General features: G+C 44.6%; 3 protein-coding genes and 1 long non-coding RNA gene across 8 annotated transcripts; 1 reads left to right on the top strand and 3 right to left on the bottom strand.

The window, feature by feature from the left end:
- Positions 1-39,318: 39,318 nt before the first annotated feature.
- LOC129514621 (ferrochelatase, mitochondrial) lies at positions 39,319-75,945 on the bottom strand. Its single transcript, XM_055333356.1, has 11 exons — positions 75,765-75,945; positions 69,503-69,629; positions 63,785-63,904; positions 62,298-62,446; positions 55,675-55,809; positions 52,728-52,834; positions 49,305-49,403; positions 45,352-45,459; positions 44,755-44,919; positions 41,295-41,354; positions 39,319-40,821 (listed from the first exon to the last, which is right to left on the bottom strand). The coding sequence occupies exons 1-11, from the start codon at positions 75,808-75,810 to the stop codon at positions 40,687-40,689; spliced, it is 1,251 nt and encodes a 416-aa protein (XP_055189331.1). The 5' UTR covers positions 75,811-75,945; the 3' UTR covers positions 39,319-40,686.
- Positions 75,946-84,214: 8,269 nt separating this feature from the next.
- LOC129514624 (asparagine--tRNA ligase, cytoplasmic) lies at positions 84,215-102,113 on the bottom strand. 2 transcript variants are annotated; one of them, XM_055333358.1, is made up of 15 exons: positions 101,913-102,113; positions 100,113-100,192; positions 98,290-98,355; positions 98,099-98,191; positions 97,922-98,011; positions 96,541-96,619; positions 95,609-95,679; positions 92,353-92,439; positions 90,974-91,195; positions 90,661-90,860; positions 90,102-90,237; positions 89,053-89,166; positions 86,837-86,968; positions 86,390-86,521; positions 84,215-85,284 (listed from the first exon to the last, which is right to left on the bottom strand). In XM_055333358.1, exons 1-15 carry the CDS (start codon positions 101,953-101,955, stop codon positions 85,153-85,155), a joined length of 1,677 nt encoding a protein of 558 aa, XP_055189333.1. In that variant the 5' UTR covers positions 101,956-102,113; the 3' UTR covers positions 84,215-85,152. The 2 variants fall into 2 exon arrangements, with proteins under 2 accessions (XP_055189333.1, XP_055189332.1); XM_055333357.1 differs by having other exon boundaries at positions 100,113-100,195; positions 101,913-102,112.
- A 40,700-nt stretch (positions 102,114-142,813) lies between these two features.
- On the bottom strand, positions 142,814-268,270 carry LOC129514523 (phospholipid-transporting ATPase IC). Of its 4 annotated transcripts, none has more exons than XM_055333142.1 (28): positions 268,030-268,270; positions 206,174-206,380; positions 188,733-188,830; positions 186,897-187,010; positions 184,949-185,047; positions 184,790-184,851; positions 181,758-181,830; positions 181,583-181,653; positions 179,457-179,539; positions 179,189-179,347; positions 178,935-179,023; positions 176,599-176,789; positions 174,054-174,262; positions 171,514-171,557; positions 170,767-170,923; positions 165,466-165,654; positions 163,457-163,569; positions 161,692-161,856; positions 160,826-160,937; positions 159,730-159,805; positions 156,418-156,550; positions 155,525-155,813; positions 150,929-151,152; positions 149,233-149,316; positions 148,225-148,470; positions 147,762-147,900; positions 145,824-145,954; positions 142,814-144,552 (listed from the first exon to the last, which is right to left on the bottom strand). In XM_055333142.1, exons 2-28 carry the CDS (start codon positions 206,352-206,354, stop codon positions 144,331-144,333), a joined length of 3,753 nt encoding a protein of 1,250 aa, XP_055189117.1. In that variant the 5' UTR covers positions 206,355-206,380; positions 268,030-268,270; the 3' UTR covers positions 142,814-144,330. The 4 variants fall into 4 exon arrangements, with proteins under 4 accessions (XP_055189117.1, XP_055189115.1, XP_055189118.1 ...); XM_055333140.1 differs by having other exon boundaries at positions 206,174-206,376; XM_055333143.1 differs by lacking the exon at positions 268,030-268,270 and adding an exon at positions 259,928-259,948.
- A 561-nt stretch (positions 268,271-268,831) lies between these two features.
- LOC129514568 (uncharacterized) lies at positions 268,832-271,279 on the top strand. Its single transcript, XR_008665456.1, has 3 exons — positions 268,832-269,304; positions 270,393-270,612; positions 270,736-271,279. It is a non-coding gene; the product is annotated as an uncharacterized LOC129514568 (long non-coding RNA).
- The last annotated feature ends 2,271 nt before the right edge of the window (positions 271,280-273,550 follow it).

The raw sequence follows: 273,550 nt of genomic DNA, 5'->3' as shown, positions 1-273,550 counted from the left end.
TGACACCAAAACCTCTTCCACCTCTGATATCTGCTGCCTCTTAAATAATCCATCACGGTTGCTCAGAGAGTTAAACAATAACTAAAGTTGGAAGATTTCAAGGCTAAGAGATGAAGTAACTTGCTGCGTGCAGGGCACCACCGGGTAGCCTGACTCCAGAGCTAAGCTCTCATTTCTGTAGTTTCCTTCAGTTACTAGTGGAGCTTGGATTAGTACACACAGCTGGTGACTCCCACTCCTGCGTTTTCATTTCTTTCTTTTTTTTTTAAGATTTTATTTATTTATTAGAGAGAGAGTGCGCGAGAGAGCACATGTGGTGGAAAGAGAGAAGCAGACTTTCCCATTGAGCAGGGAGCCAGATGCAGGGCTTGATTCCAGGACCCTGAGATCGTGACCTGAGCCAAAGGCAGACACTTAACCAACTGAGCCACCCAGGCGCCCCCTTGTGTCCTTTCAGTAGGAAATCCTGATTCCTAAGGACCCAACACTGGGAGAAGTGAAGGTAAACAGTTCAAGTGCCCTTTCAACATCTCCACAGCGTGTTCATAGCTTGATGCCGTAGTGTATGGTCGCTCAGAACTTGTTCCCATTTTCGAGTCTTCATTTCCCCCTTGGGGAACTCCATTCAGGACACATGCTTAGAACTCCAGGGAGCTGACACTAATGATTTGGGACTTCCCAACCTTGGGGAGCATACAGAGTTGCAACATACTGTTGGCTCTGTGTACTCAAAGTGCTCGCAAGAGTGAATTTTAATTTAATTTTTATTTTTTTTAAGGATTTGTTTATTTGAGAGAGAGGGAGAGAGTGCGCAAGCATGTGTGAGCTGGGAGAGGGGCAGAGGAGCGGGAGAGGTGGAATCGCAAGCAGACTCCCTGCTGAGTGTGGAGCCCAAAGTGAGCCTCAATCTCATGACCCTGAGATCATGACCTGAGTCGAAACCAAGAGTTGGACTTTCAACCAATGGAGCCACCCAGGAGTCCCAAGATACTAATAGAGCTGCAAAATTGAAACCACAAAGAGAGCAGCTGGTATTCGTATGAAGTAGTGGCTACAAATACATCTCCTGACAGAACTATTTTTGAGCAACTTCATCTGAGCTCTGAATGGTCCTCACCATCCCCATCTCACCTTCACCACTCTGGCTGGATTTTCAGACCAATAAAAAAATCTTCCTGTCTTCTCCCGAATTCAGAACTAATTGAGAAAAGAGACACATAAAAGAAAGTCTTTTTTAAAATGTGTTTTATTGGTAGAGCTGAATTGGAGAACATGCATTGGATTTGTGATGAAAGGGGTTTCCTAATAGAATCCTCCTGAATTGAACTTTCCCCCTAAACTGCCAGGTAACTTCCCTCTTTTCTGTCCTGCCTTCCTTCCCCCTCCCAGGGACTGCTCCCAAAAGCACTTCCCAGTAAACCTCCTAGAGGTAGACATTGGGGTCTCAGGGTCTGCCTCCCAGAGAACCTAACCTAACACACCTACTTATATGCATTCCTGCACTCCACTCTCCCCTCCTCTAAAAAAAAAACAAAAACAAAAAAACAAAACAAAACAAAACAAAAAAACAAACAAAAAACAGACACTAACTTGGGGAGGAGCGAGGAAAGGGGAGGAAATCTAAAAGACTCAACTATTTCCTAAAGCAGATTGTTTGAACAGTAAGAGACAGAGATACTATGAAATGATAAAACCACGCTCCTAACCTGTTCCCCTAAACACTGGATAGGGCTCTTGAGTATCAGAAATAGAAAATTAAGAGGCTCTATCCTCTTTAAATATCTAAGATACTAGCTGACCTAAAACTGTGACCCAGCTACACAAGAAGAGGGATCCAAATTGGACAAAGGCTGAAGGCCCTGGGTGTGTGGGAGGCAGTACTGTAGGCCAGGACCTCCATCCCCCAAGAGAAGAACATAGCGTCCTCAGTCTGTTGCAGGTGTTGGGGAAGGAAACAGTATGAACTGGCCGAAGGTAGAGAAAAAGTTGGGAAATCATTGCTACTCTTGAGCGTATCTCATAAAATTAGTATCTTTCCAACAATCTTTTCATTAACATGATGGTCATGACAACAATGAACAGATGTTAAAAGCAGTGTGAAAGCAAGTTGTGGTACAAGAGACAACACCATCAAAGGAGGTGGCCTCTTGTTTTACATACTCGCACCCCCAATTATAAGGGCTCAGGCCACCCCATCCTGCTTAGCCTGGCTCCCTCCCCATCCTGCTGCTGGAATGCAGCCGGTCATCTGGGAGTGGAGATTTTGGACATGAGTTAGTATTCTACTACTGCATAACGAATTAGGGCAAACTTCGCTTAAAATAGCAATCATTTCTTAATCTCACTGTTACAGAGACCAACAGTCCAGAGGTATTGGCAGGGCCATGCTCCTGTGGAAGGTGCTAGGAAAAGACCTGTCCCAGGCCCCTCTTGTAGCTTCCAGGGGTTTGCTGGCAATCTTTTGCATTCCTTGGTTTGTAGACACACAAGGCTCCAGTCTCTACCTTCACAGGATGTTCTCTCAGTGTATATGGGTACAAAATTCCCCTTTTTATCAGGACACCAATCATACTGCATTAGGGGCCTCTCCTAGTCCTGTATGACCTGATTTTAACTAATTGCATCTACAATGACCCTATTTCCTAATAGGTAGGAACCTAACAGGTATACCTCACATTTGGAAGTACCAGCACTTACGACTTCAACATATGAATTTTTGGAGGATACAATTCAACCTGTAACAGTCAGTATGAGAAAGCGTTCCTGGTCATTTGACACTTGAACCTTGATCAAGGTCTCTTGGTTTTATGGTTAATTAACTAGTCACTTATACCTTTTCGGCTTTGCTTTAGATATTCTTGTAATTTGCCCTTAACGTTTTGTGGAAAGAGGATAAAGAGGAAGATAAGAGGAGAAACAGGAGGTGGGGGAGGACAAGGAGAAAAGGAAAAAGAGAAGAGAGTAAAGGAGAATGACAGTGTGTCACTTAGTATAATGCTGTAGGGCCTGGATTTGGCAAGTAAGGACTTGGGTTCTACAAGCTCTTTTGCCAGAGGTGTGTCAAGGGTAGTTGTGTCCCCAAATCTGTCTTCAACATTACTCCAGCTACCATACCCAAGGTCAAGATCATCCATATAGATTAAATTTATGACATATGTTTGTAAGCCTTAAATTTCATAAGATCTAAGATACTCTTCCAGTGGGTTTTATGGCAAAGGAAGTCCAGACGGGAGCATAAAAGTCCTCTTTCCCCCTCAAAACTGGCCTAAATACAATTAGAGACATTACTTTCCTAGGAAAATTGCCCAAGGTGAAAAATCAGTGTTCTCTAAGATCTGCTGTAAGGCCAATTCCAGAGCTATGGGCAGCTTCCAAAACCATTTTCTGCCCACAAGTACTCATGCCTGACCACCACCCCTCAGCCGCTTCTCTCCCGGCTGGGTCTCAGCTTGCTCAGGATCCTACAGCGAGTCCAGCAGAGGGGAAAGGAGATCAAGAGAGTAGGTCTGTGGTGCTTCTACTCCACTCACAAGGCAGAGCAGAGCAGAAGACAAGATGCAGTGCCCTCCATGGAAGGACAGCTCATGGCCCACTGTTCCAGAAGCACAGCTGCTCTCCCTTCATTTTTTTTAAAGATTTTATTTATTTATTTATTTATTTATTTATTTATTTATTTGAGAGAGAGAGAGAGAGAGAGAGAGAGAGAGCAAGCAGAGGTAGTGGCAGGCAGATGGAGAGAGAGAAGCAGGCTCTCTGCAGAGCTGGGAGCCTGACGTGGGGCTCAATTCCAGGACCCCGGGATCATGACCTGAGCCAAAGGCATATGCTCAACCAACAGAGCCACCCAGGTGCCCCGCTGCTCTCCCTTCAGAGAAGTAGCTGTATCTTTCAGAATAAATTTAGCCATGTCGTACTCAGGATCAAGTTATGCTTGGATTCTAAGAAGCAAAGAACAAGTGTGTCCCTCCTGCATGCACAGTGGAATGGACAGTGGCCCCTACGGCATGTGACAGGGGAAGTGCTGACTGCTCTGACACCCTACCAGGGACTATGTAATCTTTCAGGTTAAATATGGCCCTCTTTGCCTCTTCGTTTTTTTTTTTTTTTATTTACTTTTCCCGTAAAGCCAACCTCCTGCATACATGTTTTCATTCATTCCCTTTTATCCTTCATTTCTATACCAGTGGTTCTCAGCCGGGATGGTTTTCCCCACCAGGAGGCATTTCACAATGTCTAATTGGGGAGGAGGTGCTATTGGCATCCAGTGGGGAGGCCAGGGATGTGGCTACACATCCTACAAGGTATGAGGCAGCCCTGCACAGAGAAGAATCCTCCAGCCTCAGATGTCAGCAATGTCAAGAGGTGGACACTTCGCTCTGTTCCCATAGCAACCCTACCCTAGCTTTGTGTGTGTGTGTGTGTTTGTTCATATAAAATGTGTATTGTTTGGTGCATGAATTTTTAATTTATGTAAACGATATTATATTAGAGCTCTCATTCTGTTTCTTATAGTTTTCATTCATCACTCAGTTTTAGGTCCATTTATGTTGCTGTGTATACTCACCCATTGCTCTAAGTGCTATATGGTTACCCGCATAGGGCATCACCACATTTTACCCATCCACCACCCCCCAAATTGCCTCCTACTCCCAGCCACCGTAAACACCACTACAGTGAACATTCTTGTGCATGGCCCCATACTGCCCATGTGAGAATGTAGGGTCAGTACCAGGAGTGGAATTGCTGGCTATAAAATAGGTGGATAGTTCATTCAAGCAAGTATAGGCAGACTGCTCTCCAGAAATACTACTCCAGTCTACACTCACACCAGCAGCATGTGAGTCTTCTTAGAGCCCTTCCTTTGAAAGGTATTTTCTTTGGGACGCCTGGGTGGCTCAGTGGTTGGGAATCTGCCTTCAGCTCAGGGTGTGATCCTGGAGTCTTGGGATGGAGTCCCACGTCGGGCTCCCTGCATGAAGCCTGCTTCTCCCTCTGCCTATGTCTCTGCCTCTCTCTATGTGTCTCTCGTGAATAAATAAATAAAATATTTTTTTAATAAAAGGAAAGGCTTAAAACAAAAAGAGGAGATGGGGTACCCAAAGTTAGATTTCCACCCCAGGAGAATTTCCTTCACTCATGAATGTGCTACCATCCATTTTGGTGGACTGTGGGGTATCTCCTTTTATTTAACTTGTTTTCTTAACTTTTAAGATAATTTTTTAAAGATTTTATTTATTTGAAAGAGACAGAGAAAGAGAGAGATAACAAGAGAAAGAGAGTATGAGCAGGGGAGAAGTGAGGGGAGAGGGAGAAGCAGGCTCCCCACCGAGAAGGGAGCCTGACCTGGGGCTCTATCGCAGGACCCTGGCATCAGGACCGGAGCCAAAGGCAAAACCCCAACGAACTGAGCCACCCAGATGTCCCTAAAATAATTTCAACTTGAAGGGTGTTTCCTTTTTCCAAAAACAGCTTCAAGTATAAATCAAGAGAAGAGAAACAGAAACACATTGGAGACCTGACTCTTCTGAGAGATGCTGGTGCTCCACTATGGTATTACTCATACTTAAGTCATTCAGCTTGCCCATGGGACGTGGGGATCAATAAAGTGATATAACCACAAATAATAGGTGCCTATCAGTGATATACAAGCAAAGAATCTTTAAGGGCAACTTTTAAAGAAGATTCAAAAACATTCCACACTGAAGATGGCCATCTCCAATGTCCTGCAGCTGAAGTCCATTCCCACAGAGTTAGTGAGTGCTGGACAATGGGCCCTGGCAGTCAGGCAGATGGAACTAAGCAGCCCAGAAGGCCGTCTAAGGATGTCAAAGGGGCTGGCCAGATAGTGGAGAGCCCCCAGAGAGGGTTAGGTTAGGCTCCCAATAGCAGCGGGAGGGCCGTTTGAGGGCCAAATGTTCTTGGAGGTGGGTAGGGACAAAGTCTTCTTTAGAATAATAGCCCTTTCAGGTCAGAAAAGGGATTTTGCAAAAACTCCAAGTCACTTCCTAGGGAGTTTTTTCTCTCAAAATAAGGGATAACCCCTACGCTATCCCTTATCATCCACTCCCATGTGTCTATAGGCAACTGAACTGAGCCCTGGAAATCCCAATGGGCGTTGCATAGGAGTCCAGGTCAGAGGCAGAGGATGGGCTCTCTGCCAGGCTCCATGTCTAATTAGCAAAAACTCACACACATAAACCACTCCAGCGGGCCTAGCCCAGGACATAAGCTGTGTAAATGATGGCCATCATGACTGTTTATCCACATCTTCATCATCATTAATATTAGATTCTGAAGATTCAGAAGTAAATAAGACAAAGTCCTTGCTTCTAGGGAGCTGATAGACCGATATCCTGGAGATATTTAATAAATCACTAAGCTAATGAGCATGTAGAGTAATAACAGCAAGTTTCAATAAGTGCAGTGGCAGAAACAGAGGGCCAGGAGAGATGATGCAGAGATAAGATATTGCGGGTTCCTGAAACAGGAGTTCAGCAGTGGAGAAGAGCTCTTTGACAGTGTGCTAAGGTCCTGTGGCAGCCTGGAACTGTGTCTACTTAGATCTTTATTCCCCAGAGTTTCCTTACCTGCCTAATTCTGGCGTAGCCTGAGCCATAAGAGACATTTTGCAGAAGATCTAGAAGCCAGATGTAAAGCGGTACACCCCACACCTTTTTTCTAACACTAGGAAGGTTGATGCAGGGCTCCAGTGCTGTTGTAGGTCAAATATGGGGTCACCACTCTGCTGACTCCTCACTTGTGTGGGGCAGCAGCCCATCCTGTGGCTCCTGCTCCACATCTTCCTTCAGCGGCTCTAAATCAGCTGGCAACTAAGCTCCACGGTGAAGGGCATGAGCTCTTCCCACACCTTCATCATGGAAGTTGGTCTGGAGACAGTGAGGGACAGATGTGGACTCCAGCCCACCCCAGGGGTTCCAATTTATTTTCACTCCCCCCACTTCGCACATCCTCTTCTTTGATTGTGGTTTTGATGTCATATCTAAGAAACCATTTCCTAAACCAACGTCGTGGAGATTTACACCTGTGTTTTCTTCTTCTAAGTTTTACCATTTTAGTTCTTATGTGTAGGTCTCTGATCCACTTTGAGTTAATTTTTGTATGTGGAGTGAGGTAGGGGTCTAGTTTCATTCTTCTACATAATCTTCTGGCACCATTTGTTAAAAAGAATATCCTTTCCCCATCAACTGTCTTGGCAGCTGCCTCGCCTCACATTCTCACCATCAACAGTGCAGGTTCCAGTTTCTCAACACCCTTATCAACATCTATAATGGTCTGTCTCTTTGATCTTAGCCATCCTACTGGGTGTGCAGTCACATCTCCTTCTGGTTTTGATTTGCATTTCCTTAATGACCAAGAATGTTGAGCATCTTCTCATGTGCACATTAATTTTTTTAAATAAACTTTATTTTTTAGAAGTTTTAGGTTCATAGAAAAATTGCCAACACGGTCCTTAGAGTTTCCCTATACCTCATAACTGGTTTCCACTATTAGTATGGTACATTTGCTACAATTAACAGAATAATTAATTAATACATTTACATACAATTAATGAACTCTTAATTAGAGCCCATATTTTATTCAGATTTCCTTAGTTCTTGCCTAATATCCTTTTTCTGTCTCAGGATACCATTACATTTAGGCATCATGTCTCCTTGAGCCCCTCTATGCAGAGACAGTTTCTCAGACTTCCTCTATTTTTGATGATCTTGACAGTTTTGAGGAGTACTGGCCACACATTTCATACAGTTTCTCTTTTGGGATTTGTCTGTTTTTTTCTTTATGATTACACTAGGATTAAGGGCTTGGGGGAGGAAAATCACAGAAGTAAAGTGCCATCCTCCTCACATCAGATCGAGGGTTTATACAACCACCACGACTTCCCCTGGCAGGCCACCATGACTGCCAACTTCTGGCTTCAATCGCCTGGCTGAGACAGTGTTGTCACTTTCCCCCTGCTGCTTCCTACCCCCTCCCACGCCGTCCTCCTTGGAAGGCAGTCACTATGTGCAGCCACACTGAAAGAGTGGGGTGCCTTTCTTTGTATCCACTCCCTACCCCCAGTTTCCCAGCTTTTCAGAATTGCCAGCTCAGCAAAAATCTAGACTGAGGCTACGAGTCGTCTGCCATGTGACAGAGAGCGACAGCCCTCTCCCCTTCCACCCTCAGGCTTTCCAAGCTTGGGCCAGAGAGAAGCAGCCCTGTCGTGGTGAATAGTTACCTGTGTCTATTGTCTCCTGGAGGAAACAGTCCCAGAATTCCCAGCAAAGTTCCAATCTTAGCGGTTTCGTACAACATGCCCTAAATATGCTTTAGTCCTCAACATAGGAAAAAACAAACAAGCAAACATAAAACAGTCATCGAATCAATAACACACACACACACACGTATGCACACACTCGCGCGTGCGCGCGCACACACACACACACACACACAGTGTGTATGCAGAGCAGGCCTTCAGCAAAATTCTGAAGCAGATGCAATTTATCCTTGATGCCCTTTCTCTGCTTTTTCAGGCTCTTCCCAAAGGTCCCTGGGGTCCTCCTACTGAGACCCGCACCCAGGCCTGCTTCCCACTGGCCCTAGATCTCTTGGTGCTCCCCTCCCTCCTAAGCCGGGACTCCATCACAAACCAATTAGTCACTGGGCTTGCAAAACTCTGGCCAGGACAGGAAGGGTGGATAGAGAGAGCAAACCTTCTCCAGGGGCCAGGGGAGGAGAGAGGCCAGGAAGAGTGGTTTGGCAAAAGCAATGATTTTTAAGCCATTTACCTGTCTTTTTTTTTTTTTTTTTTTTTTTTTTTTTTGAGAACTTTGAAACTTACCACCTCTGTGCTTTCAATATGTAGAAAATACAGGCACCACTTAACAGTGAGAAATTGATTCTGCCTCCAGGTGTTTCGATTTCACAGGGGATCCGAGAGCAGCATCAGATTTGCAGATTTGCATTTCTATCGTTCCCTCTCCCAGCTTGGATCAGGTATCCCCGCCTCCCAATTGCCCCATTATTGCTTGAAACCACCTTTGGCTTCTCGCATTCCTAATCAAACTCCACTTTGGAACTACCAGTCATTTTTCAGAAACTTGGGAAACTTTCTACTTTCTCCCTGTGTGAAGTTTCGGGGAAAAGGTTTATTTTACCCTCTAGGCTTATTTTTACTTAGCTGAAGTCATTGGAGACAGCGTACATAGACTTTGCATTTTGATCAGACTTCTTTCAAATGTGCTGGCCCTGTAGCTGAATTTCAATGACTGCGTTCAGTGATTTGCAAGAGACAATATAAAAAATGCCCACTCCTGGAGATTTCCTGTTGGTAAAAGTGCAGACAGCACAATATTTACTGTCTATTTATTCTCACTCAAGTATGTTTGTCTCCTTATTCCTTTCACGGAGAATTATGAGCCCTCTTCATTTGGGCCCAAGCATCTATGTTAGCAACCACAGCACGCGTGACGTGTAAAATGATACACTTTCCTTCAGAAGCTCATAATCCAACCAAGTCAAGGTACGTACATAATACAGTTAAATAACATTATAAAGTAATGTGAATGTGTTTTAAACAAATACTCTAAGATGTACTAAGAGTTCTATGCCCAAATTCCAATGCAGGAGGGGTTCCCACACATCCAAAAGCAAGCAATTCTTGGATGCCAGCTGGGCATCCTACAATCCAACTCATTTCAGACACTATCTTCCCAGAGACAGCATCAGATCCCACAGGTTAACGGCTCAATCCTATATGACTACCCTCCCTTCACATGCCATTTACCACCTGTGCTCTTTTTTTTTTTTTTTGAGATTTTATTTATTTATCCATGAGAGACACAGAAAGAGAGAGAGAGAAAGAGGGAGAGACACAGGTGGAGGGAGAAGCAGGCTCCATGCAAGGAGCCCGATATGGGACTCGATCCCGGATCCTGGGATCACGGCCTGGGCCAAAGGCAGATGCTCAAACCACTGAGCCTTCCAGGCGTCCCACCACCTGTGCTTCTGACCAATCAGCCATCGACTGAAGTTCTCCAACCCCCTTCTCAGATTTGATTCATTTGCTAGAGTAGCTCACAGAACTCAGAGAAACTTTTTACTTACTGGATTCAGGAGCAGCCTGGTGGAAGAGGTGTGTAGGGCAAGGTTTGAGGAAACGGAGCGGAGCTCTCCTGCCCCCTCCGAGCATACTGCTCTCCCTGAATCTCCCCATGTCCAGCAGTGTGGGAACTCTCTGAACTCTCTCCTTTTGGGTTTTTCTGGAGGCTTCATTACACAGGCAGGATTGACTAAATCACTGTCTGCTGGTGGTTCAACTTAATCTCCAGCCCCTTTACCTCCCAGGAGATCCGAGAATAGAAATGAAAGTTCCAACCCTCTATTCAAGATTGGTTCTTCTGGCAACTAACCCCTATCCTTAGGTGCTTGGCAGTAAGAGCTGAATTGTACTCGTTTTTGTATCACCGGCATCTTATCTTGTGCCTAGTGGGACATGAGATCTAGAGGCAAGTGGGAAATGATAAGGTCAGGGGGTGAGAGGAGCCAAGAGCCAACCAACAAAGCAAGAAAGGTGAGGTCAAGAACTGAGTCTTTTTTTTTTTTTCAAGAACTGAGTCTTAGCAGCACATGCATTAGCAGAGAACTGGTGGAAGTAGAAAGCAGGCATGAACAGTGCTCTCTGAGAAGCGGGGCCCGGTGTCTCCGGTTTGAGCCAGCTTCTGGGGATGCTGATAGCACCCCGTGGCTCAGGCAAGTGCCGACACCTGTACAGCAGCAGAACAAGGGCTCCACTCCCCATGGGAAGGCTGAGGAGTGCCCAGATACTATGGCCTCTGATGACCATGCTACTGAGAACATTCAGAACCTACAAGCCTGATGGAAGAGATAGATTAAGGCAGATTTACTTAGAGCTGGGAGCATGAGCCCTGAGCAGCCCACAGAGCCCTTGGCTTTTCTCCCCTTTCCTTATTTCCCAAGGAAATATATAAGGAGGCTGTGAATTTCCCCATCAGATTTTCTAGAGTCTCAGTGAAAATTTGTTTCCTCTCTGTGCCCATCTCTTGAATGACGACACACACAATGGCCATGACAAGAGTCCCTCTCCCATGAACTCTCATTTCTCCATACCATCCCCTGTGAATGTTGATACAATATTTATTACAGCTTAAATAGTGCTGTTGAGTGCATGCGTTGATTTAGAATGATGGAGAGCATCCACACAAAGAAAAGGAATTCAGCCGCAGAGTAGAGACCCCCCAAAGGACAAGTAGATACATCATTAGCTAAGGACTCGAGCTAGCAAATGTTACCATCAGGGAAAAACAATTCTTTAATTTGGGCTTTCTTTACACCGATTGTTAACACCAATTTTTTCATGAATATGTCTATTTTTTAAATATTCTAAGATAATACATGCATAGGAGTTAAAAATTCAAACAACATGGGCTGGCATTAAATGAAAAGTATAGCCATCTGTCTCACCCTTCCTACCTCTACCCAAGTCCACACTTTGGAAGAAACCCCTGTTAACCTTTTGTCTTTCAATCTTCCAAATTAGTACCATAATTCTAAACAACATGCCCAGATCTCAATGTATTGACTTCCCACTGGTAGATAATATCAAGTCTTTTCTGTTCCCTTTGAGAGAGGAAGAATTTAGCTTACAATTCCATTCTCTCCCTCTTCTGAGTTTTGTCAGTTATGCTAGTATGTTTATTTTCTCGATCAGTTGCCTTTACACTTTTTTATTAGATCTTATTTTTATTTATTCATGATAGACATAGAGAGAGAGAGAGAGGCAGAGACACAGGCAGAGGGAGAAGCAGGCTCCATGCAGGGAGCCCGACATGGGACTCCATCCCGGGGACTCCAGGATCATGCCCTGGGCCAAAGGCAGGCGCCAAACCGCTGAGCCACCCAGGGATCCCCTGCCTTTACACTTTTTTTAAAATTTTTATTTATTCATGATAATCACACACACAGAGAGAGAGGCAGAGACACAGGCAGAGGGAGAAGCAGGCTCCATGCACCGGGAGCCCGACGTGGGATTCGATCCCGGATCTCCAGGATCGTGCCCTGAGCCAAAGACAGGTGCTAAACCGCTGGGCCACCCAGGGATCCCTGCCTTTACACTTTTAAACATACACTTTTATACATCATCCTCTCTGTTCCACCTTCCCTACGCAACACCTCTTGCCTCATCCCAAATTAAATGAGAAAAGCCGCACCCCTATACTCGCCTTCCCACCCCCTTGCTGCCAACTTGAACTCTGCCAACTGGAGCATTACCTTTACCATGTCAATTATCGCATGTACATGCTTTTTTATAACATTAAAGTTCTGTGTTGATTATAAAAACTGAAACTAGTAACCATTTAATTAAATGAATTAGTGAAGGTGATTATATGACTGTTAGTCACTGTAGAAATCGTGTGATTAGGGACACGTGGGTGGCTTAGTCAGTTGGCATCTGACTCTTGATTTCAGCTAGGGTCAGGATCTCAGGTTTGTGAGATCAAGCCTCAGGTCAGGCTCCTCCTTGGGCATTGAGCCGCTTGGGATTTTCTCTCTCCCTCTCCCTCTGTCCCTCCTCCCCCCATCCCACCCTTGCACTCTCTTTCTAGGAAGGAAGGAAGGAAGGAAGGAAGGAAGGAAGGAAGGAAGGAAGGAAGGAAAAGAAAGAAAAGAAAGAAACCGTGTGATGAGATCCATTGAAAAAGAAATCTGCTACTGATTTTTTCAAAGGAGAAGGTCCCAAGGATTACGGTCAAATGGCTCCTCTTCTATTCCATCAAGCACTCAAGATCAGGCCACACTTTTGCTAGTTTGTGTTTGAAGCAAAAGTTTCTTCCCACGGGGCACCTGGGTGGCTCAGTCAGTTAAGCATCTGCCTTCAGCCTAGATCATGATCCCAGGGTCCTGGGATCGAACCTCATGTCAGATTCCCTGCTCAGTGGGGAGCCTGCTTCTCCCTCTGCCTATGTCTCTGTCTCTCATGAATAAATAAATAAAATCTTTTCTTTAAAAAAAAGTTTCTTCTTTAGTTTTTCAATAATTTTCTTGGCATTTCTAATTGTGCTTCTTTTCTCTTGCTGAGAGTAAAAAAAAAAAAGAAATAAATAAAGAAAAAAAAAAAACCCTAATTCTTCTTCATTGGGGTAAGAGCTCCCAGCTTCTTAGTTATCCTACCTATTAAAGTGATCCCCATTCTAGTCTTGGAGTAATTTTTTAGGGTTCTCTTACTTTATGTTTTAATTTGAGCTGGGTTTTCTGGTATACTGTGAAGGTGGCATCCCGCGGATACCTTTCCATTTCAAATCTAGAATAGTGCCACTGTTTCCTGGGCACTTAGATGCTTCTCTCTCACCTGTACTCGTGATAGAGGACACTCTCAAATAAATGAATTAAACAAAGACATCTTGGTAAATAAAGATTCTGATTTGTTCTGAACCCAGCATAGCTGGAAATGTGTTTATTTTACCTTCATACATATATTTAAATTTTTCTAACAGCCACATTAAGAAAGTTAAACGTTATTTATTAGCTATTTCACATTATTTTTCTCATATTAAGCCTTTGAAATCTAGTGTATGTTTTATAGTCACGCTGCACCTCAATCTAGACTAGCTCCATTTCAAGCGCTCGATAGCCACACATCGTACCTGGCTACTCCACTTGACAATGCAGGTCTAGAACTTTCTCATCTTTGTGCTGTATTGCTTCACCTAAAGATGTGAGTGTTTTTTCACTTTCCTGCTCAGAAATTAGTATGACTTATAAATTTCAAAACTTGTGTTTTTCATTGTTAGATGCTCACACTATAACCTATGTCATCATTTCCTCTCTTCTCTTCTTTTTTTCTGGACCTCTCCTTACTCGAATGCTAGAACTCTTGTACAGATATTTTATGTCGAATTTTCCTCTCATAATTTTCTCCTTTTTTCTATTTTTTAAAATAAATTTTATTTGTTTATTTGAGAGGGCAGTGAGGAGGGGCAGAGGGAGTACAAGCAGACTCTGTGCTGAGCGTGGAGCCCAATGTGGGGTTCAATCCCACGACCCTGAGATCATGACCTATGCAGATACCAAGAGGTGAACACTTAATCACTGAGCCACCCAGGCACCCCTTCCTCTCATATTTTTCATCATTTCCCCATTTTACTCTGCTCTGAGAGAGTTCGTGAATTTCCTCTTCAGCCATCTTGCTCGATTTTTATGCTGGTGGTCATATTTTTCATTTCCAATAATTCTTTTTACTTTCTATAGGCTTTTTTCACAGCAGCCTGTTCTTTCTTTATGGGTAGGAGATCTTGGATCTCTCTGAAAACTCTTATCAGATTGTTAAAACCTCTTTCATCAATTATACCTCAGTAAAAAAAAAAAAAAGAAAAGAAAAGAAAAGAAAAAAACAAACAAAAAAAAAACTTTTCAGTCCTGAGGTTTTTTTTTTTTTTTTTTTTTTTTTGACCTTTGGGTTTCATTTTTCACATCAGTCTTCTCTCTGCATACTGCCTGTCTCCTTCACTGTCTTGGATTCCCTGTTCGTATTTACTCATGAAACAGTCAGGGGACTAACACAGGCAGCCATGATGGGTTCCCTCCAAAAAGGTGTACGTTTCCACACATGACCTGGGCTCTTACCTGAATGAGGGCAATGTTAGTAGTTGATGGTGAACTCTTGAGAACTGGCGTCTCCCTATACCCCTCCCTTCACTCACTGCCCAAGTTTTGGGTTTTTTAAAAAGATTTATATATTTGTTTGAGAGAGAGACAGAGTGTGTGTGTAGGGAGTGGGACAGAACCCTTCAAGCAGACTCGCCGCTGAGCAGGGAGCCCAATGCAGGTCCCATAACCCATGAGATCATGACGTGAGCTGAAACCAAGAGCCCAACAATTCAACTGACTGAGCCACCCAGGCACCCCACGTGGCCAAAGTCTTTAGAAGGTCTTATTATAAGGCCCCAGCGTACATGTGAAGAGCCCTAGCCTTCTCCAGATATCTCTCACATCATTTTTGGATATATCTCTGTTTTGGTTTATTAATTGAATCTCTTACAGAAATCAGAATCTCTGGGCTGCAAGTGCCTTCCCCACTTCCATTCTTGGTGCTGTTATGGGATTTATTCATTTGTGGGTGTCTTTACTGTCATTACACTGGGATGTTGTGCTCATCTGCCATCTTGAATCCAAAGACCAATTATCTTGAAGGGAAATGTCCTCCTCTTCTAAAGCCATCATTGCCCAAAAGATAATGAGCGAACTTTTGATTTTTGAATTTGATCTTCATGGTGGAACTTCTGTTAGCCAAGGCACAGGTTTTTACACTGACAAATGATGATCTGACTCAATGGAACTTTAAACAGAGCCCAGGCACATGCCTTTCAATTTCCTCTCCAAAGTTCTTAAGTTGAAACATGTTATGGGGTGTTTTACGGGGCAGTGTAGAGACACTGCCAACTCTTCCCCCCTCCTTCTCTAACAATGAGTGCTTTAGGAGAACTGAGGACCAAGTGCTCGTCTGTGTTTTGTCATCTAGTGTGAGATATGGTGTGAGAACACTGGCCTCATGGTGAAGGGACATGGATCTCAGTCTCTGTGTGGTCCCTTTCGGCCCTAACATTTGTGAGCCTCTGCTGCCTCAGCTGTAAAGAGGGCATAGACATCATTCTTGCATGTCTCATGAGGCTGATACAAGGAGGAGAAAAGCTGACGTACTGACACATATGCTGCCCTCAAGAAATTCTGTTGGATGATTAAATGAAGGGTTCAAAGCACGTGTCTTATCTTAAGGTCCTGAATGCTAAAGGCCAAGAGGAGTGACCGACATCCCTGCCAGCATCCAGGCCGGCATGCAGAATAGAGCAGGAACTTTCCAGAATGACTAGAGAACTTTCCAGAATGACTTTGATGATCACCACAAAAGCAAAGGAGGCACAGATAGCTCTGGTCACAGCCTTCACAAGCCAACAGCTTCCCAGGTATAAAGTACTCATATGCCACCAGAAAGCTGGCAAGAGGACAGGGGGCCTATGGGAAAGGGCTGGGAATTATAAAAGGGACATTAGATCTCACACTCTCCTTTTAGAGATGAGGGACCCAGTGGCCCTGAATGGAAATGGGACCTACCCAGTTTTAGTGACAGAGCCAAGACTAGAGTTTCTCATACAATTGTCACATGACACATCACCCAGAACCACACCCTAACCTATGAAAGTCTGATTTTGAGACACTTCTTGGAGGCAACTGCCTCTCTTCAACGATGCCAAGCTGGGTTTGGGGAAACTGGCCTAAACCTCAAGCCCAAGAAGTCTTTGAACCCCAAATCCATGCAAGCACTTTCTGGGACTCAGTGCTTTTAAGAGATGTCTTTGGGGGGCCAGTTGCACTTGTCCAAGGCCCAGGCCATCCTCCTTCCTGGTGATATCCAGCGTCCATTCGGCGGCATCCCCAACTGGCAGGAGTGTGCATGTCCGCACTCTGGGCCAAAGCCCCAAAGTGGCCGGCATATTGCAGGCTTGCACCATCTCCAAGGGGCCCTAGGGCCCTGCCAGAGAAGGGTAATGGCAGGAAGCCATAATATATTAAAACAGTAGATTAAAACAAACAAGAGCATTTTGGATCGTATTACACATCACTTTCCTCACGTCTGACAACAGAAAAAAATCAAAGGCGGTAAAAGACAATCGTAGACCATAATGGTCTAATAACTTGGTGATAAAAGTGCTTGTGGGAGCAGCGTGGGAGTCGTCTGCTCCTGGTGCAGGAATCAAAGCTCTCCTCCAAATCCACAGTGGCGTGCTCGGAGGCATTACTGCTTAAGTGCTCGGTTAAGACTTCCTCCAAAATGCAGCACTCTCACTGGAGAATCATAATTAGGCCTCAGTTGTGGGCCATATTCACACGTTGTGCATCATCCTTAAAAATGACAGAAAAAAAAATTACCCAGGGCCATGCGGAGGGGATATTAGCTCTTTCACCATTGTCCTCCTTGAAAAAAAATTAATAATACCCTGTCTAGACTCACAGCTTTCTGAATACCGAGCACTATGACTGTTTTGTATTGAAACGGAAGAGGAAACGTGGGGACAGCAGGAGGGCAGGCAGCCTGAAACCTGCGCTTGTGGGGATGGACGTGATCAAATCCACAAGCAAGTGAGGGTGTCGGAGATTTTCCATTCCTGGAGCACTGTCAAGCCCAAGAGAGACAGTCCAGAAAACCCACAGATCAGGTCCATCAGGAGTGCTCCAGCCCAGAGCTGATTAAGCACCTGGAACACAGGATGTTTGGAAGACCCCTCTCAACTGAGAGTTTGTACGACGAGCTGAAGTGACGCAAAAATGTCCAGCCATTTGTCCATTACTCCTTCTTTTCTGCCCAAACTTCTCCCCACAAACCCACTCCCGTCCCTAAGTTTCTGCTCCTGGGGAACAGCTTCTTTTTGGAGATTGGAGAATCTGCCCGTGGCTCAGTGTGTCCACACGAGCCTGGGTCCCCGGCGTGTGGCTGCCTCCCCCACCCCACCCCCACCCCACCTCCCCCAGGTAGGCCTGTTCTCATTCAGAAGAAGCCCAGTCATTCCATCTGCTGCCATTTCTTCATGCCCTTCTCTTTTGTTGGTTATTTGAGGGGTTTCTTTGTTGTTTGTTCCTACTTCCCATCACCAGGAGCACTTACAATTCCCACCGGCTCTTCTGTGACCCCACCTGGACCTGGGCCGTGTATCACCTTAGTCCCCTTGGCTTTTCCAGGAGCTAGCCCACCTTCCTTGAGCAGGTGTCTCTCACCAAGCCCTAGAGCAGTGCTGGCGGCAGCTCCTCGGTCCATCCTGGCGTCGTTGACCCATCCGTTGAATCCAGCCACCTGTCATCTGGAGACCCGGGGCACGTGGACAATGAAATCTCTAGACAATGCCTGAATTTAATTTCCACTGTTCATTTTTTCTTGTACCGTAACCTCCCACCCTTTCTCTCCCCATCTTTACAAGACTTGGGTGTCCGGGTGGCTCAGTTGGTGAAGCGTCCGCCCTTGGCTCAGGTCATGATCTCAGGGTCCTGGGATCAAGCCCCACATCGGGGCCCCTGCTCAGCGGGGAGTCTCCTTCTCCCTCTCCCTCTGCCCTTACCCCCGCTTGTGCTCTCTCACTCTCTCTATGTCAAATAAAAAAATTAAAAAAAATTTTTTAAAGACTTGAGTGAAAAACAGCCCACCTTTTCTTCTCCTGGCTTTGGCAAGATGTGAATATGAGCCAAGAGAGACACAACTATGAAACAGGAAAATACAAAAGGCCTTATAATCCTCACAGTGGTTCAAACCCTCAGTAATCAATAGCTGCCTGGCCATCCTCCTGTGTGTTTTCTGTACAGAAACGGTGGGCACTTTGGCATCTACATTTGCTTTGTCTTTCTTTACTTTTGTGAGCCACCAAAGCATTTGTAGAATGTTTCAGAATTTGCGAAACCCCTTCACATAGATTTGTCTCATTCGATTTTCACGACAACGCTCGGTGCTCAGTAACAGGTTATTATTTCCACCTTGCACTTCTCAAATCTGCATTTTAATAAGAGTCTCATAGCGAATAAAGGAGGTATCACAAGTCAGTGAAAAAGGGATATATTGTTCAAATGTGATTTTAGGAAAATTGGCTCTCCAGTGGTAGGAAATATCTAAGTCCTCATTTCACATGACAAAATAAAATAAACTCCAGCCATGCCAAAATTACAATACCCCCAAACTACTTTAAAAACTCTAAGAAAATGTAGGTAAATATTTATTTATCTGATCTCTGCATTGAAAGCATTTTCCAAGCACAAAACAATGCAGGGAGTCACAAGGAGAAAGACTAACAGATTGTGTCACACAAAGATTTTAAGTGTCCAGATATAAAAGATAAAAGCAAACAATAAACTGAAAAAATATAAGCCCTCCACATCGCAGGGAAAAGGTTAATATTCTTACTACATAAGACATCTGAACAAATCAATAAGAAACCAAAATTTAAAAATGGGTAAAGGTTATGAATAGACAATTTACAAAAGAGAAAATACAAATGTCTGCCAAATCCACATAAGATAAGCTATTCAGCCATAAAAAAGTAATCAAAGAAATTAAAAACGGTCACCAGATACAGCTTCTTGCTTATCAAATTGGCAAAAACAAGAGAAAGATTGATAGCACCAGATGCTGCAGGGGTGAAGTGAGAGAGGAATATAAATTATATGACCTTTCTGGAAGGTGGTTTGGCAACGCGTATCCAGAACCTTGAACATAATCAAACTCCCTGCCCTGGTAACTCCTCTTTAAGGACCCAATCCTAAAAAGTCATCAGAAATGTGGGCTGAAATGTCTGTAAAAGACGTTTTTAGAGAGTAATTTACAAAAAGAAAATACGGAAACGATGTCCCCCAAGAGGAGAATGGTTTAAGTTATGGCATGTCTACAGAACGGCATATTGTAAAGACATTGATATTGTGGAATAATTTCAGTGGCAAGGAAGGCACTTACCGTAGAGCCAGAAAAAAAAATAATTGAGATAAGCTTTAGTGTTTTTCATGAAAAAGTGTCAAAAATATAAATGGCACAATGGAGCGCAACCTCTGGTCGCATGATTCCACGTCCACTGTTCCGTCTGCTCATCACGCTTTCTCATTTCTTTTTTTTTTTTCACTTTCTCATTTCATGGAGGAGAAAAGACCTCACACAACTGCAAAGCCCACCATACTCTAAAATCATTCCAAGTTGGTGAATACACATAGATGTAATTACATAGTTATTAGTAACTAGTCCTCATTAGTGCTTCTGTGCCCTGCCTTTTCTGTTTAATATTAATTAATATTTCAGTTCCCATATGTCAGCAGAGTCAATGTGCAGTCATTGCGGTGTGTTCACCAAACCCTATCACCATTACTCTCTGGGCGCGTAGGGACACCACATTTCCCAGCCTCCCTTGCAGGTAGGTGTGGCCAGATGACTACACTCTGGCCACTAGAGTGTGGATAGTCCTAATGCTGCCCTCAGAACTCCAAAACTGGTTCGTGAACTCTCCCTTGGGGTTCTCTGTTGTCCCTTCCTTCTCCCATGCACCTGCCAGATACAGGGAGAAAATGATGGTGCCAGTAAGTGACAGGAACCGGGTCCCTGAGTGACTGCGTGGAGTAGACTTGACTGACCAAGGTGGACTGTGACATGGGCAATAAAGAAACATTTGCTGTGATAAGCCACCCAGGTCTGATGGTGTTTGTTGAAACAGTTGCTCTGTCCTGACCCCAGACTTGGCTCCTGTCTTTAGCTATTATCTTAACAGATCTAGCTGCTTAACCACTGTCCTGTCTTGGGTGTTTTCACTGTTGCTAAATAATGCCACGTTATTATCTTTGAACACATTTTGGTTTCTCGTTTGCTCCTTCTGGCTTATACTCATGGAGCGTATTCCCCAGAAAGGATTACCAGGGGGCAATAGCAACGCACTGCCAGGATCAACCATCTCGCAGCTCCCATGGTGCCAGGGTGCTCTCTAGAAATCCTGGAGCATATGAGTGCCACGTCGGCAACCCATTGTTTCCCCACATCCTCGGTCGCACTGGGTTTTATTATTTTTATCTGTGTTTGTTAATTCCTTAGCCTCTTTTTGAAAGTGCTTTTCGAGAGCTTTTACTGGGGTCATTTACACTCGCAACACTAATGGGAGCTCCTCTCTACACCGTACGAGGCAGATAGTGTTTTGCTGTACCAAAGCCACCCGGTTCCTCACCCCTTGGCCTGCCCGCTGGCACCGGCCACCACAGGGACCTTCACAGGCCCTGCCTTAGGGAAGTGATGACACTGCAAAACGCAGTAAGGAATCCAGCTTCCGCTTCTACATTACAAAATAGGCTTTTGGAAACTCAGAGCAGAGACTGGAGTTTTAAGGGGCGGGGGGAGCTTTATGTGTTTCAAAGCGTGGCTTTTGAGTGTAAGAAGCCTCGGGCCTGAAGGACTCTGGGCATACGGTTGAGGCATAAATAATAGATTTGGAACAATATGTGATCTGTGACAGCCAGACAGCTCTGCCCCAGGCTGGATAAAGTTTCTCTGGGCTGAGGCAGCAGAGAGGTAGAGGGGATGGGGGGGCTTCAACGGCAGGTCTCAAAGCAGAGGTGTGGGCTGCAGCGGGAGGGCAGGTCACAGCCAAGATGCTTCATTCAGCGAGTGTTGGGGCACACACACTGCTCCGAGCACGGGGGGTCCTGAGAGGCCAAGGCCCCAACCTCCCGGAGCCGGCACCCTAATGAGGGAAGGACAAGAAACAAAAATATAAGCCCTGTACCCACACGTGTTCACACATCTGTCACGTCGGTGGTGATAAGTGCTCTGAAGACAAAACAGGACAGACAGTGATAGATGGTGGTGTGATTTTACATCGAGTGTCAGGGAAGGCCCCTCTGAAAATGTTTAAACAGTGGGGTGGAAAGGGAACCGGGAGTGTGTTTGGACACCCAGCATTCTAGAAAGTGAGAATGGCAAACGCAAAGGCCCTGAGGCAGGAGCGTGTCTTGGCCTAGACAGTTCTGCAAGGAGGCCACTGTGGGGGAGAGAGAGAAAGAGAGAGAGGGAGGGAGAGGGGGGTGGATGGTGGGAGAGAGAACTAGCAGGAAGCGGGGTGCAATCAGCCCCTCTGCATAGACAGGACGGAGGCAGCCTTACTCAACAGACAGCCTCTCTCCTCCTCTCCTGGAGTAGAGGTATCTAAGTTTCTGGCTATGAAGAGCCAAGGGGATGAGGGTGGGGTGTCACAAGAAGGCATGTCTTGACTGCAGTCACACCGACTGTGAGCAACGTCCCCAAGGCCCCCTCGGTACCCTCCTGGCTCCTCCCTGCTGGGCCCGCGCCCCTTGGCCTCCTCCCACCACGAGACCTTCGCCAGCACGTGGAAGGCAGCTGCCCCCACTGCCACCCAGCCCTGCGCACGGCCCCTGGCGGGATGCCGAGCGCCCTCCTGGCCACGCTGCCGCAGGCCTGGCCGGCCAGGTGTAAGCACCGGGTCCCGAGATCCCCACCCCATCCCGGAACTCCTTAGGCATTCGGGCCACAGCAAGCTCTGTGAAGAAACACCACGTACACCAAAATGGACATGGAAGGAGAGCATTTGGTTTGGGTTTTTTGGGTTCGTTTGGTGTGTGTATGTGTTTTAGCAGTTTGTTACCTATTTTTCCACTAGGGCAGGTGGGTGTGCACGCACGCGCACACCTGCATCCTCTAGAGAAACAGGGCTGGGGATCTGGCCCCCGCAATCGACAGATTGCCACTCCTGCTCTAAATGAACTGCCCGCCTGGGCCTCCTTTTCATCTCAAAGGCCACTTGGCATAGGCCCATTCATCTGCACGGACTGTCAAATTCTCTCTCCCGGACTTCTCCTGTGACCTTCATTTTATTCTCTGCTCGTGCCTGAGTGTGGCGGCTGAACCGGATTGATTAAAGTTTTAGCCCTGTCTTGTTTTAATTCAAGAGCTAAGCGGAGCATTTAAATGAACCTGTAGCGGGATCCACTGTCAGGATTCTGAAACCTGGTTAACATTCCTCCCTTGGATGCACCAACCCCCCCCCCCCCCACTATCCCTGCTCTGTCTCCAGGTTGGCTTCTGGGTGATGTTCACGGTTGGTTAAAAATGACATCATCGGAGTGGCTGAGAGTAGATTAATGTTCATTTCCATCTATCCATCCATCACCGGAGTTCCTGGGTTCATTAAGGGTGCTCCAGTCATGATTTCCGTCCATTTCCCATAATTCATCGAGGGGTCTAATGAACTAGCATGGAGTTTGTCAGTTTCCCCCAGTTCGGAACAGAAGGGACAACGGTTCTTTGATGCCAAGCATCCTTCATCCTGGGGAGACACTGTGAGGGGGAGAGGAGAGAAAGGCCTGGCACGGGGACGTAAACGCACAGCGTGCTCATCCATCATTGCCACTTGCAAACACCGTGACGGGCTCCCGCGTGGTCGGGGAGGCGCGGCTCACACCTACTTCTCCGGCCCTGGGTCTTCAGTCTGATTGCTCCTTTTCAGAGAGTCACCTGGCCCCTCCATTCTGCAATCCCGCAGTAATTGCCTACGGTTCCTAGGACAGAGGCAAGAGCATGGGAGACATAAGCCAGGCGTCCGTCCCCTCGGGCTGGATCCCGCACATGATGTCACACCCCGGTCCCCACTGAATCCTCAAGGCTCTGCTCATGCACCCACCCCACTTATGCCATTCAGCAAATATTTATCATTGGCCTTCTACGTGACAGGCTCTGTGCCAGGTGCCGAGGTGTTCTAAAATGAACTGAGGATCTTGGTTTTACCCCGGCTTGCTGAGACCAACAGACCAGGCAACGAGCACCACCGAAGAGAGAACTTGCTAGATTCCACCCGAGAGCCCGATAGGTCCCAGCCTGATGGTGGGGGGGGGGGGGCACCACACAGCAACAACGACAACAACAAAAAACAAGCTATGAACACTTGCAGAAGCAGGGATGAGTCTCAGAGAACAACGACGAGTGTAAGAAGCCGGATGCAAAGGAGTTAGCTTTGTGCAAAGTTCAAGAACATCTAAAACTCACAGAAGTCAAATAAATAGATAGATGAATGAATGAATGAATGAATGAATAAATAAATAAATAAATAAATAAATAAACTCACAGAAGTCAGAAGAATGGTTACCCTTGGGTGGGTGGGTACTGACTTAGAAGGGGTACAAGGGACCCCTCGGGCATCCCAAATACATTATATAAGGCATCTGCCTGCCTCTTACATGGGGGGATACAAACATAGGGGAGGAAAAGGAAAAGAGAGTTCATTAGTTATAGCTGCTAAGAGGAGAGGGCACAGCAGGCCACATCACGCAGGGCCACGCAGAGAAGCACGGGCACTGGTCAGGAAACAGAAGGAGCAACTGGGAAGTCATGGGCAAAAGCCTTCATTGTGGTTCTCGAGGGAAGGAATGGGTGAGGCGGGGTAAGCAGCTGAGCGAGCTTGAGGTTGGACGGTTTCAAGAATTTCAGCAGGCTCTTGGCCCGGTGGCTCCCGGTGGTCCAATCACTGGCCCTGGGGCGGATGATCTGGGGCAGGAGGATAGTGTCTTGGTGGAAGTAGGTGGTTGGAGTACATGGACCTAGGATTGGTTGGTTTGCATATCAAAGACGTGCCTGCAGATAAATTATTTGTTATCTCTGGGAATTAGCTAACCGTGGGAGGGGTAGTCCCTTCCTGGGTCTGCAAGGACTCAAGACGTCAGAGCATCATAAAATGTAGGAAATTAAAAATATGATTAAAACCCTGGGGTCTCCAAAAATGACAGTCCCCACCCTTCAAGAGCTCACAGACCTCAAAATAAACAGTTGTAGTAAAGTTTGATACCATAATGGCACAAGGAGATGTCCCGTTCACCTTCGGGGACGTCTGTCTGCCCATCTCACAACCTCCCACTCTTAGGAAACACACCGCAAACCTAAAGGAGTAGCGATAGCCAGGTTTGTAATTCATGCCTTCACCTTCTCCCTGCACCCACTGGCCATTGGCTAATTGGACCAAACTAGATAACTGGTCCCACGTTTAGCCAATCCGGGGTCCTCTCCCACTAATTTGGAATTGACAGGGCCGCCTGGGTGGCTCAGCGGTTGAGCGTCTGCCTTTGGCTCAGGTCATGATCCTGGGGTCCGGGGATTGAGTCCCCCATCAGGGTCATCAGAATCCATGCAGGTGGGCCCAAGGGTCGGGGCCCCTGTTCCCAGGCTGACTCTTGCACACACTCCTCAAAACTGAACTCGCTGCACCCTCGGCCCTCCAAGAGCACCTCGGGGTACAGGTGACAAGGGACTGCGCTGGCATTTGCGTGGATATCTGAGGACTCACGGGACACTGCCGTGGGGAAGCCGGGCAGCTGTTCTCCCCCTACGGCGTCTAATAAAACGAACGTCCGTCGGAGGAAGGTGCGTGGTGCACCCAAGAAGTCAATACGGCAATTAACCGAGAAAAGTCTTTAGAGAAGGGGACGAATGGGAGGAGAGATGAAGACCCTGCTCTGGAGGAGTCGCTGACTGAGCTGCCGAGAGGCTGGGACCTAGTCGATGCACACGCAGGGCGTGCGCAGCCTGCTGGGTGTGAGCAGGACTCAGAGCATCATACACACTGAGCACGCTCCGCACAATCAGCAAAGGAAGATCGCCCTGACCTGGCTGGTCCAGGAAGACTTCCCCGAGGAGGGGGCATTTAACCTGGACTTTTGAGGTCTCTGCTTCTCTCTCTCTCTCTCTCTCTCTGTGTGTGTGTGTGTGTGTGTCTCTCATGAATAAATAAATAAAATCAAAAAAAAAAAAAAAAGAAAGAAAGAAAGAAAGAAAGAAAGAAAGAAAGAAAGAAAGAAAGAAAGAAAGAAAGAAAGCCGGACCTGCCAGAAAGTGCTCTTTGGCTTCTCCCCAACTGGCTCAAATGGATTGTCCGGTGATCATTAAGCTCTTGCAGCCTCAGAATTTCCCCTTTCCCATCAAACTGACCAGAAAACCTCCAGCATTTAAACTGCCACCAGCCCAGATCCAAGAAAGCCCAAGGACCAAGTGCGGCCCCCTGACCTCTGGGAGAGCGGGTGTAGCGGGACGGGGCAGGTGACCCCAGGAGAGAGGAGACCGAGTGAGGGCTCACCCCTGGGCAGATGCCACCTTTCAAAACCACAGGTGCATCAAACACTTGACACTCGAAGTCCCCGCCTTCAGATTAGCTCCTGGGAGACGCAGAAACAGACAGACCTTTTATTCCAGCGGCTCGGCTCTTCCCAGGAACTAATCCCAAGTGCTGGGGCCTGGAGTGAGTAGAACACCGAGGCGTTGCCAGAGAAAATGACTCCATCCCACATGCACTTTGCAGAGGCCTCTGTGGCCTGAGAACCAGCCGCCCTGGTGAGAGCCATCTTCCCTCCTGGGCTCTCATTTCCCTCCCGCTGCACCCCTGCCCTCCGTCCTCCCTCGCCTCACCCCTGCCTGGACCCCTCGCCCCCTGGCAGCAGCCCATTCTCAAGAATTTAGCCCCAAACTCTCAAATATGTGCCCGGGTTTCTAAGGACTTCAAACCCACAGCCTCCGTCTGAGTTTCAGATTGGGGGGTGTCCCCTTTCCGTGCCCTTGGTGGGGGGGAGCTCAGATTTCTACACACCCTTAAAAAAAAACCTCCTCCCCTCTGCTCAGTTTGGGCATGAGAATAACATCTGGGGACAGATATCTCTGGACCACCTTTGTCACGGGGCTCGGTTTCCCACTCCGTGCAACCCAGGGCAGACCCTGACCTCTCTCCAAGGACGACCCCTCCCCCTGCTCCTGATCCTGTTTATGGGCTTTTTTCCACGATGGCAGCTTATTTGCAGCTCTAGGCTTTCAGCCGCGCTCAGCTCTGCTCCTTTCTGCTGCTGTAGAACATTTCCCATGCCACTGGGGAGCGAAAATGCTCCTCACATGCATTTTTGAAAGACCTCGGAAACCTCTGCATAAATCAGTAGAAGTTCATTTATGGTTTTAGAATATTCTGGATAATTTATTTGGTGTCAAGGAACCCGAGCCCGAGCCTCCACTCTTCAACCCGCGCCCTGCAGGGCTCCGCTGCATTTCCCTTGCATGTTTGTTTTGGTTTGCCCTGAAATGCTAGCCAGCCACAAGGAGACCTTTATCATTATTCCAAATAGATTTTTCCCCTTTCTAATGACATACTCTTTGGAGGTTTGACACTGAGCCAGTGCTTCTTCCCCTTTTAAAAAAAAACCAACAGCTAATCTAGAGCTCTTCCTTCCAAGCCACGCAGGCCGCGGCTCTCAGATTTCAGCCTGTCCTTCCTGAGAGTCTGAAGGCGCACAGACCCCCTCCTGGCGACTCCCTGCTGCCCTTGTTGCTGGCCAGGGCGGACGGCAGACCGAAAAGCGACCCAGATTATGGTGACACAGTTGGAAAATGACATCTTACCCCAACAGTCTGCAGATGTGGCATGCTCGACGTTCTCGGAGCTGTCCTACCAGAAATGGCCTGGAGAAACATGCAGTGGACACTTTTTAGCAATAAAAAGTGCCCCCCCCCCCCACCGAAGGCTTTTTCACATCCTTCTGGGCTACGGATTGACGTTCAGATGTCCGTGTTCCCTGATTTTTGCTCTCTCAGTATTTCCTCTACCCCAAGTCATGTGATCAAGCCCTAAACTCCTGTCCTCGGAGGACAATCAGAATGACACCTTTAGTGTTTGCGCTTGATTTTATGGCCTCATGATCCTGTGCCCTTTGGAGTTCAAAGGTCATATCAGGCAGCAGGCAGGGAGGTTTTTGATGTAACCTCTGAACCCCAGAAAACAAAAGCATAGAGGCCCAGAGAGACAATCCATCTAAAAATGGTCGTATAAAGAATGCAACTCAATCAGCCCAGAGCATGCAAATCACCCAACATTTTTACGGAGCACCCTGCTAAATTCAAACTGATAGTTGGAAGAAGGGACACAAACCCCGTGATCCCAACGCATAAATCAAAGCTTGAGAATAGCAAAGAAATGAGTTTACAACCGGTTCAGAGTGGAAGGATTTGCAAGATGTGATCTATAAATTGTTTTCCTGTCCTCCCCCCCTCACTGCCTCCATACGCGCACACACGCACACACACATGCACGCACGTGCACACTGGTCAATACCACGCCACTTTTTGAAAATCAAGCATTTTCTTTTCTGAAGGTTTGCCCGCTGCTAAGCTGGAAAAATGAGTGCGAGCCACCAAAGGCTAAGAGCCTTCTCCTTGGCCACCAGAACCATCCTCAGAAGCAGTCTCAAAGTCAGCAAAGCAGGCAGCCGTTAGGAAAGATGAGGACTTGTCACGTTCTGTAGAACAGCTGTCACCTCCCGTCCTACACACTGTGTCCTTCAGCGGTGCCTAATCCCTGGCACACATGCCCCCGGGCAAAGGTCAGACCCTTTTTTAATTGATGAGAAATTCTATCCATATAGTTAGGCTGTTGAGCAGGAGGGCCTCCTGTTTTTCACGACTCTTAAAGTCTTACTTCTCTAAAAAATAAGTCCCTACTGTGCCATATCTAGCTTGGCGGGTAAGACGCAGACACTGGGAAACAGACCTGTAGAACTTCGCCAAGTGAGTCTGTATGAGTGAAGGTTGTGCTTAGAGACCAGACCGCGGGGCGAAAGGAAATAGATGTGCCTTACCCTTTAAAACAAAGATTTGAGGGGCGCCTGGGGGGCTCAGTCGGTTAAGCGTCTGCCTTCGGCTCAAGTCATGATCTCAGGATCCTGGGATCGAGCCCCACGTCGGGCTCCCTGCTCAGCGGGGAGTCTGCTTCTCCCTCTGCCTCTGCTGCTCCCCTGGTTGTGCTCTCTCTCTCTCTCTCTCTCTCTGTGTGTGTCAAATAAATAAATAAAATATTTAAACAAAGACTTGGTTTGCAAATAAAATGCGTGTCCTCTTCCACAGCAAAACTGAAGACGTAGACAGAAGCACCCAGATTCCTGTCACAGGTCTTCCACTTGGAAGAAGTTCTCTCCACTGTCTCCTCCAGGCTCCTCCTTCGCTTGTACCTTTGCGTCAGATTGGAATTTCCCTGGGAGGAGGGAATATATTTTTGATTATATCTCAACAGTAGCACAGCTGTGTCGGATAAAGATGTGTCCCAAACACTGGAACCCAAAAGCAACGCCAGACAGAATAAGAATCCCAGAAAGAAGTCTAGAAAGGAAGAGGCCTGGTCCTACAGTTGGAAGACCTCACCCAGGCCACTCGCTCTCCCTGAGCTTCCATTTCTTCCTCCGTGAGTTCAAATCATGCTCTTTCCAGCGGCCTGCTCAGCACGGGCCCTGCCCATGTGCTGGGACAGTGCGATTTCTGTCACCATTTCTCTGGTTCTGGACACTCTTAGCTGGGCACAAGAGAGCAGACTGTAACCCTATCCTTTCCCTCAGGGCTTCCATGAATTATTTCCTCCTCAGGAGAAGAGAACTACAACCCACTGAAACTGTTTTCCAAGTGATAGCTCAGCAGCCAGTACTATGGCTAAGTGTGCTGCAAAGGCCTCCAGGCTATTCTGGAAGTCGGGCCCAAGGAGTGTCTGTGAACCGAATGAGAGCTGATGCACGCTGAGTTGCCCAAACCTCAGACTTCTGGACAGGGTCTGCCCGACCGAGGGCCCCAGGCCGCTGTGGCTGCAAAGGCCGGGGGTGACTTCGTTGGATCACCGCCTTTCCATACAGTCTGTAGACGCTCAGGCACCTTACCCGTCCCGTGGGGGCCCACAGGAGGCCAAGTGGCTAGCTGGGAACAGTCTGGAAGTCAGGTCTCTCTATTCCCAGTCCATAGTGATGCCATAGTAGCAAGTGGTCACTTTGGTCCATAGTAGCAAGTGGTCACTTTGCTTGTCACACGCCACGTCGGCTCGCCTCTACGACGACGTCACTCTCCTGGTCTCAGACATGAGGAACCAGAGTACTGAGAGCTTTGACTGCTTGCCCAGGTCTCACACCTGGTACCCGGGGCACCAGGATTGGGTTCCAGGTTCTGTTGGATTCCAGGCCTGTGCTTGTCACCACCTACCTCAGTCCTGAGACCCCCTTTCCTTGCTCTGACCATGCAACGCTGCCTCATAAGGGGGAGATGTGAACCCAGCAGATCCTAAGGAGTGTGGGGGAGTGCTTTCTGGGACCGGCAAGAAGGGAGTACGGGGGGCATTGAATGGTGTCCCCCAGAAAGACATGTCTGTGTCCTAACCCCCAGAACCTGCGATGTGACCCATTTGGGGGAAAGAGTCTTTGCAGATTCAACTCAGGATCTCAAGATGAGAGCATCCTGGATCGTCTGGGTGAGTCCTAAATCCAACGACAAGCTTCCTTGTAAAAGACGGAAGACACCGGAGAGGGCCACGTGAAGACGAGGCAGCGGGTGAAGTGATGCAGGCACAAGCCAGGGGCACCTGGACCCGTGGGAAGCTGGGAGAGGCCAGGCAGGGGTCACCCAGAGCCTTCGGAGGGAGCGCAGCCCTGCCCACGCCCGGACTTTGCATTTCTGGCCTTCGGAACTGGAGAGGGTTCCCTTCTGGAATTTTTTTTAAAGCCACTCAGTCAGTAGCACTTTGTTACGGGGAACTCAGCCCCAAGGAAGACGGCGTTCCTGTCGGCAGGGCTGCCACGTCAGAGGCCACAGCAGAAAGTTCTGTCCGCAGGAAATCGTCCTTCCAGGGAGCGTGAGAGCTAGAAGGCCCTTTGGTAAATCAGCGCCAACCCCAGCCCAGGCCTGATGCGCTGTCCTCAGGCCCTTTACATCATAAAGCTGCCAGGAATGGCTTATTGGACTATCACTCCATGCACTTTTTGCTTGACGGCACCCAGTTTCTTTCTCTGGGTAAGACTTGGCAACTGCCCCCGGACGCCTCCTGGCCTGAGTCAAGACCCTAGATTTCCAAGGGAGCCAAAGGGGGGCAGGTGTTGGAGAAAGGTTCCTTACTCCCCGCAAGGGTTCCTTCAGATTCCAATCCCTCCCAAACACCTGAGAAGTGTCACTAGATTTACAAAACTCCCCTACCGGTGCAAATTTTTAGGATCACGCCTCTTACATGAAGGGTCCGCGGTGCTGATGGCCCGCCTGTTCCTGCTGAACACTCAGGTCATGGGGCCAAGGGCAGAGGCCCGCACTTCCAGTGACACAGCTCTGGTCCCCACTGCTGGACGGAAGCAGCCCTCCCTGCACCTGTGCTGCTCACCTGGATACTGGGAGAACCATCTACCCCAAACGAGGGCGGGTGAGAAGAGATGGCACAGTTGACCCCTGCCACTGTGCCCTTGGACACGAAGCTCATTTGATTGTCGCCCCTTCAGACTTTCAGGTGATTCCCAACCTGTTTCGGATAGAACGCAGGCCAGATCCTGCTTTGCTGGTGCTGTTCTGGGCGGCCAGATGCGACCGGCCTGGGTGTCAGGCCACCTGAGGTCATACCTGGCCACCCCAACTGGGAGGGGGCGGGGGGCAGTAAGCAACCAGGACCCTGAGAAACCTGCCCAAACACACTAGCCCTGAGGATCTGCCTTGCAAAGCTTATTTTTTTTGCATGTATATATGTAATAAACCCAATTTTTAAAAAAGTGATAGACTTCCAGTCCTCAGAAGCAAATCTTAAGAAATACGGAAATATTTAAAGATGCCTCCCAAGCAGACAAAATGAGAGTAGAGGTTTTTTTCATATAGAAGCTTACACCAAGGGTATTGATAAAATGAGATATCCCCCACCCCACGCAAAAAAAAAAAAAAAAAAAAGAGATTCCCATGATAAAAAATTCCTCTGGGACTCTACTCCTACCTGTGACTCATGCCCAGAGTGAACCACCTCGCCTTGGATGCTGCAAAACTCCTTGTGGACGTGTAGTCTGGGGAACATAGAAAAGCCCCACTTCCTTCCACTTTCAGAACGGAGACCCCCTTCCCTCCCGCTCCGACCCTCCCAGCCTTCGGGTGCGCACGAAGGCACTGGCACACGCACGCGTGCACACCCACACCCCCACACACACACAATGAACCAAGAAAGGAAAGAAAAAGAGATCAGTAATGAGAGAGCCCACTAATGGATTGGCTTAAGTATAGAACAACATCCCATCACTGTTCTAGAAAATAATCAATCAAGCACTTAATTTTAAACATAAAAGTAAGCTGCCAGGAGACTGTTAATAGATAACCAAATAAATTAACAGTTGTAGGTGGGATTTGAAACCAGGTCAGCTTTTCCTCGCCCCCACGCTCGGAGCCCATGCGTATAAAGGGTTTCCGCAGCGTGGCACCTGATCGCACACTGTTTCAAAGCGAAATTTCCTTTTAGCCAACATCCCCTCTCAGCGGGCTCGTCACTTCAGGGAATTGTCCTTTGTGCGTCTTCCATAAATTTCATAACACCGCTACTTTAAAATATTGATGGGCAACTTGGCCTTGGCCCAGCCCCGCAGTAGGCCGGGATGGACCTGAAAACCTCCAGGACCATAGAAGCGGGAAGGAACACCCCCCCCCACCCCACCCGCCGACCTCTCCTAAAGGGGCAATTGTGTCGGTGCGGCCCATACCTGAGCTGGAGGCCTGCCCAGCTTTGATAGCCAGTTCTGCCCCCCGGGAGCTCAGCTCAGAGCCATGCGGGGCCTGGGCCGTGCGAGACACATGCAGGCAATGCTCAGGCACCTGCGGACCCGGAGAGGGTAAGTGAAGCCCACCGGTTGTTTTAGCCCAAGACTCAACTTTTCTCTCAACATTCAAACTCTTGGCAAAGTTATCAATGAGTGGGCAGCCCCGGTGGCTCGGCGGTTTGGCACCTGCCTTCAGCCCAGGGCCTGATCCTGGGGTCCCGGGATCGAGTCCTGCATCGGGCTCCCTGCATGGAGCCTGCTTCTCCCTCTGCCTGTGTCTTTGCCTCTCTCTCTCTCTCTATCTGTGTGTGTCTCAAATAAAAATAAATAAATAAATAACCAAATAAATAAATAGAATCTTAAAAAAAAGGATAAAAAAAAGTTATCGATGAGTAAAGATTGACAGCTTTCCAGCCTTTCTCTTCTCCCTCTCCTCGTGACCTTCTCAGGGCAAGTGACCAAAAGCAAATGCAACAAAGAACATCAAAGGGAAGACTGGAGAATTGATCCCTGATTCCTGGAGGCTCTGGGAGCGCTCTGAGCTTCTGGAATAACATCACACTCTCTTCATGATGCCCCCGAACAACAGCACGGTAAACTTGCACCTCCTAGAATAAAGTCACCACTGAGAGCAGTACAGCGATAGTCTGCTAATCAAATGAATGACACAATGGTAGCTGGTGTTTAGGGGGCCTTTCACACACACACACGCGCACACACACACGCACACACGCTGAGCATCACGCTCTACTAAATACACTGTGCATGTGATCTCATTGAACCCTTTCCTAAAAAATCTGCAGAAAATATCCCTTGACTCAGAATGCCCGCATCTAGGAATTCTTCCCGTGGAAGTCACTGAGGAGACACCCAAAGATTTTGTCTATAAGGATGTTGATCAAAAATAAGCAAAAAATGAAAATAAGATAGAGTTGCAGTAATGGAGACGTGGTAGAAGAACTACATTATAGCCCATACAATATAATTCCGCGTGGCTACTTGACACCGCGTTGCGAGAGAATGCGTACTGACCCATAAAATACGTCTAGGAGATAGAATTCGGTAAACGGTCAAAGAGGAGGAACAGTGGGAATATTTCTAAGAAATCACAGTGTGTAAAACGTACGTGCGTAAAGTGCATGATAAAATTCATCAAAGCGTCCTAAGCTTATGGGTGATTTTTTTTCTTCGTTGTATTTCTCTTGCTTTCTCATTTTTCAGGATTTCAAACAGGAGAGATATTTTTAAAAATCACGACCGAGGTACTACATCCAAACGTCGTAGAGCCTCACTAGCTTAGTCGTCGCCCACCCCGCAAAGCCCCATCCAGCCTGCGATGGGGTTTGGCCACACGGTCTCGGCTGATGCTCACAGCAACAGTTCCAGGTGGGCCGAGAGGTTCTGGAACTCCAGAGATTTTCAAACACACACACACGTGAAAGACAACGGTAAGAAGCAGCCGGCGCGTCCCCTCACCCGCAGGCAGGCAGCACGCGCTCGGGCAGAGCAGGGCCTCGGCCGCTCCAGGCCTGTCCACCGCGGGCAGTGCCGCTCCGCCTGCTGCGTCTGGGGCTCTCCACGCAACCTGCCTCATGCCTCCTTTGGCTTCCCCGACCCCTCCCCTGCCGGGGCTCGGGTCCTCCAGCATTCTGCTCAGCTCAGGGGCCGGGGAACATTCCAGAACACTCCAGAACACCTGGGAAGCAGACTTTCTGGCCAGGATGAGAGGCAGCTGTGCCCGGGAGCTGCCTCCTACCCCCTTAGGAAAGCCAGTTACTGGCATCTCTTGCCAAGTCTGCCATCGGTGACATCGCAAAGGTGGCTTGGGACGGGCCGCGGTGGGGGTCTGTACAGCCTGGAGCTGAGCACGCTGGAAGTCAGGGCGTCTTCCTCCTCCCCAGGGAGCCGGGAGGGCAACACCTCTGGCCCACTGAGACCGCTGGAGGGTCTCAGAAATCGGAATCCATCTGTAGCAGCGAAGGCCCGCCTCCCCACGCCCCTGCTCCCGACAGGACTGCACGGGCAGACACCAAGCAGGACGTGAACGCTGTTTTGTTTCGTTTTTTAGATTTTATTCATTTATTCATGAGAGACACAGACAGAGAGAGAGGCAGAGGGAGAAGCAGGCTCCCCCTAGGGAGCCCAACATGGGACTCGATCCCGGGACCCCGAAGGCGGACACTCAACCACTGAGCCACCGGGGCGCCCATCGCCACTGCCGATCTTAAGACAGAGCAGGTCACGTTCCCTGAACAAGTCCCAAGTGCTGTGCGTGGCCCTCACTGGTGACAGCTCTTGGTGGCCGGGGAGGGGAGCCGTGGAGCCAAGCCCTCCTCTTGAGACCCCTCCCGCCCCCGACTGCAACTGCCTGGGAGAGCCACGCGTCCACTTCCCAGGGATGCTGGTGGGCTCGGGGAATTTTGTTGGACACCACTAGAAAGCCTACGACAAAGGTTAAAATTCCTACTCACCATGGGGCAGCCTCCACTCAGAACAGACTGCGACGGAGGGGACCGTCTAGGGGCCGTGTGTCTGAGCACAAGTATGCAGTCCACAGGGGTCATTCCCATCGCCCCCAAAAAGTTCCTTTCCGGGCACTAGTGTTTCGGTAAACGGTCGCCAAGCAGGCCTGTGGAACAATCACCTACACGTCTGCGTGTGAGCGTACGTTCACTGTCAACGTTAGCAGTGCGCCGCACGTCAGACACGCTTCGAACAGGTAGTGATAGACCACCAGCCACTGTTCACTGCAGGGTCCATCGCACCAGTTGCTCAAGAAAGCGTTTTGTTGATTTTTACCAAGCTCCTGCCTCTGCAGCCAGCCCCTGGAGGCAATGGGTCCACAGGTAGAGTTCTGACATGAGTGTCGACTTTTTTGTTAATGCGTGACACATGTCAAACAACTTCTGTGTATGTCAAAACCTCACTTAGGTAAGTCGGATAACAGTTTCTAAACAGTGGAAGGGTATTTCAAGTTTTGGGGCTATTCACACTGTGACTTTTCATCCGCATTACTAATATTTTTTCATCACTTTCTCAGGTCTAGAAAATAATCAGCAAAACAGTCAAGACCTAATTTATAGTATTTGCTGATTTCACAGTCAAGTCCTAATTTATAGTGTTTGCTGACTTCCACAGTGGAAACAGCCCCATCACAGCCAATTGTAAGCGTACCATGACGTCAGTGAACCAGCTTGGACAGAGAGGTGCAGTAACTCATCCTATACAGCATTTCCACGATATGGGCACGATAAACGTAAATGATCGCGACCACAAACATAATAAAATGTGGCAAAAGAATTGAGAAGTGATTAATTTTGAATATTTGTTACTTTTGTTTTTAATATGATTTAAGAAAAAAAATAATATGATTTAAGATCTAGAATTTTTAACAACTGCTGTTTAACAACCTGACATTTTAACAATCGGCCTGCACACCCCTGCTTATATGCTTGTGCAGTCAATTCTGTGTGTGTATATACACTTTATACTTTGTACACTATATACTGTATATACACTATCTACACTATCTACCACAGAAAGGTAAAAATACAGACAACTTCACAAATTCTCAGGGTAAAATCTATTGCTTTTTTTTTTTTTTTTTAAGATTTTATTTACTTATTCATGAGAGACACAGAGAGAGGCAGAGACCCAGGCAAAGGGAGAAGCAGGCTCCATGCAGGAAGCCCGATGCAGGACTTGATTCCAGGACCCTGGGATCACGCCCTGAGCCGAAGGCAGATGCTCAACCACTGACTCATCCAGGTGCCCCAAAATCTATTGCTTCTTAACCTGCCAGGCAAGCTTCGACCCACAGGGGGGACCACAAGGAGAAAGGCTGACCCGTGTGTTCCCGCACCGGGAGCGGCAGGCGGAGTGTGCACCAGGCACGTCGGAGTGACAGCTGTCCGGCAACCAGAAACAGGACCTGATTCCTGCCCAAGGGCTTAGAACAAAGGCTCCAACCAGGCTTTTTTCCAAAAATGTTTTTAATTCCGACATCCATCTTAATGGCTTACTGTAGACTAATTTAGCCGGTAGTTTGTTATACTAAAAATGGAAGCTAATGATTTCAGCTAAAAACAACTAAGCCAGTACCATCAAAGTGTGTCCTAAGAAATGGATTATCACCGGCTACATTTGTTTTCCACATCCTTCCCCGGGTAGAGAGGCTTAATAAGATTCCCACAGCAAAAGCAAAAGGCTTTCTTCCTCCCTGGGGACCCTAGGTTACAACTGTGTTCCCCAGAGGGCACCTACCCCCCAACCCAGGCCTCTCTGAAGACTCTTGTCACGCAGGGAGCACCGCACGGCCCACTACTGCTGGTCATATTAGGGCCAAGCAGCAAATACTCACGATATCACCTTATTTTTTTTCAAGCACCCACCTGTCCCCACGACTCAGGTGGGTGCCTATAGGTCGGCACGCTTTATCCTTTCCAAAGTAAGGGGGATTCTGAAAAGAGGCACAACTTTTAAGGCAAAGATCGGACAACGGTCATACCACACAGCTGTCCAGCTGGAAAAAATCTAGCAACAAAACAAAACAATCAAAAATTTTCAGGTGCCACTATTCGAATTAACCAGGAACTCATCATGATTGAATATTTTAACGTGCTCCCCTCGAGTGTGACCCTTACCCATTTTGGTTAAATATATTACGACATGATTAAATATTTTAATTGGCAGCGATTCAAGCATAATGCAGGTTTCTTGATTCAGATTCAACCCATTTGATGTATGCGCTCTGAAACCTTATGACACTAGTTTCTATAAAATGAAGCGTGGCGCAAAAAGCCACCTGGACTGGGACGCTGCGGAAGGGGCTTGTTACAAAGGAATCTCAATTATTAGGCAATTAGGACAAAACTTCTGAGAATATTTACAAAGTTTTTCTGGGGCATGACCCTGACGTGTTTTTAATTTTATAATTTTTAGAAATAAGCAAAGGAATGGTCAGCTCTTGTTTTCCTCTGAGGAGTCCCCATATTGCTACTGAGACTGAGAATCTGAATGGTTTTATAATTCGGGGCCCTAGTTTTAGCAGCCGTTCAGAATTTTCTTTTCCAGCTTGTGACAGCTCAACCAATTTCCCATTTCCACCTAGTGTTGGGAAGCTTGTTCCTTTGCCATCTTCAGGATCCTGACCTTGAAGGGGTTTCTCCGGCTAGGCTAAGAGCCTAAAGACAAGGTACTCAACATGTGTCCCGAGGCCCCTGGCGTAATGCACCTGCGCCCACGCCTGCGCACACCGACGTGCGTTCTTGCTACGGCCGCCAGCTTTCATTGCTGCCCGCCAGCTACAGCCATGCAAGCTGGCCCCTTCCCCCCAGGCCCTCCCACCCCCAGAACGGAGGAATGAGCACAGCGGAGTTCTAGGACTGTAGACCCATGCGGTTCCCTATATTCTGGGACAGGAGCAGGTCTTACCGCTGCCCCTCCTCGGTGGTGTGGCTCACCCTCATGGTTTAATAACGTATTTTGGATAAACACGGTGGCATCTGATGGAGCATATGGCCTCTCTTACACACCTTAGAGTTTCTTGGATTAAATACCCAATTGATGAGAACAGATGAACCAAGGGGTGAAAAATGCAACAACTCTAAGAAACTCATCCTACCAAATCAGAGTATTTTTCTCAAAGAGAAATTAAAAGGAAAACCATCTATTTTCAAGATCAGCTTGAATCTGTAAATTACCTAATATGACTATAGGGTTGTGGAGAGAATGCACCTTCTGACAGGCTTAATTTGGGCAACTTGGAGCAGGAAATCCACTTTCTCTTCCTATCTACATAGTCATCATTGTCTATAGGATTTCAGTCATAAAGAAAAACTTAACGGAATCCTAGAGAAATGTAACATTCTCTTCATGGGCCTCCTGAGCAAGGATGTATACTCTGGGGTACCAGCGGACATCAGGAGGGCTCACCGTGGGTCAGCACCAAAAAGTGACTGATGGACATGTGAAGGGCTTTTAACAAGGAGTTCCATGTCTCCTGAAGCAGAAAAAGTCTTGAGTGCAAACATTTCTGTTAGCTTTAAAAAAGGTAAGTCGTGGGACGCCTGGGCGGCTCAGTGGTTGAGCGTCTGCCTTCTGCTCAGGTCGTGATCCCAAGGTCCTGGGATCGAGTCCTGCGTTGGGCTCCCTGCATGGAGCCTGCTTCTCCTTCTGCCTGTGTCTCTGCCTCTCTCTCTGTGCCACTCGTGAATAAATAAAATCTTAAAAAAAAAGCTAAGTCGTTCAAGAATGCAGATTCCTGAGGAGCATTCCTTCCTCCTGGGCTATACCTGCAGGGAGCTGGGCTTCTAAGGACCCCTGGCAGACTGCACTGCCTCCTTGTCACATGCCGGCCAGTCTCCTCTCTAGGTTGATTCCTCAGTTAAAGCCAGGGTGTCGGTAGGCGCAGCTTGAAGGCACTGCCAGCGGCACACTGGCTAATCACCAGGGCAAACGCTTGGATTTCAAAGTGGACAAGTAGCATCACCAGTCTCCTACCACCTGCCCCCCTCGAGCCCTCGAGTGTGATCCTTACCCATCTTTGGTTAATAAGCCACAGGTGACCCTCCCCAAAACAACACATGCCATGAGCGGGGATCCCAGTGCCACCCCCTTTGCCTCTCACTACAAGGGCCACTCTGGTCCTCAGAATCACAGATTTATTCCAGACAGCCCACTCACTGTTGAGTCAGAAGCTTCCTTAGCAAACGAGGGGTTTCAGATATCCTAGCAAGAGCTCTTGGAGTTTTCTGTAACATCTGCATCATAACATGTGTTGTACCGTGAAGCAGTGGCAGCAGACATGAGGACACATGGAGAACGGCTGCAAGCACATGCTGCCCTCCGGGGCCATCCCACTAACCCAGAGCATTCACTTCACTGTGGGACAGTCACTCAATCTACTGCTTAAATCTAATCCCCGCAAAGCTGATGGAAACAGCCCACTACCTATGCCTTGTACTTCTCTCCGAAAACACAATCTACGAATAGGAAGACCAATTTGGAAAAAAATGCACACCTTACTCAAATTTCAGAGCTGTTATCAGCGTGGGAAAATTATTAACTAAAACGGATGGCCTGTTTCTTTTCTTGCATTCCAAAGTAAATTCCCCCTATTTAATAATTTTGATTATTAATAGACTTGCATTAGTTTTCACTTCACAGAGAGCATGAATCAAATGGTTAAAATCTTAACGATGTGATAATATTTATTAATATAGTAAATCCCAAATATAGGAGATCTATGACTCCTCTAATACTTCCACTTTATGAACTGGCTTTACGAACATCAAAGACACGCTCTTTTGAAGAACAAAGTTTTAGAGCCTAGAGGAAAGAGAAGGTAATCATTACAAATTCATTACGGATCCATCAGAGATTTTTTTAATCCATTTAAATCCAAGTATAGGAGATCAGATTCTGATCTCACATTATTTCTACATTTTTAGAGCAACACTTCACTCACAAATTCAAGGTTACAATGGCATTAAAAATATCCACAGGAAAAGACTGCCATGAGATACAATAATATGATTAGTAGCTGTTGCATTGGTGGTTATTTCTCTTTTCTCTATTTTTCAGACTTCAATAGGAGGGTTATATAATTTTATGATAAAAACTATAAGAAAGAATTCAAGATTACAAAACATAGCTGACTTTATAAAAATAAGGCTTCACACAAATAGGCAGAAAGAAGACATTCAACCAAATTAAAGAAGATGCTCCATGGCAAGGTTCACTCGGGTCCTGGGATGAGCTTTAAAGATGAAGCCCAATGTCAGCACATGGGATCACTGGCCTTGCAGACAGGAAGCAGTGGGCCCCAAGATCCTCACCAAGGCATGGATGGCAAATGCTGGGTTTCTACATGTTTATGAGCCTTGTGTGCCTGGGGACTCTCAGACCACTTTTGGAGTCTGCACCTGATTGGTTTTAGGGTGAAGAAAGTGAGGCTCACATGTGAGTACCCAAATGGCCAACTAACGGTGACATCACTGGCAAAAGCAGCCACTACAGGCAACCACACCACCTCACTGGCATTCTGGAACCCGTGGGCCAAGGGAAAGGTCGGGTAACAGTTCCCTTTCAAATTATATTTCCTTTACTTAACTATGTTCCCTTCAAAAACAAGGACAGCCCTATGCACAAGATTGTAAACAGATCACATTCACACTGACAGCCCATAGAGGGGACTCTCTATACCCTGGCAGGTTTTTTGGGCAATAAAACCAAAATCTCTATTTATAATATGGGTGCATCTATTAAGAGAAATTTTTAAAACTCCTTTTTTAAATAACCCAGTGGACATTCCCAACTGGTACCTTTACACACAGAGGGGGCATACAAATGCTTACTGCATTGGTATAGAAAAACAGAAAACCCTAGTAAGGATTTCAGAGTCTGTTCCTCAAGAAATCACACAATTTGTGCCCAAAGGCTGTGCAGATCCCGATGTAACTGTCTTCCTTGGCCCCTAAATACAGCTCCTCCACAACAGGGGCATCTGGGGGTTGGGCATTTGCCTAATCCCGCGGGGTCCTCCGGCGGGGGTCACAGCTGCTGGCTGGTGAAGAAGGATTTAGTCTCCCTGCAGACAGGATTTACACAGAGCGGACAGCTCAGAGTCAACTGCTTGGAGCACAGCTCGTTTGACTGGATGTGTGAGAGCACCAGATCGGCCAGGGCCTGGAAGACGGGCGACAAGAAGCGGAGATTCCTCAGAAGCAAAACGTCTGCGGTCTCCCCATGCGTCTCCCCCTCCCATCGGCCCCAATAACCACGGTGGCAGAGGGCAGCTTTTCATCTGAATTATGATTGCTTTGAACTGGAGTCTCTAATATCTTCATTTGCTCAGGATCCCCAGCTTAGAGGAAAGTTAAAATAGACATTTTAGAGAAGAACATCCTCTTACCCCACCTGCTAAGGCTTGCCCTGGAAAGGCAGGCCTTAAATTAGACATAGTCAGAGGTGGGAGGAATCAGAAAATTGGGGCTATCTAAAGGAAAAAGGAGCAAGAGTATAAGGAATTCGATTTTATTTTTGTAATTAATTGGAACTCAAAATGTTCTAATATGTGAGAAAACCAATATTCTGTAAGAGTTTCTCAGAGGATTTCTCTCCGATATGTTCTACTAAAGTGGTTGTAACACTATAGATACCTTGGAGAACAATGGATTTCCATTAAGAGACTCTGCTCTTCTGATGTTTTCAACTCCACACTGAATCAGATGAGAAAAAAGAAGGAAAAACACATCCATGTTTTAGTTTCCTTTTTTTTTTTTAAAGAAACTGCTATGACAAAATAAATAAATGAATTTAGATACATACCCAGCTTAAAGTCTGATTTCCAAAGTGTTCCCAGATGACTCAGAAATGAAAACTGTCCCGGGCTCAGACACAGATGTAGATTTTCACCTCCGTTATCATAAAATTGCTCTCAATTTTTCTTCCTTCCCCCCACCCTGTTATCTTCCCATAGGTTTTCAGTTTCCAAGTCATTTTTGAGGCTGTATTTGACAGAACTCTCAAGTAATTCAAATCTGCTTATGATTCTTTTTTTAATTCCACCTTTCTAATGCACACTTTTACAGACTCTACCTAAGCACAATGTTGCCTTAATTAAATAAATCTTTATGCCTGTTTTGATTCCAACTGCCAAAAAGAGGTAGATTCATTTCAAGTATATTGAACCTAGATGGGATCCAATGCAGAGTGGGGTTTTTAAATATATTTGTACGTAGAAAAATCCAAAATAAAGCCTGAGGACTGTTTTACTATCACCTTTGCTAATACGCAGTTGATTATTCCCCAAATAATTAAGGAGCACCTAATTATTGTTCACTCAGATAGTTAAGATCTTCTCTTTCCCTTTCTGAAATGCTGTGGCTTTTAGATTCATCTTTTAAGTTAGCTTTAACTGGCATGGGGAAAATGGGGAGATTCAGCAAACACAGAGTTCTCAACCTAAAAAGAAACTGTATGCGGGGTGCCTGGGTGGCTCACTTGGTTAAGCGACCGACTCCTGATATCAGCTCAGGTCATGATCTCAGGGTTGTGAGACCGAGCCCCGTGTGAGGCTCCACGCTGACTGTGGAATCTGCTTAAGATTCTCTCTCCTTCTTGACGGGATGAGCACTGGGTGTTATACTGTATGTTGGCAAATTGAATTTAAATTAAAAAAAATTTTAATTCTCTCTCCTTCTGCCTCCGCCCCCACCCCCCTGCACACTGACTCTCAAATAAATAAATAAACAAATCTTTAAAACAAAAGAAAAAAAAAACTGTATTCTAAAACTCCAGGTAGAAGTCAGTGACAGCAGGACAAGCAATGCTGGCAACGTTCCTGAACATGGCAGGCGGGAGAGTTAAAGGATACAACTCTGTAGGGCAATCCAGTAAAATCTCTACCAATATTTAAATTCCATTTCTAGGAATTTTCCCTAAGAAAACAACTGGAAAAAGGAAAAGAAGATGATGCTTATTACAAAGCAGTTCAGGAAAGTAAAAAGTTGGAGACAGCTTAAACATATACTGATCAAGGATTCGTGAAAAATAATTATGTACATCTAATTACATTTATTGATTTAGAGCCGTAAGATATTTTTAAGGGAGAACAGGTTATAAAATAATATGAATAAAATGCCATTTTTGTTAAACATGTAGAAGAATGCCATTTTTATTAAGGTACACACATACATTTAGAGAAAAAAGGGGACTTATTTTTATCAAAATATTAACTATCTCTCAGGGGTAAGATTCTTTTTTTTGAAAGACAGAGAGAGTGGGAGGCAGGGGAGGAGCAGAGAGCGAAGAAGAGAGAATCCTAAGCAGGCTCCATGCCCAGCACACAGCCAGACACCGGGCTCGATCTCATGACCCTGACATCAGGACCTGAGCCGAAATCGAGAGTCAGACATGCAACCAACTGAGCCACCCCGGCCCCTCTCAGGGCTAAGATTCCAAGTGAGCTCTACTCTCTATGTGATACTTCTCTGAATTGTCTGAGCTCTTTAGTATTTTTATTTTCGAAAAGCAGTAACTGCATCTTGGGAAAAAATTCAAACTACTTTTTAAAGAAAGTTGTTTTAAACATATTCTCCCATCGAAACAATGAAGTAAACTGTAGCTATGTAGTTTTCTTTATTCTCTCTGTGGACTAATTAGTCACCATTAACCCATTTGATTACTAAGGAATAAACTCAGTTTAGTGATATTAATGAGTGTGAATTATTGTTCAATACAAACAAAACCTTATTTTCCAAACATACTGGTATGAACTATATCTGCACGTGAAGTTTTTTTAGGAAGCTCATGCGCAGCCAGAGTCAGGGTAGGCTTTGGAAGGCACCATTACATGAAATCCACGGACAACCCTGCAACCTCACTTTAGCCGATCACAACTGTGCCATAAATTCTGTATCAGAATTACTGACAAGTAATTTAGGCACCCTCTAACTTCCTCACCATTTGATTGATGACCAGCTTGCATAAACAAAAACCTGTGGGCTTGGGTGCTGGCTAAAGCTCTCCCCGACCCACTCTCACCCTGCCCTGCACCTGCCACCCAGTCCCGGACAGGGTGAAGCATCCTTTGAGGCCAGGCCTCCATCAATCACGCATGAGAGTGACCAGGATCGGGAGTTCTGGCAGAGGATGGGGGTAGACGGGCTCTTGGGTCCCAAGATTCCCAGGGTAACAATGCTATACACTGGATTCGGGTTTCAGGCCGGCCCTCCGAAGCCATAAGAAGGGTGAACAGTAAGTTTTTCTCCACTGTGAATGATAATTCACATCTTACATTACAAGACACTAAGGATGGTATTTGCTATTTCACTAATCAGATTGATCACAACACCGCAGCTAATTGAGTGAGTGTATGAAGCAGGTCAAGGGAATTACAACACACACTGCTTCAGTGTTGATTCTACGGTCTTCTCTTTCATGACAATGACTCTTCTACGCCTCAAAAGCCAGCAAGAAACTGTGTAAAAGCCCCAAATAAAGGGCACTATTGGGCCAAGAAAAGGAATGATAGCACAATACAGTTCTTTTCCTCCAAATTGGTGGAAAGTACAATTATTTTTTCTTAAGAAACCACAGGGTTTTTTTGTTGCTTTTTTTTTTTTTTATCACTTCCATGTAGTACAGGAACTCAAACTAGACAAAATGATGTTGCTCGAGGTGATGCCTGGGCATCTGGTTTCACAAAGGCACAAAAGTGCTTCCTGCTGACATGGAATTAACCTGATGTGCTCGGATTAACTCAGGTTAAGTATTATTCAGAACAATGAGGCCATGTTACATGCAAACATATATATCGAACGATATATTGTTTTTTAATCCTTTCAAAATATTTTTTAATTCCAGTATCATTAACATACTGTGTTATATTAGTTTCAGATGTACAATATAGTGACCCCACAATTCTGCCTATTATTCAGGGCTCATCAAGACAGGTCATACCCTTAATCCTCTCTACCTGCTTCACTCATCCCCCACCCACCTCCCCTCTGCTAACCACTGAACGGTGTTTTTGAATGATACAATTACATCCTTGCAGAGCAAGTTTCCTCTCAAAACAAATCACAGTTTATTAGCGGGACTAATAATCACACTCACCTCGTTAGCTAGAACTTGAGAGTACTCGATGTCCAGTTCATACAGGGTTTCAATGTGATCGCTGGTAAATGCTATTGGAACCAAAAGGATGTTCTTCCTCCCTCTCTCACAAAGCCCTTTGATAGTCTCGTCTGTCTGAGGCCCCAGCCAGGGCATCGGACCAACCTGTGGGAAAGCAGGATGGAATGCACACGGGGACCCACTTCTCCCCCTGAGCCTCCGGCACACCACAGCCCACTGCCCTGGACACACACATGCCTCCCGGTGGGAGGGAGGACCACGCTTTACATCTGCTCTCCTGGGCTTTGGTATTTCTATATTAAGCTTGAATCCTTCTAGAAGTTGGCATAATATAAAGAAAAGATCATTTCTGTCATTACAACTAAAAATAATACATTGAGTCAATGACATTCAACTAGTCACTTGACTTCCCCTCCATTTTACCTGCTTGCAGAGTTCTTTCTGCTCATGGTGAGTCACCAGGTTATAGAACATTCTGCGTATATGAAAGAGCCAAATCTATCATCTTATAACAAAGTCCTAAAATAGACATGCTCAGAATTGCTGACTGCTGGCAAACGAGCAGAAGCCACCTACCTTAGACTGCCAAACCAGCCGGTAAGGGTTCGAGTAACCCAGCTTATCCATGACTCTCTGCACAGTGGCGCCCACCTCCTGAGGATAGGGGTCCCCTCTGTTGACCACCTGCAGCAGAGACACACAGGTGTTCAGTCACCAACACTGCCAAGGGTTCCGAGAGCCTCAGACTGCGCAGTGAGGTGGCGTGAGCCGGGGACTGGAGTCCCCCCTTCTGTCTTCTACACTAATGATGATACAATCTGAGCTCAATCACCTAACTTGCTTGGATCTGTTTCCTCACAGGCCAAAGGAGAACAACGCACTCACTCACCTCTAAGTACCTATGAATATGTCAAATTCTACGTCTATGTTATTCATGGGAGATTGACAATATCTAATGAGGGAGGAGGGGTCTCTCGGTTCCCCCACCTGAAATAGGGAAGGCAGGAATTGGGAGTATTGTATGGATGGCGCATGGACCTGTGGAGTCCATGGAGCCAGCTCAACACAGGGGCAAATGCTGGTGGAGTAAGATGCAGGGGAGAAGCAGCACGTGGGTTCAGACTTGAGGCTCCTCGAGAATACCACCTGTGACTCCTGATCCCTGTCCTCCCCCCACGGGCCCCACAGCAACGGACTACAAGGTGAGTGCTCTGTGCACAGTGAATGTCTGATGACTGGTCCTGACCCAACAGCTTGTTGATACTCGTAAAAATGTTGAACAGAAATTTTATTTTCACTGCTTTAACATTTAGCTGTGTACTGACTCCCCAACTTCTCACACTGCTTTATTGCTTCTCATACCACTTGTGGCCTCCTAACACACCATACTATCTTCTCCTGTAGTGTGTTCATTATCTGTTTCCCACCCCCACTCTCTGGGGCAAAGACTTCTGTCTATGTTGTTCATTCCCATATGACAGAGGAGGGAACAGTGCTTAGAATATAGTAGATACAACAGTGCTCAATAATTATTGTTGAAGTGAAATATTGATAAACTATTTTATAATATTACTAAAAGTTAGTTTAAAAAACCATTAGAAACCTAAATATAGAATGAATGAGGGAAATATAAAGTCGCCATTAGAACCACACAGAAATAATTTCTACCAGTGAGATATACTGAAGGCGTATATACTAAAATTAGTAGGCACAAATCTAGGAACAAGACATTTGCATAGTCTCAAAGTATCTCACCTAAGATATTTTATTTTTTTAAAGATTTTATTTATTTATTCATGAGAGACACAGAGACAAAGGTAGAGACACAGGCAGAGAGAGAAGCAGGCTCCCCATGGGGAGCCCAACATGGGACTCGATCCCAAGATTCCAGGGATCACGACCTGAACCAAAGGCAGGCGCTCAACCACTGAGCCACCCAGGCGTCCATCACCTAAGATATTTTAAATTACGAAGAGAAAAATGGTAACTTTACAATATACAAATCCAGCAGATACCACCTTAGACAAATGACCAAGGATCACATCCCCAGCAGAGAACATGTTGTCATCATGCACCCCAATATCATGCACTGAGATGGACGGATCACCCTGGGCTGTGCCTCCCAAGTACTACATAACCTCACCCTAATCGTGGCAAAATAACCGACAAATTTCCATGGAGGAGCCTGCTACAAAATAGCAGACAGTCCACTAAATCACTCTTCAAAAACCTCAAGGTCACTGACAACAAGGAAAGCATGAGAACCATTACAGATTGAGGGAGACTGAGAAGATACATGGGACACTGGACTGGATCCCAGACAAAAAAGGAAAATTGTGGAAGAAGTGGTGAAATCTAATAAAGCCTGGCCTTAGGCTGACATCACTGCACTGCTGTTAGCCTCCTGCTCTGGGTCACTGTACTACGGTTACAGAGAGTTCAGCGTGGAGAAGCTAAGGGAAGAGCATATATATATATATAATATATATATATTATAAACTCTCTGTGCTATTTTTACAACTTTGCCTAAAGTCTAAAATTACTTCCAAATAATAAATCTTTAAAAAGTCACTAAGGGGCACCTGGGTGGCTCAGTGGTTGAGTGTCTGCCTTCGGCTCAGGGCGTGATCCTGGGGTCCCAGGATCAAGTCCCACATCCAGCTCCCTGCAGGGAGCCTGCTTCTCCCTCTGCCTGTGTCTGTGCCTCTCTCTGTGTGTCTCTCATGAATAAATAAAATCTTAAAAAACAAAAAAAAGTTACTAAGGAGGAAAAAGTCACTAGAAGCAAGTGCAGGGGAAAGAAAAGCCTGTTATAACAGTTGTCTTCCCTTCTCCTATTGACTTATTTCACTCAGCATAATACCATCCAGCTCCATCGGAGAAGGACAAACATTATATGGTCTCATTCATTTGGGGAATGTAAATAATAGTGAAAGGGAATAGAAGGGAAGGGAGAAGAAATGGGTAAGAAATATCAGAAATGGAGACAGAACATGAAGACTCCTAACTCTAAGAAATGAACTAGGGGTGGTGGAAGGCGAGAAGGGTGGGGGGGGGGCGGTGAATGGGTGACGGGCACTGAGCGGGGCACTTGACGGGATGAGCACTGGGTGTTATTCTGCATGTTGGCAAATTGAACACCAATAAAAAATAAATTTATTACTAAAAAAAGAAAAAGAAAAAAAGAACAGTTGTCTTCCCTGACTGTCCCGCTGTCTTCCCGGCCCTTCTCGGCCCCGCATGGCCCCTGCGGCCCCGCATGGCCCCTGCACGGCAAAGAAACCTGGTAGTGGCATGCTGGGTCCCTGCGGGGAAGAAAGGAAGTGCGGCGGTGGGGAGGGAAGGGAAGGCAGCACCTGGAATCGTTCATGCGCAAAAATGTGTTTCCTCGGCTCCCAGTTCAAGAGCTTCCCTTCTGGCACTTCAGACACGGCCTCATCACACCTAGGACAGCTATGAAAAGGATGCGGGCGGAGCAGCAGGATGGACATGTGAAGAGGATGTGCACGATCCCACAAGGGAGAATACGAACTTGTTAAAATAAACTCGGCAGGCTTCCAGCAGAGAGAGACTGGTCTCCAGGGCTGCCTACCGCCTAAGGCTGACGGCTGACGCAGCACCTGCTGGGTGGCGGTGGCTGAGCAGAGAAGCTGTAAGGGCTCAACCCCGGTGACCAGCAGGTGGCAGTAAAGACCGAGGAGGAGGAGGAGGAGGAGGAGGAGGAGGAGGAGGAGGAGGAGGAGGAGGAGGAGGAGGAGGAGGAGGAGGAGAGTGGCCCCAGCCATGCAGGTTAACTCCATTAATTCTGGAATCAAACCCTTCCTGACACCTCCGAAGGTGTAATTCTCCACCTCTCTGGCTTTGAAAGCAAAGTTTTTAGGCCCAGGGATAGTTCTGAGCTGCTGAACCTGGCTGCTGACTCCAAGCACCTCATGTACCGCACAGCCCGATCATTCTCGTTGGCAAATGTGCAGCAAGCTACGGCTCAGAGGTGGTATTTTAGTGAACACCCAGTGTCACGGGAAGAACGCAGGAGCACCCAGGTCACACTCCACAGCCCCTTGCTAAATTAAAATGTGGGCTCAAAGCCTAGGAAATTAAACACTGTAATCATTTCCTGGAATTCAAACAGCCCCTGTTGGGTCTTGACAAGGAGTGGGACAGGAGGTGGCCTGGTGCGATAGGAGGCCCTTCAGTGCCAGGCGTGGACCGGAACAGCAGGTGAGCTCCTTCAACGGGGCAGCCAAAGGCAGCCTTCCTTTCCCTGTCCCACTTCCTGAAAACTCCTGTATGTGAACACACCTTCAAGTTATTTTAAAGGGGTTTATTAAGACAATATTTATTCACAATATTATTATTTGAACTCTTATTAGGTTTCAAGAAATGAGTCTAGTTAAATTAGCACATACATAAGTCGGAGATGTTAGACCTTGTCCTTGCACTGGGCTCTGGGCACTCTAGAAGCTGGTTCCCATTGGCACATTCAGAAATCCTCTACCACTAGGTCATCCGACAAAATGCTTACTTACAGACATCGGCAGCGAGTGAGCAGAAAACAGAATGACCACCTCACTTCTCTTCTCAAGTGGAAAGTGGTCCAGCTCTTTCACTATGTGGTCTGCAAAGCACTGCGGGAATGGCAAGAAAGGAGGATTAGAAGGAGGTGGGAAGAAAGAAATAGAAGGAAATGAAAATATTTTTAAAATGAGAGCTGCGAAAAAAATCTCCTGGCAACCCTCAAAAACTTGGAACTCTCTTAAAAAAAAAAACTGCAAACAGTACAGTCTCTTCTTGCTTTGGTTCATCATCAAAATGGCTCATAACGGTTTCAGGGGCCTAGGGAATTTGATGGGAAACTTCTAAAGCTCGCTAATGGCTCGCTGAAAATGAACGCTCTGGATCTGCTTCCCCTCGGGAGGAACAGGGCACACTTCCAGATGGAAAGAAGGCACAGATGGGAAGGAGAAGTTGTTTTAAGACCTCTCATTTGCTCGGTTAGCAGGAAAACAGCTTACAGGCTCTTTCTAAATCTTCCTCAGTTTGGCTTTCAGGCCTATCACGTTAAAACACATTAGACACAAATAGTAGAGGAATAAGAAAATACTATTCTATTTTTACGACCTTTTCCTTCTGAGCCCAGTATCCTCCCTGAGTCGTTCGTAACAACCTTCATCACAACAGATGAGAGGTTGTACCACTCTCATTAAATTCACAGAGGGGGGATGAGCGGCCGACGTGGGGGCCCATTCAGTCACATCTGCGGGACCTGGGCTGCCAGGCAGGCCCTGCCTCCACCTCCAAAGCTCTGTCCACCAGACCAGTTAATTCCCTCCGTCTAGTTGGCTCTTTCCGATTTACATCAATAGGTGCTGAAATACCCGATCTGAAGAGGCTTTCTTTCATCTTACACTTTAATCATTCTTTGTCACTTAACTCAGAAAGCAAATGCTACAAAGGACATTAATGGGTCAATTGACAGGATTGGAATATGAATGTAGATTAGATGAATTTAAGTATCCATGTTAAATTTACTGAAGTTGAATATTGTACCATGGTCAAGGCAGAGAAGATCCCTGCTATTTAGGTGTTAAGGGTGATTTTGTAGGTAGAAGTTATTCTCAAAAGGTTCAGCAAAAAAAAAAAAAAAAAAAAAAATGTATACACACAGACATCTACACACACCCCGAGTGGAATAAATGCAAATAATATGTGAATCTAGGCAGTCGAGTTCCTATATGATTCTCAGTCTTGCAACTTTTTTGCATGTTTAAACTTATTCCCAAATAAGAAGGCTTTTTAACGAATCATAAAGGATGGTTTACCAGAACCACATACATCTGCGCTTCTTGGGATTTTGATACATCAGTGGTTGATACTATAAGAAGAGCAAATAATTCCCTAATCAGCACTGAGATATTATTGTTTCCAAACCCTCAAAATTTGGTGAATAAATGCACTAAGGTACAAGACGGTGCCTAGAGAGTTTCCTTTCCCAAATTTATAATTCATCTTCAGAGTAAATGTGGTAAGATTAGACATAAACAAAACCAGTATTTTCTGGCGGTCTTTGCAGTGCTTGGAAACTAAGGATGCTCAGGGAGGGCTGCATTTGGTCAGACAGGAGAGCAGCTAAGGAGGCCTGCTATCAAGTTCACAGAGGAGCCTGGAGCCTACATTTACTCCAATTACCCCGGCAGCTCAAGAAGTAGCAGTACTTGGGTGGACGGTAGTAAAATAACGGTTTCGAGCAACTACTACCTGTAACCAGGAGAAAAGGCGCAGTAAAATGATATTTTTGGTGTTCGTTTTCAACTGTTTTTAGTTTCTGTTTAGGGTTTGACTTGTCTCTCTTTAAATTTCTGCTAGATAGCAAACCTCCTCACGTCAGCTACATGATGTGAAGAGTAAAGCCTATCCGTAAACGTTTGTTTCCAGAGAATTTTAGCATTTTTCCTTTTCTCATCTCAACAAAAGTGCGAGCAGAAACACAATTTGCTACGGCTTACGGCAGACGCTAAGCCGCCGTCAAAACTGAGGAGTCACAGGCGAGTAGAAGTGCTACTTAGATCATCCACAATCGGTCTGCGGTATTTTCTGTGTGCAATCTCTGTGCGGAATGAAAGGGGCAGGCGGCTCTCAGAGCCTTCAATCACGCCATCTAGAAGGGCAGATAAATGTCTCTAAAATGCCCTTTCATTTTGTGAACGGAGACTTCCTCAGTTAAGAGACCTTTCCATCTTTCTGCTTCCCCCCTTTTCAAAGGGCTGAATTTTAATGCAAATCTAATTACTCACTGGATCAGGGCAGGCAGATGCTGTGCAGATCCCTCGGTTCCCTGCTACCACATGTCAGTGCTGACCTGAAGCCCCAGGCCCCAGGGCCCAGGCAGAGCAGTGGGGGCACGCTGGGGCTCCCGCAGGGCTAACGGCAGCACAGCCAAGGGGAGCGGGGCCCAGAGGGCAGAGCCCTAAGGGAAGGCACCTCCTTGTCATTTTCACTGAAGCCTGTGTTTCCACCCAAGTGTTAACCCACCCCCCTCACCCCCCCTGCCCCATCACCTCTGCGCCTAAGGAGCACCGCCTGCCCAGGCGAGGGGAGGGGGGAGTGTCTGCGTTTAACGATGTCTAGCCCCACCTAGTGGTCAGAGGCTCTAAGTGACTCCAGGCTTAAAAAAAAAAATGTTCCAATTGATACTTTGCCAGAGAATGTACACAGAATGAAACATAAACTGGATGAGTCCTAAATCACGTCCTATGTCCCCTACCTCAACTAGGAGCCCCCTCTGGCAGAACAAAACTACATGTGTATATTTTAGGGCAATTACCAGTCCTACTCTCACGCAGAAATGGCAAAAGAGTCTATGTGACACCCATCCAAAGCTATTGGCTTTTGAATTGTAGTTTTAACCGATTCTCCAAAAATCAAGCATCTCTTAATGGAAATATTATAAGTATAATATAATATGGGGAAAATCTGAAATTTCTTCTAATACAGCTTTCTCAACTGAAACGTTAAATCTATTTTCATGTCAGAACACGTAGATTCAGAACTTGCAACATTTTTTAAACCTTTTGTCCATCCTGAAGGATTCAGAAAATACAGGATTCGTCAGTCATTCATTACATAAATGTAAAGTAATGGAAACACGCTGTGTAACCTTTCCCATCCTGGATATCGGGAAACACAAAACTCAAGATATAATTCTGCTATACTTTGTAACTAGCAGTGTTAATCCAAAGAAAGGAAAGACTCTCACCTTTCACCTTTAAATTTATTTTCTCTTGTCATAACAAGTTGAGTCTCTAATACCTTTCCTTTTTTCAAATCTCAGCACACAATTTAAGCAACGAGGAGGGTCAGGCATGGAAGGCCAGCACCAACTAGGCAGGGACTAGAAGCTGACCCACTCCAGATGCTGGGCCAACAGAGCCTGCCAGCAGCCGCTAGCTTACCTGAATGAGGAGGGGGTGTGTGGGCCACCTGTCAATGGTGCTCCACTTCATCGCAGGCTTCTTTCCCACCTTGTTATAGTATCTGTAAATGGCATTCAAGCTGCTCCCTGAAATATACAGGGGATCACTTAGTAGATGTGTGTTGATTATAATGAAAATGAAAAACAGACTAGTAAAGGCAGTAAGTGCGAAATAGGTAACTGCTTCCGTACTCAATCAGTCTAATTACAATCATTTCAACGCTCTAAAATGCAGATGGATTTAACTACCCTGCAAATGAAGATCACTAAAAAGCAATCAATTGCAATGGCCTTTCAAAGACTAGTGAGGCCATTTCTAGTGAGAAACACGATGGCAGAGGATTTATGAAATATAAGCTGCAGTGATTTGCAGGAACCTCGTCTAACATCTGAAAGCAGGTTAATTTTTTCCCCCATTATGAAGGTAATCAACCCCAGCAGAAAATGTAGAGGGTGGGGAATAAAGGAAAAAAGAAACTGGCCATGATCCAGGATGCTATTACAGCCACCATTCGACTCTAGCATAGCTCTCCTATTATTTTCCTGTATGGCTGCTTTGTTTCACAAAGTTGTAATTTTAGCATGGGTGCAATTTTGTATCCTAAGTACTTGGGATATTTTTATTTAATAGTATGAGGTGCATATTTTCTCCCTTACAATAAAAGCTTTATAACCATGTTTTTAAATGACTTGTTGATAAGAAGACTAGTTTATTTAGGTCTGCATGAGCATTCTCTATTTTTATCTGCTTCTACAAGGTTATCATTGTTCCCCAGAATAAGTTAAATGGGTAACAAATTCTTACAAGTAATCTAACAAAACTTTTATTTTTAACCAGGAGGTCAAAATCACGAAAATTCAAAGATTGAAGGTAGGCAGATGATGCCAACCGAATGCAAATTCTTCCTGCCTAGGGGAGCTGGCATCCAGGCCAAGGCTAATCCTATGCAACTAAGCCTAACTCGGAGCCTCTTCCTCAATCTTAACATAGGGCAAATGTTCCAAAATATTTCCCTGCTTCCCAACACCAATCCACTGGTTTCTGTATCGATGAGGACTGCTTATCTGATATGTCCCCAGATTAAAATAAGAGCCCGGATACAGCCCATAGTTAAATCAAATGTATACTTAGCCTAAAACTTGATTTTCAAAAAGATAAGTAAGTTCCATTCCGGAATACAATGAGTCAGATAAATCCAAATGGAGTCAACTGTGGGCTTGAAAACAATCTTTTCAGAAATCACACAGTCACAGGCATATTCATACTGCAAGCCACACTGTACAGGCAATTATCATCTTCAAGACTTCTGAAGCCACAGAAGGACTTCCGGAAGCCACGTTAGTTCTTCTGGGTCACATTAGAAACATCTGATAAACTACCAGAAACAGTAATTAAGGGGAAAATAGAACTAAAAAATACGTGTTAAAAAAAAATTGCGTGTTATTGATACACAGGATATATCGGCTCTACCACAACAAAGTGTGCCCAAATGGTACAGCAGGGTAACAACACTCTCGTGGCCTCAAAGAAAGAATGTGCTTTCCAAAGGCTTTTGCATCCTTGAGTGAAGATGTACCTGCCCTTTCACGTGAGATGTACCAGGGAAAAGCCACACAGACAATGACACCTGAAACCCACTGGTAGAGTCAGTTGTGAAATGAAATCCACAGTCAATCCTCTGTCATACCAATAACCATTTTCTTAACTTGTCTAATGTTGACAATAGACATCTACATTTGAGGTATCTTTAAATTTTTATTTATTTATTTGAGAAAGAAAGAGAGTACGGGGGGTAGGAGGGGGCAGCAGCAGCAAGAGAGGGACAAGCAGACTCCATGCTGAGCACAGAGCCCGACACAGGGCTCAATCCCATGACCCTGAGACCATGGCCTGAGCTGAAATCAAGAGTCAGACACTCAGCCAACTGAGCTATCCCCAGGTACCCCGCCATTTGAGAAGTATTTTTTAAAGCAAGCAAAAGTATGCTTAAAAACTTATAAAATCCGATTTCTTCCCCAATAACATTATTAGCAGACATCTTGTGTTACAGAGATCCATTTCCAAAGGAAGTCACAACTCAAACTCTTGAGATGTCTGAGAACTCAGGCATTTTCATAGGAGCTCTGAACAAGCATTTAAGGCACACAACAGGGTTTGAACATTTCCTCCAACAGCCTTTTATTTCTCTTGATAATTATAGAAATAATATGTCCTAACATCCAAAAGCAATTTGGAAGTCAAAATGTGCTGACTCCAATCCCTGAAATAGAACACAATGAAATGTATTTGTGGGCAACAGTAGAAGCTTTACCTATTACCAATGACATAGAGAGGGCAAAAATGATTATTCTCCTGCTCCAGTTAAATCTATAGGAACAACACACAGTAATAATCTTCCAAAATCTAGAACACTGAGAGAAGTTTACAAAGGGAACCTCCAGCTGACTTTTGGTTTAACCAGTAAACCAGCCCATAAATGAAGCATCACAAAAAAACATACCAATATTTCTCATGCTACCTGGGCACCTCTGCTTTCCAAGCGGAAACAGCTATCACCTTTGCTACATTACTAAGAATGTTACAGTTGCCATAAAAATAAGGTTTATTACGCAAACATAGGACGAGGCTTCAGGTTCATCACGGATCCATCACACAACTACATTAAGGTACCGAGCGCTAGCGACAACCACCTTCCACCCACCATTTGTAATTCGTGGCCGACTGGCCCATAACTCAAGGGACAGATGAACCATGAGATTTCAAATAGACTGACCTGAACCCTCATGTTTAAAGCAGCCAGGCTGGATTCGCCATTCAAATTGAAGGATGATTTATCCTGTCCTTCCGCACTCAGGTTCCCTGGTGACTGAGGCCGGGGCCAGGCATTCCTCCCACCCCCACCCCCACTGTCAAGGTGAAGCCTCACCTGTGGTGGAGCAGCTGTACTGCGGATACTGCGTGAAGGCGATGGCCCTTTCGATCCCATCTCTCTCCATCTCTTCAATTGCTTCTTCTGTTAAAGGATGGACGTACCGGAATCCGATATAGTATTTGTGAGGGGCTATTAGGAAGCATGTGTGGAAAGGAGAAAGTATTAATCTTTATATAGATCTCTCAGAGTCACCAAACATAAGGCAAAGCCCAGAACAAAGAACAGTTAACCCAATTTCCTGTGAGGCTGATAATGTGGGTTAAGTTTAGAATATTCCTCGGATCTTATCCAGTCAGTGCATGGACATTAAACCACTATTTTCTGAGATCGACCTTCCCCCACAATCCTCCCCCCACCCACACACACACATTTGCTAAGCACAGTGGTTTTTAAAACTCAAACTTCTGTTCCGTATTCTCTGCCCTTGGCTGAGATAAGAGATTTTCAAAGGAAGGAAGGAAAGAACTAGCAATTATTCTTGAAGTGCAACCTCCTCTAACGTACCAGATACCACAGTGGACACTTTGCTTGTATTTCTTCTTTCGTTGAAACCCCATTTTGGAGCACCTGGGTGGTGTAGTTGGTTAAGTGTTTGCCTTTGCTCAGGTCATGATCCCAGGGTTCATGGGATCGAGTCCCACATTCAGCTCATCAGGGGTCTTTTTTTTTTTTTTAAAGATTTTATTTATTGATTCATGAGACACACAGAGAGAGACAGAGACACAGGCAGAGGGAGAAGCAAGATCCATACAGGGAGCCCGATGTGGGACTCGATTTCGGATCCCCAGGATCATGCCCTGAGCTGAAGGCTGCGCTAAACTGCTGAGCCACCGGAGCTGCCCATCAGGGAGTCTTCTCACTCTCTCTCTCTCTCTCTCTCTCTCTCTCTCTCTCTCTCTCTCTCTCTCCTTCTACCCCTCCTCCCTGCTTGTTCTCTCTCTTTCAAATAAATAAATAAAATCTTTAAAAAAAATAAATCCCATTTTTCAGGTAAAGAAACTGAAACCCTCAAAGGCTAATGAACCTGCCCAAAGTCACACCTAGGAGACAGTCGAGCTGAAATGTCACGTGGGTCTCACCACTCCTCAGCCCATGCCCCCCTCCTGGCCCCTCAACTCAACTACTGGGGTTCCCTCCTGTTCCCTCAGACCCCAAGTCACCAACCAGCATAAGCTCTGGGATACTCAACAACCATCCATCGATAATCATCGACTGAAATGATTCTCCTCATTTAATAGATGAAAGAAACCCAATAACTTGAAGGACGCCTGGGTGGCTCAGTGGTTGAGCATCTGCCTTTGGCTCAGGGTGTGATCCAGGGTGCTGGGATCGAGTCCCACATCAGGCTCCCTGCTTCTCCCTCTTCCTGTGTCTCTGCCTCTCTCTGTGAGTCTCTCATGAATAAATAAATAAAAATTTTATAAAAAGGAAAGAGAGAAAGCAAGCAAGCACACTTGAATTGAACTGGAAGCATCAATTCAGATCGGAAGTAACAGCCCAAGTCGGCGTATGCCCTTGTCTTCCCTCCCTGTGTGTTCCCTACACACCTCTTCTCCTATCCCTCCTTTGTCCTTCACCTATTTGTCCTGGATCTTAAAAGCATGCACCACAACACAACTTCTTAAGCATTTCTAAAATCATAAAACTGAAAGTTTCCTGTCATTTTGTAGGAGAAGCCTGACTCCCACTCAGGGATGACGTTGAGAAACCGCTACATCAATGATAAGTCAGAGCAGAACCAAGATGATGCAGCTGCTGGGGCCTTAGCAGGGGCTGCCACTAAGTACAGACACGAGACAGCCATGAGAAACATTTCGGTGGAAGGGAAGGAAAAGGTGATGTGTTTACCGGTTGTACATCTGTATGGAACGTTGTTCAGGGACGGGACATAGGGGATGGGCAGTCAGTGCACATATTCCCAAGGACTGGTGCAGACCAGGGCAAGGACAGAGGAGCGTGTGTGTGTGGGAAGGACGGGCTGCTCTGATACTCTCTAGTTGGGGACCCCGAAAAGAGTAAGGAAGGGGCATGCGGGGAGTCATTTTCAGCACTCTGTTCCTCCTCAACCATCAATTTTACATTCTTCTGCGTAAAATGATGAACTGCAGTTAAAGTGAACCAAAGGGCATGATGCAGTAAGCAAACTCCAAACGACTGACCAACTGAAGATTTTGAGGGTCATCTGAAAACTGTCAACTATCATACTACCAAGTCCCTGCCTCAGGAGCTCCAGGGGACCCAGGATGAAGAGGAATTTCTCTTCTAATCTATTCTTAGACAATTCTTCCACTAGATTGCTATGGGAAGGTCCTCCAAAGCTGCAGGCCAACCAGCTTCTGGCATTTTCTTTTCACCTTTGAAAAGTTGCAGCCTAAATGCCTGGGGCCTGGGAGTTCCTCAAACACTGCAGACAAGAGAGGTAGAGTGGCTGCCCCTGCAGATAAAGGCTGGGTGGTGACCTCACTTTGAAGTGAGGGAGGGTAAAACACTCTGGAAGGAACAGATAAGACTTGGTAAACTGTTCGATTAAAGGTGGCCCGCATAAACAGACTGCAGGAGAATGGCAACATGCTCGGTCTCCTATCGGGCCTCGCCTGAAGAAAGAATAAATGTTTCCCTGGAGGCCGCTCACCATCCCACTCCTGTAGGGTTGGGGTGTCACACCGCAGGTGGCTGTCACCGGCAGGAGCCTGCTGATGTTAACCCATACCACAGCCGGCAGGCAGCACCTCTACCAGGAGGACCACAAAACACACAAGTCTCAGCCTCGCCTAGTCTACCCTTGGAGCTCCCGCAGCCCAGCTAAGAGTCTTCGGTGGCAACCAGGAAAAGAAGAAAAAAAGAACTCAGAGTTGGATTTTTGAGCAGAGAAACTTCATGAGTTGCTAGCTCATTCATTTAGCTTGTACGACAGCTCAAATGTCTGATTGGTACATGACTCTGAGGGAAAGGTGTGAAGTATATAGCATAATGCTTTTTGAGGTGCATCACATCGTGAGCCCTAGGCCAACAGTGAGTAATAATAAACTCTCACATTTATTGAATTTTTATCATGTACCATGCACCAGACTGATGCTTTTTGTGATTATCTTCTGTACTATTCACAATGATCCTAGAAGTAGGGTTCTGTTATCACCCCCTTTTTCAAGATAAGGCTTAGTGGAGTAACTCATCTGCCTGAAGTCCTACAACCAGGACTGGGGAGGCCAGCTCCATCTGATCAGAGCCCAGGTCCTCCCCATTCTGCCTCCTGTAAAGAACAACTGAGTTACTCGATGGAGTGGCATGCACTTACAGCTTCCTGAAAAGCTGCTGGTCGACATAATTAAACAATCATTTTTTAAATGCATTTTAGATTGAGACTTTCATGAAATGACTCATCTATTTCCTTCTGTATTCCCTCAATTCCTGTAATGGGGTGTGGCCATATGAAACCAATTCCAAGGTATATTCCCTCATAAAACTGACCAGACGAGTTAATAGTCGATTCTACACAAAGCCAGTGCAAGCTAAAATTTCTATACGAGCTACTAAGCAACAACTACGTCCCTAAAAAATGAGAGTTTGGAACATTTCTGTTTGTAATCATCATACTCTTCTGCCTAAAGAGAACTTTTTCCCAAAAGAAATAGACAAATAGTCTAAAAGTACACTTTATGGTTTGGGGTGAAAGTATGAGAAGGGAAGAAGGAGAAAGAAAAGAATGGAGGGAGGGACTGAGAAAGCAGGAAGAAAAAGCCACATGAAGAGGGTGTGGCACCTGGATCTTCATGGCTGGGCTTCAGGCCCATTCTGTGAAGCGTTAACTAGCAGGACAAGGAACCTTTTTCTAGGTAATGGGACGAGCCCCTGGTAGAGCCACAGAGCCACACCTGATAATCTTGGTTTGCAGTACAATGCTCCCCCAAAGCACTTTCCAAACCTTGAGGCTATTTTATTTTTCCTCCATCGGCATTCTGTGTGATCACTGGTCCTCATACTCGTTTTGTATAGCATCTCTCTGGTAAGTCTTAAAAGATTTCCTTTCTGCCCCATAAGCAGACTAGGCTGCAAAAGCAGGTCCCACTGGACTGGAAGCTTCTCGTAAGTAGAAACCACGTCTTTTGACTTTGAAAAGCAGTATCGAACAGTGCAGGCCACTCAATGCACCACTGAGGAATGAATGAGTGGACAGTCTTGGCCTTTATCAAGCACCCATGCCATACCCACCAGAGCAGGTCTGCCAAAACCAATAGGTGGTCATCTACCAAGCAGGGTAGCAATGATTCAACTTGCCTGCTCAGAGGGTCCCAAGTGTGGCCACAGAGGACAGTGACAGGTCATCAGTACCAAAGCCCTCCCAAGACCAGGCCCAGGACAAGCTTCCCAGATGCAGAGAAACTAAACGTAGCCCCTAAGACTATTTACTCCCTGCCTCCAGGAAACTCCAATCCATGAAGGTAAGGGTGTGACTTATTCACTACTTAGCCCTCGTCACTATACTGTACCTGACCTGTGGTCAGTGCTTATAAATATCTGGTGGTTGGCTGGACGGAAGTGGGAATTAATGCATGAAAGAGTAGGTATGTGAGGGATCAAATGGGCCAGTGAATGGAGTGAGAAAGGAGGAAAGTTGATATTTTGTTTAAATTGAGACTACTTCTCAATAATCAATAGTAATGATTTAGTGACTAGACAGGCAAACCACTGAGCTGATGGTGCTTTGGGGATACCCTAAACTTATCCCCAAAGTTATAGTGAAGAATAATAGACTTTGTTTTTTCATAAGTCTCTATAAGATAGAATGCTTATTAACTGATTTTTTAAAAATCACTTCCAATTTGGACTATGAAAACATTTAATGGATATTACTATTCTTTGGTCCCTCAAAGCAGGGAATCTAGGTGATGTAACTTCCTTTGTATTAGATGGCCACAGATTAAAATAATCAGATGGTTGATAGTAAGGGATTTAAATCTAGTTCATTCCATGGGACTCTCCAGGCCAACCCAGGAGGCTGAGGCCATAGCTGGCCCGTCTGATGCAGACAACCCAGCAGCCTCCCCATGGAGAGAGGGGAGGTAGGAAGGATGCCCTCCATCTGTATTCTTTTTTCAAAGTCTAACCTCTGCTGGGATCCTTTTTCTTTTCTTTTCTTTTTAAGATTTTATTTATTTATTTGAGAGAGAGACAGCAAGAGAGAGCACGAGCAGGGGGGAGAAGCAGACTCCCCGCTGGGCAGGGAGCCAGCCCAATCCCAGGACCCTGGGATCATGACCTGAGCCCAAGGCAGACATTTCACCAAATGAGCCACCCAGGTGGCCCTCTGCTGGGATCATTGATGGTGATGGGTATTGTACTACCAATGTCAACAGAAGAAAAATGGCATCTTGCCACCTCCCTTTTTCACTGAAGACAGCAACTAGAGATCTGATTCACACTAAACCTTTTATCATGATAAACTGTGAATGACTAGATGGTTTGTCCTCTCTCAAGCAGGTGTGAGTAGGGCACGGCCAAGTTTCCCCCCCTAACATTTTCAAGATATATTGTGGTACGAGTGCCTGAACTGTGTAAGAACTGTCCTTGAGCCACAGGCAAAGGCAGGAAGCTAACCCAATATTCAGAAGCATGACTGAACAATTTTCCAAGTGAGATGAGCTGAGCCAGAGCCTTCGTGCCTGTATGAGACAGGAAACGGTGGCTTCTGAGAACAGCTTGAGGTGACACTCAATGATGGTATTTTCTCAGAAAGGAGTGAAATGCTTTCGGTCTCGCCTGCAGGGGCTATTGCCCTGGGTGCCTGCTGTGTCACACTCCTCTCCTGACTCTGAAGCCCCAAAATGCATCTGCAATGAATGTATTTCATGTGCCTCACGTGTACATTTCTGGGTTTAATATTTCTCATATTGGTCCACGTCTACCGTCTTAAAATTACCTGGCGGAGTTTCTTGTCTTAGCACATGTAAGAATAAGGGTGTGTCCTGCAATCTTGAACGTGTCTTGAACACAGTTAAATACAGCACTTACAATTCATTCGTGTAGTTAGTGCTCAATTCTGCACATTATTCTGCATATAATCCACATTATTATTCTGCATTAGAGGTTCTCAGAGGACGGTTACCAGCTGCACACAATCCTCTTTACGGCTGCACACTAGCCAGTATTGCTGACCGCGGAGAACAGTTGCTGAAAGTTGTTCACCACCCAGTGGCTGCCGGGACAGCTAGCTAATTCTGCTGTGTTCTCTAATTAGCTTTCCACACAGAAAGAAAAGGCACTAACAGCACCCCCAATCCATTTCCCAAAGATTTCTTTCTGGGACAATGTGATCTGCATCTTTTATTCATGGTATGTGGCCTCTTTATAATTTAGCTCAGTTTAACACACACCTCAAGCTTCCTCTTGAAACTAATGTTCCAAATCTCTAGCTCTTTCATCTGTAACATAAGGAAGTAACAGACCACATGGCCAAGGACAAAGGATAATGCATCAAGAACAGAGTTAAGGGACCATGCATCATATAGGAACCCCCACAGATCAAGGGCAGCGGGTACTCAGAACTGCATCTGTATTGGGACTTCCTATCTCCCTTGAAAGAACAAGCCAAGAGAGATGCTGATTAAGAAGCACTGTACCTGTGTGTGGGGACAACTCATCCAGCAGCTTCACCATGCCTTCTCCTTGCTTGGAGGTCCACATCTTGATGGGAGACCCGCCTCCAATCCTGCGGTACTGCTCCTGAATTTTGGGGGTTCGGCGTTTGGCGATGATTGGTGCCAGCTTGCTAAATCATTTAACAGGTAGGTTAAGTGGATTTTATTCCACTTTAGCAACCTCAGAAACTACTCAATAGAAAAGATGAGCAAAATTGTAAGAAAAGCCTACCAAGATCAAGCCTTTAAAAACAGTAGCTTTGAGTGACAACAGCTAACTGTTTTGGCCTCGATTAGAGAGAGAAAACTAAAGCCACTGCTGCCCCCCATGTTATTCTAGCAACACACCCTGAAGATTCAGGACACTAAACACCCATGCACAGATCCTAGAGGTGTGCTAGTCACTACTGTAACACTTCCTGATCCTACACCTATAGGAACTAGGATATAGAAGAAATTAGCAAGCATATATCCCTCTTACTTTAAGAAAATGCTTATTAATCACAGATATATTTGCATATGTGAGCAGAGATGTACACAAACCACATGAGTGTTCATTATAACATGTAAACAATCTGTATGTCTACCAGTGAGCCACTGGTTAAATTAAGGTTTGACCAGACAATGCAATTCTATATAGTCATGGAAAAAAAAATAATAAACCAGATCTATCTTATCTGCTATGGAACAATCTCCAAGACACATTGTTAAGTTTAAAAAGAAAACAACAACAAAGTGTTAAATAATGTACATATTCACATTTGTGTTGAAAAGGAGAGGGAGGTATATACATATGTGCATATATACCTACATCTCTATAGATAAAGATACATATATGCTTGCACATGCATGAAACTATTTCTGAATGTAACCCAGAAATACATGTGTACAATTACAGATTTTCCGTAACCTCCCAGGCGAGTGTTGGAGCCCAAAAAGTGGGACACTTGATTTTTACAGAACATTTTTTCTGCTATCTGCACTTTTTATCATAAGCATGTATAAATTTTTCATTACAAGAACCTATTTTAGAAGAGAAGGAAGGAGGGAGGGAAGGATAAAAGGAAAGAGCCACAGTCCATATTTACAGTACAAATGAATCGTAACCAATGTTTCCCTGAGTATTAATCAGCTGCTGAGTGCCAAGTACAAATATATGTGTAACAATCTTTAAAGGGACTTCAGCTGTGTCAAGGCAACTGCAATTTGCCTTCCCAGAGCTCTGGGAAGGAAAGGGCTCAAAGAGAACACCCCCCCAAAAAAAAGAAACCCCCCAACTTGCTTTCTCTCTCCCCCGCAATTCTTTCATTATCACATCCTTCTTATACCTAATGGAAAATAATAATGCTGCTCTAACCACTATCAGATATGCATTAAAACCATTTAGTTATTGAAACCAAAGGACTGAGGTTCAGGCAAGATGCGAGGCACAAGTTAGGAATAAGCGCAGGTGTTTATACGTGTCTTACTCCTGAATAGGAAGTGTCATGAGGTCTCGGTCCAAGAAGAGCCTCAGAAGGAAGTCGTGGACATCTCCCACGGTTTCAGGGCCTCCCATGTTTAGCATTAATATTCCCGTTTTCGGCTTCCTACAGAAAATAAAAAGCAATGCTTGATTTGTAATTTTCTTTCTCCTCCAGGTTACAATCTTGGTTCAGCTAGCAAACTCACATCCAATCTGTTCAAAGCAAAGGTACAAACCTACACAGCTGCTTGCTGGCATCACAGGGCTACCTATCTGGGAAAGCATCAGGCTTCTGATTCTGTACAGTCCCAGCTCTGACTCTGACCTCAGTCCCCTGGCACCATCCATGACGCTGGTCTTCTCTGGGCTCCGTTAAATCGTCAGGCCTGAACAAAGATCCCCTTCTTTAGGGACTGAGAGCCAAGGTGTAAATCTATAATTGTCCAGAGGCTGGAGCAACTGTTCATGTCAATGCCTTATGAATACACAAATTACTCGGTGTTTCCAAACTTTGGTTTCCTCATCTATAAAACTGAGTCCACCAACTATCTCAAAAGGTTGTTTTGAGAATTAAATAGTGTGCTTAGTTATTTAGCATGATCCAGAACATATACTTTCTATCACACACCAAGAAGCCGTGGGTTTCCCAAAGTTTAAACGTCCAGAGTATAATACCAGCCCACGTCTAATTCTTTCATTTGCTCCCTTCTCTTTAGTTAATTATTAAATTAAATTTTTACTGTCAAATTATTTCTTGCTACTCTGCTTCCTTCTCCAGAGCCTGCCTTTACTCCTTCTTCAGTGTCTCCTGGTACAATAAAGTACACTTCTCACTTGGCACTCACCTCTCCATCCTCCATCTAGAGCCACTGCTTAGGGGACTCCTGCAAGAAATTGCTCTAACTTATTCAGATAGGTCCCAGGCTGAAGAATCAAGCACTGAACCAGCAAGAAGAAGCAAAAAAAAAAAAACAAAAAACAAAAAACAAAAAAAAAACAAACAAGTAGTTTGGGGGAAGTTAAATAAACAAAAGTACTGCGCAAACCATAAACCTCAAACATCCAGAGTGACTCTGGAGCCTGCAGGCTAAGGAGAGGCAGGCCAAGATGAGTCTTCCATTCCTCAACACCTTCCGGGTGCAAGGTGGAGCCAGAGTGGGGCCAAGAGCCTCCCTCATGCTTCCTTGCCTACCAGAAGCTCAAGACTGGAGGCCTGGAATGATGAGGTCACAGCCAGAAATGAGACCCTGGAAAACTGGAGGCCTGTGTGCTCCCATGAACAGCAGCCCTGTGACGGCAGTGAAAATGTCTGTGGTGGGGCGGGGGGGGGGGGGGCACACACTAAAGGACAAGGAGTGTTTCTTCCATTCATGCTTTTTTTTTTGTATTTGTAAGAATTTAGATATAATTTACATACCATAAAATCTGCTACTTTAAACAATTCAGTGGTTCCTAACATATGCACAAAATTACGTGACCATGACAACTATCTAGTTCCTAAGCATCTTCATTGCCCTGAAAGAACATTCCCACACACTAGAGCCATTCCCCTTTCTCCCTTCTGCTCACTCCTGGCAACCACTAATCTGCTTTCTGGGTCTATGGATCTGCTATTCGTAGAAATAGAATCACATACGTGACCCTTTGTGTCTGGCTTCTTTCACTTAGCATAAAATTTTCAAGGTTCATCCATGTGATAGCATGAATCAGTACTACTTTCCTTTTATGGCTGAATAATATTCCACTGTATGTATGGATGGATGTACCCTTTATTCATTCTTGATGAAGCAGCTGAAGAATAATCAGCCTGAGGTCAATTTAAAACACCATTATTGGGGCTCCTGGGTGGCTCAGCCAGTTAAGTGTCTGCCTTCGGTTCAGGTCATGATCCCAGGGTCCTGGGATCGAGTCCCACATTGGGGCTCCCTGCTCAGCTGGCTCCCTCTCACTCTGCCCTTCCCCCTCAACTTATGCTCTCTCTCTCAAATAGATTCTCAAATACAAAAAAGTAAAACACCATCATTACAAATACCGAGAGGCCCCACTTTCTAACCATCTTACATCAAGACCACCTCTAACTGCTGCAGTGACTGAGCTGATCCTGCCCAGATGGCTCTTGTTTGGAAGACCGTTCCTAATCTAAAGCCAATGTGATCACAATGACATTTTAATTGCAATTTTTAAACAAACGCTAACAACATTTGGTGTAATGTGAGGCAGCAGAGTGTGTCAAATTTATACAGGCTTGAAAACTGTTTCCTTGAGCAAATACAGTACAGGTGAATGAGGAAGAAATCTGAATTCTCAGCCTAACTCTCAAAATAAAAACCAATTCCTGGGGTAAAGGGAATGTTGCATCCCAGTGAAGTGAGGGCTTCCAACGCAGACCCCATTATAAGGATGAACCAAGTTCCCTTTTCACATCATTGTCTTAGACCGGCATTTCTCTCCCTCGGCACTACTGACATTTTGGGCTGGATGATCCTTTGCTGTGGAGAGCTGTGTGGTGCACTGCAGGGTTGCAGTAGCATCCTGGCCTCTACTTGCTAGATGGCAACAGCACACAACTCACCCTGAGTTGTGACAACCAAAAATGTCTCCGGACATTGCCAAATACATCTGGGGGATCTGAGGGGAAGGTACCCCCCTCCCTCTACTGAGAACCACGGATGGGGGTTTAATCTCCCTTTTACTAAACCAAGCAACTATATGTCCTTGTCCTACAACTTTTCCACTTCCTCTGACTAAAAGTCCTAGCAATGAATTTATAAGCTGGTATTCAGTTTTCTTTTCTTGATACCTGAAAATTCCAGATTCATTATATTGCAAAATTGTAATACTCCCTTAATCTTTCTACTTAGACCACCAGTGTTCTGGGATCCTGTCTCTCACTCTCAAAATCTGTGACTCACAATAAATTAAGCGCATTTTTCCATGGACTGCTGCCAGTTAATAGATTACTGGTTAAGAAACCCCAAGCTAAGAGACTTACCTAAGCCACAGAGGGTATCAATGTGCAAACGAGATTTAGAACTGTTTTTCGTCTATGACACCTGAGCTCCAAACAAGAGTGGCTTTAAATTGGATGTTACTCTGCCCTGCAAACCCATGTTTTGTAAACCATGCTGATCTTACACATGAAAGAGATGCACACAATTTGAAAATACCTAAATACACATGCACTTAATTCAAAACTGTGTTGTGCATGATGAATGGCGCATTAGCTGTCCGAGTCTGACACCCTCTATTCAAGAATGTGAAGTGTAAAGCTTTAGCCAGTCTCTGTCTCTCCTCCTCTCCAGACAGAGCCCACCTGAGACCAAGCTCTGAATGTCAAGTTCCCTTTGTTTGAATGTAAAAGTGTAAATAGCATAACATATTTAAAATTTCTCACTTGAAATGGTTTCAACATTTTGCCATTTTTATATTCTGGAACTCTCCAAATATGAGGCTTTTTCTTTTAACTACTAATTATTCATAAACTTAAGATCATCAATTAATAAACAAACAGCTTCATTCTGTTACACTGTATAGAGTCAGCATAAAGATACATAAAGATAAAGAAACAAAATCTACCTCTTTGTGAAACCTCCAAGATGTAATCAGCCTGAGGATCTGTGCTGCTTCTAGACAGGGTTTGGCAAACTACAGCTGGTGAGTCAAATCACCCTGTTTTGGTAAATAAAGTTTTATTGGCAGCTCCACCCATTATTTCACAGATTCTCTACGGGCCACTCTCACATTATAACAGCAGAGTTAAATGGCAGCAAAGAGACTGAATGGCCCACTATGGAGCCCTTTGCAGACAAGCCTGCTGACCCCGGTCTAGTGGAGGGTTAGTGCACTGTCTCGTCCACTCTCATCTGAGCACTAAGCAGCACAGGCCTTCATAACATCTGGCACCAGAATGATACACAGAAACATTCATCGTTTCTATTATTTCAACACCAGAAATAAGTGCCGTGTAACGTGGGAATGGATAAATTATGATCCAATAAAATACTCTTAAGAGGCACCTGGGTGGCCCAGTTGGTTAAGGATCTGCCTTCGGCTCAGGTCATGATCTCAGGGTCCTAGGATCAAGCCCCATGTTGGGCTCCCTGCTCAGTGGGGAGTCTGCTTCTCCGTTTCTCCCCAACCCTTTCTGCAATCTGTCTCAAATAAATACAATCTTTAAAAAACAAAAAGTAAGAAATTAAATAAAATACTCTTAAGCTATTAAAATAATGGTAAACATCTATATTTACGTGGTAGATATTTATTAAATTTAAAAAGAAATCATATAAACAGTATGTGCAGGACTGTCACATTTTGGTAAACATACACTGAATAAATATCAATAGTTATAGCGACAAAAATACTAGGTGGTAAGATTCTCAATCAGTGATTTTTTTTTATTTTATTTATTTATTTTTTTTGCCTGTCTATAGTTCCTAAAATGAACTCATTTCTTTTGGGTAAATGTGATGTAAAGTTACTTAATGGAATTTATGTATTTTTTAGATTTTTATTTAATTTTAATGATTTTAATATTAAGGCTATTTATAAGGCTGCTGCTACTGGCATAATACAGTAATGAAATAATGTTTCTCCCAGGATGCCACACTGCATCAAGTTCTTCAGGTTATACCAAATATTCACGCTAAACCCTAAGTACTTAAAGTACTTTGTACTTTGTATCATGGCTAAAGTGAGACAAAAGGGGCCAAGGAGGTATGGGGGAAATGGTGTCCATGTCAGCAGGACAGAGACAGCAACTGTGCTTTGTTTTCCTCACCAGATTCGATCATTTAGGAGGCCAGAGAGTTGAAAAAATAATAAACACGAAATAAGACTATTTATTTTCATAGCTGTATCGCTTCCATGGAACTTCTGGTCTAGAAGAAAGGCCAAGGAGTTAAGAGTTCACAGCTACCTTTCTTCTTCCGCTCTGCTAGTCCTGAAGAGTGCTACTGCTGTGTACTCATCTAAATGACCGCCTTTTAGAATCTTGTGTTGCTTCTGAACCAAGGAAGACTTAAGGAGCGCCGAGGCTCCTGTTATGGAAGGTGACACCCAACAACAACGCCATGCCTGCTGACATCCACCAGCAAACAGCAGGGGCAAAGTATGAAGCAGGTTTTCATTTCTTTAACAAATCACAAATCATATTACGTCATTTCTAATTACGTTCACTGTGTTAACAGTGAAAAACAATGGGTGGAGTTTACTACATAAATTCTTGACAGATTAGTTATTCTTTATCCTATACAGGACATACATTTCATAGGTGTAATTATGTTAGGTTCTTAAGTACATTTCCAGCAAACGTACAATTTGTGTTCCATGACATATTCCAGAACTAAATTGCTACATGATCTGCAGACTGTTCTGAGCTATGCATCCTTTAACAAAAGCCTTGTGGGATTTTCATTTTGTCAATCACACCTCAATAATGCCAGGAAATAAAAAAAAAAAGTTTTTTTAAAAAAAATTTTTAAATCTGTATAAACTTCCAAAAAAAATTTAAAATCTTAGGAGTGTATATGAGTGTGTGTGTGTTTGTGTGTGTGTGAAATCTGTAGTTTTCTAGCTATTGAAAGAAAGCCAAGAATATAATACCCCATTCCTTATCTACTGGCATTCCCGGGCAGCTTTCCTCCTAAGGCAGCTTGTATCCACTCTCTCATTGTGTTTGCATCAACAATGAAGTTCTTATTAGTACCTAAAATTAGATTCATACCTCTTCCCCGGTTGAACTTGAGGTTTCAGGCTTCTGGCACGTTGGGCTGTTTCTGTGGCAGCCGCCGCCGCGGCTCCAATCGACTGGCACCTCCATGACTGGTGGGCCCTTGAGCCGCCATGCATCACTGTGACAAAATTAAAGTAGCAGCATGAAATCTAGCTGGGAAGTAATTTCTTTGGAAGAGGTCCTCAGGGTATCGGTCCTGGATTTCAAATTTAAAGAGATGCTGTAGCACAGGTGATTTTCCCAGCATTTCTCTGCATGTGGGTAAAAGCACTTAAGACTTGGGGGGGGGGGGGGGGCGTGGCGCCCCCTAGGGTGGTTTCTCAGGACCCGCACCAGCCTTTTTAGAAACACACCTCACTTGGCCTTGGCAGATTTCGACAAGATCCCTCATGGGAATAACTGCACCTTTCTGGAAGTTACTGGCAGCAGCATGCTGCTCATATGAAAGGCAACAAGCCTGCAGGACAGGCTGAGAGCCACTGACTTGCGACTGGCAGTTGCATACACCTCATCTGTGTATAAGTCTTCTCCCAAAAAGCACCTGTCCTGAGAACCCCAGCACTGCCCTTGGACCCTGACGAGGGGTGAGAGCTCTACTTTAGAGGGCCCATCTGGCCCTCCTCCTGCTGCAGCACCCCCCATGGAGTACGCAGTCTGCGCAGCCAAGGATTCACAGACCCCGGAGTCCACGACCCACATTCTTGACCGGTCTCCCAGGACCCAGAACGCCAGAACTGCCTGTCCCCAGAGCCCCATACCCACTGCCAGGGTCTGCACAGGCCTCCCTCCTAGATCTAGCCTCCTGTGGTCTGACTGTGCCATCAGCACTAGCAATTCTTGACCAGAGGGGAAGCTGTTTGCAGGAGCAAGAACATAGCCTAAACATACAGACTGGAGCGTCCACTCAGGGGTACGTGCAAGACCCTTCACTACACAAGGTGGAGCCGGCAGTGGAAAGAGAAGCAGGGAAGTCTACAGGCCAGGGGCAACCCTCCCCAGGCCGTGACGTTTCCGTAAGAACCCTGAAGTGCACCCTGCCAGGTGGTGATGAAGGTCTAGTTGCCAGTAGTAGAGAATAAAACACATCTCACAGGTCGTCAGCTTGCTATCCCCACATATGGTACATGGCTCTCCATGTGCATCTTGTCCTGGCCCCTCTGAGAGTTAGGTGTAGGCCTGGAGAACCCTCCTGAACTGGGGAGTCCGTGGCCATCCTTAGCTGTAGCATGAAGAATAGTCATCCTTAAACCACATTCAGCGAAATTAAACTGAACCTATGCAGGTACTCAAGATGACGATGCGGGACAGTGGTGCCTGCTGGGCCCCACAAGGTACACATGCCCTCCCTTCCCCGTTCTCAAACCAGCTGCTTTGAAACCAGCTCGAGGTCAGACCCCTTCCACATATGACTCAGAGGAGTCCTGGGGGGGAACCAGAGCTGTGGATCAGCAGATACGACTGCATCCAGCTCTGCCACTTTCTAGTAACGTGACTGGGGCCAGGCTATACTCTGAGCTTTAGTTTCCCAGTAAAATGACGACACCTCACTATCAGGATCCATGTGATGATCACAACAGATAAGACCAGTGATGCACTCTGCACAGCACCTGCCACATAGGATTAGTGCTGGCAGTGGTTTCATTTGTAAGTGTCTAGAGCACAGGGACTACACCTGGTCCGATTCTTTTTCACCTACTCTGTCTACATGATATAGGAGAATGGTATCTCCAGGCCCCTTAGATTTCCAACTATCCATATTGTGCACATTCCCAACAGAGCCAATTACGTGAACTTGTGCTGAATAGTCCTTATTAGCTCAAAGTGGAAGTGCAAAGATTGACATAAGGAAGTTCAATTCTGCTCAAATGAAGTCTCAAACCAACTCACATCCCCTTATTTTAGACAAGTTCAATTCTGAACTGCATGGGATTTAACCAGGTTCTCAATCATGCCCAAATGTCTGCAATGCCTTATATGAATGAGATTATACTGGACTCCAGGGGGCATCGGAATAGAATTCGGGCATTACATGATTTGACTGCCGGTAATAAGATTTCCTCCTATGATTCTCAAAAAGGGAGTGGTAAAAGGGAATCGGGATGAGTTGACTAGAGTCGTCAACTAGTACATTAGTATTCCCTAGTCCAATCTGGGAGCTGGTAACTTTTCAAGTTGCTGAACTATTGCCATGCCCTACACTTACAAAATCCTCTGTGGTTGGACAAATTCTCAGGGCAACGCTGCTAATAATGGGTCCTCTGTGCTCAGGACGTAGGGCTCACACACCCACCTCTCAAGAACTTCTCTATACCACTACTCTCCCCTAATGATCTGAAGTTCCCAGAGAAACAAAAAGTAGTTTCTGACCAAACGATTAGTACACATGTAGCTAAAGGAGTTTAAAGTACTTATTCAGAGGGCCAACTGAGGCTCTTGAATATACTCTGCTCACAGCTTAAGAGAAATCCAAAGGCAGGGGCCTTTGGGTGGCTCAGTTGATTAAGCACCTGACTTTGGCTCAGGTGTTGATGTCAGGATCCTGGGCTTCTCACTCAGCTGGAGTCTGCTTCTCCCTCTGCCCCTACCCCAGCTCATGCTCTCTGTCTCTCTCTCTCAAATAAATAAATAAAATCTTTAAAGAAGAAAAAAAAAAAAAAGAGGGACGCCTGGGTGGCTCAGCGGTTGAGCGTCTGCCTTCAGCTCAGGGCATGATCCCGAAGTCCCAGGATCGAGTCCCACATTGGGCTCCCCACAGGGAGCCTGCTTCTCCCTCTGCCTGTGTGTCTCTTATGAATAAATAAATAAAATCTTTAAAAAAAGAGAGAGAGAGAAGAAATCCAAAGGCACACACAACACTGTGTGGCATAGAGTGTACATGTTCCAGAGCCAGAGAGATCGAGTGGAGATCCTGGATACAACCAAACAGGCTATACATGGGCAACTCAAAGAACTACTCCAAGCCTCACTTTTCTCATCTGTAAAATGGTGACAAGGCCAACCCTAAGGGCTGTCGTAAAGATTAGGAAAAATGTTTAAATCTATGTCCAGCCCCAAGAACAATGCCTGGCACACTGCATGTGGTTAAACAAGACGTAAGAAAACTCAATAGCAGGGACTTGCCCACTTATGACCCAAGACCACGTACTCTAGTCCTACCTATGAAATGAACTTCTAGCCTACCTTTGGAAGGCCTACAAACCACAAAGGCGGTAAAACGAGGAGAATGCAGAAGAGAATGTAAAGAAAGCAGAACTTTGTAACTCCTGGACAAACTCAAAAGGTAAAGCATTCAAAAGTATATCTGTAACTTAAGTGCATGGGTAACAACTGTTTCTCCAAAACCAAATCATTTAATATTTTAGATGCTTAGAAGTGGGGCAGGGAGGGTATAAGGCAAGGCACACTAGTACTTAAATACATAACAGAGCCCTTTTCTATCACATAAGAGCTGAGGCTTATTTCAAAAGGTACTTATAAAAATACATACCATTTTCAAAATTAACAGAAATAACATCCTACAGTGTGACTATTAGTAAACGCTTGTAGAGAGGAGGCTTGAAAAAAATAATTATTTCCTGGCATGGCACGAAGATGTTCTATTGTCCTTAATTTAAAACACGGATACTCTTCTTTATTATTCCAGAAAATTTTTTCTAATTATGAAAGAGATATATGCTTAGTGTAGAAGATTTGGAAAGAAAAGGCAAAAAGAAAAAAACAATTCATTGATCTACCAATTTTCTAATTTAAAAAAATATGTAGCATACATAGTATGTGGCCCACCCCAAGGAGCTTCTTATTGATTCTGTAATATGCTAAAAATATAGTGTAAAACTTTGCACTTTTACTCTCAGAATTCATTTCCAAAACTACTACTCAATTTTTCTTAACCCAGATGTTAATTCCTTCTTCCCAATAAGATGATTAGAGTACTATAACCACATCTTAAAATCAGAGTCCATAATTCAACTGGACTTCAAATCCACTTTTGCTATGGTTTCTGAATCCTTCTGCTTACTTATTTATAACCTGGACAACAACTCTTTTAAAGTTTCTCAAATTGTTCTATGACCTCAAATATAGAACCTGTCAGACTTTGCCACAGAAAGAAAAGGCCAAAGAAAGAAAACACTAATTCAATTAATCTTTCAGCCCCATTATTGGCACGGCACTTTGTCTTCTTAGAAGATAATGCCTCTCGCTTCCAAAACCCTCAGTAATCTGACCCGCGGTATAAACTGGGTCCTGGGATGCCTGGGTGGCTCAGTGGTTGAGCATCTGCCTTTGGCTCAGGGTGTGATCCCGGAGTCCTGGGATCGAGTCCCACATCAGGCTTCCTGCATGAAGTCTGCTTCTCCCTCTGCCTGTGTCTCTGCCTCTCTCTGTCTCGTGAATAAATAAATAAATAAACTTTAAAAAAATAAAAAATAAATCTTTAAAAAAAATAAACTGGGTCCTTATTATTTTCCTCACAAAGGCACCTTTGTATAAAATAAAATAATAGTAAATAAAATAAAACCATAGGCACCTGCAATAAGACATGGAAATTCAAAGTGGATTCTCTCAGTAGGTGCCAGAATAATGAATTAAGGAACTTCTTAGAAAAATAAGTCAAGGGATGCCTGGGTGGCTCAGTGGTAGAGCATCTGCCTTCGGGTTATGTTGTGATCCCAGGGTCCTGGGATCGAGTCCTACATAGGGCTCCCTGCAATGGAGCCTGCTTCTCCCTCTGCCTGTGTCTCTGCCCCTCTCTCAGGGTCTCTCATGAATACATAAAATCTTAAAAAAAAAAAAAAAAAAGCCAAATCTGTGTCCCGTCACCATTCAGATGCATTAATTAAGCATCTAGGTATGCCTCAGCCTTCTACATAATAAAAATAAACACTTTGAGGGTCTCAATATTTCTCCTGGATGACAGGCACTGTGCTTTACCTGTATCCAGCTAACCTTCATGGCAAGCCTGTGAAGTATTAACCTTTCTCCTTTTACCTTTACCAAAGCTCAAAGCAGGTGAGTGCCTTGTTCAAGGGATCACAGTTAAAAATGCTGCAGAGCTAGTGTCCCAACCAGGTATTTTTCTTTTCTTTTTTTTTTTTTTAAGATTTTAATTATTTATTTGACAGAGAGCATAAGCAGGGGGAGCGGCAGGCAGAGGCAGAGGGAGAAGCAGATTCCCCCCAATGGGGGGCTTGACCCCAGCGCCCTGGGATAACGACCCCAGCCAGGGCAGACGCTCAACTAACTGAGCCACCCAGGCCGCCCTCAACCAGGTTATTTCTCCCGCAAACTCTCCTCGGCTCATCCTGCACAGACCCTACACTCAAAATGTGCACCAGACACGGGATGGGTGGGGCAGGTGGGTGGCTCAGGTCCTGATCTCAGGGCGGGATCGCGCTGGGTGGGGGAGGGCGGGGGGCTCCCTTGCCCAGCAGGGAGGCGGCTTCTCCCTTTCTCTCTCTCTCTCTCTCTCTGTCTCTGTCTGTGTCTCAAATAAATAAAAGAGGGCAGCCCGGGTGGCTCAGCGGTTTGGCGCCGCCTTCAGTCCAGGGTGTGATGCTGGGGACCCGGGATCGAGTCCCACGTCGGGCTCCCTGCGTGGAGCCTGCGTCTCCCTCTGCCTGGGTCTCTGCCTCTCTCTGTGTCTATATGAATAAATAAATAAGATCCTTTAAATAGAGCAGCAAGCAGGGCTGCTGGGTATCCAGTGCATCAATCAATCAATGAAACAACCAGCCCGTTGGGCGGCCAGCGAATCTTCCTTCTTCTCCGAAAATCCCTAAGGCAGCCGCGCAGACCGCCGGGCAGCGGCAGGCGAGGCAGGGCCCGAGGTGGGCGGGGCCTGGGCGCCCGGGCTGCGGACCTCGGCGGGGGGTGCGGACGCCCCTGCTGACACCCCTGCCCTCCCGCCGCGCTCCCGGCCGCGCCGGACGACCCCGCGGGCTCTGCGGGGAAGACTGCGGCGCGGAGGAACTCGGGCACGGCCCAGGCCCCCGCCGCCCCGCCGCCCCGCCGCCCCGCCGCCCCGCGCCCGAGCGCCCCGGGGACCCGCGCGGCCCCTCTCCCGCCCCTGCCCCGCCGCGCAGAGGCGCTCCCGGAAGCCCCAGGCCGCGGCGGGGCGGGGGGCCGGGGGGGCCGGGGGGACCGCGGGGGCGACGGCGGGGGGGCGGCGGGGGGGGCGGCGGGGGCACGGGCTGCCCGCTGCGCCACCTCGTCCAGGGATCCCGGCGGGCGCGGCCGCCACCGCCTCACTTACGCCGCTCGCGGAGCCAGGCGCCCGCAGCTCGCAGGCCCGCAGCCATGTTGGTGCCGCCTGACAGCACTCCCGGGGCGGCCTCGGCCCGGGGCTCCTCCCGCCGCCGCGCGACCCGGGTCGGCCGCCAACGCCGCGAGCTGCTGGCACCGCCACCCGCCGCCGCCGGGCCTCGCGTCGCCGCCCCCGGAGCCCGCGCCGCGCGCCTGCTCATTCGCCGGCCTCGGGGGCGGGGCCGGGGGCGAGGGGCGGGGCCTGGGCTCGGGGGCGGGGCCTTGGCCTCGGGGACGGAGCCCTAGGCTCGGGGGCGGGGCCTTGGCCTCGGGGCGGGGCCTTGGCCTCGGGGGCGGGGCCAGAGAAAGACACGCCCCGCAGGAGAGCGCCCCGGGGGGCGGAGGGGCCCGCGCACCGCACCACGCTGCTGCGGCGCCCCAGCTCCCTGCAGTTCCCGGCACCGGAGCCCCCCCCCCCGCCCCCGATCTCCCTGAACCAAGGCCGCGGCTGCATCTCCCAACCTAGCCAAGGCAAGCACCGCAGCCACCACTCCGCAAAGGACTTGCCGGACATTTTTTCACCACACTTACTGAGCTTACGAGGATGCTTTTGCCTCAATTCTCCCTTTTGCTTTTGCGTGTTACAAACTGTGCCAGGGGGATCCCTGGGTGGCTCAGCGGTTTAGCGCCTGCCTTTGGCACAAGGTGTGATCCTGGAGTCCCGGGATCGAGTCCCACGTCGGGCTCCCGGCATGGAGCCTGCTTCTCCTTCCTCCTGTGTCTCTGCCTCTCTCTCTCTATGTCTGTCATTCATAAATAAAATAAATAAATAAATCTTAAAAAAAAAAACAAAAAACTGTGCCGACCCAGTTTTGTATGCTTGGCTCTCCGAATAGGGAAAGGAACTGTTTTATAGGAGGCAGTCACGAATGACATATTCTTCTTCTTTTTTTTTTTCTTTTTCATATTCTTCAATTGCTCTGTAAACCCCTCTCTATGGCACAGTTTGACAAGGTGGGACCAGGAAACAAACATTACATTGCTAAGATGAGAAGAAGGAAACTTAAGGAAAAGTGAAGGCCTGTCTGGCAAATGTGTTTCTAGGAGGGATGGCGTGGTGAATTTTGCAGGTATATCTGCGCCCCGTTGCAAAGGTAGCCCTCTGGCCCCAATCCTGGAGGGCAATGGGCACCTCATTTCTAGCCATCCCTACATTCCCACACCTCCACCTGCCCACCCTGCCCCCTTGCTCTGTGCATCTTGGAGTACAAGACCAACCTTGGAACAGGAAGGTCTCAGGCATTATTCATCCATTGAGCAAGTATTAACCACCTACTGTGTGCCCTGGAAAGACAGTAGTGGACAAAGCAGACAAAGGGGCCTACATGGGGGTAGACAAAATAATCAGAATATGTATTATTTTGGATGATGATGAGCATTAGAAAGAAGGAAGCAACATGAGGGAGATGGGAGAAGGGACGCTAGTGCCATTTGAAACTGATGGGTCAGAGATCTCACTGACATCTGGACAAAGGCCTGATGGAAGGAAGGGGACAAGCTTTGAGGAATATTGGAATCTAGATTGAGTTAAAAATCACTTATCTGTAGCATAAAATTTATGTATCTGATTGAATTAGTTTATTATTGAAGTTGGTCCAGCTTATGGTCATGAGCCAAATGTAAAATGTCATATTAAATAGATTATCTTTCATATTACCTACATGATCTCCAGATCCAAGCAGGAGACATTCCCTGAGAAATGAACAGTAAAACTTGCTCCAAGTACCAACTGCTTTCCTATATATTTTAACTCTCTTCTCTCATGATGAAAATTACATTCAATTTTCCCTTTAGAGGTGATCTTTATAATCTACTTCTCTACCCAAAGCTTAAATCCATTTATTTTAAGCAAGCTGCACAAAAAAAAACAAACAAACAAGAAAAAAACAAAAAACAAAAAACACCTCCACATTTTGAACTGCTGTGCTGGACAAAGTGTAGACAGGTATAGGAAAGGTTGAGGGTGTTAGATATCTGATATGCATGGGCTCTTCTCAGCTACTCTGGAAGGCTCTGGATAAGTCACCCTTCCATCCCCAGGGCTGTGCCCTTTCTGCTAGGTGGAGATAACAGGGTTCTTCTTGCCCCTCCTAGAGAAATGCTGATGATTAGTTGCAATGCACAAAGGTGCCAAAATCTCACATAATCAACAGCTGGGACAGGTATCTGACCAGAGAGGAACTAGCAACACATGCTTTATTAAATATGTCAACTTAAGAACATTTAAAAAAAATTAATTAGCACTGTTTCAAATACTGTATTTACATCTTTTATTTTCATTTTTACTAACTTTCATTATTTTTCCAGAACATCATAAAAAAAACAGAACATCATAAAAATTATTTTTCCTTTTTTTTTTTTTTTACAGATTTTATTTATTTATTCATGAGAGACACAGAGAGAGAGGCAGAGACACAGGCAGAGGGAGAATCACGCTCCATGCAGGGAGCCCGATGTGGGACTTGATCTCAGGACCCGGGGATCACACCCTGAGCCAAAGGCAGATGCTCAACAGCTGAGCCACCCAGGTGTCTCATAAAAATTATTTCTAATCTATGGCTTATTTCTTACAAACATCAAATATTATAGCTTTCCAACAAGTAAATGCTTATGTTTTTATGAAATAAAAGCAGATAAAATGTATTTTATAAAGGTCCTTTTAAAAACTAGAAAACACAGCTCTGGGCAGCCCAGGTGGCTCAGCAGTTTAGTGCCACCTTCAGCCTAGGGCGTGATCCTGAGGTCCCGGGATCGAGTCCCACATCGGGGTCCCTGCATGGAGCCTGCTTCTCCCCTCTGTCTGTGTCTCTGCCTCTCTCTCTCTCTCTCTCTCATAAATAAATAAAATCTTTAAAAAGAAAGAAAACCCACAGCTCTTAACCCAGAAATGGTGAATTATAAATATTTATGTATTTATTTCAGAGAGAGAGAGCACATGCATGTGCATGCATGTGAGCAGAGTGGGGGGTGAGTTTAGAGAGAGGGAGAGAGAATCTCAAGCAGACTCTAAGCTGAGCATGGAGCCTGATGTGGGGCTCGATCTCACAACCCGGAGGTCAGGACCTGAGCCAAAGCCAAGAGGTGGACGCTTAAGTGACTATGCCACCCAGGAGCCCCGGAAGTTATGAATTCTAAATGTGGGTTTACTAAGAAAACCAGAAAAGTCCTTAAAGGGCTAAAGAAATGTATAAAATTATATGAGATTTATATGTGTGCGTATGCATATGTGTATATATAAATGCCTATTTTCTGGCTTACATGTTTGTAACAAAGGTATAGACCACTTCCATTAGCAAGCGGAAAGCCAAAGGCAGAGTCTCTGGGCCACCTCGATAAGCCGCACCCCCACCAGCCGGAGAGGGTTTGTCCAAGCCCGGTGACTTAATTAGTGAAGAAAGCACTCGCCTGTCACAGACAACACTGTGAGTTCAGCCTTTGGTCCTAAAGCAAATGAACTTGTTGGTTTCAGCTCGATGCTTCGGGGAAGGGCAGGGGGATCACCTAATTCATTATTTGTCATGATTGGCACCTCTGAGCTGCACACACTAAATTTAGATTACTCAATTCTGTCTCCTAATCAGAGAAACAACAGGGCTAGGAGGAGTGCTGTGCAGCACAAGGGAAACAGTGGCTGTGTGAGGCAGACAAATGGTGAGCTATAATGATCACTCAGAGAAATCGGATCGATTGTCCCCACAATTGTTTTACAGCAAAGAGGCCACCAAATCCAGGCCAAATCCAGGCCACCAAATCCAGGTGTGCATTTTGACTTCCACGCTTCACCAGGCAGAGTCGAGGCCCGCGAGTGATGATGGGGTTATTAGCCGATCTACACACAGTTCCTGAGTCCACGATAAGCAGAGCGTTGTATCCGGCAACAGGAAGGCTAGGAAAGCAAAGGGTAAACTGTACTCTCAAGGAGCTCATGCATTTATGAAACAGGTAGGCATGGGGAGCTTGCCTCGTCTCCACTTCCAGGGAACTTACGTTTTTGAAGGCAAAGAAGACGACAATATTGCAGAGATATGCAATATAATGTTGGGTAGGACTAGGGAGCATGAGGAAAAATAAAAGAGCCAAAGGAGTGGCGAGAGGCAGGACCTGCTGGTTTCAGTTGTGCAATCAGACATGGCCTCTGTGCACAGGTGGCATCTGAGCCAGCAATCCTGGGTGTTCCTTGGTTCGAAGCTGCATCGCTGATCTCTGCATCTGTCATCACATGACTTTGTGTATCAAAGGGGAAAGGGGAACCGCTTTCCCCTTTTCAAGGACACCAGTCATGTGGGACTAAGGTCCTACCTTATTGACCTCAACTTAATTACATCCTCAGAGACCCTATTTCCAAATAAGGCCACATTTGCAAGGAGCAGAGGTGAAGATTTCAACATATCTTTTTAGGGGACACGATTCCCAACAAGGCCTTTGAGGAACAGTAAGGAGACCCATGGGTCTTGAGCAGAGTGTGTGGGGCGAGTAGCAAGAAACTTGGGCCAACTGATGCAGGACTTTGTAGGTGATGAAAGATTGTCCTATGGGGTGATCTCCCTCTAGCAGAGTGATCCAGGCTTACGCTTCAGAGGTTCACTGTGTCGTGAGGAAAAGAAACCGCAGCTCCTGAGCCAATGTTAAGACATTGCATGACCAAATGTGTTCATTTTCTCCTATGGGTTCGTTCATTTTCTCCTGTGGGTATTTTTTTTTTTTTAAGCTCATACTGGGCAAAGAGTGTTTTTTTCCAGAGTTTTCTGCTCCCTGGGTGGTAGAAGGATCCCTAAGAGCCTTTCTGGTTGGCCTCTGCCTGGATCCAGGGATCCCACCAGTCATATATGGGGTTGGTGTTCTTTTATCAGCTTGGTTGTCCTTCCTTACAGGTGTGTAAGAACCAGGGGAGTTGACTCCTTCCAGGAAGCTTTCATGCCCTATGCAGAGCCCTGGACAGATGGCAGGCTTCCTGGACCTTCGTTGGCCAATTTTCTAGGTCTCATATCACAGAGGAGCCAGTCCTCTGAGGCCCCACTTCATGCAAGCAGGGGTCTGGCCCTTTCTCTGCCTTTTTGTTCGGGGATAGGCATTCTAGGAGCTGAGTACAGGATGCATTCACTTTGTGGAAATTCATGGAATTGCATGCTTATGATGTATGCCCTTTCCTGTATGAGTGTTAATATTTTAATGCAACTTTTTAAAAAGTGCCTTCCCTGGGGCGCCTGGGTGGCTCAGTCGGTTAAGCATCTGCCTTCTGCCCAGGTCATAATCCCAGATTTCTGGGATAGAGCCCCGAGTTGGGCTCTGCTCAGCAAGGAGTCTGCTCCTCCCTAACCCCCTTCCCAGCTCATGCTCTCTCTCACTAGCTTTCTCTCTCAAATAAGTAAAAATCCTAAAAAAAAAAAAAAAAAAAAAAAAAAAAAGTGTATTCCCTGCATCTTTATCTGGGCTCAATTCTCACTGTGACCCCTCAACCCTGACCTAACCGCCCTGGCTTTGAGACCCTCGGACCTCCCTGCCCTCCAATTCTGATGCCCCCTGTGCACCAGTGGCTGGCTGGAGGCGAGGGTGCTGGGAGGCCACACAGGGCTCTGGGCCCAACGCATCAGGTGCAGGGCAAAGCAGGTGCACATCTCCCACTCACATAGGCGGCAGGTAACTAAACTCTACCCGCCAACTGAGGAAAGCCTCTAACAGGAGAAACACACACCCAGTCACGTAGAAGACAACGTGAAGGAATCAGGGAAGATGCAGGAAGAAAAGCTGGATAAGAGATCATAAAGATGGAACTTTCTTTTTTTTTTTTTAAACTTTTATTTTTTTTTTTTTAAGATTTTATTTATTTATTTATAGAGACACAGGTAGAGAGAGAGAGAGGCAGAGACACAGGCAGAGGGAGAAGCAGGCACCATGCAGGGAGCGGAACTTTCTGAGCCCAAAATAAAAATTTAAAAAAAAAAAATTTCCCCTTTATCTGCTAAGAGATGAAAAAGTGAAGGATTGGGGGGAAAAGTTGAGGAAAACTCCCAAAAAATAGCAAGAAAAAAACAGGGGTCAGGGCACCTGGGTGGCTCAGTGGTTGAGCGTCTGCCTTTGGCTCAGGTCCTGATCTCGAAGTCCTGGGATTGAGTCCTGCATGGGGTTTCCCGCAGGGAGCCTGCTCCCCACCCCACCCCCACCTCTGTCTCTCTGTGTGTCTCTCATGAATATTTTTTTTTTTAAAGAAAGAAACCAAATCATTTAATTCATCAGCGATGACCAAATACAATTACAGTATTTGCACATTGTGACATCCTTTTTTTCCCTAGAAGGGCTGAATGAAATATACTGATTCTAAGTTTAAAGTAGTTCAAGATTTAGAGTTGAAAACTTTATTCCACCACTAACTGTGCAGCTTTGGGCACCTTTCTTGGGGGCGAGGGGCAGGGTGGGGGGGAGCAGAGGGAGACTCTCCGACACCAAGCCCAATGTAGACTCGATCTCAAGACTCTGAGATGGTGACCTGAGTCAAAATCAAGAGCCAGATAGTTAACCAACCGAGCTACTCAGGAGCCCCATTTGGGCCTGCTTCTTGACCTTTCTCAGCCATTATGTCAAGGTCAACAGGGCCAACAGAGATCATCCCAGGTTATCATGAGGATTAAAGCACAGGATAGGGCATGGCCTGACACAAAGCACTCCTGCATTAGTGGCAGCTGTTGTAACTTCGAGAACTTCTCAATATGCCTTGAAAGCTAAATGGAAGGAAACACATGGGGGTTTTGTAGCCCTTGGTCGATATTGAACAGGCTTCACCTTGCCCAAAGTTTCCCGTTTCAACGACAGAGATTAATGGGAAATAAATGAGGACCTGCAGTGATAATAAGAGAGGCTTAAGGTTGAGTTTAGAAGTAGCAGGGAGCTACTCAGTGATGGTCAACCTAGCTCTGCAAAAGCCTCCTGGGGGGAGCTTCTAAAAAAACATCATGAGCCCGTCCCTGAAAAGTGGATTCAAATTGGCCCGGGAAAAGACCCAGACGGTAGTATTTTAAGGTCCCCAAGTGATTCCAATGTGTTGGAAGGTTGGTTTTGATAGAGTTGAACTGCTCTATACACTAAAGAAGAAATTATTAGGAAATGCTAGAGACAAGCAGGTGGGGAAGGCGGGGGAGCAGGGGAGGCGGCAGGGCTGAGTACAAGGTGAAAGCCTGGGTGGCTGGAAGCGGTGGCAGGACCCTTAGGAAGAGGGAGTTAATACCCAAGTCATTCAATTTGCTGAAGTATTAGCCTCCCGTGCGTCTCCAAAACGTCCAGCAGATCGGCTATATGAGTAGCAAAGGTAAAGGGAATTTTGGCGTGAGAATCAACTTTAAAGAGCCACATCAGGAAAGGGCTGTGGGGCAGCCCTGGTGGTGCAGCGGTTTAGCGCCACCTGCAGCCCAGGGCCTGATCCTGGATCGAGTCCCACGTCAGGCTCTCTGGGTGAAGCCTGCTTCTCCCTCTGCCTGTGTCTCGGCCTCTCATTCTTTTTTTTTTTTTTTTTTTTTTTTCGGCCTCTCATTCTCTGTGTCTCTGAGTAAATAAATAAAATCTTTAAAAAAAAAAAAAAAAAAAGGAAAGAGCTGTGAGGGGAAAGTTCCATAGGAGCAGGAACTCGGAACCGGGGTATCTGTGGCTGGACACACGCAGGGCCACAGGACAGGGCTGTGACCAGCAACTACACAGTCAAGGGGGAAAGACATTCCCAGCATCATGTCACCACCACCCAGATGCTCTCATCCCCACCTAATTCCACAGCTCTCCCTCCATATTTACAACTTTTGATTCATTTACACAATTAAAATTTTGGCTAATTGAGTCTCATCTCTTCCTTAAATTCTGATCACACGAACTGGCTAGAGGAATCCAATTAGAGCTCATTCACAGTATTACAAGTTTTTTGTTTTTTAGATTTTATTTATTTGTGAGAGACAGAGAAAGAGGCAGAGACACAGGCAGAGGGAGAAGCAGGCTTCCCACAGGGAGCCCGATGTGGGACTCAATCCTGGGACCCCGGGATCACGCCCTGAGCCAAAGGCAGATGCTCAACCACTGAGCCACCCACACGTCCCCTTACAAGTAACTTTATTTAAAGATACAGACCAAATATGCTATAAATGCCCCATTTCCATTGGTCATTTCACTTAATTGAAAAATAGGATATAATTTAATGTGTCCAAAAATCACATAAAAGGTTACAAGATGTGACTAGAACCCACACCTAATTTTAAAAAAATTATTCCTTTCCATTACCATGTGTTTTTAGTAATACCTGCTAAATTCAGTAATATCTAACTTTGCATATTACATCATGAAAAAGGAAAAGATTTAAAAACTGCAAAACGCATGAACCAACGTAACACTGAGATGTTCAGCTTTAGAAAAATTAAAGCCAGCAAATAGTTTTCATGTGTGTCCATTTATTGATTGCTGGGAATACAGCCTATTGAGAACACATGACATGCATTTGGGGAGAGAAATGTACCAAATCTGAAATGAAGCCATTCCTGCTAGGAGTTAATATGGTAGCACAGATTAGATCTAGAGTCACAGTGTGGGGAGACTCAAACGGCCACATACAGTTGTCATTAAGATTCCAGCTGCAAATTCTTTTGGAACTTATTTATTCTTAATTACTTAGACACTATCAGGAAAGCAAGAAGATCACTCCGCCTCTTTAACTAAAGCAAGGAACAACAAAAAGAATTTGCTGTTATTTCAAATTGTTTAACACAAAATTCTCATTTTTTACAGCTTCCTCCACATCAATTTGTATGTTTTAGAACTATAAGCAGCTCTACAGATTAGAAAAGATTAATAACCAATGCAAAACTGTCTTTGATTCCAGTATCAATGAATTATAGTGTTCTAATATCAGCAGATGTTTACACATTATCAATTTTTCCTCAAGATCTTTGTTCTAACTCACTCATACAACAAAATCATATAAAGAATTCCAGTTACACTTAACAGGACGGAAAGATTAAGTTACTGGAATGTCTTAAGCCATAATTAAAATCTGTTTAATTATATATGAGGCAAAAATTAAATCCCATAATTGGATGAAAGGATGATATGGACTTACAACTGTAGTGTAACATGGCAAGTACATATTTCCCCCAAGCTTTGTGATGGATAGTGTTTCTTAAAATGAGAACACCGATGTCATCTGATAGTCACATGATTTTGACTGCTTTTTGTGGGAAAAAAAGAGATGGATATACATACAGCAGTGGAATAAAAAAGGGAAGATTTTGGCTTTCGTTTTTTGTTTCTTAAGAGGCAGTCTGTTCCTTTCATAAACTATCTTCTTCCCTTAATGCTTCTGGAGGAATCAGTTATGGCTTGCAACGCTGGACAAATCTTGGGTATAAGCATACGTCCCGGATGTGATACCTATTCAGAATCCAGGTCAAGAATCGTTCCAAGCCCAAGCCATATCCTCCATGAGGACATGTGCCATATTTTCTCTGTTTAAAAAAAAAAAAAAGAGAAAGAAGAATAGATGTTTAAAATTTTGTCTAAAATATTTAAAATTTTCTACTGTGAAATGAGTTAGTTTATTGTGGTTAAGAACTCAACCCTTAATCTATATGTTTTCAGGGGCACCTGGGTGCCTCAGTAGGCTAAATGTCTGCCTTAGGCTCACATCATAATCCCAGGGTCCTGGGATCCAGCCCCATGTCAGGCTCCCTGCCCAGCAGGGAGTCTGCTTTTCGCTCTGCACCAGCCCCCCTCAACGACTCATTCTCTTTCTCTCTCTTTCTTGCTCTCGTCCTGACTGAAATAAAAAAATATTTTTTTAAAGAAATCTATTATGTGGGGTGTCTGGGTGGCTCAGTTGGTTGAGTGTCTGCCTTCAGCTCAGGTTGTAATTCTCAGGTCCTGAGATTGGCCCCTCAGCAGGCTCTCTGCTCAGCCAGGGGCCTGCTTCTCCCTCTACCTGTCCCCCTGCTCGTGCTAGCAAATAAATAAATAAAAATCTTGAAAAAAAAAATCGATATGCTTTCATGGACCACATATGTTGAAATGATTTTATATGAAAAATAAACCAGGGAATAGGTGTCACCCTGGAATGAAGTCAATGTCTCTATCAGAGGAAAATGCAAAATAGCACTAGATATTGGTAAGATCTAATAATTTTTTTTTAAAGATTTTACTTATTTATTCATGAGTGACACAGAGAGGGGCAGAGACACACGCAGAGGGAAAAGCAGACTCCCTGTGGGGAGCCTGATGCGGGACTTGATCCCAGGACCCCAGGATCAGGACCTGAGCCAAAGGCAGATGCTCAATCCCTGAGCCACCCAGGCATCCCTTAACAGCAAATTTTTAAAAACTCAGTAGCATTGAGCAACACCAGCAGCTAAGTACTTTTCAAATGAAGTTAACATGTTATTAAGATAAAGACAAAACCAGCAATAGTCACATGCCACATTATAACCATGAAACTGAATATACAGCTCATTCAAACTCCAAAGTCCCGCACTGAATTCTCTCTTTTAAAAATTCTAATTTATACAGATTATAATGAAAACATTTTAAAGAGTGTTAAAAAAACAAAACAATTTTTACCTGATCTGTGTACCAGTAATAGGGAGTGGGGTCAATTCCTTCCCTTTTATAACCTGCCAGTATTTCCTCACTATCCCAGATACGCATTGATCCTCCCACAATCTCACCAACATTGGGCATCAACACGTCAACCTTTAAAAACAAGTAAATAAAATGCAGTTACTACCAGGCTACCAGGCATGGCACAGCCCTAGTTTCAAGGAAAATCACAATTAAACTCTTAGCTAAAGGAGCACTATGGTTGGTTATATAATATTCAAATATTCAAATCTTGTTATTTAACAGAGTATTAAAGTAAGTCCAATCAAAAGACAAAAGCCACTTCTTTAAATACTGCTGTTCTAGATGTATAATGAAATAGTTGCTGTGAGCTTTATCTTACTCCACTGGCAGCCCCCACCCCCTTTGAAAGCAAAATTACTGATACTATTTGAATCACAAACTGACAGATTCTGTAAGGCGGGAATCCTCGGGACATCGCTGCATATAGAAGGACTTGATCTCTACAGGAAATCGACAGAGCAAGATGGGCTCATTAATGGAGTCCGTCATCAGTCTCTCAGGAGCTTCTGGGATGTCCTGAGGTTAAACAAGACTTCATTAACATTTACAACTGGAAGGCAACAAGACAGAAGCAGCTCTCACCCCTAGCAGCCCCTCATCTTATTAATGTAACAAAGCAGAGAATACACACCCATCCACAACCCATACATATGGGTGGAAGTAACAATTTCTTCCAAAAACAATAAAGATATTTTTAAAACTCACAAGCAGTTATTAATTAAACCAAGGGCAAAAAGATCTACTTCCTTCTACAGTAGATCTCAGGGCCGTGCTGCTGAAGGAATGAAACCCCCTCCCCCCCAAAAAACCACTCAAGCCATTAGCACCAGGGCTAGATACTGCGTAGCTATTTTTTTTCAGTGGCCAGTTTTATCTAGCTCTGAAGCAAGCATGGTCCACTTGGTCCCATAAGGCATAAGATAATCAGTGAATGCTCCAGAACATCACTGATCTATGCACAGAATATGTTATTAATAACGCCAATCTTTAAACTCTCCTGTTATCTGTACTTCTTTCTTGTTAGAGTAAATCTATATGGCTTCAATGATAGTAAGACAGATTCATAAGACAAATAACCAGTGTGCAATTTGTTAAGTGTAACTACCCCTGGAATACTTAGCTAAGAAATGTTAGATGATGATGAACCAAGTTATTCTGCTTCTCTCTCAAAACATCCTTCAGTAAACCACACATACATTCAACTAAAAACTGAAAATGTTGTCCCAGTACAAACTGATTGAGAGAAGTTGACAAGACTCATTGATTTGTTTAATCGAGGAACCAAAATAGAGCTTAGCAATCATGTGGCACAGCTGTCATCAAGCCCCAGTCCCCAGAGGACTGTGCTCTCTCAAGCAAAGGAAGGAAATGGGAGATGAACGGGATAGTTCTAGTCTCTTAGCTTTTATCTGCTTCACCTACTAGAGTAAGATCTAACTGGCAGAAAAAGTCTTACCACACATTCCAAAAAGTCAGAAGACCATTTATCTACTCTGGTATTCACACGTGCATGCAATGACATCAGCACACAGTGTATGTGGACCTGCATCCAGGGCTTCCTGAATGGTGGACCCTGCTAAGAATTTATTTAGCTTTGGGTCCTCACAACTTTGCAAAGCCGACGTTACCTCCAAGGTGGAGATAAGGAAGCAGAAGGAGGGGTCACTGGCCTTCCATTATTCAGCAGTAAGGACACAGGTGGGAGCTAAGCTGCCCGGGGGGGCTTCTTACTCTGAAGATTGTGCTCCTTCTGCTCCATCACACTACTTTGCCAAATTTTAGGTAATGACAATTCTTAAATTTTTAATACAAAATTGTGTTATTTTACACCACCAAATGAATTTATGAGATGGTCAGAATAATTTATATAGGCCTAATATACTGTTTGTTCTCTCTGTAAATTCCTTCTAGAAATAAAAACTATAGTTAGCAGCAGTTGCTCCTATTTTACCTATAAAATGGATTTGCAAATACTATGTAAGAAATGGTTAATGCACAGAGAAGAGGGCTTGAAAGTGCTAACAACCCACACTTCCAGATATATCTGCTCACTGTATCTGGGACACGAGACCACCTTCCCCAGCAAGGTCTTCTCTCTAAGTTTTGCATTTTAACCAATAGCTATTTTATTCTTTGACTCTTCTCCATGTGAAGGAGTTTTAATACACTCCTTTGGGGGGAAGCATCCTTTTTGAAAGAACCAGGTATTTTCTGCAGACCAATAAAATGAATATATACACATCAACATTCTGCATAGAATTTTCAAATGTACAGCTTTCTGAAGCATCCTGCCAGCCTAGAGAATTGCCACTAGAGTAAGTCAAGAGCATGGATTGATCGTGGAAGAAGAAAGAGGTAAAAGACGAGCTGTGAAGGCTAACACAGAGCTAATATTTACCGAACACTACAGAAACGTACTGTTCTGAGGCTGACTACATCTATTGACTCAGTGAATCCTCAGACAACCCCAAGGAGGAGGTTCTGATGTAACCATTTATTTGACAATAAGCAGCTTCCTCCCACATTACTAGTTCATTAACCAAAGTAGCAACCCACTTAATAAGCGCAATGCTACCCTGGAAACAACAAGCAATGCATACCTCTCCAAATTCATAGAAGGTTCCATCTTCTTTCTTTATATTGTGTTCTTTCAGCCACACAATAGCATCTGAATAGTTCATCCGCTTAAAAGGTCGTTTGGGAGGCTTGAAGTTCTACAATAGAAAGAAAAAAATGTATATAAAGAAACTGTAACACTAAAATTTCCATTTTAAGGAAAACTATTCGTCATTACTATAAAATGTTATTTCAAAAAAAAATAAATAAAATGTTATTTCAGTCTAGAACACAAACAGGACATTCCTAAAAATGGAAAGTATACATGACCTCTTCCTATGTAAATTAAAATATAAAACTATTGGCAATGACTGGTGTCAAATTTTTACTCTTAAAAATGAGTGAAGGTGGTCAAAAGATACAAACTTCCAGTTATAAAATCAGTCAGTCGTAAGGAATATAATGTGCAGCAAGGTGACTACAGCTAACAATACTCTATTTAAGAATTTGAAAGCTGCTAAGATGGTAGATCTTAGGAGGTTATTTAAGAAAGAATAAATATATCAATGTCGGGCAATGGATTTTTTTTTTTTTTTTTTTTTTAGTATATGTGCTGCTGAAGCAAGCACGGATTTTTTTTTTTTTAAAGATTTTATTTATTTATTCATAAGAGACAGAGAGAGGCAGAGACACAGGCAGAGGGAGAAGCAGGCTCCCTGCAGGAGCCCGATGTGGGACTCAATCCCAGGACCCCAGGATCACGCCCTGAGCCAAAGGCAGATGGTCAACTGCTGAGCCACCCAGGCGTCCCTAGTAATGGATGTTAACTAGACTTATTATGATAATCATCTCATAATATATACAATCATCAAATCATTATGCTGTATACCTGAAACATACTACTATATATCAATTTTATTTAAAAAATAAAAATGTGTATGTACACACATACATACATATATATGCACATATATATATTAGTTCCTTATTTCAAAACTTGTCAAGCTATTAAATCTACAAAAATTGAGGGTGAGGACATCATTTCCTTCCAAAAAAATCATGATTTTGCATTTCCATAAAACAGTACACCTACCGGGTTGAGGTCACGCACTATGCTTCCTGCAGGTGATTTCAAGACTCTATCCACCACATCACAAACCAAGTCCTCCAATCGGTTCAGAAGCTCCTCAAAGGTCAGGAAAGGACACTCTGCTTCCACATGAGTGTATCTGAAGAACAGGACACTAGCTGGGAGGCACTCTTCTTTTCCACCAAGTTTCTCTCAAGCAAGGATTTTAACATTGTGAAACTGCCCAGAAATGTAAAATTGCAGCGCCGCCAACCAACTCCCAAGTCAGCAAATTAGTTTTACAGCCCCTACCTTTCCCTCTTGAATAGTGATTTCTTGTTTATTCCTTAACACATGAAGGATCAAGGCAAGTGAAAGAAGAGACCATTACTCCCTAGGAAGCAAGACTTCATACACGGCCTCCATTAATTTGTTCAACTGCCCTCTACATGCCTTCTTAGTATACCAAGTTGTTTTTTTTTTTTTAATGTAGTCATCATCTGTCTACATAAAGATTGCTTCTCTAAGCATATTTTCTTAAAAAATATTTTTTTTTAATAAAAATAAGAAGACAATTCCATACTCAGCCAGGTGCCTTCGTGTTCTAGATTGTTCTGCCCTGTATGACTGTGCGATACAAAACACATCTCCCAGAGCTGGAATGCAGGTCTCCAGGTACAGCTGCGAGGACTGAGTCAAAAATGCCTCTTCCCCAAAATAGTCAAGCTTGAAGAGTGTAGCACCTCCTTCTACTTGTGTTTGCACTAACGTTGGAGGAGTAACCTGTTCAAATGCAGAGGAGGAGTAAACAAAGGCCAATTGTGAGGGCCACTATTCCAGTTTAAAAATGCCAGAAGGTATCAACTGTTTGCAGATGATGACAGATACACACTTACTTCATAGTACCCCCTATCAAAGAAGTGATCTCTAAAGCACCGGGTGACCACAGAACGTGCTTTCAGGATCTTGGACATGTTTTCTCCCCGGATCATCATGTGTCGGTTGTTGAGCTGGACATCCACGTCGGACTCCTCGTTAATCAAGTTATCAGCTCCTCCAGCAGGGGCGAGCCCAATCAGTTCCCAGAAGTCACAGCTCAGCTCATGGCCCCCGGGGGCCTACATTTTACAAGGGGGGAGAAGGCAGCAGGGAGAAAGGAGGAGACAAAAAAACTAACATTACTGGGGATTCTAATTTATGTCAAACTTGTTGGGAAGTTATTTTTAGACTTCACCATTATTAGCCTACCCTTCGAAACACTAAGCCCCAAAAATCCGATTTGGTATTTAATCTTCCTTTCAGAGTAAATGCACACAAATTTTTAAACCAAAGAAAAGCACAGACTAGAAAATAAATGATAATCTCACAATTTGGAGTAACTACTAACCGCGGTTATCATTCCATGTATCTTCCTAGTCTTTGCCTGATAATTTAAAATGACATTTTATTGACACTGAAAATCCTTAAATGCAAGGTTTTACTGAAAGTTGTTTCTCTTTGGAACAGATATATGAGAGAAATTCAAATTCTCCCAGTAATTCCATTAAAGCAATTCATTTTAGAGGCTACACAGCACAGAATATACAATTATCTTGGTGCCAAACCCTGGATAGCAAGTAACAAATCGTGACAACTAAATTTTGCAAATCACATTACTTCCGTGAACTTGAATCAGATATTCACACTTAATGTAGGTTCCTTTCCATGAATTCTGGGATACCCTCCAATGTTGGTATTTCTAGTCCATTAGGAAGACTCTAAGGGCTCCCTCTGGTGGTTAATATGTCACATTTGTTTTTCTTTCCCAGCCAACAAATATAACCACAGTAATTATTTGAACAGTAATTACCAACAAGTAACTGTTGGCTAGAAAAGAAACAGCTCTCTGAATATCAGAATTATATTTACCTTTTTCTAAAAGAGACTTTCAAATTCTATTCAGAAAATTTCAGATTTAGATTACACTTCTCTCCTGAAATTTTTTGGATAGATTGTTTTACTTCAATTTACTGGCTGAAAAATGATTCATGCATTCACAGCAAAGTGGCTATACTATGGTCCATGAAGATTACTTGAGGAATTCCATAAGGTTGGAAATCTCTGAATTTGTCGTATCATATGAGTTGTACAGTGTACATTTTTTCCACTGGAAAAGGCATACTAAATTTAGCAATTATATCATATCTGTGTATTAATTTGCCAAATACCAGAAGTTTAAATAAAAACCCTGGAGAACAAAGAAACATTTACCCAGTAAGAAATTCAACCTACTTACCTGCTTGCCCTTTGGGGTCAAATTTAGAGTCCCATACACTGCAACACTGCTCTCAGTGGCTAAGACGACTCCATTGTAACACTGACACTATAAAAAGATTAAAGTTCAGATTTACTTACATTTACATTAAAAATGTATGTTCTGCTGTACAAAAAGCTAAGTGGATTACTTACATGTAAGTTCCCTGGTATAAAACTAGTAAAACAAGATAGCCATCAATTTTTTAGTATTAATAAAGAATAGCTATTTTTGTGGAAGAAGGATTCATCAACAGAAAAATATGTATGTAAACAGATATTTTACGTAAATACATATGCAAAAATTACAGTAGCCCACATCTCTTAAAAATATCTGAGCAGCTCATTTTATTTTAAAATTTAGACAGCTGGGCAGCCTGGGTGGCTCAGCGGTTTAGCACCACCTTCAACCCAGGGCCTGATCCTGGAGACCTGGGATCAAGTCCCATGTCGGGCTCCCTGCATGGAGCCTACTTCTCCGTCTGTCTGTCTGTCTGTGTCTCTCGTGAATAAATGAATAAAAATCTTTAAAAAAATAAAAATAAAATAAAATTCAGACGGTTAGGGTAGCCTGAGTGGTTCAGTGGTTTAGCGCCACCTTCATCCCAGGGGCCTGATCCTGGAGACCTGGGATAGAGTCCCACGTCGGGCTCCCTGCATGGAGCCTGCTTCTCCCTCTGCCTGTGTCTCTGCTTCTCTCTATGTCTCTCATGAATAAATAAATAAAATATTTAAAAAATAAAATAAAATTCAGACGGTTAAAAAAAAATTCAGACAGTTAAAATAATAAACCATCCACCTAGACTATGATCCTCAACACTTGCTAAAATCATTAGGATTAAAGTCATGAGTAACTTTATAATGGAGGGACCACTTATCGGCACTTTAACCGACTATCAAAAAATCATAAGAAAAAGACAAGAGTTTCTAGCAGCCATGTCCATAATAGCCAAACTGTGGAAGGAGCCTTGGTGTCCATCGAAAGATGAATGGATAAAGAAGATGTGGTTTATGTATACAATGGAATACTACTCAGCCATTAGAAACGACAAATACCCACCATTTGCTTCAACGTGGATGGAACTGGAGGGTATTATGCTGAGTGAAGTAAGTCAATTGGAGAAGAACAAACATTGTATGGTCTCATTCATTTGGGGAACATAAATAATAGTGAAAGGGAATATAGGGGAAGGGAGAAGAAATGTGTGGGAAATATCAGAAAGGGAGACAGAACATAAAGACTCCTAACTCTGGGAAACGAACTAGGGGTGGTGGAGGGGGAGGAGGGCGGGGGGTGGGGGTGAATGGGTGACGGGCACTGAGGGGGACACTTGACGGGATGAGCACTGGGTGTTATTCTGTATGTTGGTAAATTGAACACCAATAAAAATTAATTTATTAAAAAAAAAAAAAGACAAGAGAACATTATGTGGCCTTGATGTGAGGCAATGAGAAGTACATAGCTTTGCCCAGGAAGTAGCTGTGCCAAAAAAATCAAACCAAACCAAACTAAATTAAAAAACAAACAGGGATCCCTGGGTGGCGCAGCGGTTTGGCGCCTGCCTTTGGCCCAGGGCGCGATCCTGGAGACCCGGGATTGAATCCCACGTCGGGCTCCCGGTGCATGGAGCCTGCTTCTCCCTCTGCCTGTGTCTCTGCCTCTCTCTCTCTCTGTGTGACTATCATAAATAAAATAAAAAATTAAAAAAAAAAATAAAAAAAAATAAAAAACAAACAAACAAAAAAAACCCCAAACCTGAATTTGATAAGCTTATAAGAAATACAGAGGATAGAGGAACGTGTTAGATGACCCCTCAGCATGCAACCACGGAAGTAGCTATTCTTTTTTTTTTTTTTAAGATTTTATTCATCCATTCATGAGAGGCAGAGCGAGAGAGAGAGAGAGAGAGAGAGAGGCAGAGACACAGGCAGAGGGAGAAGCAGGCTCCACGCAGGGAGCCCGATGCGGGACTTGATCCTGGGTCCTCAGGATCATGCCCCGGGCTGAAGGCAGGCGCCAAACCGCTGAGCCACCCCGGGATCCCCAGGAAGTAGCTATTCTTTGTTTGTAACCTGGAATGGAGGAGTCCCAAAGGACAACCAACTAGGTTTTTTCAAACAAATTGCTATGGGGGGGAGGTGGGAGCGAGTGGAAAAAAGACATATCAGCTCAATGCCATAATGCAGATCTGGTTTGGGTTCTCATTCAAACCAAACAACTGTAAAAAGACATGATGAATAAAGCGGGAGAATCTGACTGGATACTTGGAGGAGTTGTCTTCATCTGCGGAGGGTGTGATTCACATTAGCATGGTTATATTAAAGCTATTTTTTCTTGGAGATGCATATGTAAGTATATTTATACGAGATGATATGATGTCTAGAGGGTCAAAGCAGTGAGCAGTAAAACAGAATTGGCCAGTACATCAGCTGTTACTTGTTAGGGACTTGATGTTTTTATCCCTTCAAAATCCTTCTGTTGAAATCCTATGCCCCACTGTGCCCATATGAGGAAGTGGGCCCCTGGAGAGGTGATTAGGATGAGATGAGGTGGTGGGATTAGTGCCTTTAAATAAGAGGTACGAGGGGTTGTTCCCCCTCTCTGCCCTCTGCCACGGGAATATGCTCTAGGAAGCTGGCAGTGTGCAGCCTGGAAGAGGACCCTCACCAGAACATGACCATGCGGACACCCTGCGCTCGACTTCTGGCCTGGAGAACCATGAAAGATAAACGTTCTGTTGTTTACAAGCCACCCAGTCTATGGTACTTTATTATAGCAGCTAAAACTGACTAAGACCTCACCGAACCTGCGTGATGAGCACACAAGGTTTCTTTATATTGAATAATTTGGGGATTAGGGATGACCATCTAAAATCCATGTATAACTTGAGTCTCCCACAACTTAATAGCCTAGTTAACATATATTTCATACATTATGTGTATTATACTATATTCTTAAAGTAAGCTAGAGAAAAGCAAATGTTATTAAGAAAGCCACAACAAAGACAGAATTCACTTACAGTACTGTAAAAACAATCCCCACACAAGCAGACCCATGTAGCTCAAGCCCATGTTGCTCAAGGGTCAACTTGCACCATTCCATTTTTTACGTGTTGGAAATTTTCTATAGTAACAGTTTAAAGTATATATACAGATCCTAAAGTTCCCAAAACTAACAATAAAGGAACTTACTGGGGGGGGGGGGGGACTTTCAGCTACAGGTAAGAAAAAATATTTACCAAATCATCTGACAAGACACACTGAAGATAGCCTGTACCATCCCGCAACACCAGAAACATTAAATTCTTTCCTAAAAATGAGAAAGAAAAATTTAGCCTGACTGTTCTCAAGGCACTTACAGTACTTTCTCATAATTTAATCTTGTAACAGGTAACTCCACAGTTAGATGTTAAGAGTTCAAACCTCCCTGAGTGACCCCTTCCTCTCGAGTGACCATCAGAAACATTACTACTCAGTATCTGTAGATACTTCCAAATCCTGTGTGAGCTTCATGGTCCATATGATAATGGGGAAGCAAAACCATTATTAACATGAGACGGGGGATTACATCTCATCCACCACTGAATCCTCTGCAATGCCTAGCATAGTACTGTGAGCTCAGTGGGAGACGCATAAATATTGCTGCAGAGAATCACTTTTTATTTATGCCCCATCTCTTTTTATGAAGGATGTGATAACTACTTACAATAAAATACAGGTAATAAAAAATTTAAAAAATAAAAAAATAAGAAAATAAAAAATAAAATACAGGTAATAAAAATAGTAAGAGAAAGCAAAAAGTCAGGACTGAGAGAAGCAGAATACAAACACACTAATTATAAAAGCCAACACCACTGCCATAAATAAATCAGATTTGACTCTGAACTTCCTGTAATACATCCCCTGCTTTTCATTAAATAATTAAATTCAACTAGACAAATATTTACTGGATACTTCTGATTTCTGTGGTTGTTTACAGTTAAATATTTAAATAATTTTTAAACCTGTAATAGTCATGTAAGAACAAATTTAGGATATAATCCACTATCTTCTTTTAAAAACTAGCATCCCAAACCAAAATATTCCCCAGCCAAGTAAATGTTTTTATGTCCTTCATCTAGCCCAGGAATGTTTAAAATGAGAGAGAGAAAAGAAAAGCTATACCATTTACCTTGCCTACGCAGCCTGTGGACCCAGCCAAACACCTTTACTCTTTGGCCTCTGTATTCTTCTAGTGCATGAATCTTCACCTGTGAAATTGAAATCATTGAAATGAAAACATGTGACCAATCACGTAATTTATCACATACCAACTTCTCCACTAATACTAGATGGATGGCAGTTAAGTGTTAAAAATTTACAAATGAAAAAAAAATTTACAAATGATGCAAAACTGCAGTCTTCTACAAAGGTTTACCATATTGGAGGGGTTAAAAAAACCAAACAAGTCTTCTTTCTCTTAGTGCAAAACTAATACTGAGAACCATCTGGAATTTCAGATACTGCTATATAAAAATCAATGAATAAACAAATTCATAATAGCAAAAACACGATTCTGCTCAGAGCCCTTCGGCCCTCACAGTCCCTCCCGACACCATATGGTAGAAGCTAACCAAGGCTAGCTATTGGATTGGAGGAGTAAGGACATGGGAGAGGAGTACAGGACGGGGAGGGTGAAGGCAGCCAAGACAACTTCATCACTAAGGACACAGGAAAAAGATGACAATATATCAGTAGTAAGAACTATTTGAAATCTAAGCATGGGGCACCTGGGTGGCTCAGTAGGTTAGGTGTCTGCCTTTGGCTCAGATCATGATCCTAGGGTCCTGGGATCGAGACCTGCAGTGGGCTCCCTGCTCAGCGAGGAGTCTGTTTCTCCCTCTCCTTCTGCCCCTCCTCCCCAGCTCGTGTTCTCTTTCTCTCTCAAATAAATAAAATCTTAAACAAAACAAAACAACTAAGCATGTCCACTCACAGCCCAGCATCTGTTCTAGAAAAAATACAGTGGAATCCAATTCACAGAGCCACAAAATACTTTATCTATTTTTAAAAAATCATGAAAATCATGGATTTTGACCTCTTCATTTTACGGTAAGTAAATGGACAGGTAAAGAGGGAGGACACTTAACTTTTAGGCAGGACAGGAATCACTCAACACCTCATTATTAAACTTTTTAATAAAATAAACCCCTGACGGAACTAGCCTCATGGGACGCCCGGGTGGCTCAGCAGTTGAGCGCCCGCCTTCAGCCCAGGGCCTGGTCCTGGAGTCCTGGGATCGAGTCCCACATCAGGCTTCCTGCATGGAGCCTGCTGCTCCCTCTGCCTATTTCTCTGCCACTCTCTCTGGTCTCTCATGAATAAATAAATAAAATCTTAAAAGAACCAGCCTCATAACTCTAAAATGTTATTTGTCTCTATCCCTTCTAAAAGAAAAGGCAGGGAGAACAGTGCAAAGGAGCAAGCCACACGGCACGGCCCTCAAATACAGAACTGACAGTCCAACGGGGCACGTCTGCGATATCTGGCGCAGTATGTAGTATCACACTCACACATTTTGGCTCTGGGAGACTTGGATCATTTTTAATGGTAATCTTCTTTGCTTCTTCCAGGTTCTTTTCTCTTCGCAAATTATCTTCTGCCTAATTTTAACAATAAAGCAATGTGTTAACGTGGTTTCTAGTATTCTATCTTAAAAAACATTCCACAATGGCAAAGTTATTGCTCACCTCTTTCTTTTCCCGGGATTCACTCTTCATTTGTTCCCTATGCCACATTTTTTTTATGTTCTTCATCTGTGATTTAGAAATAACATCCCACCTCTAGAGAAAAAACAGGTGTTTAATTTTTTTCAAGAAACTATGTTCTGATGAAAATTTATTTACAAAATATAATTCTGTAGAGTTTTGACTCATCCTACCTCATTTTCTTTCTGGGAATCTATATAAATGGTGGGAAATGGTTCTTTTCCCACTGTCATCAAAGCCTTGGGTAGGAAGAGAGAAACAGAAAATTTAACATTGTACAGTATTTGAAATCAAAAGAACATCCCAATTATGAGGGAACTTTAACCACCTAGAACATAATCAAAAGGCAAGAAGAAAAACATACTGACCCCAAGAGCCAAAAGTGGATGTTGAAAAAATGACTGGTTGGACATACTAAGAATATTTTGCTTAAAGTAAAAGCCCTCAGGTCTTTTCACAAACAATTCTAGCAAGTGCAGCTACACAATACAGTTGATCCCTGAACATGGGTTTAAACTGCGTGGGTCCACTTATACACAGATTTTTTTTCCCCATGGATATATTACAGTGCTATAAAGGTTATTTTCTCTTTCTTATAATTTTTAACATTCGCTGTTTTCTAATTAACTTTTTTGTAAAAATATAGCATAGAATACATACAACATTCAGAATATGTGTTGACTGCTTATGTTACTGGTATGTTATTAGGAAGTCAGAAGCCATACACAGATTTTTGACTTTGCAGGGGTCAGCGCCTCTAATCCTGTGTTGTTCAAGGGCCAACTGTATACAGTTTCCCAAGACAAGCACTAGAAGCAATAGATGTTAAATGACTGTGGGAACAGTAGAAGCCAATTACAGATCTCATCTAAATGGTTAATCTTCACTATGAAATCAGGGAAGTTGTTTCTGAAACTCTTTCAGAAACAAAAATAATGGTTAAGAACATAAAAGGCTAAGCATCATTTAATTTGAAAAATTCCTGTATCTAGAATACCTCTCTTCCTAAATCAGAGAACATGGCAGGTACTGCTGTGCCACATATACCACACAGTTTGCATTACTTGATTAAGTCAGCCGAGAACCCTAACAGTTGTAGGATCTGAAGCTTACAGAAACTAAAGGTCTAGTTTCTGGACCTGGAAAATACCTTTCACTTGTTTTAACACTAATGCCAATTCAATGATCACTGCAGAGGAGGGAACCTGGATCTTTTAAACACATCTAAGAGAGTTCTTCTTTTTAATAATTAGGCTTTGGACAGATGTTTATAAATCATTAGGAATTTGCTCCTGACACACTCTATTGATCTCTCCTTTTTTATCACTGAAATTTAAAGTTTCAAGCCAAACTGTAATTCCCTAAGTCAGAATGGCACACCTTTACTAATAGTGACATTCTGCAAACATTCACCTACCACTGCTATCAGTTCTCAACTGGAAATGAGAGGAAGATTTCCTTCTAAAAATTAAAAGGGAAGACCCAGCTTCCCCTAGTCCCACTAAGTTCATGACCAAATTTCTTCTAAACGGACTCCTAAGGGGCCTCTTAGTGAATTTAGCACTGGAATCCAGATGTGATCCTGAGCCTTGACCTGAGCCTTGAGACTCAATGACCTAATTTGGATCAGTGCAGTAAGAATGGACCCATTTCCCAGAGCAGACACTTGTAACTTGTGAGCCCGGAGCTTAAACACAGAATGCTAATTTACTAATATACTATTGTTTCTCAGGATCTAAAATTCTCAAGTGAGTTTAGCCTATCGACTCTCAGCATAGTAAGAAAGGAAATATGACACCTTTTAAAAGTGCTCGAATTTAAGTTTAGACTTGTTCATCCAATACTCTTAAAGCTACATAGCTATATACGTTCCTCATTTTTGCTTTCCTGAAAATACTCTTCAAAATCTAGTCCTTGAAATAAAGTTACTGACAAGCCAAATAATAATAGACACGAGTCACTAACACATGTAATCATTCTCCTAATGAGACACTACCTTTAGGCCTGTTTTAAAAGGCTTCTCCTTGGTTCCATCACCTGTAGCATCATTTCCCTCTCGATCCGAGACATACAGCTCTGCTGTTTTACAAAAGGAGAATAAGTTACTCGTTTGGACAGTAATTATTAGTCACTTCACACTGCAACTACTTCATTCACTCTTTATCTTTTATTTTTCTTTTAAAGGTTTTATTTATTTATTCATGAGAGACACGGAGAGAGAGGCAGAGACACAGGCAGAGGGAGAAGCAGGCTCCCTGTGGGGAGCCCGACATGGGACTCGATCCCAGGTCTCCAGGATCGCGCCCTGGGCCAAAGGCAGGTGCTAAACCACTGAGCCACCCAGGGATCCCCAACTCTTTATCTTTGTGAATAGAACACACATCTGATTAGTAAAAATGACCACAGTACAAAAGAAATCATATCATAATTACTTTCCCAACCTCTATTTTAGTGGCATCTATCGAGCGACATGTATCACATAAAAATACTGTAGTTACAAACTCAGCTTTTCAAGATAACCTTGATTTTAATTTGTGATACTGCTTGTATATCTATCTGCTTGATAAAGGCTCTGAAGTTGGCCAGACCAGACTGCAATCTTGGATGTCGTTGTACCTTAAAAGCCAGGCTGACCCTAGGGAATTCACTTAACCTGTCTAAGTTACTGTACAAAATGAGTGGGGGAGGGAAAAAACTATACCCGTCTTGAAGGGTGGTACTGAGGGCGAGATAAAATAACACATACAAACTAGATATCCCAGTGAGAGTGCGCTGATGCCAAATAAACATCAGCTCTTTCTGATCTCTACTTTTTTTTTTAAAAAAAAGATATTATTTATTTATTCATGAGACACACACACAGAGAGAGAGAGAGAGAGAGAGAGAGAGAGAGAGAGAGAGAGAGAGAGGCAGAGACACAGGCAGAGGGAGAAGCAGGCTCCACGCAGGAGCCCAACGCGGAACTCGATCCCGGGACCGAGGTCAGCCCTGGGCCGACGGCAGGCGCTCAACTGCTGAGCCACCTGCAAACATTCTGCAGACATTCACCAACCATTGAAGGTAGGTCAAGGGGTTCCCTTCATTTCCTTTAAAGATCAGAAGGAAGGGCAGCCCGGGTGGCTCAGCGGTTGAGCACCTGCCTTCAGCCCAGGGCGTGACCCCGGAGACCCAGGATGGAGTCCCACGTCGGGCTCCCTGCATGGAGCCTGCTTCTCCCTCTGCCTGTGTCTCTGCCTCTCTCTCTCTCTCTGTGCATCTCATGAATAAATAAATAAAATCTTTAAAAAATAAAAATTAAGAAAAATAAGGGAAACGAAGCTCTGGGCCTGGCAAACCGCAGAAGGCCTCGCGCCTAGTGTGAACAGTGACATCAATCTGGGGCCCCTTCTCCCTTTCCCGCCGCAGCAGGCGGCCTCCCCGGAAGCCTCCGTGGACACGAGCATGTGTGGGAGCGGGTCCTCCGCGGACGGCCGCTCGGAAGAGGTGACGTGTCTGGGGGACACTCTGACGTCACGTCGCGGCGGGCGCGGCCGGCAGCCCGGGCGGGGGACGGGGACCCGGCGGCGGCGCACAGCGAGGGGCCCCCCTCCCCTCCCCCCTCCCCCCGCCAATGTTTCCCCGTAACCAGCGAGGGGCCCCTCGCCTCTCTTCCCCCCCTCCCCTGCCCCTCCCCCCGCCAATGTTTCCCCATAACCAGCGCGGGACCCCCCCTCCCCGGGGGCCAGGCGGCCGGCCGCAGCTCGGCTCCCGCCCCGCGTCGCGCCCCCACAGCCCGGGGTCCCCGAGCCTCGCTCACCGAGTACCATCCCCGCGGTAGGCCCGGTCGCCTCCAAGGACATCGTCCGCGACACTCTGCCGCCTTGTCACCGCAACGTGCACCAGCGGCTTCCTCGACTAGGACGTTGCATCAGAACGTCATGCATCGGTCGCCCCAGTGAGTCGCCCGAGCGCCGCCGCGCCATTGGTCACAAGAGGACGCGACAGGCGGGCAGGCGTCGCCGGTGCCGCCATCTTTGCGCCGGGCAGAGGCAACTTCCGGGTCCGGCGCCCCGCCCCCCCCGCCCCCCCCCCCCGCCCCCCGGGCTCCCCGGCCGCCTACGCCGGCAGGGGCTGCGCGCTGCTCTGCGCTCCCTGCTGAAAGCGTCCGGTTCCGCCCCAGCTGTCGGTGCCCTGGCGCCTTTTTGGAAACGAGATGAAAAATTTCCTTCCAGGGACGCCTGGGTGGCTCAGCGATCTGCTTGGAGCTCAGGGCGTGATGCCGGGGTCCTGCGATCGAGTCCCGAGTGGGGCTCCTTGCAGGGAGCCTGCTGCTCCCTCTGCCTGTGTCTCTGCCTCTCTCTGTGTCTCCCATGAATAAATAAATAAAATCGTTTTTAAAAAGTTCATTCCGCATCCCCAAGTGTTGGAACGCTGTTGGAATTAATGTCCTCATTAAATGTATTAAGCAACAACCACAAGGGGTGGGGGTGGGGGTGGGGGTTCGGGGCACGAGGATAGGCCTATCTCACCTGCATTGCCTGTTCTGAACCGTGAAGGTGATTTAACTTCGTAACTTAAATGGATGAGTGTGCAGTGAGTGCTTCTGTATTTAGCATTTGGATTATTAGTATTTTTATTTAAAGTTCTAAGAATCGCTAATAGGGAGGCCATCATGATGTTGTTGGAAAGAATTAGGGCTTCAAACCTGGTTGGAAATCTGGCTCTGCCTTTTACTAACTGCTTGGGGATAAATTACCTAACCTAAGCTTCCAATTCCCCTATTTGTGGAGGAGGATGTAAGTTCATGGCCCAGCACCTAATAGATAATTAATAAAGGGTAACTAACATCATTCTTCAGTTAAGTGGAATACCAGAGTTTGTCCTTCAGTCAAAGGAAAACTGAACTGTGTTATGAAAGAAAATAAAAGTAACTCCACGCATAGGTTCCGACTCTATGGAGAATATGAGCCAAACACTTTTCTTCAAGAGTATTTCGCCCAATTTCACGGACTTCCCCTTTTCCCTCTTTGCTGACGTTTTGTGTTTGCCCACACATATATTCGTTATTTGTTGCTGCAAAGCAAATTGCCCCAAACCTTTGGAGCTTAAAGCAACAAACATTCACTACTCCACACAGCTTCTGAAAGTCAGGAATCCAAGGGGGGCTTCGCTGGGGATCCGGTCTCAGTGTCTCCTAAATCACGCTGGGGGCAGGGACTGCGGTCTTCACGTTTGGCTAGGTGAGCATCTGCTGCCAGGCTCACTCACAGGACTATTGGCAGAAGGCCTAGATTATTTGCGGGACAGGCTCCCCATGGTGCTTCTAATGACAGGACAGCTGACACCTCCCAAAGCAAGTGATCAAAGAGAGAGAAAGCTGTATTAGTTACCTATCATTGTATAATAAATTACCCTCAAACTTCAAAGAACATTTGGCTTCTCATGTTGTCTGTGGACCAGGAATCTAGGGCCTCCAGCTCTGGGTCTCTCAAAAGGCTGCAATCCAGGTGTCACCTGGGACTGCAGGCATCACAATTTAAGATTCGCAAGTCTCACCTGGGGTGGATCCTCTTCCACACTCACTCAGTTGAGTGTTGGCCTCGGTTCTTTGCCACGGTGAGCCTCTCCATCAGCAGCTTGCTTCACCAGAGCAAGCAAGCACAAGGGAAGTCACAGTCATTTGTAGCTTACTCTCAGAAGTGACATCCTTAACTTTGGCCATATTCTGTTTGTTAAAATCCAGTCACCTGGTGCAGGCTACACTCAAAGAAAGGGTTTTATATCAGGGCATGACTATTAGGAGGTGAGGATTGAGATGGCCATCCTAGAAAGCTGCCTTCCATGGCAACCAACACCCAAGCTGCAGTGCCTCTTTTTTTTTTTTTTTTTTTTTAAATTCATGAGCGACACAGAGGCAGAGTCAGGCAGAGGGAGAAGCAGGCTCCCTGCAGGGAGCCTGATGCAGGACTCGACCCCAGGACCCTGGGATCACATCCTGAGCCAAAGGCAGATGCTCAACTGCTGAGCCCCCCAGGCGCCCCTGCAGTGCCTCTTGTGACCTGATTAGCGAGATAACATTTCATCATTTCTACTTATTCTGTGGGTCCCACAGACCAACCCTAGTACACCAGGGAAGAGGACTACCCCAGGGGGTGAGCACCAGAAGATGGGGCTCGGTGGGGACCATCTTGGAGTGTCTGCCGCAGTCCAGCCAGGTGAATTCCTCTTCTTCACCCCGCCCTGCCCGGGCGCCCAGAGGCTGACGAACGCTCTCTGCCTTCTGATCCGTAGAGCAGGCGAGGAGCAAAGGCAGGAGAGCAACGGGAGACGGTCAGGTTGCCCTACTTATTCTCGCAGCCCCCTCGCTGCAGGCTGGCTGTACCTGGCTCCGGTCAGGTGGCACCAAGAAACTATCGTCCGGATGCCCTTCGTGCACTAAGTGGCCCACAGCCTCCCTTAGTCCAGCCTCCCTCCAGAAGCAGAACTTTCCTTGCAGTATCGCTGTGAGGGTCACTCCCAAGAACAAGCAATGAATGCAATGCAATGCTCCTCTGTGTCCTCATCCGCCTCTGGCCAGCTGGGGCACCCCCATCTCCTGGTCCTCGATGGTTCCACCACTGCACCCACTCAGGGTTGTCCCACTCTGGGTTGACACCCCTTTCACTCCAGCGGGCTCCACCTGCGAGTCGCTGTCCGAAACCGTAATGGCCCTCAGGGGCCACCATAGCCGACTGCCCGTTTGAACTCAGGGCCCGCGACGCTGGCGCCGCCATGTCGTCTTGGGGCATTTCCGCCGTGGGCTCGCCGGGTCCCGCCCTCAGGCTCCGCCCATCAGCTGCAGGTGCGGGCGGAAGCTCCCGGGCGGCCCTGGTGTCTGTAGTGGTGTCTCATGCTCCTAGCGATTTGCTCCTCAAAGCCGACCCCGGAGAGAGAAGAGGTGGACGTCCCTATAAGCGCCCCCAGGCTCCTTTACCCCCATCCCGGGGCGGGGAGCGGGGAGCGGAGGTCCAGGCATCTCAGCCCTGTATAAAACCATTTTGGGGGGCAGCCCGGGTGGCTCAGCGGTTTAGCGCCGCCTGCAGCCCAGGGCGTGACCCCGGGGCCCCGGGATCGAGTCCTGCGTCGGGCTCCCTGCAGGGAGCCTGCTGGTCCCTCTGGTCCCTCTGCCTCTCTTTCTCTCTCTGTGTCTCTCATGAATAAATAAATCTTAAAAAAAAAAAAGTTTTTGAAAATGCAAACAGAAAGTGGAGTCCGCATTACAGTGAAACTCTGCAGTTCAAGGAATCGTAAACGTAGCTTCCCTTTCCGTTGTAAAGTTGAAGCACGCAGGTCTGCTCGTTAGTTTATTTCAGTGATTTCCAGGCTCCTTCATGTTTGTGAACTGCCTGTTTATGAGCACATAGTGTATACTGTCTCCTAAAAAAGAAAAAAAAAAAAAGGAAAGAAAAAAGAAAGAAAGTGAAGTCATTCTGAAGCCCTGCTGATGCTTCCCCATAAGGAGGTGGATGAGGCTCCGAAGCCACCCAGGTACATAGGAGGCCAGACTTCTGCCTCCCTGACCCTCACCAGGTTTCTTCTCCTCTGTGAGCCGCAGAGTTCTCCACTGTAAAATGATCATCTTCTGGAAAGGTTGTGGGGTTTAGGTGAACAAAAATGCCTGCTCTATGCTTGGCATTTCTGAGTTAAGGTGCCACGGGCATCAGTAGTCATTGTTAATTAATCTCCTGTTTCATGATTCGGCCCAGATCAAATCCTCAGGCTTTTGACCCGACTGCTGAGGGTTGTCAGTGGACCTGCCCCATTTCCATGTTCACCCACCTCCTCTCTTCACCTCCCGAAGGTCTCAGGAATTCAGCACTCACAGGTCTGGGAATCTGCAGATCCCTCTCACTGCCCCACCTCTCAGTCTGTGCCCTGTTTCAAACTGTTAAATAAGAGCTCTCTGCTAGTCCTCCCTTACAGCCCTCTAACTGCCCTGTGCTCTCTTTCTAGGACCCTTCAAGTCGTATCCTCTGTCCTGCCAACCCCTCTGTCGATCTCCTGGATCCCCCCTAGCTCTCCAGTCTACTCTCCATTCTGGCTCTGGAGAACACTTGAAAAACATAAACCTAACCATTTCATTCTCCAGTGGGGAACCTTCTGTGATTACATTTTGCCCTCTGGAGGCACCCCAGTGCTGGTACAGACTTACCAGGCTGTGTATGCTCCAGCCTGCCTTTTCTTTCTAAATTTTTTAAAAGTTTTATTTATTTATTCATGGGAGACTCAAAGAGAGAGAGAGAGAGGCAGAGACAAAGGCAGAGGGAGAAGCAGGCCCCACACAGGGACACTGATGAGGGACTAGATCCCAGGTCTCCAGGATCACACCCTGGACCAAAGGCAGGGACTCAACCACTGAGCCCTCAGGTGTCCCTACCCTTTTCTTTCTAAAAGCACAGTGAGCATCAGCTTGGGCTAGTTTCTTCACTGAATTGTCTTGGGTATGATGGGGACTTGGGAGAGCCTTTCAGAAAGGTGAAGACAGTAAAATGGAGAAGGTGCTGGGTGCGCAAGCAGAATCGTGTCCTCGGGAAAACAATCGCTCTATCAGTTCAGCAGGAGTTGAGGCCCTAGTGAGTCTCCAACGGGTCTCAGCTGGTGATTTCTTAGTTTATCAGGCAGGGTTTCTTGTTCTTTTGATTTGGTTTGGTTTGTTTTTGTTTTTTGCCTGTAGGAGCAGGTCATGAAAGTATTTTCACCCCAAGGAATCCTGAGAAATATCCAAGTCTTACACAAATCCAGTCAATCTAAAAAAAAAAAAAATCTTCTGGGTCTATATATTTTTTTATTTATTTATGATAGACACACAGAAAGAGAGGGGCAGAGACACAGGCAGAGGGAGAAGCAGGCTCCATGCCAGGAGCCTGACCCAGGACTCGATCCTGGGACTCCAGATCATGCCCTGGGCCAAAGGCAAGTGCCAAACCACTGAGCCACCCAGGGATCCCCTTCTGAGTTGATATTTATTCAAAGTGTTTGCTGGGATGGAATCTTGATTCAAGTTTTCCAGAAACTTAAACCAAAACTTTCCCTTTAAGAAGGGTCCATTTTGTTACCTTTATTAAACTCTTCAATAAGTATACATTTTTGTGGGGATCACACAAAATTTAAATAAGGAAGCTGAAGGTAGGTGGGAGTTCCCAAAGCTGATGGTAACTGGAAACTTCCTATAGGATTTCCATACACGGGCTTATTCATTCCACAGTTTGGCTAAGCAGAACCATTTTATAATGAAAGTGCAAGGTGATTCCCAGTTGGCAAATTGACTGGAAACAAAGCTGGGACCCCCGTTTGGCCTCTGGTCAGTTTCTATTGTTCAGAGAGCCCAAGAACCTAATTCAGTGTCCTACTTCTTTGGGGACTACAAAGGGGCCCTAGGGGATCTTTCACCTGCTAGGGGAGAGGGTCTGGGCCCCATTGGGGCAGCTGGATGTAATCCCTTTGTGGCTGCAACAGTGTCCCTGCGCCAAGTCAGCTTCCAGTGTCCTGGGGTTCCCACTACTATCCTTCAGGCAGTGATTTTTCCCTTTCCTTCCCAATTCCCTTTCCTCCTCCTCTAACCTCCCTCCTCTTTTCCATACCCCTTTCCCTCCTTCTTATACTTTGTGGGGCCACTACCAGACAGCTACGGCTTAGCTCCTCTCAGCCTGCCTCCAACGGAGCAGACCTTGGTGGAACCGGCTCCCCCTGATAGGGACTAGTGAACTTGGTGGAGGTATGTGTCTGATAGTCACAGAAAGCTATTTTTTTCTCTTGCTCCTCTTGTTCTGTGGTTCTGAGTTGCCTGAACAGGCGCCTCCCCCAGCCTGATCCACCCTGATGGGCAGTGGGCAGAGCGCCTCCCGCAGCCCCTGCTTGGTTTCCTTCTTCTCTTCTCCAGTTCCTGCTTCCAGCTCCCTCCTCCACCCACTCCCACTTTCAACCTGAAGACTCCCTGTTTTGTCTTTAAAACTCCTGGCTGCTTCTCCATCCTCTGTCCCTGTCTGTGGGGACAGGATCTGTGCCAGTTTCTTCGTTGCCTTGCCAGTCGAGAATTTGTCACCAGATTAGATCTCGTTGTCCTGTGAAGATGGCCTAAATAATACATGGGCACAGGTGTTCTCTGACCCTAAAAATCTGTTTGCTCTCTTTCTGCCTGTCTGGTTAGCCATTTTATTATTTTTCAGCCCAAAGAAAGTTCAGGTTAAGATTCAGCAGGATGGGACACCTGGGTGGCTCAGCGGTTGAGCATCTGCCTTCATCTCAGGGCATGATACCAGAGTCCTGGGATCAAGTCCCACATTAGGCTCTTTGCGTGGAACCTGCTTCTCCCTCTGCCTCTGTCTCTGCCTCTCTCTCTCTCTCTGTCATGAATAAATAAATAAAATCTTAAAAAAAAAAAGATTGAGCAGGACATGGACTTGGTGTGAGATTGAGGAACTCGAGGAGATTGCTGGGACACATTTCAGAACTGTGGGACCCTCTGTACTTGCTTGTCTCTCTCTCTTCTCCACAGCCTTTATTCCCATAGTAACTGGGCCTGGGAGTAGGCATGTATCCCGAAGATCCTCAATCTTGGAAGCCCTAATCCAGTGTACTTCCTTGATAGTAGCACACCAGAAATTTACTTGTGAATATAAGAAATGCTCAGAGGATTCCAAAAGACTTCCCCTTGGGTTGCATGCTTAATAATTGGACCAGTTCAAATTAGATGGCTTGAAGAAAAAGAAATTAGTTTTCTTTTCTAGCTGGGCCTGGCCCCAGTACAATTTGGGTAATCAAAAAAGAAAAAAAAAAAGGCCACTAAATGGATCCCTTAATTTTTTTTCAATTGTATCTGCTTGGTAAATGGTTTCAAAAGTGGGGAGAAATCCCTTACGTGCAGACCTTTATGAAACGGTACTGAGACCCTGGCTGGCAGGACTCCTGGGGTATATGTATGGCCTCCATTTCTACCCCACCCCCAAAGGATTTGAGCCAGATTTGCTCATGGATCTTCCAGCTACTTCCAAACCATCTCCATTCAGAATCTCCTTTTCAGGTCCCAGTGGGCTCCCCTCAGCCTCCTGTTCCAACACCCCCTTCAACCCCTAAGCCTGCACCTTACCCTAGTTAGGTTCCTAAAGCACCAGAACCCCCCACACTGGAGCATTATCCTTGATGGGATTCTAGGAAGACTCCAAGCTGGTTCACTCCTTTACCTTGCCACCACCCCAGGGTCTTTCTCCCCTTTGGGAGGTGGTTGATGAGGATGGGGCAATTACTGGAGTGCATGTCCCTTTTTCTGTGAGACACCTAGGGATGTGCAAAGAAAGGCACGGTAGATTTTCAGAAAATCCTGATAAGTTTAGGGATGAGTTTGTCAGACAGGCTGGTGTTCTTGCTGACCTGGCAGGCGTCAGTGTCATTCTGGCACAGTTGCACCCCTGATGAAAGAGGTCACGTGAGGAGAAATGCCAGAGAGTGTGCAGATGGTCCAGTAACCACTAATCCTTACCACCAAGTCTGCTGGGTAGGCAGTGAAGAGGTCCCTGAACAAGACCCTCCTGGGATGCTGTGAACAATATTGACCAAACTAGAATGAGGCATTATACTGTTTGTCCAAAACTTGCAAATTAGGATAAGTTTAGAAAGATTACTCATGGGAAGGATGAAAACCTGGTAGTCTTTGAGTTGGGTAAGAGAGATAATCAGAAGAAGGCTGACCCAGACCTGGAGTGTGTGGACAAAGGGCATTGCTGGCATGCATTGGTTACCCAGTCTGCTCCAAATGTTAGGAGAAAATTATAAAAGTGGGAGGTTGGCCCTTGGATTCCACTGTCAAATTTGGTGGAGGAGGCCTTCAAGGTCTATGGTATAGTAACAGAGGCAGAGTCTGGTGGGAGTACTCCACAGAATGGTTCTAGGTCCAAAAACACCCCATTTACAGAGACCACAAATCTCATACGGACCCAGTCTCTGCATCCACCCAAGACCCATTAACGTGACCACAACAAAATGTTTTAATCCATCAGCCCTGACCCAGTAAACCAATGTAGATCCCAGGTTACCCCCACATAACACCTCTTGTGCTTCTTGTAGGACCCTCATCTATAGCCAGATTACAAGAGGAACCTGCCCACCAAAAGGTGTAGTTAACCCCACCCCGGATCCCTTTCCCCCTTTATGTACAATATTACCATCTGTAGTTCCAACACCTTATGAGATCCAGAAGATACAGCCGTGGTGGTGTGGTTACCTGGGCTGTTACACAGGGCCACAGATGTGCTGGACTGCCAACACTGAAAACCAATGAGACAATGACGAATAGTCCTTGTGGCTGCCCCCTAAAGCTCATCCCTGGGTCCTTCAGAACCACCGCCACCCAGGACTCTTAGGTTTAGCTAAAGGAATAATGTTCCTACAAATGGTAAATGGGAAGGGAATAGTGGTTCAGTACCTTGATACTAATCATAGTAGAGGTGATGGGACTGTGGGGTATATTGCACTACCTGCCCTGAGGATATTAAAGTATTCTCCAATAACCCCTATACAACTCCGCTATCACCAAAGGGATCCAGACAAACAGTGGGTCTACTGATTACAAAAATAATCACTTTGGTTGGTTCCTTGATAGGACTAGGTAGGGAATTAATTTACAACATCTCATACAAAAGGTCATAGCCACTGTGTCCATGATGTTAGCCAAAACAGGACAGGATTTTATTATTTTTATTTTTTTAAAGATTATTTTTTTTATTTTTTTATTCATGAGTGACACAAAAAGAGAGAGGCAGAGACACAGGCAGAGGGAGAAGCAGGCTCCATGCAGGGAACCTGACATGGGACTCGATCCTGGGTCTCCAGGATCACACCCTGGGCCGAAGGTGGCGCTGAGCCACCTGGGCTGCCCCAGGACAGGATTTTAAACTCATACAAAAATCATTAGATTCTCTGACTTCAAGGGTCTTAGATCACCAATTAGCCTTGGATTATGTACTGGCTGAACAAGGAGAAATAGGTGCTGTCACAAATACATCTTGTTGCTTCAGCAGTGCTTCTGGAAAGGTGGAACAAAAGGCTGACATCATCCTCCAACAGGCTACACAGATTTAACAACCCCACTGTCCAAGCCACTTGGGACTCCATTAGAGGGTACCTACCAAATGTTACCTGGTTCTTGCCTTTCCTTGGACGCTTAGTGACATTTTTATTGCTGTTACTCTTTGGGTCCTGGGTTTTTAACCTCCTGGAAAACTTTGTGTCTTCCAGCCTTCAGCAATTCCAAGTCAAGCTAGCAGTGGTGCAAGGATTCCAACCTATACCACTACAGGAGGATCTGAGTCCTTATAAATCATTAGAACAGTCAGTGAGACCCCTCCATGGTAGGGTAGGGACAATATCCCTGACCCAGCAGGAAGCAGATTTTGAAGATGAGTCCTTCAGCCCCTTCTTCATAGGAATAAGGAGGGTCACAACACTCAGAGTGGTAATGATGAGGAAGGACTGGACTGGGGTCCCCTGACCACAAAATCCAGCGTTGCTTGACTGCCTCCCTCAGGGGGGTGGGGGAAAGAAAGTGAAAACTCCCCGCCTCTTGAATAGTATATCCTGCGGGAATGTGGAGGGAAGTTGTTTACTACAAAAGCTGTCAAAGACCAGCCCAAACCAGTCTACACCAAGATGGACCACAGGGCTGACTTTCTCATTATAATAAAAATCCTGCCCAAGGGTAGAGATTTAATTTGCTAATTAGACATACCCTGCCTGAAGAAGTGAGACCTTTAAGTGCAGAGCTGCAGATTCTCCACCTCTGCATGTTCAGATGTCACCTTTTTCCTGCCTACGGCTCTTTAAAAGCTCTCCCTGACCTGTCTGCAGGGAACCAGTCCGAAAAACCTAAGGACTCTTCCCTCCGTGCTGCTGTTTCCCTGGTGCTGGAGCAGAAGCCCCAGTAAAGCCTTGTGGGAACTCCCATTTGGCTGCTTGTCAGTTTCTATTGTCAAGAGCGAGCCCAAGGGCCCCCCCTCCAGTGTCAGGCCTCTTGTTTTCAAGGTTGATTTTCAGGACCTGGGAGAATGGATTCCTGATGGGAAATACTCAGGAGTAAAGAACCCTCCCATGTTGGCTTCACAAGCCACATCCGGGATCTTTCATCCTCTAGTGAAAAAGAAGGAGGGAGGCATTCCAGGGCTGTGACCACATTTCCAGAATGGCTGCTGTTGCTTAATAGAATCAGGAGCCAAAAGAGCATTGATAATCACCCCCAGCTGGAGATCATGAGCAGGTTACCTGGAGTGAGTGACTTACATCCTGAATTTGGCAGGAGCACCCCGGGTTTTTAACCACAAAGCTTGGTCAGGAGGTTGGATTTCTCCCCACGGCAGATCCTCTTCCTCTAATATTTATTGTCAACAGCTGCATCCTAATGTTACTCACATTTTGAGGCCAAATTCCTGATGATTGGAAAACTGAGGGTTATTTCTTCCCAAACATCTTACTTACTGAGGTCATCTTAGCTGATGATTGAATAGTGTAGAGACAAACCTACATAGGTCTTAGGTGTTGTTTGATTTTTTTTAAAAATATACAAACTATATTCAGTTTCAAATTATTTGCCGTGTATAATATATATTTACTGGTCTTTGAATCTGGCACATTCTTATAAATTCTATTGGAGCTTCTGCTTATTTGCCCATCCTTAGGATGTTATCCAGACTCCTCTGTGGGCAGAGGAAACATTTGCATATAAATTACCTAACAAAACACACCTCTTAGTCCTTAACATTGAACAGGAAACTACCTGTCTCTGTCATCCAGGAGGAATAAAGAGCTCAGGAATGCTGGTCTAATGGGAAATGTGTAGGCTGGGGAGACTCTCTTTTTGAGAGGATTTGTAGCTTAAGCAGGAAAAATATGAACTCCAACCACTGTTCCTTGGCTTGAAAATAATATTGATTTTTAGTTTCATTTTTGGAGGAGATAAAATATTCATATGGTTCAATGACAAACTTTTTAAAATGAAAAGATAATTCCATTTTTAAATGTCACTTCCTAATTTCCTTTTTTTTTTAAATTTAAATTCAAGTTGGTTTACGTTTAATGTAGTGGTTTCAGGAGTAGAATTTAATGATTCATCACTTACATATGACACTCAGGGCTCATCCCAACTCCTTGATTTTTTAAAAACAGCTTCTTTTGAAGTATAACTGATATATAACAAACCGCACATATTTAAAATGTTTGGTATATTTTAACATATTTGGTATATTTTAACATATTTATATGCCTGCCAAACCATCACCACAGTCATGATAGAGAGGATATCCATCACCCCAAACAACTTTCTCATGTTCCTTTGTATTGGTCCTTATGCATTTCCCTAATGACTAATAATGTTGAGCATCTCTTCATGTGTTACTTTGCCATACGTATATCTTCATTTTTTATAGTTTTGTTGAGTTATGATTGATGTACAGCAGTGTATAAGTTAATGATTAACATGTTTTGTGAAACGATTACCACAATAAGTTAACATCCATCATTTCATATAGACACAAAATTTTAAAAATTATTTTTCTAGGATGGGAACTCTTAGAATTTCCTCTCTAAACACTTTCATATATTTTATACAGCAGTGTCAACTGTGGTCTCCATTTGTACATGACATCCCTTGTACTTACTTGTACCTGGAAGTTTGTATCTTTACACATCCTTCATCCAGCTCCCCCACCCCTCCATATCCACCTGTGGTAACCACAAATCTGGTTTATTTTTCTATGATTTTGGGTTTTTTGTTTGTTATTAGATTCCACGTATAAATGAGATCATACAATTTTGTCTTTCTCTGTCTGACTTAATTCATTTAGTATGATGCCCTCAAGGTCTATCCATATTATTGCAAGTGGCAGGATTTCCACATTTTTTATGGATGAATATTATTCCATTGTGTATATGTACATACACACAATACACCACAACTTTTTTTTTTTTTAAAGATTTTTATTTATTCATGAGAGACACAGAGAGAGAGGCAGAGACACAGGCAGAGGGAGAAGCAGGTTCCATGCAGGGAGCCCGATGCGGGACTTGATCCCAGGTCCCCAGGATCATGACCTGAACGGAAGGCAGACACTCAATCACTGAGTCACCCAGGTGTCCCACACCACAACTTCTTTATCCATTCATCTAACAATGGACACCTAGATTATTTCTATGTCTTGGCTATTATAAATAATGCTGTTATGAACATGTGGGTACAGGTATGTCTTTGATGTAGAGCTTTTATTTCCCTCAGGTATATACTTAGAAGTAGAATGTGAGATCACATGGTAGTTCTACTTTAATTTTTTGAGGATCCTCAATATTGTTTTCCATAGTGACTGCATCTTTTCACAATCCTACCATCATTTACCAACCTTACCAGTGCACAAGGGTTCCCTTTTCTTCATGTATACACCAGCATTTGTTATCTCTTGTCTTTTTGATGGTAGTCATTATAATAGGTGAGAGGAGATACCTCATTGTGATTTTATGGATTTTTTTTTAAGATTTTAAAAATTTATTCATGAGAGACAGAAAGCAAGAGAGGCAGAGACATAGGCAGAGGAAGAAGTAGGCTCTTCGCAGGAGCCCAATGTGGGACTCGATCCTAGATCCCTAGATCACGACCTGAGCCGAAGGCAGCAGCCCAACCTCTGAGCCACCCAGGCATCCCCTTCCTTGTGATTTTAAAATACGTTTCCCTGATTAGTGATGTTGAGCATCTTTTAATGTATCTGTTGGCCATTTGTATGTCTTCATTTGACAAATGTCTGTTTACTCAGGTCCTTTGCCCATTATGAAATTACATTACTCATTTTTTATTATCAAGTTATATGAATCCTCTGTATATTTTGGGTATTAACCCCTTATCAGATACATATATGATTTGCCTTTTGATTTTTTTTTAATTTTTATTTATTTATGATAGTCACAAAGAGAGAGAGAGAGAGAGGCAGAGACATAGGCAGAGGGAGAAGCAGGCCCCATGCACCGGGAGCCTGACATGGGATTCGATCCCGGGTCTCCAGGATCGCGCCCTGGGCCAAAGGCAGGCGCCAAACCACTGCACCATCCAGGGATCCCTGATTTGCCTTTTGATTCTGCAAGTTATCTTTTAATTTTTATTTTATTTTATTTATTTGGCAACTTGGGGTCTTTTGTGGTTCCCTATAAATTTTAGAATTGTTTTTTTCTACATCTATAAAAAATGCCATTGGAATCTTGATAGTGATTGCATTGAATCTACACATTGCTTTTGGTAGTGTAGATATTTAAAAAATATTAATTTCTCCAATCCATGAGCACAGGATACCTTTCCATTTATTGGTGTCTTCTTTGATTTCTTTCATCAATGTCTTGTGGTTTCCAGAGTAGAGATCTTTTACCGCCTCGGTTAAATTTATGCCTAAGTAGTTATTGTGTTTGATGCTATTGTAATGGGGTGGTTTTCTTTATTTCTTTTTTTTGGTTATTTGTTGTTAATATATAGAAATGCTACTTTTAAAAAATGCTATTTTGTATTTTGCAACTTTACTGAATTTGTTGATCTAACAGTTTTTTGGTGGAGTCTTTAGGATTTTCTCTGTATAAAATCATGTCATCTGCAAAGGGAGACAACTTTACGTCTTCTTTTCCAATTCTGGATGCCTTTTACTTCTTTTTTCTTGCCTGGTTATTCTGGGCAGAACTTCCGATACTGTGTTGAACAGAAATTTTAAGAGTGGGCACCCTTGTCTTGTTCCTGTTCTTAGAACAAGGAAAAGCTTTCTTTCAACTTTCACCATTGAGTATATTAGCTGTGGGGCTGTTTTGTATATGGCCTTTATTATGTTGAGATTCATTCCTTCTATACCTAATTTTTTAAGCTTTTATCATTAATGGATGTTGAATTTTGTCAAATGCTTTTTCTGTGTCTCTGGATATGATCATATGATTTATTCTTTCATTTCATTAATGCGATGTATCACAATGATTGGTTAACATATGCTGAGCCATCCTTGCTCCCAGGGATAAATCTCATTTGATCACAGTGAATGATATTTTTAATGTCCTGCAGAATTTGATTTGCTAGTATTTTGAGAATTTTATGTCTGTATTTGTTAGGAATATTGACCTGGAGTCCTCCTCCTCCTCCTCCTCCTCCTCCTCCTCCTCCTCCTCCTCCTCCTCCTCCTCCTCCTCCTTCTTCTTCTTCTTCTTCTTCTTCTTCTTCTTCTTCTTCTTCTTCCTTTCTTTTTCTTGTGGTGTCCTTTCTTGGCTCTCCTGTCAAGGTAGTGTTGGCTTTATAAGATAAATTGGAGATGTTCCTTCCCTTTCAGTTTATTGGAAGAGTCTGAGAAGGATTGGCATTAATCTTTCTTTAAGTGTTGGTAAAATTCATCAGTGAAACCATTTGATGTTGGGCTGTTCTTTGCTGGGAGATTTTTGATTACTAAGTCAATCTCCTTACGAGTCATCAGTCTGTTTGGAGTTTCTATTTCTCCTTGATTCATAATTAGTAGACTGCATATTTCTAAGAATTTTTCCATTTCTTCTAGGTTGTCCAGTTTTTTCGCATATAGTTGTTTGTAGTAGGTTCTAATGATCCTCTGTATTTCTGTGTTATTGGTTGCAATATTTCCTTTTTCATTTACAGTTTTGTTGACTTGCGTCCTTTTATCTTCTCAAAGAACCAACTCTTTATTTTATTAACCTTTTCTATTTTTCTTCTGTCCTCTGCTTATTTTTCTCTTTTTGAAGATTTTATTTTATTTTATATTTGAGAGAGAAAAAGAGAGGGAGAGAACTAGCACAGAGGGAAAGGGAGAAACAGAATCCCTGCTGAGTAGAGATCCTGATGTGGGGCTTGATCCCAGGACACTGAGATCTTGACCTGCACTGAAGGCAGATACTTAACTGACTGAGCCACCCCGGTGCCCCTGTTTGGTTTATTTCTGCTATAATTTTTTATTATTTCTTTCTGCTGATTTTTGGCTCAGTTTGTTCTTTTTCTTTTTCCTTATGGCTTAGAGTTCATTTGTTTATCAGGGATTTTTTTTTTATATAATTACTGTAGGCACTTAATATTATGAAGTTCCCTCTTAGAACTGCTTTTGCAGCATCTCATAAGTTTTAGTATGTTGTATTTCCACTTTCATTTGTCTCAAGATACTTTTAAAATTTTTCCTTTAATTTCTTTTTTGATTTGTTGGTTGTAGAAGAGAGTGTTGTTTAATTTCCAAATATTTGTGAATTTTTCAGTTTTCTTTCTGTTATTGATTTCTAGTTCCATACCACAATGGTCAGAGAAGATATTTTGTATGACTTTAGTCTTCTTGAACTTGCTGAGACTTATTTTGTGGCATAATATACAGTCTATCCTAAGAAATGTTCCATGTGCACCTGAAATGTGTGTGTTATGTTGTTGGATAGAATGTTCTGTATGTCTGTTAAGTCCATTTCAAATCTGTTTCCTTATTGATTCTGTATCTAGAAAATCTATCCATTGTTGAGAGCGGGATCTTAGAGTCCCCAACTGTTACTATATTGCTGTTTATTTCTCCTTTTAGCTTTCTTAGTTTTTGCTTTGTATACTTAGGTGCTCTGATATAGGGTGCATGAACATTTATAATTGTTATGGCTTCTTGATGGATTGACCCCTTTATCATTGTATAATAACCTTCTTGGTCTCTTTTTACCATTTTTAATTTGAAGTTTATTTTGTCTGATACATACATAGCTACTTCTGTTTTGGAGTGTTTTGAGGAGTTGCTTTTTGATTACTATTTTCTTGAAATACTGTGTTTTATTCCTGCACTTTTAGTCTTGTGTATCTTTAAGGGTAATCTAAGTCCTTTTATGAAACATATCTTTGGGTCTATCATTGGTCTTGTTTTTTGTTTTTATTTTTTAAATCAATTCATCCATCTATGACTTTTATTTGGAGAATTTGATTAATTTACATTTAAGGTATTATTGATAAGTAAAGACTGTTGACATTTTGTTCATTGTTTTCTGGCTGTTTTATAGATCCATTGTTCCTTGTTTCTTATCCTACTGTATTTTTTTGTGTTTAATGTCTTTTGGTATCAGTATGCTTTGACTTCCTTATCATGTTCTTCCCTTGTGGTTACAATGAGGCTTAAAAAATTATCTTAAAATTATATCACCCATTTTCAAGTTGAGAAGAACTTCAATAGCATTCCTAAACTTTACACTTTTACTTCTCTTCCCCCTCACAATTTAGGTCATGATGCTAAGGTGTACATCTTTTTTTAAATATATATACTGTGTAACCAATAACAGATTATTGTAGTTAAGGAAATTTTTTACTATTTTCTAAAAGATTTTATTTATTTATTCATGAGAGACATAGAGAGGGAGGCAGAGACATAGGCAGAGGGAGAAGCAGGCTCCCTTTGGAGAGCCTGATATGGGACTTGATCTCAGGACCCTGGGATCATGACCTGTGCTAAAGGCAGGTGCTCAACCATTGAGCCACCCAGATGCCCTTACTATGTTTTATAATTTTTAATCTAGAGTTGTAAGTGAACTACAAACCTCCTTTACCATATTACAGAAGCTAACTTTGACTATATATTTACCATTACCAGCAAATTTTATGTTACCTTCTTATTTTTTTATGATTTTTATTCATGTCTTTTTTACTTCTACTCAAAGAACTCCCTTTAGTATTTTTTTTTTTTTGTAAGACAGGTACAGTGGTGATGAGTTTCCTGAGCTCTTGTTGGAGAGTCTTTATCTCTTTCATTTCTGAAGGACAGCTTTGCTGGGTATAAAATTCTTGGTTGACATACTTTTCTTTCCACATTTTTGAATATGTTATCCCATTTTTTCCCAGCCCCAAAAGTTTCTGTTGAGAAATCCAACAATCGTCTTATGGAGATTTTCTTGTTTGAAACTTCCCTATTTTCCCCCTGCCTTTAGAATTCTTTTTCTGTCTTTGACATTTGACAATTATAATTTACCTCGATGTAGCTGTTTTCATGTTCAACTTATTTGGGGTCTTTTGGACCCCATGAATCTGGATGTCCCATTTCTCTACAGAGGTTTGAGAAATTTTTAGCCATTATTGCTTTAAGTATGTTTTCTATCCCTTTCTCTAATCCTTCTCCTGGCATTTTCATAATGCAGATATTGTGGGGGGTTTTAATTGTGTTCTGTAAGTACTGTAGGCTTTCTTTATTTTTTTTCATTCTTTTATCCTTTTGCTTCTCTGATTTCAAATGTCCTCTTTTCTAAATTAGTGATTCTTTTGCATTTCTTTAGGTTGAATCTACTTTTGAAACTATTAAATTCTTCAGTCATTGCATTTTTCAGCTCTAGGATTTATGTTGTGGGGTTTCTTTGAGGCTTTCTATTTAGTGTACTTCATTGTCTTCCTAATTTTGTTTAGTTGTGTTCTTTCTGTGTGTTCTTATAGTTCACTGAACTCTAAGAGGACTCCTAAATTATTTTTCTGACAGCTCATAGATCTCCAATTCTTTAGGATTCATTATCAGAGCTTTATTGGTTTCCTTTGTTAGTATCATATTTACCTGATTTTTCATCATCCTTGATTCCTTATATTTGTATGTGTGGATTTGAGTGAGCAGTTTTCTCTTCTAGACTTTATAGGTTCACTTTAGTAGGGATAGTTCTTTACCAGTCAGCTTAATGTAGGTTACTGGACATGCCTGCTGATAACATTGTGGGGCAGATGGGACCTGCTATCAGGGTATGTTCTTTGTTCGAGGCCACTGCCCAAGCTTTGAGGCTGGGGTGGTGGGATACCCAGGCTCTACATTTGCCTGGGTTTTCTGGTCAGGACTGGGTACTATACTCAGCAGTATATAGAACTATGAATTAGCTTCTCTGCCATGGTGGAGCAGCAGGATGGGCCCCAGGTGCTACACAGCTCATTGTTTGTGAACCTTAATCAGGCAAGACTGCACTGAATTCCTGGCCCCATCACTGATTTTGCTCTACAAATGGGGAAAGCCACGGGTGTGGAGGCCAAGAAAATTAAGGCCATTCCACCTTAAGTTCAGTGTTAGCACAAGTACAGCCATCTCAGGCCCCTGTGAATAAGAGCTGAACTTTACCTTACTTCAGTTAAGCCCCATATTAGAATGAGAACAGAGCTTAATGCCCTTGAAAGCCCCATATCAGAATATAAACAGAACTTGAGAAATTCCTCCACCCCTTCTGAAGGTCCCCTAGACCAGCCCATAAAACTAGGCTGGAACCCACCTCAGAGTCCAAGCCCTTGCTCCATTGTGTCGGGTATACTTGGACCCAAGCTCGAGCTTGTTAATAAACCCTCCTGTACTTGCATTAGTGTCGGCTCCTCGGTGGTTTCTCAGATTCGCAATCTTGGGCACAACAATGGGCTGTGCACTCTGTTTAAAAGCCACTGTAAGCAGGGCTGTTTGGGAGCTGTGTGGGTGTCTGTGTGCAGTGGTTGGGTTCTCTGGCTGGGCAGGCTGAAGGCTATATTCAGCAATGGGCAGGGCTATGACTTCTGCCCAGGCTAGTTCCAAACAGCATCATAGGTGAACCAGATCAGGCTTCCTGATCTGGAAGAACCAGGAGTTACAGTCAACTGTGTGTCAGGCTGTGACTCATTCATCCGCCTGTGTGGGACAGGGCTTCCAAAGCTCCTTGTTTGAGGACCCTACCATCAGGCAGACCTGTATCCTTTTGAGTTCCCTGGTCAGATGGTGCTACTAGCTTGGCTCTGCACAAGCAAAAACCACTGATTGGGACTGCTCCCTGGGTGCTGCAGGTAGGAATTTGATCTAACAGGATCTGAGTGCTGGTGGTTGCATGCCTCTCCCATTCTTTGTTGCAGATCTCCAGTAGTTGAGCCTTCTATTTTTTTTTAAATATTTTTTTCTTCCAATCCATAAGCTCAGAATGACTTTAAAAAAAAAAAAATCAATGAGACACACACACACACACACACACACACACACACACACACACAGGCAGAGACACAGGCAGAGGGAGAAGCAGGCTCCATGCAGGGAGCCTGATGTGGGACTCAATCCCGGGTCTCCAGGATCAGGCCCTGGACTGAAGGCAGCACTAAACCGCTGAGCCACCGGGGCTGCCCTAGTTGAGCCTTCTAGATTCCTCTGTGATCCCTGTTGGGTTAGTCCAAGTAGAGGCTCCCAGGAGGCAGCCCCAATGCTGGGGAGCTAGGTGTCCACCCTGAGCTCTCTCTTCCCCCTGGAGGAACTAGAGGCTCAGGGGAGACCTCTCAGCCTGTTGCTGTGCCAGCCATGGGGAAAGGTAATGAGGTCAGTGTGTAACTCTCCTTTTACCCTTTTAATGAGGTCTGTTTTAGCCTCTGTGTTGCAGGGAGTGCTTTAGCCTCTCATTCTAGGATTCTCTCAGTGGTATCTTGTTTATGAATAATGTTAGTTGATTTCCTTGTGAAGGAGGAGTAGAGTCAAGAACAGACATTGTTGCCATCTTGATGACATCATTCTTATATCTTCTTTGTTTTTAGTATATGTGTTGCCAAAGTGAGCACTATCTTCTTTGTTGAAGTGTCTGCTCAAGTCTTTTGCCTGTATGAGGTATGGATCTAAGTTTTGTGGGAGGTTTTGTTTAGGGTTTGTTTATTTTTTGTTTGTTTGTTTGTTTTTGCATATGAATATCCAAATGTTCCAGCATGATTTGTTGACAAGTCTGTCCTTTCTCCACTTCATTACTTTTGTACCTTTGTCAAAAATTGATTTTTTCATATATGTGTGGATTTATTTCTGGACTTTTAATTTTGTCACATTAATCTATTTGCTATCTTTAGGCCTATACCATGCTGTTTTGATAAAAATAACTTTATGGTAATTCTTGAGATCAAGTAGCATTAGCCCCTCCAACTTTATTCTGCTTTCTCATTTTGGTTATTTTAAATCCTTTGCATTTCCATTTGAATTTTAGCTTGTCAGTTGAATTGAAATTGAATCAGGTTGTCAATTTTTATCAAAAAATCTTGTGGAATTTTGATTGGGATTGCATTAAAACTGATTGGGATTGCATTTCTTTAGTACAAGTTTATTTATTTATTTATTTTATTTTAAAGTAAGCTCTACATCCAAAATGAGGCTTGAACTCATGACCCCAAGATCAAGAGTTGCATGCTTCACTGACTAAGCCAGCCAGGCACCCCTCATACAGGTAAGTTTAAACATCTTTTCACATATTTAAGAGCCATTTGTATTCTTTTTCTGTGATTTTTTTTAAATTCGTGTACTTTGCCCATTTTTTTTCTATTGGATTATCAGAATCTTTCAGTTCCAAGGAAGTGTTTATGTATTAGGGAGATTAGCCCTTTGATTTGAACTGCAAATATTTTTTCCCATTTTGCTGTTTGACGTTGTTTATATCGTTTTTTTTTTTTCTTCCATAAGGAATGTTTTCATTCTTATACATTTGAAGTCATTAGCCTTTCCTTAGAGGCTTTGGATTTTTTTTTTAAGATTTTATTTATTTATTTGAGAGAGAGAGAGAGAGAGAGAGAGAGAGAGAGAGCATGAGCAGGGGGAGGGGCAGACGGAGGGGGAGAAGCAGATTCTTCCCACTGAGCCTGAAGCCCCAGGCAGGACCCTGATATGGTGACCTGAGCTGAAGGAAGATGCTTAACTGAGTCACTGAGATGCCCCCAGGCTTTTTTTTTTTTTTAAGATTTTATTTATTTTTTCATGAGAGACACAGAGAGAGAGTCAGAGACACAGGCAAAGGGAGAAGCAGGCTCCATGCAGGAAGCCTGATGTGGGACTTGATCAGGCTTTGGGGTTTTAATCTTAATTAGAAAGGCTTTCTCTTAGTCTATATTTGAATTTCTCATGTTTTTCTTCCAGTACTTTCTTGAGTTGTTGTTTTTCTTGTTTACATTTAAATCTTTTATTTGGAGTTTATTCTACTACCTTGTATGATAACCAGTTTGTTTTCTTATGGTTCCAACACCCTGTATTAAAGTCTGTCTTTACCCCCACTGATCTTTGATACCACCTTTATGTGTAGTGAGCTCCTATGTGTTTGGGTCTATTTCTGGGCTTTCTCTTCTGTTCCGTGGACGGTATAATCATGCATCAGAATCACACTGTTTAAACTACTTTTTAGGGATGCCTGGGTGGCGGTTGGGCGTCTGCCTTTGGCTTAGGGCCTGATCCCAGATTCTCAGGATCGAGTCCCACATTGGGCTCCTTGCATGGAACCTGCTTCTCCTCCTTCTGCCTGTGTCTCTGTGTCTCTCATGAATAAATAAATAAAATCGAAAAAAGTAACACAAACTACTTTTTAAATATGATGTATTATCTGGTAGGGTAGTCTCCTCTTGTCTTTTATCAGTTTTCTGGCTCTTATTAGTTTTTCTGTATTAACTTTACAATCAGCCTATTAGAGGAAACTGTTGTCATTTTTATGGGGATGATATTCCACTTATAAATTAGAGAGAATTGACTCTATGTGGCATAAGATCTTGGAAAAGAACATAACATGCCTTTCATTTGCTCACCTCTCCTGAATATGCTAGTTTTAAAATTGTTCACATAGGTCTTATAATGTTTATCCCTAAGTAATTTGTCTTTTTAATTGCAGTTATGATCTTTTCCCCATCATGTCTTCTGTTTGTTGTTTGTAAGATTGTAAGCTATCTTTGTATTTATTTTGTTTCTACTATCTTGTTGAATTATTACTGTACTGTTTTTTTAGTTGAATTGCTTAGATTTTTCCAAGAATACCACCATATCCCCTTCAAAAATGATAGATTTGTTTCCTTCCTTGTAATTTTTATGTCTCTATTTATATGAGGGTTTTTTTGGGGTCTTTTTTTGTCTAATTGTTTTCGAATTATTTTCCCTCTTTAAATCTCTTCTTTTTCTTGGATTTGCTGCTTTTTCCATGCATTGTATCATTTAGAATTGCTTTCAGCCACAAATATCAGAAAACCTAACACAGTTCAAACCAATAAGACTTTATTTTTCTCACATAGAAGTAACCTGGAGGTAGGAAGTCAGAAGTTCAGTCATGTCAGTAACCTAATTTTTTTCCCTCTGCTATCTTAGCAGGATGGCTTCTTGCCTCATGATCACAATATGGCTGCCAGACCTCTGGGCATCACATTCGTATCCAATGGAAGAAGTGAGGTGAGGTAAGATGTGGTCAAAGTCGTAGTAAAGTAAGTCTTCCCATCACACTTCTCCTTTTGTTTCATTGGCTAGAAGTAGGTCATGTAGCCATTCCTAGCTACAAGGGAGTTTGGGAAAGCAGGTATTTACACTTCTGGCCTGTAGTGGAGGCAGGCAACAAAGAAGGGGGTTGGAAATGGGCAGAGAGTTATCCACCCATGTCTGTTGGAGGTATCATTACTTCTTCTTGTTTATATGTAGGAGTAAAGAAAGATCTTTGCAGTGATCCTAAATAATCACTATAATCTTGAAGGTTTACATGGTTTTTGCATTGTTATTATTTTGTACAAAGAAAAAATCAAATGTTCTAGTAGTTTATGTGACATAAGATTAACCATTTTAAAGTGTACAACTCAGTGGCATTTAGTACATTCACAGTGTTGTGCAACCATCACATCTATCAAATTCTGAAACGTTTTTATCCCCCCTCACACACAAAAAAACCCCTTACAATTGTGATGGCTAATTTTATGTGTCAACTTGGTAGGCTATTGTACTGAATTCTTTGGTCAAATACAAATCTAGGGGTTGCTATGCAGGTATTATTAATATTTGAATCAATAGATTTATTTATTTATTTGTGAGAGACACAGAGAGAGGCAGATACATAGGCAGAGGGAGAAGCAGGCTCCCTGTGGGGAGCCTGATGTGGCACTTGATCCCAGGACCCTGGGATCACGACCTGAACCAAAGGCAGATGCTCAATCACTGACCCACCCAGATGCCCCGAATCAATAGACTTTGAGTAAAGCAGATTACCCTCTATAATGTGGGCAGGTCTCATCCAGTTGAAGGCTTTAAGAGGAAAGACTGAAGTCCCCCAGGGAAAAAGGAATTTGGCCTCCACACTACAGCATAAAAATTCAGCATTGGTTCCCAGCATTTCGACTCAAGACTGAAACATCAGCCTCTTTTGGAATTTTAGCATGTCAGCTTCCTGCCCTGCACATTTCAGACTTGGAACCCCCACAGTGGTGTGAGTCAATTAATCAGTCTCTCTCTGCTCACCCACCCTTCCCCACTGCACGTACATGCGTATGTACATCCTTCCTTTGGGCACTGTTTCTTCTCTGGGGAACCCTGACCAACACACCCATTAAATTCACTCCCTGCCTCTGTTTTGTGATGATCTCAGCCTATAACCAGTGTTATGGTTGGATCTACTCTTGTAGTTCTTATTATGATTGTAAACTATGCATCAGAAAACTGAAAAAAAATTATTATCTACAGGACCTGGAAATTATACAGCATACCTGGGACTACACAGCAAGGGGTTCTGCTTCTATTGGGGTGTTGAGTGGGGGGTGGTCTATGATTTCATAGGCTCCCACTGCTGGCAAATTTAATATAGAAGCATGTGAATTTAAAGTGTGGAAGGAAAAAAAAAAAAGCGTGGAAAGAGAAAAAGTGAGTGGCCCCAATGTTTATTTATCAAAATCAGCCAAGATCTCTCAAACAAAAGAGCCTAAGTTGAGATAGACAGCCTCGTTTTTTTGTTTTTTGTTTTTTTAAGCTATAGTTAGTCGGGGATCCCTGGGTGGCTCAGCGGTTTGGCGCCTGCCTTTCGCCCAGGGCACCATCCTGGGGTCCCGGGATCAAGTCCCATGTCGGGCTCCCTGCATGGAGGCTGCTTCTTCCTCTGCCTGTGTCTGCCTCTCTCACTCTCTATGTCTATCATGAATAAATAAATAAATATATCTTAAAAAAAAAAAGCTATAGCTGGCCATGTGTTTATTTGAGATCTCTTCTTGAAGTGAATGATGTCTGGGGCAACTGAAGCTCAAGTCAGGTGTTTGCATTACAAAAACAATAGCAAAAAACTGTCAAGGCTTATACTATAATTCCCTTTTACCCTTAGCCACTGACTACCATATAATAGCTGTCTCTATACATTTAACTATTCTGGGTATTTCAGAGAAATGGAATCATAAATATGTAAACTCGAATCTAGTATCTTTCATTTAGTATAATGTGCTGGAACTTCTCCCACCATACAGCATGTACTAGAGCTTTAGTTCTTTTTTTTTTAAGATTTATTTATTTATGAGAGAGAAAAAAAGTGCACGTACATGCTTACACATAGGGAGAAGCAGAGGGAGAAGGAGAGAGAATTTCAAGCAGTCTGCACTGAGCACAGAGCTCTACTCAGCTCTTGATCTCAGGATCCCAAGATCATGACATGAGCTGAAACCAAGAGTTAGCTGCCTAACTGAACTGATTCCCCTAGGAGCCCCAGCACTTTATTCCTTCTTAAAAATAATTTTTTTATCGATGTAAGTGACATATTGGTCTCAGGTTTACAACATAAAAATTTGATATTAGTATATATAGTGAAATGATTACAAGTCTAGTCAACATCCATCACCACACACACTTACAAATATTTTTTCTTATGACAAGAACTTTTTTTTTCAAGATTTTATTTATTTAATTGAGAGAGAGAGAGAGCAAGAGAGAGAGCACAAGCAGGGGCAAGTGGGAGAAGCAGGCTCTCTACTGAGCAGGGTGCCAGATGTGGGGCTTGATCCCAGGACCCTGGGATCAGGACCTGAGATGAAGGCAGATGCTCAACCAACTGAGCCCTATGACAAGAACTTTTAAGATTTACTGTCTTAGCAGTTTTTAAATATACAATATAGTAGTAATTATAGAACAAATAGACATTTTGTTCATATTATATCCCCATGACTTATTTTATAGCTGGAAGCTTGTGCTTTTTAACCCCCTTTATCTTTCATTCTCTACCCTCCATCCTCTGTCAACCACCAGTCTATTCTCAGTATCCATGAGGTCCAGGGTTTTTTGTTTTTGTTTTTGTTTTTTTTTTTTTTGCTTTTAGCCTCCAAATATAAGTGAGATCATATATTTGTCATTCTCTGACTCATTTCCCTTAACCTAATGCCCTCAAGGGCCATCCATGCTGTTGTAAATATCAAGGTTTTATTTTGGTGTGGTCCCAATAGTTTATTTTTATTTTTGTTTCCCTTGCCAAAGGTGACATATCTAGAAAAACGTTTCTATAGCTGATGTCACAGAGCTTATTTCCTATGTTTTCTTCTAGGAATTTTACGGTTTCAGATCTCACATTTAGGTCTTTAATCCATTTTGAGTTTATTTTTGTGTATGATGTAAGAAAATGGTCCAGTTTCATTCTTTTGCATGTAGCTCCAGTTTGCCCAGCACCATCTGTTGAAGAGACTTTTTCCCATTGTATATTCTTGCCTCCTTTGTTGTAGATGAATTTACCATATAAGCATGGGTTTATTTTTGGGTTCACTATTCTGTTCCATGGATCATTGTGTCTATTTTTGTGCCAGTACTGTATTATTTTGATAATTATAGCTTTGTAGTATGTCTTGAAATTGGAGATTGTGATACTATCACTTTTGTTCTTCTTTTTCAAGATTGCTTTGGCTAGTTGGATTCTTTTGTAGTTCCACACAAATTTTAGGATCATTTGCTCTACTTCTGTGGAAAATGATGTTGATGGTTTGATAGGGATTGCATTAAATCTGTAGAGTGCTTTGGGTAGTATAGACATGTTAACCAAATTGATTCTTTCAATCCTTGGGTATGGAATGTCTTTACACTGGTTTGTATCATCTTTAATTTCTTTCATCATTATTTTATAGTTTTTGGTGTACCAGCCTTTCACCTTCTTAAGTTAATTCTTAGGTATTTTTAAAATTTTTGGTGCAATTGTAAATGGGATTGTTTTCTTAATTTTTCTTTCCGCTACTTCATTATTAGTGTAGAGAAATGGATTTGATTTCTGTATATCAATTTTGTATCCTGCGACCTTACTTAATTATTTATCAGTTCAAGTGGTTTTTTTGGTGGAATCTTTAAGGTTTTCTAAATACAGAATCATGTCATCTGAAAGTAATCAAAGTTTTACTTCTTCCTTACCGATTTGGATTCCTTTTATTTCTTTTCCTAGTCTGATTGCTGTGGCTAGGATTTCCAATACTATGTTGAATAAAAATGGTGAAAGTGAATATTCTTGTCTTATTCCTGATCTTAGGTAAGAGCTCTCAGGTTTTTCACCATTGAGTATGATGTTAGTTGTAGATTTTTCATATATGGCCTTTATTATGTTATGTATATTCCCTCTAAACATACTTTGTTGAGGTTTTTATCACGAATGGATGTCTGGATGTCATACATTGTCAACTGCTTTTTCTGCATTTGAAATGAAGCAGAAGTGATCATATGATTTTTGTCTTTTGTCTTGTTGATGTGATGTATCACACTGATTGATTTGCAAATGTTGAACCACCTTTGTATCCCTGGAGTTTTGTTTTTGTTTTTCATGTATTGTTGGAATCAATTTGCTAACATCTTGTTAAGAAATTTTGCATCTTCTAGCAGCCATGTCCACAATAGCCAAACTGTGGAAGGAGCCTCGGTGCCCATCGAAAGATGAATGGATAAAGAAGATGTGGTTTATGTATACAATGGAATATTACTCAGCCATTAGAAACAACAAATACCCACCATTTGCTTCAACGTGGATGGAACTGGAGGGTATTATGCTGAGTGAAGTAAGTCAATCGGAGAAGGACAAACAGTGTATGTTCTCACTTATTTGGGGAATATGAATAATAGTGAAGGGGAATATAAGGGAAGGGAGAATAAATGTGTGGGAGATATCAGAAAGGGACACAGAACATAAAGACTTCTAACTCTGGGAAATGAACTAGGGGTGGTGGAAGGGGAGGAGGGCGGGGGGTGGGGGTGAATGGGTGACGGGCACGGAGGGGGACACTTGACGGGATGAGCACTGGGTGTTATTCTGTATGTTGGTAAATTGAACACCAATAAAAATTAATTTATAAAAAAAAAAAAAAAAAGAAATTTTGCATCTATGTTGGTCAGAGATACTGGCATGTAGTTCTCTTTTTTAATAGTGTCTTTATCTGATTTTACTATCAGGGCAATGCTGGCCTCTTAGACTGAATATGGAAGTTTTCTTTCCTCTTCTATATTTTGGAATTGTTTGAGAATTATTATTATTAACTCTACTCTTATGCGTTTAGTAAAATTCACCTGTGAAGCCATCTGGTCTGGACTTTTATGCGTTGAGAATTTTTGGATTATTGACTCAATTTTACTGCTAGTAATTTATCTGTTCAAATTAGGTTTATATGTAATATTCTGTACATATAGCAGTCTATATTAGGCTGATGGTTACTTAAGTTTGAATCCATTCTAAAAGCAATAAATTTTTATTCCCCCCCCACACACACAAACACACATTTTATGTATATGATATCACCACACTTTACATGCTTTTATTTTGTGGATCCCTTGTCTAATTTTTATAGATATCATTGATTTTACTATTTTTGTGCATTAATCTCCATATTGTTTTTTTTTTTATTTTTATATTTATGATAGGCACACAGTGAGAGAGAGAGAGAGGCAGAGATATAGGCAGAGGGAGAAGCAGGCTCCATGCACCGGGAACCCAACGTGGGATTCGATCCCGGGTCTCCAGGATCGCACCCCGGGCCAAAGGCAGGCGCCAAACCGCTGCGCCACCCAGGGATCCCTCCATATTGGTTTTGTAAGTGATTGATCTATTACTTTTATTATAATAAAAGTTTGTATGTACCTGTGAATTTTTTCCTTTACTAATTTTCTTACTCGTGATTGTGGCATTTTCTTTCCACTCAAAGAAGTCCTAACATTTTTTTAAAGATCTTATTTATTTATTTTACAGAGAGAGTATATATGCCAGTGGGGGGAGGAGCAAAGAGGGATGGAGAGGGACAAGCAGGTTCTGCACTGAGCATGGAGTCTGATGTGGGTTTTGACCCCACAACCCTAAGATCATGAGCCAAGCCAAAATCAAGAGTTGGCTGCCCACCTGACTGTGGCCCTCTAACATTACTTGTAAGGGTCTTTTAGTGATGATTAATTCCTTTCAGTTTTGTTTGTCTGAGAAACTCTTTATCCCTTCTTCTATTCTGAATGATAGTCTTGCTGGATAGAGTATTCTTGGTTTCGGGTTTTTTCCCCCCCTTTTAGCACACATCAGCATCTTCTTCTGGCCTGCAAAGTTTCTGCTGAAAACTAAGCTCACAGCCTTAGGGGGTTTCCCTTGTATGCAACTCTTTTCTTTTTTCTTGCTGTTTTAAAAAATTCTCTCTTAATCACTACTTGTTGCTATTTTAATTATTATGTGTCTTGGCGTGACCTTCCTCAGATTGATTTTGTTGTAGACTCTCTGTGCTTCCTACATATGGATTTCTGTTTCCTTCTCCACATTAAGGAAGTTTTCAGCTATTATCTCTTCAAATAAATATTCTGCCCCCTTTTCTCTCTCTTTTCCACCTGGGATCCTTGTAATGTGACTATTATTACACTTGTTGGTGTCACTGAGTTCCCTTAACCTATTCTCATTTTTTATTATTTTTTCTTTTTTCCTGTTGTTTGGTTGCTTTCCATTACTCTGCCTTCCAGGTCACTGATCTGTTATTCTGCTTTCTCTAGTCTAGTATTTATTCCTTGAGGTGTATTTCTAATTTCAGTAACTGAGTCCTTCATCTCTGATCTTTTTAAAAATATTTTTTCCTGTCTCTTTGCTAATGGTCTCCTTGAGATTCTCCACTCCTTTATTAGTCCAGTAAGTGTCTTTATGACCATTACTTTGAATTCTTTATCAGACACATTGCTTATCTCTGTCCCCCCCCCCCCCGTTTCTTTTAGCACTTTGCCGTGATTTTTGTCCTGATCTTTCATTTCGGAGATATTCCGATGTCTCCTAATTTTTTTCTGACTTTTAGGGAAGTTTGTTAAAAATCTCAGAAGGTTCTAAAGCACATGCCTAAATAAGATCATAGATCATTTTAGAACTTAATATTTAATTATTTATTCAAACAAGGTGGCAACAAAATATTCCAAAGGCAAATACATAGGGTTATGTAGTTGTTAGCAAAACTTAACTCCTTTAATGTTGAGAAGATTTCGTTTTCTTAAGTAATCAGGGACCTGATAAAAACAAATATAAAAACCTTGTTTTTTTCTGGGCAGATAAAGGATAAAAAAAATTGGTTTATAATTTATCAAGAGCAGACCAACAATCCAGGAAAACTTTGCTTTTTTAAGAGAAAGAAAAACTAAATTTAGTCTTATATTAGTGTACTTTTGAGACTCATTCATCCCAGTCTTAGTCTTGGGCACTCATAATATTTTTTTTTCTAAAGATTCCCCTTCACAAACCTACAATTTTCTTTTCCATTCAGATTTTGTCCTAAGTTTTTTTCTCTCTAAACAACCAGTGTCATCTCAGGACTGAATGACCTTCTTTTCCCTCAACAAAAATGTATTTTTATCCCTTATACTCTATCTTACCAAAAACATATCTGTAACTTTTCCTACATACAGAGATATTTTCCTTATTATTTCCAGTAGTCATATATATATATATATATATATATATATATATATATATATGACTATTGGACTACATATATATGTATATATGGTTGTGTATGTATATGTATATATATACATATATCAGTATTTTTAATGCTTAGAAACCTTAATTTGTGGTAGAAACTAAGTAGTAAGCAATTGAGAAGCTGTTATACCCACATTCTTTAGATTTGCACATTTATAAATACATTTCATAATTTCTAAAAACGTGTTTCTTCATAGTACAGTCTTTTAATAAAGCACAAAACATATTTACTAAGATATCTTTAGTTTTCCTGTAAGACAAAAGTAGGTAAACCTATGTTTAGTATTTAATGTTTTATTATTTTACCTTATTTGGAAAAGACTTAGGTATCCAATGAGTTTAAACCAATTTATCATTTAATCTAGCAAAACTTCAAAGTTTTAAACTACCAAAGATATTGAAAGATGTAAACCTTTTAATATATTTAACCTACTTGTTCTTCTGAATTACCCATGTAAACTTAATGTGACAAAATCAATCATCATTTAAAGTCATTATTGTTGACAAATCACAACAGATACAACACAAATTTAGCTAATGAATTAAGGTAGAATAAAAGCAGGTTATCTGTATTAATATTTGGTGTTGACAACTCTAAAAGACATGTCTATTTTAACTAAATGAGCAACCTTGAAATAGTTTTAATATTGAATATGTTGCACCTGTGTTTACTAAAAAGTCCATCTGGGCACCTAGCTGGCTTAGTCAGTAGAGCATGTGACTTGATCTCCAGGCTGTGAGTTCGAGCCCCACATTGGTGTAGAGATTACTTAAAACTAAGATCTTTTTAAAAAATGTCAATCAATTTGTTCCCCACTGTCAATTTTGTCTGGAGCTGTTGTGGGGAAATCTGAGGTGGGCCATTTAAGGTCAGGGGAGCCTTTGGGCCCCTCATGCCACTTTTGGAGGTGCTCCAGTTTGAACTTCATCAGGGGTATCCTGCCAGCCTGCGGTGCCTTTTGCTCCTTGATAGTAGGGGTAGGAGGAGCAGGTGCTGATGCTGGAGGCACCAAGGATTGTATAGGAGCAGCCCAGGTGCTGGAACAGGAGGAGGAGGAGGAAGAGATGGAGGGAGGGAGAGGTGCCAGGGGAAGCCCTGGCAAGGCCAGAGGCAGATTCAGGGTTTGGACCAACGTCTTTCTGTTTCCTATCTCTCCCTCCTGTGAAACAGGCATTTTTTCCCCCTGGCTGCTTTTCAGCCCTTCTGGCGAGGCAGAGGAGCAGGCAGCGGGTTGGACATTGGTTCTGATGCGTGTGCTTGGGTGGTGGATTTAGGGTTTCCAGTGTCTGCCTGTCTTCCTTCTCCTCCTCTTCTAAGTGCTGGGAAGGGGGTCAGGTGTCTTAGATTTTTGTCCATACTTCTTTCTCTGGTCCATCAATTGGGTTCCTTCCCTGGAGGCATCTTTAATACAGAGACACATCGAGGCTTGTGGTGCCGCTTTGAATGGACTCCCACTGAGTGGGGCAGTTGGATGGGGCAGTCCCCAGGAAAATGCAGGGGCAGGATGTGGTGTGAGCACGCTAGGTGGCAAGAGCTCATGTTGGTTCCCATAGTAATCCTGTATCTAGGCTAGGGTGAGGGGAGAGAAATGGTGCCCAGCAGCTCTTTTATATCTTTAGGGGGAGTCTCTGAAAGATCTCTGCCCCTCCAGTGCATTTTTTGAGATTAGTAAATGAACCTTCTCCCCAGGGTCTCCAGACATTTTTCAAACTGCTGCTTCTGCTGTATTTCTGAGGCGTTGTTTATTCTCTCTCTTTAAGAACAGAGACTTTCCTATGGCCCTTGCCTTCTGATTCTCCCACAGCCAACCTGCTGATTTTTCAAGTCCCCGGTGTTAAGCGCCTTCAGATTCTCCAAGCCAGATGTTATGTGGATTTGTCTTCCCAGAGCAGGTCCTGTCTGGGGGATCTGGTGTGGGGTCTGTTCTCCCTTTGTGCTTGGGACGTCCCTCCCATTTGTGATTAGTCGCAGGGGTGGGTTTGTTTTCTGATCGCCTCTACCCTTTCTACCATGTTTGAGGTAGCTTCCTCTCTCCAGTTACCTCTGGAGAGCCATTTTGCCAGTCCTTGGGTCACTTTCTGGCTTAGTTACATGAATGTGGATGGTGTATCTGTGGGACAAGGCGAGCTTCGAATTCTACTCCACCATCTTCCCTGGAGTTTATTTGTGTGTATTGTGTAACATAGGGGTCCAGCTTCATTCCTCCGCATATGGCTGTCCAATTTTCCCAACACCATCTATTCATTTTATTTATTTATCCATGAGAGACACACACAGAGAGAGGCAGAAACACAGGCAGAGGGAGAAGCAGGCTCCATGCAGGGAGCCCCATGTGGGACTCGATCCCAGAACCCCGGCATCACAACCTGAGCCGAAGGGAGGTGCTCCACCACTGAGCCACCCAGGCACACCAGCCCCAACACCATTCATTGAAGAGACTGTTCTTTCCCCATTATATATTCTTGGCTCTTTTTCTGTAAATTAATTGGCCATTTATATGTGGATTTATTTCCCTGTTCTATTCCATTGATCTATGTATCTGTTTTTAGGCCAATATCATTCTGTTTTGATTATTATAGCTTTGTAACCTTGCTACAAATCAGAGAGTGTTGGGAAGCCTGGGTGGCTCAGCAGTTGAGCGTCTGCCTTTGGCCCAGGGTGGGATCCTGGAGTCCCTGGATCAAATCCCACATCAGGCTCTCTGCAGGGAACCTGCTTCTCCCTTGTCTGTGTCTCTGCCTCTCTCTCTTTGTGTCTTTCATAAATAAATAAAATCTTATATTAAAAAAAAAAAGAAATCAGAGAGTATGATTCCACTAGCTTTGTTTTTTTTCCCTCAAGATTGGTTTGGATATACAGGGTCTTTTGTGGTTACATACAAATTTTAGGATTGTTTGATCTGTTGCTGTGAAAAATACCGCTGAAATTTTTATTGGGATTTCATTAAATTTATAGATTGCTTTGGATAGTATGGACATTTAAGCAATACTAATTTTTCCATTCCAGGAGCACATAATACCTTTTCCATTTATTTGTGCTATCTTCAATTGCATTTTTCAGTGTTTTATAGCTTTTAGTGCACAAGTCTCTCAACTCCTTGGTTAAATTTATTCCTAGGTATTGTATTCTTTGTGATGCAGTTGTCAATATGATTTTTTTAAAAGTTTTTATTTATTTATTCATGAGAGACACACACACACACACACACAAAGGGCAGAGACACAGGCAGAGGGAGAAGCAGGCTCCAGGCAGGGAGCCCGATGTGGGACTGGATCCCGGGTTTCCAGGATCACACGCTGGGCTGAAGGCGGCGCTAAACCGCTGAACCACCCAGGCTGCCTGTCAATAGGATTGTTTTCTTAATTTTTCTTCTGCTACTGTTATTAGTGTAGAGATATGCAACAGATTTTTCCGTATTGCTTTAATATCCTGCAACTTCACTGACTTTTTTAACACGCTTTTTTAATGATGTCTTTAGGATTTTCTATATATAATGTCATGTCATCTGCAAATAGTTACAGTTTTGCTTTTTCCTTCTTGATTTGAATGCCTTTTATTTCTCTTTCTTGCTTGATTTTTCTGGCTAACATTTCCAACACTGTATTGAGTAAAAGTGGAGAGAATAGTGGGCATCTGTCTTGTTCTGATGTTAGAGGAAAAGCTTGCAACTTTTTATCATTAGGTATTGTGTTACTTGTGGGTCCATATATGGTTTTTATTATGTTGAGGTACATTCCTTCTATACCCACTTTGTTGAGAGTTTTTATCATAAATGAAGATTGAATTTTATCAAATGCTTTTTTCCTCATCTATTGAGTTAATTGTATGATTTTCATCATTTATTTTGTTAGTGTGCTATATTAAATTGACTTGTGGGTGTTTTACCATCTTTGCATCCCTGAAATAAATCCCACTTGATCATAGTGTATGGTCCTTTTATTATGTTGCTGAATTTTGTTTTTTTTTTTGTTTTGTTTTTTTGTTTTTAAATATTTTATTTATTCATGAGAGACACACAGAAAGAGAGGCAGAGACACAGGCAGAGGAAGAAGCAGGCTCTATGCAGGGAGCCTGATGTGCGGGACTCCATCCCAGGACTCCAGGATCACGCCTTGGTCCGAAGGCAGATGCTCAACTGCTGAGCCACCCAGGCATCCCTTGTTGCTGAATTTTGTTTGTATATATATATATATTTGTTTGTTTGCCTATATTTTATTGAGGATTTTTGCATCTACATTCATCAAGTATGTTGCCTATAATTTTCTTTTTTTGTAGTATATTCATTTGTTTTGCTAACAGGGTAATGCTGGCCTCATAAAATGAATTTGGAAGTTTTCTTTTTCTTCTGTTTTTTGGAAGCGTTTTAAAGGATTGGCATTATTTGGTAGAAATGACCAATGAAGCTCTCTGGTCCTGGACTTTTGTTTGTTGGGAGGTTTTTGATTACTGCTTCAGTCTTCTTATTAGAAAATTAGATTTTCTTTTTCTTTATGATTCAGTCTTGTAGTTTGTAGGTTTCTAGGAATTTACCAATTTCTTCTGGATTGTTCAATTTGTTGGAGTATAATTTTCATAGTATTCTGTTATGAACTCCTATATTTCAGTGGTGCCACTTCCTTTTGGTGTGTCTAAAGATTTGTAAATTTTATCTTTTCAAAAATCAGCTTTGTTTCGTTGACCTTTTGCTATTGCTTTTTTAGTCTATATTTCATTTATCTTTGCTTTGATCTTTGTTACTTTTTTCTTCTACTAAATTTGAGCTCAGTTTTTCTTTTTCTAGTTCTTTGATGTGTAAAGTTAGATTGGGTTTTTTGTTTTTGTTTTTGAAATTTTTCTTGTTTCTTGAGGTAAGCATTTATTGTGCACTTCCCTCCTAGAACTACTTTTGCTGCATCCCATAAGTATTGGTATGTTGTATTTTCATTTGTTTCAAGGCATTTTTTATTTCTCTTGATATTTTTTTGACTATTGGTTGTTCAGTAGCATGTTGTGTAACATGTACATATTTGTGAATTTTCCAATTTTCTTGTAATTTCTCGTTTCATTCACTGTGGTCAGGAAAGATGCTTGATTTAAGTCTTCTTAAATTATTAAGACTTGTTTTGTGGCCTAAAACGTAATCCGTCCTGGATAATGTTCTTTGTACATTTGAGAAGAATGTGTATTCTCTTGTTTTTGGATGGATTGTTCTGTATATATATCTGTGTATATATATATATATATATATATATATCCATCTGGTCTAATGTATTTTTAAGAGCCAGTGTTTCCTTATTGATTTTCTGTCTGGATGATCTATCCATTGATGAAACTGGGGTATTAAAATATTGTAGTTATTATTGTATTGCTGGTTATTTCTCTCATTATGTCTGTTAGTATGTCCTTTATATATTTTGTTGGTACTATTTTTGGGTGCATAAATATTTACAAATGCTATATCCCCTTGGAGGGTGACCCTTTCATCATTATGTAATGACCTTCCTTGTCTCTTATTACAGCCCTTGTTTTAAAGTCTATACTGTCTGATGTAACTGTAGCCATGCAGCTTTCCTTTGTTTTCCATTTGAATGGACTATCTTTTTCTATCCCTTTACTCTCTGTGTGTCCTTATATCTCAAGTGAATCTGTTTTAGGTAGCATATGGATGGGTCTTTTATTCATTCAGATACTCCGTGTCTTTTGATTAAAGAATTTAGTTCTTTTACATTTAAAGTAGTTCACAATATGCATATACTTACTGTCATCTTGTTAATTGTTCTTTGGTTGTTTTGAAGTTCTTCTGTTCTTTTTATTCTTTATTCCCTTATTCTCTTCCCTTATGATTTGGTGATTTTCTGTAGTGGTACACTTGATTCTCATCCTCTATATATTTTGTATACGGACTCTAGGTTTTTGCTTTGTGGTTACCATGAAGTTTACATGTAACAACTTAGAACAATGTATTTTAAGTTTATCATGACTTATATTTGAACACCTTCCAAAGCTCTACACTTTTAACCACCGCCCCTATCACCAGTTTTATGTTTTTGTTCACAGGTTAAGTCTTTTTATTTTGTGTATCTGTCACTAAAATATTATAGTTACAGTTATTTTCACTATGTCTCTACTTCTGTGTTTCAGCTCTCATACAAGCTTTTTATGCAACTAATCTACCACCTTTACATTCGATTCTTTTTTTTTAAGATTTTATTTATTGATTCATGAGAGACACAGAGAGAGAGAGAGACAGAGACAGAGACACAGGCAGAGGGAGAAGCAGGTTCCATACAGGGAGCTCAATGTGGGCTGAGCCAAAGGCAGAAGCCACCCAGGCGTCCCTTTACATTAGATTCTGATTTCACTATATATTTATTTTCACTAGTTAGTTTTATACTTCTGTGGTTTCCTGATACTAATTAGCACCCTTCCATTTAAGCTTGTAGAAGTCCCTTTCAGATTCCTTCTAAGGCCTGTGTAATGGTGATGAATTCATTTTTGCTTTTGCTTGTCTGGAAAACTCTTTATCACTCCTTAAATTCTGTATGAAAACACTGGCAGGCACCATATTCTTGGATGAAAGTTTGGAAGATGTTTTTCTTCCAGCACTTTGAATACATCCTGACACTCCCTTCTGGTCTGCAAAGTTTCTCCTGAAAAATCTGCTTATTGTATTATGGGGGGAAATCTCTTTTACATAACAGATTGTTTTTCTCTTGATGCTTTTAAAATTTTTTCCTTATCTTTAACTTTTGACCTTTTAATTATAATGTGTCTTGGTTTGAGTCTTTCAGTTCTTATTTAGAACTCTCAGGGCTTCCTGGATCTGGATGTCTGTTTTCTTCCCCAAGTTAGAGAAATTTTCAGCTAGCTGTTCTTTCTTCAAACGAGCTTTCTGCCACCTTTCTTTTTCCTCTTTCTTCTGGAACTTTGTAATGCAAGTTTTGGTGGTTCATAACCAATGTGATGTTGTTTCATAAGTCCTATAAGCTATCTACTTTTTACATTGTTTCATTTCTTTTCTTTTTTTCTGCTCTGATTGGGTGAGTTCTACTGCCCTGTATCTGAGTTTACTCATCCTTTCTTCTTCTTCATCTAGTTTACTGTTGAACCCCTCTGGTTATTTTTTAGTTCATTGATTATATTCTTTAGCTGTCTCATAGAGGAGAATCTAAGTCAGTACCTAGATTCAGGCAGATTGTAAGTCAGACCCCTCAGACAGCAGCTTTTGAACCATAGAAATATATGTAGTCCTATAGGACTGTAAGCATTAAGTCCACTCACTACTTACACTGGGCATCGTAGTAGTGTTCCCTGAGTGTCAGTCACAAAAATTGGGGTGCCAGACAACTATCTGAGCTCCTTTCTGGGAGATACCAGTAATCTGAAGCAAGGCAGATGAAATGCATAGGATGGCATCTCCTGACTTTTGTCCCAGTACAGAATCTTAGTAGGTCCCTAGATATATGTCAAACCAGAAGCCTACCCCTCAGGCCAAAGCTTCAGGACAAGCAAATAGTCCTTTATCACAAAAAACCTGGGGGAAGAGGGATGTTTAGCCTTATATCTGTATTGTACCCTGGAGTTTGTAGCAGGCCAAAGATGGCCTCCCCATTTGTTAGAGTCTTATGGAATACAAGAATGCAGAGCCTGCTGGCCATCAGAGCTAGGCAGTGAAGGGCCATCTATAGATGGTAAGCCATAGAAAAACCGGGCTCCTTGGACTGCTGCCTCTTGCTGTGCTCTGGAAATGGTAGACATTTTAAAACTCTTTCTCTGTTGGTTACAGTCCTACGTGACCTGTGATAGGCAATCTAGAAGTGTTACCTCTTTGCACCTGCAAAAACCTGGGCACCAGATGAGGGTACAAACTCCTTTCTGGGAGATACCAATAAGCTGGAGGGAGGCAGAGGAAGAGGGTAAACATGCCGTTCACCAGCCTCCCTGCCCTGAGAATCCCTCTAGATGTGTGCCATGCCGGAGGCCTGCCCTTCAGGCCAAAGCTCCGGGACAAGTACATAGTCCTTTATCACAGAAAGACTGGGCCTATATTTTAATCTGCTATCTGAGCAGTCCCCTGGTGGTGGTGGCAGGCCATGAACTTGTCTCTGCAATGGTTACAGTCCTGTGGGTCCCCAGCATGCAGGCTCTGCTGGCTTCCAGAGCCAGGTGATCAAGAGACATCCACTGGGTGGTCAGTTGTAAAAACTGGGGCGCCAGGTATAAAAACGGTACCCCATGCATGTAAAACCTCCCTTAGGGAGATACTGGTGCTTTGGAGTGCAGCAGGAGGCAGGCGGAAAGATGGTGCCTAGATTAAAAAGTGTCCACTGGCCTCCATCCTTGGTGGGTACCCCAGCCGGCCCCCAGATGTGTGTTAACTTAGATGCCTGCCTCTTAGGCGGATGGTTTAAGAGAAGTACGCCTCTTTGACATCAAGTCTGCTGCTTCTGCCCCGGGGCTCTGGCGTGCAGGGGAGGCCCAGGGCCCGATCCCGTTCTGAGCCATTTCTTAGCTTGCACACTAGCCCTCCTGGCCTCATGGATACAAACCCTGCTGGCTTTAAAAGCTGCAAGTTTTAGGGGTTTATCTCTCAGGGGTAGGCCTTAAAAGTTGGGGTTCCCAACATGCCATTCAAGCTCCTCACTCCTGACGGAGAGGCTCCAGATTTTGAATGCTGGAGGCAGGGTTTTCAGGAAGGTTGCATGTCTGCCTTGCCTACCCACCTCCGAGTGGGCTGTTTGCCCCACATTCTGGGTCCCTCCGCATTTGTTTTCGTTTTCAGAGGAAATTGTTCTGTATGTAGCTGTAGATCTGGTATGTCCATGGAGAAGGTGAGTTCAGGATCTTCCAAAGTCTCCATCTTGAACTGCCCTTATTCCTTTTTATGGCTAAATTATATTCCATGATATGTATATACCACATTTTGTGTATCCACTCAGCTGTGGATGGGATATTTAGGTTGTTCCTATCTTTGGGCTGTTGTGCGTCAGGCTGCTGTGAACATTCACGTACAAGTATTTGAGTACTTGTTTTCAGGGGTTTGTGGTATAGACTTTGGAGTATTGCTGTTTATATGGCAATTCTATTTAACTTATAGAGGAACTGCCAAACTCAACAGTGGGCGTAGCATTTGACATTCCCACCAGCAATGGATGAAGGTTCCAGTTTCTCCACAGTGTCCTTGCCATACAAGGACACTTTTTTTTTTTTTAAGCTCTACACCCCATGTGGGGCTTGAGCTCACAACCCTGAGAACAGGAGTCATACACTCTACTGAGCTATGTAGGCGCCCTTCCTTTTTTATCTGTGATGTGGTATCCCATTGTGGTTTTGATTGCATTTTTTGATTTGCATTTCCCTGATGACTAATGTTGAAGATTTTTTTTATATACTTGCTGCCCACTTAATATATCTTCTTCGAAGAAATGTCAATTTAACTCAAGAAAGTCATTTTTACAGTGTTTTTTTTTTTTTTTTGGCAGGCCTTTTTGTAAAAATGCACCAGAAGTTTTATTGTAACCATAACTTCCTAGTAAATTCTGATGGGACTTTTAGAAGCTGTCTTACAATTTTCCCAGATTTAATTCACATCACATGAAGGCAACAGTTGCTGAAACGGAGTCCATTGGGGTGCATTTGGTTTTGCTATCACATTGGAGTGTTTGGTTTTTTTTTTTTTTTTTTTTTGTGTGTGTGTGTGTGTTTACATTGGAGTGTTTTAAGAACTATTTTATCCCCATTGGATTTCATTACTGAACAGTTTCTGGTACTGATCATCAGTAAGAACCTTTAGGTGGTGCTCTTTGATTAAAAACATATATTCCTCAACCACTGTAAATATAGTAGGACATCCTAGGGGAAAGAGTGGCCTCTTTCTTCTTTCTTTTCTTTCTTCCTTTTTTTTTCTTTTTTTCTCCTTTCTTTCTTTCTTTCTTTCTTTCTTTCTTTCTTTCTTTCTTTCTTTCTTTTTCTTTCTTTTTCCCTGTGTTTCTTTATTTCTTCTTTCTTTCTTTTCTCTCTCTCTATTTCTTTTCTTTCTGGGACTTTCAGGTCTGCTCAGAACTTTTTCTCAATTTCTCTGGCAGAGTCTAATCTGTCCTTTGTCCTTTCACCCCATTTCCAAAGGATTGCCCTGATATAGATAGACCTGCCTGAATTTCTGCTGTGGAAGCCAACTGTCAGTTGGGAATAGCAGAGGGAGGTCCTAATTTCCCACCTTATAAAACACCCCCGGCCCCCAGGCTGAGACTCTCTCATCATCTGCTGGCAATTATGCCTCCCAAACAAGTCCCCCACTGATGTCCTTCTACAGAGAAACTCCATCTCTGAGGCAAAGTCCTGGGGCACCTGAGTGGCTCAGTGGGTTAGGCATCTGACTCGATTTTGGCTCAGGTCATGATCCCAGGATCCTGGGATCAAGCCCTATATCAACTCTGCACTGAGCACTTAGTTTGCTTAAGATTCTCTCTCTCCCTTTCTACCTCTCCTCCCCAACACATGTTCTCTCTCTCTAAAAAAAAAGTCTGTGGCATAGTTCCATTTCTTTAGTGAGGTCATGGCATACTGTTGGGGAGCTGACTGGCCTGTCCAGCAGCTGGCTCATCACACTCAGCCCTCCCCCAGCCTCAAGTCTCAGGTACCGCCCTTCTCATCAGTTCTCCTGCTCTTCAACATCCTAGTTTCCCTTTGATCATTTGCTCACTTCCCCAGCCCCTACTTTTGTTCAAAGGTTACCTTTGCTTTTATTCTACCCTCAGAATTGAGTTCTAAAATTGTGCCTTATCTAAGTATCTGAAGATGCACCCTCCCTGGACACAACTGCTCTTGCCACCTATAGATCCATACCCTCTACCTTTTAAAGTCTATTGGCCTTTTCTCCTCACTCACTCACTCACTCACTCACTCACTCACTCACTCACTCACTCCTCCCCTGATACATAGTATCCTGCCCCTGACTTTTATTTCTCACCACCAGGGGACCCCTGTGTTTCTTTAAAAACCTTGCAGGCCTAGCTTCTGCCATATATCCTACTTAAAAGATACTTTCCAAAGATTTTACTAAAGCATTTATTTTTTAAACAAAAATATACATTAAATCTCAGATTTACAGAGTATAGAAATAATTTATCCAAAGCAATTTGCATTTTAAAATTGTTAATATTGCACCCAACAGTGTAAGTCTTTGACACATTTGAATTGTCGACCTTTCCCACAATTCACAAAACAGGAGAGAAAATGGAAATTATACAAGCAAACTTTGCTTTACCAAAAAAAAAAAAAAAAAAAAAAGAGAGAGAGAGAGAGAGAGAGAGAGAAAAGAAAAAAACAATTTAGTTTTTTTATTTACAAGATAAAGTTGTAAACTTCCAGAAATTTACTTCCATAGAAAAAAGATCCATACATTCTTTTATCATACCTAGAATATGAACTATGTACATGTTGTGATTTTCTCATAAGAATTCAAAGGGACAGATACTGTGAACATTCACAACCTAATGGTAAAGAACAGAATTATTGAAAACACTTCTGTATCTTCACTAGAATATGGAAACTGGTATGTGAAAAACACAGAAGAAAGCCTCTAGAAAAATAACTTTTGCCTCTTTGAGGATAGTTTCCATAATTGCTTGAAATTATTTTCAATTATAAAGGATACAGTGTTAGGTCTTCAGAGAAAAGGCTGTTGGCAGCCACATTTCTAAGACTAAGATGAGTGAAAACGTGAGGCCTCTGTTTAAGTCCCTTTTTTTTTTTTTTTGTTCAAGTCCCTTATAAAATATACATAGGCAGGCACAGAGTTTGCTTTTCAAAAGAAAGCTTTACCAAGAAAAAAAAATCACAATTTATCACTGATGTCCTTAGTTTAAGAACTTTTTTTAAAAAGCCCATAAATATTTCAACACATCTTTTAAAAATGGAAGTAGGGAAGGAAGAGGCTAAAATATTATGCAAAGTAAGAATAAACCCACATGATGCACACTTTTAACCTGGTAGTAAACCGAGCAGATGGAAACCTTGTACTGATGAAATGTGAAGTAATGTATGAGAAGAGGAAACCCTGCAGCTCATTATCAACTCTGAAAAAGTTATTGGACCACTTAGCTTCCAGGTGATGAACTTTCATGCATGTTTTTGTCCTTGCCCTTATATAAATAAAAGATCTTTGTTAATAAGGTAGCCTATGGGGAAGAAAGCAACCTCTGGGAAATTCATATTGAAGATCCCAGGTAGGAATGATCTAAATGTAATTTTACGGTGAGTACCATTTGAATTGAAATATAAGACATTTTGTGATTCTGTCGTCCTGGATGGAGACTGATTTAAAACGTTCCCTTTGAATCATAATGAACACAATCAGTTGAAGAATAGGACTTCTGAAAAGGTCTTCTTCGCTGTTGCAACAGTCCAGCCAGCCCAAGTAGCTTGCTTATAAAGCTAGTGTTTTTTTTAACATCCTCGTGACAAATTCAGTTTGTTTGTTTTAAAGTCCTGAGAGTCTTTCATAAAAAAATAGACATTTGTGTGTGTGTGTGTGTGACTGTTTTGCGGCAGCCACGGGGCAGGTGCATCAGCTCTCCACTGTGCGCCTGTACTCCGCGGTCCCATCGGCTATGATCGCGTCCAGGGGAGAGCGCTTCTTGCGGATGCTGCGCCCCGAGGAGATGAGGTCCGCGTAGCCCCGCTGGTGGGAGAAGGCATAGGCCGAGCGCCGGGACGACACCCCCCGGCGGAACACCTGCCGCCGCTTCCACTGCTCTTCTGCTTTCAAGCGCTTGCGGTGCTTCTGGATCTACAGAGGGGACAGAGGGGACAGGGTGATGGTGACACTGAAGGTCTGTGATGGGGGAGCAGAGAACTGGCGAAGTGGAGGCGGGCAGGTGCTAACATGCAGGGGTTACCTGTCCCAAATGTCTCATTTAATTAAGGGCCATCACCAGCCTCCTTAGTAGATGGGGCAACACAGAGAGGTGATGGAGCTCTCCCACTGACAAGTTAGAGGGGTACAGGTTCCAGAGAACCCTTATTGCCACTGCATCGTGTCAGTGGAAAAACATGATCTAGGGGACGCTCCTTCCTGATGAAAACATAGTTAAGTACCCCCTTTCCTGCATTCAGCCTCGTGCCTGCTGGGATGTGGATGGCACTTCCAGGAGTGGGACTGGTGGTCTTGCCTTGCTCAGCACAGTCTAGGAGCTGCTATGGGAGCTCAGCTGGCTCAGGAGGCCTGCAAGAAGTGGGCGCAGCCCTCCCATGCGCAGTTCTCCAGCTCCTAAGAGAAAGCTCCTGTCTGGGGATCCGTGGGTGGCTCAGTGGTTTAGCGCCTGCCTTTGGCCCAGGGCGCGATCCTGGAGTCCCGGGATTGAGTCCTGCGTCAGGCTCCTGGCATGGAGCCTGCTTCTCTCTCTGTGTCTCTGCCTCTCTCTCTCTCTGTCTATCATGAATAAAAAATAAATCTTAAAAAAAAAAAAAAAAAAAAAAAGAAAGCTCCTGTCCTCCCCAGGACAGTCCTGTATTGGGAGGAGATGCCTAGAACTGCAAGCCGAGCCCCAGCTCCAACGTGAAGCTATAATGAGACTAGCAGATGGGAGTGATTGAAAGAACCCCAGTTCTTTTTGACGATTAAGGTCTTAGTCACTGAAGCCTGCTAATCAGTATGCAGTTGAAGTGATACATAATCATCTGCACAACTTGTAGCCCAGAGGGTCCTGCCAGAAGTAGCATTCTTCTTTAAATGAAGAAAAACCTCAACCTCTTTGTAGGGAAAAATGTTAATATTATAAGTTGAGGGTATAAATCTATAAGGATTCATTATATCATTCTCCTTTTCATAATGTTTAAAATAAAAAGCACACAAAAAATTAAATAAAAAAATTAAAAGCACATAGACAAAAATCCCAGTCCCAAAGGACTTATTTGCAAGATGGAGTTAAAGTAGTATTAAAAAACATTCATGCCAAACTTGCCATGAACTTAGAATTTTGCAGGAAAGCTGCCTTAGGGACATGCTTTGCTTTCAGTGAGGGGCACTCAGAATGAGGAGAATACTATTTTTTTCTATACCTTATCACTTTCTGATGGCCAAATGGTCATTGACAAGAAACGTATGGCAACGACGGGCAGCAGGCACACTGCAACAGTCAGGATGATGGTCAGCCAAATGTAGGGCTGTCTCAGGGCATTTGACGCTGTGCCTGTAAAAACATGGAGAATGAATCACAGGGGTCCTTCATCCTAAGGGCTGAGTGAATATTCCATAAGCCTTAAATGATTATCTATGGTCAAGTTTCACAGATTGGCCTCCCCAAAACATCCCATCACTGCTGAGGGAATGAGCATTTAAAAATAGGACTAAGCAAAGCAGAATTAGGAAGGCATATGTACATTATTGAACAGCTAGAAAAGGGAAAAGAAAGTGTCAACATTGCATTAGGAAAAAATACAAAATTAGGCAATTTATACTAATAAATTTTTCTATGAATTTACTTTACAATTTATAGTTTTAGTTTGAAATTCCAAATAACAGTAGCAACTAGCCCTGCCATTAGTTTGACAGACCTTATGCTAGGTGTTTTCTACAGGTCATGCCGTTTAATTAGCTCTGAGGCATGAATAGTATCCTCCTTGCCACACAAGGAAATTGAGTTGTGGAGAAGTAAAAAGATTTTCCCAGGGTAACAGAACTAGCCATAGCAAATCCTGAATTAAAACCCATATCCATCTGATTAGAACCATGCTTTTCCACTGCAGTTCAGCAGCTAGTTTAGGTCAGAGGAAGTAATAATTCATACAACCAGGTAATCAATCGTATATAACTACCCAATTTTAAAATTTTTACAATTAACATCCCCTAGAGCCAAATCTATCACAGTGTTTTCTGTACTTACACTATAAGTTTATAAAAATAATGGCCTTTAATATCGAACTCCAATAAAAAAAATATACAAAAAAAATAATGGCCTTTATTTTTTAAATGTGCTTTCACAGTGCTAAATGTGTGTTTAAAAAACCCAGTCCCTTTGGGAATATTCTAAGTAACTGGGTACAAAGTTTTTTAAAACACAGAGTCAGTAAAGAAAAACAATCATCAAAAAAATGAACTCAATCCCAAGAAAATGGTTACCATAACAACTGTCTTTTACAACTGGTCGTAAAAAAACACACAAACAAACAAAAAAAACCCAAACTAATTTTTTACAGGGAAACTAGTTTATGGGGACTTTTTTCCCCGTTGTGAATCCAAGCTACTCTATTTAATAAACTAAGAAATTTGTAAATTCCAATTAGTGATATTTTAAAATTTATAGTATGTATGAAATAGTTCAAATTCATTGTAGCATTTATCATTTGTCTGATTTTATATAGCTGCTAACTATTTCTGTAAGTTTACTCATTGCTCTGCATACAGTTTTCTAAAGATGTGACAAGTTTTCCACTTTTGAATTCTAGAATTTCATCACATGGGACTCATACCTTGATTAGCTAATATAATGTTCTTATTACGTCTTTGAATTATTTCCATTTTTAAACAATTAGAAGTGTTGTGGTAGTAGAATCTTTGTACAAATTGACTTTTCCAAAAATTGGTATCTTTTATTTTTAGGTGTTTTCTCTAAGTGGAAATCCTGGGTCTAAATGTATGAGAAGTTTTATAGTTTGTTACATATTTCCAGATAGTGCTTTGGAAAAATTATAGTGCTACCAGCAATACACATATACTCAATTTCCCAATAATCTACCATATTAGATTTTGTGTGTGTGGGGGGGTGGGTGGGTACTATCTAACTAAACAGATACATGTTGTAACAAAGTTTTTAATTTTGCTTTCTTCCTGTCACATTATCCCACTTCCAGCCTACCACTGTCATTCAGTTGCCAGTCAGGACATTAATTTTCACTAACAATAATTTACACTTTGTGTTTTTACTTAGAGGTTATGTCAGAATCTAAACTAGTAACATTTTTCTATACCTTTATTTATGGAATTTAGAAAATACCAACCTGTAAATTGAAATGCAGATGGAAAGAGAACATGTATTCCAGCACTATGAAAGTCAAACATGATGCCAAAATAAAGTGCAATGCTTCCAAAAATTGAAAAAGCATTCACAAAAGTCCAGTAAGAAGTATCCAAGCCAATCTGTTGGGAAACCAGAGAAAAACAGAACACTCATTTTGGGGAGTTACCAAGAAATAAAGGATCTCAGGGTTCTCAAAATAGAATTCAAATTCAACAATTTAGACATGATTTGGCTTGATTACTCAACATTCAGAAACTACCCTTGGCTCAGGCGAGAAGTAGGAAATGTGCTTGGTGTAAGGGGTGAAGATAGCATTCATATTTTATAAGATGGCAGAGGCTCGATTGGACAGAGAGTGGGAGCCAGGTGGATGCACACACTGCTCTGTGTACAGAAAACAGATAACTAACAGATACTGAAAACAGTTGACAAAAGCCATGTACCTGGAAATTGACTGTTATTATAAGGGCAGAAGCAATTGTCACAGCAAAAGATTGGTAGTCTGAAGGCGCCTCTCCATCCTGTCCCACGGTTTGTAGATAAGCTCCAAGAGGTATAAAGAAGAGGATCATCGATGTTAAAATTCCATGAACCAAGCTTACGAAGAACTTCTTATAGTTGAATAGTAAGTCTCTTTGTCCTACTACATACAACCCGGGGAAGCGGAGGCTCAGTTTGTCACTCACATCCTTAAAGGGAAAACACAATTAGTTGTGTACCATCCAGAATCTAAGAACTCCAAGATCTACTCCAATTTAGATCTCACGAAGAGTTTCAACTTAGTTTTAGGAAAGCAAAAACTCAACAAGAGAAGTCCTGAGCAGTTTCGGCGTGGAGATCAACCCCTTTACTTTAGTCCACCAATATTTGATATCTAATTAAGAAAGGGACTAGATAGATACATTGGAAGTTAGAGATACATTGCTGCTTGTAGAAAGAGAGCAAAGAGTGATGTCAATAAAGTGTAGGGAGACTGTTTTTACCTCCTGGGAGAATATATTCGAATTTTTTCTGTAAGGTATTTTTACATGCAAGTTGATGGGTTAATTCCAAATTATTTTTAATCATTAACATACTTTCTCTAAGAATTGCTACTAGATAGAATGTGGACTAATTTGGGAATGAAACATCTAAGTTTAGAGAAATATTAAAATAATTTTAAAGTAAGTTATTATTATACAGACATACTAAACTGTCAGGTGTCTTAACAAGAAACTCCTAGTGTCCGAAAGGAAGACAAGAAACCTTTTTGGCAATGAATTCAACCCAGGCACAGAAATCCTCTTTTGTTACTATAATACAAGAAGCACAGCAGTTAACTCTGGTTGAGCCTAACAGGACAATAATAGGGTTTTTTCAGGAAGAAGTAAAAACTGAAAAGAATGCATTGAAATAACTGCTTTTAACTTCTCAGGTGCTCCGTGTGTCCCACGGTGACATGAGGCACCTACCTGGTCAAGCAGCCCCATGAGGAGCACAGGCAGACTGGAGTACAGCACGTTGTAGAGCGTGATGAACCAGTCTTCGTAAGCCGTCTGCGGGGAGATTACAGAGTCTCATAAACCAAGATGTACTGCCAGCCTCGTCAACATGCTTTCATCTCTCTCAAAGTGGGGAAGCCCCCAGGATGTGTGGGACTCCTGCCAGAGTAAACACCCCTTGTCTACATCTGCAGAAGATGTGAATTGGGTTCAGTGGAATGGGCGGAATCAAAGACCATTCCATAGAAACAAACCTTCCTTCAAAATGGAGAATAGACACCAAAAAATGTTTTGGAGAAGGAGTCCATTCAGTTTGAATAGTGCTGGAAAACACATTGGTGCTGAACCTTTTTATATCCCTTTATTAATTAATTAGAATACATAAAACAAAACTGGTTCCAAAAGCCCTTAAGGTATCATTCACATTTTTTTTTACTTTGCAAGTCCTGCATTTCCATGTAAACATTTTGTGAGGCAGAATTTGAATATTAAAAATATGCTTCTGAAAGGGATAAGCAGGGTTGTGCGCACATCAGTCCTTAGGGTGGCAGGGAGGTAATAAGCTTATCACCACCAGTTCTACGCAGTCCTACATGGGAGCAGAAGGAAGGCCCTCGGTCTCTGAGGCTCCTCTGATACCATCTGTCTGTGACAAAGCACCAGAAGTTTGGACAACCACAAGCACTGACTTAGGTTCAGTTTTACTAATGATATTTTTCTGCTCTATCATGATTTCAACACTCCCATTTCAGCAATAACTCAAACAAAAATCAACAGATTAAGATAACAGATCTGTCTTGATGGGATGAGCACTGGGTGTTATGCTATATGTTGGCAAATTGAACTACAATAAAAAAAAATAACAGATCTGTGATCAACCAAAATTTATATAATCCCTTTAGCCTTGGTCACAATATCATTTTTATACATTCAATGCCAAATAATTTGTCCCCCCCTTTTTTTTGTTGTTGTTGTTACTCTTAATGGCAAGGTAACTTAGGAAAAAAATCTAGAGTGAAGGCAAAGACACATAACAAAAGCCAGAAGACCAGAAACAAATCCCAATTTCTTAAAGGCAAAATACAGTATTTTTAAAGCACCAGAAATCTTTTAGATAAGTCATCTATAATCTCAACCTGTGCCTCAACTATTAAGAGATAGAGCATCAAAACTGAAAGTATGTGGGGTAGCCCGGGTGGCTCAGTGGTTTAGCGCCGCTTTCAGTCCAGGGTGTGACCCCAGAGACCCGGGATCGAGTCCCATATCAGGCTCCCTGCATGGAGCCTGCTTCTCCTTCTGCCTGTGTCTCTACCTCTCTCTCTTTCATTCTCTCTCTCTCTCTCTATGAATAAATAAATAAAATCTTAAAAAAAACCCTGCAAGTATGGAGGGGAAATGTTTTTTTCAGAAATAGGGTTTTATTTATGTAAGATTTTTTTTTTAAAGATTTCATTTATTTATTCACAAGAGACACACAGAGAGAGGCAGAGACACAGGCAGAGGGAGAAGCAGGCTCCATACAGGGAACCCAACATGGGACTCGATCCCAGGACCCCAAGATCACTCCCTGGGCCGAAGGGAGGCGCTCAACCGCTAAGCCACCCAGGTGTCCCATTATGTAAGATTTCTTCTACTCATCAGATAATAACAATTATTATTCTATTACCTGTGCAGAGTACCCATTGAAGAAGGAGTACCAGAAATGAACCAAAGTAAATGCAAAGTTTTTGTAAAAGAAGTATCGTAGGAACTTGCACATCCTTATGTAAGACCACCGGCCATGCACCAACAGCAATCTCTGTAAGTATCTGAATTGGGCAAAGGAGTAGTCACTTGACATGACAGCTTGCATGCCTTCTTGTCCACTTATTCCAACACCGATGTGGGCCGCTGTGGGGCAGAGGAGAAGACGTTGAGAATCATAAGCTAATTTTAAGGCAAAACCCCGAGGTGATAAAAATGTTTCCACAACAAAACAAACCATTCATGGAGCAATACATGTGAAAACTCTTGCTCACCACCCCCACCCAGCTTCTGAACTCAACTTAATGTCAGAGATAGAAGTTGCTAAAAAGAGCACATGATGGGGCCTCTAAAAAGTACTTATGGAAGATCTCAGGTAGATGTTTAGTCCACCTGGATTATCGGCCCAGCTCATAAGCCATCCTTCCCACCCATGTAGTGAACCCAAGGAGTCCATGCATGCTGTGTGGCCCTGCCTCCCTGGCCACAGCTCAGTCAGCTGTGGGCAGATATGTCCTCAGTAGTAGATAATACAAATTGGCTCTGTCAACCTTCATTCCACCCTTGTTCTATTGGAAGGGTGGGAAAGCAAATAAAAACCTTATATTGTTCAGACTCCCTTGCAGCTAGGTTCTGTTAGTGAATTGGGTTCTGTTGTTCTGAGCCACTGGAAGTGGAAATCAAAGCAAGCACTGGAGCCCAGCACCCCTTCCCTTCTTGGCATTCCTGCAGCAGAGTTCATATCCTCTCTCCAGCTGCCTGGATGTTGATAGACAAAAGCTTCTCAACTCAAAAGGCCTTCAAAGGAGTCTCAAAGCTAGGAGTTCCTCTGGTGAGTGACTAGGATGTTAGAGACTCAGGTTAGCACCTACTTCTTTGGTCCATCCAGAGTTTTTATGAGTACCTAGTCCCTTGTGTTAATCACTTCCTACTTAAAGTACCCAGTGGTGTCTGTTTCTTCTACTATCCTTGACTAAAAACCCAAGCTGGGGCAATTAGAATCTCTTTCACATTTTGGAATTAAGATTCGGGTATATTTGTGTTTGAAATTTTAACCTATACATTTTTGAGTTGTGGGATATATATATATATATATATATATATATATATATATATATATATATATATATTTTTTTTTTTTTTTTTTCCTGAGGGGCAGAGAAGTAAAGTAGTATAGATAGAGGGAGAAACCAGGAACTGGATTCTTGGTGCAGCTTCAAGTCCTGGTTCCAGCATCTTCCTGAGGCCTGGCTGCTTGGGAAGCACAAAACATCATCTTTTTTTTCTAATTTGGGAGAGAGAGAGCAGGAGCAGAGGGGAGAGGCAGAGGGAGAAGCAGGCTGCTTGCTGAACAGGGAGCCCAACATGGGGCTGGATCTCAGGATCCTGGGATCGTGACCTGAGCTGAAGGCAGACACTTAACTAACTGAACCACACTGGCACCCTCATCTTTATATATTTTAAAATAAATATCTTTTTGTCTTACTTTATTATTACTTTAGTTCTCTAATATTCACAATCAAAAGTGTCTTAACTGAGATACTATTAAACTTGTAGCATTTAATCATGGCCCACCATGACCTTAACTGGCACAATTTTTTTTTGTTGTTGTTGGGGAAGGTTCCAGAAGGGATAAAAAAGAAAGTCACAATTTTATCCATCCTTCCAATAGTCATGTAGTCAGTTTCAACTTAGAGAATTACGAATTTTATCTAGGTCTTTAAAGGCATAGAAGTAAAGACCTACTAAGATCAGTTAGAGAATGTGTGTTGGAGAACACAACCTATTATTACTTAGACCCAGGGAGTGACTGCCAACTCAGCAAGGTTTCCAACTAAAAGAAGCCATAGTGGCAGGATCCAAGGTCTGGCAAATACAAAGCGACACAGTGACTTGGCCAAACCTAAGTTTCAGCAACATTTTGCAATTCTAAAAAAATAGAATAAATTGCATGTCTCATTCAATATTTACGACTTCTTTCAAAACACATAAATAATTCTTATGACTAGTCACAGCTGCCAAACTGCTCTTTCCTACCAAACTGTGGCCTTCTTTCCTGAACAAGCAACAAAGGGAAATGTTGAGATTCTCTTGGAGCCAAGGAGAAGGAACCCCTGCCACAGGCCCTGATGTCCAGCCCAGCAGAGCACACCAGGGACAGTATGTGAAGTGAACACTGCCACAGCTCGCAGGGGATTCAAGGCAACTAAATAGATGTACTTCATAAGGCCACACTTTTTCCCCCCTATTATCTAAATATAGACACCTGGATTTTCCTAAAGCTTCAAAATTGTGGTTTCAGATGCCTCACTGGTAGGCTCCTTCATGGTTGCTTAACAAACCCATCATTTCCTCAAGTCAGTTCTGCCTCTGTCTCCTTGTTCATTCTTAGCGTGTTAGACCAAGGAAAAACACCCACCAGCCAACAGACATCTTCAGACCTAAGAGAGGGAGAGAGGGCAGGCAGTCCAAGAGGGTCCCTGGATCCTTGCTAGCACAAAAACATGGCGGGTTGTAATTCCCTCAACTTGTAATGGGCTATAGTACTAAACATGGAACATGCTAACAAACGGACAGAATTTTGGGCACTTAAATTTCATTCTACTTCTTTATAAACAAATATAATTTCTGTGTATTGTCTTTTATGTAGATGAAAGTGATGCGAGTCTTTCTAAAAGGCACTATCAATACTTGGATAAAGCTACTGACTTCCAAGTAGACCTGCATTTCTTTGATTTTCATCCCAAATGGATGTTCCCTGTTGTATTTTTTTTAAGATTTATTTATTTATTCATGAGAGACACAGACTGAGAGAGAGAGAGGCAGAGACATGGGCAGAGGGAGAAGCAGGCTCCTCACAGGGAGCCTGATGCGGGACTTGATCCCGGATCCTGGGATCACAACCTGAGCTGAAGGCAGGCGTCCAACCACTGAGCTACCCAGGCGTCCCTTCCCTGTTTATATTAAAGACCTGCCATATAACAGAGCTTAATAAAATTCTTGGAAAAACTTCAGAAAACAAGTCTCTATAAGGTTACTTACGTTGACTCTTTGTGATCCTTCTCATTATCAATTGGTAAATTCAGAGGAACAAAAAAATGTTCAAGTCTAAGTCACATAGTCAGATGGTAAATCTGCAAGGTAACCTCTCTCTCTCCAACATCTAGAAGTCTACATTGTCACTTTATATAATTTTATAAAAATAATGTTTGAGTTACTTGCCCTTTGAAACAACTATCTGTGTCAAGGGTATACAATGGAAAATAAACTAGAACTGGCTGTGAAGAAATTGATATTAAGAAATGTTAGCCCTATGGTAGGGTGAGCACATGCACAGCACTAGAGAGGAATTAAACTGGCAGTGATCACAGACATACACATGATAAAGAAGCAAGAAGACATACGTCATATAGCTGACTCCCGCTGAGGAAGATAAAGTTGGAATATTCTTAGTATAGATCAAGGAGGAGGAGGAAGAGACTCTAAGAAAAGAAAGAGACACATGAATTACAAAATAGGCTGAATGAACTCTGGTTATACATTATACAGTTAAGGTACTCAGCATAGCAGGACACGTGTGGTCATGTGACGGTTCATATTAATAATATCACAAAATTGGAGGTGACATCAAAGATAATATTCTTGTTTTCAGATAAGAAAGCTGAGGCCTCAGCATGAGCCCAATGTGACACAGCATGTTGGCAACAGAACGAAGTATTCAGGTCTCGCTAGTTGGGGCCTTTTCATTACAAGATTCTCCTTGACAGTTATACCAGGAGGAAAAAACAACAAAAATCCAGGATTCAGACATGTTGATGAGGATTCTCAGGTAGGTGTTTGCCTGCATGCTTTAATTCTAGCACAGTGTATTTCTGCACAATAGGACTGAATTCTTCACCTTGTGAAGACCTAGGGTCCTCCAACCAGGGAAAAGACCCTTCACGGTCTTCTAGGAAGGTAGGAGGATGGTGAGACCATGTTGAAGCTTTGTTTCAATGCCACATGTATTACCCTGAGTTCATACTAGGTCCCCCAATTTACCAAGGGCAAGAAGAAAGCCCCAGAAAAAGATGCTTAAATGAAAGAAAAATACTCTCCAACAGGTACCAAAGAGAATTCAGCAATTTAAGCTGAGCAGAGATTTTTGCAAAACTTATTAAACAGCAGAATTTTTTTAATACACCTTAAGGAAATAAGGAGGAGAAACAGCAAGAAAGGGAAAACAAACCAAATCCACATGTACATAAAAGAGGGAAACGAAGGCCAAGTCACCCATATGAAACTCGACTTCTATTTGGCATTCTCCAGTGGCACTGACCAACCTGCTCTCTCCTAGCGGGTAGCCTGAGCTTCCTGAGGGCAGGGTAACAGGTGTCATCATCATGGGTAAGTGCCTTTGTCAGACATCGGCTTTATGAAAGCCTAAGCAAGTGACATTTGGAAAAACTACCCCCCAAAACACCCCTGCCATTTCTTCTCTCTGGTAATTCCAGGGGCATTGGCCGTGGGTGAGACTCACTTTTGATCATGTTGACATCATTGGCCCCGTCTCCAATCGCCAGTGTGATGGCCTTCTTGTACCTCTTCACCAGGTCCACCACCATTGCCTTCTGCTTGGGGGTGACCCGGCAGCAGATGACTGCACTGCACTCACAGGCCAGGTCGACAAAGTTCTTCTGTCGCTGCTCTTTCCTAGCTTCCAGACGCCTTTTACTCTGCGTCCGCATCCGTCTTTCTTCTTCTGTCCTTGGGAACTTCAGCTTCAGAATCTTACTTCTCTTGGTCTTTTTCTCCTGAAGAATTTCATTCTGTGAAATGAGAGGATTACAACAATTTTAGTTTTTATATGAAGAGTACCATTCCCACGGGGCACCTGGGTGGCTCAGTTGGTTAAGCATCTGCCTTCAGCTCAAGTCATGATCCCAGGGTCCTGGAATCAAGCCCCACATCAGGCTCCCTGCTCAGCATGGAGTCTGATTCTCCCTCTTCCTCCTTCCTATCCCTTTGTGTGCTCACATTCTCTCTCTTTCAAACCAATCAATCAGTCTTAAAAAAAGCACCATTCCCAAGACCTTAATCATGTGAAGGATGGTTCTTGGGTTATATCATTGATGATACTGTTTGTTTATAAAACCTATTTACTGTAAAATTCAGAAAATACAAAAGTGTACAAAGAAGAAAATTTTAAATTATCCACTGATTGACAAAGCACGTATAACCACTGCTACCAGTCTGACATAATTCCTTTCATAGATCATATAATATTAAGTCTCACACTTGGGAAATTGCCTGTTCATTTATAGGCTAAGAGATTTTTAAGCTGCCAGTTAATATGGGAAAACCATCTAAAATCAGTCCACGGTGAACTGCTTTAGCTTAAGCCAAAGGCACAGACAGAGTAATAATACGCACCAACCAAGAACCAGTGATTATTAAGGCACGGTTTTCACCAGATGGAAAGAAAGGTTCGTGCACCGGGGGTGCAAATTTTGCATAGACTCCACCTCTATTCCTTTGGTTTTCCATCCTTGTGTGAAGAAGAGCACTGGGGAAAAGAAATTTATGTGTTTAAGCATACAAGACTATAAACAGGCCCTTTATTGTGAGATACTTTTGATATTATAGTATCTTTTTTTAGTTGTGGTTAAAAAAACATAAAATTTCTATTAAACTTAATTTCTAAATTAAGTATTTCTAAGTGTACACTTCAATATTATTAAGAATATTGACACTGTTTTGTAACCAACCTCCAGACCTTCTTCATGTTTCAAAACTGAAACTAGGGCGATTTTATTTAAATTCTGCTTATCCCATTTCCCCTGACCCCCAGTCCATGGTAACTACTACTTTATTTTCTGTTTCTATGAATTTGACCACTCTAGATAACTCCTATAAGTGGAATCACACAGTATTTGTTTTTTTGTGATTGGCTTAGTTCACTGTCCTCAAGACTCATTCCTATTATAGCACATTTCAGAACTTCCTTCCTCTTGAATAATATTTCATTGTATGAATATACTACATTTTGTTTATCTATTCATCCATCCATCAATGGACATTTGGGTTACTTCCACTTCTTGGGTATTGTGAATAGTGCTGCTATGGACATGGGTGTGCAAATCTCTCTTTGAATTCTGGCTTTCAATTCTTTGGGATATATATCCACAAGTAGAATTGCTGGATATGGTAATTCTATTTTTAATTTTTTTGAGGAACCACCATACTGTCTTCCACAGTAGCTGCACCATTTTATCTCCTACCAAAAATGCACAAGAGTTCCAATTTTCACATGCTTACCCATACTTGTTATTTTCTGGGTTCTTTTTATTTGTTTTTTTGGGGTTTATTTGTTGTTGTTGTTGTTTTATAAGAGCCATCCTAAAAAGGTATAAGGTGATATCTTATTGTGGTTTTAATTTGCATTTCCCTAATTTCTAGTGATGGTGAGCATCATTGCATATGCTTATTGGCTATTGGTAGATTTCTTCAGAGAAAAGTCTGTTCAAGTCTTTAGCCCATTTTTAAACCAGATGACATAATTTTATTAAGTTTAATTCCTCTCCCATAGGATACCATGTTTTTGGTGCTTCATTATTTGCCAAAGAGAGCTAAAGGAAGATACAGTTGAAAATGTGTTCATGAGCAACAGAAGGAAGGCAATTTTGATCTGAATTTTAACACCTGGCATGAACTCCCAGTATATTATAAACAGTGGCTACTATTTGGCAAAAATAAGATTACTCCTACATAAAGTTATATTTGCTTTTGAGAAATTCTCAGTACTATATATCAACAAATAATTGAGAGGACCGTATATATCACATTCGTGTGATAGAAAAATGAGTCATGGAATTTTGGAGTAGAAGGGTCCATAAATATCTCATCTAAACTCTTCATGTTACAAATAAGGAATTCAAGTCCAAGGGAGATGATGTGATTGATCTGCACCAAGATGATGGGAAAATGGCAATGAAAACTCAGGTCTCCTTACTCTTAGCCTAGAGCTTTCCTTGTTACACACACACACAGCCACTATTCTCCACCTTAGTACTACTGGTGTCTCGGGCCAGGTACTTCTTTGTTGTATATGGCTGTCCATTGTATTGTGGATGTTTAGCAGAATCACTGGCCTCTACCTACTAGAAGCCAGTAGTACCCTGCCTCCACTATTATGACAACTAAAGATGTCTCCAGATATTGCCAAATGTTCCCTGTAAGGCAAAGTCATCCCTGGTTGAGAACCACTACACGGGGAATCCCTGGGTGGCTCAGCAGTTTAGTGCCTGCCTTTAGCCCAGAGCATGATCCTGGAGATTCGGGATCAAGTCCCACATCGGGCTCCTTGCATGGAGCCTGCTTCTCTCTCTCTCTGTGTCTCTCATGATTAAATAAATAAAATCTTAAAAAAAAGAGAGAGAGAGAGAGAGAGAGAGAACCACTGCACTAGAGGATTAGGCATCTAGTATTCTTTTTCTACATTAATTGCTCATTTTTAATAATGAAATAAGCTTGAAAATAAGGAGTGATCGAGACAAATCACTAAAAGGCTGGAAGAGAAAAAATAGGAAGTTACCAATTCAAACCATTCTATAGGAATCATCCTTTCAGGAACCATCTAGAAAGATAGATGGATTCATTTAGTCCTCTAGAAAGGTAAATCTAGCTAAGAGCATGATCATAAAATTTGCTACTTGCATAAATTTTACCCTCTAATTTAGTTCAGGGCCCAATTTTCAACACTTTAGAAAGAGAGACCAGAACTCTATTAAGGCCCTCCATCTACAGGAAATAAAACCATCTGGCAATTAGCCAAGTCACTTGAAACCAAGAAACTATTTAAGTAAACACATTAGTATTTATTTGTCTAAAGCTAAAAGCAAAAAGGGTCATGGTTTATGCAGTCAAACAGAACTGATCTATTCAGATGTTAGAGCTACTGATTTTGTTTGTCTAACTTAGCCAAGTGCCTGATGTATTGGAACAACTCACAAAAGCTCCATCACCATCATTAGAAAGAAGACTAACAACCACTTTCAACTCCCTCATCATCTTATCACTTCTCAGCCTTTGGGCTAAGATCAAGTGTATCATCCCACCAGCTTTGGGCCTTAGGATAGCCTGGGGGATGTGTTGTAAGGAAAAGACTTGAGAAATAAATAGAACAGCCTGGTCAAGACAGCACAGCCTGGTAACTTGTGCAACACACATCTAGCTTTATAATAGGACAGAGCTCTTCCTTATACGTGTCCAGGTCTGCTGTGACTCTGGGCTCTGGAGTGTTTCAGCATAGGCTACGCCTTGAAATATCCCGCCCCATCCAGACAAGACCAGAGGTGCATCCCATTCAAATGTTTCCTTCCAAGCAAAATCATGAGGTTCTTTCCTTCTATGTTTCTTTCAAAATTACAATTTCTAGAAAAGGCAGCACATGGATAGAATTCATATTAATTGGCTAGTGATATGCTGGTCTCACTTTTTTAGTCAGCAGGCAAGCACTTAGGACTCTGTAAGAACTGTGGAGAAATGGCCCCTGAACGAGTAAATGAAGGCCCCAAGTTCCCCTAACACTAAAATCAGCTCAAAATAAGGTCAAACCATGATAACTTGGAACTACCTGGGGTTCCCTTGCTTCATTTAAATGTGAGGAAAACTGTCTGAGGTAAAGTCTAGCTCCTATTTCTCCACATCTGCTATGTCTACTGCATTGGGTTTGCCTTTACTTACTTTATATCCTCCCCATAGCAAATAGTGGTGTCTTCAGTCAGAAGTTCACAAGCAAATCCTATATTTTCAGCAGTTTCTACAACAGGAAAACACAAAGTGTTGTCGCTATTGATAAATAATTGACTTCGCTAGTCATGAGCATTTTTTTCAAGTCATGAAATAGCTAGATTCAAACAAATACGCTGTTTTTTTCCGTAACACTGTATAGAAATCACAAAGCAGGGAAAAAAGTCCTTTCTCTGTGGTAGAATAAGTAGAAATCAAAATCTGGTTTGAGATGTTTTCAATTATAAAAAGTACTATATTATCAAATACATGAACTGGTTATTTAATAAATCAATATTTATTGAAATATTAAGCACAGTCGGTTCCTGTGGTTTCATCATTCTGTTATGGAAAAAAAAAACAATAACTGTTTCCATAAACCTTCACATGGGGCCCCTACTGGAGATTTTTTTTCCCCTTTTTCCATCACCACCCATTGTTATTTGTTTAAGGTCAGGACTTCCCTTGGCTTATCAGAGTATGTAACCCATTAACCAGGTCAAAGTAAGAGAAATGATCTGGTTTTCCATGGGAGGCTTGTAGGGTGAGGCAGCAATGCCAAACAACTCCTTGTAGAGCTCTAAATTTAAAAATTAAGATCATCCCTTGGGTATAAAATTTTAATTTATAGTTTCCAAGCAATAAAATAGGCAAGAAAACAAAAGTTGTTGGTCAGCATTCTGTATTGTTCCATTCTGCATCCAACAAATGGCAAAGTGCTGGGGAAGACAGAAGGGGCAAAAGGGATGGTCCTTTCATGAGAGGAGCCCACGCCTGGCTGGAGAGAGAGGACTGGTCACAGTCAGCATGGCACAACCAGGACCTCAATTATAAGACATAAAGTCTTGTTACTGAGAGGCCTTCCAGAAGGATGCTGTCAGTAAGAGCTGGAATAATGGAGAAGGTTTTCTTAAGAAAGCATCTCTGTCTCAAAGAAATGGACAGTATTTGTGTAGGATGCAAAGTCTGAGAGTGTCATCTGGGGCAGGGGAAATAGGAGCTATGAATATTTAAGGAGTTAACAGATATGCTTCCCCACAAATTGAATTACCCTTTTTATCTCCAGTGAGCACCCAGATCTTAATGTCAGCTTTTGCGAGTTTTGAAATGGTTTCTGGGACTCCGTCCTGTAGCTTGTCTTCAATTGCTGTCGCTCCCAATAACTGGAATGTACATTAAAAAAAAAAAAAAGGATTTAGCAAATAAGCTCAAAATGTTCTGTAATTCCAGTTTGCCAACCTGTAAACAGAAGAAGGGCTAATTATCCACCCCCTTTGGTACTCTACTGGGGCTGCTGGCCAGCACTGACAGGGAAGGCTGCTGTGTTTCACACTCACCAAAAACCAAAGCATTCAAAAACTTTTTTCTTAAGGTAGTTTACCAAGATAAAAATGTAAGTACAAAATTAAGGACGTTAAAAATGTACTTTAATTGTATACATACTACTTGGACACAAGTGGCTTGGACACAAGCCACTTCCTTTCACTAAAGGTTGATACTAGCTAGTTGCTGAACATTTCTGTCTAATCTAAACTCTATGGGCAATATGTATTTAATTTTGAGAAATTTCATTTATAAACTATCTTATTTCAAAGTTTGCAAAATAAAAATCATTTTGGTGATTCTCAAAATCTAATATGTAGTTTGTTATGTAAACATTATAATGCATTTTAATGAGTGATATAAAAGTAATAGAATCAGGTTAGAATCTCAATGTTTTCTGTCTTTTGGTTTCTCATAATGGCAAGTTCTATTTTGCTTGCCGAACAAAAGAAATTCAAATGACAGAGTTCCATTGTACCAATTTGAAATGCTGAAGTTGGAATGATCTTTCAAGCATAAGATTAAAAATATAACAAAACTTAATAAAACTTCCAGTTCTGTTTAGAATACCACGTTATGAAGGTGAAAACTCACAATTAAGTCTTTTTCAATCTCTTCATACACTTTATCCAGAGCTTCATCCCGGTTGGTGGAGGCTATACTGGCAGCCATAAACTTTTTATTCCATTCTTCATATTCTTTTTCTTCAATTTCCTTGTAGCAAAGGCACAGAGTTCTAAGAGTCTCACTTGCAAAGATCTATTTAAAAGATAATCAATCCATCCAACAAACAACAGTTAATTTTATGTCATTCAAGATCAAGTGTGAAATCTTTCTTTGAGGTAATACAATAAGAGAATTTAAAAAGAGTCATGAAAGATAGTGAATCCTGAATAAATACATTCTGTGGAGGAGATTACTTTGTCTAAGTATTCTCAGAATCCTCTTTGTAGTTCCCAAATTAGAGAAAAAAGTATACATTTCTTCTAAATCAAGTCACTAGAATGAAGAAAACTCTCACGATGACTCAGAAAATAACAGACAAGGGAGCTGCCTTGGGGTGTAATGATGTAAACACAGACCTGACAACTTTATAACTTGTTCCCACAAACTGTTACGAGACCAATCAACTATGAACTCTCAACCAAGCATTATTTCCTCAAACCAATTCTGAAATACCTGAGCCACTGTTAAAGCTAAGATAAAACATTTTACTGGAAAAGAGCATCTGGAAAATTTAATCATGCTGAGCAGATTTAAGCTATTTTAAAGAGCTGAAGTATGAGCCAATAAAAATGGTTTATTACTTCACAGCTGCATCTTGTCTAGCCAAGATGGCAGAACTAGTTCACCCAACTGAGTATGTGCTTTCAAAGATTCTTTGGAAGGTTCTGCATCTGTTTGATTAAATTGCCATTGTTCATATGCTTAAGAGAAATTATCCATTGTAACTGCTTCAACAACATATCTAAACTTAAAATGCAACCCCAAGAAGTAAACATCATATACAGCCTTCTTCCTGAAGGACCTTTGGCTAGCCCCAAAACTCAACCATACCCTTAAAGTGAAGGGAAAAAATTACCCTTTACTAAGCACTTAACTAAATGCTGGGAATCGTGCAAAAATGCTTTCCCTTGTAACAACCTTCCTAGGTGGGATGTATCCACTTCCTCTTCCTCTTTTACATGGGCAGTTAACACTTTAGTTTCCCCCAAGGACACAAAACAAATAAAAAGGCAGAACTGGAATATCAGGTCTGATGGATATTCTCCATACTTCATTGCCATCATTAACAGAACCAAAGCAATATAAGGATTAGTAGGCAATTCCAAGAGAGAAATTTCCAGAAGCATTCTGAATGACTGCAAATTATCACTGGACTAAGTTTACACTCCCCTCAGATAACAAATTTGTAGTGCAGACCAAACTGATTCACTGACAAAGGCATCAGAACTCAATTATCCACCGCATTGCTTTGTCATTCCCCATCATACACGAATGCTTTCTTTCCTTCATTGTACACTATCTCACATGGTGAGATTCTTGGAGGCCACGCAGCTATGGTTCTGTAGCTTGTTCAAGGTCGCTGAAGAGAGACCAATCAATACCCTGGGCCTGTCCTGCAGATGCTATCAACCTGGATGCTAGAAAGGACACCACGGTCATGTCCTAGGAGGTGAGCAGCAGGAGCAGAACCAGAACCAGCCTGCTGTATTCCTACATTCACGCCCTTCCCACACAACTGCACCGAGACAAGGGAAGGGTCAACAGTTCATACAGAGCTTTCATTTGAGTTTACAAGATAGTTTCAAAAAGGAAGTTTGTAATCTGCGGCAGAAAGAATAAGAATGACACTTACATCCAGGGCGTCCTGTGTCTCTTGTTTTGTTGGACTCATCTGATGTAACCGTTCATAAATCACTGTGTCAGCACCTTTACAATAAAGCCTGATGTTGCCTTCTGGGGTTCTTACTGGTAGCAAGGGGAGGAAAAGCAAATAATAAAGGTAGGTTTGATTTCTCAATAGAAAACTACATTTATAAAGTTAATTTGAAGTGTTGCTCTGCTAGTAATTCACCCTTTAAAATCATGAATGCTCCTAGAAAGATTTCACTCTCAACAAAGTCGGTAGGCTTACCATCTACATATAATGTAACAGTGAAATAAATATGAAAAGATTTCTTTAGTCAGCTGAGTTTTTCATATTCTTACTTGTTCTTACAGCCTCATTGACTGATTTACTGTGTGCTATATGCCCTGGGCTAGTTCCTTCCATAATGCCTTCTTTGTCTATGTCATTGGAATCTTACCTATAAATCCGTTAACACTTACTACCTTTAATACTCAGACCATAACATGACTCCCCATGGCCATTTCTTTTCTTAGGTTTTTGGATCTTTGTGGTAATGTAATAATAGCATGTGTCTCGTAGCTAACTCGATTTTGAATTCTTCCAGGTAAATGCCGGGCATGATAATCAGCCTACATCAGGGCTAGGCAGAGAAAGCACTCAGCAAAATGTGCCTACTCAGAGTTCAGCAGACAGTTGAACCCATATATTTTCACTGGTTAAAAATTCAATCTCAGAGTAGAGAAAGCTTGTTAACACTTTCTGAGTGATCGAAGCTCACATCACTAATAATCACGTGGCCTCCAGATGTGATATGCTGGGAAGGACGCAGCACCAACCCACGTACTCCTCCTGCCAACAACGTATAACGTGGATTCAATCATGAGGGGATATCAGACAAATCCAAATCGAGAGACTTTCGACATAATAATGGGTCTGTGCTTTTCAAAAATGTCAATGTATGAAAGAAAACAACTGGGAAACTGTTCTATATTAAAGGAGAGCAGAGTTAACAATCACCTAATGCACCGTGCAATCTTGGGTCTTGAACCAGGAAGGGAAGAAGAAAGAAGAAAGAAAATTTCTGATAAAATCTGAAAACATCCTGTAGATTAGATAACAACATTGTTTCCTGTTAAATTTTCTGATTCTGGTCATTTTGTTTATATATAAGTGGATGTTCTTGTTCACAGGACATACCTGCTTACGTATTTAGGGAAAAGGAGCATTAGCTCCCTAATTTACTCTCAAATGGTTCAGGAAACAAGAACCTGTATATGATGAAAATGATGACGGACATGTGGCCAATGCTAATAGGTGGTGGATATGGAAGAGAATAAAAGAGTTTTTTTTTTAAAGATTTTATTTATTTATTCATGAGAGATACACAGAGAGAGGCAGAGGGAGAAGCAGGCTCCATGCAGGGAGCCCGACGTGGGACTCAATCCTGGGTCTCCAGGATCACACCTCGGCTGAAGATGGCACTAAACCGTTGAGCCGGACTGCCCAATAAGAGTTTTTCAAACAATTCTTGCAGTCTTTCTATAAGTTTGGTATTGTTTAAAATTATAAACTTAAGAATCTCAATATTGGGAAGCAGTCATCCCTTCCACTTGGTGGCCTGTTGTCATGTGCCTGGACTGGAGGTACACTTTCGCTTCATCAGCACAGCCTTGCTTTTCTCTGAACCCCTCTCTTGATGCCTCTCCCTTCCCTAATGTCAAGTATAAGGCAGCAGCGCTCGGAGGGCCTCACAAAACACAAATGTGTGTGTGGATCTAGCACCCACTGTATCACCACCCTCACTCCAGCAGCTCATGTCGTGGAGTCAACATTTGCAAGATTCGGATACACTTGCAGTTGTCCCCTGAGTGATGGACACCAAGCCAGTCCCCGGATATCTCCCAGGAGCCAATGGTTCCTCCGTTGCCTGTTTTATTCGGGTGTCATTAAATAAAATACGCAAAAGGCAGCATCTAAATGGGTGATACACGGACACACTCTTGAGGGCGACCTACCGATTATAGACATTCGCTTCCGGTCGCTGTTGAAGTCCAAGATGGCAAGAACGTCGTAGGTCCTCTCGGTCCCCAACTCACTGATGGTGATCGTGTTCTGAGTCCTCGCAAGGAAGGCAAAGCCAAAGTTCCTGGCAGCGCTCACTAGGGCACCTTCGTCGGGAGAGGCTGCCTGGTAGTTGAGCTGACCTGACAGAGGAGGCAGGAGAGGAAACCAGAAAGGCTGTGAAACCAGGCACAGGCTCCCCACCCAGGGCTCGCTTGAGGTGCACGTGGGGGTAAGGATGCTCTGCAAAGTCCAAGATAGCCTCCAGAAAGGGGATCGTTGATTTTTAAGGAGTATGCCAACATTCACACTTTTCAAACTTTAAGGTTTTATTTCTAATTATAAACAGTAATATAAACCAGTAGTTAAAAGAAAAAAAAAAACTGGCCAGGAATAGGAGGCAAAATTTCCCATAATCCCACCATCCAGAGGAAAAACAACACTATTGACATTATGTTATAATTCTTTCCAGTCCTTTTGAAAATGCCTGTTTCTGTAGTAGTTTCTATCATACTGAATATACATTTGCATCCTGGTGATTTTAACCTTATATTCTGAGCATGTTAACATAGCTTTAAAAGTTCTTTCTGAACATTATTATAATGAATGTAAACATGTCACCATGTTCCAGTTACAGGCACTTGGCTTTTTTTCCAAATTTTTCTGCGCTCAAAAATAACATGGTAAATAACAATTTTGTCTGTGTATGGAGGTTTTGCTGACTATTTTCTAAGAATAGCTTCCTAGTAGTGAAAACACCGAGCTGACAAATACTGATAATTTTTAAGTCTGTTGGCAAACATCACTCATTTATTTCCTAAAAGGGTTGTGCGCTTTATCTTCCCTCCAGAAGAGTGTGCTTACTTCACCACAGCCATATTCCCGTTTAAAAAAAAAAAAACCTCAAAATGCATCAATCTGTTCAATCTCCTGATGTTTAATTAATGGAAAGTTGCCTTCTGTTCATAAGCACATGTCAACAACTGGAATAAATCTCACCAAGTTGAGCCAAAGAAGCCAGACATGCAAGTCTATGCTACGTGACTGCATTTTACAGACCACAAGACCAACAAAGATAACCTGGGCTATTCCACGTTAGGACCAGTCCCCTTGGTGGGGGCACCAGCTGGAAGGGAACACAAGGGTCTTCTACGGGATTCATAATGTTCTGGTTTTTTAAAATCTGGTGTTTATGACAAGGGGGGATTTGGTTTGTGCAAACTCACTGAGCCATATGCTTGTCTCCATACACGGCTGTGCTTGGGTAAAAAGTTGAAAAATATTTTCCATTTTGCTACTGAAGTTATTCTGCTTTAAAGCAGAAAGAAAAGTACATCCATGGCCAGGTGAATTTTCACAGGAAGAGGCATTTTGTGTTCCCACCACGGTTCGAGCCGGATGCAGACCATGGATGGATGGGCAGCTTTTTCACACCATCAGTCTACACGGATGGGAAGGATGTTCCAGGGTGAATCAGCTACCAGTTATAGGGATGGTTGCACCTCCACACACCTGCTTCCTTCATGGACCTGCCTCCTTCATGCACCTGCTCAGAGGGCTCACTAATTAAATCAGTACGAATCAATCCCAATTAGTAATTGAAGATGACAATTTAGGTTGTTTCCTGCTCATCCAGAAGGTCATATACCAGCGTTACAAATATACACAATAATCTGTCCATTCTGGACACACACACACACACACACACACACACACACAGGCACACACTCCAGAGGGCAAAATATTGAAGCAGAGCTAAGCAAGCAGCAGTAGGAACACAACCCCTCCCTTCGACAAGGGGAGCTGGCACAGTGTTCTACTGCATCGTGCTGATGGCAAGCTTATTTCCAACAGAAAAAAAAGCAATGATAAAAGGTGGTATAGTTCCCATGACTAAGGCAATCATATCTGAAACAAACACTGATATCGTTATCATTACCCAAAAAACCCTTCCATTTGGTTCTCGTAATAGAGCCACAGAACTGCAGACTTAGACAGACAGGAAGGAACTTGATGAGCTGGTCCAAACTCCAACTTGATGTCTGCAGGAAGAAAACTAAAAAAATAATCCTCGGAAACCATTTCTGAAGAGAACTCTTGGTTTACTGTACACCTCGGGGCAACCAGGGAGACGTTCTTTTCTCCCAGAAACTAAGTTGTGGATCATAAAACCAGCACAAATAAAAAAGATGCTCAAACTGCAAATCCTGCCACCTTGGCTTCCTCTTGCGGGTACCAGCCCTGAAACAAGTTACCTCTCCAACGACTACCCCCCCCACCCAACAATCTCACCAGCAAATCATCTGCCGAATGCCTCCTGCCTTTGTGACTCACTCATCCTTCCCACAGATGGCACCCTAACCCAGGCCCTCAGCTTCCCTGGGGCCTCTAGGGTCTCCCCACTCCAACCTCCTAAAATGTGGCCTCTGACCACAGCACATCATGACGTCAAGGCCTGCAGGGGGAGAAAGGGCCTCTAAGCCTTCCACCCTCCACCCTTCCACTCTCACACAGCCTCTGCAGGAGGCAGGAATCAAAGGTGACCCTACAGTTCCTGCCACCCCCCTGGCATACACATGTACCTCCTCTCAGTTATTCAAATGCTAATCTCGGTACTGCTGGGGAGGGATTTTGCAGGTGTAATTAAGGTCCAAATCAGCTGCCCTCAAGATAGGGAGATTATATATATATATATAAAAAAAAAGATAGGGAGATTATCAGAGTATTCCCGACCTAATTAGGTCAACCCTTAAAAGGGACAGGCCTTCTCCTGGGGAGAGAGATTCGAAGCATGTAAGGGGTTCTTGGAAGGGAGATTCTCTTTTGCTGGCCTTGAAGATGGAAGAGGCCATGTGGCCAGGAAGCAGGGAGGCTCCTAAGAGCAGGAAATGAAGACCCCAGGCCTTCGACTACAGAGAACTGAGTCCTGCACCCCCACATGAGCTTGGAAGAGGACCTGGAGCTCCAGATGAGAACATGACAAGGCTTGCCCTTGATTTGAGAGGCCTTGAGCAGAGAGCCCCATCATGCCATGGCCAGACCTCTGACCTACAGAACGATGGGCTAATGAATGGGAACTTCCAGCTACTGAGCTGTGGTCACTCATTACAGAGTAATAGAAAACCAAAGCCATCTCTCCATGCTTTGTCCCCATGTGTCTCCACAGGGACTCAACACTCAGGTCATACAAACTGCCTGCTGAGCTAGTCTGTTGTATACAGCAACACATATGGAAGGATTTCCTCCCCTCTCCTGTTGATGTGACGCATCATAGAAGACTGACTAATCTCCATTATTCTTACAAACGAGAGAAAATGCACAATCAAGAGCAGAGGTGTCGCAGCATGGGGGATGGCAAGGGGACCCCACTAGAAGCGGGTCTGACCTGCTGCACGGATCAGGCAGGTCCCTGTACCTTCTGGGTCTGGATTATCCATCATACTTGGAGGAGGGGTTCCCAAGGTCCTTCCTGGGGACCCTTTTGAGGTACCTCATGTATCAAACCCAAAACCAATTGATCTTTAACCTCCAGCCCCTGGAGATCAGCTGTTATCCAGGCACAGTGGCTAGACCAAGCGTCTGTCACAGACTGTGCGAAAGAAGTCTCCTCCAGGTGTACAACTCTTTGCCTCAGTGGACAGTGGGACAAAGGGCTGCACGATGTTAGGCTGGGAGGGACCCTGGATGCCAACCGTCTGCCTACAACACCGAGGTCACTGGCGCTCGGGCCAAAGACCCAGGTCTGTACCACATGCTGTGGCAGGGACCCAAACTGGGCTGGCCCACCTCTAGCAGAAAGGGGCTCTTCCCAGAACACCCCAGGGAGGAGGGAAGAAAGCACAGGCCATAAGACCAAAGTGTGTTTGCCCAAGTTGGCTGGTTAGTTCTCAAGATACCACCACACACTTTGGGGGCGGGGGTTGGGGTGGGTGCAGGATACTTTTATGCAGGAGTCAAGGCCTAAGAGGACCAGGTCGCAGCTAGAAACAGACTTTGACCTCTGCGGTGGTTACTCACGGCCTGGCGTGCCTCCTGCCCCCACCCCCAACCCAATAACCTTCCAGGCATCTGGACTATCTCGCAAACTCTGTGGCTATTTGGCGGGGCGGTACAGCCATCCCTGGAATGGGCTTCTTGGGGATCTGCCGCACGACGGCACACAGAGCTGCACACATTCAGTTTCTCTGAATATTCCTCGCCTGGAGAGCTCACACCTGCCACACATGATGCTGCAGGGGCAGAAAACAGGCCCCTTGCTATGCTGCACTGATTCGAGCGCAGGTGGGATGGGCAGACGGTGCTCCGTTGCCGAAGGGCCGGCAGGGCTCCTTTTGCACGTTCCACAAAAAGCACAGGTGTATTGACAGAACTAATCATAACGTGCATGCGTGAAAGAACGGCTCGCTCTCACCGACACGGGACACAGCTGCTGCATGGCTGCATTTCAGAGCTCGGGAAGGAACCTGCAGGTCAGCTTTGTGGGCTCCATGCAAAAATACACGTTAATTATGCTCCCTCCAATGAGAAAGGCCCCTGAAGTCAGCCCAGGCTCTGGTGGGTGCTCCTGCTTCCCCCCCCCCTTTTTTAAGATTATTATTTATTTATTTGACAGAGAAAGAGAGAGAGAGAGAGCTCCAGCCCACAAGCAGAGGGAGGGGCAGAGGGAGAGGGAGAAGCAGACCACCTGCTGAGCAGGGAGCACAATGTGGGCCTCTAACCCAGGACCCTGAGGTCATGACCTGAGCCGAAGGCAGACGCTTCACCGACTGAGCCACCCAGGTGCCCCTGGTAGATATTATTTCAAACCCCAAACACATCTGAAGCTAGAAAATAAATTCCCTCCGAAATTATTCTGTACTAAGGATTGTTTGAGCTCAAAGTTCCCCTTACGCCCCAGATAAGGCTTGACTCTTCCCTCTCAATAAATGTCAGGTCACTGCAGGGTGGGAAGACTGGGATTCTTCTGGCCTAAGGCAAGAGTCCATTATTTCTCCTAATGATAAGATTTCGCTTGCAAAGTGATAAACACATTTGGAGCTGTTAACTGTGAAGAAGGTGTGCATTTTCAGAAACTGAGAGCTGGTCTCCTCCTTTGCTCCCTCACACCATCAGGCAGGGGCTCACGGACGCTCACTGCTTGGGTAAAGACGGGCTCGTCATGCCTACCGCTTTACATGCATCTGCACGCCAGGTGAGAGTTACCTGTAAACCAAAGCACGGGTCTCCCATGTCCGTGATGCCAGAGAAACACTCACCGTCAATTCTATCCACCATGACCGTGTGGCAAACCGCAAGCAGGAAGAAAAACTGTCGAACTTCCGACTCTTTCCCTGAGCGTATTTGCTCAATAAGATAGTGGTCATAAAACGCAAGCTTCCCATCAGCAAACATATTCCAGCTAAAATCAACTGGCTGAAAGCAGTGGAGAAAGGAAACAAAGATGTGATTTGGAAAACGTCTGTGTGGGCTTACCAAATGACAGGGGCTTGTCTCTGAAGCCAAGTCTTTATGGAAAAGCTATCTTAGGAGTTTAACACACTCATGCCAAGAGGCTCACACCTGTCTTAAAACAAAAAGACACCCTATTGTGGGTTGGAATTTTGGAAATAGGATCTTTGCCGATGTAGTCGAGTTCAGAGGAGGTCCTATTGGACGAGGGTGAGCCCTAATCCAATGACTGGTGTCCGTGGAAGAGGAGGGAGATCTGGACCCAGACACCCATTCATCCAGCGAGAATGCCATGTGACCGGGGAAGCTGGCATTCAGGTGCTGGGAGTGTAAGCCAAGGAACACCACGGATTGCAGGCAAGCCCAGAAGTGAGGAAGAGGCAAGGAAGGAATCTTCCCCAGAGCCTCAGAGGGAGAGGGGCCCTGCTGGCAGCTGGATTTCAGACCTCTGGCCTCCAGAGCTGTGAGAGAATGCATCTCTGTTGTTTGAAGCCCCCATTTTCTGGGGCAACTCCTACACACCCCCAAACGTTTCCTTAAATGAAATGACTCACCTCTATTTTGCTGTGGTTGTTTTGAGAAGCATCTCGATGGTCTCCTGAGAAACAAACAGGACAAAATCAATTGCGTCTCCTTCTGTGTACAGAGGTCCCTCCTCACCTTGCTTTGGTTCTATTGGTCTCAGCCTGTTTCTGAACAGCCTTCAAGTTTAGAATGATGTTGGGGGATCCCTGGGGGGCTCAGCGGTTGAGCGCCTGCCTTCGGCCCAGGGCGTGATCCTGGAGTCCCGGGATTGAGTCCCACGTCAGGCTCCCTGCATGGAGCCTGCTTCTCCCTCTGCCTGTGTCTCTGCCTCTCTCTCTCTCTCTCTCTCTCTCTCTCTCTCTCTCTGTGTGTCTCTCATGAATGAATAAATAAAATCTTAAAAAAAAAGTTTAGAAGAATGATGTTCATGTTTTTCAAGAGTTGTGAAAACAAAACAAAACAGAACAAAGAAGAAAATCTGATGCAAACAATATATGGCCTGCAAAGGCTCCAATGCTTTCTTTTTTTTTTTAATTTTTTTAAGAATTCATTTATGATAGTCACAGAGAGAGAGAGAGAGAGAGAGAGAGAGAGAGAGAGAGAGAAAGGCAGAGACACAGGCAGAGGGAGAAGCAGGCTCCATGCACCGGGAGCCCGACGTGGGATTCGATCCCCGATCTCCAGGATCGCGCCCTGGGCCAAAGGCAGGCGCCAAACCGCTGCGCCACCCAGGGATCCTGGCTCCAATGCTTTCTATCTGGCTCTTGACAGAAGAGGTTTGCTGACCCCTGGTCTAGAGGTTCAAATACTGGTGCCTCTGTCCTTCTGTGCTACATCCTTCTCTGGGGCCAGACTCGTGCCTTTTGAAGTGCTTTCCTTACCCCCCAGCTGGAAGGGGACTGCCGCCATGTACATGAGAAGCACTTCCTTCACCCTCGGTGTCCCACCACTGTCCTCAGGGTGTCTCATGTCTGAGATGCTCTTATGTGAAAACACATTCGCAGTATAGTTTTCACATAAGGAAAAAGCACTCAGTGTTCTCACAGCTCTTTTTAAAAATTGTACTAAGTGGGGCACCTGGGTAGCTTGGTCAGTTAATCATCTGACTCTCTTTTTTTTAGATGTGTTTAGATATTTGGGAGAGAGAGAGCGGGCACCCATACATGAGGAGCAGGGGAGGGGGCAGAGGGAGAGAGACAGAGACAGAGACTCCTCTGGCAGGCTCTCTGTTGAGCGTGGAGCCCGACACAGGGCTCAGTCCCAGGACCCTGAGATCATGACCTGAGCTGAAACCAAGAGTCAGCCACTTAACCAACTGAGCCACCCAGGACCCTGATTCTGACTCTTGATTTTGGCTTGGGCCATGATCTTGGGGTGGTGGGATGGAGCCCCCACACTGGGCTCCACACTCAGCTTATCCATCTCCCTCTCTCATCCCCCCACTTGCGCTCTCTCTCAAATAAATAAAATCATAAAACTCCCCCAAAATCATATCAAGTCTTTATTTAAAAGTTAGAGCATTCTAATTGAATATAGTATTAGACTTAATATTTTTATAAATAATACAGCATGTTTCAGAATATTAAAATGGAAATCAACTTTTTCAAAATAATTATGGGGAGATACATATAACATAAAATTTTTTTTAAAGATCTTTCAAAAATATTTTATTTATTTGAGAGAGAGGGGGACAGAGTGCCCATGTGAGAGCAGGGGGAGGGGCAGAGGGAGAAGCGGGCTCCCCCAGCTGAGCAGGGAGCATGATGTGGGGCTCCATCCCAGGGCCCTGGGATCATGACCTGAGCTGAAGGCAGATGCTCAACAGACTGAGCTGCCCAGACCCCCCCACCCCGCCCCTCAACCATTCTTACAATGTACACAGTTCGATGACATGGAATACAGTCACACTGCTACGCAGCATCACCACTGCCACCTAGAGCTCCTTCATCTGGTAACTCTGTACTCATCAAACAGTAACTTCCCATCCTCCCTGCCCCCCAGCCCCTGGCATCACCCATCCTACTTCCTGTCTTTGTAAATCTGACTGCTCTACCTCATCCAAATGGAATCATACTATACATGTCCTTTTGTGACTGGCTCATTTCACTGAGCATAGCGTCCTCCAGGCTTATCCACAGAGTAGCATGTATCGGAACCTTTTCCTTTTCAAGACTGAATAATACTCCTGCGTATGCGCCTCCACATTTCATTCTCTACTCCTCCCCCAACTGACCCCTTGGGCTGCTTCCACACTCGAGCTATTGTGAATACCTCTGGCATGAGCGTACCCATGCAACTACCTCTCCCAGGCCCTGCTTCAGGTTCTTCTTTTGGGTTTACCCCAAGAAGCAGAACTGTTAGATCACACAGTAACTTTATGTTTAATTTTTTGAGGAATGTGTGCCTATCTCTGATGGCTGACCTCTCCTGCGCACGTGTTCCTGATGCCACCAGCGAAGCCATTTCAGAACTCGGCCACCAGAGTTGTCCATGGGGAAGGCACCAGCAATTCTGGGAAGGCAGGCCCTGCTCACACATTCCCTGGGACCAAGCAACGGCTTCCACTCACCATATATCTGCCCATTGATGCAGCACTTCTTAAACGTCATGATGTTTTGTGTGAGTGTCCCTGTCTTATCAGAGAAAATGTAATGGATCTGCCCCAGCTGCTCATTCAGTGTGGTGGTTCTCGCCTTGGCGGGCGTGTCCTTGTCAGGATAGTACATCTGCAGGTCCCAGTTTATGAAGTAACTCTGTCCAAGACGGATCACTTCCACACTAGGAAGACAGGACAAAGGATTACTCTGGTTGGCACTCAGATACAACAGGCAGGTGGCAGGCTTTGTCTTCACCTGCGTGCACAGAATCGAGCTGCTTATCTGCAAAGAGACAAGCTGTGCAGCAGCCCATGTGCCCAGCCTCTGGGTTCTCCTGACCAGACCCCTCTTTCTCCAGCTCAGGGTCAATGCACCTTGTTCAATGTGATTTCCTATTCACTCCTGTGTACATCTGGCCACAGTACCCCACGCTCAGCACATAGCCCTGCGGGACCGTGACATGGTGACTTTGTGGTGGTCCCTATTCCCTCTTCTCTCATTCCCATCACCCCTAGGGACAACTGGAATGTTGCCCTCCAACTGGTGAGGGTCCACTAAGTTACAGACCCTGTGTACTCACAAAGTAGGCTCTAGGGCTTTTGGCAAATAACTCCTACATTGCGATTCCACACTGTGAGAAAGCATAGTCTTTTCTTTCCCTAAATTCTTAGAAGGTTAAAGAATGTCCCAAATAAGATAGTCTAAAAGAATCATCTCAATTTTAAAATTCTAAGGGATTAAATATATCTCAGTTATAAGGAAGCTGTTTACATATCCAGCAAATGTTAAGAGGGCAAAAGATGTCTTTATAATAAATTAAAGAAATGGAAAAACAACTCCCTCTGTCACCCTATAAATATTTCCTGAGGGCCTACTGTGTACAGACACCATCCTAGGTACAGAGGATGCATCGATAAACAAAAGAGACAAAATCCCTACCCCCATTAGATTATGATCTAATGAGGACAAATAAACTTGTAAATATATTATGTGGTGAAAATTCACTGCGGAAAATCAAAGCAGGGTAAAGGAAGATGGAGACCGATAGGGAACGGAAGTGACATTTAAAATGGAGTGCGTAAAAAAAAATAAAAATAAAAAATAAAATAAAATGGAGTGCATCAGGAAAGGCCAGCGTGATGAGGTGATGTTCAAGCAGAGGCCTGAAGGAAATGAAAGAGCAACCATGTAGATAGGAGGGAAGAACGTCCTAGGCAGAGACAAGAGCAAGTGCAAAGGCCCTGTGGCAGGTATTGGTACCATACTGAGGAGTATCAAGGGAGCCTAAGGACGGGGAGGAGGTTACAGGCAGAGGAGGGGGAGAACACCAGACCACACTGGGCCTCGTGCCTCATAGTGTGGCCTCAATAATGAGTTTATTCTAAAATGGAAAGCTACCACAGGGTAGAAAACAAAGCAGAATGACCTGATCCAACTTACGCTCTAGAAGGACCTTGATTTCCAAGAAAAATAAGGAAATCATATTAGTCACATGACATGACTTTTTAAAACCAAAAACGACATACGTAGTTTATTTTACAATATACGGTTTTAAACAAAATAATCTGTTCAGTAGCTCCCCCAACAAAGGTAAAATTCATCTCAGTTTTTTGTTGTTTTTTTTAAGTGACTGCAAACACATGGCTCCCCAGGGCTCCCCTTCATGGTGAAAGAACAACAGTAATGACCTGTAATCAAATTAAAAATAAAACAAATGCACATGTAATAAAATTAAAATAAAGCAAGTGCTTCTAATTACAGAAGTGTATGTGATCCTGTGGGTCTCTGGGCTGTTACTTAATTGGAACTCAGAGTAGACCTTGGCTGCTGAGTATATTCCAAGGCACAACGCCCCTTCCAGTTGTCTAACATCCAACCGGTGAATGACAGCAAACTTTGGTATTAAGGAAAGAAAAAAGTGAAGAAGGAATCTCACCAAGCAAGGTGATAGCCATTTGTCAGGGCTAGAACTCTGACTCCTCTATCATGGTTGTGCCTGAGATAAGAAACAGAACATTTCGGGAGGCTGAATGAGGGCAGGGGTAGGGGTGTGCCCCATGGAAAGCAGTGGCCAGGAAGCATTTTACAAGCGATGGATATGCCAGGTGGTAATAAGGAAGAGCCAGCTAAGAGGTTGAAAAGGCTTCTGAAAAGGAAAAGAACTAAGTTTTCCCATGATGTTTGAAATCTCCATCTCCTCCCAAGGCCCCTTCTGAAGCTTGGGCTTTGAAGTCCACTGAGAAGGAATCTTACCAAGGGAGTGACTTCTGAACTCTGGGAGTCTCATCTACAGAGTGGTCAAGGTACAAGGTGCTGTGCCCGGCACCGAGCAGACACTCCAATGTTAAGTTCCTTCCCCTATATTACCCCTCAGTCCTGAAATGAATGTTATTTTCTTACCTGTTCCTTATGGCCTCCAAGGCCAAAATGATTATTGATAGAAATAAAGGTGCGAAGTTGAGAAAATGTACTACATTCTTCCCTTAAAACAGAAGGCCAAAGAGAGGAGAGCCTTACCTGACATAGAGAGAGATGGGCACCATGGTGTTTAGAATAATGATGTAGCCCCAGAAATTTAAGAATCCACGGTAGGAGGGTGTATAGTCTTCTCCATCGTAGAGGTACCAAGAATTATTGCCAATTTGAGCTTCCCAGTAAGCATGGCCAATGGCAAGACCCGCAGACACCAGGATGAGAACAACAAAGATCTAGAAGACATGAAACTTTTAAGTGGATTCGGAAGGCAGATTGCCGACCCGCAGAATGCCACAGGTGCTAATTAACCTTCCTCAATATTTCGCATATTGATGATAATTCAGTAGTCTGCAAAAACAACACGTTTAAAGGAAAGAAAGTGCCATTGGGATGCTTTGAGAGCCTCTTTGTGTTCCACCATTGACTGATTCATCCTATGTAACACAGGGAGGTGCAGTTTTGTTCCCAAAACTATAGTTCAAAAGAGAAGGTGGTGTCTTATATTCAAATTGTTAAACAACCTCATATTACAAGGCATTCGATCAATGGCTTTTACTTGGAATAATATACTGTTTAGGGCAGGTTAGCATGAAATAGTTTCAAACAATGCTGACTTGGGATGCTTATAGAAAATATTTGACAGAAATAAGTTTTTAAAAGAGAAGCTAAGGGAATTTCACCCAGATTTGGGTAATTATTTCTGAAGGTTTAAACATCACTTAAAGTTTGGGGCACCTGGGTGGCTCAGTAGGTCAAGCATCTGCCTTCAGCTCAGGTCATGATCTCTGGGTCCTGGGACTGAGCCTTGCATTGGGCTCCCTGCTCAGCGGACAGTCTGCTTCTCCCTTCCCCACCACTCATGCTCTCTCTCTGTGTCATTAATCAATCAATTAATTAATTAATTAATTAAAAGAAATTTCATTTCAGGTTTAAGATCACTTAAGAAGTGGGCACAGTAAGTATTTTGTTATGGAAATGATGAGGATACTATTAGGAGATAAAAAGTCCACTGTCTTGTGGTATTTGATATTTGAGGGTAGAAATATGGCAGGTTTAAATTTCTAAACACACACCAAAAAAAAAAAAAAGGAAAATAAATTGCTAAACACAGATTCCAGAAGTGCTATATCTCAAAACCATGAGGCTCAGAAGGAGAGACAGATTCGTGGTGAGTACTTTGGCCATAACCTGGACAATGACATGGAAGATGCATGTGAAAAGTTCAAATAAAGTTTTCATGAAATGTGGGATCAGAGAAAAAAGAATTCTTAAATTAATATATTATTTTTATATGAATTTAAATATGCATATGTAAAGTATTCTATTAGAAGTCCCTAAAAGTTTATGTATTCAAATTAAACTTGGGAAAAAAATAATTCTCATTGAGAAATCAGAAGACTGCTTAATATTTGGTACCAGGCCTGAGATGCTATCCTTAAAAGACCTGCTTGCAAGGTTGGCCTTTGGATGGCATCTGGGAACATAGGTTTTGGATGTGTTTCCTTATTCCTTATGCCTAACTGTATAAAACAATATGGTTTATGCTGACCACCTGCATTCCTTCAGAGAATCTGGAATTTTGGTTACATGCCTGGCAGGTGGTGCCTAAGTGACCACATCCCAATAAAACCACAGGCACAGAGTCTCTAATGAGCTTCCCTGATGATAAACAATGTTTCACATGGGCTGTCACAAATTGTTGCTACGGGAATTAAGTGTGTCTCGCTGTGTGACCCTACCGGGGAGGACTCTTGGAAGTTTGCACCTAGCTTCCTCCAGACTCTGCTTCATGGGCCATTTGCCTTTGCTAATCTTACTTTGTAATAAGTTACAGTAAGTCATAGCTATGAGGGCAACTAGATGCTCTATTCTATGAGTCCTAGTGAATCACCAAACCTGGGGGTGGTCTTGGGCACCCTCAACACACCTTCTATGTAGCCTTGCCTTATATGTAGACTTATACGGTATATACATCGTGTGTGTGTGGGCAGGGGGAGTTTGTTTTTATGAGAACTACGTTTTAGGGAAACTAATAGCAATGAAATCAACCCTGCATTGACTCTTGGAGCCCAGCCCCACTAACTTATCTCAGGCTCCTTGGTTTTCCAACTGGTCACTCCAGTTAACAAAATACTCAACCACCCAGGGGCCCCTATAACTGGAATTTCCATCCCCAAAAGGATTCTCCTATTAGAAGTACAGATTTCTGAGAAAAAGTAAGAGAGTCCTCTCTCTCCCATCCAGCCTTGGAACACCTCATGCATTCTTCTACTTGGCTTGGAGAGGTTAGATTTCTCTGAATAAAAAAAAAGCATACAAAAAATTAAGGCAAAAGATAGCAGTCTAGTCACTTATCTACTGAAATAGAAAACAAGTACCGTATAAACCATGTAGTTCATCAAGTAATCAATTTTAGTTCTTTTAAATCTTGTTTTCCCACTATTCTTCATTATTTTAGTGTCAGCACCTAAAAGTAGAAAATTCAATATTATCAGTAGTTGGGAAAATCAATTCACGGTCATGTCAATAAAATTACTCTTTCTTTTGCTTTGATGGAGAATGAACAGAGGAGCAAACCCCTTCTTTAAATCTTAAAATATCAGATCGATTTCCCAAGAAACTCTGAAATTACCTGCAAAAATAACCATCCCATGGCAGAAGTCAGTGTTCCTAATTACACAGCCACGTAACAAAATTTTATCTGCATCCAGAGGAAAACTTGTGTTTCTCCAAAATAGTGTTCCTGTAAACTTATCTAGTCGATTATTGGGTTCTTCACATTCAATAAAACCTTTGAAAAAAAATTTGATTCACATATGAAAGATTTTTCTGGTTATAATTAATTGGGACAGAGTTGGGCAACTAGAAATTAAAACAAAGTAAGACGTGTTTGCACAAACCATCAAATGTTGTCAATGCATTTTCTCTTTGGAGATACTGGTGTGTGATTTCAAGCGCCATTTTGAACTTTAGATTGGTTTCTCTAAAGGGAGAGGAAAAAAAAGAATTAAATGAACAAATCGAAAAGGAATAGAAGAAAAATTGTACCAAGTAACATTACGTATACCTAGAAGCCAAAGCTAACTCATAAGCTTTTCCGATTTTCAAACTGTTTGCCTTGGAACTTTGGGTTTAGTGAGGTTATTTCTCAAGCTACAGAAAAACTTCTAACTTGGGAAATGTTGGTCCCCTTCGCCATTTGTTTTTGTGGGCCAGTATGGTTGGGATAGAGACATCTATAAGCTTCCTATCCTCCTTCTTACTAACTTAGCTTTTACCACCAGCCTAAACTATCAAACTGCTATTTAAAAACTTAGCTCCTTGGAGCTCCTGGGTGGCTCTGTCTGTTGAGTGTCAGACTCCTGATTTCCGCTCATGTCATAATCTCTGGGTCCTGGGATCGAGCCTTGCATTGGGCTCCATGCTCAGTGCAGAGTCTTACTTGAGATTCTCTCTCTCCTCTGACTCTCCCCTCCCCCTGCTCGTGTTCTCTCTTTCTAAAATAGAAAAAGAAAATCTTTTTTCAAAAAAAAAAAAACTTAGCTTCTAATATTTAATCACACTAAGATGATTCTATAAGACATACTTGTTTTCAAAAGTGTTTGGACTCTGTCAACCTATTATTTTCCAGAGCGAATAACTGGATCCTGTATCTCTGAATGATAATTCTACCTAGGAAAGGAGGTGGGAACCTTGCCTCCCAATACTTAGCATTTCCCCCCACAGAGCAAGGAAGGTGCATGCTCTGGAATGAGGAAAATCAGGCTGGGCATTTGGGTTCTGTATGGCAGTGCTGCCCTCACATGATGGATGTCTTTTTGTGGGTCGACAAACACTGATTCTGGGGTTCCCATATATCCAGAAGTTGACCTGTGGCCTTCAACCTTCCCATTCTGCTTTTCTGACAGGTATGTTTTGCTACCTTTGCTACCTTTGGAAAGCTTCAGAATCTCTCACTCACGGAAATAATGGCAGTTTTATACATAAGATTGACCAACTGACTCATTTATAGAGCACACCTAGTTTCCCTGAGCTGATTTCAGCTCCCCGTAAAGAAATTATATACTTGTAGGGTATGAGGAAAGGCGTTCACAGCTCAGGGGAGAAATGCACACACCAGCCTGGAGAGCCAGCACAGGGGAGCAGTGTCCGAACCCTGCCACTTCCTGTGTGACCCTCGACAGGCTATGGGTCTCATTTCCCTCATGGGCAATGAGGGTCTCATTTCCCTCATGGGAAATGGGTCTCATTTCCCTCATGGGTAATGACAAGGTACTAATAATACTAGTCTCATAAGGTCGCTGAAAAGATTAAGGTAGCTAATACATAATGCTAATGAAACATCATAGGCACCCAATAAATGCATTCAAAACTAGCCAGAAGGAGAACATTCTTCTCTTTAAGTGGTAGCATAGTAACAAAGCCAACACAGGGAAAATTCAAAATGGTCTGTTGACAAATACTTCAAAAAAAAAAACCAGTTTTTTCTGAAATAGATTAAATTGATAGTCATTTGTATGTGTCTAGACACTGCTCAGCTATTTACAAAGGGCTCAGGCATCGATCATTTTACCTTCCCTCAAAGTGGAAGGAAGGGCAGGTTTGAGAGCCCCACTTACAGATGGAATTAAAAAAATAAATCTTTAAAAAAAAAAAAAAAGAAGAAGAAGAGACGCCTGGGTGGCTCAGCAGTTGGGCGCCTGCCTTCGGCTCAGGTCGTGATCCCAGAGTTCCAGGATCGAGTCCCATATCAGGCTCCCGGCATGGAGCCTGCTTCTCCCTCTGCCTGTGTCTCTGCCTCTCTCCCTCTCTCTCTCTGTGTGTCTCTCATGAATAAATAAATAAATCTTAAAAAAAAAAAAGGAGAAAAAAAAGAGAGGCTGGTCTGCTAGGAACACAATCAGACAGCCTGCAAATGCTGGGGGCAAGGCCAGATCTCAGAGCTCCTTTTCAGATGCAATTTTCAATGGAATGACTGTACCCTCCGAGGTCAGTCTTAAAACAGGCCCAGCGAAGACCCACTTACCCATCCAGTTCAGCTGTTTCGACATAGCAGAGGCTGTTAGGCTCAGAGCTGGACAGTAGCAGGATGTCAGCCTGTGCAAAACAAAACACACCAATAACAGAGATCTCCAAGGCAAACTGACCGCCAGGGCGGCAGGGAGGACACGGGGTGAGGAATGCAGGGCTTATTCACTTACTGGAATAAAATCATTTTTTTTCAGACGAATGATATCTCCAACTTGAATCTCTTTCCACTTGGTAACTTTGAATCTAAAATATTGAAAACAATGATGGTTTATTGGCTTTCTTAAAGTGACTGGCAAAAGATCGGGGATTCTTCTTTCTAGAAGCCAGCGATTCTGGGGAAAACGTGGATATCACAGAGAAGAGGTTTCCTAAAAGTTCAGCCATTGAATGATGAAAGCACATTAAGTGGTCATGTGAATCGCGGTTCTCTAAAGGAAGTGGTGGTGGTGGTTCTCTAAAGGAAACGGTGACCACTTTGACGTGTGCTTCCAGCCTACATCACATAACGCAGGCTTGAGCTACTTAAATTGTGTGGCACGGAGATAGCAGATTGCTCCTTTGTTTTTACTCATGGACTCTGCTCCTACCTCTCCTGTTCTCTCTTCTGGGTTATCCCTCACCTGCTCAGGATGCAGGTCCCAGGTGGTTTGAAGGTAGGAATGCATTCTGGTTCCCCCACAGGCCACCTGGGATCCTCCTGGCATTTTATTTTATTATTTTATTTTATTTTATTTATTTTATTTTAGATTTTATTTATTTATTCATGAGAGACAGACATAGAGAGAGAGAGAGGCAGAGACACAGGCAGAGGGAGAAGCAGGCTCAATGCAGGGAGCCTGACGCAGGACTCGATCCCAGGACTCCAGGATCACGCCCTGGGCCGAAGGCAGGCACCAAACCACTGAGCCACCCAGGGATCCCCCCCACTGGCATTTTAGAGCATGGCTCCTCCCTACTGTGTAACAAACCTTTCCAAGGAGTGTGTAGCACTTTTATAAGTCTAATAAGGACACTGATAAAATGCAAGATTAAATAAAAAGATGACTGCTTTCAGGCTTAAATTTCCTAGGAAATACCCATTTAAATGTCTAACAAATCAACAGTTTAAAAAGTTTTAAAATACAGTAGTCTGTTTTAAAGATTTTCATACATAGAAAAGATAACCCCTAATAGCATGAATCTATCACAACTAATAGACTTAACTGTTTTTGCAGGCAGAAATCCAATTACCATGTTTGTCCTCCCATTACTTTATGGATAAAAGAGATCTGGAGTTGAAAATATATTTTGGGGTTGTTTTTTTTCCATTTAAAATACATTTTAGATATATGCGTACGGATCAATTTCACCAATTTTATTAGAATTTAAGACACAATTCTTTAGGATTTAAAAAAACTTGGCTCATCTTTCAATAAATGAAATTGCAGTTGGTTTACATTTCAGTATCTGTAAACCTGTAAATTGGAATTTGCATGTGAGTGTCAAATTATAAACGAACAAGTTAAGAACCTCGCCACAGCTCTTTGGGGTATTAGAGGCAATTCTGTTGGGCCCTTCCACTATGACATCTGGTTTCCCCTTGAAGGTCCTACTGTTTCCCCCCCAATGCCCAAGTGCCCACACAGGCTTGACTCCACTCCAGGGGGAGCTGGGGCCATTGCTCTATCAGATATGCACCCTGACCCCCACATTCTTTTTTTTTTTTTTAAGATTTTATTTATTTATTCATGAGAAACACAGAAAGAGAGAAAGGCAGAGACACAGGCAGAGGGAGAAGCAGGCTCCATGTAAGAAGCCCGACGTGGGACTCGATCCCCGATCTCCAGGATCACGCCCTGAGCCAAAGGCAGACGCTCCACTGCTGAGCCACCCAGGCATCCCTGACCCCTACATTCAAGGCCACTCAGAGCTACTCTTTACCAGTGAGTTAGCCAGGTTGTGAGCTATTGCCAGAGTTGTGCAGGCTGGCTGTGAATCTTACCACTCTCATTACAAAAATTCTGAGTGATTTGTTGAAAGGTAACCTTCAGAACAGAATCCATTTGTTTGGAAAGGAAACAAAGCCATCCAAACAGATTTATAGATTGACATAGTCTATATGCAAATTAGACACAGTAGAACTATGCCTATAAATCACCTTATTTTTCTCAGGGTTGACACAGAAGAAGTCTTTGTATTAGGCCCTCACACTATTTTTTTCTTTCTTTTTTAGTGAAGTAGAACTGATAGAAAATCTCCTACAGCTTCAGGTGTACATCATAGTGATTTGGCATTTTCTTAGTCACTATTTTTAGCACTTGACTTTGTGGTTCTGCCTCTAGGCACTTGCTCAAAAAACCACTCATTACTGCTCCGTGAGTTGTCCTGCTGGTCACAGTTGTCAATGTTTATTTAACATTTGTTGAGCACTTTCTGTGTGTTGGAGGCTCTGTTGGACCAAAAAACAAAACTCAAACAACAACAACAACAACAACAAACTAACCAAATACCATTGGGACAGTCTCCTTGAGAAACTTCCAGTTCAGGACAGAACATGAGACACAGACACCAATAATTCTAATAAAAGTCCTATCATAATAAGAAAGAGGAAAGCAAAAATGCTCTGAAAGTGCAGTGAAGGGTGCGGTCACCTGAGCTGGAGAATCAGGAAAGGTGTCAAATGTTTGGGCAAAGTCCTGAACACACAAATCTGGGAACAGCAAAGGTGGGAGGCTCCAGGCTGAAGGAGCCATGCAAACAGCAGTGCTGGGGTGCCGGGCTGGCTCAGTGAGTTAAGCATCTGCCTTTGGCTCAAGTCAGGATTCCAGAGTCCTGGGATCAAGCCCCACATCAGGCTCCCTGCCCAGCGGGAGTCCCCTCGTCCCTCTCCCTCTGCCCCTACTCCCCCACTCCCACTTGTGTGCTCTTTCAAATAAATAACAAATAGAATATTATTAACAACAACAACAACAACAACACAAGAATGCTGATACCACAGGGCCCAGTGGGCAACCATGCTCAATCCAACGCAATCCGATTTGGCTATAGCCTCTGGGTCACCAGGAGGGGACCGAGTCTTGGGGAATGAAGAGAGACCCTTACAGCGAAATGGCTGGTGTGCTGACACCTGTAAGTTCGGAGCGGTTATCCCTAAGCATGTTTCTAGACATGGTTATCCACTCTGTCCTTGTAACTCAGTTACAAATTAAGGCAGGCACAGTACCTGCCATCCTTAATGACTTCACACGTCCTGTTATTGATTTCATTATCCATTTTATGGCGAGCCTTAGAAGAGAGAAGGAGAAAGGTTATTTTAATAATCTCAAAATAGAAGGTATTCACGCCACCACAGTGAGGAGACAGTTGCACGAGAAATCCTTACCACATCGTCCACCAGGTCCTTCATGGCCGTGATGCCCAGCACCACGAGCAAGGGAAACAGGGTGGTGTACCAAGCCAGGGTCGAGATTTGAGGGATTGCCTGGAAGACACACAAGGTAGACACGTGGGCCCAGGATCTACACGTTCCTGTGGATTCCAACCTCCACCATCAGCCAAGGCTACATCCCGCAGAGCCTGCAGGAAAGGCATCTGAGCCTCCAGCCGACCCCCTTCTTGCCTCCCTCTCTGGCTTCTGGCTTCCTGGAACAGACCCCAGAGGGGGGTTGCTCCTGAGATTTGTTTCATTGTGGCCTTAACTGGACACCGAGGAGGCTGAAAGAGAATAGCTCTAAACTTCTTGTGAAAACCATAATTCACAGGAGGGCGGGCAGTGTAGGCAGCTGGAGCAAGCAGCCCTTTACCTTTCAGGGGGCGTGCGTATGGCAGGCTCGCCACTGCTGGTGGCTCAGCCCGGGGTCTCGGAGGGTCTCAGGATGGAGGGGAGGGCAGCAGTAGGTAGTGAAAGCTAGTGATTGCACAGGGCATCTCTGGGGGTCCTCACTATTGATCCAGCCCAGAAAGAGGCTGGCCCCCTCAGGAAGCCTTGCCCCCCGCTCACCCCATTAAGATAGGCTTCAAGTTGGAATGAAATACTGGGATGTAAATTTAGTAAAGCTCTCTTGTGATCATCCTAAGGATCGTCAGGCCATATAATGTAGTGGTTAAAATGACAGGCCTTGCAGTGAAGCTCCTGGACCCAGATCCTGTCCCGCTCTCTCACTTAGGGCTTTGGGATTTTGAGCAAGTTCCGTACCTTACCAGGCCTCAGTTTCTCTGCAAAACAGAGGCTAGGACAGCCCTTCCATCACAGAGTACAAGAATTCAAGGAAATAACATGGCAAGCACATGGCCATCTAAGGTTATACCTATTATTCTAATTTAAATTGCTCTATCTTAAGAGGACTGGTGTTGGTTGGGAGAGAGAAAGATCATTTGCCACATTTTTATTATTTATTTTATTTTATTTTATTTTATTTTATTTTATTTTATTTTCACCTTCCATTTTTAGTGTTCGTGTGTACACAGGCCTGTTTCAAAGGTCCCTCTTGATAAGAGGACCATCCTATACTATCAAGCCAGTGGATTTCATATTCTACTAAATCTGTTCGGTATCCATGTCTCCCTCACACTTCCTCTCACTCCCTGCATCTCCGACCCCCACCTGGACACACCCAGGCTCCTAGCTTCACGAAGCCTTCCTGAGGAAATCCCAGCAGATGAGACTGTTTTCCAAATCCAATGCTTGATGCAAAGAATCTGATAAAACCAAGTGGCTATGCTATCCTTCGTAGCCTGCACATCAGGTGCTAAAGGCTGATACTCTGGTACCCAGAGGGTGTAGAGTTCCTTTGATTATAACAGCAGTTTCTAGAAAGGTGAAATTAACACTCTCTAGATAAGTGAATCCTTTGCCACGATTGAGAAAAAGACTCAGGAAAAGACTAGGCCTTTTGCCCACAAAAAAACCAGTTCTCAAAAATAATTAATCGAGGAACTACGAACAAAATATTAATACAAATAAGTAACATTCTTGAAATCAAGCATCTGAATAAAAAACCAAGGGCAAGCACACACATAAAAAATAGAACTTTAAGGAACAAATAATTCTAAAGTGAAGGTTTTAATTGTATTCATTTCAGGGAAACCAGTTCTAACATTCACACCAGGATGAAGTAGAATTTTTAAAAAATATAGAATTTAACTATTTCCGTTTGCTTCCTTGCCCTGTTCGTTTAACACCATGGAGCTGGTTCTGTACGAGGCATTATTCCCTTACATGCAGAACCCTGAGGTTAATATAACAACTTTCAAGATTACACATGTCCACAACTTCAATGTTACTGAGTCATCATAATTCAAAACAGATTTAAGATATCAAAGGGCATTACCTGTAAGATAAGGAGGATCAGGAAATAGAAATTGGCTGCTCTCTTAAACTGTTCAAACAAATTCATTGGTAGAAAGGAAAATGCATTATACTTGTATGTTTTAATTGCATTATTCTGTTGGAAAAAGAAAAAGCAAAGTCATTCTACGTGAGGTCACACATTTATCCCAGTGCATACACACCTGCAAAAATCCCTAAAGCCTGATGGCCTACAGTGACACAGGGACATTGGCCAGAAAGACACTGAGATTTCCTTTATGCTTTTAATTCTAACCAGGCCTCCATGACTCCTTAGAGGCTTAGGACAGAGACAGTAACAAGAACCAGACATTTTTCCTCAAAAGGCCTCTGTGGCAAATCTGGCTGTGACCCAGTGGATGCTGCTGGCAGATTCCTTGACTCCTCGGGGCCTCTTAGAAAATGGGGCAAAGAGAGATGTCAACACGGACCGCAAAGCGGGAAGAGGAGGATCCTTTTACTTAAAGAGGGATGGAGGCTGCTGTGTAAAGTGTTGCATTGTGTGCCCCCAAAGATATGGTCAAATCATAATCCCGGGGCCTAATCCCAGGACTGTCATCTTCTTTGGGAATGGGGTCTTTGCAGAGGTAACTGAGTTACAGTGAAGTCACACTGGATTAATAGGGGCCCTGGATCCAATGACTGCTGTTAGAAGAGGAGGACAACTGGACACAGACACAGAAACCTACAGGGACAAGGCCCTGTGAAGACATAGCCAGGGACTGGAGGGACGCGTCTACAAGCCAAGGAACACTAAGGACTGTCAGCAGCCTCCAGAAGCTGGGGGAGAAGCTTGGAACAGACCCGCCCTCAGGCCCTCCAGAAGGAACTAACCTTTCCGACACCTTGATTTTGGACTACTGGCCCCTAAAATGTAAGAGAATGAATTTCTGTTGGCTTAGACCAGCCCGTGTGCGGCTCTGCTATAGTTGTCCTAGCCAACTAAGAGATACATTATGACATGCAAGCACACACTTGACAGGGACCATTTCTCACACAATATTCTAAAGGATTTTTGAGGTAAAAATATCTTCAAAGTCTCTAAATCTATCATAGGCAGAGAAGGGGGAGAGAGGTATTAAGACTCCTTTCAAATTCTTTTTTTTGTTGTTGTTTAAGATTTTATTTATTTATTCACTAGAGACACACAGAGAGAGGCAGAGACACAGGCAGAGGGAGAAGCAGGCCCTGCAGGGAGCCCCATGCAGGACTCAATCCCGGGACCCCAGGATCATGCCCTGGGCCAAAGGCAGATGCTCAACCACTGGGCCACCCAGGCGTTCCCTCCTTTCAAATTCTTATCACTTTCAAACATAAGGCTTCTGTGACATTATTATAAATTCTTATATAAAACATTAAGAGAGCTCTGTGCATACATAGGGACAATTTCAATCTACGTAATTTTGTTTGGGTCTGTGTCAAGCCACCCCTACTCACCTTCATGAAAACTAATGTGATGAATAAAAACAATATTCTACAGAACTGACAATGATTATCAACGGCCCAGGCCAGGGATTATCTGGAACGTGGGGAGGGGGTCTCATGAAGCTGGTAAGCATAAAGGCTACCAGAAAAAACTGGCTTTTGCTAAAGATGATTTAGAAAATTAAAAGCAGGGCAGCCCGGGTGGCTCAGTGGCTTAGCGCCGCCTTCAGTCCAGGGCGTGATCCTGGAGACCCGGGATCAAGTCCCACATCAGGCTCCCTGCATGGTGCCTCCTTCTCCCTCTGCCTGTGTCTCTGCCTCTCTCTCTGTGTGTGTCTCTTATGAATAAATAAATTAAAAATCTTTAAAAGAAAAAAAGTTAAAAGCAACTTACCGCATACTTGCTCTCCTTAATACAAAAGAACTTAGTGTTCATAAAGTGAGGCTGTTCGTGGAAGCTTCGATCATTAGCTTTGACTTGCCACGTACAATCTTTTAAAAAAGAAAGAGAAAAAAGTCTGTCAAGCAGAAAATTAGCAATATATGGTATGGGGTGAATTGCATCCTTCCTGGGTTCATATGTTAAAGTCTGAACTCCCGCTCCGTGCCATGGAATATGATCTTATTTGGAAACCGGGTTCTTGCAGATGTGATCAAGTTAATGTGAGGTCATTAGAGTGGCCCCCAACCTAGTATGACTGATGACTTTCTAAAACAAAGTAAATTTGCACACAGATACGCATAATGGGAAGATGAGATGAAGTCATGGGGGAAACATGGCCACCTAGAAGCCAAGGGGTGAGGTCTGGAACAGACCCTTCCTTCCCTTACAGCCTCCATAGGAACCAACCTTGCCCACACATTTTTTTTTTAAAGATTTTATTTATTTATTTTAGAGAGGGAGAGAAAAAGAGAGAGCTTGAGTGGAGGGACAGAAAAGGAGGGAGAGGGAGAGAATCTCAAGCTGGCTCAGCACTAAGCACAGAGCCCAACAATGGGCTCGATCCCACAACCCTGAGATCATGACCTGAGCCAAAACCAAGGGTTGGACACTCAACCAACTGAGCCACCCAGGCACCCCCCTGCCTACACCTTGACTGCAGACTTCTAGGCTCCAGATCTGTGAGATAATAAGTTTCTGCTGTTGAAGCCACCCAGTTTGTGACACTTGGTTACAGCAGCCCTTGTCAACTCATGGACATGTCATAATTTGGCCAACTATTCACAGAACATGGGAGTTCTAAAAGAGTAATCCTTGGTTAAACAAGACCCAAGCAAAATGCCAGAGCCCAGGAAGGTCACAGCTAAATTAAATCAAATTATTGTTTTCAAACTCATCTACTTGGTTTGTAAAGTCTATAACCCATTAAATATTTAGTGAATGGGTAAATCAAAGAAAAAGGCCACCACCAGCTAATTTAGCACTTTTGGGTCCTGATCACAGATCAGCGCACACGGGCTTACCTCATGCACTTAACATCACGTCCGTAGCACTGAGTGGACTCGTTCATTCAATCGACATGTCCAAATTCCAGGGAACTTGAGAAAGTCCACAGCATCTCTACTGCTGGGGGGACCATTTCTCACGCAGTAGGTGCCTCATGAAACCCTTCTCCCTAGCCACCCCCGACAGCCCAGTACTAACTCTTTCTAACCTGATTCTCCTTGGGGTTCTTCTGTCCCATGATGTATAGCTCAATAGCTAACATTTGTTCAGTGTTTACTATGTATAAGGCCTCATGCCAAGTAATCCAGTTTCTCTGTCCACTTTGCTTTACTGACTGGGCCTTCTTTTGTGACCAGTGCTCCAAACCGTCCTGAGAAGTCTCCTCATGAGCCGATGTGGGAGGGTTGCTTATGAGCATAGGGTTGACCTTTCCATCAGGAAAGGTGGAAGCCAAGTATCAGGCCGTGCTTGGTTTTGTAACAGGAAGGCATAAGCATGCTGCTGCTATGAAGGCTCAAGACAAGGATATCATCGATTAGGAAGGAAAGTTCAGGAAGCACCTCTTTGGCATCAGGTTCTCCACAGACTTGTGTTTGCATGTGCACACCGGATGAACTTCCTTTGTAGGATTTACATGAATGGGTAAACCCGGTTTTGATAGGCCCCTCCCTCCCCTGCCACCTGGTAAGGGAGGGATATTAATAACTGATGGGACTCAACTATTTCTGGAGATGGGAACATATTAAAGAACATTTACAAGTAAAGAGTTCTGAAGTTATCCATCTTATACAATATCAAAATAAAGACATACTTTTGAAAATACTGTATTTCATTTTTTTAAATGATTCGTTTTCTAGACCTTTCCCTCATAGGAAGTACAGATAATACTGCAAAAGGGACAAGTGTGGACTAATGAAGAATGCAAATAACTAACCTTGTTACTTTTTAAAAAACCACAATCCTATTACTGAAAATTCCTCTTGCATCGTTTTGGCTGCCATTCATTGGGTCATCATAATGATTGTGCCATTACAAATAGAACTGCTCCTAGCCTCGTTCTAGCTGAGGTGCAATTGTATCAAATGGGAGAAATTAAATTAAATGGAACTATAAGACCACTCATAAGCACTGTTGCGATGTGCATTACCTGTTACACAATCAGAGTATACTGCACCCAATCAGAACATTTCCTTCCCACTCACATAGGAGGTCTAAATAAAAATAGGTTAAAAAGGATATCTTATAGGGTAATCTCAAATCCTTTCTATGTTATGGTCATTTGAAAATATATGTGCTTTTAATGGTTTACTTCAGCTCGCAGATGATTTGTGACACACCTCCTGCTACCAGTATTCCAGAACTTCACTGAGCTGCTGTTCTAAAATTCAAGAAGCCTGAGAAGGAAAATAGACAGGATTCCTCAAGAAACAAGAAACGGCCAAGGGGAAGGGATAAAAATATGAATCTCAGAAAAACTCAAGAGGAAAAAAATAAGCTGCCTGGTTAGTTCATGAGCTGGATTCTTTGGTCCCCACTGTGGCTCTTTTTTGTTTCAATTTTTTATTTAAATTCAATTTAGTTGGGGTGCATGGGTGGCTCAGTGGTTGCACATTGGCCATCGGCTCAGGGCGATCCTGGGGTCCTGGGATCAAGTCCCATATGGGGCTCCCAGGGGAAGCCTACTTCTCCCTCTGCCTGTGTCTCTGCCTCTCTCTCTGTGTGTGTCTCATGAGTAAATAAATAAAATCTTTTTTAAAAATTCAATTTAGTTACCATGCAGTGTATTATTAGTTTCAGGGGTAGAATTTAGTGATTCATCAGTTGCATACAACACCCAGTGCTCATTACATCACGTGCCCTCCTTAATGTCCATACCCAGTGACCCCATCCCTCCACCTCCTTCACCTCCAGGGACCCTCGGTTTGCTTGAAATTTCCCTCATAATTAAGTCTCCCAGCCAGTGGTTCCTCTGTCTGTCCCATGCTATATCTCATCCCCAGCCCATGTGGATGTAGATGCCTCCAACAGAAAGTGGTACCTGACCTCAAACAGGGGCAGGGAAGGGTCTACCAGAAATGACCTTGGTCTCTTAATTTTGCACTGTGATAACACAGTGGGGAGGCTGGAGAGAGTACCCAGTATGTCTTTATCCACAACATGCTGACCTTAACCACAGGAATTTTCTAGTTAATTTTAGAAATCTGATTGTAGTCAAATAATCAATAACCCCATTTCCAACAAGGTTCCTTGTTTGGCATAATTCAGACAAATCAGAGGCCAAACCAATTGATGTCCTCTGATTCTCCTCTAAGTGTTATGCTAATTGCTTGAGGAATTCAAGCAGAGACCATTAAAAAAAAAGTAAAAACAGTGTTCTGTGGTCGAATACATTTGCAAAACACAGCATACAGTACTGCATCCCTCTTTTGGACATTCAAAGGACTACTGGTATATTAAAGGCTCTGAGAAGAAATTTATTTAATTTTATTTAATTCAGGCCTTTCAAAATTAAGGTGACCACAGGCACATTTTTTTTTAAATCATGGAACACCTACTAACATGATTTGAGAAATGCTGTGCTAAAGCACATGCCTTTAGGATGGGCAGCAAAACAGCCCTTGGAAATACTTGCCTTTCTGATCAAACATTTACTAATTACTCACTTGGAACAGAAAACTTTACTAGACATTTGGACCAGTAGACTAATTTACAGAAAAAGAAGATCTCTTGTCCCATTTTCTAGAATGAAAATACTAAGAAAAGAGAAGAAGTAATAAATTTACCAGCAAAAAATGCAGATATGACCCTTTGGTAAAAAGCTATGAAGAAATCAACTAACAGCATTGCATAAAACCATCAGTGCATATGTCCAGATACGTATTTGACATCAGCCAGATATGGCCCCAAATCATCCCCAAATTTGGTAAATGTGTATTCAATACATCTAAACATTGCTACATGATGTTCAGAGTGCTCCCACTGTCACCCAAACCTTTGATCACTGCCATCTGGAAAAGAAAGTAAGCTTCCCCTGGCCCCTCTCATCCTTACAGCCGGTTCTGAATTCTTGCTGACAAACATGCCAACAACCAAACAGCTACACAGGTTGGTATGAACTACAACAATCCAGCAGAGCAAAAAGATCAAAAGTTGAACATCAAAAAGAAAAACCAACAAACCACAGAAGAGAGAAATGAGTAAAGGACACGAAGAGACATTTTATACAAAGGGAAGTTCAAATGGCTAAATATGTAAAACAATACTCAAGTTCTTAAAAAAAAGTGCAGTTCTTCGGGGAGATTATTTTTAGCATATAATGACGAAATACTGGCAAAGAGGAAAGATTCTGATGACACACTGGTTTGAAAAGAGAATGGAGAGTCAGGCCCTCTTAGATGGTCTCTGTGGATGGTAAAGAGTACATCTGTCCGATTTTAACACAAACACATGCACTAGCTGATGCGGCAATCCCACTTCTAGGAATTTGCCCCCCATGGATATATTCAGACACGGGAGAAATGACATGTCTCAGCGTTATGCAGTGCAGCCCTGTTATCAGGAAGATCAGAAACAACCCAAATGCCACCACAAGCAGCTGGTTAAACATCTACACAATAAGTCTATGCAGTCTGCAAAAAAGAATAAGGCAGCTGGGGCGTCTGGGTGGCTCAGTCGGTTAAGAGTCTGATTTCAGCTCAGGTCATGATCTCGGGGTCCAGGGATCCAGCCCTGCGTTGGGCTCCCTGCTCAGCGGGGAGTCTGTTTCTCCCTCTGCCTCTGCCCCTCCCCCTGTTCATGTTCTCTTTCATATAAACAAAAGAAGAAGAAAGAAGAAGAATAAGAATAAGGAAGAAGAAGAAGGAAGAAGGAAGAAGAAGAAGAAAGCAGCTGTCCGTGTACTCCTAAAGATCTCCAAACTACACTAAGGGGCCAAAGCAGGTGTTGTCGTTACTGTGCTTTCAGCAATGGGACACGCAGAAGTAATGCATAATAGGGATGCGTGCAAATTCACGTGCTGGCACAGGTTATGTTTATGAATCTGTAGGTATACAAGGATGTGCATTTGTAAGTATTCTTTTCACATATAAGTGTGTGTATATCTCCAGAAGGATGTTTGAAACACTGACATTAGTTTCTTTCTGGGAAAGGACACCGCACGGCTGAAGGACAAAGAGGGCAAGGAAGGAGACTTCATCTTCACTGCCCCTCCTAGAACTAGACCTATAGGCATGTATCACCTTCTAAAACAATATGCTTACAATTCAATTCCTTCCCTCTATAGGTTTACATATAAAGCCAATGTGTAAGTTGCTTGATTTTCTTACTGTCATTACACAATTCTATTTACTATTTTATTTTATTTTATTTTTAAAGATTTTATTTATTTATTCATGAGAGATAACAGAGAGAGAGAGAGAGGCAGAGAGAGAAGCAGGCTCCATGTAGGGAGCCTGACGTGGGACTTGATCCGGGGTCTCCAGGATCACGCCCAGGGCGAAAGACAGGCGCTTAACTGCTGAGCCACCCAGGGATTCCCATCTATTTACTATTTTAAAAAATATTTTTCTAGGGACGCCTGGGTGGCCCCTTTAACTATGTCTCTGCCCCTCTCTCTCTTTCTGTGTCTCTCACGAATAAATAAAATCTTTTTTTTATTTTTAAGATTTATTTATTCATTCATGATAGACAGAGAGAGAGAGAGAGAGAGAGAGAGAGAGAGAGGCAGAAACACAGGAGGAGGGAGAAGCAGGCTCCATGCCAGGAGTCCGATGTGGGACTTGATCCTGGAACTCCAGGATCGTGCCCTGGGCCAAAGGCAGGCACCAAACCGCTGAGCCACCCGGGGATCCTGAATAAATAAAATCTTAAAAAAAAATTTTTTTTTTTCTAAAGGCAGTGGGATTATGGGTGGAATAAATCAAGTGAGAACAACATAGGAAAAGACAGAAGTCTATGAGGTCATGGGTTCTGACGCCCAGCCAAGCCACAGGGCTTCAGGACAGGAGTGGCACGGAGGGATCGTAGTTTGCCCCAGTCACACTCACAGCAGGGAGCAGGATGGATTTGAAGGGAACACATCTGAGGCCAGAAGACCACTGCAGGCATCAAAGGGAGAGTAGATATGAGCCTGAGCCAGACCTAAGGGACTGAAAAGGGAGAGAAGCCAGATTCAAGAACTGAAGGACAACTGTCTGAATGTGGGCAAGAAAGAATGAGAAATCAAAAGGAAATCAAAATGAGAGAAAGGTGACCCCGGGATGCCAGCTTGGGTGACTGGGTGGACAGAGGTGCCATGGACGAGCTAGAGGATACAGAGGTAGAAGTCTAGCTGGGGGGACTGGTGAGCTGAAGATACCTCTAGAATGTGTGGGGGGAAGGACCATCCGAGAGCCACAGAAACAGATCTGGACTCCAGGTGGAAGTTGAGGGCAGAGAGATACAGATCACAAGGTGCTGGACGTGCAGATGTGGGTTGAAACCAGGAACGTGAATGAACCACGTAGGAAATGAGGTGGAGGAAACAGAGCTAAGAGTAGATATTTAGGTAGGAGGAATCCAGGAAAGAGACTACGAGGAGGAATCAGGAGAACTCGTGTTACAAAGTGAGAGCTCCATGAGCAACAGCAAGCAGAGCTGTGCCAGGTAAGCAGGGATAAAAGGTGCCCAGTGATTTGGTGATCAGAGTCCCGCTGGTAGCCTTCTAGAAATAAGAGAATTTTCTTCTGCATAAGAAACTAAAGGGGGGCTGGGCTTACTGGGGGGTGGTTTCAGGACAGAGAGCCTGAAGGAGGAGGAATAGAGGAAGAGAGCGGCGATGGCTGGGGTGCAGGAGGCTGGGGTGCAGGAGGCAGCTGGCCAGGCTCCTCGTCCCAGGTGAGGGGCGCAGAAGGATGAGTGAGGGTTTGCACAGCCTTGAGTGTCTCAGTGTGTGGAGACGAGGTGGCTGCAAGGGGCGCCCTCAGAGGAGCAGGGACAGTTTGAACAGCTCTCGAGAAGAGGAGAAAGGCACTAACTACGGGCAGGCAGGAGGTTGGCGTCAACAACCCATCACGTCCATCTGCCTGTTTGTGTGGCGTTGATAGCATTCAGCTCTGTTGCTCCCTCAGTCTACCCCATCGCCCTCCCCCCCCAAAAAAAAGAACTCAAAAATGGATAGAATGAAAGCAAAGCAAAAAGCCAAATGCTGCTGCTTGCTTATGAAAACACATACACACAACGTTGCCCCTTGTTCTTGGCACTTGCTACACAAAGTGTGGACAAGCTGCATCACCAAACACCCGGTTAGAAACACAGAATCCCAGCCCCATGGCACCAGAATGGCATCTTAACAAGATCCCAGGTGGATTCCTATGCACCTGGACTGTGAGACGAGTTGCTTCCAATGTTACTGGAATCCCCAAGAGGGGCTTTTATGGTCCCCCAATGCTCAGGGCTCCAGCTCCAGGGATTTCTACTTTAGTCTGGGTTGAGCCCAGTGAAGGTCCCAAGTGATCCTAATTTGCAGGCAAAGTTGCCGTCTACTGCTCAAGGGCAGCGTTTGCTCTCAGCCTTTTCCTGCCTCCAACCTGCCCGAGGGGGACAGCCCTCCCCAGAGCCCTCCCTTACCACTGAAGCAACACGGCCCAGGGTTTGAGCAAGGCAGGACTTCGGGTTTTGGACGGTCTTCAGAAATAAATGTCTCTCTCCCTCAGAGAACCATTATTCCCAGACCTCATGTGTGTGCTCATCACCTTGTTACCAGATTCTGACTGGCTGGTCTGGGAGGAGCCCAGGGCTCTGCATTTAATTAGCACCAGGTGAGGCTGGCTGAGAGACCTCACTCTGAGGAGCAGGTGCAGTAGGGGAGGAGTCAGACGATTGTCCTCACGTAAGGCTGAACCTGGTGGGATTCACCTTATTTTTTTAAAAGATTTATTTATTTGAGAGAGAGAGAGCACAAGCGCTAGGGGAGAGAAGCAGACTCCCCACTGAGCAGGGAACCCGACAGGGGCTCAATCCCAGAACCCCAAGATCATGAGCTGAAGTCTGACGCTTAATGGCCTGAGCCAACCAGGCGCCCCAGAATTCATTTTAAAATATGGATCGTCCCCCCTTGTCTCACTCTTAGACCTACCCTATCAGCATCTCCAAGGACTGAGCCCAGGCACCTATGGAGTTTAATAGCGCCCCACAAGATTCTCTTGGGACAGCAGGGTCCAGAAGCCCCAGTCGGTGCACGTGTCTTCCTAAGGAAACTTCGAGCATAAAAAACTGACTTTAGAGACTCAGGTTTCAAACTGGCACTGAGAAAAACCACCACCACGTAGGTCTCTATGACCAAGAGCTTCTTGCTGGACGTTCAGTCATAAATGACATTACTCAAAAGCAATTCTATAAACTGAGATAACACAGTCTCATCACCTCCTCCCCCATCACAACTCACTCAGCCAGAAACACCCCCACACGCTGTTCAGTTTACAAGCTGACAGCACCTGGGGTATGCATAAAGCTCAAGTGGTAGAAGGCAGTCCACAGCTTCCTAGACACAAAAAGTAAGTAGCCACAAAGTGGAATTTCCACATGGGGTATGTGTCAAAAAGTCAAAATCCACTCGAGTGGAAACTACAGCTCCCCAGCATGTTTCATGGATTTCCTAGGACTTACATATCTCAATGAGCTAATCTGTTTTTTGACCCCAGGTAAAAATTAATTCATGGATGCTCTAGAAATCCACATCCTTAATTCCAGATTCTTCTTGGAAGATAGCACTTTCATCAGCTAGCCAGCTGACCTCGTTTTGTTGACGCCACACCCAATCCAAAATCACGCCGCACAAGGACAACTTCCTCCATATGTCCTTGATGAATCGAACATTCCATTTTGAACACTGCCAACTGTTGATCATTTCACCCCAGAACGGAATTTTGAACAACATAAGTCTGAGTTGGAGAAGAGTTTTAAAGAAATGCAGTTTGGGGGCACTTGGCTAGCTCAGTTGGTAGAACATGTGACTCTTGGATCTCAGGGTTATAAGTTCAAGACCCATGTTGGACCTAGAGCTTACTTTAAAAAAAAGAGAAAGAGAGAGAGAGAGAGAGACAAAGATAAATGACATTGGTGCCTCTGTGTGAATTGGCTCCAATTTCAAAGCTGTAGAAGCAGAATTAGTTCTCATACACAGTGGTCACATGTCTTTGCTAAGCTCAAGCGCAAGAAGGTATGAAACCAGGCAGGTGTGTGGGGGAGGAGCCCAGGTGCTGGGGGACAGCTGTGCCGTGTGGGAGGGTATGTGCCCTTATGGAAGGGGGGGGGGCGAGTACACACTGGAGAGACTCCTGCCCTAAAGCCATTACCTGTTGTCACCCTCTCTCTAAGAACATGCCACTTACATGGGTGCAGCAAAACCCAGAGGTCAACCAACGCCTCTCACCAGGATGGCAGCCTGGGGACTGCAGCTCAGTGCTAGCTATGACCTCGTTGTTAAGAATCTGAAATGCTACCATTTCCCAGCAACAAAGAAGAGGCTCTATTCCAGGTCATTTCTTACTATATATATTTTTTATTTTTATTTTTTTTCAACTGCCAGGTAGCCAGCAACACAAGTGGCTGTCCCACCGATACCCCTAACTAGTGAGGTTCAAAACAACAATCCTCTCTCTTCGACCTCCAAAGGTCAACCCTCTCTGCCCACCCCCCCACCCCCCCCCCGCCTTATATCATCCCTACAAAAGGCTCCATTATCCACGGAGGCAGAAAGCACTTTCCAAAGGTGGCTGCAAGAGTATCTCCCAACCTGCAATGTGACCTTCTTACTCCTCATCAACAAATGGCATCTAATTTCCCCTCCCTTGAATCAGCTTCAGTGACTCTCTTGTAACCAAGGGATGCTCAGCACAAGTGATGCTGCCTCAATTCTGTAGCCAGCTCCTGCTCTGATCTTGATCTTTTGGGATGCTAGTTCTTCAGACCCCACCCCACCCCGTAGGCCACTCCATGGCAGCCCAGTGCCATGCGGGCAGAAGCCCAAACCATGCAGAGATGCTTCCATCTATGGACCCAGTTGCGTCTTTGAGTTACCCTAAGGTGCCAGATATGAGTGAAGCAGCTTCCAGAGGATTCCAGGCCCTAGTGGTTTAAATCACCTCAGGTCTTCACAGCTGAGGGCCCAGACATCCTAGGGCAGAAACAAACCACTCCTGCCACGTCCTGTCTAAATTCCTGAGCCATCTGTGAACATGATGATGATTTTATGCCAATAAGTTGGAGAGGTTTTCATGCAGCAATAGATCCCTGGAATATCCACAGGGACGCCCAAGCCAGCAGTTACTTCTCTTGACCCTCAGATCTAATGGGATTTGTGAACGTCAACCCCCTGACATCGATCGTGATCTGTCGCCCTTCTCTCCATCCTGGCCATCATGCTTTAGCCCCTTACCGGTTTTTACTAGGATTGCTGTCTACTCCCTTCTCCCTTCTCTTGCCAACATGAGATTTCTCAAATAAACCCATGTACCGGGCATATTTATGGAGTGCCTTTTATGTGCTTTGCATGGGATGAACATGGCCCTGAGGCTCATGAAGCCGCCAGTCTAGTGGGAGTCACACTGTCACTCAAGGACATAATCCTAAGTGCCCTGAGGGGTATGAAGGAAAGCACAAGGTGCTCATCCAACAGGGCTCTGCTTCAGGCTGGGCTGGGGCACACAGAAGACTTGGCAACTCCACTGATGGCTGAAGGGTGAGAAGGAGCCCCCCACAGGGAAGGGGCTGCCCTAGGCATCGGGAAAGTCAGGGGCTGGGGCACCTGGGGGGCTCAGGTCATGATCCCGGGGTTCTGGATCAAACCCCACATCAGGCTCCCTGCTCAGCGGGGGGCCTGCTTCTCCCTCTCCCTCTGCCTGCAGCTCCCCCTGCTTCTTGTGTTCTCTCTCTGTCAAATAAATAAATAAAGTCTTTTTCTAAAAAAAAAAAAAAAAGGGAAGGTCGCAGGCTGGGGTGAGGGTGTGTGTGCACGAATCAGAAACTTAGGGTAGGACTCGGTGAAGGTGCACAGTGGCCAGACACCAGCGGCAGGCAGCCGGGAGAGGACAACAGAACCATGTTCCATGGGCCTGAGCAGCCAGGGGCGGAGCTGGAGCCCGATCCCAAGAGCAGGGAAGTCATCTTCCCCGACGAAGACTGGACGGGGAGGAGCAAGTGGCCACGGAACAGCCACGGGGGGAGGAGGCTCCTGCCCATCTCACGCTACTTTCGGCCTACACTGCTTTTGGGGCTCTCTGGGGCCTTCAGAAGCAGCCTGTTGCCCCACTCACCACCTAGGCTCCAAAACTGACTCGCCGTGCCCTGAAAGTGGGCTCAGCCTAGAGCACCCTGTTCCTGATTCCCCTCTCACACTCACTGAGCACTTGGCTCAGGTGTCCGCACCTCCAGGAAGCCTTCCTTGACCAGGGCAGGCCACCAGGGGCTCCCCTGACTCCCTATCCAGCCCTGCGCTGACCCCCTGATGCAACCCGCCGGCCACCGCGCCTGGTGCCCTGACGCCCACGTGGCACACGACCCATTAGACGGAAGACGGGCAACAGAGAGCCAGTCACCCGGCCTCTGATCACTCTGTGGCAGCTGCCGGAAAGGGGGTGAGTTGGCCCAAGTGACCCCACAACAGCCGTGTTCCTTGGTCTCCCCAAGCCGCAGGCGGGCCGCCTTGCTCGTGGTCCCCGCTCCAGGACCCTCCCGCCCCTCTGCCCTCTCCCCCGGGGCTCCCTCCACCTCCCACCCGCAGCTCAAGCGTGCCAGCCCTCAGAGCAGGACACACAGGTCACCCATTACAAGACCGAGTCACCACGTGAGTGGGGCTCTTTGACTTGGCCCCTGTGGTTTTCCCGTGTGCATGCCTCAACTCTTCCAGAAATAGGAGCTCCCTGCTTCCTCTGTCTGGAGACATTTCTGCCCTGAGCTCCTGCGGGGGCGCTGAGCTACCTGAGGCCAGGTGCAACGCTTCACCTGAGAAGTCACTGGGGCCTGGGAAAGCAGGCGGGTGGCAGCGGCTTGAGTGACCAGAGGTCTACAAATGAAAAGGCTGAAGAGGGCTGTGTTCATGGGAAAGGCTTACAGGATGGCAGGGGCCGGGGTGACCCTAAATCACCCCAAGTTTCCTCGATCTGTGGGCACACTCATTGCTGGGAAAGCAAACTGTTCTGGATCCCATCCATCTCTCCAAACATTCATCGTATTTGGATTTGGGGACAGAAGGAGCTGTTTAAAAGAATGAGTCCACGGGTGCCTGGGTGGCTCAGCAGTTGAGCACCTGCCTTTGGCCCAGGGCATGATCCCAGGGTCCTGGGATTGAGTCCCACATCGGGTTCCCTGCCGGGAGCCTGCTTCTCCCTCTGCCTATGTCTCTGACTCTCTCTGTCTCTCATGAATAAATAAATAAATAAAATCTTTAAAAATAAATAAATAGATAGAGAGATATAGATAGATAAAAGAATGAGTCCACAGCTTCAGCCTGGGGGGTGTCCAGGAGAATCTGAGCATCCCTGAGTAGAGGGGTCAAGAAAGTGGTCCAGAAATGGAAAGATGAGAGGAGATGATGGGGAAGGGTGGACACTTTCAGTGTGATGTGAAAGACCTTAAGGGAGGAACTGGCTGGAGGGGGCTGAGGGTAAGAGCACTGACTGAGCACTTGCCCTGTGCCTGAACCTGATTGAAACCCTTTACATCTATTTTCCAATTTAATCTTCGCAAATACCCAATGAAGTAGGCACTGGTATTATGCCCATTTCCCAGGTGGGCACACTGAGGCATAGAGAGGGGCTGTCCTCCCTCCTCCCCAGCATATACCTGGTCCATGAGAGCCGCAGAGGTGCAGCAGGTGAGCAGGTTAAAGGGAGTCCGCTCGCCGAAGGAAGGCCCGGGAGAGAAGGCAGTATGAAGGGGGATGTAAATGTTGTCCAGAGGAAGGACAGACAGGAGGAGTGCTGGGACAAGAGGGCGTTGCCACGTGCCGAGCTGTTACAAAGGTCAGGCGCTCCGGGGAGATCAGGTTGGAGTGTGACAGCTGATAGCGCTTCATGCTCGGGGTGGAGGGGCACCTGGGGAGGGGACGAGCCCAGGGGACTGGGAGGGGGTGGTGCTCTAGGATTGCATTTCCAGAAGCTTGGCTATGAGAACAGGAGGCAGGGCACCAGCCCAGGGCAGGGGCAGGATTCCGATAAGAATGTGCTGCAGGCCACGGAGCCTGGGGAGGCGGAGAGGTGGTCCACAGGGTCCACAGGGCAGTGTGGCCGGGGAGGCAGGAGACGGCCTTCCCCTCTGTCCCCAGCTCGCAAGGAAGAGCCAGGGTGCACCCAGGAACCTCTCCCGAGCACTTATGTATTCCCAGGGACTTCACCTCGAGACGGGTCCAGAATTACCCAAGGAGTTGGCCAAGGGGACACCAGAATGGTGGGATGGAAAAAAAAAAAAGCAAATTAAAAAAACCCACAGCATTTTAGAGTCGAGGAGTTTTAGGAACCTATGGTTGAATAAAATTAAATTGCTTTCTTAAAGGCCTAAGCTTCTTGGATCCTTTTAAGCTAATGGACAACCTTAACCTCCAGGAAGTTCAAGGGGGCGCCTGGGTAGCTCGGTGGTTGAGCGTCTGCCTTTGGCTCAGGTCATGATCCCGGGGTCCTGGGATCGAGTCCCGCATTGGGCTCCCTGCATGGAGCCTGCTTCTCCCTCTGCCTGTGTCTCTGCCTCTCTCTCTCTGTGTCTCTCATGAATAAATAAGTAAATAACCAAAAAAAAAAAAAAAGAAGAAGAAGAAGAAGAAGAAGAAGAAGAAGAAGAAGAAGAAGAAGAAGAGATTCAAGAATTCTGAGTTTTCGGTCTCAGGGGCCACAGGTCTTGGTGCCCTGGAGCATCTGCCAAAAGCTGTGTTTCCCCGAATGCACTCTGGGAAATGATGCTCTCATGTACTCATCAGGACATGAGGGTTCAGCCCGTAGGAGGGGGAAACATTCCCATTTGTTTTTGCCAATCCTTGCTCAAAGCAAATGAAGGATTAAATTATTCAGTAGAATCTGCCGGATTCCCTCCTCTGTGGCACGTTCTAACAGCATCTACTAAGTTTACTGACGTTCTCCCAGCACACAGTTAAATAAAGGTCCTTCAGCTGAAAAGCACTCATGGTACGTTTCTCGAAACACTTGCTTAACTGACTTGGGCTGGGGCATCTTTAAAAAACCAACTTCATGCACTAAGATGATACTTTCAAAGAACTGATGGTGGTTCGTACACTTCTAGGCCTGCTCTGCTGTGATGGGCACTGGCCCCGGGCACTCCTCAGGCCAACAACACTTCACAGCCTAACTCATGCTCTGGTTGGTTGGTCTTTCTTTCTTTCTTTCTTTCTTTCTTTCTTTCTTTCTTTCTTCTTTCTTTCTTTCTTTTTTTTTTTAAGATTTTATTTATTTATTCATGAGAGACACACACACAGAGAGAGAGAGAGAAGCAGAGACTTAGGCAGAGAGAAAAGCAGGCTCCATGCAGGGAGCCTGACATGGGACTTGATCCCAGGTCTCCAGTATCATGCCCTGATCTGAAGTCAGGCACTTAACCGCTGAGCCATCCAGGCATCCCCATGTTCTGGTTTCTAAATAACTGAATTCTTTTTTTTTTTTTGTTTTTTAAAGATTTTATTCATTGATTCATGAGAGACACACACAGAGAGAGGCAGAGACACAGGCAGAGGGAGAAGCAGGCTCCATGCAGGGAGCCCAATGGGGGACTCGATCCCGGGACTCCAGGAACACGACCTGAGACGAAGGCAGATGCTCAACCACTGAGCCACCTGGGTGCCCTAAAGAACTGAATTCTTTGAAGAAAACTGTCCTTCACATAAAATGTCAAGACAGAGGATGGTTAAAATGAAGAGTCAGAATGACACAGTCTTAATTGGGGAAATGGCCAAGTGAGAATATGCAAAAAGAAATGAACAAGGGAGGAGGAGGGTGTGGAGGAAAAAAAGGGGGGGAGGGAGGACGAGGAGCAGATCTGCAGTGAGGCATGCAGGGCACAGCAGGAATGCAGGGGGAGAGGCTCAAGCACTTACTGAGTGTCCTCTGTGTGTCTGGGAAGGGCAGGTGGAGGTGTTAGAATAATAATATTTTCCAAAGTCACAGGCAAGGTCATTTGACAGGAATTTTAAGAAATAAGAACCCCCGGGCGGGGGTGGGGGGGGGTGGGTGGTGCCTGGCTGGCTCAGTCCACAGAGCGGGCAACTCTTGATCTTGGGGTCGTGTGTTTGAGCCTCAGGCTGGGTGTAGAGATTACTTAAAAATAAAATCTTAAAAAAAAGATGGGGGGACACCTGGATGGCTCAGTTGAGCATCTGCCTTCGGCTCAGGTCATGATCTCGGGGTCCTGGGATCAAGCCCTGTGTTGTGCTTCCTGCTTAGGAGGGAGAAGCAGACTCATGCTTACTCTCTGCTATCTTTCAAAAAAAAAAAAAATCTTTGAAGGAAAGAAAGAATGAATGAAGCACTTGACTCCCCAAAAACTATAACCCACGATTGGACATGACTATGAGGAGGCAAGATTGAGTCCGGGCTCCCTGGAGACCTCGATTCTAACTGTAAAAATCTATAAGGAAGATGACTTGCAAACTGAATGATCAGGAAAGGGCTCTGAGCACCAGGATGTGAGGGCGGACTGGAAAAAACCAGAGGTGAGAGTTTCCACCCTCTAGGTGCTTCCCCGACATTTCTGCAGGCACCCAACCCCAGGCCTGGGTTGTTCTGGACCGCGCATCTGATAGCGTGGCACCTGGCACCAACAGCTCAGTTCACCTTGAACCCCACTAAGCCGGCTCTCCGCCAACTCATCAGATACCCGCATAGGATAGCGATTCCGAGATTGTGCTAGCAAACTGAGAGGTTCAGTGGGGGAAAGAATGAGGAAGAAACATGGTATTCACCACTGGCCTAGTCAGCTGCAACTCCTTGGCTGACCTGTCAGGCTACCTCGGCTTGATCGCCCTTCGAGCAACATCCAGTCCGGACCTGTTATGCAGAGGCCACATTCCTGTCCAGATTGGCAGTGTTTCCATTTTAATTCAGCCCAATTATCATGATTTTAGTATCTCCTGCTTCCAGACAGAAAGCCCTAAGCTTAACACTCGATAGCTTGAAATTATGCCCAGAAATCCACAGCAAGTTCTGGTCATCCTAAATGTTGCATACAGAGAAACCGAGGATAGCAAACAGCGTACATGGGTCAACGGCCTGCCAGGTGTTGGAGCCCACTGCAGGCTGAGGCCCGTCTGGACACGTGCCCTCACCCAGGGAAAAGCTCCCCACACAGGAGAGCTGGAAAGCGACAGCCTCTGGCCCTAGCAGGAGGAATCATCCTCTAAGCAGCATTTCACACCTGTTGCTCTTCCTACAGGTGAAAACGGTTTGAAAAAGAAAAAAAATTAAAAAAAAAAAACAAAACAACCCTCACATCAACCAAGGAGCAGAAGCCAGGAGGAAAGATGAGGGAAGCAGGAAGTGACACAAGGTAAGCAGACTTTGGGGGGACTTGCGAGGACAGAGGGGTAGTGACAGGGACCTTGGAGAAGAATAACCAGAGGTTACTCTGCCCGAGGCTGTGGAGGCAGCATCCAGAGAGTAAGAAGCAATAATTTACTGGAAATATCTGTAAATGAGAAACTGAAGTTGGTTTGCTGGAATTTGAGGACCAGTGGAAGAAATATTTTCAAACTGAGATCTGGGGCCCAAGCAGGAAAGGATCGGCTCCCTGGGGGAGCAGGGAGCTACAGGAAAAGCCCACGTGTGCTTGCCAGGGTGGGAGAAGCAGCAGAAAACAAAACAAAAGCCACAGGGGAGAGAGCTTCGTGGGCCCCAATGACAGACTGGCTCGGGCTATTTTTAGCATTGAGAGCATGTGACGGAGTCCACGTGGCACACACGGTTGCTGTCTGGCCCCGGCCCCTGGTCCAGACACAGCTCGGAAGCCCCCCGATTCTGGGCAGGTGGCGCCGTCTGCTGCATGTATGACAGGCCCCTCATAGCAGGCGGAGCCCAAACCATCTCACGGTCACAAGTGGCTGAGCAAAAGACATGGTGACTCTAAGCATCCTGGGTGCAGCAACTAGCAAATTCCAAATCAGCAACAACCTAAATTTGCCAATTTGTCTAGACGTGCAACTCCCCACTTCCCATCCTCCGGGTGGACCTCGTCAGGTGGGTCAAGCAGCCCAGCAGGCTGAGGGCGACGAGCGACCAGTTCTCCCAGCCGCATCCTTGGAGAAGGGAGATGCCCCCTGGACCATCTAAGTGGACCGGCCATCCTGTGCACCTGTTGCCGCCGCCCCACGGGGACGGACCCGGACAGGACCCAGCAGCCAGCCCCAGGGAGGTTACCTTTCCGAGGTGGCTCCCGCTGCTCCTCTGCCTCTCTGTTGACTCGGTTCTGTTCTGGCTCAACTGCAGGGCCTTGGTCTTCCAGCTCGTCTTCTGTTTCATCATCACTGTAGGGAACCACCTCGTCATTGGGCTGAGAATCCTCCTCAAAGGTCGTCTCTGAGTCTCTTTCTGAATTCATGCTGCTGGCAAACTGGAGGCACCTGGCTTATAGTAAAGAGAAACCAGGGTGAATTATGACTCATGCCCAGTGTTTGGCTTAATTCTGTCTGCATCCTGTTACGATGCCCTTTTAACAGAACATCATCTCGCTCACAAGCAAATACGTCCCGAAAAGTGACCCAAAGGTTCAAATCATCACGCAAATATGAACAAAACCATTCATTAGTGATTAAATGCTTTGGTGAGAATTAACAACAACAAAAATGTAGCTGCAAACTCTTTCCTAAAAGCGTGTGCAAATTTAAGCTAGTATTTCAAATTGTGGGTCTCTACCCAGCAAAATAAATTTAACTCATAACCAACATTAAAGTAACATGAAACAGCCGAGAAAATATCAGCGTACAGCAGGCATCCCGAGAGTCAGAATTCCTTGCTGAAACCGTTTGACAAAACCAACACATATACACATTTATTTGCATTGTGGGTCTTAATGCAATTGCATCTCTCACTGTGGGTTGTTGGCAAAATTTGAGAAACACCGCCGTAGGATACCTGGTTTCTGCTAATGCTGATATTCTGAGACTTTACTCTGTGATACATTTTTTTTTTTAAGATTTATTTATTTATTCATGAGAGACACAGAGAGAGAGAGAGGCAGAGACACAGGCAGAGGGAGAAGCAGGCTCCATGCAGGGAGCCCGACGTGGGACTCAATCTCGGGACTCCAGGATCATGCCCTGGGCCGAAGGCAGGGGCCAAACTGCTGAGCCACCCAGGGATCCCCTCTGTGATACATTTTATTTTTTTATTTTTATTTTTTTAAAGATTTTTTTATTTGTTCATGAGAGACATACACAGAGAGGCAAAGACACAGGCAGAGGGAGAAGCAGGCTCCATGCAGGGAGCCTGATGTGGGACTCGATCCCAGGACCCCAGGATCACACCTTGGGCTGAAGGCAGGCTCTCAACTGCTGAGCCACCCAGGTGTCCCTGTGATACATTTTAAATATAAGTTTAGGTCCTCACATTTTACTAAGGACTTCCTGGGAGCCCTCCCTAACCTCTCTTCCTACCTACCACCACCCACACCCTGTAATGTAGGCTTTGTGTGCACACCACTGTTTAAAGTGACTGCAGAAGTGACAAGCACAACCTTAGTTATATAAGGAAAATATTTACACAAAGACCATGGGTTACACGAAGACAGACATACAGCCTGGCATTATTTACCTAAGCATCACACTGCTGTGTGCTTGACATTGTTAAAAATAGCAGCTCACATTTATTTAGTGTTAACTGCACGCCAGGCCCTGCATAAAATGCTGAGGCATTGGCTCCTTGAAACTTCCCACACTACCCCGCTGAAGGTATTATTGTCATTCCTGCTCTACAGAGGAGAAAACCAAGACTCTTTGAATAACTTGCGCAGTGATTATTAAAAATTTGCAGCAAAGGGGCTCCTGGCCGGCTGAACGGGGAGGGCATGCGACCCTTGATCTCAGGGTCATGGGTTCAAGCCCCAGGTTGGGCGTCTAGCTTACTTAAAAAAAATTTGCAGCAAAAACAATTGCTTTCCTAGGAGAGATCTTCTATATCCTACAGTTTCTTATACGTTTTAATCAAGTCTCAGTTGCCTTGCGTGGAACCACTTGGTTGATTGCATGCTTCGTACCAAATCTAGCATCTTCGACATTTAAATTTGTACAGCCATAACTGAACATGTAGGAAATACTTAATATTTATAGGAGAGGTTTGCTTAAAACAGTAAAACTCAGAAGCAACGTGCGTATCCAGTGATTGGCAACTGCGTAAATAAATTGTGATACCCTCCTATTATGGGACAGTGCACAATTTAGATCATGATTGGAAGAGTTTTTTTTTTAAGATTTATTTACTTGAGAGAGAGAGATAGAGCATGTACGTGCAGAGCAGGACGGGCAGGGGGAGAGAGAATCTCAAGCAGACTTCCGGCTGAGCATGGAGCCCAGCGTGGGCCTCAATCCTACAACCGTGAGATTATGCCCAAGGCAGAAACCAAGAGTCAGATGCTTAACTGACTTGCCACTTAGGTGCCCCGATCAGAAGAATTTTTAACGACATCACAAAAATCCACACGTGGTAAGTTAAAAGGTGAGTTAACTTTTATGTATAAAATAGTCCCGGTTACTCACACATTTAGTCATTTTCCAAAATGTCAACAATTGCCAGGCATCATGTGTGCAAAGTGCTCGATTCAGCACTTAGCCTCCAGCAAGTAGCAAGTACGCAATACAGTCCTTCCAGTACAGTAAGTACACACACGTGAAGTCATTGTTGCTGACATGATCTCCATAATTAGAAATAATGTTATTTATAATAACAAATGGAAGGGTGTGGGGATTTTTCCCTTTTAGATTTTTCCATTTCCCAAAATCTCTTCTAAAATGTACCTACCCCTGACCAGGAGGTAAAATATTAGACTATTACATGACCAGACTTAAGCATAGGCAAATTCCATTTTAAAACCTTTTAATTGCAGAGTAAAACATTTTCCTGCTTTCCCAATTTTCTGTGGGCTAGTGAATAACTATTTCTTGGAGTTTAATACGTGTTTCATTGGCCTTATTTGTGGTTTTTGTAATATCCTGCCATTATTTAAATTTAATACATTCTCTTTAAAATTCCCAGACCCTTAAAGGCAAAACTTCCACCAGCAACCTTTCAGAACAAAAGTAATGAAACTGGTTACCATTTATTGAGCACCTGCTGTGTGTCAAATAGGACCACTGGGTGAGAGAGATAATATTAGTTCATCTTACAGAGAAGGGCTCTCAGGCTCAGCTGCTACGTAGCAGAAGTTAGGACCTAATCTCTCCATCATGGGGACGTATACAATATTAACAAGTATGGAAGCACCATATAGGAGCAGCTTTTTATTAATACATTACATAATACATTACATACAAAATAAGCCACTGTGACCATTTTTAGGTGCCCAGGCCAAGAGCATTAAGTGTATCCTAGACACATTCTGTAAGAGATCATTTCCTCCTCCTCATTATTATTGCCAAGTGTGTCCATGCTGACGTCCCACATTCAGACAGGATTCAGTCCTTCGAGGCTGAGGGACAAGCAGACAAAGGGGAATGGATTCAACAACCACAAGGATGTGATCCAGAATAAGCAAGGCATTGCATAACCAGCCACCTCAGCATGGGAACATTCACCCCAGGCCAGATGGCGTGGGCTGCTTGGAAGGCAGAGCTCTGAGCTGAGTGGAAGTTCTCTGTGGGGTGTGTGTGTGTGTGTGTGTGTGTGTGTGTGATGCAGACATGCATGGGAATGGTTTAGCTCATCACCTTACCACTACCAAAGAAAAATTAGGAAGAAATAATTCCCTTGAAGCCCTCAGCGACATGAGCAGCTCTCTGGGTGGAAACCATGACACCTCTAAGGCAGGCACTACCTAGAAGATGAATTTGGAAATGTTGTAATGTCTCTTACCAGTGCAACCGCACATGGCAGCCATGTGTGCTCTTACTCAACCTTCATTAAGCGCCTGCATGGTGCAGACTACCACACCTAGTACTGGAAACAGACCCTCTGGAGGCTCCCAGGTTATTCACGGGGTACAGGTAAGTACACTGGGCATTAGAGCCACAAGACATAGCAAGGCCAGTCACTTCCACTGCAACACACGCGTCCAATCCATTCCCTCCTCTCCGTCTCCATGGCCCCCACCCCTTTTTCAGATTGCCATCATCTCTCTCCTGCAACGCTGCAAGGGGACACTAATTGGACTTCCCGTGATCAACTTCCATGCACCCCCAGCGTCATGGCACTCTCCTATGTGTTATGGACAGAGCTGTGTCTCCTTAAAAAAAAAAAAAATCACAGGTTGAGGCCCCAACCACCAATGTGACATGGGAGACAGGGCCTCTAAGAAGGTAATAATGGCTGACCAATTTTATAAGGGCGGGACCCTATTCCGACAGGTCTGGTGTCCTCATAAGACAAGAAAGAGACATCCGAGAGCTCTCTTTCCATGTGCGCATGGAGGAAAAGCCACAGCAAGATGGTGGCCAACTACAAGCCAAGAAGAGAGGCCCTACCAGAAACTGACCCTGCTGGCACCTCAATCTTGGACTTCCAGCTTTTGGAAATGTGAGCAAATAAATGCCTGGGTGGCTCAGTCAGTTAAGTGTCTGCCTTCAGCTCAGGTCATGATCCCAGGGTCCTGGGATCGAGCCCCGTGTCAGGCTCCCTGCTCAGCGGGGAGCCTGCCTTCTTCCTCTCCTGCTCCCCCTGCTTGTGCTCTCTCTCTCTCTGTCAAATAAATAAATAAAATCTTTAAAAAATAATAACAAATGCTTGTGGTTTAAGCCAGCCAGCCTGTGGTACTTTGCTATGGCAGTCCAAGCAGGTTAATACACTATGGTTTCCTACTATACTTTAAAGTAAATCCAAACTTTGCCCCAAGTTTGAGAGGTCTGCACACTTCTAACTTCCTTCTTGCTCACTAATCCTCAGCCCCATGGCCCTGCTTTCAGCTTAAGCAAGTGCGGGCTTTCCCACCTCAGGGCCTTTGCACATGCTCTTCCTACTGCCTGAAATGCTCTTCTCCCACTTGTCTGCATGCCTACTATTTCTCATTCTTTAGATCAACTCAACTTCAAGAGCCACTTCCACTGATGCTATTGAAGAAGCATCTGCCCTCTTCATCCTGCTACCACTAGCCTCTCAAACACCTCTCTCTCTTCCTGGCGTTTACCACAGTTTCTAAATATGCATTTGCTTTTCCTTATCTGTCCTCTGCCTCTCGCACCAGGCCACAAGCTGCACAAGAACAGAGTCCCATCTGTGTGAATACTCCGTGCCTATCGTCTGGTTGCCACACAAAGATCTGGGGAAGGAACAGATTAGCTTTCGGTAAAGCCCTCAAGGACATCTCAGCCATCTCTCCATAGTTCCTCCCCAGCACGCACTGAAAGGCTTCAGACAGCCGCTGGATGAAGGAGGAGAGCTTTGACAGCAATGGTAACAGAACAGGAACTGCCCCGTGCAGAAGCTGCACACCCCGGAGACTCTTCAGGAGTCTCACTGCTGTTCAAGCCCATCCAGAACTTACTGCCTGAGATTTTACTACATACACAGAACTAAAGCAGCCCGAGGTAAGGTAGTGGAGTACGGATGGGGTGCCCCGATCTTCTGTGTTTATCACTATGACCCCAGCATCTGGCAAGTGTCCGCCACACAGGAGGCGCTTCTGCCTCTGTCCTGAGGGGGCTCACAGCAACCGACAGCCTGCAGGCCAGACTCAGCCGGCCACCTGTTTTTATAAATCCAGTTTTATTAGAACACCACCTTGTTTGTTCCTTTACGTACCGTCTAGGCTGCTTTGACCCCACAGTGGAGTTGGATAGTTACGATGGACAGGGCCTCAGAGTCTAAAATGTTTACTATCTGGCTCTTTACTGAAAAAGTCTGTTGACCCCTGGACTAAAGCAAAAGATAATAAGAGTCAGCAGCAATGTGTGGTCGATGTCAAAGGCCCACAACCAGAGGATATCCGTATCGCCCTGGGTAAACCATGCAGGCTTTGGGGACACGGGGTAAACCACCAGGTGTGGTGGTCGAACAACATCCCTAACAGAGGTGTCCTATTGATCGGGGATGGTAGTGTCTCAGGTGCTGCCAGCTGTGTGACTGCAGAGGACACATGCCTGCCCACGCCTGTGGGACGACACGCCACCCTCTCCCTCGGCCCGGGAGGAAGCGGTGCACCCAGTGCGGGACTTTGCTATGGGTGCTTACGATCATGGTGTCCAAGCCAATGTGACCAGGTGTTAGAGCATGAAGGCAAAAGATTGATCACAATTTTTTTTTTTAAGATTTTATTTATTGATCCATGAGAGATGCAGAGCCCGATGTGGGACTCAATCCCAGGACCCCGGAGGTCATGACCTGAGCTGAAGTCAGATGCTCCACCACTGAGCCACCCAGGTGCCCTTTTTCATTCACTGAGGACTTAGCATTCCAGGACTTTTCTGGTCACATGATTGTTAGAAAACAGTCTTATTCAGCTTCTGGTTAAGCTGAGAAGCAATATGGTTTATTTGAAAGAATATGGGTCTGGATTCAAATCCCAGGTCTACTAGTCACTAATTTATGACTTGGGTGGGTTATTTAACATTTTGGAAGCTTATTTCTCCCATCCTTTAAAGAAGAGAAAGGGGTGGGGGGTAGTTACGTTCAGATACTGTGAGGGTTTGTCTAGATCCCTCCTGGTTGTAAAGGCCCCAGACGCAGCCCTGTGGACGCAGATACAGGTATGCGTGCTGGTTTCCACTGGGTTCTTTTCAGAGTCCTTAAGAGGCAGGGATTTGTACAACAAAGACTCAAAGACTATCCCCACCACAGAGGAGGACTCTTCAGTCCCCTCCTCCTCCTCCCCAGCCACCTGCTCCTCCCAAGGAAGGGGCCTTGATACCATAGAGCTCAGAGCCTGCAGCCCTAAGGGAGGTCATGTTACTCTGCTACCTGAGTTTGAAGTTCAGCATAGTGTGTGGGTTGTTTCCTCCTTACCACCTCTGTGAGAGCAACAGCCAGGAGGGGCCCTGCCTCCTGGCAACAGTCCTCCTCTCTCCCTGTTCTGTCCCTGGCCAGACAGCTGTCTGGTTAGCAGACTCCAGACTTTCCTGCAGGTCTGCCTAAAAACGAGTGCCGGGTATAGGGAGAGGGGAACAGTAGGATCCGAGAGGCATCATTTATACCCGAGCTTGATTTGGGTCTTTTCCTGCTCTGAATAAAGTGGGGCTTCATTTTCCATACCGTTCATTCAGCCCTCTTTGGTCATAAACCCCCAAAGACTGAACGGGTAAGGAACAGTTTCCAAACATGAACCCTAACACCCATCATTTTTCACCTTTATAGACCTGGCTACCAACTACCTACGAAGACAACGAATGAATGATACCCTCTTTCCTTTGTGGGGGAGGCAGTAAGGGAAAGAGAGAAAGGGAGCCCAGGTAAAAAGAATTCTTTCTGCCCTTGTGATTAAAGTCTGAAGTCAGTAATAATAAAAGCACAAGGTTTTGCTATCACAAGGTTTCTAGATTTCAATGAAGGAAAGCCAGGGACAAAAAGCTGAGTTTTGTCATGGCTCGGGTGGGATCTGTGTGCAGACACAAAGGGAACTCAGAGGCTGGCAAAGGCCAAAGGTCCCCAGTCAATGACAGCTTTGTTTTAGGACTTGATTCATGTCCAGCTTAGAAAGGAAGATTCACAAAATTCATTTTTGTTCATTTGACATCATTGGTTTCATGGCTCTTAAAGCCCTCAGTAAGAAAGGGTATTTCTAACATGTGTTTTTCCTCATTTCCTTTGCCTATTATCTTTTAAATATTTTATTTATTTATTCATGAGAGACTCAGAGAGAGAGGCAGAGACACAGGCAGAGGGAGAAGCAGGCTCCCCGTGGGGAGCCCGATGCGGGACTTGATCCCAGGACCCTGGGGTCACAACCTGGGCCAAAGGCAGACGCTCAACCACTGAGCCACCCAGGTGCCCCTCCTTTGCCTCTTAATATTATTACTATGGCTGTTGTTGTTGATAATGCAAAGTATTTAACATGATATAATAAATTTATGCATTAGATTTCTTTTTTTTTTAAAGATTTTATTTATTTATTCATGACAGGCAGAGAGAGAGAATGGTAGAGACAGAGGCAGAGGGAGAATCAGGCTCCATGCAGGGAGCCCCGACGTGGGACTCGATCCAGGGGCTAAAGGCAGTGCTAAACCGCTGAGCCATCCAGGGATCCCATGCATTAGGATTCTATGTGTCCTATACTAGGCATGTTTTTATTATATGTTCTATACTAAATATAATAAATTACAGCTCCAGCCGGAGAATCCATGATGCCATCAGTGATGCCACTACCTGGTATTCTTGCTCTTGTGTAACTCTCTCCCCATGAGAGTGGGCTGGACATATCTTGCTTTTCTTCCCTCCTGCCCCCATAATACCTTGCTTTTCAACAACCTAATATGACAGAGGTAATGGGATGTTTTATCCATGATTAGGTTACAAGAGGCTATGACTTCCTTCCAGCCAGTCCGCTTGCTCCCCTTCCTGGCTTTGATGAGGCAGCTGTCCTATGGAGGGAGGGGTTCCCATGGCAATAAACTGAGTGGCTTTCCAGACAACAGTCAACAAGGAACTGGGGTCTTCAGACAAACAACCCTCAAGGAAATGAATTTTGGATATGTACAGCATGGTGACTAGTTACCAATACATACTGTATATCTGAAAGTTACTCAGAGTAGATCTTAAAAGTTAGCACAAGAGAAAAAAATTCTAAGTATATGAGGGCGATGAATGTTAACTAAGCTTACACTGGTGATCATTTTACAATATATGCATATATCACATCATTATATTGTACACCTTAAACCAATACAATGTTATATGTTAATTATATCTCAGTGAAACTGCAAAATAAATTTTTTTAAGGTGGGGAAAGGAAATGAATTTTGCCAACAACCATGTGAACTTGGAAGTGGATCCTTCTTCAGTCCGGTCTTCAGATGACACCCCAGCCTGGGCTAATGTCTTACTTGCAGCCTTGTGAGAGACCCCAGAACAGAGGACACCGTCAAGTGGTGCTGGATTCTTCACCCATAAAAACTGGGAACTAGAGCAGCCCGGTGGCTCCGTGGTTTAGCACCACCTTCAGCCCAGGGTGTGATCTTGGAGTCCCGGGATTGAGTCCCACGTCGGGCTCCCTGCATGGAATGGAGCCTGCTTCTCCCTCTGCCTCTGTCTCTGCCCCTCTCTCTCTCTCTTTCTCTGTGTCTTTCATGAATAAATAAATAAAAATCTTTAAAAAAACAAACAAACTGGGAACTAACAAACGTGTTGCTTTGAGCTGTGGCATTTTGGAGTTGTAAGGAAGGACAGAGAACTAACACACATGTTATTAATTATGAATAATAATGATACTTTGGCAAGATTATCTCCAAGTTATTTTGAAGAAAAGTCCAATCTAAGAGGCAGCAGAAATCTTCTCTGTAATCCTAGTGAGTCCAGATACCTGTCACACCCTGCTTGGAATCTGCCCAATACTCTGCAGAGTAAATCCAACAGTTGTAATTAGACAATCTCATGAAGCAATAGTAATAAAACATATCTAAGATCTAGATTAAATTTAAACTTTACTCAGTTACCAAAACATGACTCTACTGCCCCTAGGACAAACAGGGTTATATTTTTTATTTCCTCCTAAACTGAAACCTAGGAAGCCTAGAAGCTTTCGCTAACTCCTATAAAACTAAGGATGTCACCATTGTGGGGACAATCAGCCAAGACCTTTCCTCAGGACAGAAAAGGCTGGGTCACAGCTTCCTCCTCGGCTCCTCTGATGGCCCACCACAAAGGAAGCCAACGACCACGTCGTGCCATACAACTCTGATGGCTACTGTTGAGAGGTGCAGGGAAAGCCCAACACTCTGACTTCGCAGAGCAGGGCAGGTTCCTCACCATCCTGGTGAAACAGAAAGGATTTCTTGGTGCTATGGTCCCAACTCTCTATGAGCTCCCCAACATTGTCTAGCAAGGACGATGACTTCTTGTTAATAAGAAGCATCCCCTGGGATCCCTGGGTGGCTCAGCGGTTGAGCCTTGGGCCCAGGGTGTGACCCCGGAGTCCCGGGATCGAGTCCCACATCGGGCTCCCTGCAGGAAGCCTGCTTCTCCCTCTGCCTGTGTCTCTGCCTCTCTGTGTGTCTCTCATGAATAAATAAATAAAATCTTTAAAAAAAAGAAACCTTTAAAAAAAAATAAAAGAAGCATTCCCTTACAGATCGCTAGGCATCTTTCACACTTCTCGCCTCTCACAATCGTCGTGCGCTTATTCTGAGACATGTGGCCAGGCACTGTCGTTGCCATGCTTCCAAAGAGAAAAGAGGGGCGTCGAAGCCCCAGGTTATTCAGCTTGGTAACGTCAGGTTGGATCCAAGCCCTCCGACTGCAGAGCCGAGGGTGTGCTATGTGGATTGTGCAGTACAGTCAACACGTGTCGAGTCGGACTGGAAGCACCTGCGCCTGCTTCCCTGCTACAAGCATCCACTGCTTTCACACCAGCTTAGAGCACCATCAGTCCTGAGAAAAACCAAAGCGCAAGAAATGGGGGATCTGGCAAGCAAAATAAAGCAAACTTCGTGATCTACAGATGGATCTACCCTAGGCCGAGGAGTGGGGAGACTTTACATGCTCCCCAGTGTAGATCATGTGAGAGAGTATTTAAATCAACAATTATTTCCTCTGTGTTTTGAGCTGGGAACATGAGAGTCACAGGGATGACTGAGCCCTTGGGGTGGCTGGAGGGGGGGAGACTTTCAGGAATGAGGAACAGCTGAGGTGAAGACGGAGCAGCAGACAGTGTGAGGCACCCACCCACCCAAAAGATTTAGGGGTGCCCGAGAAGAGCTGGGGCAGGGCAGGTTGGGGTCCTCCGCCCCGGCCCATGAGGGCTTGGCCAGGCTCTCTGTCAGGGAGTGGAAGGCACCAGGAAAGGTGTCTGCAAGGAAGGAACATGATCTGCACGGTGCTTCAGGAAGATTAACCCGACAGAGGGGGTGTGTGGGTGGCCCGGAAGGTGAGAGCCAGACAGGGAGACCGGCCAGAGGTCACCCTGGACACCGAGCATCGCCCATCATGGTTTTGTCATCTGTAAAACCAAGGAGTTCGGGTCATATTACCTCTGCAGCCACATTCAGAAACAACACCCCTTGTGGGAACAGAGCTGAAGAGCAATACAGGCCCGAGTTAGGGTGGTGGTAAAATGTGTTCAAAATTAAGACCGGGTGGGGCTGCCATTCTTTTGTCTGGAAAACTAAGGAAAAAAGTAAACAAAAGACTAGAACTTGTTCCCATAGGATAATAATACCAGAATTCCCTCAGATGTTTACTTTAGAGACTCAGCCTCAATCTACAGCATATTTTATAATAAATACTGAAAGTCACCAGGGAAAAAGCATTGTTGTTTGTGCAGTCATGCTTCATTCTCAGTTGGTGGGGACAATGGCCTTATTTTTACTTCATTACTACTGCCTCTATGATTAGGTTTAAAAAAAAAAGATTTTATTTTTTTATTCACGAGAGACACAGAGAGAGAGAGAGGCAGAGACACAGGCAGAGGGAGAAGCAGGCTCCATGCAGGGAGCCCGACGTGGGACTCAATCCCGGGACTCCAGGATCACGCCCTGGGCTGAAGGCGGGAGCCAAACTGCTGAGCCACCCGGGGTGCCCATGATTAGGTTTTTAAGTTATATTCATGCTTGAATATAAAACCATAGGGGTCTTACAATTGATAGCTGCCTGAAAGGTGAAATAAAAAATAAATTTGTCGAGTTAAATTAATTTTAATGTTTGAAGAGTCACCAACCTACTGATAAATTGTGACACATTTAATGTAACGACTACACCACGGGGGCACCTGGGTGGCTCAGTCGGTTGAGCATCCAACTCTTTTTTTTTTTTTTTTTTTTTTGAGCATCCAACTCTTGATCTCAGTTCAGGTCTCAATCTCAGGGTTGTACGTTCAAACCCCACGTTGGGCTCCAGGCTGGGCATGGAGCCTACTTTAAAAAAAAAATAAAAAGTTAAAAGACTACACTACAGAAAGACATAAGCATCGGCATAATTTTTCAGAAATAAACATAAACCTTAAAACTTGCGATCTACAAAGAGACCGTTTATATTCTCCCATTAAGAGTCATTAGGATTGCTTGTTTGAGTAGAAGGGGAAGTAGAAGGGGCAGATACAGGTCACTGGAATAATAAACACACAGGGAAAAGAGTACTCTTACTAGAAATCAAAGAAAGGCACACAGATGAAAACCAAGACACCATTTCATGCTTTTAGGTTAACAATATTCAATTACTACATCTGGGTGTTGACTAAGGTTGAATCAATGAATTCTCTCTCTCTCACACTCACTCACACACACACACACACACACACACACACACACTGCTGCTGCTGCTGCTAGCACTGAAACTGGCACATTCCTTAGGCATGAAAACAATATAGCAACATTTTACACACCAAGAACACTAAAGAAATATTTATAACATTTGACCCAATGATCTCATTTATAGAGACTCTTCCAGTATAAACAAACAAGTAAAAGAGCTATTCACACAAAAGTTTTAATTGTCATGGTAAACTATAAAAAGCAGGAACAGAAAACACCTGCAAGCCCAACGGGATAATGGTTCTATAAATTACAATTTTAGGGTGGCCTTTAAAAATGACAGCCATAGAAACATAGGAAATGTTTTCAATACAACTTTCATTCATTTTTTTAACTGAACCATTTCTTTTGTTTTTGTTTTTTTTTGAAGATTTTATTTGAGAGAGAGAAAAATATATATATGAGCAGGGGGGAGGGGCAGAGGGAGAGGGAGAAGCAGGCTCCCCACTGAGCAGGGAGCCACAGACATGGGGCTCCATCCCAGCACCCTGGGATCATGATCCGTGCCGAAGGCAGGCGCTCAACCACTGAGCCCTGCCCCCAAATTTCTTAAGATTTGTCATGGGGGTGAAAAATTGCATCAGGGTTATGACTATGCCCACCCACACTTCCCTTATGATCATTCTGTCTTTGCAAATGACTATAAAACCAAAAACAGCAGCATGAGAGCCAGTGGTTGGCTTCATCCAGAGATGGTGTCTGTGGTCAGAGAAGGGATGGCTTGCATGTCAGGGCAGGAAAGATGAAACCTACCATGTTTACTCCTTTGTGTCATTGTACCTTCCACATTGGTAAACACAAGATTCCACTTCTCTCCTAATGATCATGAGATGCCATGAAATCTGGTCTATGTCCATTCTCTTCCCCTAAGAGCCCTTGCTGACCTACACTACGTGTGGAAGGAGACCTCAAGCCAGTGACCTTCATGCACTAAGGACAACAGACCTCAAGAACCCTGGGCACAGGCGCAGTGACAAAGTGATTTTCCTCATCCCTTGCAATCTGCATCATAAAGGTCTGGGGCTTCTACTGAAAATCTGAACCCTCATAAGACTCCCTCATGGCACTCTTTTTATGTGTACATATATTTTAAATTTTCCAAATATTCATATATAAACATATGCCAAGGTTTAAGTGGGCACTATGTAGGATTGATACATCAAGTATGACTGGGGCACCTCGTGGATATTTTTCTAGACACTGTCATGGTTTCATGAATGCCTGCAACTGGTCAACAGAACCTTACTTTTCATTCCATTTGAAAGCACCTTTGCAAGTTCTGGATCCCGGAAGTCTAAGAGATGAGGGCTACATTTCATATTTAATCACTGTCTCCTCTGCTTAGAGGATTCAACTTAGATTACAAACTCTTCCCAGACAACTGAATTCACACCCAAAGTTCTGGACTAAGACCATACTGCAAACATGTGGTTAATATTTTATATGTCATTTGGTAACACATTTGGCTTGAACCACCTCCAGAGTTTCCTATAGACAGTGGGTAATTCTAACGATCTGTTCTGGCTTTCAGATCTTGGACAGGTCAGTTAACAGGAGTGCCCGACGTTTCTATGTATCTGATAGTTATAAGAACTTATGATAACACTTATAATATAGAGCTGCTGAAGCTCCCAGGGTTTTCATGGGATAATGTTGGTAAGCGTTCACAAGAGAAGAGACTGAGCTTGATATGCGTTATCTTAATATCATTTGTTGAAGGTCAAATTATCATCCCCATTTTACAGGTGAGGAAATGGAGGTTGAGAGATTAAGATCTTTGCCCAAGCACATATGGGTGGTAACCGGGATAAAATTCCTTGTCAATAGTCTATGCTTTTTTTTTTTTCCCAAAGAGTATACTTATTTACTCACAAGAGACACAGGAAGAGGGAGAAGCAGGCTCCATGCAGGGAGCCCGACGTGGGACTCGATCCCAGGACCCCGGGATCATGACCTGAGCTGGAGGTAGACACATAATCACTGAGCCACCCAGTAGTCTATGCTCTTAGTCACAACACTCTGTGCCTGAACTGTACCTATTAATATCTCTGTAGCGTGAACTGGGGAAGAGACGGTTAATGTAACTTAATTTGAAGAAACAAATAACTAAAAGACATACAGTTAAATCTGTGCTGGAGCTAGAATGGGTGGGCGCCCAGCCATCTGACATCATCCCCTGATTGTGACACTCGGGGTGGAAACTGTGAAAGGGGAAGGGCATGAATCAGACACACCACTAGCAAGTGTGTGTTACCCTCTCAGGAGAATTTCTCCACCCTTACCTAGAGTCCAGGTCTCTGACTTTGTAGGAAATGCCTTTTGCCCTCTGATTGCCCTGTGCTTCTCTTCCATCTGATTGCATGGAGAGCAGCAGTCCTTAGGGCTCCCTGGTTTCCTCCTGGCCTCCACCCTGCTCCTTCCCCACCCAGACTGGTCAGGAGGTTTTCCAGAGATGCCTTGTGGCAGTGCTCTTGAGCACAGCTCCTAGGACAGCAGGACCCAGCAGTTCAGCTGCCATCTCTTTTAAATCTGACTATGGAATACTAGAGAATTTTTACTTAAAGATCTTTGGGGGCAGCCTGGGTGGCTCAGTGGTTTAGCACCGCCTTCAGCCCAGGGCCTGATCCTAGGGTCCCAGGATCGAGTCCAGCCCGCATCAGGCTCCCTGCGTGGAGCCTGCTTCTCCCTCTCCCTGTGTCTCTGCCCCTCTCTCTCTCTCTCTCTCTCTGTGTGTGTGTGTGTCTCCCTTGAATAAATAAATAAAATCTTAAAAAAAAAATAAAGAACTTTGGCTTTCAAAAAAAAAAAATATGATGACCACTGCCTAGCCCATTCTCCCAAGGAACTAAGAATGAGAGATCATGTATGTGATATTGTGATCTATGAGAAAAAATATGTATTTGATCATCCTGTTCTTGGCACAGAGCTCCTTGGAATTTCCCTGGGTGATGAGAGTGATAAGGTTCTTTTGTTATGTTAATGAGGTGACTTTTGGAAAGCACCAGCTAACCTAAGGATGAGGGGGAGCAAAGGGACTGGAGATTGTGTTCCATCACCAATGGCCAGTGAGTTAATCAATCATGCCTCTGTAATGACGTCTTCATGAAAACCCAAAAGGAGAGGGTTTCAAGTTTCAGGGTTGGTGAACACAGGAAGTTTCGGGGAGAGTGATCCGCCTGGCGAAGAAGGCAGAGATTGCCCTGTGCTTCTCTTCCATCTGGCTGTTTCTGAGTCATATCCTTTTGTAATAAACCAGTGATCTAGTAAGTAAGATGTTTCTGGGTTCTGTGAGCTGCTCTCGCGAATTAACTGAACGCAGAAAGGGGGTCGTTGGAACCTCCAGTCTATAGCCTGCCTGTCATTAGCACCAGGTGATAAGCCGGACTGGCAGTTGGCATCTGAAGTGGGGAGTGAGGCAGTCTTGTGGGACAGCCCCAAACCGGTGGGATCTGATGCTATCTCCAGGTAGCCGGTGTCAGCATTGTGCTGAGCTGTCCGACACCCAGCTGGTGTCACAGAATTGCTCGCTGTGCAGAAAACCCCCACACAGTCGGGACTGGGTGCAGAACCCTTAATGCAACTCACCCAAATGCCCACAGCTACTGCAGCCACCGACCAGGGCGGGCAGGAGGGGCTCACTGGCTCAGCTGGCAGGTAATAAGAAAGTGCATCCCCCATAGAAGATTTAAACCAACCAAAGAATGATAGTTTTTATTACTTTATTATCACCATAAATGGATAATGTCAGTGATAAAATACTCCTCTCAAAAATCTTTTTTTTTGCTGTAGTTACCGCTCAGTTTTCTGCTTTGTTTTCTTTTACCACTCTGTTCTGGTAACATTAGAAGTGTCAAATAAGCACTTTAGAAAATAACTGATCCTATAATCAACACTGGATTCTATGGAAGCTAATTCTGAGTACTTCTAGTCACAAGGCATCCCTCACCCCCTTACCGAGGATGGTGAAGTCAGACACCGCTTACTGTCTACAAGCTTAGTTCACCGCCCACCACCATGACTGTGTACCTAAAAGGGAAAGCTGTGGCTACTTTTTGTTAACACATTATATAATTAAGACATATAATTAAGACATAGAGGTGCCTGGGTGGCTCAGTGGTTGAGCGTCTGCCTTTGGCTCAGGTCGTGATCCCACAGGTCTGGGACCAAGTCCTTGCATTAGGCTCCCCTGCAGGGGGCCTGCTTCTCCCTCTGCCTGTGTCTCTGCCTCTCTCTCTCTGTGTCTCTCATGAATGAATGAATGAATGAATAAATAAATAAATAAAATCTTTTTAAAAAAAAGACATAAAGGACCATATTTTCTTCTTTCTCCTCTAATTTCCCAAAGATAAAACATGCTATTTTTTGCTACTTAACTAGAACATAAAAATTATTTGAGGAAATACCCAGAAGATACTAATGTTTAATGCAAATAAGGACAGCCAGCTCAGATAGGGATGACTAATGCAGGCCTTGCACAAACACATATTCCGATTTGCATTTTAAGAGAAAACATTAAAAAAAGAGAGAAAACATAAACCCGTAGAAGTATACAACACTGATGAAAACATCAAACTGTTTTGAGGTTTTAAGGAAGTACCAATTAAATAAGCTTTCCACCCCATTTCTTAAAAAACATGACCCCAGGAAAAATGCCAATTCATCCCAGAACTTTCTTCTTCGGGTGACATTTTTTCTTCTTCAACATTTGCTTCCCTTTAAGGTTGGGGTGCCTTTTGGGAGCTTTAGCTCGGTGGTCAGGTCTTGGGTTTGGCTTGGCAATGCCTACCCCACTCTCAAAGCCATGATAAAGGGAGAACTTTTGCCTCAACTCTGAAGTGAAATAAAATGTAAGCCAACCAACCAAACCACATTTGAATATTTTTGTTCTTCTGCATACCTCCTTTCTCCAGAGACCCAGACTTCAACCCCCATTTCTTGCATGGACTTTCTTGAATCCAACTGGACTCATGACACGGAAAAATTACTTCTTCAACCCCATTGTAATCACCATACTATTTATAACTTTTATCCTACTATTACTAATGCTTATATACTTATGTAATATTTAACATGTGATTTAGGTGAAGGTGTACTGTAGAACTCTGAGTTGAATTAGGAAGATCAGTCCTGTATTTAGGAAACAGAGCTCACTATAATTGTCCCTTATCGGTCTGGGGAGGAAACAGGCTCTGTTGTTCAGAGGACTCTCTCCTCATCTTCAGCCAGTCTACCTCCCATTCCACCTCTATTCCTGAGAACACTCTATTTCCTCAACTGGCCATCACAAACCAGTGTTAGGGATAAATTTCAAAAGGAGCAAATCAACCTGTCCTAAACTTTGATATTTCAGCAAAATAATCCTCCTGACTTCCCAGAGCTGTCTAAGGAGGACAGAAAGACAGGCAGGCAGGCAGGCAGACAGAAAGAAAGAAAAAATTAATAGAAGAATAAAAAGAAGAGCACCAGGAATAAACGAGGGGCTTGAATAACCCATAAATCAATGTAACCAAATCAGAAATCAATATGTATGTATAGTGCACAACCCAAGAAGAAACTACTTACAAGCCTTTAAACAAACACCATAGATTTGAACTTCACATATTTGGAGCTAATTAAAATCTTTTCATAGCATGTGTTTAAAAGCAGTCTGAAAAAACCATGCTCCGGATTTACCTAACATTTCAAAGTTGTGATACAGGCCTTGTCATCAGTCAATGAAAAGCCAAATTACATGCAAGACCCAAAGTTAGTTTTTTGGCCACAAGAGAGGCCACCTCTGAGCACTCCTCAGCCAGACTTGCCTAGCAGGTCTATCCCTGGGCTCACTACTGGGCAACACCCCAACCCAAACCCAAAGGCTGCACCCTCCCTTTTCCTCCTGCACCTTAGAGCTCTGGCTATGGTGAATTTGTCTCTTGGCTCTCCCAAGTCTAAACCTCAGGCACAGAAAACAATGCTGCCCCAACCCCGACGCAGCTACTTCTGCATATGTTATCACATGAGATTTACAGATTACGGATGCTAGTCCCTGTTTAAACTCTTAGGCTGCCAATAAAAGAGGCCTCCTTGGAATGACATTCAAATTTGCAGTCTAGACCAGATACAAAATACACTTTAATGTTCAACACATTCTGACCTCTGAATTCATGGCTCTCGAGAAATGGCTGTGGTGGGTCAAATAAGAAATCTGTGAGACTAGTCAGGATGTCACGAGCTGTGACAGATGGCGTGTGTCGTGTGCTGCTGCTGCGGAAATAATGAGTCGTACACGGCATTGGAAACTGGCCTGGTCTCCCTGTTGCCCACCCCTCGTGGCAGGTGGCTCTGCTCCCCATCCGTTCACAGGTCCGTGCTCACACACTCGCCAGGGCAACGGGGCCCTCTGGCCCTTTCCTACAGCCTCCTGCAATGGCTTTTTCATTTGCACTGGAACTTACTGTCTGCCCAACCTGTTCTTTGTATTATTCTCCCTTGGCTGGTGCTTGGTGTTGTAGAAAATAGTAAATTTTAAAGGCCCAGGACTCTCACTTCCCAAGTGGGGGAGAATCACTTACCACTTACAACCTGGGGCACCTTGGGGAAAATTATCCTCACTAAGCCTCCTCAGGTACAAAATGAAGGTAATGCCATGTCAAAATTCTCCAGTTGCCAAGGCCACGCCACTGCGCTGGGTCACGGCATCCCCAGCACGCCCACAGCTCATTCTGGTGCAGGGGGAAGAGGCTGGAGCCACGGTCCCTGCCAGATGGGAGGCCTCGGGAAAGCTCCTTAACACTACTGTTCCTCAGCTTGCTCATCTGCAAAATGGGTAAAATAGTAATGCCTGTGGCTTAGGATTGAGTGTCTACTTTGGCTCAGGTCAAGATCCCAGGGTCCTGGGATCGAGTCCCGCAGTGGGCTCCATGCTCAGCTGGGAGCCTGCTTCTCCCTCTGACTCTGCCCCTGCTTGTTCGCTCTCTCTTTCCAAAAACAAAAAAAAAAAACAAAACAACAACAACAAAAAAAACAAAAAAAAACCTGGTATCAAGCCAGGCCCCCGGGAAAGGCACAAGAAATATTAGCCATTGCCCATCCTATGTGGGAGGATTAAACACCAAGAGAAGAAATGTGTGACCAAACTGACACTTCAGGAACAGCTGAGAAGCTACTACGGCCCATTCCTGGGCTCAAATTCACCTTCATCTGAATCATTGATGGCCAGGGGAATACCTAGCTCGTAACCTGCTGTGTCACCCTAGTCGTGAGAGAAACATTAAATATTTTACTCTCCCAGCTGCTCACAACAAAGCAGCCCGGGTGTCTCCATTACCTCCTTTTGCAGATCTCCTGAGCAAAGAGGAAACCAGTTACAAAACTCAGGCTCTGGAATTGAAAGTATGATATTAATAGAACACCTTATGGTCCATATTTTTGTATAACGGATAAAAGCGGGTTTTTTTTTTCTTCTGAAAGAGAAAGTGTTATTTTCAGAAACAGAAACCGTCTTTACATCTGACACCTCCGCCACAATATACGGTGTGGATCTTGCCAACAAGAGACACGCTATACCTGCCAGCCCAAAATAGTCTCTGTTGTTTATCAACAATGTGTAATTGTACATTGGAGAACCTCGAGCCGAACGTAGTCTTCTGTCCACATATTACACATCCATCAGAACTGCTTTATTAAACTCTCCCTCTGAAAGCCTCCTGTTTAAGTAGGAAAACTCACATATTACACAACCACGTCAACATCTGGGAAGGGAAAGGTTACCAAGACCATGGAATCGTCTCTTTTTTTTCCTACCAAGATCAAAATTCTTGATAAAATTTCCAATGCTTTTGGAAATTTCACATCGACTGCTTAATCAAGTTAATCCTTGATTATTTACACGTTTAATGATTGATTTCTTCACTATCTGTGGATCCCAGGCTGGGCTCCCTCCCTGGTCAGCTGCTTGGCCTCACCTGTTTACACAGGCAAGCTCCCAGAGGGAGTTTTTAACTTTTAACTGTTTAAAGAATGGGCAGGAGTGGTCAATACCCTAATCTTTTCCAGGGCTTAAATACAGAGAATCCTTCCATATGCTTTTAGGTACTCTGGACAGGGTCTCAGTGATGCTCAGCCCAGAACCCGGGAGCACCTTGCTGGGAGTGAATGCCAGATTCCCGGGCACCCAGGCCAGCTCCTGACCCCGCTGGGGTTGGAGCAGAAACCACCCCCTGGCCGCTGAATGCAACCTGCAGCCCTGTGCTGTTTGGCTCACTGAGGGTTTCTTGTTTGTTGAAAACTTTAATTAGTTGCATTTAAAAATCTGTTCATTTTGCATAAAAATCCAGATTTCCAAATTTTCTTAAATCGGGAAATCTGGCAACACTTGGGCAAAACGGCCCCCAGTGGGGGCAGAGGAGCAGCTCTCTTTCTGAATGATGCGTACTGCACCCCTCTTGCTATGGTCCTCACCCAGCCAGCCTGACCCTCCCTGGTCCTTGCAGGAGTTGAATTTGGGAGAGGCAAATACCATCACTCTTCCCATTTTACAGATAAGGATACAGAGGCTTGGAGGCTGGCGATTTCTTTTTTTTTTTTTTTTTTTAATGATTTTAATGGCTTTTAATTTTTTTTTTAATTTTTTATTTATTTATGATAGTCACACAGAATGAGAGAGAGAAGGGCAGAGACATAGGCAGAGGGAGAAGCAGGCTCCATGCACCGGGAGCCCGACGTGGGATTCGATCCCGGGTCTCCAGGATCGCGCCCTGAGCCAAAGGCAGGCGCCAAACCGCTGCGCCACCCAGGGATCCCGGCTGGCGATTTCTTAATGTGCTTCAACTAGTAAGCGGCAAGCTGGAGTTGCAATCACAGTTGGCTTCACTCCAGAACTGGTGTGTTGTAAGGACCTCGCTCCATTGCTCACTTGTCCCCTTTTAGCAAGGGAATTAGCATGTCAAAGGGCAACAGGGACACATCTGGGTAATTTTCAAATTCTCTATCTACAAGAGAGAAAGCACCCTCTAAACTTAATCCTTAGGGGGTGCTCTGAATTCGAATACAGATGGGAGCCACAGATTTGCCACAACTTCTTAGAAAAGTAAAATTATCTGCCAAACTACAGACTGGTTCCACATTACCAGTCTTGGTTGTGGTTGACCCATATCCACCTGCCAACTTTTCACTCCATTTGCTTTACTCTTACCTCACTCTGGGTGTGTTTCCCTCTGAACCATTTGAGGATCAGCTACTCCACATCTCTGTACCCCTACATGCTTTAGGCGTAAACTCTTTCATTCCCTTACATAATCATAATATAGCCATCAACTTCACACAATCCAATATTAACATGCTAAAATATTCTTATTTTATTACTGACTCCACAATGTCCTTTACAGTATTTTTCCTCCAGGCTGAGATCCAGTCCAGAATCGGTTATTACTTTAAATGGCCAAGCCCTTTAATCTGGAACATTCTATTTTTTTGGTCACTGATGTCATTCATTGATGACTGAAGTCTTTAAAGAATACAGTCCCCACCCCACCCTTTTTTTTTTTTTTCTTAAACAGAGACTTCCTCTTTTGGGCTTTGAGGTTTCCTCACCATTGAATCCAGGTCATGCGCCCTTGCTGGAACAATAGCATAGGTGATGCTGGGTCCTTCTCAGGACCTCGCATCTGGAAGCGCATGATGCCCTCCACCCCTCACTGGGGATTTAACTTTCATCACTTGGGCAGAGTGTTGTCTGGTTTCTCCAGCGTATTTTTTTTTTTTAACTTGTAATCTGCGGGGAGACATTTTAAGATGACGGGAACATCCTACACTCTATCAAAATTTCTTCCTAGTTGTGGCATCCATTGGGGATTCCTGCCCAATCCCATCTTGGCTATAATGGCTACAACAGCATGACTCCCCACTTCCAGCATGCCCTTCACCTTCCTCAGCCAGCCTGAACATTCCACTGTCAGCAAAGGCTCCCCTCTTCCCACTTACTTGTCTATTTATCAGCTGGTTATCAGTATGGAAGCCTATTTTTCCTAATGGTTTCTAATTCCTTACAATCAGTGTTCAAATTGCCCAAGGTGGGCAGCCCGGGTGGCTCAGCGGTTTAGTGCTGCCTTCAGCCCGGTGCATGATCCTGGAGATCAGGATCGAGTCCCACGTCGGGCTCCCTGCATGGAGCCTGCTTCTCCTTCTGCCTGTGTCTCTGCCTCTCTGTCTCTCTCATGAATAAATAAAATCTTAAAAAAAATTGCCCAAGGTGTGGCCAGTGGGAGTCCCTTCAAGCTGGCATGTATGTCTTTGGGAGGCCGTCATCATTCTTGGAGCTTTTCCATACTTTGCATCAGTAACAAGATGTTCTAGGCTCACTGCCCCTGTCCCGCCGCAGCCTGTTCCTTTCAGTGGCGGAAGGACATTAGAGACCAAAGTCTGGGCACTAGATGCACTCACTGCTACTGGGGTGTCTTTACTTCTTGGCACTTTGGTGGACAGAAGACATATACACACATATGTACACAAATACACATACAAACACAGGCATGTTACAGGAGAAGGCTTCTGCATGTACATATTTCAGAGACTGAGCTAGTGCCAAAACCTCTAATCCCACCTGATCCCCACAACTTCTCTCACCTCTTACCTGGATGTGCCTTCTCCCTCAGTGAGAAACCGGGCTCCCCAAACAACACATCGACTCATCTGCTCAACGTTAACATCTAAAAATGGTCTCGGAATGGCTCTGCCAATATCGCTACATAAAGCCACTAAAATTATTGAGGATGTTTTTGGTCTTTCTCCCACATCTTGTCTAAGACTCGGTATTTATGGCAAAATCCTGTGTTCATAGCTCCTTGGATTCTTCCTCTTTTCCTCCCTTTTCATCATGCTTGTGGTATTCACTTGAAAAGCAATTGGGTTCATTCATCTCATTTCATTTTCCATCTTAGGGTTTTTTCCTCCTTCATCTTTTATTGATTTAAATTTAGTTTTTGAATATGTAGAACGTTAACATGCTCTTGAAAGCCAAAACACTGCAGAAAGGCATACTCAGCCAAGTGGCTCTCCCTCACATATCCTCTTCTTTTCCCCACCCACTCCTTGTTGGTAATTAACTTCATTGATTCCTGTTTATTATTCCTGTGTTTCTTTTCATAAAAATAAGCAGATATATGTAGTTCATATTTCTCTCTCTTTTTTTAAATATCTATTTATTTATTTGAGAGAGAGAGAGAGAGGGGTGTAGGGAAGGGACAGAGACAATCTCAAGCAGACTCCGCACTGAGCGTGGAGGCTGACATGGGACTTGATGCCACGACTGGGAGATCATGACCTGAACTGAAATCAAGAGCCAGATGCTCAACTGACCAAGCCACCCAGGTGCCCCCATATTCATCTTTCTTGTACAGAAGCAGAAGACATATATTCTCCTTTACACTTGCTTCTTTTATTTACTATCTCCTGGAAATCACTTAGAAGCCACTTTTCATGCACTGTTTACAAGTAGAGAAACATTCATGTATGTGTACAAATCATTTCCCTGGAAGACTTTTAAAAGAAATCCATAGGGGCACCTGGGTGGCTCAGCAGTGGAGCACCTGCCTTCGGCTCAGGGTGTGATCCTGGAGACCCAGGATTGAGTCCCACATCGGGCTCCCTGCATGGAGCCTGCTTCTCCTTCTGCCTGGGTCTCTGCCTCTCTCTCACTGTGTGTCTCTCATGAATAAATAATAAATAAAATGTTAAAAAAAGAAAAGAAAAGAATAGAAATGTCAGCCACAGAATTATTCACTATAGTAATATCATCATTAATAGTCTCAGGGGGTTCACATTTCAAAAACAATGACTATGGGGTAAGGCCTTGGGTGGATGGACCGTCTGAGGAGCTTCTACCTCTGTACCTGTCCTAGGTCTAGCCAAAGGAAAAGTCCTGTCCCCAGGACCCCGCCAGCTGGGAGCAGGGCATGATGGGCGGTGCCCACTCCAGAAATGCCTGATGACCCCCTCCCATAGCCAGCCTCTCTCTACCTTTACCTTTTCTCTCTCACCTTCCCCAAGCTGAACACTGTTGTCCCTTGAGGGAAAAGAGAAGCCAGTGGCTTCTGCAAGATACAGCCCATGAGTAATGCACATTCTAGAGTTTTTATTTCTCGACCTCCTGCAACAGCTTTTCCCTTTCATGAAACTCTAACAAAATACTGTCATCCTCCCCTTGGTTCACCACTCTATCACAAAAACAAAAGTTTAGTGCCCAGAAGTTGTTTCTTAAGAGAAATGTACCTAACAGAAATAGGTATTATTCACACACCCCGTATCTGGATTGAATGGATTCTAATGCAATTGCTCCTCTACAATTGAAACACTGCTTCTGTCCTAGAGAAAGCATTTAAAAGGATCAGTATGTCTAACTGGAATAACATGCTCCAGAATCAGTCATCACTGAGAATTTTTATTACCATAAGTGGAAGAAGTCATAAAAATATCTACACCTTCCCAGATGGGCAGTTTGTGGGAAAAGATTTTCTCCAAACAAGAGAAAATAAGACGATTATCCAGCCAAAGAATCAGCTGAATCATCCCTATCCTTGCCTTTTTTTTTTTTTTTAAGAGACAAGAGTAACTGTGTTGCCTATGCTTCAAGCAATTGTTAGATTAAAATGAATGGCCTTTCTGGGGACACCTGGGTGGCTCAGCAGTTGAGCACCTACCTTCAGCTCAGGGCGTGATCCTGGGGTCCCTGGATCGAGTCCCACATTGGGCTCCCTGCATCTCTGCCTCTGTCTCTGTGTCTCTCATGAAAGAATGGAATAAAATCTTAAAAAAAAAAAAAGGCCTTTCTGGAGGTCCTCGAGATAGTACAAAGTAGTGGAGAAGGACCTGCACTCTGGTGTAGCCAGCACCAGCTGTATGACCTTAGGCAGGCTGTGTCCCCACTGGGGCTCAGATTTTCCATCTGTAAGCAAAGGTTCTTGACCAGATTGCTCATTCTGAAACAGGACCACACATGAGAATCCCATGGAATGCTTCTAAAAACAATAGATTGCTAACCCAGACCTGAAACTGGACTGAGAAGCAGGGGTAGACTGACCTCAGGCTTTTCTAGAAAATGTCTGAGATCCCTTCGGGCATTACACTTCCTAATTTCATCAAATTAAAAACATGTTTTTCCCAATTAGACTTTTTAAAAAATAGTTTTAGGTTTATAGAAAAATGGAGCAATAAGTACAGAGAATTCCCATCTACCCTCTTAGCCCTTTGCCTTGTTGCCTGCGACTAACATCTTGCTTAGTACCATATATTTGTTACAGCTGAGAAGCCAATATTGATACATTATTATCAACTATTAACTAATGTCTATAGTTTATGTGACAGTTCAGTCCCTGTGGTGTACATGCTAAGGGGCTTGACGCACGTACAATGACATGCATGTTTCCTGGTTTAAATAACCCCTTTAGGAAAAATTAGAGAGGGACACAAACCATGAGAGATGCTCAACTCTGGGAAACAAACAGGGTGGCTGGAGGGGAGCGGGGGATGGGGTACCTGGGTGACAGGCACTAAGGAGGGCACTTGGTGTGATGAGCACTGGGTGGTATACTATACATTGGCAAACTGAATTTAAATAAAAATAAGTAAATAAATACCCCCTTGAATAGGACTTGCTCTTGAGAGGGGGGGTGCACACAATAAAAGGCAGCAGGAGAGAGGGAAGTTGGCTGATACGCACTGATCCTGAAGTTAGGACAAATCAGAGATATTTACACAGAACATGGGTGTAATGGCCATAAACACACCATAAACAAATCTACTTTTTTGCTTTTTCACTTTTCCCTTTTATTTTTTTTTTTTTATTTTTTTAAATTTTTTTTTTTTTTATTTATTTATGATAGTCACAGAGAGGGAGAGAGAGAGAGGCAGAGACAGGCAGAGGAAGAAGCAGGCTCCATGCACCGGGAACCCAACGTGGGATTCGATCCCGGGTCTCCAGGATCGCGCCCTGGGCCAAAGGCAGGCGCCAAACCGCTGCGCCACCCAGGGATCCCTCACTTTTCCCTTTTAAAAGCACTTAGCTTTTTCATCTTTTCCGACTGGGTGGATCACTGTTACTTAAACTACCAAACCCATAGGTATTTCCGGATACGTAATGTGCTTCCCAGATTTGATCAATCACAATGACTTTAGAGCCTTAAATTAGTTTTCTTAAGAACTCTAAGAGATGAAAAAAAAAAGAAAAAAAAAGAAAGAACGAACGAACGAACTCTAAGAGATGACAACCAGGCATTGATAGAAATTACTTCCCTTGGTCCAAAGATAATTGGTACTTGAAATTCTATAAAATTCAGAAGTCAAAACAATGAGAATCTTAGGGGCAATGAAGCTTCTTGAACATATACTTTTGTAGTCATTCAGTCATTTCCTGAGGGATAAATGCCAAGGACAGAAGAGTTGTCAAAAAACCATTCTCTAAAGATGGAGTTCTGTTTCTACAAATGGTATCAGGAGCTATAACCTCCCACCATTTAAGTTTCCATATGCTTCCCTCACACACACCCCGTCAAATCCCAACAAACCTTTTCACGGGCCAAAAGGAATAAACTCTATTGATTTTCTTTTAATACAACTTCTTGTACAGTAAATAGGTCCTCAGTGTATAGGTTTTAACTGATTAAAGAAGTACATTTAAGAAACTTCGGAGCTCTTTCTCTGATATTATCCTTAAGTTAGCTTTTCTCTCTTAAGTGTTTGGTTGTCAAAAACAGAAAATAACAACTGTTGTTAAGGAGGTGAAGAAGCTGGAATCCTTGTGCACTGCTGGTGGGAATAGAAAGTGATGCAGCCACTGTGGAAAAACAGTATGGTTGGTGTTTCCTTTAAAAAAAAAAAAATCAAAGGAGCACCTGGGTGGCTCAGCTAGTTAAGTACCTGACTCTTGATTTATTTCAGCGCAGGTCATGACCTCAGGGGGTTGTGGGATCCAGCTCCATGCTCAGTGTGGAGTCTGCTTGTCCTTCTACCCCTGCTCCTCCCCCCTACTTGTACCCTCACTCTAAGTAAAATTTTTTTAATTTTTAATAAATAAATAGTCAAACAGAATTACCATATATTATAGCAATTCCACTTCGGGGTATATACCCAAAAGAACTGAAGCAGGGATTTGAGTAGATATTTGTACACCCAGGTTCATAGCAGCATTAATCATAATTGCTAAAAGCTAGAAACCACTCAAATGTCCATCAACAGGTGAATGGATGAACAAAGTGTGGTACATGGACAATCCTTGAGGATTTTATGCCAAGTAAAATAAGTCAGTCACAAAAGGACAAATACACTATGATTCCACTTATACGAGGTATCTAGAGTCGGTCAAATTCATAGAGACAGAAAGCAGAATAGTGTTATCAGAGACAGGGCACACCGGGCAATGGGGAGTTAGCGTTTAATGTGTACAGAGTTCCAGGGTGGAAAGATGAAGTTTTTGAGACAGCTAGTGGTGATGGGTGCACAACAATAAAAATGTACTTAATGCCACTGAAATGTACATTTAAGAATGGCTAAAATGGGAAAAAATTTGTCAAAATGATGAATTTTGTTATTTTGTTTTAATTTTACCCTAATTTTTTTAAGTATTCAGTTGTTCTTTTTTCCTCCAGAGAACAAAGAGATTTAAATGGATTTCAGCTAAAAAAATAAAAAAAATCTCTGAAAAAAAAATAAAAAAAATCTCTGAAGTGGACAAGTTGCCCAGAGACTAACAGAATATTTCTGGAGATATTTCTTGAGGATCTATGACTTGGAGCCAGGCAGTGTGCTAGGGACACAGTGGCAAATAGAAAGTCAGAGATCCCTATCTTCACAGGGCTATGGTTTAGCTCAGCAGTCCTCTAACCCAACCGCAGCCGACTTAGATGGAGGGCTTGTTACATGCAAATTGGTTGGTCCCACTCCCAGAATTTCTGATTCAGGAGGTCTTAGCTGAGGCCTCAGAGTCTGCATTTCTAGCAAGCTCCCAGGTAATGCTAAGACTGCTGGTCCAGGAACCCCACTTGGAGACCCCCCTCTAGTAGAAAGGTAGAAATGCATAGGTAAATAAGCAATTTCAATCAAGTGTGGTAGAGACTATCATGGGGCTCTACCTAGGATGCCTACCAGCGGGGGCACCTATCAGTCCTAGAAAAGACCAAGAAAGCCTTTCCTAGAGGAGGTGCTGTAGGACTGGGCCTCTAAGCCAAGACCTATGAGACATGTTGGAGAAAGGCAGGTGAATGGGAAGGAAAGGGAATTGCAGGCAGAGAGGACAGGACTAACAAAGGTTGAGAGGGGAGAAGGCACACCACCTGCTCTTGGAACACAAGATAGTCCCTGTGCTAGGAAGTTGGGGGCTAATGAGGAAGGTGATACGTGAGGGTGTGAGAGGTAAGCAGATAGTAAAGGGCACTGAGGATCTTAAGAGTTTATCCTCATGGCAACACAGAGTCTCACAAAGGGCTTTCAGCGTTGATGGCTTTAACTCTAAGACCAAAGGCCAGATCATGACGTCTCCAGGAGGGCTCATGTCCAACACAGGCATTGCCTTGGGAGGTTAGTGAAGGGACAATGGCACTTGTCCCTCTGATTCTAGGTTCATCCCACCCGATCCAAGCTCTAGCTTCTCAGAAAGCCAACTGCTGCCTGAGTTACAGGCTATTCAGGTGAGAACAGCCTCGGTCCACTGTGAGATCCCATACAAGGAACCCACGTGAGGCTATTCAATCAACTAAAATTAAAGCCAGTTCCTCCGCGGCACTAGCCACATTTCAAGTGTTTGTGTGGCTAGTGACTAGATACAGAACATTTTTATCATCCCTGAAAGTTCTATTGGACAGTACTGGTCTGGGAGATAAAAAGCACAACTGGCTTGAAGACGTGACAGGCATCTTGGTTTTACCACATTAAACCAGCATGTAACTGGTTTGGGCCTCTATGAAGGAAAACACACAAATACACACAAAGCTCTAAAATATTTTTTTTAATCACATAGTAAAAACCTAGACAATTGGCAAATCCTCATAATATATATCCAAGCTATAAATACCCTAGACAGATGTCACTTATATAAGACCTATAAGGACTATTTTCTCCAAGCCACTAGGAACAATCCTAGTCTCACACTCACTCTCCGAAGTCACTTCTAAATCCTCCAAATAACTGGCCAGGGGAATTGAGGGAGGACAATAAACCCTGGATTAAAATTCTACAAGGCCATTTTACTGCTTACATGCCAAAAAAGCTAAGCTTTTAAGGCTTTCTCTCTACTGTATAGTCTACCTAATTCAATACACAGGATTCATAATATTACATTGCTAATCCTTACTCTAAGTTCTAAAAATAAAAGGCAAGAGACTTTGCATGCCAAGTTGGTAACAAACCCCAAGCGAGGACAACTGGAAGCTGATGCAAGGAGGAAATGAGTTATGCTCTAAAATGAAACACACGCCCACGAGAGAGATTTAACCCTTGGGCCGACCATACCAGCCACCGCTTTTAGCCAGTTAAAAAGCCCAGGAAGCCAGAGGTGGGTGAGGACTTCTGCAAATAAAAATCCAGAGATGTTTTTTCTTTTCTGCATTTCTAGCAAGCTCAGAAAGTAATTGAGCAGCCTGAGTAAGGTAGGCAAGACCCAAGAGCCACCCCTCACTGCTCCTTGAAGGACCTGGTGGGCAGTTTCCAAGGAGGAGAAAGACTGTCTGAGCGTTCAGGTCCCCATGCCAACGGAGGTGCCTTTGGGAAGCAAATCAGGGCTGACCCCACGTTGCCTCTTTGCTCAACATTCTCCTGACCCGGGCATTTTAAGGGGCGGGGGCATCTCAGACAGAAAGGATCGCTGAGTGTCTACACTGCTCAAAAGCCCGGGAGCCCAGGGGAGCCCAACCAGCCCTGTCTCCTGCCGGCCTGCAGTCCAGTCCAGCGGCCTGCTCGCTGCGCTTCATCTCTGTCCAGATCTGCCCTGCAGGGCTGGAAATGAAGATCTAATTGGCTCCCTCCTCCGTGCTCTGATTAGAAGCCTTCCTCAGGTTAAAACCAGTTTCTCTAGAGCCTTTCCAGGGATGCCCACGGCCTTTCCACACCGAACCACCACCACAAGCGGAAGACCATTTGTTTACCAATTCCTGGTTTGGCCAAAATCTGCAGCGGCTAGCAAGAAGCAGCGTTAGGGCCCTTGGGGCGCAGAGCAAAGCAGGAAGCAGTCTGTGGATGATCTCAAGAGCAGGAAACACCAACGTGGGCCCTGGAACAGTCGAGATGGGAGTGTGGAGAATGGAGAAGAGCTCAACTCATCGGGCCCGGACACACAGCAAACGGCACAGAGTACCAGACCGTTTGCTTGTCATTCTGACTTAGTAGCATATTGATGACAACACCAGCCAGAGCTTTCTGAGCTGACACCACGTGCCAGGAACCCTTCCAAGCACTCAACACGCGGACATGCCCGTGGAGCTCACAGGGGCCCAGTGAGGCGGTTTCTGCAGTTCCCATTTTACAGGCCCAGCAGCCCCCCCACCCCCACCCCGGATCTCACGCCTGGTAGGCCACAGAGCCCAGGTTCAAATCTAGTCCCTCGGGTTCCAGCATATCCTGCTCACAAACTGTCGCACCCAGAACTCCTTTCTCTGCTCTCAGGTGGAAGCAGAGCAGCTCAGCAGGCCTCCCAGGCGCCCCCTCACCCCTCACCCCGGGCTGCCGATAGGAATCCAAAGATTTTAGTCTCTTGTCTGAACGTCAGGGTGGATCTTTCCAGAGTTGTCCACAAAATGCTCCTTTGCGGGCAGCCCGGGGGGCTCAGTGATTGTGTGTCTGCCTTCGGCCCAGGGCGTGATCCCGGGGTCCCGAGATCGAGTCCTGCATCGGGCTCCCTGCATGGAGCCTGCTGTTCCTTCTGCCTGTGTCTCTGCCTCTCTCTCTGTGTCTCTCATGAATAAATAAATAAAATCTTTTTTAAAAAATGCTCATTTACCTGGAGAGGCCTGTGTTCTACACAAGACGGAACCATGGAAGCTGGTCACCTGGCGCCCTGCCGTCCCCTCCCCACCCCTCACCGGGCTCACCGTGGCCTGCGGGTGACCCAAGGCTTCTCTCTCCAGAACCAAACCACCGACACAGGAGTGACACGGGGAAGGAAGGGTCTAGAGGAGCAGAGAGGGGACGGGGACCTCGTGATTAACAGCCGGGCAGCAGGCCCAGGTCAGGTGCATGGCAACCTGTCCACAGGCCGAAACCTCTCCAGGTGCCCTCCTGTTGAAGGGAGCTAGGAGAACAAAAAAGGGACAGTCCGACGTGGGCTACTTAATGTCCCCTCTCTAGTAGGGGCGTGGACTTTAATTTTCATCAAGAGTAAATTTGGATTTAGCGCCAGTACAGCTGATAGGAAAATTGAGAGGGTCATTTTTTCTTTTTTTCCCACAGCGGCTTCATAGACTCCCCATAGAGCCATTTCTCTCGGAGACAACCCCCTGCTTTGGAGGCGAGGCTGGCAGTCCTTTGCACAAGCAGATGGCATTTCATCGATCGTCATACAGCCCACCCCTCGGCAGTGGGCTTCGTGCATCTCTTATTTCTAGACAATTCCCTCCTCTGCTCTACCTCTGACCCTTCTATTCATCCTCTTCGTAATTCCTAAGTAATCTGAGATTATCAAGTTTCCAAGTTTCTAAAAATCAGGCTGAGTAGTTATTTTTAGGCATTTGCACCTTAGAAGCCTATTTGTAGGGGATGCCTGGGTGGCTCACTTGGTTAAGTGTCTGACTCCCAATCTCAGCTCTTGATCTCAGGGTTAGGAGTTCAAGCCCCGCAATAGGCCCCATGCTGGGCACACAGCCTAATAGAAAATAAGTCAATAAGTAAGTGTCCATTGCAGGGTTTCCTTTTTGGTACGTGATGAGCCTTATGAGTCAGTCACACAGGCCACACACAGAGCGGCTCTGGGGCACTGCCTCGGGTCTAAATTTTATGATAATCCCCGACATTGGAGACCAGTGATCTGATCAGAACACGTCCAGTTTCCAAAGATCTGAGTAGTGTCAAACGAGGGAAGTTGGTTTTCGTGTAATGTGTACGGGCATCCCCAGCATTTTTCTTGGAATAGCCAGGACAACTTCGTTCAGGAGAGAGCACAGCTTGAGGCCCAGAAACCCATGATAAAGACTCAGGAGGAAAAAGGCAGGCTCTACTTTTAGTTTTGAGATGAATAAGCCACGTTATCAAGCCCCGAATTCCCGCCACAGGAAAACCTTCCCACGCTGAGGTCAAACTGTAATTCTATTCTATCAGCGTGTTCCCAAAAAAAGTTAAGATCAGTCATAAGGAACAAGCCTCCTAAGATGTAAAACTCCGCCATCTCATCTATTAATCCCAAACACCACGTGATAAACAAATTAGAGATATTAGCATGAAGTATATTAAAGATATGCACAGCTATAAAGATAAAAATCGATATATCGAAAGCATACAGAGACGTATAAAATAGGAGCCCTGTCCTCATACGCTTGCAGTCTAGGCACCCACAGAGATAAACACCCATCTCACCATGACGTAGCACTACAGGTGCTAGGAGGAGCCACAGAAGGCAGCAGGACTTCAGGGAAGGATGGAGAGAGGAGGGGAGTTACGGGAGTTGGGCCGTGGAGAAGGAAGGCAGTTGGGGAGAGGAAACCACAGGGTGCCAGGATGTAGGCAGGTTACCAGAGTGTAGGCAGGTGTAGGAAGATGGATGGAGGACAAGGCTAGAGAGGTAGACTGAGGCTAGGCTGGGGAGCCCTTGGAGGTGAGAGGCACTTGGAACTCATGTGCTAAGCAAGGAGAGGCCTTTAGAGGCTCCTCGTGCTTTGGACAGGTGTCTCCAGGCCTTCTGAGGGGTACTCGGTCAGCGGCTGGTGGGCAAGACACACCTCCTGCCCTTCTGACCCTTCCGTCTCCGGGTAGACAGGCAGCTATATGGCCCACTGTGCCGGAGAGGTTATTGAGGACAGTGAGGACGTGGAGACACGGGAAGGGGCAGGGACGTCCCAGAACAAGCAAGGATGGCTCTGGGGTTTGAAGCCTCAGCAGAGCAGGGAAGGTGGGGGAACAGTGGTCACGGAACCATCTGTGTAAAGAGCCTGGGGCCTCTCCAGATAGGCTGTTTAAAAGCGAGATCCCATGGGATCCCTGGGTGGCGCAGCGGTTTAGCGCCTGCTTTTGGCCCAGGGCGCGATCCTGGAGACCCGGGATCGAATCCCACGTCGGGCTCCCAGTGCATGGAGCCTGCTTCTCCCTCTGCCTGTGTCTCTGCCTCTCTCTCTCTCTCTCTCTCTCTCTCTGTGTGACTATCATAAATACATAAAAATTTAAAAATATATATATTTAAAAAAAAAAAAAAGAAGAAGAAGCGAGATCCCTGACCAGGGACTCCAGAGAGCAGTGAAGTCAATCTGTGGCTGCGACAAGCTGGCAGGAAGCTCCTACGGTCCTGTGGCTTGAAGATGATGGACGGAGGTGAAGGCAGGGCAGGCAGGGGGCTCACGGAAAGCCTTTCAGAGGGAGAAGCAACAGCTTTCACTAGATGCTGAGGATAGATCTGAGTGGAAGAAACAAAACTCCCTTCCCCCAGGAAGCATACGTTCTGGTGGGAAAGACAGATGGCATGTCAGGACATCGTAGGGCCTATTAGCAGCTGGGAAGCGGTATGGAAAACAGTGTAAGGGAAAGCCAGGGACAGCCGGGGCGGGGGTGGGGGGGGCTGCAGAGTTTAACCACTGGGGTTAAGTGGGGAGCCAGGGCACAGCCCAGCACACAGTAGGCGGCTCATAGGTACCTGGTGATTGGATGAACGCTGACCTTGTGAAAAAGGCCTCCCTAGCGACCTGTGCAAGGCCCTAAACCCTCACCTCCTTCACTGTCACTCTTTACTCCTTGCCCCAACTTATTTTTCCCCATTGCACTCATCACCAGCCCAGATATGCTTGCTCCCGTGCTTATTCTCACTGTCTCCATATGAGAATGTAAGCTCCACGAGGGCAGGGTCATGGTCTCTTTTTCTGTCTGATGAATCCGGAACATCTAGAACAGTGGCACACAGGAGATTCTCAAATGTTTGGTGGAAGGAAGAGAGGAAAGAGATGGAAAGAGGGGAGAGGAAGGAGGAAGGGGGCAGGAAGGAAGGAATTCTCACCCTATACCACTGGGTCACAGAGGAGTGGCCTCAACTGAAGAAACTTTAACTGGCTCTCAGATTTCTACGTGTAGAGAAAGAGCCTGTCAGATGGCAGCGACATAAGTAAGCATTGATTTGAAACCTATCCATTCCTGTGTGCCTTATTCCAAATAAAAAGAAATATCTACTAGGGACGCCAGAACAAGGAACAGACAATACACTGGATTCCAGTCAAAGGGACCATGAGTCACTGAATAACCACCATCACGGTTGTTTGTAGGATGCTTTCTCCTATTGTTCTCTGAACAATAAATGCAGAGCATTGGCTGATCTTGTGATAACGATCCAGGTGAGCATATTTTTTGATTCAATTCAATTCAAAGCCGATGCTACACATAAAGGAAACAAAGCTAACATCTGTGTTCGGGCGAATTCCGTGCAATTACTCTTTTCGTCCCTGTTGTGACTTGTCTGGCACGCTGCCTGTGATTGTAAAGGTAGTGGTTGTAATAAGAATAACCACCTCGAGGGCGCCTGGGTGGCTCAGTCGGTTAAGCGTCTGCCTTCGGCTCAGGTCGTGATCCCAGGGTCCTGGGATGGAGCCCGGCATCCAGTTCCCTGCTCAGCAGAGGGCCTGCTCCTCCCTCTCCCTCTCTGCTCACTCTCTCTCAAATAAATAAATAAAATCTTTAAAAAAAAATAACCACCTCAAATTCATAAGGCATCTTTCTTCTAAGGCATTTATTGGTCTTCAAATACCACATGAAGTAGGCTGCCACCATCCTTGAAAGCTACGGCTTCATCCCTTTCACCTTGCAGAGAGGAAAGAGAGACACAAAGAGGTTAAGACATGTGACAAAGGTCACGGGGCCAGCCATGGAAGGAGTTAGCACCTGTTCCACCGCTAGGGACACCACCCACACAATTAACAACAGTTACCCAGAGTCTCCACCACTGGGACAGTACAAAAAAGTAGAGGGAGAAGAGCAAGAGTGAGCCTTTCTCTTCATATCTACTCTGAGAACTCTCTCCACAGCTAACCCGGAATCATCTTAGTTTCCTAAAAGTGACTTGTTCCCAGAAGCAAATCCCACCCACCCACAACCCTGAGTTTTCACAATATGAAGAGCTCTTAGGGAGAAAAGTCTAGAGCCACCGTCTGGGACATTTTCTGATATGGAGAGCTATTTTCATCTCCCCATCTCCCCCAAAGATCAAGAAGATATTTCATGATGGAACTCTCTTAAAAGCAGCTCACCTGGATGTTTTAAATACTACCCTGCCCAAGGCAAGTGGACAAACCAGATAGCTTTCCTGGGCCCAATCATTACACAACTTGTTATCTTTCTCTCAAAGGTTTTTTTCAACTGTTTCCTTAAGTTAATTTCTTATCTGTTAAGTTCAGGGCAGACTCCATTGGCAGAAATTACGTAAGTCTTCAATCGGTTGTGTATCAACCATATTCCTGATTTCGAGTCCAAGTGGAAAGTCAAATTTCACAGCCATGTGGTTTCTTTGTGGGGGCGGGATAGGTCTGTACACATGTGTAGCGTACACACTGGTAAAGGCAAAGACTCTCTGTGGAAAGGTAACCAATAAACTGGTAACAGCTGTTGACTTTGGGGAGGAGAAGGGGGGCACTGACGCGGAAGGAGGAGGATTGACTTTACACTTTATATCCTTTCATACCTTTCGAAGGTTATATCATTCACGTGTTTTCCTTATTCAAAAAATTAAACTGAAAGACAACAAATACATGAGACAAAACTGAAGCTTGGAAACTATTTTTGTTGGAGTCCTTCATCAGAAAATAACAATGGTGAGTTCACATCTTGGTTTACCAGTGATGCCCGGAGACTCTAGCGCTTACTAGACGGATGGCGAACGCCCCAACAGCAGAGGACATTTTAATTGTGCCTTAAATCTGTGTCCTTGTATGAGCTACCTACTGCTGCATAACAAATGACCCCCAAATTTAGCAGTTTAAAACACAAGTATTATCTCAGTTGTAATAGGCTCAGGATCTTGGACCTGACCTGAGGCTCTGCTTCCCAGTGTACCCACAGTCCTGCTGGCAGGATTTGGCTCCTCGTGGGCTGCTGGCTGGGAGCCGCCCTCAGTTCTGTGCCATGCACATCTCTCCACAGGGCAGCTTCCAACAGGGTAGCTGGGCTCTCTGAGAGCAAGTCAAAGGAGGGTCTTTTTTGCACCCTAGCCTTGGAAGTGACCTCCCATCCCTTCTGCCACATTCTATTCATGTCAAGTGCATTCCCAGGTCCAGCTCCTACTCAAGGAAACAGCAGAAGCCACAAATTACACTTATGAGAATCTTGAGACATTTTAGCCGGGCCCCAAATTTGGCAAAAAGTCCCTCGAGACAGCTCGCATGCAACAAGCATGAGAAGCCTAGCAGTAAAATGGAAACCACAACTTCCCACCAAAGAACGCCAGCAGATGTGAGCACTCACAGAACTGGAAGGGTCCAGAAGGGGCAAAAGTAAAATTCAAATTTTTTAAAATCAAAGAGGTATCAGCCCTGGTGTGATATGTTGATTTTTTAAATTTTAGCACCATTGAACATAGTGTTTATATCCTATTTGGGGGGGAATGATTAGCAATTCTTAGCCTGTGTTATGCAACAAAAGAGAAATGAAACATGCAGGTGGGTGATCACATTAAACATTCTCTTTTCGCTGAGCCCACTATAAATCACTGCAGCATATAAATGCCAGAGTCGAAAAGCCAGATAAATCAATTGACCCCTAAGTCCATGTCTCTGATCCTATTTGATTATTATGAATCTCCTATTCACAAGTTTGTCTGTAGATGTAAAACTGTCTTGGAGATGTCAATAAACGGAGACTTTTTTTTTTTAATCCGAAGTTGGAAAAGGTAAAGGAAATGAGGCCATTTTAATCTTTTACTCACTGAAGTAAATCCTTGAAAGGATTAAAAAATATTTAACTTGTCAATTTCCTTAAAAAGTCCTTTTACAATGAAAATTCTTGCGTTCACAATGGCTATAAACATAACTGAAGGTTTTACAGGATTTACTCTGCAAGTGGCTCCCTTTGGCCTGGCTCCCAAGTCCTGATGTGCAGCTGTAGGGAACATCCTGTTGCATGTTGACATACATTAACAGCTTGGGAATTTAACAATTAGGAGTCAGATCTTATCACACTGCTGAGCCCAAGGTAGGCTCCCTTCCAATTCAGAGCTGGGGGTGGGGGAGGTAAAGAAAACTTCTCAGAACCAACATGTATGTTGGGCCGGGGAGAGCCAGATTACATTGGCAATGTGGATTTTCAATCGCCTGCCAGTCATACGCAAGGCCAGAGAAATGATCTCATTTTACAACTTTCAAAGTCTTTTAAGAGTCATTTATCTAAAAAAAAAAAAAAAAAAAAAAAGAGTCATTTATCTGAGAGACAGAGACAGAGAGGGAGAGAGAGACAGAGAGAGAGAGAGAGAGCATGCCTGAGAGCATGGGGTAGGGGCAAGGGGAGAGAGAGAGAAGCTTCAGCAGACTCCCCACTGAGCACAGAGCCCAACGCAGGGCTCGATTCCAGGCCTCTGAGATCACCAGCTGAGCCAAAACCAAGCGTCAGACACTCAGGGGACTGAGCCACCCCAGTGCCCCAAAGCTCAAAATCTCATTGGCTTTACCCAAAGGAGTTGCCTGATGCAAATAATACTGTACATCATAGGTGAACAATTTATTTTTTCTTGAACAGTTTTGCCCAAGAGAAGGAAGATGTGGTTTCACATTTCCTCTTCTCTTCTGTTTGCCCACACTCAGCCCGCCTCCTCCTCCCTGATTAGGAAGGGATTTCTAAGTGGTCAGGGGTCAGGTCTCAGTAGCCATGTCCCTAACTCCATCATGAGCTGGACAGACGACCCCCTTCCTCATCTCAGCAATGGGTGCACTATGCTGGCCAATGCTGGCTGCACAACGGGGCTCTTTTGGGGTCAGCCAGCTGTTTTGAATTCATAAAAACAACTGAACACTACTTCAGAAGCTAATGATGTACTATATGTTGGCTACTTGAATTTGAACTTAAAAAAAGGAGGGGATACCTGGGTGGCTCAGTCAGTTAAGCCTTTGCTCGGGTCATGGTCCCACTGTCCTGGGATGGAGCCCTGCATTGGGCTCCCCGCTCAGTGGGGAGACTGCTTCTCCCTCTCCCCCTGCCCCTCCCTCTCCACTCAGGCTCTCTCACTTTCTCTCCCTCAAATAAATAAATAAAAATCTCTTTAAAAATAAATAAATTTTTAAAAGGAAAAAAAAATATGGGCACCTGGGTGGCTCAGTGATTGAGTGTCTGCCTTTGGCTCAGGTTGTGATCCCGGGGTCCTGAGATCAAGTCCTGCATCAGGCTTCCCATGGGGAGCGTGCTTCTCCCTCTGCCTGTGTCTGCCTCTCTCTGTGTGTCTCTCATGAAAAAATAAATAAAATCTTTAAAAAATCTTAATTAAAAAATAAAAAAGTAAAATTTTAAAAAATATAATTCATAAAAATGGACCTGGAAGCTCATTCCTATAACCACTGCTGGTCATGGGAACAAAGTCCAGAACAGCAAGCAGTGGTCCTTGAGTGCCCATTGGTCTATTTCAAAATCACTTGGGGAAGGTCAGGAAAGGGTAGGACACAGGGGTTTCTGCTTTCTCAGCCTCCCGAGGGGATTCTATTCCACAGCAGTCAGGACTGGGTCACCGGTCCAGGCTGAAGTGGAATACGGATTTCTGTTCCTGCCAGTTGGTGACTTTCCTCGATCATACCTTTACTCTTTCTTCTTGAGACCATGTCACACCTGCTTAGAAGCTTTGTTGAGTTTTTGCAACGAAGAGTTAAAATTATAAAACAGAACCACCTATTTTAGAGCTCTAAGGGATGTTAGAGAAACTTCCCAAACTCTTCATTTTTACGAGTGGAATTTGGGGCTCAGTTTAGGGGAGGTGAGTGCTGAACGGTATTTCATCTCCCCAGGCCTGGTGTCCCCACCTGAAAAATAGTGATGGATGAATTAAATCATCAGTTAGACACCCTCGGGAGAAATAGGATATGATGACCCTCAAAGGGAGAGAAACCATAAGAGTTCCATATGGGAAGTGTCAGGAGAGCAGAACATGCTCTGGCTGCAGTGGGAGCCTGGTTCCTAACACAGCCTGGGAAGGGCCCGGGAGGGGCTCCAGGCCAGGAGAACACTGCAGCTGAATCTCGAATGATAAAGAATCATGTCCCTTGAAGAAAGGGCCAAAGGGACAAAGGTGGCCTGCCCTCTCTTTAGAATTCTTGTGAATATAAGATATTGCAGGTGAAGGTGCTTTGTCATCAGCAAGTCACCACACAGATGTGAGCTTTGAGGTGGTGGACTCGATGAAGGCCGCCCACAGGTGATGCATCACAGAACCCAACTGGGCATCTGAGTGACACTGCTCATTTATTTCAACCCCTTGTCCCATATGCCAAGATTCCCGGCATTTCCATAAACTCGGGTGAATTTTTGATGCACTCAAAGACATCCCATAGAGGGCAGACTCCTACAGTGTCTATTCTCTGCCTCCACTAGGCACCAGAATCCCCCGAGGTGTTCCCCACTGGGGTGACCCCTGCCCCCCCATCCTCCCAGGAGGGACTCACAGATGCTCCCCAGGTGATTCCATTGTGCAGCCAAGTTTGAGAACTTCTTTTATTACAACCCCAAGAACACTGAACAGCCCCCCAACACACACACACACACACACACACACACACACACACACACACACACACACACACAACTCCTCAGCCATTGCTGGTTTATACATCTTAAGGCAGGTTCCAGATAATGTGAAATACATTTGTTTCAGCCTGGACTGTGATGCGCCTCTTTCAAGAAAAACAGATGCACCCTCTGAATGATGACTGGCCTGGATTAACGCTAGTTTGCCTTTTCTAAAGATACACAGGCCGATAGGGGAGGCGGTGGGGGCGGGGGTTGCCCAGAAGTATGACAAGTGGCAGAGAACAGACTGTCCAAGTAACAAATGTGCTGCAGAGAAACCATAAAATAGATAATGTGCAGATTACAGGCGAGCGCACCCAGAGGAATGCAGGCTGAGTAATAGTTCAGCAGATTTATATTTAACAGAGTACTAACATGCTCACCGTGGTCCCTTGACGACAGGTAACAGTATTGAGCATAGGGACTCAGAAGCAAGCCTGCTTAGGTCTCTACTTACTTTAATAACATAGGTAAGCCAAAAAAAAAAAAAAAAAGGAAAAAAATAACATAGGTAAGCCCAGGGAATCAGAACTTTAAAGTCATCAAATACAGCTGGTAGATGCTGCCTAAAATGAAGCCAACAGATGCCTCTCTTTGTGTTCCACGGGAAGGTCTAGAAGAAAATTAAGCATCGGAGAGAATACAGAAGTCATGTCTCCTACCATTACCAAGGGGCACGTGAGGACAGGGCTGCCCTTCTCTCAACACGAAGCCCGCCCCGCAGGCCTGCAGCATCCGCATCACCCAGAGCTTGTGAGAACTGCAGAATTTCACCTTCCAACCAACCCTGAAATCACATTTTCATAAGATCCCCCCGGAATCCACATGCACCGTAATGTTTGAGAAGACAGAGGTCTACACCGTGGAAGTAGCCACTTTCCCGAAGGCCCGTCACAACCACGTGTGGCCAAGCCAGAGGCCAGAATTTCTTTAGGCTCCATTTACTTTCAAGTATTTTCCCCAGCCCAAGTGAAGCTTTTCATCACTTCCTGAGCCTGGGGAAGCCCCAGTCATTCGCCAAGACTGTCCTCCAGTGTAAATGCCCTCCTGGGAAGCTTCCTGAACATCCGAGAACTGAGTGAATGACTCCCTTCTCTGTGTTCCAGCCTGACATTTTTCCACCCCCCTCCCTCGCCCCTGCAGGCTGGTCTCCCTTCACTCACCCAGCCCCCTAGGCAGCAACCACGCCCACCAGCATCCCCCAAATAGTGATCAGACAACAAGCCTCAGCCATTCCCTCGGCCCCTGAGCTCTAGAGAGCAGGACAGAGGTGGTCCCTTCTCAGGAAGCTTCCAGACTTGGGAAGCAGCACGCCAATCATCCCACAAGCAAACGAAGGGATGAGAAAGAGAGCGAGGGGCCTACCCCGGGACAGCCCTGCTTTGATGGGGGGTGGTCAGAGATGAGATGAGATGACCCCTGAGCCCAAATGCAAAAGATAAGGCGTCCTTGCAGAGGACAGCTTTTCAGGCGAGAAAGCAACAAATGTGCCCGGCCCGGGGCAGGAAAGAGCTCCTTATGCTCCAGAAGCTGAAGCAGGACAAGCGTGAAGCCGGCAGGAGCACGCAGGCTGGGCCTGCTAAGCCTCGGGATGGAGGTGAATGTCACCAGTGCAATGGTGATGCAGCCGGGCACACGCGTGCTCCAGGACCTGCGTGGCCACCTTGGGCTGGGAATGGAGACAACAGTTAGGGGACTCCTGGGGGATGATGGCCCAGGAGGGGGTGGCAGTGGAGACAATTGGGTGGACTCAAGACCCTATGGAGGTAGAAGCAGCAGATCTAAGAGATGGATTGGATGGAGATCGAGGGGCGCCTGGGTGGCTCAGGCAGTTAAGCATCTGCTTTCGGCTCAGGCCAGGACTCCAGGGTCCTGGGATTGAGCCCCACATCAGGCTCCCTGCTCGGGGGGGGAAACTGCATCTCCCTCTCCCTCTGCCTCACCCCCCGGCTCATGTTCTATCTCAAAGAGATAAATAAAATCCTTTAAAAAAAGGAAATGGAGATGGGGGCATACAATGTAGGGGAGGAGGGTGTCACGATTCAAATCTCGGTGTCCGGCTTTAGCACCAGCTGGAGAGAAGTCCTCCTCTGAACAGGTTGGGGGATGGGGGGGGTCAGCCCTGGATGCCCTGTGACCGTGCTGCTCTGGTGATCCACAAGCAGAGAGCACAGGCTAGACACTCTGCAGGAACTGGCGTGTGGATGGTAGTGAAAGCCACAGAAATGGGGAACATTTCCCCAGGGAAGCAGAAGCACGCTGGGACAGAGTCCTGGGGAACCAGTGTCTCGGGCGACTCCTGTCCATGGTGTGGGGAGAGATTGCTCAGCCCCAGCCTACACGTTTCGGGTGGGACACCTTGTCGTGCAAGCCGCCCTGTGCGTTGTGGGGTGTTTAGCAGCGTCCCTGGGGTGTTGTCAATGTTAGTAGCACCCCCTGAGTTGTGAAAACCTAACACATCCCCTAGGGCCCCAAATCGCCCCGTTGATTAGGTTAGGGATGCTTTTGCAGTCTTTAATAAAGCCAGGGCCTGGTTTGGGTCTTGAAAGTTCATAACCAACCCGGGGTAAGAGTCTCATAAATTGCTTCGACTTTCTCACGTTCTGACTTCGTGGACAAGCATCTAGAATTGGCTGAGTAAAACCAGACCTAGGAGACAACTGTCGTTGTCCTAACCCCAATATAGTCTACAGATCTTGAAAACCTATTAGCTTTTTTTGTCTTTTGATGATAAAGATAGAACCCCCAGCAGTGAGTGGATATTGGTGTTAGCTGTTTTTCCTTCGTATGCAAGTACATGATAGCTCGGCGTTACGGAATGGTCTAGAAGCTTCCAAGTATCATCAGTAAAAAGATCTCTTCTCCAAATCAAGATGTCACAAGAGCCCACTTTTCCCCAAGTGGGAGCTAACTAAAAATAACTCCTGGTATTTTGTGGCATTTGCAAAGGATGGCGATATGTACCAGAATTCGGTGCTAAGCATCTTAAATACCAACTTTTGTTTGTGACTGTTTTAATAAGTAATACGATCCAAGGACATGGTTATTCTCTCCTGGCATCTTACCAAAGCACTGAAGCCAGAATGTTCACTTGATCTGGCCGCCGGTGGTTCTTCTGACCCTAGATCACTACAAAAACAACCAGCTTCAACATTTGCTCTCAGAGAACATCTTCCAACGATGGCAGCTAGTTCTCGGGCCTCTAAGTGTGGAAAAAGGCATATGTCTGAGACTCTCCCTTTTCACACATCCTTGTAGAACAGCTACTACACGGTAAACACTGTGCTGGGGGCTGGGTCACATCTGGACGCCCTAAGCAGGTGTCTTCTCATGGAGGTGACAGCCGAACAGAGAGACACATAGACCCGTGATTACAACACCCTTCAGGATGGCACCACCTCAGTCCCACACCTGTCCTGCCTCTCACCTGCTCAAGGTGAGGCAGGTCACTAAGGAATCCTACCGTGGTGTGGCCTGCCCTGCCCTGCCTGGATGTGACTTCAGAATTCTACTCACCAGAAACTTCTAGGTCAACAGTGCTCAATCTAGAGCCAGTGTCAGAATCACCTGAAAGTTCTGTTTAGACACAATGGCTGGGCCTGACCTCCCGAGTTTCCAATTCAGTAAGTCGTCTGCTGCTGCTGCTGCTCTCGGACGGTTCTTTGAAAAGCAGTGTCTAGGTAACCACCACTAAATCAAGCGGAGATGGCACAGGAAATAAAAGCTAGCTGCCATCTCTATGAGGTGGCGAGTTCGGGGTCAGGAATGTACAGCAAGGGACCAGAACGAATGGGGGGCCCTTCACTTTGACCTGGGAGGTGGAGGATCTGAAGTCTTCCTGGAGGAAGTAGCACCTGCTCGGCAGGTAAGGGGGTAAGGGAGTCACGGGCAAAGAACATGGTACATGTGGGGACCCTGAGACAGAGGCTTCTGCTCGGTCCCATTAGAATTCCAGCTAAGGGCAGGCCGGGTGGCCCAGTGGTTTAGCGCCTGCCTCGGGCCCAGGGTAGGACCCTGGAGTCCTAGGATTGAGGCCCGCATCGGGCTCCCTGCAGGGAACCTACTTCTCCCTCTGCCTGTGTCTCTGCCCCTCTCTCTCTCCCTCTCTCTCATGAATAAATAAATAAAATCTTAAAAAAAAAAAAGAATTCCAGCTAAGAGGGAAATGACATTTCAAATCAGGTAACGTTAGTAGAAGCGACTGCACCATTAATCTCAGGAATGAAAACATTCCTTTCCTACTGAAAGTATTTTAATAATCAAATACATCATTGTCAGCCTTTCTCTTTGCATTAAGTGCTTTCCTCCTTAAACAATAGCCTGGACTTTATAAGAATCTGCCACAGCGGCACCTGGTTGCTTCAGTAGGTGGAGCATGTGACTCTTGATCTCGGGGTTGCGAGTTCAAGTCTCACACTAGGTGTAGAGATTACTTTTTTTTAAATCTTTTTTTTAGGGGACCATGGGTGGCTCAGCAGTTTAGCGCCGCCTTCGGCCCAGGGCCTGATCCTGACGACCCAGGATCGAGTCCCGCATCGGGCTCCCTATATGGAGCCTGCTTCTCCCTCTGCCTGTGTCTCTGACTCTCTCTCTCTCTCTCTGTGTGTGTGTGTCTCTCATGAATGAATAAAATCTTTAAGAAAAATAAAATAAAATAAAAATCATTTTTTAAAAAAGGTTTTATGTATTTATTTGAGAGAGAGAGAGAGAAAGCACGAGCAAGGTGGTGAGGGAGAAGCAGGCTTTCCGTTGAGCAGGGAGCCTGATGGGGGGCTGGATCCCAGGACCCCACATGACTGGAGCTGAAGGCAGACGTTTCACTGACTGAGCCACCCAGGCGCCCCTAAAAAAAAAAAAAAAATCTTAAAAAAAAAAGAATCTATCCCAATGCCAGATCACAAAGTACTAATCACTCCGCCATTTTAATTTCACTACTAAGGAAATGGGCAAATGTAGGCTGCTCAGAGTCGGTCTAAATATCGGACAGAAACAAGCAAAGAAATAAAACAGAAATCTCAGGGTCACTTATTAAGTGGAGGTCAATGTGGGCAGAGGTCGGGGAGGGAAGGATCCAGTAAACGTACCATAAATAGGAAGAGCTGGGAATTTTGCTCATTTTCCCTCTCCCTCCCCCTGTTTGCTCTCACTCTTGCTCTCTCAAATAAAAAGAATCTTTAAAAAATACATTGTTTTAAAAGATTTGACGTTTTCTAACGTAAAAATTGGAAGACCATGAACTTTGTGACATTAATAAATTGTAAGAGCACTCTAAGAATCATTGTACCACTCCTAAGACACTGCAGCAAACAAAATTTTCCTTTATGATCAGATGGACCTTTGTTCTTGCAGCGGTCACGGACGCTTACGCTCCTAGTCCTCTGACAAGTACAATTAAAGCCATATTATGCTTACTGATTTCCTTATGACACATGCCAAGGATCCGATATAGAAAATACAACTTCATCTGATAAAAAGTAAGCATAAAGTCCCACCAGAGCACTGATGCTGGGTAGCAGGGGACACACCATAGATTTCCTTTTGTTATTCTGGCTGGGTCCTGCTAGGAGCTTCTTTTTCTTTTCTTTCTTTTTTTTTTAATTTTATTTATTCATTCATGACAGAGAGAGAGAGAGAGAGAGAAGCAGAGACACAGGCAGAGGGAGCAGCAGGCTCCATGCTGGGAGCCCGACGTGGGACTCGATCCCGGGTCTCCAGGATCACACCCTGGGCTGCAGGCGGCACTAAACTGCTGGGCCACTGGGGCTGCCCTGGGAGCCTCTTTTTCAAACCTGGTTTAATGCCTTATTGATTGTACGACTTTACCAATTTTTAACTTTAAAAAAATATATTCCTTTCATTTAAAACCTCTCCAAATTTTGTCAAACTTCAGTGGTTAGGTACATGAAGGTTGGTATTATTTTTTCCATTGATTTAAATTTTCTCAAAATACAAGAAAAAACCATTTAAAATAAAAAGGCCTCATTTCTAATTTGAAAAACATTCTAAAGGGATCTATAGTATTTATTGCATAGACATAAAAAAATTCTTCATAAAAGTGAATACAGAAAACAGAAAAACAGGACCTGCTGCACGTACCTACCATCAGAAAGGCAGGTGTCTTTTTTCTTACCTTGTGTGAAAACCATTACTTCCTTGTACTTTAGATCTGTTTTTGTAGGATTCCCCCACTAAATAGTCAATATCTGAAGGGCAACACTATTTCTAACATGGCCATAGCTCTGTAAAGTCAGCATTAAAAGTGAAAGTAATAGGGACACCTGGGTGGCTCAGTGGTTGAGCGTCTGCCTTTGGCTCAGGGCGTGATCCTGGGGACCCAGGATCGAGTCCCACATCTGGCTCCCTTCAGGGAGCCTGCTTCTCCCTCTGCCTGTGTCTGTCTCTGCCTCTCTCTGTGTCTCTCATGAATAAACAAATAAAATCTTTAAAAAAAAAAAAGTGAAAGAAATGACCTTCAAAGGTGTCATTAAGGACAGGGTCCACTATAGCCATACATTCAAACATGGTGCCAGGAACTGTGTTTAGTACAGGCCGCATATAGCGAGAGTACATCCCAAGAGAAACAGAAGAACTCCTCAAAATCTGGAATATGTTCTGGAATATGTATTGTCCAGGTTTGGGTCTACAGATATTGGAGGTGTCCATTGGGACTGGGACTCTTTAAACATCAGGGTTTCAAAAGTCCCCATAACCATCGCTGTTATCATGACAAGGCCCCATCAAAGAAACCGAGCTTGCCGTTGCAGCACAGTGGCCCCTCATGGCTGTCAAATACTCCCGACTACATCATGCGACAACGTACAGGCAGGCTGCCCGTGACTGCCAAAGCGGCATATGCTTCACTGTCTTAACTTACAACTTGAAATTATATCCACCGTGTAACTCTTAAAAGTTGGAATCTTATGGAATTTAAGACTGTGCAGTCACAGGATGACGTCAGGAGGATATCCTATAAAACATAGGGGCATGGCAGGAAGCCCAAAGAAATGGGAGCTTGGAAAAATAATTGACACCGTTGAACTGGAAGTTGAGAAGAGGGTCCTAGCCCAGCTCCAGCCTGAGACCACCCACCCAGACCTGGCTTTCCCTTGTGTCACTCATCTGGTCCATGGGGATACCATCCATCCTAATAACTGCCAAATGAGAAGACTGTAAAGCAATGAAGTGGCCTAAAAATATAGAGTAAGTTATTCTTAGCCAAGGGCAAGGCACTGGTCAGTGACTTGGCCAAGTCTGACATCTCTTGACCCCCAGGCCTTTCCCCAATACCAGGCTGCTGTTTATTACAAATAATGAATATGCATCATAAGATTAGGTAAATAACACATTTTAAGAGAATAGGAATATCAACCCTCCTCCCACTCAATTCGCAAATTTGAAAAAAAAAATGTATGGAAGATCCAGAAGTCCTCAAATGGAATATACAAGTAGTCGTCAAATCACACACATCTCTGTGTTCCAAAAGTTCAATTCTGGGCAGTGTTTCCAAATAAAATGCAGGACATGCGGTTAAATTTGAATTTTAGGTAAACAATTTTTTTGGTATAAGTATGTCCTAAATATAGAATGGGATATACTTATGTCTAAAAAAATTGTTCATTGTTCATCTGAGATTCAAATGTAACGGTGTGCCCCGTGTTTGTATTTGCTAACCAATTTCTGGGTCATTTGTATGCTTTTCCAACTCAGCTGTGAGGTTCTTGAAAAAACCCTCAACCTGGGAGTCGAGAAAACAGAGTTCAATTTCTGGTTTTTGATACCTCAGGCAGGTTATAGTTCCTTCACTTGCAAAAAAGAGGCTGGTAAACACATACACCACACAATTTAAATGTCCTGCTGTCCGAGAAATCCTGTGACTTTATCAAGCCATTCAAAACAAACTGGCCCTTTCCTGCATCTGATAAGCATTTTGATGTGTGTGTGTGGTTGTCCTGTCTGTTAGACAATACCACTTCCACCCTGAATCCTCTTCATCCATAAAGCAGGGCCAGTGCATTCATACAAGTACTTTTTTGAGGGGACACCTGGGTGGCTCAGTGGTTGAGCATCTGCCTTTGGCCCAGGGCATGATCCCGGGGTCTTGGGATCAAGTCCCACATCGGGCTCCCACAGGGAGCCTGCTTCTCCTTCTGCCTGTGTCTCTGTTTCTCATGAATAAAAAAATAATTTTTTTTAAAAAAAGTACTCTTTCTGGCTCAAATGTAAATGCTTTATTGCTCAAAAAAGAAGCTGAATGTATGATTTCACAAATACCCATCAAAATTTAAAGGCTGACCGACCCTGAGGATAGCACGCACCAGAAACCCACCACCAGTTCCCAAGTTCTGTGTCTCCAGCCGGGACTTCTGAACCTATCAAAGCTTGACTTCTGGCCACTCCTGGGTGTCCCAGCAACTGGAACTGAACATGACCCAGGCTAAATTCTTCCCCTTCGAGCCTGCTCCTCTGACTCTGACCCATTATCTTTAGTTGCTTACGTTAGAAATCTGAGAATCACCTGACCCTTCCTTCTAAGAGGTTCTCAAATCTGATCCACACCAAGACCAAGGTTCCACCTCTCAACTGCAGCTCCGACCCTGCACGTCTCGTCTCCGCTCTGGTCATCTTCACCGAGTCCCCATCGGAGACGTCACGGACACGGCAGCAGCCTCCTAGCTGCTTTCTTGCCCCCCAGGCCCATTCAGCACATCATAGTCTGAGTTACCCACTGAAATCAGAAATCAAATCATATCACTATACTGCTCAAAAATATATTAATGCCCTCCTATCAGCTTGATCCCTGCCTACCTCATTCCATGCTTCTTGGCCTCACCATGAAGTCACGGTGATTCGGGACTTCTCCCACGGCTCCTAGAACACAAACTAAGCTCTCACCACAGGGTCTTTGCACATGCCGTTCCCATCAGCTGGACCAGGGGAAGCCTTGACTGGTGCTTCTTATCCTTCAGGTCTCACCTTAAGTATAATCTCCTCTGGGAGACCCTCCTAGGCTAATTTTTTATTGTGGTAAAATAGATGTAACAAAAATTTACTGTTTTAACTATTTTTAAGAGTACAGTTCAGTGATACTAAGTACGTTCACATTTGCACTGCCACTATTACCATCATCCACCTCCAGAATGTTTTCATCATCCCAAACTGAAATGTTTATTAAATAATAATTCCCTTATCCCCCCCCCCCCCAGCCCCTGGTAAGGACTGTTCTACTACTTTCCATCTCTATGAACTTGACTATTCCAGGTACCTCATCAAGTGGAATCATACAATACTGGTCCTTTTGTGTTTGGCTTATTTAACCAAGCAAAAGGTCTTCAAGTTTCACTCATATTACAGCATGTGTGAGATTTTATTTTATTTTTTTAAGACTGAATAACATTCCACTGTACGGATACACCACATTTTGTTTATCCATTCAGCCATCGACAGCCATCTGGGTTCCTCGGGGGCTTTTTCAAGTAGGATCTCATTTTTTTTTAAGATGTTATTTATTTATTTGAGAGGGAGAAGAGAGAGCATGATCACAAGCAGGAGGAAGGGGTAGACAGAAAAAGCAGACACCAGAGCCCGATGTGGGGCTTGATCCCAGGACCCCAGGACCATGAACCTGCGCCGAAGGCAGTTGCTTAACCCTAAGCCACCCAGGCACCCCAGATCTCATTATTTTCTTAATAGTGTCTTATTTTCCTTTAAGTGCTTATTGTAGATTGTAATTCTAGTATCAGTTTGTTTCATATCTCTTTTGTCCAATATTTTACTTAATATCTACTCCTGCCATCCCACGCCCCATCGACCCTTATAAGCTCCACACAGAGGAGGACCATGTATGCCTTGTTCATCCTTCTATTAACCACCGTTTCCTGGCACAGGCCCTGGAACATAGTGAGGATCTGATAAGTAATTGTTGAATCATTGAATGAAAGAAAACCATTAGGACACCAGAAAGCCACTGGTCTTTAGGTGCATTCACAGGTTCCAAGTGGTTTGTATTCAACTGTGAAAGACAGCAAACTAATGCATGCACATGTGTGTGCACACGCACACATACACACTTAGCTGTCTGGACACAAACAATTCCCTTGTAACACGAGAGTCAATCTGTTTGTGACTAACATTTCCATTTCCTGTGTTTTTCTTCAAGAATGCATCATGTGCAAAAGTAGCTTGTGTGTTCAGCAAAGGAAAAGGAATTAAATACTGATACACGTTACGATGTGGTTGATATGCTAGGTAAAGCATTATGAAAACATTTTGCTCAGGGGCACCTGGGTGGCTCAGTCCATTAAATGTCCGACTCTTGGTTTGGGCTCAGGTCATGATCTCAGACTCATGAGCTCAAACCCCAAGTCAGGCTCCATGCTTAGCGTGGAGTCTGCTTGTCCCTCTCCCCCTCTGTTCCTACCCCTGCGCTCTCTCTCGTGCTCTTGAATAGATTTTTTTTAAATCCTTAAAAAAAAGAAAATATTCTGCTAAGCAAAAGGAATCAATCACAAAAGAACAGATGTTATATGATTCCATTTATGCAAAACGTCCAGATAGGTAAATACATTGAATCCAGAGTTGGAAAACAGACTGGAGGTTGCCAGGAGCTGAGGGGAGGAGGGAACATGGGGGACTGCTAACAGGTACAGGATCTCTTTTTTTGCGTAATGAAAAGGTCCTAAATTAGACTATGGCGATGGTGGCACAACTCTGTAAACATCCTAAACACCACTGGACTGAACCCTTTAAAAAGATGAATAATACGATATGTGATTTATATCTCCATAAAGCCGTTTAAAAGAAAGACAACGTGGTGAGGGGTGGGGGCACCTGGGTGGCTCAGTTGGTTAGGCCTCTAACTCTTGTTTCTGCTCAGGTCATGACCCCCAGGGGGTAAGATGGAACCCCGCCTTGGGCTCCACACTGAGTGGGGAGTCTGCTTGAGGTTCTCTCTGCCCCTCACCACCCCCCCACACTTGCTCTCACTCTCTCTCTCTCTCTAAAAAAAAAAAAAAAAAAAAGACAACATATAGATGGAGATGGAGGCAGCTACCTGCATTGGAGGGTTGGGAAGAGCTTGCCTTCCCAAGTCATCAACGCACAGCAAGGGGGGGCAGCAGCTTTGACAGCAGCCCTGGAGGCACAGACTTCCCTCACAGCAGAGGCCCCCTGACCCCATAAACCTCGTGGATTACAGACCATCTCCTTCCAGTAAAGGCCTCTGCTTTGTGCAAATCATTTCTTTTTCTTTTTCTTTTTAAGATTTTATTTATTTATTCATGATAGACATAGAGAGAGAGGCAGAGACACAGGCAGAGAGAGAAGCAGGCTCCATGCAGGGAGCCTGATGCAGGACTCGATCCGGGGACCCCAGGATCATGCCCTGGGCCAAAGGCAGGCGTTGAACCACTGAGCCACCCAGGGATCCCCCATTTCCTTTTTCTAACACCAGTCCTCTGCCAGCACCAAAGTAGGAACACATGCTCTGAGGATAAGCAAAGGTAATGCTCTCTGGACCAAAACTTTACATAAATATACATATTTCTGAAGAGCCTCTTTATAACTTATTGTGAGTGACCTGAACACAGCCTACTGAGTTTACAGCACTTTGAAACTTGATTTCCATCTGCAGCCCAGGCTCTGCCAAGAAAGTTATCTTTGGCTCCTCTTTCTCTAACACCCCATAGCCAGTCCGTCCGGAAGTCCTGTTGGCTCTACCTGTTAAGTATACCCACAGCTTTCTCTTTCTCCCGCAGCTTGCTCAGGTCCAAGCCTCCATCCACAGCTCACCTGGGTCAGCTTCCTACCTGGTCTCCCTGCCTGGGACCACCTCCTCCACCATCTCCGCACAGCAACCACAATGACCCTTTTAAAATGCAACCAGCCCACAGGTCACACTACTCCAGTGAGCAACATCCTGCGCCACCCGCCCCCCAACCCTGCGCAATGTCAAAGCCAAGGTCCTCACGCACCAGGAAAGCCCTGCATGGTGGGGGCTCCCCTTCCCGCTGCTCTCAGCTTCTCCTCCCATACCCCTCGCACTCACAGGTTTGAGGAACAGCCAACCACCTGTTCACTGGCTTCATCAGACAAATCAGGAGTCAAGTGCCTGCAGATTAGGGCCTCTGCACAGAGAAATCGGTCCCTTCTGTCTGGGACACTCTGCTCCCAGATCCTCATGGTTCCCCCTCTCCCTGCTAAGGCTTTGCTCAAATGTCACATTCTCCATGCTACGACTGCATCCTGTTCCCCAGACCCCCTCCCCCAAGCCCCTCTACTCTGTTCGGCTTTCTCTTTTTATCACCACTAGTGCTTATTTTCAGATATACCACATCATTTACCCCCTTACCACTGTCAGTAGCTATGTTCTCTCTCTCTCTCTCTCTCTCTCTCTCTCTCTCTCTCTCTCTCTCTCTCTCTCCCTCCCTCCCTCCCTCCCTCCCTCCCTCCCTTCTCTAGATGGTGAGCTCCAGGAGGGCAGGCTCTTCGTCTACTGGATTCACCGACGGATGCCAAGTGCCTGGCACACAGGACATGCCTCTTAATATCTGGTGGACAACTGGCAGGATGGATAAATGAGGCCTCTGAGGCTAAGGAAGAGGGTCCACTCTGTGGAATGCCCGAGGAGACAGAAAGCTGTCTAGGAGAAACCAGGAGTGTACGTCTTTGGCCAGAGAACTCAGGAAGGGAGACCATGAGTTAAGCAGGAGACAAAGCCTGAGCAAATGTCCTTCGGCTTCAAAAAGAGTGTTGGTCCAAGTGATCTTAAAGGACACATTAGTTGCTATGTATCCACTACTTGCACAGTCTGAGATTCTCAAATTGACCTTTGAGAATGTTCACCATGTTTCTCTATGGAAGGGTTGAAGTCTAAGATTGATTTTTTAAAAAATCTAAAAATCTTAAGTTGAGCTAGACCAAAAAAAGTTTTGAAGCTCAGAGAAATCAACCATAGTAGGGGATCCCTGGGTGGCTCAGCGGTTTGGCCCTTGCCTTTGGCCCAGGGCATGATCCTGGAGACCCGGGTTCAAGTTCCACGTTGGGCTCCCTGCGTGGAGCCTGCTTCTCCCTCTGCCTCTCTCTCTCTCTCTCTCTCTCTCTCTCTCTCGAATAAATAAATAAAATCTTAAAAAAAAAAAAAAAAGAAATCAGCCATGGCAGCCCCAATACCGTTTTTGTGACTGTGACCAGCACAGGACAGGAAGAGGGAATATACCCAAGGATGGTGGTATTTGGGCTTAGTCTGAAGAATTTTTTTTTTCCCACTTAGAAAAGAAAACCTGGTTTCAAAACATGAAAATCCTTTTTTTTTTTGCTATCTTTTCACAGTCTGAACATAAACTGAGAGTCTGTTGATCCTTAGAAAATATAGATTAAGATACCTTTAACCTAATAGACTGAGTCTAATCATCTAAGAAAAGCTTCTGTTCTTACTGTGCTATTATTACACAGATGCAACATGGGAAAATTCTGAGCAAATGTCCTTGGGCTTCAAAAAGAGTGTTGGTCCAAGTGATCCTAAAGGACACATTAGGTGCTTTGAGGGGCCAATCCCCAGTCTATAACTGACCTTTGGCCTTGAAGCTTATCTTGAAAACCATGGATTCTACTCCCAAGGTCGAACTATACTCTATTAAGTATTCAACTTTTCAAACATTTAAATATCAGTTTCTCTTACCTTCTCCCACTCCTTCCACCAAAAAAACCAATTTGTTTTAATCCAAGTCAACTCTGTTTGGGGAAAGTGAAGGATTTTTTTCTCTACTACAGAACGTCATCCTGGAAGACAGCTGTGGTCTGCAGAGGCCTCCAGAATGTAGAGCCAGGCCTCCTGAGATTTTATGCCTGCGCTGGCACAGGGCAGAGTGTCAGCCACTCCATGGACCAGCTTCGCGAGAGCAGCTGCAGATGAAAAGGAGAAGCGTGTCATGCCCTTTACACGTCCTCCATGCAACCATCCTCCCTGGAGTTCTGCACATTATCTCCAAGCTGGTATGGGAGGAGGTGTTTGGGAGGAAATCGGGCCTGCCCATCCTAGTCACTTTCATAGAAAGATAAATGTCACAAAACCAAATAAGATCTCAAAAACTCCTATGAACGAACAAATATGTTTTTGCCTATGTTCATAGCAACATTATTCACAATAGCCAAAGGTGGACCCAACCCAAGGGTCTGTCAATGGATGAACAGATAAACAAGATGTGGTGTATACACCGTGATTATTCAGCCTTGAAAAGGAAGGGAACTCTGGTATCTGCTAAAACACGGATGAACCAGGAGGACATTGTGCTGGGTGAAATAAGCCAGTTGCAAAAGGACAAACTTATTTTCATGGGGACAAAGTGGAATAGAGATTATTAGCTGTGGGGAGAGGAAATGGGGAGCTACTGTTTAAAAGGTAAGATGTATCAGAATGGGATGATGAAAAAATTCAGAAATGGACAGTGATGATTGTTGCCCAATACTCTGAAGATGCTTAATGCCACTGAATTCACATTTAAAAATGGCAAATCTGGGCAGCCCGGGTGGCTCAGTGGTTCAGCGCCTGCCTTCAGCCCAGGGCCTGATCCTAGAGACCCAGGATAGAGTCCCACATCAGCTCCCTGCATGGAGCCTGCTTCTCCCTCTGCCTGTGTCTCTGCCTCTCCCTCTCTCTCTCTCTCTCCCCCCGTGTCTCTCTCATGAATAAATAAATCAATAAAATCTTAAAAAGAAAAAAGGCAAATCTACCCCAAAGATACAGATGGAGTGAAACACCAGGACACCTGCATCCCAATGTTCACAGCAGCAATGTCCACAACAGCCAAACTGTGGAAGGAGCCTCAATGCCCTTTGACGGATGGATAAAGAAGATGTGGTCTATGCACACAATGGAATATTACTCAGCCATCAGGAAGGATGAATACCCACCATTTGCTTCTACATGGATGGAACTGGAGGGTATTATCCTGAGTGAAGTAAGTTAATCGGAGAAAGACAATTATCATATGGTATCACTCATACGTGGAATCTAAGAAATAGTGAAAAGGACCACAAGGGAAGGAGGGGAAACTGAGTGGGAAAAAATCAGAGAGGAAGAAAAACCATGAAAGACTCTTGACACCTGGAAGGAAACAGAGGGTCACAAGAGGGGAGGTGGGTGGGGGATGGAGTCACTGGTGAAGGGCACTTAGAAGGGCAGGTATTGTGATGAGCACCAGTATATACATTTGCCAATATATAGTATATATAGTATATATTTTAAATTTAAAATTTAAAAACCTTAAAAGGTAAAAACTAAAACTAGCAAATTTTTTAAAAAGATTTTATTTATTCATAGAGACACACAGAGAGAGAGAGAGGGAGGCAGAGACACAGGCAGAGGGAGAAGCAGGCTCCATGCAGGGAGCCTGATGTGGGACTCGATCCAGGGTCTCCAGGATCACTCCCTGAACTGAAGACGGCGCTAAACCACTGAGCTACCCGAGCTGCCCTAAAACTAGCAAATTTTATAAATATTTTGCCACAACTAAAACAAAATTCCCTTGAAATAAACCTCTGCACTAAGGTGAGATCACGAAGTTCTGTTACCAAAAATAGACTACAGATTTTTACATAATCCTCACAACCTCTCCTGTCTGATGAACCCAACGCACCTACTTTGTTTTATAAGGTTCCAGAATTTGTTTTTTAATTTTATTTATTTGACAGAGAACGCGTGCGCAAAAGCGGGACGAGTGGCAGGGGGAGGAGAGGGAGAGGCAGGCTGAGCAGGGAGCCTGATGCAGGGCTGATCCCAGGACCTGAGCTGGAGGCAGATACCTAACCAACTGAGCCACCCAGGCACCCCCAGAATTTTTTTATATAACATTTGCTAGAAGCCCAGAAATTGACTCCCGATGTGGCGGTAAGGCCCATAGTTTCCAGCATGAAATATATAAACTCTAACCCATCTTCCCATGTAAGTGAATATTTAAACCACCCAAGACAGTTATCTATTTTCTTATAGAAATCATCAAACATTTCTTCTGGATCCACAGATCGTATATCCATATGTCTGGGGATGGTCTCAGTAGTTCAGTGCATCCCTAGAAGACACAGTAAGAATCTCTCAGGCTGTGCTTTATAAAATACATGATGCACCCAACTTGTGGGAGCTTCCCCAACAGCAAGAATGGACAGTGGGAGACCGTGGGAGGACAACGCTTGCTGCTCAAGGAGTTCCAATGAGGCTTTTCCAGCTCAACTTGAGTAAAGGTCAGAAAACTGATTTCAAATACTATGTGCTCTAAACCAAACCTCAAGTCCGGTGGAACGAAAGTCACTCAGCAAAGAGACAAAGCCATCAACGACAGCCCTGTAAATAAAGACCAAAGCTACTAGCCAAAGGTCAGGACACACATGTACTCAATGCAGAGGTGACAGGATTCTCCGTCTCACAAATGGGAGGTGGCCATCCGACACTGAAGGGCTGCCCCAGGCCAAGGGTGACCTCCGCACCCCCACTCCAGGAGTCAGTGCCTTTTCCCACACTGACAGCCAATTTCGGGGCCCAGCTCTCCCTTCTTAAATGCAAATTCACTAGCCTGGAGACTGATAAGGAACACAGAGCTTGGGGGCTGGAAGTGGGCTGGGCCAACCTCCAGGGTCTTAGGCAACCGCCTCCCCTTGCAAAGGACAACATCCAGAGAGCAGAGGGGAAGAGAACACCAGGGCTCCTTTCTAACCAAAGAAGGAATTAAACAAACCACCCACAACTCAGGCCCTCTGCAAAACTCACAGACTTCAGTGAAGCAGGGAGGAAATCCAGGACAGTGCCTGGAGAAGATCCTCAGGCATTTTGTAAATGAATTAATGAGATTGTACTAAGGGTCTCTGATTAGCACTGCTTACTAGGTGCTGCAAATGAGAGATACCAGCAGAGAGCACAGATCCTTTCAGGAAGACTCAGGTTCCAGAAACTCCTGAGTTTTGAACACGGAAGAGTAATTTTTTTTTTTTTAATGGAAGTACAGAGGCTGATAGGAGGTGCAGGGCGGGGCGGTGGTAAAGAAGGCACAGAAGTGCTTTCTGTATATGTCCCAAGAGCCTCCACCATGCAGAAGGAGAACCCAGGACCTCGTGACTGTGACTGAGTGGCATGTCTCTAAGCCACCAAGGACCACGGAACTTCATGCTGCCCCCAGACACTTATGCTCCAGAAGTCAAGCCTTGGATGTGGAGGTTCAGAATTTCGCCCCTATCCTAGGGGACTCTTCCTTGCCAGTGCCTGGTGCAAATAGTCACCTATGTTTGCTAAAGAAATACTAACATGCAAAGTGATTCCTGGTTCCTACACAGTCTAGGAGAAAGGCAATTGCTGGATGAGCAATACTGAGCACGATACCAATGACAATAACTAATTTTTTTTGTTTTTGTTTTGTTTTGGAGAGCAAGCACATGCAAGCAAGGGCAGGGGAACGAGCAGAGGGAGAGAGAAGGAGTCTTAAGCAGACTCCACGCTGAGCGTGGAGCCCAAGGCAGGGCTCAGTCTCATGCACCTGAGATCAGGACCTGAGTTAAACCAAGAGTCAAAGGCTTAACCAAATATGCCACTTGGGCACCCTGACACAATAGTAATATTAATGACTATGTCTTATTGAGCTCTGCACCAAGCTAAATTCATCTAGACTCATTTCCTCATTTGAAACTCATCACACAACTATTATTATTCCATTTTACAGGAAAAAAAAACAAACAAACTGAAGCCCAAAGGATTAAGTAACTTGCCCTAGGTTATATGGGCTAAGAAAGCAGTGAGACCCGGATTCCACGCTAGTTCAAAGGACTCCAAAGCACATGTCACCAGGGTCTGTTTTACTGCTACTTCTGGGTGCCAAGGGCCCTGGGACCATTTACTAAACATATTTCCTATTGTGTGTGTTTCGGAAACAATTTATTTAAAAGCACAATGCATTTAGAAGTATTAGGGAAGGGATGCCTGGGTGGCTCAGCGGTTGAGCGCCTGCCTTTGGCCCAGGGCGTGATCCCACGGTCTCAGGATTGAGTCCTGCATGGGGCTCCCTGTTTGGAACCTGCTTCTCCCTCCACCTGTGTCTCTGCCTCTCTCTCTCTGTGTGTCTCTCATGGATAAATAAATAAAATCTTAAAAAAAAAGTATTAGGGAAAGTACTAATGTATTTCTGAATGATCAGATAATAATTCCTGTTTGCTAAGAACAAGAAACAAGACTTTTATATATACATGCTTTCTAGATTCTTCATCATGCCAGGTCTTTGGTAACATAGGACCTCAAAAGATCTTAGATTGGGCATTCTTTTTAGCTGGGCACAGGAATGGGGTTTCAGGAGTAATTTGGTTAACAAAATAAAGGATAAGCTATCTTCTTTTTATGTTATTAAAACTCTCTGACAGCAAATTAATTTTTACTTATCTTAATAAGTAACAACACCTACAGGTGTTATGAATAGAATTAAACTAATTGAATGGTTCCAACAAACACCTAAAAACTCACAAGATTCCCCCTGTCCCCTAAAAAACTTCTCAGGAGAGGAATCTAGGAACAAATACAGAAGCAAATCTAAAATTATGTGCTTGGGACGCCTGGGTGGCTCAGTGGTTGTGTGTCTGCCTTTGGCTCAAGGCCTGATCCCAGGCCCGGGATCAAATCCCACGTCGGGCTCCCTGCATGGAGCCTGCTTCTCCCTCTGCCTATGTCTCTGCCTCTCTGTCTGTCTGTCTCATGAATAAATAAATAAATAAAATCTTTTAAAAAAATAAAATAAAAAATAAAATTATGTGCTTAAGGTACTTTAAAGGCACTTTCTTTAGACATACGTGACACGAATGGACCCCACAAAACTTGTTCTGGTAACTAAAAAGCAAGTTCCTCTGCATTCACAAGAGCAAAGGTAAATAGTAGATTCAAGTCTCCCTAAAGTTATAAGCATCATCTGGATTTCATGAATGTCCTCTACGAAAAACTAAAAAGGAATTCAAACCAGCAAGGCAATAAAATATTAAAGATACACCAAACACCTGGGCATTGTACTATTTTTAAAATATCAGTTTAATGAAGAAAGTAAGAACCCTGGAACACCAATACTGTGGATAAGGGACAGTCACCTGTTCTCTCATTTAATTCTTGAAACAACCAAAGGAAGTTGATAATACCCTTATTTGAGGAAATTGAGCTTCAGAAATTTTAGGAATTTGGGCAGCCCCAGTGGCTTAGTGGGTTAGCGCCTGCCTTCAGCCCAGGGCCTGATCCTGGAGACCAGGGATCAAGTCCCACGGGCTCCCTGCATGGAGCCTGCTTCTCCCTCTGTCTGTGTCTCTGTCTCCCTCTCTCTCTGTTTCTGATGAATAAATTAATAAAATCTTAAAAAAAATTTAGGAATTTATCTAAGGTTAGTCGATTTTAAGAAAGTAAATATAACTTAAAAGCATATACAATCTCAAATAAGTAAAAGAACTGAATGAAACCTGTGGGAACCTAAGTTCACTTGTTTTCCACTACTCCTTGCTTTCAGAAGGAAGGAAAAGAAAGGAAGGATGGAAAGAAAAAAAGAAAGGCAGGCAGGGAGGGTGAGAAACCTCTTAGAGCAGGAGCTGGTTGGTGCCATGAAGGCTAAGATTCTAGAGACTAAAATCCAGGTGAAACACGGAGCCAGCATTAAATTTGCCTTCACTGGCAGACTTTTTCATTAAGCCACTTGCTTTACCAAATCATTACTGTATTTATTTATTTAAAGATGTTATTTATTTATTTACTTGAGAGAGCGCATGCACGTGCATGGATGAGAGAGAGAGTGAGCAGGGGAAGGGGAGCAAAGGGAGAGGGACAAGCAGACTCCCAGCTGAGCACAAAGGATGTCCCGCTCCATCCCAGGACCCTGAGATCTTGACCCTAGCAGAAGCAGGATGCTTAGCCCACTGAACCACCCAGGCACCCCACCAAATCTTATTGTAAAGTCTCCATTTAAAAACAAAATCTATAAATTGAACACCAATAAAAAATAAATTTATTATACAAAAAACAAAATCTAAAACAAACAAAAAAACCCCACCTCCTCGTTCTGTCACTAAGAGAACAAGTGCACACTGGCATGCATCTTCTTTAAAATAAAAAAGCCAGAAGCAAAGCTTAAAAACTGCCAGAGCTGCTGTCACACAGATGGCATTTTTGTTCACCACCAGTATTAAGCCCCATGAGCCTCTGTCACCCCCCCTAACAGATGCCCAGAGCCACCAAGAATTACCAGAGCACCGCCACCAGCAAGCGGCAAAAGAAGACAGTGGTTAAGGTTTCCTTACCTAAAATTAAAACAAGGAAGCCTCCACTACATAATGAAAGTCATTAAGAAAATTCAGAGAGTAATTGCAGGCAGACTTCTCCCCCAGAAAGCAATCAGCTAATAAGCATCAATTATCTTTTGCACCTAAAGGTATTTATAGGAGGTTCAAATAAAGCCTCCACCGACGGTCCCAGCATTAAGGAAAGGCATTTTACATCTCACACAAAAGTACTCCCGAGACGACTTCCCATTTTCTGTGCTTTTTTTTTTTTTTTTTTTTTTTAGATGCTCTCGTATTTACTATCCCTGGAGATTAGATCACACACGTGCAGTCCTGGTTCCTAAGGGCAGCGTCCTTCGCGCGTGCCCTACTGTGTGCCCGGTGCTCTGGCCGAGCTCCGGGGAGCAGAGGCTGGACCCCGCTGCAGGCCCGCGCACCGCCAAGCTGCGGAGAATCCTTTCTGGGGCGCAGGCCGGGCGGTCTCCGGGAAGGGAGCGAAGCCGGGAGGACGGGGGGGGGGGGTCCGGGGGGGTCCGTAGGGGTGCAGGGCCCCTGCCTTGCGGCCCGCATCCCCTCTAACCGCCCGTCCCCCCCCCCCCCCACAGTCGGCCAATTGGCCACGCTCCGGGGCCCAGGCGCAGCCCCCCTCGGAGAAGTTGGGCGGACGACTAGACGCTTTTTCTTCCACTTGGAGAAGACGTGGGGGAAGTGGGGGGGAAGCACCCCCCGCCCTCTGCACCCCCGGCGCCGCCAGGCTGCACGCACGCCAGCCCAGTGACAGCGCGGGGCATCCCCCGGGGAGGGAAGGAGACGGCCCGGGGCAGTGCCACGGGAGCTGCGGGAAGGAGACGGCCCGGGCGTGCCACGGAGCTGCGGGGAAGGAGACGGCCCGGGGCAGTGCCACGGGAGCTGCGGGGACGTCCCTGCCATCCCGGGGGGCAGTGACCCGCTTCCTCATCACCCCGGACCTGAAGCTCTCGAAGACGCGGGGAGGGCAGCCGGTCCTGCCGCAGGCGCGGCGGAAGCGATCGCGCCCTCCATCCCCGCCCGCAGGTGCGCCGCGCGCATTAGGGGCTAAGGTCTTTTGCAGGCTCCTTGGCATCGGCGCCCTAAGGGTCAGGGTTAGGGACTTCGAGAGGGGCGGCCGACCCTGCGGGGAAGCCAGAGCATCCCCCCCGCCCCCGGGAGGACCCGCAGGTCCTGCCAGGCTCGCCCCCCAAAGCTGAACCGCAGACAGGTGCGCGGCCAACCCAGACCACCCAGACGCCACCTGCGAGCCCCGTGTGCTCCCGGCAGGTGAAGCCTCCCGGCCTCCTGCACCGCGCTGCCATCCCCGACGCGCCCGGTGTCCCGGGGCCCCCGCCTGGTCCCCCCCACTCCGGGGCGGGCTCCGCAGCCGCAGGGCGCGGACAGCTGCGGCCACCGCATCCCGGATCCCGGGAGCCGCCGGCTCGGGGGCACCGCGGGGCCGGGCGGGAGGGGCAGCCCGGGGGGCCTCCTTACCTGGCGCTCTCCGGCCCGGGCTGGGACATCCGTCGGGGACGCGCCCCTCCGCGCGCTCGCAGCGCACCTGGCCGCCGCCGCCGCCGCCACCGCCACCGCCACCGCCGTCGTCGCCCGGCCCCGGCCCCGGCCCCAGCCCCGGCCCCGGCGGCCGCGCTAGCGCTTCATGGCGCACGGGGGCTGGCCCCGGGCCGGGCAGCGTGTCCAGTCGGCGGCGGCTCCTCCGGCTCCCGCCCGTCGCCAGGGGCTCCCCGCCCTCCCCCGCCCCGCGCCCGTGCGCCCGGGCGCCCGTCCTCCGCGGCGCCCTCGCCCTGCGCACGCCCGACCGGCCCAACTGGTTTCTCCGCTCCGGGGCGGCGCCTCCAGTCGCTCTCGGCGGCCGCGGCCGGGGCCCGGGCCGGGGCGGGGGCGGTGCCGGGCGTCTGCCCTCCCTCGGTCCCTCCCGGGGGCGGAGAGGGGCCGGGCGGGGAGCCCCGGGGCGGGCGGGCGCGCCAGGCCGGGTCCGGCCCCGCGCCCTCCGTGCGCGCCCCCGGCAGTGACCCCCGCCCCCCGGCCGTGCCACCCCCGCCCCCCAGCAAGTGCCCCCCCGCCCCCGGCAGGTGCCCCCCCCGCCCCGGCCGTGCCACCCCCGCCCCCCAGCAAGTGCCCCCCCGCCCCCGGCCGTGCCCCGAGCGCGCCCCCGCAGGTGCCCCCGCCCCCCAGCAAGTGCCCCCCCCGCCCCGGCCTGCCCCGAGCGCGCCCCCGGCCCCGCCTGGCCCTGCCCCGCCCGGCCGGGCCCCGGCAGCCCGGGTGGCCGCGAGCTCCTCGGGCGCCCCCCTCCCCGGGGCCGCGCCGCCCGCGCCGCCCGCCCCGCCCGCCCCGCGCCGCTCTGCCGCCTCCCGGGGTCGGTGAGCTGGCGGGGCTCCCTCGGTAAGCGGAGCTGTGCCCTCCCGACGCCGAGGCACGTCCCGGGCCCGGTCGCCTACCGCGCGTGGCGGTGCACAGAGGGGACCAGGCCAGAGCCCGGAGGCCCGCGTCCCCGGGGCCGCGAGCAGGTCTGGCGGAGACCTCGGGGCCGGGGTCGGGGCGGGCAGCGGCGGGCGAGAAGGCCCCAGCAGCGGCCTTGCGGAGTGTGCCTCCTTGGCGGTGTAGACGGCGCAGTCTACACCGCAGACCCCCGTTCCGCGGACTTCTATTGCTCGCCCGCCGTGGAAGAGCCACTGAGGAGAACGGAAGAAAGTCAAAGAGGAATCAAAGAGTCGGCTTAAAATGTAGCAGGGGAGATAGAATTCGTAGGTAAATATCCAGTTACCTGCAGATCAGAGAGTTCCAGGTCACTGGCCTGAGTTCCGACGCCCACCTGGGGGCTTGAGGAAGGCTTCTCTGAGCGGGGCCCTGCCTAGGATGGGGCTCAGAGGGGCGCCTGGGGGGCTCAGTGGTTGAGGGTAGTGATCCGGGGGTCCTGGGATCCAGCCCCCTACTGGGTTCCCCCGGAGGAGCCTGCTTCTCCCTCTCTGCCTGTCTCTGCATCTCTCTGTGTCTCTCGTGAATAAATAAATAAAATCTTTAAAAACAAAAAACGAGGGGGCTCAAAGTTCCAACCTTTTAGGATTCAGAGTTGGGTGGAGAGGATAGTCAAAGACTAAGCCACTGTTTCATCTCTAGGTATATGTAAGATTCAACCCATATTGTTAAACCCTAAACTGTGCTGAATTTTTCATTTTTCATTAGACCAACTTGATTTTTCAAGTATTTTTTTTAAAATGTTTATAAAAAGATTTTATGTATTTATTCGAGAGAGAGAGAGAGAGAGAGAGAGGTACAGACACAGGCAGAGGGAGAAGCAGGCTCCATGCAGGGAGCTCCATGTGGGACTTAATCCCAGGTCTCCAGGATCACACCCTGGGCTGAAGGCACGCTAAACCACTGAGCCACCCAGGAATCCCTTTTAAAGTAGTTTCTAAGCCCAACGTGAGGCTTGAACTCACCACCCTGAGATGGGCAGTCACATTCTCCAACGGCTGAGCCAGCCAGGCGTCCTGCCACACATGACTTCTGACGAGGTGGGCTGGCCGGTCACTTAGTCTCTCTGGGCCTCAGTTTGCCCATCTATACAATGAGACTGGACTGGATGATTTCAAATGTTTCCTTCCATTTTCTGAACCCAGCACCACAGCAAAGGTACAGAAGCCAGAAAACACGGGGCCCGGCGAGCAACAAGGGGGAACACCAGGTGGCTGACAGGGCGGTGGTAATCCGGAAGGCTGGAGAGGGAAATGGAGCCTTTGAAGGCAGGTTAGGGAGTGTGGGCTTCCTTTGACAGCACCTGCTAAGCACTGAAAGCTCTTGATCAGAGTGGTGACATGATCCTGGTTGTGTTTTAGGGGAAGTAATGGGACTCGTTTGAAAGAAGATAGGACTGAAGATGAGGGTACCACTTAGGAAGCTAGTCAAGCAATGTAATGTCCCGAAGGAGTTGCCACTGAAAGGAAGAAGGAGAAGGAGCCTTCAGGGACAGCAGCGGAGACGTGGCAGGGCGCAGTGTGGCCAGAATCTGCAACTGACTGGCAGACGGAAACACAGACATGAGCCAAGTGCTCCGAGGTAGGTGCTACAGTCAGAAGGAAGGAAGGCCTCTGAGGAGGCCTCTGCCCTACCAGGAGAAAGGCCCTAGTAAGCCGAAGAATCAAGAGATGACTAAAGGAAAGATTCTGTTCTTTCTTACAGATCTACCAGCCAAGGGCTCAAGCTGTCCAGGAAAACCTTGCATACAAGAGAGACCACACTAAGACACCTCCAGTGCGGCCTACACTCAGATCTGATCAATAACGTCGCTGTGGCTGTATTTAACTCCCCTGGGGACACACTGAAGGTTTCCAGCTAGTTTGTTTCTCTTACAGGTCACACAGAGTGGGGAAAGGTGGAGATAAGGGGACACGATGGGCATTATTTTAAAGATTCATTCATTTAACAATAGCACATAGTAGGCACTGTTCTAGTTGCTTGGATACATCAATGAACCAATCAGGCAAATTGTATCTTAGAAGGTGACAGATGTTCTGGAAAAAAAAATAGAACAGGACTGGCTGGGAGGGGGCCACTGAGGGAGACTTCTAGGATGCTATGAAAATCCTATATCTTGGGATGCCTGGGTGGCTCAGTGGTTGAGCATCTGCCTTTGGCTCAGGGTGTGATCCCGGAGTCCCCGCAGGGAGCCTGCCTGTGTCTCTGCCTCCCTCTGTGTGTCTCTCATGAATGAATAAATAAAATCTTAAAAAAAAAAAAAGTAAGTCCTATGTCTTGATCTGGGTGATGGTCATATGAGTGTACACATATATAAGAGTTCACTGACCTTTACATTTAAAAATAAATAATAAAAATAGAGCAGGGCTAAGAGATTAAAACACTCCTCTCCCCTAGAACCCACAAAAGCATGTTCAAACCCTGTCCCACTGAGTTTCCCTCCCATGTCACCTTCCCTGTCATTGAGAAGGCAACTCTCAGATCATGTCAGCTGCCATGGCTGAGAAAGGAAATAGCTGACCTGGAAGTCCTGACTTTTGTCCTCTCTGAAAGAACCATGCCAAATTTCAGGGTGCCTTGCCAGGTCAATCCCTGGAAGTGTTTCATGAATGCGACAAAGATTGATTTTGAAACGTATCTTACATGAGTCACTGCTTTGTCCTGGCAGCAGCCCTGATCCCACCAGCCTCTGCGTTTCTTTCTCAGCGCACCTTGATGGGATTAAATAAGCATTCTGGTTTTATTTAGAAGCCACTCCCATTCCCTTTACCTTGCAAGGGGAAAATAATTCCATGCAGGGGAAAATAATTAACAGAAACCATCATTTCTAAATAAGGGTAACAATGCTTTTCAGCTTTTGTAATTTCCTGTTTCTTTTTGGGATTTTTTTTCTCCTCCTCCTCTCTCTCTCTCTCTTCCCCATTTCTTGGCAACACTCCTGTGCGTTTTCATGATGTGGGTAGGAAGGCTGGAGAGGTTGCCAAAAGATCTAGCTCATTTTACTGAAAATTCATTTCCTAGAATCTTTTTCTACAAGCTAGGAGCCAAAGAACAAAAGAAATGTTTAAAGGGAGGTGATACTGCCTGTATTCAGTGCTTTACTAAGCTCAGTGGTCACTGAAATTAAGTATTTAATGCCAGCGGAAAGGTATTTATGCCCCACTAGGTGCTATTGTAACCTGTGCTTGGCAGTCAGGATCAACTCAGTTGGAAGGCAAATTCTTCCCAGCCGTTTTCTAGACCAGCTCCAGAATTCTAAGCATGGTAAGAAGGTACCTCGTTGGTGAGCCTGTCTTTGCAATAAGTGGAATTAGAAGCTTCAAATAGGGTGTCCCACTTTCTTTTAAATGGTATTTAAGACAACAGATATTAATGATAAAGTCTGTTGTCTCTGCAAAGATAATTTTCCAAATTCCTTCTGATTTAATATGCTGGAATTCCACCTCCTTTACTACTTACTGACTTCTTTTTTTCTGACCATCGTTTTAAATGAAAAGTTGGATTGCAAAATAAACCTTAAACATCAGGTAACTAAAAAAAAAAATCAGGTAACTAAGTGTGTCTCAGTTATTTTGTTACTGCCCATGCTTAACAGGCAAGAGATGTCAGGGGAGGTAATATTTCTCAGCACTTTATTAAAATTCACGTCTCTTTCTTTCATATTCATGACTATCTAAATATATAGGGTTAGTCTGCAGTTATTTTTTTTCTACAAGGAGATGTTAGTTACCTACTGTTATATATGAAAATGTCATGAACATTATGTTGAACTGAGCTGATAACACCAGTTAAACTTAATCCGTATAATTAATCAACAATTATCCAAAATACCATTGTTGGTATATGTAGCCATATTTTTGTGTGATTGTAAGAAGTTTGTGTGTATCGCCTTAGGTTCTGTTTTCATAATTTACCGTTGTATCATGAAAACAGTTCACTTCCCAACTTCATCCCTCATCTCTCGCAAACTAAGCTCCAGCTATCCCAAGCTGCTTGCAGTTCACTGAATTCTAAATAGCACTTGATGGGGGCGCCTGGGTGGCTCAGTCACTTAAGTCTCTCCTTTGACTTTGGTCACGAACTCTGGGACCTAGGATTGAGCTCCCCCATCTGGCTTCCGCTTCAGTGGGGAGTCGGTTTCTTCCTCTGCCTCTGCTCCTCCCTCCCTCCCTCCCTCCCTCCCTCCCTGCTCCTCTCTGGCTCTCTCTCTCTCTCTCTCTCTCTTTCCGTCTCAAATAAATAAATGAAATCTTAAAAAACAAAAAATAGCACTTGATGTTTCCTCTGTACTCCTGATTCATCTGCCTGGTCTCCAGCTCCAAAGTAACTTTCTCAGAATAATCCTTGCCCCAGACACCCCCAGACAGTAGTTCCCATAGCTAGGGAAGCTATAATCCATTGTATTTTAGCCACTTACCTGTAGTCATTCCCCACTGCACAGTGAGCCCTTTGAAACCTGAGACTGGGTCCTTATTCTTCTTGGTCTCTCAGAACATTGTTCTGGCACCTGAGTGTCTAT

The sequence above is a fragment of the Nyctereutes procyonoides genome, unplaced genomic scaffold (assembly GCF_905146905.1).
Source record: "Nyctereutes procyonoides isolate TBG_1078 unplaced genomic scaffold, NYPRO_anot_genome, whole genome shotgun sequence".
Taxonomy (NCBI): Eukaryota; Metazoa; Chordata; class Mammalia; order Carnivora; family Canidae; genus Nyctereutes; species Nyctereutes procyonoides.
Note: the sequence above shows the minus strand (reverse complement) of the source record. Positions and strands in the feature narration are given on the sequence as shown.

Bases quoted from the DNA above. Each gene is read 5' to 3' on its own strand.
- LOC129514621 (XM_055333356.1), bottom strand. From the start codon at position 75,810: ATGGCTGCGGGCCTGCGAGCTGCGGGCGCCTGGCTCCGCGAGCGGC. The intron at 69,630-75,764 runs GTAAGTGAGGCG...ATTTTGTCACAG, and splicing joins CGCCTGGCTCCGCGAGCGGC to TGATGCATGGCGGCTCAAGG. The intron at 49,404-52,727 runs GTAAGCTAGCGG...CCATTCCCGCAG, and splicing joins CACACCCCCTCCTCATTCAG to TGCTTTGCAGACCACATAGT.
- LOC129514624 (XM_055333357.1), bottom strand. From the start codon at position 101,955: ATGTCCTTGGAGGCGACCGGGCCTACCGCGGGGATGGTACTCG. The intron at 92,440-95,608 runs GTAAATATTTTT...ATCTTTTTATAG, and splicing joins GTGTCTTGTCAGATGATTTG to TGTCAGTGTTACAATGGAGT. The intron at 86,969-89,052 runs GTATGCATTGCT...GTTTAACCTCAG, and splicing joins CCTTCTATGAATTTGGAGAG to GACATCCCAGAAGCTCCTGA.
- LOC129514523 (XM_055333140.1), bottom strand. From the start codon at position 268,058: ATGTCCCAGCCCGGGCCGGAGAGCGCCAG. The intron at 165,655-170,766 runs GTGAGTGTTTCT...CTCCTCTGTCAG, and splicing joins CATGGTGGATAGAATTGACG to GTCAGCTCAACTACCAGGCA. The intron at 161,857-163,456 runs GTAAGTGTCATT...TCTTTTAAATAG, and splicing joins AGACACAGGACGCCCTGGAT to ATCTTTGCAAGTGAGACTCT.